Source organism: Phocoena phocoena, chromosome 15, assembly GCF_963924675.1.
Source record: "Phocoena phocoena chromosome 15, mPhoPho1.1, whole genome shotgun sequence".
Taxonomy (NCBI): Eukaryota; Metazoa; Chordata; class Mammalia; order Artiodactyla; family Phocoenidae; genus Phocoena; species Phocoena phocoena.
In genome coordinates this window covers 35,132,402-35,394,571 of record NC_089233.1, presented here as the reverse complement: position 1 = coordinate 35,394,571, position 262,170 = coordinate 35,132,402, and the positions used below count along the sequence as shown (strand labels likewise).

The 262,170-nt window shown below is 46.3% G+C and overlaps 4 protein-coding genes across 5 annotated transcripts; 1 reads left to right on the top strand and 3 right to left on the bottom strand.

Annotated features, from left to right (window-relative positions):
* Positions 1–20,170: 20,170 nt before the first annotated feature.
* SLX4 (SLX4 structure-specific endonuclease subunit) lies at positions 20,171–42,075 on the bottom strand. Its single transcript, XM_065893217.1, is given in 17 exon segments — positions 20,171–20,389; positions 20,849–21,188; positions 21,477–21,893; positions 22,448–22,550; positions 24,554–26,817; positions 27,771–27,940; positions 28,630–28,776; positions 29,672–29,760; positions 30,166–30,406; positions 30,928–31,244; positions 31,358–31,566; positions 33,621–33,833; positions 35,293–35,482; positions 37,315–37,536; positions 39,148–39,172; positions 39,174–39,685; positions 41,916–42,075. Coding segments are annotated over 17 exon segments (5,838 nt in total).
* Positions 42,076–67,370: 25,295 nt separating this feature from the next.
* DNASE1 (deoxyribonuclease 1) lies at positions 67,371–69,982 on the top strand. Its single transcript, XM_065892028.1, has 8 exons — positions 67,371–67,517; positions 67,886–67,974; positions 68,147–68,230; positions 68,529–68,644; positions 68,846–68,958; positions 69,046–69,200; positions 69,612–69,708; positions 69,929–69,982. Exons 1-8 carry the CDS (start codon positions 67,371–67,373, stop codon positions 69,980–69,982), a joined length of 855 nt encoding a protein of 284 aa, XP_065748100.1.
* A 396-nt stretch (positions 69,983–70,378) lies between these two features.
* Positions 70,379–114,689, bottom strand: TRAP1 (TNF receptor associated protein 1). The gene is made up of 18 exons (XM_065891863.1): positions 114,596–114,689; positions 93,378–93,542; positions 92,412–92,494; positions 91,092–91,232; positions 86,689–86,760; positions 86,285–86,445; positions 85,359–85,468; positions 84,729–84,802; positions 83,765–83,920; positions 82,505–82,625; positions 81,958–82,027; positions 78,560–78,707; positions 76,199–76,384; positions 75,596–75,734; positions 75,106–75,191; positions 73,649–73,794; positions 70,630–70,702; positions 70,379–70,480 (listed from the first exon to the last, which is right to left on the bottom strand). The coding sequence occupies exons 1-18, from the start codon at positions 114,669–114,671 to the stop codon at positions 70,379–70,381; spliced, it is 2,109 nt and encodes a 702-aa protein (XP_065747935.1). The 5' UTR covers positions 114,672–114,689.
* Positions 114,690–124,795: 10,106 nt separating this feature from the next.
* Positions 124,796–255,313, bottom strand: CREBBP (CREB binding protein). 2 transcript variants are annotated; one of them, XM_065893565.1, is made up of 31 exons: positions 255,010–255,135; positions 230,164–230,876; positions 196,509–196,685; positions 179,187–179,427; positions 177,738–177,851; positions 169,376–169,618; positions 167,861–167,963; positions 167,471–167,617; positions 166,538–166,655; positions 165,837–166,008; positions 165,180–165,224; positions 162,798–162,922; positions 162,001–162,189; positions 160,178–160,594; positions 158,154–158,333; positions 156,960–157,146; positions 152,601–152,719; positions 151,521–151,760; positions 150,680–150,768; positions 145,148–145,228; positions 143,303–143,359; positions 140,509–140,586; positions 140,114–140,181; positions 135,309–135,459; positions 134,818–134,964; positions 134,091–134,204; positions 132,811–132,976; positions 132,313–132,480; positions 130,050–130,211; positions 129,586–129,867; positions 124,796–128,090 (listed from the first exon to the last, which is right to left on the bottom strand). In XM_065893565.1, exons 1-31 carry the CDS (start codon positions 255,092–255,094, stop codon positions 125,937–125,939), a joined length of 7,332 nt encoding a protein of 2,443 aa, XP_065749637.1. In that variant the 5' UTR covers positions 255,095–255,135; the 3' UTR covers positions 124,796–125,936. The 2 variants fall into 2 exon arrangements, with proteins under 2 accessions (XP_065749637.1, XP_065749638.1); XM_065893566.1 differs by lacking the exon at positions 177,738–177,851 and having other exon boundaries at positions 125,937–128,090; positions 255,010–255,313.
* Positions 255,314–262,170: the final 6,857 nt, after the last annotated feature.

The window sequence follows — 262,170 nt, the reverse complement described above, 5'->3', positions numbered from 1 at the left end:
ATGCTAAAAGACGCTTGGCAACAAGTAAAATAGCATTTTCTAACCATTCAGTTCACGGTGATATTGAAGAGTTAGTGCAATGAATTTGAGGTAGGTGGTGCCCAACTGAGCTGACTAAACTATTCTGGGAACTTCAGAAATAGGCCAGGGTGAGGCCATGCTCCTTACACTTTTTCAGGACCCTTCTGGCTGTTTTATTTTATTTTTCTAAATGTCAAAACCAAGGGGGAAAAAAACTGGATGGGGTGTTGGTTTAAGTCATATTAATGTGCACTGATTAATGGAGGCATTATTGAGGTTTTTCTTTAGATCCTTTGCTAAAACTATATTTTTCCTTATCTAGATCTTGCCAATTTCTTCTTTGTGTCTAAGTATTTTTAAATAGTTCTTGTTGTTATTATGAATTTTGTTGGTGTCAAAGAAGGCAATTTTTGTGTATTTTATCTTGTATCCCACCAACATGTTAAGTAGTCACAGTAGTTCTCATTTTTCAGTTAACTCTCTTCAGGCTTTTGAATTACTGCAATGCGAATAATTTCATCTCTTATTTTGAACAATTTCTCTGCATGGTCCAGCCCCACCGCTGCCCCCAGCAATGTTGAAGGACAGTGGTTGTAACAGCCATCGTTTTCTTACTCCTGACTCTCCCAGGAGTGGTACTAGCCCAAACCATTAGACCTGATGTTTGTGACCGGTTTCTAATTCGTTCTCGTCTCCTCTTGGAAAAGATTCCTTCAATTCCTCCTTTCTTATTGCCATTCAAGTAACATTATATAATCCTTGAAGGCTTACTGTGTTTCAGACATTCTGTTAAGCACTGTACTTACATCATTTCATTTACGCCTTGTAACAACTCTCATTACCATTCCTTCTCGCATATTATAGATGAGGACACTGAGGCTCAGAGAGTTTAAATGACTTTCTCAAGGATACACGAGTGGGAAGCAGTTGTGTTGGAATAGAAACCAAGGCTTCACTGACAGCAGTACTTGTGCTGTATAATCTACCTGCCTCTTAAGGTATGTTGACACATTTTATAAAAGTTTTAGGCATGTCTGTTAAATGAGCAAATAACTTTTTAGCAATATTGATATAATCGCATGATTTACTTCCAATCATTCATCCAGCTAGCAGATATTTATAGGGGGCTGCTGTGTGTTCCAGGCACTGGTGATGTAAAGGTGAACAATTAGACAAAGTCCTTACCTTGTGAGTGTGGTGGGGGTGGAGGATAATGATAGTAAAGAAGAAAACAAGTGAATAAGCAAGGCAGTTCTGATGGTGATTAGTGCCTGAATAAAATAAACCGTGTGAGTGATGGAGAGGGTCAGGGTCCAGGGGGAGGGGTCCTTTAGTCTCAGTGTCCAGGGAAGGACTCTGTGAGAAAGCTACATATGAGCAGAGATCTGAAAGGTGAGAAGGAGAGAGTCATGCAGAGAGCCAGGGGAACAGCAAGTGTAAATACCCTGCGTGTTAGAGCAGGAGGAAAAGGCCAGAGTTGCTGGAATGCAGTGAATGAGCACGTGGGCTCACAAAGAGGGTTGGGAGGCCACCTCAGAGGGGCTTGAGACCTGGTCACGCCCCTAAGGAGTTTAGATGCGTTTGAGTGTGGTGCGAAGCCACTGGAGGGAGCAACGGGACTGATGTATATCAGATCTTTCCTTTACTTTATTCTGTTTTTATTAATTAATTTATTTTGGCTGCGCCGGGTCTTAGTTGCGGCATGTGGGCTTCTTAGTTGAGGCATGCATGCAGGATCTAGTTCCCCAGCCAGAGATCGAACCTAGGCCCCGTGCATTGGGAGCGTGGAGTCCTACCCACTGGACCACCAGGGAAGTCCCTCAGATCTCTCCTTTAAACCGTGAACTACACTGGCACTTCCCTGGCAGTCCAGTGGTTAAGACTCTGTGCTTCCACTGCAAGGAGCACGGGCCTGATCCCTGGTCAGGGAATTTTATGCTGTGTGGCACAGCCAAAAACAAAAAAACAAAACAAAACAAAAACTGTGAGCTATGCTAATAGATTTTCTAACATCAAACCAAACTTGCATTCTTGAATATAATCTTCCATTAGTATTAAGCTATGTATAACAGGGTGGGATAGCACAAAAATAGAAACATAAGTCAATAGAACATAATAAAGGGTCCAGGAACAAATATATATTTATATTATTTACATATGAAGGAATTTGGTAATATGACAAAAATAACATTTCAAGTCAGTGGTATTGGCCAGCCTATGAAAAAAAATTTCTTTGAACTTTACTTCACATTAAGTGCAAAATTTAACTTCAGTTTGGATTAAATACAAAACCATAAAAGCACAATAAGAAAATACGAGAGAATATTTTAAAATATTCTTTCGGTAAGGGAGGCTTTTTTTTAAGCAAGACATAAAATCCAGGAGTCATAAAGGGGAAGACTAACAGATTTGCCTTAATTGAATATTTCTCAATAATAATAGATGCCACAAATAAAATTGGAGGAAAACCTCAAGCCAAGAGTCAACATTTGCAAATATATGAAAGAGCATTAATATCTTTAATGTATAAGGAACTCTTAAAATCAATAAGAAAGAAATAGAAATGAATAGAAATAGAAACGAATAGAAATAGAAATAGAATGATGGACACAGACAGGTAATTGTGGACCCAGACAGAAATAGAAAAAAGGACATAGATAATTCATAGAAGTATAAGTGACCATGATATTGAAAAGATGCTCAATCCTACTAATGATCAAGAAAAAACAAAACAAGGAGCTATCATAATGACATAACAGGCTGCATTGGTGAGAACGTGGGATTAATAGGAATCTTAGTGCATAGCTGGTGGGAGGGTAAATTAGTATGGTTCTGGATCATAATGTATCATTATCTATTGTCATTAAATATCTTTGATCCAGAAGTTCCACTTCTGGGAATTTATGCTAAAGAAATAATTGGGCAAGTGCACAGAGATGTGACTATAAGGATGATCCTGAAACATTGTTTACAACAACAAGAAATTGAAGGGGAAAAAAACTAAATTTCTGTCCAAAGAGAATTGGTAAAATTATTTTGGCACAGTTAAACAGTGGAAACCTATGTGGCCATAAAAAATAATAAGGTCAAACTGGAAATGTCCACAGTGTACTTTTTTGTCTCTTAATGTTATAAAGGTTTTTTTTAAATTCATTTATTTATTATTTATTTATTTTTGGCTGCGTTGGGTCTTTGTTGCTGCGCATGGGCTTTCTCTAGTTGTGGCGAGCAAGGGCTACTCTTCATTGCGGTGCATGGGCTTCTCTTGTTGTGGAGCACGGGCTCCAGGCATGTGGGCTTCAGTAGTTGTGGCGCACGGGCTCAGTAGCTGTGGCGCACGGGCTTAGTTACTCCGCAGCATGTGGGATCTTCCTGGACCAGGGCTCGAACCCGTGTCTCCTGCATTGGCAGGCGGATTCTTAAGCACTGCGCCACCAGGGAAGCCCTGGTATAAAGGTTTTAATCACTTTTCTGAGGTATAATTTTTTTAAAAATGAGAATCCTATATATATATATTTTTTAATTATTATTTATTATTTTATCATTTATTTGGTTGCACCAGGTCTTAGTTGCGGCTGGCAGGTTCCTTAGTTGTGGCATGCGAACTTTTAGTTGCGGCATGCATGTGAGATCTAGTTCCCTGACCAGGGATTGAACCCGGGCTCCCTGCATTGGGAGCATGGAGTCTTAACCACTGTGCCACCAGGGAAGTCCTGAATTATAATTTATATAAAATAAAATGCACGCATTTCAAATAGAGTTATATGAGTTCTGACAAATGTATACACCTCTGTAACATCTACCACAATCAAGTCACTGAACATTTCTTTCTCCCAAAAAGTGATCCCTCATGCCCCTTTGCTGTCTACCCCAACCGCACCCCTCTGGCCCTGAGCCATCCATCTGCTTTTTTCACTATAGTTTTACCTTTTCTAGAATTTCAATGTTTTTTTTTCCACTTTTTAAAAATTGTGGTAAAATTCATATAACATAATTACTATCTTAACCATTTTTAAGCGTACAGGTCAGTGGTATTAAATGTATTCACACTGTTGTGCAACCATCACCACGATCATCCCCTTACCTCTCTTTATCTTGTAAAACTGAAACTCTATACCCATTAAACAACAACTCCCTATGCTCCCCTCCTCCCTAGCCCCGGGCAACCACCCCTGTACTTTCTGTCTTTATGATTTTGATGACTCTAAGTACCTCCTATAAGTAGAATCATACAATATTGGTCTTTTTGCATCTGGCCTCTTTCACTGAGCATAATGTTTTCCGAGTTCATCCATATTGCAACATGTATCAGAATTTTGTTCCCTTTTATGGTTGAATAATATTCCATTGTATGTAGGTACCATATTTTGCTTATCCATTCACCTGTCTGTGAGTACTTGGGCTGCTTTTATGTTTTAGCTTCAGTAAATAGTGCTGCTACAAACATGGGTGTACAAAGGTGAACTCTTTAAGACCCCGCTTGCAATTCTTTAGGGTTTATACCCAGAAGTGGAATTGCTGGATCATATGGTAACTATTTTTAATTTTTTGAGGAGCTGCCACACTGTTTTCCAAAGCAGCTTTAACATCTTACTTTCCCACCAACAGTGAGTGCACAGGGTTCCAATTTCTCCACATTCTCACCAGTACTTGCTGTTTTCTGGTTTTTTGATAGCAGCCATCCTAATGGGTGTGAGGTGGTATTTCATTGTAGTCTTGATTTGTGTTTCCCCAATGATTAGTAATGTTGAGCATCTTTTCGTGTGCTTATCGACCATTTATATGTCTTCTTTGGAGAAATATCTATTCAAATCCTTTGCCCATTTTTCAATCAGGTTGTTTCGGTTTTTTGTTGTTTTTGAGTTTTAGGAGTTCTCTATATATTCTGGATATTAAATCCTTATCAGATACATGATTTGCAAATATTTTCTTCCATCCTGTTTTTTGTACTCTGTGGATAGTGTCTTTTGATGTACAAAATTGTTTAATTTTCATGAAGTCCAATTTGTCTAATTTTTCTTTTGTCACCTGTGCTTTTGGTGTCATATCCAAGAAATAATTGACAAATCCAATGTTGTGAAGCTTTGTCCTCTGTTTTCTTCTAAGAATTTTATTGGTTTAGGTCTTACATTTATCCATTGTGAGTTAATTTTTGTGTATGGTATTAGGTAAGGATCCAACTTTATTCTTTTGTATGTGGATATCCAGTTTTCATAGCACCATTTGTTGAAAAGACTGTCCTTTTCTCATTGAATGGTCATGGCACCCTTGTCAAAAATCATTTTACCACATACATGAGGGTTTATTTCTGGGCTCTCTATTCTATTCCATTGGTTTACATGTCTGTCTTTATGCTAACACCATACTCTTTTGATTACTGCCACTTTGTGGTAAATTTTGAAATTAAGAAATGTGGGTCCTCGGGGCTTCCCTGGTGGTACAGTGGTTGAGAATCCGCCTGCCGATGCAGGGGACACAGGTTCGTGCCCCGGTCCACGAAGATCCCACATGCCGCGGAGCAGCTAGGCCCGTGAGCCATGGCTGCTGAGCCTGCATGTCCGGAGCCTGTGCTCCACAACGGGAGAGGCCACAACAGTGAAAGGCCTGCGTACTGCAAAAAAAAAAAAAAAAAAAAAGAAGTGTGGGTCCTCTAGTTTTGTTCTTTTTTTTTTAATACGGCAGCTTCTTATTTAGTTTTGTTCTTTTTCAAGATTGTTTTGGCTATTTGAGGTGCCTTGAAATTCCATGTGAATTTTAAGTTGGGTTTTTATATTTCTGCAAAAAAAAATGTCATTGAGATTTTGATAGGGATTGCACTGAGTCTGTAGCTAGCTTTCAGCAGTATTGACATTTTAACATTAAGTCTTCAAGTTCATGAACATGGGATGTGTTTCCATTAATTTATGTCTTCTTTAATTCAGCAGTGTTTTGTAGCTTTCATTGTACAGGTCTTTTACCTCCTTGGTTAAGTTAATTCCTAAGCATTTTATTCTTTTTGATGTTATTGTGAATGGAATCGTTTTTGTGATGTCCTTTTCAGGTTGTTCATTGTTCATGTATAGAAATGAAGGTGAATTTTGTGTGTTGACTTTTATCCTGCTACTTTGATGAATTCACTTATTAGTTCTAACAATTGTTTTGTGGAACCTTTAGGATTTTCTGCATAAAAAATCGTATCTGCAAACAGATGATTTTACTTCTTCCTTTCCAATTTGGATGACTTTTCTGTGTGGCCTTTTATGGCCACATAATTTTCTGCTGTATAACTTGGCCATAATAATTTTACCAATCTTCTTTGGATAGAAACTTCGTTTTTTCCCCTTCAGTTTCTTTTTCTTACCTAATTGCTCTGGCTAGAACTTCCAGTACTATATTGAATAGAAGTGGTGAAAGCAGGCATCCTTATCTTGTTCCCAATGTTAGAGGAATCACTATCAGTCTTTCATCATTGAGTATGATGTTTGCTGCAGGTTTTTATTATGTGGAGATAGATTCCTTCTATTCCTAGCTTACTGAGTGTTTTGTTTTGTTTTTGTTTTTTGTGGTACACGGGCCTCTCACTGTTGTGGCCCCTCCCGTTGTGGAGCACAGGCCCTGGATGCGCAGGCTCAGCAGCCATGGCTCACGGGCCTAGCCGCTCCGCGGCATGTGGGATCTTCCTGGACCAGGGCACGAACCCGTGTCCCCTGCATCGGCAGGCGGACTCTCAACCACTGCGCCACCAGAGAAGCCCACTGAGTGTTTTTATAATGAAGGGATGTTCAATTTTGTCAAATGCTTTTTCTGTGTCAGTTGAGATGTTCATGTGGGTTTTTTCCTTCCTTTTGTTTATGTGGCATATTACATTGGTTGATTTTCCTATGTCGAACCATCCTTGTATTCCATGAATAAATTCCATTTGGTTTTTGTTGAAGATTTTTGCATCAGTGCTCATAAAGGATATCTATATTTTTCTTTTCTTATAGTGTCTTTGTTTGGCTCTGGTATCAGGGTAATGCTGGCCTCATAGAATGGGTTGGGAAATGTTCTCTCCTTTTCAACTTTTCAGAAAATTTTGAGGATTGGTATTACTTCTTTAAATGTTTGGTAGAATTTACTAGTGAATATATATATATATATTTTTGGCTGCACCACATGACATGTGGAATCTTAGGTCCTTGACCAGGGATCGAACCCACGCTCCCTGCATTGGAAGCACAGAGTCTTAATCACTGGACTGCCAGAGAAGTCCTTCTTTTCTAGTTTTAGTAATTTAAGTCGTCTCTCTTTTTCCTTAGTCCATCTAGCAAAAGATTTGTCAATTTTATTAATCTTTTTGAAGAACCAGCTTTTGGTATCATGGATTTTTCTCTATCATTTTTCTATTTTATTTTTATTATTTCCTTCCTTATGCTAGTTTTGGGTTTAGTTTGTTCTTTTTTTCTAGTTTCTTAAGTTGTAAAGTTAGGTTGTTGATTTGAGATCTTTCCCATTTTTTAATATAAATACTTATAGCTATCAGTTTCCTCCCTTAGCACCACTTTCACTGTGTCGCATAAGTTTGGCATGTTGTGTTTTCATTTTTATTCATCTCTGAGTATTTTTAAATTTTCCTTGTGAATTCTTCCTTAATACATTAGTGATTTAAAAGTGTGTTGTTTGGGCTTCCCTGGTGGCACAGTGGTTGGGAGCCCGCCTGCCAATGCAGGGGACCTGGGTTTGGGCCCTGGTCTGGGAGGATCCCACGTGCCACGGAGCGACTGGACCTGTGTGCCACAGCTGCTAAGCCTATGCTCTGGGGCCTGTGAGCCATGGCTGCTGAGCCCGCACGCTGCAATTATTGAAGCCCGAGTGCCTGGAGCCTGTGTTCTGTGACAGGAGAGGCCACCGCGGTGAGAGGTCCGTGCACTTCAGCGAAGAGTGGCCCCCGCTTGCCGGAACTGGAGGGAGCCCGCGCTCTGCAGCAAGGACCCAATGCAGCCAAAAATAAATAAAAATAAAATAAATTTAAAAAAATAGTGTGTTGTTTAATTTCTGCAATTTCATGCATTTTCCAGTTTTTCTTCTGTTATTTATTTCTAACTTCATCCCACTGTGGTTAGAGAAGATACTTTGTATAATATCTATATTTTAAAATCTCTAAAGACTTAACTTGTAGCCTAACATATGGTCAGCTCTGTTAAAATCCCATGTGCATTTGAAAAGAATATTCTCTTGTTGGGTAGTGTTTTCTGTATGTGTCTGTTAGATCTAATTGTGTTAAGACTTCTATTTCATTATTTGTCTTCTGTCTGGTTGTTCTGTGCATTATTGTGAGTGGGTTATTAAAGTATCCAACTATTATTGTGGAACTATTTCTCCCTTCAGTCCTGTCAGTTTTTGCTTCATATGTTTTAATGGTCTTTCATTAGGTATATAATGTTTATAATTGTTATATCTTCTTGCTGTTTCAAATCTTTTATTAATATAAAATGTCCTTCTTTGTCTCTTGTAACCTTTTTTGATTTAAAGCCTCTTTTGTCTGATATCAGTATAGCTTCCCCTGCTCTCTTTTGGTTACTATTGTCATGGAATGTAGTTTTTAGGTTTTTTGGGTGGGGCCATGCTGCACGGCTTGTGGGATCTCAGTTCCCCAACTAGGGATTGAACCCGAGCACAGCAGTGAAAGCCCGGAATCCCAACCACTAGGCAACCAGGGAACTCCCCATGGAATATCTTTTTTTGTCCTTTCATTTTCAACCTATTTGTGTCTTTGGATCTAAAGTTAGTCTCTCATAGACATCCTGTAGTTGGATCACATGGTTTTCTCCATTCTGCCAATCTCTGTCTTTTGATTAGAGAGTTTAACCCATTTACGTTTAAAGTAATTGCTGATAAGAAGGGCCTTACTTCTGTCATTGTGCTATTTGTTTTTATTCTGCCTTATTACTTCCCCCCTCATTTCTTGCATTACCGTCTTCTTTTGTATTTAGTTGATTTTTTGTACTGAAATGTTAAAATTCCTTTTTCATTTCCTTTTGTGTATATATTTTAGTTATTTTCTTTGTGGTTACCATGGGTTACATTTAATATCCTAAAGTTATAATACTCTAATTTAAATTTATACCAGCTTAACTTCAATAACAAACAAAAACTTTGCTCCTTTACAGCTCTGTCCCCACCCCTTTTGGTTGTTGATGTCACAGTATTACACCTTTATACATTGTGTGCCCCCCAGACATAAACTAATAATTTAAAAAAATTCTTTAGTCTCTTATTATGTAGAAAACAAAATTTGAAGTTACAAACAAAAGATATAGTAATATTAGCTTGTACACTAATAATTGGTTTTTTTCTTTAAATATAATAGTATCTTAAATCATGTAGAAAACAAAAAGTGCAGTTATAAACCATTGTTACTAGCGTTTATAATTGCCCATGTGTTGACTTTTGTTGAGATCTTTATTTCTCCATATGACTTTGAGTTACTACTGTCTAGTGCTCAGGACTCCCCTGAGCATTTCTTGCAGGGAGGGTCATGGTCATGAACTCCCTCAGCTTTTGTTTATCCTGGAATGTCTTAATTTCTCCCTTAATTTTTTAAAAATAAATTTATTAATTTTATTATTTTATTTTATTTATTGTTTCTGACTGCATTGGGTCTTCGTTGCTGTGCGTGGGCTTTTCTCTTGATGCGGCGAGTGGGGGCTACTCTTCTTTGCGGTTTGCAGGCTTCTCATTGTGGTGGCTTCTCTTGTTGAGGAGCATGAGCTCTAGGTGCACGGGCTTCAGTAGTTGTGGCATGTGGGCTCAGTAGTTGTGGCTCACGGGCCTAGCTGCTCCGCGGCATGTGGGATCTTCCTGGACCAGGGATCAAACCCGTGTCCCCTGCACTGGCAGGTGGATTCTCAACCACTGTGCTACCAAGGAAGCCCCTCCCTTAATTTTGAAGGACAGTTTTGCTGGATATAAGACTCTTGGTTGATAGGTTTTTTTCTTTGAGCAATTTGAATATGTCAGCCTACTCTTTTCTGGCCTCCAAAGTTTCTGATGAGAAGTCTGTTGATAATCTTATTGAGGATCCCTTGTGTGTGATGATTTTCTTCCTCTCTTGCTGATTTCAAGATTGTCTTTGTTTTTTGAAGGTTTGATTATAACGTGTCTTGGTGTGGGTCTTTTTGAACTAATCTTACTTGGAGTTTGTTGAGCTTCCTGTATGGTTTACAATGTATTAAAAAAAATTTTTTTTAATTAATTAATTTTATTTATTTTTGGCTGCATTGCGTCTTCGTTGCTGCGAGTGGGCTTTCTCTAGTTGCGGTGAGCGGGGGCTACTCTTCGTTGCAATGCACAGGCTTCTTATTACGGTGGCTTCTCTTGTTGCAGAGCCCGGGCTCTAGGCGTGCAGGCTTCAGTAGTTGTGGCACGTGGGCTCAGTAGTTGCAGCATGCAGGCTCAGTAGTTGTGTCTCGCGGGCTGTAGAGTGCAGGCTCAGTAGTTGTGGTGCATGGGCTTAGTTGCTCTGCAGCATGTGGGATCTTCCCAGACCAGGGCTCGAACCCATGTCCCCTGCATTGGCAGGTGGATTCTTAACCACTACGCCACCAGGGAAGCCCTACAATGTATTTTTATGTGGGGAAAAAACTCAATGTGCAGAGGAGAATTATGATGGGATACCTTTATGTTTTTTTTTTTTTTTTTTTTTATGCGTTACGCGGGCCTCTCACTGTTGTGGCCTCTCCCGTTGCGGAGGACAGGCTCCGGACGCGCAGGCTCAGCGGCCATGGCTCACGGGCCCAGCCGCTCCGCGGCATGTGGGATCTTCCCAGACCGGGGCACGAACCCGTGTCCCCTGCATCGGCAGGCGGACTCTCAACCACTGCGCCACCAGGGAAGCCCCCTTTATGTTTTAAAAAGAAAATAGGATACTGTTTTTGTCGGGCTAGAGATTAGCTGGAAATATTTGACAGTGGGATTAAGGAATTATTTCTTATTTTGTGAATTTTGATTGCTTAGATTTTGCTAACTAACGTGTATTGCTTCCCCTCATTTAAATAGATTGCTTATAGAATTATAAAAGTAAAACATTAAAATCATTTAAATAATACAAAAGTAAGTAAAGTATATACCTCACTTCCACTCCCCAGGGGTGACCTCTTCTAGTTGATGGTTTTGTTTTTTTTTTAAGTAGGTGCTAGTGCAATAGGGCAAATAAAAGAAATAAAAGACATCAAGATTGGAAAAGGAAAGAATAAAACTGTCACTATTCACAGCTGACATGACTGTATACTTTGAAAATCCAAAAGAATCTACAATAGAACTATTAGAACTAATACATGAACTTAACAAGGTTTCTGGACACAAGATCAATACACAAAAAGATCAGTTATATTTCTACGTACTAGCAACACTCAAGTCAAAAGTAAAAATTTTAAATACCATTTAAAAACTCAAATATATAAGAATAAATCTAGGGACTTCCCTGGTGGTCCAGTGGCTAAGACTCCACGCTCCCAATGCAGGGGGCCTGGGTTTGATCCCTGGTCAGGGAACTAGATCCCACGTGCTGCAACTAAGAGTTCACATGCCGCAAATAAAGATCCCACGTGCTGCAACAAAGATCCTGTGTGCTGCACCTACGACCCAGCATAGCCAAATAAATAAATAAATATTAAAAAAAGAATAAATCTAGCAAAAAAATTTGCATGACCTCCACATTGAAAACTATGAAACAATACTAAGAGAAATTAAAGAAGACCTAAAGTAGGGATTTGCCATATTCATGGATTGAAAGACTCAGTATTATTAAGATGATCTATAGATTGACATACCAATCAAAATCCCAGCAGGCTTTTTGGGGCGGGTGGGGAGGGTGGAAATTGGTAAGCTGATTCTAAAACATAAACAAAAGACCCTGAAATAGACAAAATAATCTTGAAGAAGAAGAACAAAGCCTGAGGACTTACACTACACAATATCAAGACTTAGTATAGAGCTATAGGTATTGGTACAAGGGCAGACAAATAGACCAGTGCACTAGAATAGAGGGTCCAGAAACAGACCCCCACATATATGGGCACCTGATTTATAACAAGGCCTCCACTGCAATTCAGTGGGCATTAAATTGTGCTGGCTACTGGGATATTCATATGGGAAAAGTGAACCCTGACCTCTACCTCACACCGTACACAAAACATTAATTCAAGCTGGATCATAGATCTATCTAAATGTGAATGCTAACACAGTCAAGCCTTAGAAAAAATACAGGATAAAATATCTTTTTAGGGCTTCCCTGGTGGCACAGTGATTGAGAGTCCGCCTGCTGATGCAGGGGACACGGGTTCGTGCCCCGGTCCGGGAAGATCCCACATGCCACAGAGTGGCTGGGCCCGTGAGCCATGGCCGCTGGGCCTGCGCGTCCAGAGCCTGTGCTCCGCAACAGGAGAGGCCACAACAGTGAGAGGCCCACATACCGCAAAAAAAAAAAATATATATATATCTTTTTGAACTTGGTCTACATAAAGATTAAACAGAACACAAAAAGCACTAACCATGAAAGAAAAGAACAATATATTGAGATTCATTAAAATTAGGAATATCTGTTCATTAGAAGACAGCATTAAAAGGTGAAAAAGCAAACCATTGACTAGGAGACAACATCCCCAGCACATTAATCAATCAGTAAGAAACAGACACCTGATGATAAACTGAGCCAAAACTTGAAAGAATGTCACTGCGGAGAATATCATTAGTAATCAGAAAATGAAAATTAAGATCACTCTGGAAAAATGTTTGGTAATGATGAGACTAAATATGCATATTTCTGTGACCCAGTAATTTCCCTCCTGGGTATATACCCAACAGAAACGAGTGTTTATGTCCACCAAAACCCAGATCAGAATATTTATAGCAGCTTTATTCATAAACTTCCAGAAGAGTGGAAACAACCAATGTCCATCAACAAAAGATTGAGATTCTTTTTGGAATGTTCATACAATCAAATCCTAAATTATAAAGAAACAGAATAAGCTACTGATATCCTCAACACTATGGCTGACTCTCGCAGACATTGTGAGTGAAAGAAGTCTGATGCAAAAGAGACACACTCTTGTGATTCCAGTTGTAGGAAGTTTAAAGTCAGGCCAAACCAATCTGAAAAGATAGAAGTCAAAGTAGTAGTTACACTTGGAGGCGGTTCTGACTGGATGGGGCATGAGGGAGCCTTCTAGGGTGCTGTAAACTTCTATCTACTAATCTGGATGGTGTACACACAGGCGTACACATATGTAAAAATCCATTGAGCTCACTTTACTATCTACGTTATACCTCAATTTAGAGAACGTTATGCTAGCAACTATCTAAAAGTTCAAATGTATGTAAACCAAAATGAAGCACTGTTACTGCAGCCTCTTAGTGCATGAGCTGGGACACTCAGGCCTCTGTCCTGCTCTCAGGGCGATGTCAGGGTGTGGCCCAGGGCTGGACACAGCCTCCTGCATTGGATGTCCAGGTACACCCACCAAGTAACAGACTATGCTTTGGTGGGGGTGGGGTGGTGGCCAGGAGTACGCAGGACCATGTTGAAGAAGGGCCAGGCTCAGTGCCTCTCAGCTCTGGCAGGACATTGTCTGGAGCACTAAATATTTTTTTAATTTAAAATTTTTATTGTGGTAAAGTATACCTAACATAAAATTTACTATTTTAACTATTTTTTAAGCATTCAATTCAGTGACATTAAGTACATTTATAATGTTGTGCAACCATCACCACCATCCACCTCTAGAACTTTTTCATCCTCCCAAATGGAAACTCTGTACTTATTAAGCACTGACTCCCCAGCCCCTGGTAACCACTTTCTGTTTATATGTATCTGACAACTCTAGGTACCTCATGTAAGTGGGATCACACAGTATTTGTCCCTTTGCATCTGGCCTCTTTGAAGATAATGTTTTCCAGGCTCATCCAAGTTGTAACAGGTACTAGAATTTCATTCCTTTTTAAGGCTAAATCATATTCCAGTTTATGGATGGACCACATTTTGTTTATTCATCCATTCGTCAATAGATATTATACTTAGGTTGTTTCCACCTTTTGGCTCTTGTGAATAATGCTGCTGTGAACGTGGGAGTACAAATAGCAGTTCAAGGCCCTGCTTTCAACTCTTTTGGGTGTATACCCAGAAGTGGAATTGCTGGATTTTATGGTCATTCTATGGAGCGCTATTTTAAAAAAGCCACTGCTTAGCCCAACTGCGCAGAGATTTCACTGGTCTGGGGTAGAGCCCCTACATGGATGCATTTTAAAGCTACCCAGGTGATTCTAATGAGCAGCCAGAGTTGAGAACCACTGGGCCAGAGAGAGGCTAGGAAAGTGACAAAGAAGCGACTGCAGAAGGCGAGAGTGAGCAGGAGGAAGAGGCCGGCCTGTGTGTGCCTGGGAAGGTGGGAGGGCGAGCTCCTTGCCTCTGGGTCCCAGCAGCCACTCAGCAGTGGGGCCAACATTCCCTCCTGATCAGACACCCATCTTTCTTGCCCCACTGACCTCGCCTAGGGTTGCCAGATTTAGCAAATTAAGATACAGGACAGCCAGTGAAATTTGAATTTCAGGCAAACAACAAATAATTCTTTTAGTATATCTTATGTACTACTTGGGACATACTTATACTTAAGAAAAACAAAACTCATTCTTTATCTGAGATTAAATATTAACAGGGTGTTCTGTTATCTGGCACCCCTACTCAGGCCCCACTCAGATAAGAGACCCCCAGCCTGGCCTTCACCTTTGGACACCTTGTCGCAACAAGAACAGAAGAGGAGACCCCAGCAGTTGGCCCAGGAGCCACACCATTCCCATGACCTCCCAGGGCCAGCAGCGGCTGAGGGTGGCTACCTGGCTACCTGTGTGGACAGCCCTGCTTACAGCCCCAGATGCCACCCTCACAGGGTGGAACCTACCACAGACTTCTGAGCAGGGTGACATCCGGTGGCCACACATGCCACCAGGGACAGCCAGGTAGACCCTGCCCAGTGTAGACAGTCTCCGGTGAGCAGCAGGAGGCCTGAGAGCCCAGCTTAAAGTGAAGAAGACTGAGGGCGGGTGGGCCTTAGATCGCCTTGGGGGCTTTTAGGGCCAGAGGGCGGTCAGTCTGCAGAGGGTCTGTGCTGTAGCGGGCAGGGCAAGGCCAGACACAGGGCCGGGGTTCCACGGCCACCTCCCTGGAGTAGGGCTTCCCTGCTCCCATGCATCCTCCAGTGCTTCATCCATGGGGCAGGACACAGCTAAGGGCCTGCGTGCCCTTGTGCTGGAATCACTCAGACCCTGTCCCTCAGGCTTCACAGCTGGGCTTCTGTCTCATCCCTGAGGCCCAGGCCCCAATTTCCTCATTGTCTCTGCCAACGAGGCCCGGCTTGTCCTATACTTTCCTTCCAGGGGCCCCAGTCCCGTCAGCCAGACCTGTGTGAGAGCAGCCGGCCTCTGCTCTGCCCACCTGCACTTGGTGACTGTGGGGCCTGCGGTGCTGCCCTCCCTCCTGGGCTGCCCATGTCCCAGGCCACAGCTTCTCGGATGTTCCTGTCTCCTGCCCCCCAGGGCCCGAGACTTCAGTTCTCAGCCCTCTTAGGTGGCCCCCCTGACCATGACCGCTGACCACCTGAGACCAAACAGCCTTTCCCAGAGGCAGGAAGCAGTACCTCACCGCGAGACACAGCTCTCCTAACTTCACTGCCCTGGAACCCTCTTGGGGACCGGGACAGGCTCAACCCTGGGGATCCTGGCACCCCTGGGACAGAGGAGGAGGTGCCCAGCCTGCACCCCCACCTGGGAGCCAGCTGCAGGTTTCCCTGTAATGGCCAAGGGTGAGCCCTAGGGCTCAGGGAAAGCATGTGCGTCCTTTGAGGGGACAGGGAAAAACCCTGGGACCCAGGAGCCTGGCCACAGGGGAGGGCCCTATGACCAATAGCCACCCTGGACCAGCTCTATGGCGCCTCTTCTGAGAAAGCCTCTGTGATTACCGTCCCTCTCAGAATGATGAACCTCACCTCCATCTGAGGGTGCAGCTGGGAGAGGACCCTGGGGACTGCTCACCCAACATGAGGGTGACATTTATGGAGCAGGCACTGGGTGATAGACCCAACCCCACCTGCACCACCTCCCTTGGTCCTCAGGACCCTGGGCAGGTCTGGTATTGTCCCCTCCATCTTAAGGGAGGAAAGGGGATGCTAGGATGGTGCCCAGGTCTGCTGATTCCAAGTTTAACCACTGGGCTGCACTGCTCAACCTCACCTCTGCCTGCCTGCAGCACTTTCTAGCTACTTCCTGCTCCTCCTGTCCCATCATTGGTACCTGGGGTGCTGGGCTTTGTCGCCTTGGCCCATCGTGGGCTGTCCTTAGGCACCTGTTTGCTTATTTCACACCATTATCTAGTCCTTCCCAGCAGCTCCTGGCACCCATGGGGACACCTTCCTGGAGTTGCCCCAGCCACCACTCCACAGAGTGGCTCAGGCCTTCAAAGTCATGGTCCTTTCTGCCAGCTGTCTCCTCTTTCTCCCCCATCCTACACTGAGACAGTCTGGACTCGACTTACCTCCCGGGCCTCATTGCTCCAGGGATGCCAATGCTGGGGGGCCGAGGGTGTCCATCCCAGTGCTCCTGGGCTCAGCCCTGCTCCAGTGGACAGAGGCAGCTGGGTGGGTGTGAGGATGTCCTGGGAATCTCTGTGGCTGGTCAGCTGGTCCCCGAGCCGTCAGGATCTGTCCAGGGCAGGAGTGAAGCCCTGTCTGGAGGGATCAGGAGGTGATTACCGTGCAGAGCAGCAGGGCCGCGGCCTGCCAGCTCCCGCACTCCCCCGAGCCCACCGGCTGTCATGGCAGCCGGGGCTCCTCACCTCTTCCTGTGCCGGGCTCCACCTCAACCCTCCTTCCTGTCTGATTTCAAAAGCCAACAGCCTTACAGACAAATCAGTGAGCTGTAGCTGCCTCGGGCCAGCTCTCTGGCTTTGTCACCACCCTGTAAGTCAGAGGCAAGGGTGATGCCAGGGTCTTGTTTTAAGGACTGAGTGCCCCTGCAGACCTGATGCTCAGGGGAAAGTGGTCCAACCAAGGCCACAAAGGAAAACAGACTCACCATCAGCAGACCTTTGCTTTTTTGGGGGTGGTAGGGAAACCAGGCAAGCGTGGGGGCATTCAGTGACTTCCTCAAGGCCACACAGCAGGCAGCTGACCTCGCTGGGGCTGGAACTGCGTCCTGCCACTCTAGGCTGGCATGCTCTGATACGGTGTGTGGCCCTCCTCACCCCTTCTTCTAACCGCCCTTGCTTTCCTCCTCTCTAGCACCCAACAGGCACCTTTGCCCCAGCTCTACTCCACAGTGTCTTCCCGACTCAAGGGCCCCCGAGGCAGGTCAGGTGCACCTGAAACAGCAGAATGTGGCAGTTCACTCGGGCCCCTGGAGGTGGACCTCAGCACGTGCGCTGCATTGATGGGGAAGGACACAGCCCAGAGTGAACAACATGAGAAAAGTTACAATAGAGGAAAAATACAGGACAGACTCTGGTGACAGGGAGCAAACCACCTCATGTGAAGCCACTGAGAGAAGCAGATGATGAGGTGGGAGCAAAGTGATGGGCCCTCAGATTTTCTCAGTGAGCAGGTGGGAGCCAGCAATGGTTGTAGAGCAGGAGAGTAGTAGGTTCAAGTGCATGTAGCAGCTTGTGTGTGAGGGGAGTTGGGAGGGGGCGGGGCATGTGCTTGTATTAGCCTGTCCTCAAGAGCCGTGTGGGTGATGGAGGGGAGAGTACCAAGGCGGCAGATCAGAAGTGCTTCATAGAATGCCACGCTCCCATTCCCCCCTCACTCCCTCTGTCCCTTCCGTCAGCGCTCACCAGGTGCTGGGGGGACACAGGGTGGCTACCCTGGAGAAGCCTGCCGAGGCTTCAGGCAGGCAGAGTGCAGACTGGCGGCTGCAGCCCTGGCCAGAGGTGCAGCGAAGGCATTTGAGAGCAGGCCGCCCACAGGATGTTGGAAACCACAAGGGCCAGGTGGGTATCTGTCACATGACAGAGGCCAGGAGGCCCCTCTGCTCCTCCCTCCACGGCTCAGGGTCGATGGATCCTGAGCACAAAAGGAAACAGCATCCTCTGTGGGGAATCTCAGGGCACCCCTGAGTCAGCACTGCCCCTCACCTTTCCTCCCCACCTAGAAGGGATGTCCCATGGCTGGGTAGGGCTGGGCCCCAGGCTCCCTCTGCTGGCTCCTCTAAGAAGTTCGGGGCCTTCTCCTGACTCTCCTGGGGGTTTTCATACGTTTGGGGTGAGGTCTCCTGTGCTCGTTCTCACTCTGGGGCTTTCTATTCACCCCAGAGTTGTGGTCAGCTGGGCAGGCCCTTCCCAGCTCAGCGAAAACCTGAGGCTTCCTGCCTGCATGGGCCTCTCTGGGGTTGTGCAGGCTGCAAGGCCCCCTTGCTGGGGCCCTGCTCAAGCTGGGCTGTGGCTGTCCTTTGATTGCCTTGAGTGACCATGTCCAGGCCGAGGCCAAGCCACAGGAAGCGGGACCGGCCCAGGAGGTCACATCACAGTGAAGCGCGGGTGTCTCTTCGTTTTCGCTGATGGGTGAATGTTGCGCTGCCCTGGAGCTCAGCGCATGTTCTTCCTATGCTGAGTCCCTGTGGCGACTGGCAGAGCTTCTGCACAGGAACGCCTGTGCCTGCTGCCCACCACGAGGCCATGGCCGCTGGCTCCTCCAGGCTCCCTGTGGGTGCTGGGAGAGGGCAGCTCATCATCGGCTCCTTTTCAACCAGTTAGCTGGACCTAATTCTCTAGTTCCTGAGTCAGGTTTAAACCTTCTGTAAAGGTCATGCTTTCCCGGGTGCCGGCTGTGGTGGTTTCTTTTCTTAGTGGCTGGTTTAAACCTCTTTCCTTGCTTTTGCACTGGCCGAGCCATGGCCAGGCCAACTGCTGACCCCTGCTGGCCTCCGGGGACATGCTGCACAGACCTGACGGGCCAAGGTCTTCAGTCCCCAGGCCCACCTTCCCTCCCTTTACCTGCTGGTGGCTTTTTATCAACTTTAACCCCTCCCCCAAAACCTCCTTTTCCACCTGGAGTTGGTAGCGTTCTCCGAGTCAGGACACTGTCCGAGGAGTGAGGCTCCCAGGCCTCCCCCCAGGGAGTGCACCCGAAGCTGCATGGTCTCCCCTGCGAGCCAGTGAGCAGGGTAAGGACCCTGGGTCGGCTCCCTCCTTCCTAACTCCACTTCATTTCCCTGACACAGCCCATACTCGGGAGGGGGCATCAAGCCCTTCATACAAGAAATGCATGGTAGCTTCTAGAACAGGCCAGCCTCCATCTTCAGTCTGATCAAAGCGGTGTGATCTGAGCCGAGGCTTCCCTCTAGCTGTCTGCCCTTGGGCAGCAGACACGGGGAAGGCTGGGTCCCCTCCGCCTGGTCACAAATCAGGAAACACAGTATGTGTTCAAGAAGCCCCATTTCGCCTCCCTGAATGCTGCACACCGCTGAGGCCCAGTTCACAAACCCCCTCTTCCAGGAAGCTGTCCCTTTGGGCCATCTGAGCACTGACCCTCGCAGCTGGCACAGAGGAGAGGCCAGTCTGTCTCCTCCACTAGATGACTGGAAGTGCCGGCCTGTTCCCTTTTCTCCACAGGGCCCAGCACACAGGCCAGAGCAGGCTTCATAAACTCATCCTGTCAAATTGCAGATTCTGACTCAGTGGGTATGGGCGGCCCAAGCCTGCATGTAACCAACCCCGGGGCAATGCTGCTGGGCCTCGGCCTCTCCTGGATCATCGAGGGTGGGAGCTCAGCGCCTGCTGAGGGCTCTTAACTGTAGGCGTGTGGGGTTTGGGGTGGGGGCGCAAACGTGTAGATGAATGAGTACCTAAGAACCAGAGGAATGAGCAGCAGCAGGCCTGCGCTCCGCCTTGAGATGGAGAACAGGCACAGGCCTTCGGCAGACACAGGTGTGGGGGCAGCAGGGGCACTGTGGGTCCCCTCCCCACGGCCCGTTTCCCTCGTTATTTTCTAGAGTACAGTATCCAGAAGGTTTCTATAAAGCCTTTTTGTTTTTATTGCACATCATAGAAAACGAACTGCACTGTATTTAAGACAGACAAGACATTCACGAGGACATAGAGACCCAAACTTTTCTTCTTCTCCAGCCCTCACCTGCACTCCACAGGCGGCTACAACACATACTGGTGGAACCAGTTAATGAAGAACATGCTTATGTGGGGGGCTTCAGAGCTGTACTGGGCCTTCTGTACTGTCCAATTCAAAGACTGCTGGTGACAGTGACAGGTGTCTGGGCAGGACAGCTGGGCCAGCAGAGCACCTGGGGCCTGGCAGTTCAGGGCCTGTGGACAGCTGGTCTGCTGGTGGAGGCTGGAATTACAGCCCAAGTGCTGAGAAGGAAGACATGGGCAGGGGCAGCCTGGACCCAGGCATCCACCTGTGATGGGCAGGGGCAGCCTGGACCCAGGACACCTGTGACTGGTGGGCAAAGAGAGTGGAAAACGCAGCTGAATCAGGCCTTGCCCTGGCCAGCTGGCAGTGGCCCACCCCCTCCTGAAACACATGGGGCCCAAGGGGGTTAAAGGGAGACAAACTGTGGGCACCAATGGAGGGAGGGGCCAGGGCCCCTAAATCCAGCAGATGACACACTCCAAAGGCCACTCTAGGATATGAGGTCAAGAGGAAGCCGATCTGGGTTGGTGCTGCCGTTATTCACAGGGGGAGCGGTATGGTCAGAAAGCTCAGAAACACTGTGGGGGCCTGGCTGGCTGGCTGACGGGGGCTGCAGACCCTCACAGGCTGCTGATGGCCTGGGGTTGGGGGCGGGGGACAGGCCCGCGGGTTCTGACCCCCGTCTTCTTGCTCATGGGCTGCCGTCTCTTCCTCTCAGGCTTCGCCTTGCGGGCGGCAGCTGTGGTGAAGGTGATGCACTGGGTGTCTAGGAAGTCCAGCAGCTTCCCCGTGGCCACGTGGATGCCTTGATGCTTCAGCTCGGCCTGTAGCTCTGCCAGCTCCAAGGGCTGGTACAGCAGGACCTTGCGGTAGAGGGCTGGCTTGGAGCAGATGTAATGCCTCACGGCCTCCTCTGTGGCCGCTACCTGGATGGCCGCCTGTGAAGCACTGACATCCTCCTCGTCCTCCTCATCTTCTCCTGCAGACTCCAAGGCCGCTCCAAAGTCACAGGAAGAACTGAAAAGAACCAGACAATAACACCTAGCAACACCCCTTCTTTCCAGCCTCCACCCCGAGACCAGGAGCCTCTTTGAGGGAAGGAGTGTGTTTCTTTGTCCCCTGCGGAGCCCGGCACATGGACGACCCCCAGGGCAGTAGGAAGCCCCAGGCTGCTGTGTCCCTGGCACTCTAGCTGCCGGCCTGAGCGGGATCGCACCCTCAGCCAGAATCTAATGCCGAGGGCAGCTGTGCTAGGCTGGCCCTGCTTGTGAGAGAGGATGTGGCCCTGTCCTTCCATCTGGTTACCTTTGTGAGCTGCAGGAGCTGTCACTGCTGTCTACAGAGGTGGCCATGGATTCCTGGGAGGCCAGTAGCTGGGTGTCACCATCAGGGCCTGGAGGGCCCTCCTTGGCTGGTGACGTGCTCAGGGCAGGGACCCTTCCACCAGGCTGTGTCTTTTGATGTTGGGGGCCCTTGGTCTTAGCAGGTCCCTTGGACCTTTGGGGAAGGGAGCCAGAAATGGCCTCCAGCTGGGTGCGGCCAGCTGCCCTTGAAGCCTTAGAGGTCTTGGTGGTGTAAGTCTGGCTGCAAGGAGCCTCCAAGGGCACCTGTGAGGACTGGCTCTCTTCCTCAGAGTCTGACTCCAGTATCTGGTGAGTGTACTGGAATATCTCCTTCAGTTTCAGGACCATTTGGCGTTTGGGCAGAGGGCGGACCCCAAACCTGAATGGGAAAACAGATGAACGTCAGCAAAGAGCAAACAGGTATTAACTAATTAAACTAGTGGCTTTATGTAACTGAATCTTAAATGCCTGACTTAAGAGCATTCAGAGGTCGGTATCTATCCTGCATACCCACTGAGCTGACTCAGGAATATTCCAGAAAGGCCATTCCCCCTGAGTTCTGAGTGGTGGTGGTAGCAGTGACCTCCCCAGTGTCCAAGGCAAACAGCAGAATTCATTGGAATGTGAGTTTTGATGTTCTTTTAAAAAATCAGCTCTCCCTCCTCAGACTGTTAAGGCAAGGGTACCATTCCCATCCACATGGCACATGGAGACCTGCCACCTGATGGGTGACCTGGAGGAGTGTCATTTCTTGGCCCTAAGTCACCTGGGGAACAGTATGTGGAGAGCTGGGAGTCACGCACGCCCCCCCACCAGCCAGAGGCTCCTGCCACCAGAGCCCAGGGTGCCGTTCTGCTCCCCACTTCACTAAGCCTGGACATAGGTGCAGGAGGGAGGGTCTGCTCAGAGCAAGCTTTCCAGAACAACACCAACCTGTCCAGTTCTTTCTTCAGCACCGGGGTCTCCATGATGGAATACCTTGGCATTGGGGTTATGGGCACTTCGGGGGGCAAGTTCTTCTTCCGGTTACCACCTTCTGGGTAGAACAAAAGAAACATACGTTTCAGCACGAGGGCCCTGGGTTTGCCTCTTCTGACCCTGATAGTGTCACTTAGAGAAATGCTGCCCTCGCTTCAGGACAGCAGTGATGTCCACCCTTCACTGTTTGACTCTGGAGTCACATCTTCCCATTGGAAAGCATCACACAGCACGCGGTGAGGGCCACGGGCTTATGTGGTGCTGATGCTGTGAAGGGCTCGAAAGCAGGTAAGCAGTTGCCAGGGGCTGGGGTGAAGGGGCAGTGGGGCGACTGCTAATGGGATGGGATTTATTTTGGGGTGATGAAAACACCCTGGAATTAGTTGTAGAATACTGTACTAAAAAGCCATTGAATAGTACATTTGAAAGGGTGAATTTTATGATATGTGAATAACATCTCAGTAGTGCTGTTATTAAAAAAAATCAGTATTTTAAAGACAACTTAGGGACAACTTAAGTACATCTGGACTTTGGTTCTTATCCTGTTTATGAGCATGGAGTCCTTTGAGATGCCAATGAGAACAACAGGATCTGTCTTGTGAAAAATGCACAAGATTCTTTATATCATTTCAGAGAGTTTGTGACCCTCATGAATCTCCCCTCAGATTCTGACTAAGGTCCCCCTGGTCTCAGGTCTCCTGCAGCGGTTCTCACACACCACCCGGGAACCTGTTAGAAATGCAAAATCTTGGTTACACAGCAGACCTCCTGAAGCAGCAGCTCTGGGGTAGAGACCGGCCACGTGTGTTTTAAGAAGCTCTGCAGGCAATTCTGACGCCCACTCAAGGCTGATAGCACTGGTTAATGATGCCCAGCTGGTCTAAGATTTTAGGGGGACATGAAATGGCAGGACACAGGCAGATGCTCTGCCCATAGGCTCTGCTTCCCTGTCACCAGTCACGGCTCAGTGTCGCCTGGTCCCTTCCCAGACTCTCCCTGGATCAGTCCAGCTGGAGGGGATAGCGGTGGGGCAGCAGCACCTCAAGGGGCCGACACCAACACCGGGGGCCTTGATTTTCCCCTGTGACTGAAATGAGCTGAGAAGTGGGGTCCCTCCACCAGTGGGGCCGATAAGGCTCACAGCAGACCTCCCACACTCACCCCACCTGGTCTTTTAATTGAGATGAAATTCACATAACAAAATTTTAAAGTGAACAGTAGCACTTAGCACATTCAGTGTTGTGCAACCACCACATCTTTCCAGTTCTAAAACATTTCATCCCCCAAAGAAAGTTCCATGCTCGTCACTCCCTGTTCTCCTCCCCCCAAGCCCCTGGTGATCACTCATCTACTTTCTGTCTCTATGGCTTTGCCCATCTGAATGTTTCATATAAAAGGAATCATATAATACGTGGTGGCCTTTTGTGTCTGGCTTCTTTCACTGAGCAGCATGTTTTCAAGGTTCATTCTGCTGTATCTGTGTCAGTGCTTTATTCCTTCATATGGCTGAATAATATTCCACTGTATGTATGTGTGGACCACATTTCTTTATCCACTTATCAGCTGATGGACACTTGGGTTTCCACCTTTTGGCTGTTGTGAATATTGCTGCTGTGAACATTTGTGTACAGGAGTCCTGACCTCAAATCCTTTGAATGTATATGTAGGAGTGGAATTGCCTGGTGGTAATGGCAATTCTGTGTTTGACTACTTGAGGAACCACACGTTTGCTCTTAAGGTGCACCTGAGGTGCCTATCACAGCCTCTCGGGAGGTGCTGGTCCACTATTCTGGAGCGGAGCCACAGACAGGGATCTTGAACAAGTACCCAGGCGAGCCACAGGATCCAGGCAGGTTTAGGAAGCCCTGACTTACTGGCTAAGGAGTATATGTTTGACAGCAGGCCGATCCTCCCCAACCGTGGAGTGGGGTCAGGCAGGCAAGGGGAGGGCTGGCCACGGGTCAGCAGGCCCCTTAGCATCACTGCCCCGCGCTGTCGTTACGACCCTCCACGCCCCTTAGTGTAAAACAGTGTAAAAGACTACACCCTCCCACTACTCACTTGGTGTCTGTAACTCTTGCAGTTTCTGGGCTCCATCCGCGCTCGGTGTCTGGGGCAGAGGAAGAGCCTCTGGGGGCTTCTGTTCTCCATCCCAATCCTCCCACAGAGCTGAGTTCAGAAAGCTCAGCCTGCTGCTCCCAGGGGAGCCGGCCCCAGGGGATTTCTCTTGAGCCTTCCTCTGGCCAGTGCAGCTTCCTCGGATGGGGGTGGTGCCCAGCAGTGCTGGGGAGCGGCAGTCACCGCTGTCCAGGGCCCCCTCCACCCTACTGCCAGGGCTACTGGTGCTCAGGGGGCCGGTCCACTCGAGGTTCAGGTGGTCGATCGGAATTGGTGAGAGGGGCTCCACGTGCCAACACCAATTGTCGGCTGGAATCAAGGGGTCACTATCCGGCAGGGGGATGTTGCTCGCCTTCCGGGAGGCCACCTCCTGCTCCTCCTCACTGTCCTCAACCTCCACCACTTCACTCGCAGTGGCCTGAACCCCTGGGCTCGGCGCAGGCGGCGGGTGCCTCTGGAACTGCCCAGTGAGGTCAGCGAGGCCTCCTGAGCCGGGACGGGGAGCCAGAGGAGAAAAGTACTGGTGGCATCTGGGGTGGGGACTGGACGGGCTTCTGCAGACCTGCCTTCTGCTGTCAGGGCTTCCGGGAGTGACAGGGCCCAGGAGTGAGGATGATGTCTGAGGCACGATGACCGAAAACTTACTCATGGCTTCCGGTTCATCCCTGTTCTCTAACAGGGCCCTGGGCTTGGGCTGAGCCAGTGGGTCTGCTGAAGGCCTGGACCTGAGGCCTGTGATTTGGGTCTGCGACGAACAGTCACGGCTTCTGCTAGCCAGTGGGGTGGCAGGCACCAGCCACGAGGTATCTGTCGTGCTGTCCTCGTCGCCACTGATCTTGGGGTCGCAGAACAGTTGGGGGGTCCCTCTGCCCCCGACAGAGCCCCGGTTCCCCAGCAGTCCCTCCACCTCCTGCTGTAGCGTGGGCTCTCTTCCTGGTGGGCTTTGGGAAGGTTCCTGCTCTGCATCGAGGTCGATGATGGAAAACAGCTCAGAGGACTTGGTGCTAACTTCAAGAACTTTCCTTTCTTCCGAGGGACCATTCAAACCTGACTTTATTTTGGTTTGTTCCAGCTCCAGCTCTTCATCTGAATCCAATAAAAGGATAACCTCATCTTCTCTGTTCACGCTGGATGGAGAGTTCTGAGACCTGGCACTCAAGCAGCCAGGTTCTGACTGGGTTAGATCCATGGGTGGTGACTTTTCTGGGGAGATCAGGACCCCTTTACCTCTGTGTTCCAACACGGAACTACATTCCTTGTCTTTCTGGCCTGGATCCTTATGTGACATGGGAAGGCTTCTGGCACTCTTTGGCTTCAGTGATGAGTTCTGGGAGGCCACCCTGGAAGCTGTGCCCTGCAACTGGGGTGTTGGCAGGGACAGGTCACTGGTGTGACGAGAACGAAGATGTGGCCGGCAGGGACTCCTGCCTTGATGGGGCTGTGATGGGAAGAAGGGTGAGTGTGAGGGAGGTGCCTGCTGGCGAGCAGGGGGATGGGAACTCTCTATCTCCCTTTCCCATACGGTGCAGTTTCCTTCCTTGCGATCACTTGTCATCTGGGAGGGTTCAGGGTATCCGGCTTGAGGCGATGAAAAGGACTGTTCATCATCAACATCAACTGAGCACAAAAAGGTGCTTTCCTGCTTCTCTGCTTGACCCCGGGCAGGGCTGGAAGAGTAGGGAAGAGCCAGTGCTTCCTCTGGGGACTCTGCGTTCTCCTCCCTGTCCAAACCCCGGTCCCCGGGGGACAGGAGCATGGACTGTCTCATGTTTTTCCATTTGTCTGGGGCCTCATCTCTTCCTTGCCCAGATGATTCCATCTGCTCTGCATTTTCTGACTGTTCTTTATTGTGAACGCTTGTGAGGATTCCCCCAGAAACTGGACCGTCCTCCCTGAGCTGGTCAGCTTCTTCCTCCATCGCTGGAGCTTTCTCCCACTGGAGCAGCTTTCGCTGAGTAGCTGCAAATTCATAAATTTCTTCCATTTCTGCCTCATTCACCTTTTCTCTGTCTTCTTCTCCGCCCTCGGATTTCAGCAGAGCCTCTGCTTCCTCCTCCTCACCCCGCCACACCGACCGCAGGAGTTCTTGGAAAGTCTCCACTCTGCTTTCACAATCCTCGTCTTCCTGCTCCTTCTGCTGTCCACCCTCTGCATCCATCGGGACGGGCACCTGTTCGCACAGGTGAACAAGCTCAGTCACGCCAAACCTGCAATGGGAAAGCCATACGTCACCTCACCCTGCGCAGAGGCGGCAGCTGGGTGTCCAGGTGCGGGAGGCTTGGAGCAGGAGCCCTCACGGGGAGGATGGCCATGACTCACCCTGGCCTTTCCCCTGCTCCCCTACGGAGACGGTTCCCGTGCTCATGCCCAGCTATGCCCCAGGCTGCTCAGTTCTAGAAACACAGCCTTCAAGGAGGGCCACTAACCCTGCTGTGCAGGCCCAAGTGCAGGCTGAGGGGAGATGGCAGGGATGGGTGGTGCTGTGACCGGGAGAGCACCCAAAGCGCTGTGACTGATGCAAACCGGGACACCCAAACCTGTCACAGGTCAGCCAGGCCTAGGGCCACACCAGCCTGCCACCTGCTTGACGGCTCTGTGGTCTAATTGGTACCTTTGAAACTCCAGAGGCTGAGCCCATCCTTCCCAATAATGCACCTGAGAAGTGAACAAGGTTTCATCCCAGAGGCCCTCGAGGCTTATCAGGAAGTAAAACACCTATTTTTGCTGAGCTACCTGCCACCTCTCCTGACATACTGGTGTGGACAAACCAGGTAGGTGCAAACTCATGGGAGTTAGATCAAGCATCCCACTCACTTCCATTTTCTGGGACTTGGTAAAGGACAGCTGTTGTTCAGCTTTGGTGGCAGAACCACCAAGGAGTGGCAGTGTTTGGGGGCTGAGGTTGGGACCACCCTCTCACCACGCCCAGGGATCAAAAGCCACAGGGCCCTCCTCAGCCGGCACTTGGCTCTCCTGCAAGTGTTCATTCTGGCCAGACTTCCAGTCAATACACCCTGTTCAAGGTCACCACCGGGTATAAACGGGGGGATTAAAAGGTACAGGAAGGACTCAGCCCTGACCTTCCCACGGGCCACCAACCAGATAATCCTTGTCAGTTAATGTCAAAAGCTGTGAAGTAAATGGGAAGAACAATCCGGACCTGTGGGCCAGAGAGCTCAGGTCAGGGGCCAGGTGGGGAGTAAGGGCAGTGTCCGCAGCATAGAGGTAACGCAGGAACACCCGGGCGGCCTCAGCGCTGACGTCACTCAGCAGAACGCGCTGGGTCCTCATGTCACCATCTTCTGTTGCAAAGAAGCCTTCACTGTTTACCTGAGGGAGAAACGCATGCAGAGGAGTTACCGAGTGGACAGTCGTGACTTGGGGCGAAACAGACCTCAGGGAGGTTCTGGGAGCCTCTGAGCTTGTCCCAGGACAGGTATTAGCCAGTGCTGCTCCATTTAGTTGGCCAGGAATTCTGCAGGTTAGGCCACAAAACTTGTCTGTTTCCAAAATCAAGTCAGTGATAGATGCTCAAGAACCCAGTCAGTCCCCTCTTGACAGGCATATCAAAGGCACTAGAACTTTCTGACGAGACTGACAGCAGTTTCTGGGATTCCTGCAATGCGATGTTCAAGTCAAATGCACAATGGCACAGAAATGTCGCAGTAGCTCGAGCTTAACAAGGTTGATTATAACACTTTACAATTATGCAAATAGAGGAAAAGGAAACAATTCTGGGGAGAAAAGGATTTTTATTCAACAGAACAAGAAATCTGATGTTTCCCAAAGCTCATCTCCTCATAGAGCTTCCTGACCTCAAACCTGTCTTCTCCATGGAAGCATAACCTTGATGGCAACAGAGGAAGAACATTCCAGGGCAGTGGGAGGAGAGCCGGGGTTGGGGGAGGAAAGGGGGCAGGAAGACAGAGGGAGAGGCAGGGCACAGAGGGAAGAAGAGGGGAGGAGGGAGAGGAGGGGGGAGGGAAGGGGGTGGGGAGGCAGCTTGACCGCACACTTACGTGCTGCATGAGAAGTGGGCATCGGGCATAGAGCACAAACTTGTGGGCATAAAGCACCTCCCCACCGTCCATCTGAAACTGGATGTCGCTGAGGTGTGGGTTGTTGACCATGGCACCGAAGTCGGCCACCAGCAAACCGAGGGCGAGCTGAAATGAGAGGGGTAGAGCGGCCACTGCCGCCTGTCGCCCACCTAACTGTGCAGGCCCAACTGACGGGGTGCAGGTGGCCAGTCAGGGCCTCGTGCTGCTCCCTACAAGGTCCAATGTTGGGCTCCACCGTTAAGTTACCTTTAGGACCTCAGGGACACAGAACAGCAAAACCCAGTCCTTTCTAAAAATCTCCATCACACCCAATTCCCTGGCCTAAATGGGAGCCCCAGCCCATGGAGAGGTGCGCTTGACGGCAGCATCAGCACCTGCTGAGGGCTCCACGGGCCAGGCGGCGTGCGGCCCCACAGGAAGCTTCCAGCCTGGCCTGCCGTGACAGGTGGGGCCTGAGCCCAAGCAGTTACGGGGCCGGCCGAGGAGCTCTGTGTCCCTCTCTGACACGTGCCACGTCTCTAGGGAGACCTTGGTGAGAAGTGCTTGGCTGATACCAATGCACTCACGGGATGACACCCACCCTAAGGAAAACCCAGCTTCTAACCCAATTCGTCACCAACACAGAACACAAACTATTAGCTGGAGGCCTCCAGGACTCACGCGTGAGGGCACAGCAAGTCCTGAACGAGTGAATGGAACTTTGAGAGATGGATGCACAGAGCCGTTGGCTGAAGTGAGGCACCCTCACCGAGCAGGGGTGCTCCCCAGGCCCCAGGACAGAGCAGGCTCCCAGGGCCGGGCTACTGAGGTGCCCCAGGGTTCAGCAACAAAAGGGACAACTGCCTCATGGCAAAGCCCCGCTCAGTTCAAAGCCCGTCAAGGGGATCAGTGGACTCGAGCAGGGGCCTAGAGGCTGGCAGTGAGCTGGCAGCACTGAACACACAACAAGCCCTTTGGCCAAGACCATGGATGGAGCCAGGACAGGGCCAGACATTCTTACCGAAGCCTGGCTGCTCCTCTCCAGGCACTTCTCCTTGTCTGGCAGGACAAACCCAGTCAGTGGAAGGCTGCTGGGCGACAAGTCCATTCCTGAGAGGAGGATTCGCAGGTTAAAAGAACAGCACCTCCTGACAACATCAACCACCAGGGAAAGAGCATCACCTGGGCTGACCCGAGGACGTCTTCATGGAAAGCGAACTGCCCACAGACCACCTGCACCACCACCCCCTCCCAACAGAGAGGGACTCGGGAGAGAAAGAGCTGAAATCAGCCCTCATGACCACTCGTTCTGGCAAAAGGCTCTGTCCTTGGTCAAAGTTGAAGGAAGACTGTGACAAACTCACCTAAATCACATTTACCTTTGAGGAAAAATGAAAGCACCTAGTGAGACTACATTCTCCCTGTCACATGGGGATGAGCCTGGCAACATCGGATCTGAGCAGCTCTCACTGCCCTGGTCCCAGGGAGAACAGGCCCCAGTGGCCAGTGTCTCACCTGTGGCCCCTCCTGAGCCGGCCGGGCCCCCACTGCAGGGCCACGGGCTGGCGCTCAGCCCCTCTCCTGCCAAGTCCAGGAGGTCCTGCAGGGCCTGATGCTCCCTCTGGCTGGCGGAGGGCGCTGGGCTCAGGGGGCTATGGCCCACAGGGCGGGTGCCATGGACGGCAAGGGGTGTTTGCACGCCAGGCTCTGGCTTCTCAGGCAGCTCCAGTGGCAGCATGGGCTCCTGTGTGAGGCCCTGAAAGAAGTGGGAGAGCCAGAGTGAGCGTGCGGCCACCACAGCAGGCTCCCCAAGGGTGTGAGCCTCAGCCCAGAGCGACCCTGGGAAGCTTGTCACCATTGCCACCTGTCAGCAGGCTCGTCTGTCACGGCAGAGGCCATGCCTGTGGCCTCCACATCTGCAGAAGGGTTCCCAGGGCCCCCGCCCTCCTAGTATCGTCTGCATTGCTTCAAGCGGGTGAGTACCAATTCCAGACACCTGCATAGGCCAGTCTGGTTCCTGTCCCCCATCACAAGCAGGTCATACGTGGTCCGGGAGAAGGCCCTGGGACTCTGCATTTTAAACTCTCCAGGAACATAACACACTTGGGAGCCAGTGGTCTCCCTGTTCCTACCAGGGGAACCATCTGGTTGCCGCAAAGAAAACACGCTAGACCACACACGATGCTCCTTGGCTTCCCCCCCCTCCCATCTTCCTCCAACTTTCTGCCGCCACCCTCTCTCCTGAGCCCACCCGTGCCAGCTCGGAAGGGAGCACACCTCGATGGGCCGCTGGGGCACCAGGGGAGGGACGAGGCTGGCCGTGTAGAAGGATTCCAGAGCCCAGGCCCCGGTCAGGGCGCTGCCCTCCCACAGAAAGTTCTGCTTTCCTCCAGGTGGTCGAAGACCCCGCCTGCTCTTTTCCAGCTCTTCCTTAAAAATTCTGCTCGCAGGAAGCGGTGGCGTGCCAGACAGCTCCAGCTCCTCTTCCAAGAGCTGGGCCACGCGATCCTCCATCTGTCTCCCTGTGGTCTCCATGTCCTGGACTAACAACTGCGGGGGCGTAACGGGGGCTTTCTTCTTGCGACTTTTCTTCTCTAGAGCTAAACAGAAGCAACACGGAGTCATCCTCCCCCCGAGGCCTCCAGCTGCTCCTTTAGCGGCTGCCGTGCGGCGAGGCTCCCCCGGCACCACCCTTGACTACACGTACCTGCTCCCGGTCTCGTCCTCTCAGAAAAAGCGTTTCCCAGCCTGAGTGCCGCCGGCACAGCCTTCTGCTCCATCTCGGACCGGGACAGAGCCATGGCCACCAGCAGGTCCTCGGACGGCGCCTCGGGCTTGGCGACCTTCCGCCTCTTCTGCGGCTCCTTCTTGGCAGTGGCTCCCTTCCGCTTCAGACCTCCAGCGTGATCCCTGAGGCTTAAAAGGCAGCCACACCAAAAGGTTAGTGAGGCTAGAGATGCGAGCACTTCCTGTTCTGAGGTGGTCCCCACTGGACCCGAGAAGGCTCACCCTTTCTCCTTGGTAGGGGGCACGAGAGAAAAGGGATAAATGTGCAGACAGAAGCATCAACGGCTTCTGTACTCAGTCACTGCGCTCACTCTGTGCCTCACGTGAGCTCGCCTGATCCTGGGCCATGAGTTCAGCACAGTCCAGACACGGGAGGGTCTGGGTCCTTCCAGGTGATGCTGCCCAGCAGGGTTCTTGGCAGACACACAAAGCCGACAGCAGCACCCGCATACCCCAGACGTGGCCAAACCCTTCTGGTGGAGTCAGCTACCCGGATTCCACCCACTTCTGCCCATCCATACCTCAGATGTCCTGAGGCGGACCCGGCCACATTGGCTGTGAAAAGATTCCTTCCCTCCTGCAGGGGCCCTAGGGTGGCACCTCTGCCCAAGGCCTGAAAGGCCTCCCAGGTTAGGCCACCAATGTGGTCAGCTGACTCAGAGGTCAACGTGCAACATGTCATTTGGGTTGGAGGATATTTATTTAAAGGACTTTCTGGCTGGAGAGAACCTACACCGCCTGGTGAATTCCAACAGTCTGGGCGAGAGGTGGGAGGTAAAGGTGAGACAGATGGAGATTGAAGACCCAGGACCACCTTCCCTGCACCTCAGGGCAGTGTGCGGGAAGCACCTCTGGTTTGGGTAAAAGCTCGTGCTCTCCACCGGGCCAGGGATGGCTCCGGAATCTCAGGCATCACCTCAGAGATCTCAGCGAGCCCTAATTCAGTTCCAAACTCCTGGGAACCCTGCACGATAACGACAGCCTCCAAGAAGGGAAGAAGCCACCCTAACCTCCAGGCCCTGCTGGCAGCTGCTGCAGACTGTACCTCGGCCCAGCGGGCAGGGCCTGGGCTGAGGTGAAAGCACGCGAGGGGTGCAGGAGCAAGTGAGGTGCTCTCACCAGCATGTGTGCCCTGGCTGGGGAGCTCTGACTGCCCCAGAGTCAAAACGCTCTGGGCTTGGCCGTATGGCAGGCAAGGCTCTTCGTTTGCTGTGGTTTTCTACCTTCTTCCAGAAGGACCCACACACATCTTGTCTCACTTCTTGGAGGTATTTAAAAAGCAGATATATTTTATCTGAGTAGGCAGCTTCAGTCTAGTCCTGCCAAAAGGCAAGCAATAGCTTAGATGACATCTATTCTAAGGACTTAAGGCTTCTGAATCTGTGATGCTAGTGTTGATGTGCTAAAATATGGACAGGCTTGCAGCTAAGAATCGACCACCCAGTCTCAGCACTGGCCCCCTTCAGAGGCCCATCACCTGCGTGCAAGGCAATGGCTGGAACAGACAGAGCTACTGCCCTCAGCCTTCCCTTTGCCCTCAAGAGCTGCCGAGAGAAAGAAGTCCCGAACCTACAGAAGTCCAGGGCCCGTGCTACTCTGTTCCCTGTAACACTGGGACCTACCCAGGCATCCACAGCGGCAGAGGCGATGTGGAGGGAAGCAACCCTCTGCCACTTGTTTGCCTGTGGTTTGCATGCCAAGCACTTGTTTCTGGGTATCAGCAAGGCCTCCTATTCAAACACTTAAGCATTTAATTCATGCAGAAAAATAGGCCTATGGTTCTGTCTCATCAACTTGTTGAGCTACGCTGAGTAGTCTTACATTAATAGTATGAAAATCGGACTACACTGAGCTGGAAGCCACGCTGTACCCCACACAAAATGGATGAGGTGAAGAGAATTATCGAATTCTTAGCTGCTCAGGATGGTGGGGATGGGAAAATCTCAGGAAGGCCCTCGTGGAAACCAGTCCAATCCAACTGGTCCATTTCAAAGCCTCCGACGATAGAGATCTGTCCCCTCCTCAGTCCCTGTGGAGACTATGCCCAATTTCTTCCCAAAATATTTAATCTCCAGAATCAGAGAGGGCTCTGTTGTCCTCCAACACTACAAAAGGCCTTTTTTCTTTTTTTTTTTTAAACAAATCAGAGTACTTTGATTTTTCTTCCTTTTCATCTGACTCACCTTGATGCCAGTGTGCCAGAGGCTCCCTCGGGCTGAGCTGTCTGCAGCCGCACGGCCTGGAGCAGGAGCTGCGGGCCAACCTCCATCTTCACCGCACACTGTTTCAAGTGACTGATTCTGCTCTTTGGGGTGAGAAATGGCTTGCCGCAAATTGGGCATTCAGGGATCTGAGGCACAGAAGGTCTCAGTGCCTTTTCAGCCTCGTCCAAGCACCTGGAGGAAGACAGCAAAGGTAGAAGAACCACCCTCCCTGGTAATATGATCGTAGATAGGGATTCATGTCAGCGTGGACGTGCTGTGGGACAAAGCCTGTTCCCCCTGAGCTTATCCCTCCACACAGCCTACAGTCAGCCTCCAGACATTGAATTCAGGTTTCTGTTAGCAAAGGTGTCTGAAGAAAGCAAGGATACACTAAACATAGAGTCATGGGAGTAACCATATGGCACAGTGATTCTACTCCTAAGTATATGCCCCAAAGAGCTGAAAGCAGATACTCAAGGGACTTCCCTGGTGGTCCCAATGCAGGGGGCCTGGGTTCCATCCCGGGCTGGGGAACTAAGATCCCACATGCCGCAACTAGGCCCGCGTGCTGCAACTAGAGAAGCCCAAGTGCCACAACGAAGAGCCCACACAGCCAAAATAAATAAATACATTAAAAAAAAAACAACAACAGATACTTAAGCAAATACATGGAAAGCATGTTCACAGCAGCTCTATTCATAAAACCCAAAAGGTGGAGACAAATGTCCACCAATGGATGAATGAATAAACGAGATGTGGTCCATCCATACAGTGGAATATTATCTAACCTTAAAAAGGAGAAAAGCACTGACACAGCTACAACATGGATGACCCTTGCCAACACTCTGCTGAGCGAAGGAAGCCAGACACAAAAGGCCATATATTGTGTGAGTCCACTTATGTCCTGAACGGGCAAATCCACAGAGACATAAGGCAGATCAGTGGTTGCCAGGGGCTGAAGAAAAGAGGGAAATGGGGGTGCCTGCTTAATGGGTCTGGGGTTTCTTTTGGGGGTGACGAGATATTATAAAATTGACTGTGGGGACTTCCCTGGTGGCACAGTGGTTAAGAATCCGCCTGCCAATGCAGGGGACACGGGTTCGAGCCCTGGTCTGGGAAGGTCCCACATGCCACGGAGCAACTAAGCCCGTGTGCCGCAACTACTGAGCCTGCGCTCTAGAACCCGCGAGCCACAACTACTGAGCCCATGTGCCACAACTACTGAAGCCCGCATGTCCAGAGCTCATGCTCTGCAACAAGAGAAGCCACCGCAATGAGAAGCCCGTGCACCACAACGAAGAGTAGCCCCTGCTCACTGCAACTGGAGAAAGCCCATGCACAGCAACAATGACCCAACGCAGCCAAAAATAAATAAATAAATAAATTTACAGGAAAAAAAAATTGCGGTGATGGCTGCACAACTCTGTCAATATATTAAGTAAACATGATTTTATTGTTCACTTTAAATGGGTGAATTGTATGGTATACAAATTATATCTCAATAAAGCTGTTTAAAAAGAAAAGCAAGGACAGATTGACACTGATACTGAGGTACTATCTCAAGATTCCCACCATGGCCACAGGAGCCCTGGAGCTGGTCACACCCACGGGAGAGGTGACCGCAGACAGGTGACGGCTGAGCTGCTCCTACCGGTTCACGTGCTGCTCCCTCCGTGTCACGGTCATAGCCGAGAGGTTCTTTTGACAGATCTGGCAAAAGAACAACCCCTTCTCCTCCAGGCTGTCGTTGTGTGCGGATGCCCGTTCTAGCCCAAACTCATGCTGGAGGGCCAAGGCCACTGCAGCGTCGCTCTCTGTGGCAGGGAGCCTGGGCCCAGACCCTGTGGAGGCACAAGGACCCATGAGGACCAGCTTATCCTCAGATGTCGAGGAGCACGGACACTGGGCGTATCGTGAGGAATCCAGACCTGGCACCACTTGGCTCATGCATGGCCCCATCCAGGGAGACTGGACACCTAGTAGGTCCCTGAGAAGGGTACTCCTTAAACTTTAACAGGTACAGGGACCCCCAGAAGGCTGGTTAAAATGCAGGTCCGGAGGCTGGCACTCTGGGGGCCCAGGTGGAGCCTGAGATTCTGCATTTCTGACAACTCCAAGGCGAGGCTGATGCTGCTGGTCCAGGACCATTCTCTGAGCATCAAGGTACTAAAGAACTTGCCTTTCTTTTCCCATCTCTGCTAAAGTCAGCAACCCTGGGCATTCCAGGTTTATAAGGCTTCTATTCCAAAAAATCTAAGTTTTCTCTTCAAAGCTCAACCTTTCCTACTACTCTTTTTCTTGCCCATCCTAGAAGAACCAGGTCAGAGTGAAATGCCATTCTCGGTTTTTCTCTGCATCAGACCAGAGGATGGACTGACTCTAATCTTGAGATGGCTCTCAAGGTGGTCATGCCCACTGCTGTGGCCCTCTGTCACATCTGACGTTGCTGGAGCAGACCCTCGGCACTCATGAGGGATATGCCCTGAGAACAAAGCCAGAAAAGCATCATACTTCATTTTGGTCCTATGTTTTTTTTAAACAAAGAAATGGTTTCTCTCTCCTGAGTATTCCTCGGTATGATGTGATGATTTATGGAAACAACTGAGTCGCATGTACAACAGGTGCTGGGCTTACGCACTGGCTGAGTGACTCCTCTGCACCCCTTGGTGCCACGTAGACCAAGGACCAACGCCACAGCAGATGTCACATCGCTATGTCACCTGCATGGACCTTTGGGGTAGCCTGAGAATCCTCAGTAATCCTGAGGTGAAATCTGCAGGTACAGTACCAGGAGACTGTATTCACTAGCCGTAAGTCTGTCGACACAGTTTCTTTCTATTTCTTTTCCTTTTGTATATTTTCACCAGGGATGAAAATTCCTATTGTTTAGGGGATAAAGTGTAGTACCACCTGACATTACAAGCCTCAAGAGGTGGTGTAACATGCAGTGCACGGCACTTCCCTGCAGGAAAAGGTTAAATGACAGCAGGAGGAAACAAGCAAATCCAGAAAGGGGGGAATTTTCAAAGACAATTGTCCTGGACTTTTCAAGAAGTTAGTATTGTGAAAGAACAAGGGCAAGACAAGGGGACTGGTCTACAGTCTAGACCAGAGAGACTACTGAGCCACAGCCACACGTGTGTGACAAATCCTCATTCAGAAAGAGAAGGAGTCCAGCTACAGAAGCTATCCTTGGGACAACCAGGGAAATCTGAATGTGAACTGATACCAGGCAGTGTTATGGAATCACTTGTGTTTATGGTATTGTGATTATATAGGAGAATCTAGGAGTGAAGCGTCATGATGTCTGTAACTTGCTTTCATATGGTACAGAAGAAACGTATATTTATAGAGACATAAAAAAATGTATGGCAAAATGTTGACAATTGTTAAATATAGGTTGAGGGCATAGGGACTTCATTGTAATATATTTTTCTGACTTTTATGAATGGGAAAATTTTGTAATAAAAAGTCAAAATTAAAAAAAGAGGAAGTGGTACCTTGTCAAAGAAGCTAAGTGAGAAACGACCCAAGGGACCCTCTGTTCTCTGGCGAGACAGAGTGGCAAAGGTAGAGCGCCACCCCCAGCAGAGACGCAATGAACACGGGCTCCTTCCTGACTCCCTTCCCCGAAAGTCAACCCCGTTGGGAAGACAGAGGACTCCCATCATACCGTTCCCTGCCATCATCTCTTGAGGGCCCTTTGGGACGTTTTCTTCAAGTGCAGCCTCTAGGGAGCACCCTTCTGAACCGTGTTTCAAACGCTCGGGGTCTGCTCTCTTGAACTGCTGCATTCGCTGTAGCACCAGCTCTGCCGCCCGGGGTTTGGAGGGACTGGGCACCATCGCAGTCAGACAGGAAGGAGGGGGCTGGGAGCGGCTGTCAGGAGCGGCCTCTGGTAAGGAGGAAAACATTCATATGCATCAGTTCTAGCCGGAGGAACCAAAGACTCTTCCAAAGTTTCAAACACCTCAAGTTTCAAAGGGGTGCTTTACTGACTAGTTTAGGTTTAAATCTTTTTTTTTTTTTCTGGTATGCGGGCCTCTCACTGTTGTGGCCTCTCCCGTTGCAGAGCACAGGCTCCAGACACGCAGGCTCAGTGGCCATGGCTCACGGGCCCAGCCGCTAGACCGAGGCACGAACCCGTGTCCCCTGCATCGGCAGGTGGACTCTCAACCACTGCGCTACCAGGGAAGCCCTAGGTTTAACTCTTAAGTGTGAATAGTACTGATTGTTTTTTGGTAACCTCACTGTTTGTGGTAATATAAATACCCCTGTCATAAATATCTATGACAGGAGGGGGCATGGGGAGTGACTGCTATTGAACATGGGGTTTATTTCTGAGGTGGTGAACATGTTCTAAAATTAAGTAGGGGGGATGGCTGCACAACTCTGTGAATATACTAAAATCACTGAGCCATACACTTTAAAAGGGTAAATTTTATAGAATGTGAATTGTATCCCTATAAAGCTGTTATTAAAGAAGTATTAAGGACAAACACATATCTTTCTAGGTCAGAAGTTTTCCTTTAACTTGGTGTCTGTAGATGACCTCCGGGGGAGGATCCACGAAGCCCCTGAAGTTATATGTCAATTTTGCAGGTGTGTTCGGGGGTGCAGTGTTCTGGGGGAAATCAAGCATAGCTTTCACTAGACTCTCAAAGGGAGCATGAAGGACCAGTAATGTTTCAGCAACATTAACGAAGCCTTACAACAGTTTCTTTACCACCACTGCAATGGGAGGTCATGCTGACCACATATTATTTAAGATCAGGAAGTGAAGGTGAGAAGAATTTAGAAACAATACTCAGGAGCCCAAAGATCGTGTACTGTATTATATATGCAAGGCTGGTTGTCAGTTCTGCATGAAGAATGTATGCTAAGCATATGGTTTAGTACACCAAGGGCAGCAGGATAAGAAAGCTGCTTTAAACGAACAAACCAAAAAAAAAAAAAAGAAGAAGAAGAAAAAGCAAAGAATAAAAGGTGTTTGGAGGAGAAGGGAAGGACGAGAATATTCTCCTGGGACTCAAACCCACACGGCACCCTCATTCTACCTTTCAGCAGCCTAACCAAATTGGCTGGCCCACTGCAACTTAACCACTTTGGAATGAGCTCAAGAAAGTGAGAGAAAAAAGAAAAAAAAGGAAGTGAGAGAAGCAGCATTATTTTCATGTTCATGTAACTCATGTCAACTGCGTGATGTAAACATTAATAGGAAACTTAAAGAGAAGAGGGTCCCAAATATATCATGTAGAAAATTCACACGGGTTCTATTTTTTATGACTATTGTTTAAAACAGGAGTTGGCAAACTACGGTCCTCGGGCTCGCTGCCTGTTTTTGTTAAGTGAAGTTTTGCTGGAACACAGCCCATTCTATTACATACTGTCATAGGGAGTTGAGTAGTTTGCGACAGAGACTGTACAGCTTGCAAAGCCAAAAAATTTACTAGCTGGCCCTTTTCAGAAAGTTTTCCGACCCCTGGTTTAAAATAGTACAAATCACCTCTGGTTTCCTCTCTGGAAAAGTTTTGGCAGCTGTTTCAGCTGGTTACCTGTCTGGGTGCTCCATGCACTGTCCTGGAGCACAGCAGAAGCATGCACGCCTCCCTCCCCATTTTCAGGGGGAGCCGGTTCACTCTCTGGCCACTTGGGTGCCCCTTGCTTTTGAGTCCGCAGGACCTGGCTGCCAGAGCGAGTTTTCCTCTCAGCGGGGCCTTGAAGGGTTTTGTTCTTAGAAGCAGGTGGTTTGGTCCTTTTCAGTCTGCTTCTTATCTGGATGTTGTTTGAGGCCTTTTGTGTCTTCCTTTCCCCCGACACTTCCTTGGGGCCATTCTTTTTCACCCTTTGGAAAAAGCTGGCACAGAGTTCCTTAAAGTCATCGTCTGACTCATCCATCATCTGACGGGTTTGAAGGCTTTCAGGCTGGTCTTCGGAGGAGTGAGGGTCAATCTGGGGGCATGTGGACAGATGAGAAAGTGAACCCGAGTGTGAGCCTAGCCAGGCCTCGTTCGCGCTCGCAGCTTCATTATGGCTCCTCTCTACTTCTCACTGAGGTACCTGAAGAGTCTGCACAATTAAGCAGGAAGTACTGCTCCCCCCTGCCATAATGATTTAAAATGTCTTTCTTCAAATTGAACCTGTGTTAAACAGCACGTTTAAAGCTTACCTTTATTAAAGTTCAGAGCTGAGAGCTTCTGTTGTCCAGTAGATGCCTCTGAGAGAGAGTACATGTGACCTTGGTGCTCAGGTGATTCTCCAAGATCTCCACAGTGATAAAGCACATTTGATTCATTTAATTTTTCACTCGTGGAAAACCAAAAGCATCTAAGTGTAACTAGACAGATATTGTTATTTTATGCCATTTCTTCCAGGAAGGTATGAGAGCATGTGGGGTATGAGAAAAGTCTCCAGAGGAACAATACCCCTGTCAAATAATCAGCTATAGCCTGGTTAGCACAAACTAACTGTCCTACAGGCTACCACAACACAACAGGGGAGAGGGATCTAAAAACCTGTCAAAGCATGTTCTTCCACAGGCAGAAAAATGTGTGCATCTTGGAAGAATATAGTTTTATTGAAGCCTAGAGAATAAATCCCATGAAGAGCAGCCACCACAGAAACAAGATGGCCCCGGAATCCAGAAAAACTATCTCTTAGGCCTGTGCTGGTCGAAGGCCTCCAGCTCTCAGAGGCTCTATCAGCAAGCAATGTAACGAGAGAGAAAAAGAGAGAATATGCACTTGAATGCTCACGAAGAAACAAAAGATAGGAACATAGCAGGCTCTCTTTCACTGATAAAACCAATTTTTCCAAATCAGAAATAGGTCACTTTTCATCCATTCTCGCACCCCAGCAACTCTTCTAACTCAGGTGACTAGAATGCTCCTCATATGCAAAGGCTGGGCCTTATGGGCATGATTATTTATATTGGTGCAGTTTAGTGGAGTTCAGAAATCAAAACTGAATAACCCAGTGGTAGAAAGTTCATTTCAAATACCATAATGAAATCTCCACTGTCCAAGTAATCCAATTAATCACCTAGTTTTCCAAAGCTGGGCAGATACACATACCTAAAATCTACTTTGCATGGCTGGCTCATTCTCATCTTACATCTCCTTAGAGAAGCTTGCTCTCCGTCTTTATCTAAGGGAACCCTCTCCGCTCCCATTATTTTCTATCATTACACACTGTTTTCACAATGGTACTTATCACAAGTTATAATCACATGTAATAGATTTATTGAATGCTTACTGTATGCAGGCAGTGGTCCCAAGTGCTTTACAAGTCTAACTCGTTTAATACTTACAACTTTACTGGGTACAATCTATTGATGCCCTTTCTTTACAGCAAGGAACCAGGCACAAGAATGAGGAACTGACTCAAGTTGACACAGCTTTTCAAGTGGCAGGGCTGGGATCAAATCCAGGCAGTGTGGTTCCAGGGCATCAGTTCTTATATTTTTATTCATTTACTTGTTATCTGTCCCCTACTAAGCTCAAAACTTCAGGAGGGCACACACTCATCTCTATTTTGTATTCTCTTTGGCTGACAAGGTGCATGACTTGTAATAAGTGCTCGATAGTTATCTGTTGAATTAATTAACTGCAAATAGTTTGGTACAACAGGGAGCGAAGAGGAAAGTGGTGAGAGAGAAGACTGCAGGGAGAATCCGTGTCCGAGCGCCTGGGACGTTAGGCCAAGCAAACTGTTGGATGTCGAAGCTAGAACAAACTCCACCCTCCACACTGCCCTGAGTCGCCACGTCTCTGCCGATACTACTTTAAAACGGTGCATCTCCTATAGGTGCTCAATCAGTATCTGCTGAAGGAAGTAATGGATCCTACGAGACGGCAAGTTTCCAGAGGGCTAGGGACTGTGCCTACTCAGCTTTGTACCTACCGCGGCCGGGCTCACCGCAGACGCTGAAAAAAAGAATGGGCAGGTGCGGGGCTGACCCCACGCCTCGCCCAACACACGGGTTGTCACCTGGGGAAGGGCTGCCAAGGACTCTGGCAGCTATAAAGACAGACGGCGAATTCCGATCGCTAGTCAGACCCCCGGGCTATGCCCCGTAGGTATCCGGACCCCCCCAACCCCTCTTCCGTTCAGACAGCCCTGGGCTCCTCCACCCAAGCCCGGGTCCTGCCTCTAACCGCGGCTGGCGGCGAGCGAGAAAGCCTCTTCGCCCTCAGAAGAGCGAGAAAGGCCCGCGGTGGTTGTACCGCCTCTCCCGGGTGCAGACTCCCGGCCCCAAACCCCGGCTCCTCCTACCTCCGGCACCGCCGCAGCACCTTCTCAACGGAGACCAATGCGCCTGCGCATGCGCCACTTGGCGCCCCGGCGGCGAATTGCGTCTGCGCAGAGCGATCCACAAGGCTCGCTTCCCATACTCCTCCGGGGCCGGGGCGAGCGGCAGAGAGCCTGCCCACATCGCGCAGGGCGGGACTGGGCGGAGCGCGGCGCCTGGGGGCCATGTGGCTGCGTTTCCAGACGGCGCCTGGCAAAGTCTACTAAGTGTTGAGGAAGAGTTGGGGTGAGTTTAGGGCTCCGCCGCAGTTTTAAGTTGAAATTTGGGTGCACCACGGTTCACACAGGAAATGTATGCGGATTCATTGGCGGCCCCTCAGAGCGTACCTGCCTGAAGAGCCGATGGGTAAACGGAGGCGCCAGAGCTGGGGGCGGGGGGTGGCGGGTGAGGGAAGATCTTCCTTCCCGAGACGCTTGCGAGCAGGTTGAGGCCTGGAGGGCGGGTCGCCCAATGCGGGCCGGGGCCTAGGCGATACCCACCCTCTCCAGGCTGCCAGGTGCAGGCTGTCCGGGCGTGAGGGGAACGTGAAGCCGGAGAGGTTCGCCGCGGGCTGAAGTCTGAGAGACTTTATAAATCTACTAAAGGTTCTAACTTCAACCTGGGGTCATTGGGAGCCGGTAAAGATTTTGTTTGTAAAGGAGGTTCTAGTTGCAATGTAAAAATTGATCTGGAGAGGCAAGCCCGGAGGCCCATTAGGAAGCTGCTGTAATGAAGGCGAGAAATGAGCGCGGCCTGAATTAGGAGTTGGAGTGGGGGAAGGGAGAGATATTAAGACGTTTGAATTGCCGTGACCTAATTAGTTGTTAACATTTGTAGGTTTTTGGGAAAAAAAAAGTTATAGGTTTCTGGCCCGAGCATCTGAGTAGAACGTGGTCCTAGTTACTGAAATAATGAACATAGGAGAAAGAATAGTTTCGGAAGGGAGCTAATACATTTAGCTTTTTTTCCTTAAGATATAATTTACATATTTCAAAATTCACTCTCTTAAAGTGTTGGTTATTAGTATATTCACAAGGTTTTGCAACCATCATCACAATCTAATTCCAGAACATTTTATAACCCCAAATAGAAATCTCTGTACCCCTGAGCAGTTACTCCTCATTCCCCCTTACTCCCTCTGGCAACCACCAATCTACTTTGTTTCTATGGATTTGCCTATTCTGTATATTTTATATAAATGGTATCGTGTAAGGTCGGATCTTAACAAATGGCACCGCGAAACAGAGGAAAGTTTCAAGTGAGCTTTATTAGGGAGCGCTCTGGGGCGAGGTTCACTGGTCCGAGAAAAAGGGGCCAGAGAAGTCGCGCCCAGTCCTGGGCGTGGGAGATTTTTATTGGGGTGTAAGGGAAGGGTGGTTTGCGGGTGGGGGGTTGCTATACAGGGTAATTCCTTATTTGGTGAGAATACAGCAGGGCCAGGTGTTGGTTGGTCTGTTGTGGGGCGTAAGCCCATTTTCCCTTCCCGTCAGCCCCATTGTTTTCTGGGCGGAAAGTTAGAGTCTCTTGTTGATTCTCAGAACAGGTGAGGTCGTTATGTCGCAATGCCTCTCTTTCCTCATACTGGTCGATGTTTTCTCTTACCCCCCGGGCCTCCTTTCACCCGGGCCTACGGACCTTACAGTATCGTACAATATGTCGCCTTCTGTCTGGCTTTTACTTAATGTAATGTTTTTATGTAATGTAATGTTTTTGAATGTCATCCATGTAGCATGAATCAATTCTTCAGTTCTATTAATGATAGGGTAATATTCCCTTTTATGGATATACAACGTTTTATTTATCCATTTATCAGTTGATGGACATTTGGACTGTTTCCGCGTTTTGGCTATCACAGCTAATGGTCATGTGAACATTCGTGTATGAGTGTTTGTGTTTTTGTTCTCTTGGGTATATACCTAAGACTGATTGCTGGGTCATACAGCATTTAGTTCTGAGTGTTGAGTTTCAAATGCTAATAGAACTTCGAAGAACTTTCTGTGTATGAAGGTGCTAGGAGGTGTTACTTGCTCTCTGGTTTTGGAAACCTAAGTTAGTTTGTAATATGGTTTCCAACTGGATTAGCTAAGTAGACAGCACAAGAGTGGTAGCGGTGGAGTGTCTCATCTGTACCAGTGGGATATTAATTTATAAGAAGTGACTGGGTGAGAACATGGAGAAGCCAGTGCCATTGAAAGAAAAATGTATTACATTTCCAGAGAGAAGAGGGCATGCCATGCCACACAGGGAAGGTTTTGGTCAGGAGGCAGAAGCAGGAATGAGGGGAAAGCCTAGGTTGGAGTCTTATTCACTGAAAAAGGCAAGGCAGGGCAAGGTAAACAGTTTAGGACTAGCTAGTTTGAGTAATTAGGGTGGGCTTTGGGCTACAGGGATGGTCCCTAGTTGCCTGGTACCTGGCCTGGGATGATTCAGGGCAGGGGCAATATTGACTTCATCTGTGGGAGATAAAGGAATTGATGAGTGTGCATGTGAGAGGCTGCTCCCAAGTAAATTGATTACTATCTTTGGGAATTAGCTAGTCCTGGGAAGGTTAGTCTTTCCCCACCGGCGAGATTTTTAAGATGTCAAAACATCATACAGTACAGTACAAAAAATTGATTAATGCATGGGGACATGGCTGGGATGATGTGAAGGACAGTTGTGAAGGTGATGCATATTTTTCTCTAATTTAGGATTTAAATCTCTTAGAAGCCTGGGGAAGAAAACTGCTCCCTTTCTCCCCTCTGTCACCTGCTCAATCCGGCCATTTTAAGCAAAATGAGTTATTGAAGTGTAGTTTAGAGAGGGGAGTGTTCCTTAAACCTTAGCTTCTCAACTGATTTACGTGTGGAATATTTTAAACTGGAATACTTGGACACCACCCTTAGACCTGCTAAATAAATCTTGGGTAGGGTTCCCAGCCTGTGTCTTTTGAAAGTTTCACAGATGATTCTGATGGTCTCTAAGTTAGAGACTGATGGTCACTACATTTAGCCAATACCTACTGAGCAAATCCTATAGGCTAAATATAAAAGAGATGCCAAAAGCTGAGTGAGGGCTGATTGGAACTTAGAGTTAGACATGATTCCTCCCTTCAAGGAACAAAGTTCTGGGGCAGCTTTCTCTTTGACCCAAGGTGAACCATGGGAGCCCCCTTGACCTGGACCCAATTTGTGACTTAGCTCCAGCAGAAGCTCTGAGGTTCACACTCTTCCACTAGAATTACAGGAGTCACCCAGTGTGACTAAGCTGAGGGACAATATCCAAAAACAGTGTTATCGAGTCCATGTTATTTCAGTGGGAATACTGCATGTTTGCTCCCCGCCAGCATTTGTGGCAGAACTTCCCTGCCAAAACACTAAAGCCAGGGACATGAAGGAACATTTAATATATTAAAAGGTCGGAATTGTCCTTATGTTTGATAAACTTTACATCGTTTTTCAGAAAGAGAATAGATGCAGAAGTGTGTGGGAAAATTTAGACACAATGTAAAGAGTGTTATTCCAAGTGGAGGCTCTATTTTTCAAGCCCATAGAAGCCCATAGGAGTAGATTTGGGGTCCAGGGGAAACAGGCAAAGGTTGAATATGCTATGATTATCACTTCATTACCCTCCTGGAATCTTTTCTTTTTGGAAACTTCTGGCATCTTCCACAGAGTTAATGTTTTAAACAGTTCTGTGGAAGAAGTGAAAGGCCCTTTTCCCAGGTCTGTGGTTTGGTTATAAATTACAAAACCAAAACCTGCCCAGCTGCCTCTTATTTATCTTGGCAGGGGCTGGGGAGAGGGCAGATTGAACAAGGGAAGAGTTGTCTATATTCTCAGTTCTTTGGTCATATAAGCTTTTATTTACTGTTGTGTAATCCTGTTTCCTACACTGCCAAAATTGTTGAAATCCAGAGGGGAAATGACTGTTTCACATGTCAAAGTGTACAAAAGTCATTCTAGGTTATGCTGCATTTCTGTCTGCCGCTGCTGCCATTGTGGGATATATACTTCTGTTAATTTTGCTAGGTGAGTTTGAGGGGAGATTGCACGCAGACGTACTGACCTCAACTGCAGAACAGCATTCTCCTTAATAAAGTTGATAATGCCACTTATAATTTTGATGTTAAAATTAAGTCATCTTCCACTTAATATTGTTAAGATAGCAGTACTCCCCCCAAGCAATCTACAGATCAGTGTAATACCTGCCAAAATCCCAATAGCCTTTTTTGCAGAAATGGAAAAACTTGAAGTTCATATGAAATTGCAGGGGGTCCTAAATAGCCAATCTTGAAAAAGAACAAAGTTGGAGGATGCACACTTCTGATTTCAAAACTTACTTACAGAGCTACAGTAATCTAGACTGTGCTACTGGCATAAGAATAGACATTCAAATCAGTGGAATAGAATTAAGTGCCCAGAAATATACCCATACATTCATGGGCAATTGATTTTTCACAAGAATGCCAAGACCATTCGATGGGGAAACAGTAATTTCTTGAACGAATGATGCTGGGACAACAGAATATACACGTGCAAAAGAATGAAGTTGGATTCTTACCTCATACCATACATATAGAAAAATTAACTCAAAATGGATCAAAGACCTAAATGTAAGAGTAAAACCATAAAACTCATAGAAGAAAACAGGTAAATCTTCATGACCTTGGATTTGACAATGGTTTCTAGATAGAGCACCAAAAGCAGAAGCAAGCAACAAAAGAATTCAGTAGATAAACTGGACTTCATCAAAATTTAAAGCTTTGGTGCATCAAAGAGGACTATCAAGAGAGGGGAAAGAAAACCCACAGAATGGGAGGAAACATTTTAAAATCATATATCTTGTAAGGGTCTGTTATCCACAGTATACAAAGAGCTCTTACCACTTAACGACAGAAAGGAAAAACCCAATTAGAAAATGGGCAAAGGAACTTCCCTGGTGGTGCAGTGGTTAAGAATCTGCCTACCGATGCAGGGGACACGGGTTCAATCCCTGGCCCAGGAAGATCCCACATGCCGTGGAGCAACTAAGCCCATGCACCACAACTACTGAGCCTGTGCTCTAGAGCCCGTGAGCCCTAGAACCTGTGCGCCACAACTGCCAAAGCCCGCACGCCTAGAGCCTGTGCTCTGCAACAAGAGAAGCCACCTCAATGAGAAGCCCACCCACCACAAGAAAGAGTAGCCCCCGCTCTCAGCAACTAGAGAAAGCCCGTGTGCAGCAGTGAAGACCCAACATAGCCAAAAAATAAAATTTTTAAAAATGATAATCTTAAAAAAAAAAAGGAAAATGGGCAAAGAACTTGAATAGACATTTCTCCAAAGAAGATGTATAAATGGCTAACAAGCACATAAAAAGATGCTTAACGTCATTAGTCATTAGAGAAATACAAATCAAAACCACCATGAGATACCATCTCTCACCCATTAGGACAGCCATTAAAAAAGAAGCCAAAACCCCCAAAACAGAAAATAAGTGTTGGTGAGGATGTGGAGAAATTGGAACCCTCATACATTCCTAGAGGTGCAAAATGGTGCAGCTGCTGTGGAAACCAGTTCGGTGGTTCCTTAACAGGATAAACATAGAATTACCATATGACCCAGTAATTCTCTTCCTAGGTATTTGCTCAGAAGAGTTGAAAAAAAGGTGTTCAGGACAGAGTGGTGACTTCCAGCCTCCTCACATGTGGAACTAGAAACCAGAAGTCCTGTTGCTGGTAGATAAGAAAGCAACTGACCCTTGTATATTAATCTTTTTTTTAATTAATTAATTTATTTTTGGCTGCGTTGGGTCTTCGTTGCTGCGTGCGGGCTTTCTCTAGTTGTGGCAAGTGGGAGCTACTCTGTTGCGGGGCACGGGCATCTCATTGCAGTGGCTTCTCTTGTTGCGGAGCACAGGCTCTAGGCGTGCAGGCTTCAGTAGTTGTGGCTTGTGGGCTCTAGAGTGCAGGCTCAATAGTTGTGGCGCATGGGTTCCAGAGTGCAGGCTCAGTAGTTACTCCGCGGCATGTGGGATCTTCCCGGATCAGGGCTTGAACCTGTGTCCCCTGCATTGGCAGTTGGATTCTTAACCACTGTGCCACCAGGGAAGCCCCTTGTGTATAAATCTTGTATTGTCCAACTTTGACATAGTCATTTATTAGTCCTAGGAGGTTTTTTTTTAATTGATTTGTTGGGATTTTCTACATAGAGAATCATGTCATCTATGTACAAAGACTATTTTATTTCTTCCCTCTCAATCTGTATAACTGTTATCTCCTTTTCTTGTCGTATTACCTAGGACTTCCAGTAATGGGAGTGATAAAAATAAGGCATTCTTAGTAAGAAAGCATTCTGATCTTAGTAAGAAAGCATCTGATTTCTCAGTGTTAAGTATGCTGTTAGCTGAATGGTGTTTCATCGTGATAAAATCTATGTAACATAAAATTTACAATTTTAACTATTTTTAAGTATACAACTCAGTGGCATTAAATGCTTTCACAGTTGTACAACCGTCACCACTATCCATACACTATCCATCTCCAGAACTTTTTCATCATTCCATTCTTTTGGGTACCTAGAAGTGAAGTTGCTAGATCATGGTAATTCTATGTTTAATTTTTTAAGGAATCTCATACTGTTTTCCGCTGTGGCTGCACCATTTTGCATCCCTATCAGCAGTGCACAAGGATTCCAATTTCTCCATATACTCATAAAAACTTGTAATTTTTTTTTAATGATAGCCATTCTAATGGGTGGATAGTGATAGTTCATCACGGTTTTGATTTGCATTTCCCTGCTAATTAATGATAATGAGCATTTTTCATGTGCTTATTGGCCATTTGCATATCTTCTTTGGAGAAATGTCTATTCAAGTCCTTTATCCAGTTTTTTTTTTCTTTGCCCATTTTTAAATTTGGTTGTTTGGTTTTTGTTGTTTAGTTGTAGGAGTTCTCTTTATATTCTCAATACCAGACTGTAATAAGATAAATGATTTCCAGATATTTTCTCCCACTTCATGGTTGTCTTTTCACTTTACTGATAGTGTCCTTTGATGCACAAAAGTTTTTAATTTTAACGAAGTCCAGTTTACCTATATTTTCTTTTGTTGGTGATTTTGGTGTAATATCCAAGAAATCACTTCCAAATCCAATGTTGTGCAGTTTTACCCTATGTTTGCTTCTAAGAGTTTTATAGTTTTAGCTCTTATATTTAGGCCTTTGTCCATTTTGAGTTATTTTTTGTTATAAAATGAGGCACGGGGCTAAGTTCGTTCTTTTGCATGTGGACATCCAGTTTTCCCAGTACCATTTGTTGAAAAGACTGTTCTTTCCCTGTTGAATAGTCTTGGCACTGTTGTTGAAAATCACTTGACCTTATGCAAGTGTTTATTTTGGGACTCTTTATTATATTGATTTATATGTCATTATGCTAGTATCACCCTGTTTTGATTACTGTAGCTTTGTACTAAGTTTCGAAATCAGGAAGTTAGACACACCTCCAACTTTGTCCTACTTTTTCAAGGTAGTTTTGGACATTTGGGGGTCCCTTGAGATTCCATATGAATTTTTAAGACAGGTTTTTCTATTTCTGTGAAAAAAAAAAGTCATTGAGGTTTTGATTGGGATTGCTTAAATAGGTAGATAATTTCAGGTAGTACTAACATCTTATTAACAATATTAAGGACTTCCCTGGTGGTGCAGTGGTTAAGAATCTGCCTGCCAATGCAGGGGACACGGGTTCGAGCCCTGGTCCGGGAAGATCCCACATGCCACGGAGCAACTAATCCCGTGCGCCACAACTACTGAGCCTGTGCTCTAGAGCCCACAAGCCACAACTACTGAGCCCGTGCACCTACAGCCTGTGCTCCACAAGAGAAGCCACCACAATGAGAAGCCCGCGCACCACAACAAAGGGTAGCCCCTGCTCGCCGCAACTAGAGAAAGCCTGTGCACAGCAATGAAGACCCAATGCAGCCAAAATAAATAAATAAATTTATTTTTTTTTAAATTAAGTCTTCCAATCCGTGAATATGAGATGTCTTTCCATGTATTTATATCTTTTTAAAATTCCTTTCAGCAATGATTTGTATTTTTCAGTTTATAAGTCTTTTACCTCCTTGATTAAGTTTATTCCCAAGTATTTTTTAAAATTTATTTATTTTATTTACTTGTTTTTGGCTGCGTTGGGTCTTCGTTGCTGTGTGTGGGCTTTCTCTAGTTGTGGAGAGTGGGGGCTACTCTTAGTTGCGGTGCGTGGGCTTCTCATTGTGGTGGCTTCTCTTGTTGCAGAACACAGGCTCTAGGTGCGTGGGCTTCAGTAGTTGTGGCACGTGAGCTCAGTAGTTGTGGCTTGTGGGCTCTAGAGCACGGGCTCAGTAGTTGTGGCGCACGGGCTCAGTTGCTCCGCAGCATGTGGAATCTTCCTGGACCAGGGACCGAACCCATATCTCCTGCATCGGCAGGCAGATTCTTAACCACTGTGCCATCAGGGAAGTCCCCGTATTCCCAAGTATTTTAAATCTTTTTGATGCTATTGTAAATGGGATTGTTTTCTTAATTTCATTTTAGGATTGTTCATTGTTAGTGTATAGAAGTGCAACTGGTCTCTGTTGTTTTGTTTTTCTCTATTACCACTGTATTCTTTATTTCCTTCCTCCAGCTAGCTTTGGGTTTAGTTTGCTTTTCTCATTTCCTTAAGGTGTAAAGTTAGTCTATTGCTTTGATATCTTTCTTTTTTTTTTTTAAATGAACTTATTTATTTTTGGCTGCGTTGGGTTTTCGTTGCTGTGCACGGGCTTTCTCTAGTTGTGGCGAGCAAGGGACACTCTGTTGCAGTGCACGGGATTCTCATTGCAGTGGCTCCTCTTGTTGCAGAGCACGGGCTCTAGGTGCATGGGCTTCAGTAGTTGCGGCATGCTGGCCCTAGAGTGCGTGGGGCTTCAGTAGTTGCAAGCATGGGCTCAGCAGTTGCAGTGCACAGTCTCTAGCGTGCTCGGGCTTCAGTAGTTGTGGTTCACAGGCTGTAGAGCGCAGGCTCAGTAGTTGTGGTGCATGGGCTTAGTTGCTCCTTGGCATGTGGGATCTTCCCAGACCAGGGATCGAACCCGTGTCCCCTTCATTGGCAGGCGGATTCTTAACCACTGCACCACTAGGGAAGTCCATCTGTTCACTTTCCTTCATTCTTTTTTCTTTCTGATCCTCAGACTCAATAATTTCATGTGTCTTCAAGTTCTCTGATTCTTACGTCAGCCTGCTCAAATCTGCTGTTGAACCTCTCTATGAATTTTCTCATTCATTTATTATATTTTTCAGCTCCAGAATTTTGTTTGATTCTTCCTTATAATTTCTCTCTTTGTAGATATTCTCATTTTGTTCATAATATCATTTTCCAGATTTGCTTTCCCTCTTTGTGTTTTCCTTTAGCTCTTTGAGCATATTTAAGACAGCTTTTAGAAAGTCTTTATCTGGTAAATCTGATGTTTGTGCTTCCTCAGGGATAGTTTTTGCCAGTTTATATTGTTCTTTGGATGAACCATGTTATCCTATTTCTTTGTTTGCCTTTTATTGTTTTTGTTGAAAATTAGGTATTTGAAAAAAACAACGACCTTTCCCTGTCCTTGCAGACTGGCTCTGTTGTGCCTGGGCACTCCTTCACTGATTGACTGGACTTGCTTTGAGCGTAGGGATCAGCCCAGGTGAAAGCTTAAGGTCATCTCTGAGGGTTTGTTTTGCCTGGGTCTGTGTGTGGCTTTTTTCATTTCCTCTTTATACACAGCTGTTTTTGAATGTCTTATCTTCCCAAGAGTCTCATCTCCAGCTTCTGTTTGTGGCCTTAGGTTATCTATTATATGTCTTCACTCATAAGCTCTTGCTCAAGGCATCTCAGAGTCTGAAATCCTTGTAGCCTTCATGATTAGTGCCTGTTGATTTTCTCTGCCTGAGATTCAAGTTAGGTGGACAGAGATCAGTCCTTCAGACAGTCCCAGGACTGGTTAGATCATTGCAAATAAGGTCAGCTCTGCTCCCTCTGATTTGAGGGAGGGAACTGGGAACTGGTCTGCTGCCTCCTCTAGACCAAGACACTGCCATGCCAAGGCGGGTAGGCATTGATTGCACATTCATTTGGCTGCTATAGACGTTTGACTGTTTTCCAGATCTCCTATAAAGTTAGTTCAGCCAATTTTGGATTGTTTTTTGTTGTCTCTGTGGGAACAAGGGCTTAGAGCTTCCTAGTCCTCCATTTTGCTGATGTCACTCCTTACCTGTACGTTTTTTGTTTTTGTTTGTTTTTGCGGTGCGCAGGCTGCTCACCATTGTGGCCTCTCCCGCTGCAGAGCACAGGCTCCGGACGTGCAGGCTCAGCGGCCATGGCTCACGGGCCCAGCCGCTCCGCGGGATGTGGGATCTTCCCAGACCGGGCCACAATCCCGTGTCCTCTGCATTGGCAGGCGGACTCTCAACCACTGCGCCACCAGGGAAGCCCCTGTTTTTGTTTTTTTAATATTTATTCATTTATTTGGCTGCTCCGGGTCTTCGTTGTGGCATGCAGGATCTTTAGTTGCGGCATGCAAACTCTTAGTTGTGGCATGTGGGATCTAGTTCCCTGACCAGGGATCGAACCCGGGCCCCCTGCATTGGGAGCACGGAGTCTTAGCCCCTGGACCACCAGGGAAGTCCCAACCTGTAGGTTTTTTTGTGCATAATCTTTATAATATTAAGGAAGTTCCTCTCTATTCTTAGTTTGCTGAGTTTTTATGGTTTTTTAAAAAGTATTGAATTTTGTGAAATGCTTTTTTTTAATGTGTGTTGTTATGATCATGTGATTTTTCTTCTTTGGCCTGTCAGTGTGAGAATTTATCTTACTTGATTATTGAATGTTGAGCGAGCCTTTCATACCTGGAGTAAATTCCACTTGGTCATGATATGTAATTCTTTTTATACAGTGTTTGGATTTTATTTTATTTTACTTTTTAAAATTTATTTTTGGCTGCGTTGGGTCTTTGTTGCTGCGCGTGGTCTTTTCTCTAGTTGTGGCGAGCGGGGGCTATTCTTTGTTGCGGTGTGCAGGCTTCTCATTGAGGTGGCTTCTCTTGTTGCGGAGCACAGGCTCTAGGTGCACGGGTTTCGGTAGTTGTGGCACGCAGGCTCTAGAGCGCAGGCTCAGTAGTTGTGGTGCACGGGCTTAGTTGCTCCGCGGCATGTAGGATCTTCCCTGACCAGGGATTGAACACGTGTCCCCTGCATTGGCAGGTGGATTTTTAACCACTGCGCCACCAGGAAAGTCCCTGGGTTTTAATTGTTGATATTTTGTTGAACGTTTTTGTGCCTATGTTCATGAGAGAGATGAATTTGTACTTTCTTTTCTTGTAATGTGTTTTGGTATTAGAGTGATGCTGATGTCACAGAATAAGTTAGCAAGTATTCCCTCTGCTTCTACCTTCTGAAAGAGACGAAAATTGGTATAATTTCTTGTTAAATATTTGGTAGAGTTTACCAGTGAACCCATCTGGAACTGATGCTTTCTGTTTTGGAAGGTTATTTGTTCATTTCTGTGGTAGATCTAGGCCTACTCAGATTGTCTCTTTCTGTTTGTGTGAGTTTTGGCAGATTGTGCTTTCAAGGATTGGTTCATTTCCTGTTAAGTCAGCGGTCCCCAACCTTTTTGGCACCAGGGACCAGTTTCGTGGAAGACAGTTTTTCCACGGATGGGGTGGGGAGGGAGGGTTGGTTCAGGTGGTAATACAAGCGATGGGAAGCGATGGGGAGCGATGGGGAGCGATGCAGAGCGGCAGATGAAGCTTCGCTTGCTCGCTAGCCCATCCGCCTGCCTGCCCACCTGCCCGCCCGCCACTCACCTCCTACTGTGCAGCCCGGTTCCTAACAGGCCGCAGCCCGGTACCGGTCCGTGGCCTGGGAGTTGGGGACCCCTGCTCTAAGTCATTACATTTGTGGGCATAGAGTTGTTCATAGTATTCCTTTATTATCTTTTTAATGCCCATGGGATCTGCAGTCATGTCCCCTTTTCATTTTGGATATTAGTAATAATGTGTCCTCTCTTTTTTTTCTTAGCTCAGCTAGTGGTTTACTGATGATCTTTTCAAAGAACTATCTTTTGGTTTCTTGATTTTCTCTATTTCTTGTTTTCAACTTCATTGATTTCTCCTCTAATTTTCATTATTTCTTTTCTTCTGCTTACTTTGGAACTAATATGCTCTTCTTTTTTTAGTTTCCTGAAGTGGATGCTTAGATTATTGAGTTCAGATATTTTTTCTTTTCTAATACATGCATTCAATGCCATTAATTTCCTTCTAAGCACTGTTTTCGCTGCATCTCACAAATTTTGATAAGTTGTATTTTCATTTTCATTTAGTTCAAAACATTTCTTAATTTCTCCTTTGATCTATGTGTTATTTGGGAATGTGTTATGTAATCTCCAGGTGTTTGGGGATTTTCCAGCTCCTTTTCTGTTACTGATTTCTTATTTAATTCTGTTGTGGACTGAGAGCATACATTGTATGATGTCTGTTCTTTTAAATGTGTTAACATATGTTTTATGGCCCAGAATGTTGTCTATCTTGGTGAATATTCCATGTGAACTTGAGAAGAATGAATATTCTTCTGCATGAAGTAGTCTATAGATATCTATTATATCTGGTTGATTGATGGTTTTGTTGAGTTCAGCTATGTCCTTTTCTGCCTTTTGGATGTGTCCATTTCTGTCATAGGGGTGTTGAAATCTGCAGCTATAATAGTGGATTCATCTGTCTCTTTTTGCAGTTCTATCAGTTTTTCTTTCATGTATTTTGAAGCTCTGTTATTAGGTACATACACATTAAGGATTATTATGTCTTCTTGAAGAGTTGGCCCATTTATTATTATGTAATGCCCCTCTTTTTTAAAAAATAAATTTATTTATTTATTTTTGGCTGTGTTAGGTCTTCTTCGTTGCTGTGTGCAGGCTTTCTCTAGTTGCGGCGAGCAGGGGCTACTCTTCGTTGTGGTGCACGGGCTTCTCACTGCAGTGGGTTCTCTTGTTGCGGAGCACAGGCCCTAGGCACGTGGGCTTCAGTAGTTGTGGCACATGGGCTTAGTTGCTCCACGGCATGTGGCATCTTCCTGGACCCGGGTTCGAACCTGTATTCCCTCCATTGGTAGGCGGATTCTTAACCACTGCACCACCATGGAAGTCCTGAGTTGTGTGATCTTTTTCAGTGTTGATCTGATGTTCATCCCATACTGTGTGTTTTTGCATTTCAGATATTTATACCATCTCTAGAAGTTCCATTTAGGTCTTTTTATAGCTTCCATTTCTCATTATGCTCATGTTTCCCTCTACTTTCCTGAATTTATGAAGCATGTTTATAATATCTGTTTTATTGTCCTTGTCTCATAATTCCTTTATATCTGTCACTTCTAGGTTAGTTGCTATTGATTGCTTTTTCTTATGGTCATAAGTCATATTTTCTTCTTTTTCACATGCCTGGTATAGCAGTTGTCAATGCACCCTTCATTGCCGGCTTGTGATGCTGGAACATTCCTCCCTTGCCAGCTAGCCTGATACTAACCTTTGTCAGTGGAGGGCGCTGGAGGAGAAAGGGCCTGTCATTCTGGTTCTTTGTGCTTTGCTCATTCCTGTTTTGTGACATTATCTCACCCCCCGGTGAATTTCTGTGGCACCTTCTCAGGCAGCTTCCTAGCTGCAAATTCAGCAGCACTGGCCTGGGTGCCAGCGATGAGGCTCTTTATATATTTGGAAGGGGGTAGGCACTTGCATGGAACCCAGGCAAGTTCCATGGGTACCCCAGCTGGCCTCCTGGCAGCTCTCTAGTGAGTTCCTCAGCACCTCCACCCTGATGACTTCCTAGCACTCTCTGCAGACAGCTTCCCAGCTAATTCTGTTGGCACCCTCTCAGGTGGCTTTCAGTTCCCAGCCTTGGCCTGGGACAGCCTAGTAAACTTCACCATCCAGTGAGCTGTGATCTCGCAGCTCTGAGTCGTTCTCTTGTATACTTCCCTTCACCCTAGGGTATTCTGTAGGGTTCTCTTTTGGTTCCTTTTAGTTAATTCCCTATAAATAGTTAATTCTTTATAATAAACTTCCCTTGTTTAAAATACCATCTGGTGTCTGTCCCCTGGCTGTACCCTGATCGATAGACCTGGCAATTTCCTTATTGGCTACTAGACATTGTAAATTTATGTTGTTGGTTGCTGGGTTTTGTTGTATTCCTTCAAGTAGTATTAATCTTGGTATGGCACCCAGTTAAGTTCCTTGGCATCAGTTGATCCTTTAGAGGATTGTTTCTGAGCTGAGTTAGGGTAATCCAGAGCTGCCTTTGGTCTACAGCTAATTTAGCCTCATTACTAGGGGTGATGCCCTTCTGAGGATTCTACCCAATACCCTGTGAATGAGGAAGTCTTTCCATGGTGGCTTGTGGGAACACAGTTTATTCCCTTCCTGTGTGAGCTCTGGGGATTGTTCTGTCTGCTCCTTTCCAGGGGTTCTTGCCTCAGCCTCCTCACATAGTTTTTCTTACACAGGTACAGACTTGTCCTTAGCTGAAGACACGAGGGAATCCTCTTTGGATCCTGGAGCTCTGCTTTCTGTACAGCCCCCTGCTCCCCAACATTTTGCTGTACACATTCTAGCCACCTGGGCCTCCCTGACCTCCTCAGTGTCTTGTGCACTCAGGAGACAGCCAGGTCTGAGTTTCCCTTCCCTGCACTGTAGCCTAGAAACTGCCTCAGCTATGGCTGGTCAGTCATAGGGCCCAGAGTTCCCTGGTGGTCCAGTGGTTAGGACTTGGCGCTTTCATTGCTGTGGGCCCAGGTTCAGTCCTGGTCGGGGAACTAAGATCCCACAAGCCGCACGGTGCAACACCGCCCCCCTCCCCCCTGCCACAAACACACAAAAATCATAGGGCCTAGTGTGTTGGTGTCCCTTCTCCCTGGGATCACTGTCCTGTACTTATCCAGTGACTGAAAACCATCACGTCATCTCTTGTCCAGCTTTCTTGTTGTTTAGGGCCCCTGTTACTCCATCTTGAATGAGTGAATAAACACACAAACAAATGAAACAGCCTGATGAAATTTCAGGACAAGTTGGTACCCTGTAGCTAAGTTGACTGACATTATTAACGCTCCCTTTTTTTTTTTTTTAAACCAGTCACGTGTGAATGGGAGCAGCAAGATGGCACAGGCTGTGAGGGAGTGACATGGTGGCAGTCTGGAGTTGGCTCCCCAGCAAATTTGCATTTTACCAGCTTTCCGCACTGTGTCATTTGTGGGCTGAGGCACCTGCGAAGATCACTGCCTCCTCACAGGAGCCCAAGTGAGGAAACAGCCAATCACCAATGCATTTGCGTAGGCCTCCTCTATGGCCTGCTACAACTTCAGCATTCTTTGGACGATGGGGAGCCAGACCGACAAGGCACCTGCCTCAGGCCACTCTGGCCGAGGACCAGATGGGAGGGCGCTGGACTGGGCTCATTCCTGGCATCCTGAGGTCATCACTGCTCCTGCCTGAGGCCCTGTCCCTTGACTGGCGGCTGTGCTTTTATGTAGGCCCTGGGGAAGAGAATCTGGAAAGCCAGCCTCACAGGTAAGTGGACATGTTTTCTAAGCTGGTATAGAAGTGGGGTGAGATCCAGTGCCATTCCCCAGAGCCCAACGATTCCTGAGGAGGCAGAGGTCTCTGCGGCTGCTTTTCCTGTTCTCCTGGGGGCACATTCTCTTCTAGTAGCTGGGAATCTACATGCCTCATGCCTGCTCACTGAGGCAGTGTCTGGACCTTTGGGTAGAGAAGTGGGGGCAGGGCCCTATGTCTGCCCACATTTGGCAGGCCCTTTGGGGAGCCCTCACTCTGGTGGGGGGCCTGGGCAGGACAAGCGCAGCACCCTTCCCTCACAGCAGGCCCGATGAGGTGACTGCCCTGGAGGCTGGGTAGGGGGAAGCTGAGGTGTGGGGGAAGAATGGTTCAGTGGGAGCCTTTCTCCTCACATGACTGAGCCCCCCCACAGGCTCTCACTGCACGTGTCCCCACCCCCAAGAGAAACTACTTATAGGAACATTACAGCTCACAGCTTCCCATGGTAGTGGGGGGCAGGGAGAAGTACCCAGGGGAGCTCAGGGACTGTGGTCTTCTCCTCACTGGTGGGGCCACATTGCTCAATGTCCTATACTCTGAGGTCCAGAGATGCTTAGATAATGGAGGGTGAGCAGAGGCTGATGACTAGTAGGCACGGTGACCAGGGGAGGTGGGGAAGACATGGTACCAGCCTTCCCTAGCTGCTCATCCAGGAAGGAGTAGGCAGAGTTGGAAAGACACACTGCACTTGGGACTCAGGTCTGAGGGTCTGTGGTGAGAGCTGTGGTGGCTACTGCATCGTGGGGCTGTACCATACACGGGCATCGGCCCCTGGGGCCATAGATCCTTGTGAGAGTCCTGCTGGGCTCCAGCTCAGGCATGGGCAGCCCCCTCCTCTCCATGGAGATGGGCCCGTACCACCTCCTTCCTCTCTAGAGTCAATCCTCAGCCTTTGCCTGGGACTTCCATGACAGGGCAGAGTTGTTCTGAGCTCTCTGCTATCTGGCTGCGCTTTACCTGAGTATCATTCTGACAGCCGCTTACCCCACGAGAAGCCTCCTTCCCCTTCCCCTCTGCTCCCCTCCTGTTAGGAGCTGTAACTTTGGTGCTCCCTTATCACTCTTGGTTACGTGTCTCCATCCCACCAGGATTTGGGATGTGGAGGCTGAGGAGCCTGGGCCAGTGGCAGAAGCCTGTTCCTTTACTTAGTCATCAGGGAGGACCAAGTCGGGCTCCTCTTGTGTGAGATGCTCACACTTAAATGGGCACAACCAGAGCAGCTGAAGAGGTTGGAGCATCTAAAGACATTGTTCTGCCAAGAAAGTCCCTGCCTGACATTCATCTTTTCATTCAGCAAGTAGTTGGTGAGCACCTGCTATGGGTCAGGCCTTGTTTAGGTGCTGCTACATAAGCCCCAGCTCTTGTGGGACTTATGTCCAGTGGGATGAGACTGACCACACATTGTATGTTAGATGTGATTGTTGGGCAAGAAAAAATAAGCAGGGTAAAGGAGATGGAACAGTGGGACAAAACCTGCTACTAAGTAGGATGCTATGGTAGGGTGACATCTGGGCAGAGGCTCAAGTCAAGGGAGGGACAAACCATGTAGCCCTCTGGAGGCAGAGTGCTCAGGTAGAACAGTGCAAAGGCCCTGAGGCAGGATCCCCTTTGGGAAACATTGTTGAAACTGTCAATGTGAAATAAACTATAGTGTCTATAGATAAGCCACGTGGCTGGTCCTGGGCAGGAAGCACAGCAGGTACTTACAGTTCTCAGAAACCAGCATTGCCCATCTGGCTAAGGGTACAGAGTCCCCAGAAAGGAAACAGGCCTGGAGCTGGCAGTCTGCAGGCCTCAAGGCTTCTTCTCTAGGAGTGAGGTAGTAAACCTGAGCTGAGGACAGATGCTCCATTCTCTGAGGAGCTGTAGAACAAGTTTATGGAATATAGAATTGCTATGTCCTGGCACTACGCCATCTTCACTTTTAGGAGTGGGCTGATGAGAACAAATGCTGTGGGTTTCAGACAGGATATGGAGATCTTCAGTCCCAGAGACTCTTGGTCGGGCAGGAAGGGATGGTCTGTTTCCCTTCTGGCCACCTCTTATTGGGTGGAATACCTCTGCACAGGACATTTATAGCTCAGAGATGTCCACACGGCCTGCTAGTTGGACCAGCTTGCCTAGTTATCAACCATATCCTGTCCAGCGCTCTGCTTCAATGACTCATTCCAGGTAATGAAAACAGACTGCTTCTGGCAATGGAGTGGCTTACGGCAGACCAGTGCCTGATGAGGACTCAAGGAACTGACCATAATTCAGAAAGCATCTGCTTGTAGGACTGGAGCACTACCCCAGCACCCGCAACTCAGAGGGGAGCTTGAAGAGGTGAGTCCTATTTCCTGCACTGGCTTCTCCCTTTGGGGCTGGGCAGGAGCAGCTGCTCAGAGGCAGAGAAGCCAGAGGAGCTCCGCGTAACCTTGCGGGACTGGGGAGACTGAGCTGGGGGTTTGGGCCTGCTGAGGCAGTGGGACCTGAGGGCCAAGATCCCTGAGAGGAAGGAGGCCAGAGAAGCAGAAAGTGGCTAAAAAAGCACAGCTGGCTTTTTGGCAGTTTCATGATGCTAGGGAAGAGTTCAGAGCCTGCCAAGGAGGAATGGCCCTAAGAAATACCAGGCTCTCAGCTTGGACCATTGGGGACCACAGGTAGATTGGACTTTACAAGGACTGTGGAATGAGTTTAGCGTTAGCTGAGCCCTGGAGTGGCTTGAGGTGGCCTTCCCCTCTGCTGCCCACCCTGGAGGGAGACACCATCCTGATCCTCAACCATCTGTCACACACAGTGCCTGACACTCTGTCAAGTTACTAGGTACACTGAGAAACAGGATGGGGGGAGTGGGGGGGAAGAGTGACAGACGCACAGGAGATAAGATATTGGAGTTAGCAGACATGGACTTTAAAATAACTGACTAACATATTGAAATAGATGAGGTGGAGAGTTTCACAGAGAATTAGAATTCATAAAAGATTAAATGAAAATTCAAAGTGCAGTAACTGAAATTTAAAATTCAGTAGATGGATTTAAAAGTAGATGAGAGGGCTTCCCCGGTGGCGCAGTGGTTGAGAATCCGCCTGCCGATGCAGGGGACACGGGTTCGTGCCCCGGTCCGGGAAGATCCCACATGCCGCGGAGTGGCTGGGCCTGTGAGCCACGGCCGCTGAGCCTGTGCGTCCGGAGCCTGTGCCCCTCAATGGGAGAGGCCACAGTGCGGACCGCAAAAAAAAAAAAAAAAAAAAGTAGATGAGAGACAGCTGAAGAAAGGACTAGTGAACTGGAAGATAGATCAATAGAAAATATCTCTGCAAACCCCACCATGACCAGCTCGCACTATCCTGTGAGCTTCCTTGTCCTGGGCCCTCTGAGCCCTTCTGTAAACCTGTTGGGCAGTGGCGGGGGGGCCTGCTGAGGAGGCTCTTTGTGCTTGGGAGAGACTGAGGGGGCTTGGGAATTTGGGGATCGCTCTCCATTGCAGCCTTGTTGGAAACATTACCAGCACATTGGCAGTCTAGTCATTGAGCTCCATGACTCTAGTGAAATCTTTAAGGGTCTCAGGCAACAGGAACTTTGTGCTCATGGGCTCAGGCTAAAGGTATGCTAATCTCTCCAACATAAACCTTAGAAAATGCCTTTGGTGGGACGGGGAACCAAGGGAGGCTTGTCTGTGATTTGCAAGGGGCGTGCACATTGCTGCTCAGGCTCGTGGACCATGGAACCCGAGTGCTGCCTGTTCCACTGACATGATGGGCACTGGCGTAACGGGGGGTGAGGGAGCAGGGTCGGGGCTGTGCTGAGCTTGACCTTGAAACTGTTGTGGATTGTAGCAGTTCACACGCATGTTCTGAGAAATTTTCCATCCTGGGTTAATGACTTCCTTATAATGAACAGAAATAAATTCAAGAGGGATGGTGAGCTAAGGTGGGGTCATGGGCCAAGCCCAGTGGCTGGGCTGAGAGAGATGACTGCTGACCTGCACAGGCTGTCTAACATAACATGGATTAAAGCAATGTCACAGCAAAGACATTGGCCTTTTATCTCAAGTAAAAGATGGAAACCCCTTTGTCCTCTAAAATGCTCTGTCTTGGGGCCAGCAAAAACTGCTTTTGAGGGGAGAGGAGGAATCCAGGTCAAATCTGGGTGAGGGAGGACACAACAGCCACTGGCTCCTGGGAGCTTCTGGTCAGCCCAGGCCAAGTGTCCAGAAGCAACTTGGACACCCTGCAGTGTCTCCTGTGCTTCAGGAGAGGAAACCATGCTGGGTTCTCTCACATGGGAGGTTGCGGGACAGGAAGTGAGGAACAGGTGAGCACAGAGCCTTCTACCTTCCAGGCATTGTTTTAGGCCTGGTCAGTTTCATGGACAAGATAGACAAGGTCCCTGCTCCTGTGCAGATTGTGTTCTAGTCCAGAGGCCGCCTTCAACCGGTGTAAGCAAGTAAGAGCAAACACTAAAACAAGGAAAACAAGTGATAAGGGTCATGGAAAAGATGACATTGGGACCACGCTGGTGGCAGGGTTGGGTTGGGGAGAGGGCAGCCTCCCTGAAGAGGTGATGGTGAGCTGAACTGGAATGACAGGGTGGGTAGCTCTGCGCGCAGAGCGGCGCCCTGAGCTGGCATTGCACAAGTCCTGGTAGGCCCTGGCTTTCCTCATAAGGACAATGAGAAACCGATGATAGATTTTTTTTTAAATTATTTGTTTGTTTGGCTGCATTGGGTCTTAGCTGCGGCACACAGGAACTTCATTGCGGCATGTGGGATCTAGCTCCCTGACCAGGAATCGAACCCAGGCCCCTTGCATTGAGAGCATGGAGTCTTAGCCACTGGACCACCAGGGAAGTCCCCCGATGACAGATTTTAAGCAGGAGAAAAAGGTGATCTGATTGCACATTTACAAGATGTGCTGCATGCTGTGTGGATACTGGGATTGTGGGGAGAGTTTCTGGGAGCAGGGAGACCAATGGGCGGATTTGCTTGTGTTCAGCAAAGGACAGGTGTCGCAGCTGCAAAACCAGAGGGGACTGTAGACTCAGGATGCATTTGGGGTGGGGCTGAGAGAAAACAGGGACCCAAATGAGCCTCAGGTATCTGAGCATCTGGGTGGAGGCAGGGCCATAGTGGGAGGGGGGCATACCCACTGTGTATGTCAGATCTAGAGGTTCCCAAACTCGCAGTTCAGAGCACTTCTAGTTAAGGTTCAGTAATTATTTTAAGGGACTTATAGGCCAAAAGAAGTACCTAACAGTTCCATTTTTAAATACATAAGTCCAAACAAGTAAAGTATTGACATCCTAGCAACTTACAGTAGATATTTGGAAAATAATGTAAACTTAAAATTTTTTTCATTTCATTTTTAAGTAACTAATTATTTATGGGTGGAACGTGTGCCTATCAGCTCTTCTTGAATCTTGGAATCAGATTGGACACTGCCACCCTTGTTGATTTTTCCACATTGATTCTTACACAGTAATTGCTTTTTCAATAACTGCCAGAAACCTAGCTTTGCAGACGTGAAATAGTGGAAAGGAGTGTAGCAAGATATGATGTTGAAACCATGAAGTGTTCAGAGATGTTTAGTATCACCATTTTCCTCAAAAGTAAAAGGCATCCTGCTGTACCTGCAAGTTCACTGTGGGCTGGGGGTTCTTCAGTGCATTGTTTAGAAACTGCAGCTCTGTGCCCTTCCCTTTTCCCTCTGGGTCTGTGGATGTCCTCTCTCCTGGGCCACATGTTGGTGTGCAAGTCCCCCCCCCCCCCCGCCCCCAGCAATTCTTTGGGATGGCTCACTGGGTCTTGTGGCACTCACTGTTGCCCTCACAGCCCAACAGCCTGCACATGGCAAATGTCCCTTTGAAGCTATCGTGTTCCCAGCTTCAGTGCTTAGAGGATTTTCTCTTTATCCTTTGGTTTTATTTTTTATAAATTTATTTATTTATTTATGGCTGAGTTGGGTCTTTGTTGCTGTGCGCGGGCTTTCTCTAGTTGCAGCTAATGGGGGATACTCTTTGTTGTGGTGTGCGGACTTCTCATTGTGGTGGCTTCTCTTGTTGCGGAGCATGGGCTCTAGGCGTGTGAGCTTCAGTAGTTGTGGCTTGCGGGCCCTAGAGCACAGGCTCAGTAGTTGTGGTGCACAGGCTTAGTTGCTCCGTGGCATGTGGAATCTTCCTGAACCAGGGCTCAAACCCGTGTCGCCTGCATTGGCAGGCGGATTCTTAACCACTGCGCCACCAGGGAAGCCCTATTCTTTGATTTAAAACGCCTCAGAACTAAAGACCTGACCCCGACTTAATTACTTTGGTGTGATGCGTCATTTCCCCTTCTTGTATCTGAACAGGTTTAGTTTAACTAAAGAGTGTGGCAGACTCTCGGGGTTGATGTAAAAATAGCTCACCCTGATCAGAGAAAGCGGTCTGCTGTCTGCACCCATTTCCCTGCTAATGTGACATTGAAAAATGCCAGCAACACTGGGCTTCCTCCCTTCCCTGGCACCCATTCTGTCTCCACTGTGGAGCCTGGCGCGGGAGGAGTGTACCCCTGACTCTGCCATTGGTGTAGGGTTTCGCCCTGTCACTTGCTAAGACCAAAAGAATATGTGCAGAAGTGGCATCATGCAGATTTTGAGCCTAGGCTTCTGGAGGCATCATGTATTTCTGTTCACCTCTCTGGAAGTTTCCACCTTCCACCATGTTGGAAGAGCATATATGCTAGCTGCAGCCCCTTCAGCCCAGTGCCTACCGCCGCCCCACCCGCCCAGAGGGAGGCCCAGGGAGCAGAGCCCTCCCAGCTAACCTACAGACCTGTGAGCATGAGAAAAAAAATGCATACTGCCATACATATTGAATCCTGGAGTTGCTTGTTACACAGCAACAGCTGACTGATACAAATGGAAAAGAGGTCCATGAGGGAAAGTTAAAAGGGTGATGGAAATATAACAGCTGAGAAGGTTACTAGTCTTAGGGATAAGATGAATTTTTAAGATGTGAAATGATTCTTCTGTAGAATAATGTTATGTCTGCTGATCCTTAAGACAAACCTAAGAGGAAAGCAGTGACAGTTTTATCCCCATTTTATAGATGAAGATATTGAGGTTCAAAGTGGTTGAAGGTGCAGTGGGTGAGCCTGGTCTGGGCCCCAAATCCCTGACTCCTGGGCCAGGCTCTTCCCGGCTGTGCTGCCTGCCTCTTTTGTGGGCCTGACTTAGAGCAGCCAATATGGCAGCAGAGCTTGGCACTTTGTGCAAATGAGGCCACCGTTGGGACCTTTCTTCTGACAGGTTGGGGAGGGAGGGCACCTCCCAGAGAAGGGGCAGCATTTGGTTGAGAGGGGGACAGGGGTGCCAACAAACAGGTGCCGTGTCCCACATGCTGAAAACTGGGGGGTCTGGGTGTCTTCTGTGTGAGCCATGGCTCTGCTGCCTACTGGTTTGCTCTCATGCTCCCCTCAAAAGGTCTGGCAACTGTGTGTCCCGGAAAGATACCTATGGAAGAAAAGTGTCAAGGCACCTACACTGAATACATTGATGGTCTTGCCTGGTGGTTGGGGTCTGGATTTTGACACACTTGAAGCCTCGGGGATTTTAAACAAGAGAGTCAGCAATCAAACCTTTGCAAAAGGCTGCAGTGGGGCTTCTGGCAGCTTGAGGGCCAGGCCACGTGACCCCATGTTGTAGATGCCATATCAGGGTACACACGAGCTGACTGGCATTCCTACTGACTGCTGGAGCTGTCCGTCAGCATGTTCTCATTACTTCAGGGGGTTCTGGTCTTGTTGAAGTTGGTTTACTTTCTGAGTTGTTTTTAATCCCTCTGTGTCCTCCTACTTCATGACCAGCTGACCACATCCATGGCACTTTGATTTTGACCTTGGCTGCTGCTGACTTTTACCCTCAGGCCCCTCCTGCTCCCTGACCCCCAGGCCCCCGTAGCCCTACACTCCCCTTTATACTGCAAGACCCTTCCTTTCCAGGGAGGGACCCAGCCTTCACAATTGCAGGGCTGTCCTTGGAGACCACAACCTCCAACCCCGAAATGGGGCAGAGCCCCCATGGATAGGGTGATGGGCTGAATAGTACCCCCCAAAATATCTCCATGTTTTAATCCGTGCAAACTATTAACTTCACACGGCAAAAAAGGATCTCAAGATGGGGAGACAGGCCTGGATTATCCAGGAGGACCCTAAACTCAATAACCTGTATCTTTGAGGGGGGAGAACCGACACAGAAGAGAAGGCAATATAACGATGGAGGCAGAGACTGAAGTGATGCAGCCATAAGCCAAGGAACACCAGGAGCCTCCAGAAGCTGAAGAGGCAGGAAGGGTCTCCCCCAGCACCTCCAGAGCATGTACAGCCCTGCCACACCTTGTTTCAGCTCAGTGAAATGGATTTTGGACTCTGGGCTCTAAGATTATTAGATAATAAGTTTCTGTAGTTTCAAGCCACCAAGTTTGTGCTGACTTGTTACAGCAGCCACAGGTAATGAACACAAATGGGAAAGCCAAGGATTCCAAATGAAATGACTGGACCCATGGCCTGGCATGGACCCTCAGCTGCTGCCTGACAGCGTCCTTATGACCCAGCCACTCCTGTCACCTGTGCGTGAAATGCACAGGCTCTCCACAAGAAGGTTTCCTGCTGCCTTGCTGGCAAGTGAGGTGGACTCTGCGGCCCCTGCCCCTCCCTGGTGCCCGCAACCCTGTAGCCCCCGATGCTGCATCTCATGTGCGCCCTGTTGAGAGCCCCAACTCCTGGCCAGGGTGCTTGCAGCCGTCACAACTGAAGGATTAGGAAGCAGGGGTTGGAGTTGGTGAGAGATGGGGTCCTGGGAGAGCAGCCACCATGGGCTCCATTTGCAACATGGCATGTCTGGCTTTGGCTGCTAGCTCCAAGGTCACCTCAAGTCCTGCAGCCAGGAGTAGCCAGGGCCCTGCCCTCCAGTACATCTGCTCCCCACCCCTGGGAGAGCAACTTGGGCAAAGGACACAGAGCCTTTGGCTTTTTTTTTTTTTTTTTTTTTGACTTCTTAAACCAAGGGCAAACATCAGGTGCTCTTTACAGCATGAAGGACCTGTACCTTTTGAAATAAACACATGCCAGCTACCCACCTGCTGGGAAAGCCCCACAGGCAGCGCTATTGTTCTGTGTCCTCCAGGTGATGCCCTGGGAAAGGTCACAGCTGCCTAAACCTTTAAAACCCCAGGTGGGACGAACATTCCCTGTGTGAGGATTTGGAGCTGCAGCAGCTCACAGTTGTGTTTTGTGTTTCTTAACACTTTGTGAATTTTTTTCTTAAAGCAGTGAAAGGAGAAAATTGCTACCGAAGAGTATCAATTCTTGATTCTTGGCGGAATTCCTGTTGTCTTTGTGAAAGTCAAGTTTCAGGTGAGTGTGCCTGGTGCCCCAAGGGCTGTGTGACCCGTGGCCTGTGGAAGGTGGGTACCAGGCCCTAAGCCCCGTGGAGTCCCTCTTGGTGACCGTGGCCACCCTGGGAAGAGCCCTGGCCAATCCCAGAGGGGAGGGCGGCTGGAGCAGGGAGGGCGGTGAGCTGGTGCCCCACCCACAGTGTCAGGGGCTTCCTAGGCTGGCGACCCTCACAGGGGCTCATCTGCTGGCAGGTGAGGAGTGAGAAAATCCAGCGCCTGTTACTTGGCGCTTGGTGTCTGGCTCTCTGCCTGCTGGTGAGAGGGCTCAGAGGCTCACCCTGGCCTGCTCGGCATAGCCCACAAAGAAAGACAGGGTTTACTCAGCCTTGGGCTCTACCAGCTCTGTGCAGCTGGACTCAGGGAGGCCAGAGTGCTGAGTCTGCCACCCTCAGGCCCACATGTGAACATTTCTCCTGATCCAGAATGAGGGGTGCCAGGCTGATGGGGGTGCTGCTCACCCTGGCTGGCCTGCTGCAGCAGGCCCTGTCCCTGAGAATAGCAGCCTTCAACATCCAGACTTTTGGGGAGACCAAGATGTCCAATGCTACCCTCTCCAACTACATTGTGCAGGTAAATCCAGGCTGGTCTGTCCTCAGGGTGGGGGAAGGGGAGGGCCCTCTAACAGGCCCTGGGAACCCTGGGCCAGTGGTCAGTCCTGAGGGTGATCGGCAGTGGTGGTGATCGGGGGAGGGGATTGAAAGCCTCTGGTCTCAGCCCACCTGTCTGTCAAGGGGACAGGTCCATGTCACTGCTGTGCCGTCCACCACGGCTGGAGGTGGTGGGATGTCTGGCACGTCCCAGGCAAGTCCCAGGCCAAGCCGTGACAGGAAGGTGTCTGGGAGGAGCAGGTCGGCCCTGTGACTCACAGCAGGCAGGCTTGGATGCCTCAGTCTCCACCCAGCCTGCCCCGCTTAGCAGTACTGTGGCCTTGTCCCCAGATCCTGAGTCGCTATGATATCGCCCTCGTCCAGGAGGTCAGAGACAACCACCTGACGGCCGTAGGGAGGCTGCTGGACAAACTCAACCAGTGGGTGACAGTGCGGTCCCGGGAGGCGTGGATGGGAGAGGGTATGCCACTTCAGCCAGGCCCCAGAGATAGGGATGTGGGCAGGAGCCCTGCTATAGATGTATATAGGTGGCAGGAGGGTCCCCACGGACTGCCCCCCACCCCGACCGGGACATTTGTTTCCTCAATCCAGGGATGACCCAAACACCTACCACTTTGTGGTCAGTGAGCCGCTGGGACGCAACAGCTATAAGGAGCGCTACCTCTTCCTGTTCAGGTAGATTGGGTCACCTCCTCAGAGGGTGCCGACAGGAGGCTGGGGTGTGGTCTAGAGAGCCTGTGAGCCCCTCCCCTCCGGGTTTGGGGGCGAGAACTGGGGCCGCAGAGCAGGGCTCTGAGCTGGCCTCACAGCCTGTGCAGAGGCAGGGGGACATGGCAGGAGCTCCGGGCCAGTGGGTCTGTGCAGTGCTAAGGCCGGGCCCCCTGCCCACCTGGACGTGGCAGAAAGTGACTTTACCAAGACAAGCTGGCACCCTGGCCCAAGGCTAACTGCCCTCTGGCCCGGCCTTCTGCAGACCCGACCAGGTTTCCGTGCTGGACAGCTACCAGTACGATGATGGCTGTGAGCCCTGTGGGAATGACAGCTTCAGCCGAGAGCCAGCTGTGGTCAAGTTCTCCTCCCCCTTCACACGTGAGTGCCCTGCCCAGCCCTTCCCAAGACACCTGGAAAGCTGTCTCGTGCTGCAGCCCACACTCTTTGTGCTTTGGTCTTACATTGGAATTACTTAGGAAAACGTCCACCCTCGAAGACTGGCTCATGTGTCCTCCACCACAGCCCGACTCCTGGCTGAGCCCAGCCCACACCGGCTCAGTATGACTCCTGTTTCCACAGAGATCAAGGAGTTTGCCATTGTTCCCCTGCATGCGGCCCCATCGGATGCGGTGGCTGAGATCGACTCTCTCTATGATGTCTACCTGGATGTCTGGCAGAAGTGGGACTTGGAGGTGAGGCAACCCCCATCCCCACCCCTAGCCTTGGGCTCTGGGGCCCCCCCTTCTGCCCCAGGCCAACCAGTGTGTGTCTCCTGGTAGGACATCATGTTGATGGGTGATTTCAATGCTGGCTGCAGCTACGTGACCCCCTCGCAGTGGTCATCCATCCGCCTGCGCAGGAGCCCCCCCTTCCAGTGGCTGATTCCTGACACTGCTGACACCACCGTTACATCCACGCACTGTGCCTACGACAGGTGAGCGGGGCCCGGGCCCACACTGAGCCCCCAGGCAGGGATGAGGGAGCCTCCATGACCAGCTTCAGAAATGGTTCCCAAGCCCTGTGACATGCACCCTCCTGAGCTTCACTCAGTCCACTTAGGAAATGGAATGAAAGGAGCAGCATTTCTTAGTTTGGGGGTGAAGCACATTTAGGGATAACACTCACTGTGGGGTATGTAGGTTGGTCAGTGGTGTGCAGTTTGGGGCCCAGGTTGCTCAGCTCAGAGTGTTGGGGTGACAGTGAGCCAGGACCCGACTGGCCCCATGGGAACATTTGAGAGCAGTTGGGGGACAGTGGAGCTGGGGGGACATGCTGGGACGAGGTGTAAGTGCACAGAGCTAGACAGTGGGCTGAAGGGGACCTTCTCTTGTGTCTGATGCTGCAGGATCGTGGTTGCAGGACCTCTGCTCCAAGATGCTGTGGTTCCCAACTCAGCTGCTCCCTTTGACTTCCAAGCTGCATACGGATTGAGTGACCAGATCGTAAGTGTCCTGGTCACGTAGCTCTAATAGGGGCCTGGGACACAGGAACATAGACCTGGACCCACTGCTTTTTTCATTGACTTGAAAGAGACACTTGTCTGTGGCCCTGGGTGCCTCTTGGTCTCCTTTTCCCAGGCCCAAATCCCGACTGGCCTCAGGAGCATGAGTGCAGAGTACTAGATGTCTGGGTGTCCCTGTGCTCATGGCTGTCTCCCCACAGGCCCTAGCCATCAGCGACCATTACCCGGTGGAGGTGATGCTGAAGAGAGCCTGACGCGTGAGTGGGGCCTGGCCAGCGACCTCCGCTCTGCAGCCTGTCGCCAAGAACTGAGATGACACAGCCAAAGGCTGGGGACAGAGTTTAGGAAACCAGTGCCTGGTCCTGAGTGCCCCTGCCCCTCCCCACCACCGTGGCAACTGGAATTAGAGGAAGGTAGGCTTTTCCTCACTGTACCCGCTTCCATTGTAAGCTTGGAGGTTGTGTCACCAGAGCACCCCACCTTCTCAGTCTGGACAAAAACTCTAAGAATACATTTTAAGTAAGAATACATTTTAAGTGAATAAAGCTCAAAAGCAGGTGTTCTCATCGGCAGCATCCAGTCCTTCCTGTGTCATCGTCCCCACCCACCCCCCCAACCCTGGGCAGGAGGACCTGGGGCTTTCACAGCTGTCAGTGTCGGTCCAGGGCCTTGATGAGCAGGTGGTTCAGGCGGCTGACCATGGGTCGGGGGTCATCGACGAGCCCCGCTGTGATCATGGCATTCTCGTAGATCTGAAAGGCAAGGCAGCACCTCGTTGTTTGTTACTGGGAGGGTGAGCGAGGCCTGATCCCAACCCAGGGACCTCAGAGAGAAGAACGGAGGAGAGAGCCTGACAGCCCCATGCCTCAGTTGACTCTTCGCATTCCTCCAGCAGACTCACCTGATCCACCAGCAGCTGGGCCAGGTCAGGCTCGCTATCTCTCAGCTGACTGAGCTTCTTGATGAGTGTGTGCCTGAACACAGAAACCACCCGAAGTTATTAGCTCAGGGCTGGGAGTGCACACACAGCCTCTAACTTGGTGCTCCAGTGACTTTTCTGAAATGGGGTTATCAGGACATGCAAAAAAGGGTAATAGGTCCAGCATAAAAAATGAAGCCCATAATGATCAATTATAGATTATATACCCAGAAAACCCAGCAAAAATTTTGATACTAAAATTGATTGATATAAAGGAAACACTACTAAGGTAAAGAAAGATGAGTTTAATATATGAAAAGACATATGTTGTAGTTCTTATAGTTCTTGGATGAGTGGACCATAAATAGAAGTGAAACTTTCCTTAGATTAATCCATGTTTAATAGGATTCCTTTAATCTAAAAAATCTAGTATAAAATTTATAAAGTAAACATGGAAGAGCAGTTAGAGGAGGAAGTCCCAGTTAAAACATAAAGCTCCAGTAATTAAACAGTTCTGGAAAATGAAAAGGTAACAGCTCAGTGCAACAAAGTGGACAATGTATATAAATGGCCCAATTCATATAGGAATTTCGTTAGTACCTCATAAAGACAGGATAACTGGGCCGCACCCAGGAAACAAGTTGGATTCCGACGTGATTAATTTCCAGAGAAATGTAAAAATTAAAAGCAAAGAAGTATAATACTAGAAGAAAACAGGGAAGAAGTATTTTATAATCTCGGAAGGGGAAAGCCTTTTTAAACAAAATACAAACCCAGAAGTCAGAAGAAAAGAATAACTGACTACAAAAAAAACATTTTCTGCACAGGAAAAAATACAATGGGAAACATACATCAAAATTATAAGGTATAATTTTAAGAGAATGGCAAAAATTGATGTTTGATAAAACTGAAGGCACTGGGGAAAGGTTCAGAGGACAGCAGGAGTATCTTTGGTCCCTGTCTGAGACGAGATGATTCCCTCCCCTCACAGGGCTGTTCAGAGTAGCAAACACTTTACAAAGCAAGGTAAGCACACTGCACAGCAAGTGTACCAGAGGAGGCCCCACACAGTGTCTCCGAAGATACGTGAGGAAACTGGGGATGGGGGGAGGCGGGGAGTTCACCATGAACTCCCTTAGTTCTTTAGAATTCTCAACCGAAAGAACATATCAACAAATTTTAAAGCAAATCTGTAAAATAAGAGTCTTTTGGCAACAGAAACGAGCACTCTGCACAGCTATCTTACAAAACTGCTTCTGTGTCAGAACTAGTTAAGGCAACGGGGTGTCCAGTCAGCGTCCATCTCTACTGGGGACTCACAGCTGGGAACTGTGCACCCATTACACAGGCCTGCACGCATTATGCCAACCTGCCAACTGGGACATCTCCTTGGAGAGGCGTCCAACGCTCTTTGTGGCCAGCCATGAGCCCAGATCTTTTCACCCAGTAATTGTTGCTAGTAATTTGGCTCAGAAACTGGAAAAGGCACTTCCCCCTACTCCCCAGTAGTTTTAAGTAAATTAATGGTTCTAAAGCAACATGGAAAAATATTTATAGGTGATGAATAAAAAAATTAGGCATGTACTATATAAAAAAACCAAAACCCACAATAAGACGAAAGTCCAAAAGAAAATATACCAAATAGGGTACAGTGACTGTGGTGGGGGTGAGACTATGGACTTTTCTAGCGTTTTTGGTAACTTGTCTATTTAACTTCATGTAAAAAACTACTGCTATATACAATTTCCAAAAAAGAAACTGTCTCCATATACAACAGTTAGAAAATGAAATTTCAAAATATCCAATAAAGACACATCAAATAACTATAAAAAATGTACAAGAACTCTAAAGAAAACATAAGTTTCCAAGAGATACTCATCTGAGAAGGCAGCACAGTTAACAGTCTGGGCAACAGGGTGTTCACATGGAATAAGATGAAACTAGAACCCCCCTTAGCCCCCAATCCCAGACAGGCCAGTTAGAGATGGGCTCAACCAACATGAAAGGGCAGAACTATACAGCTTTTAGAAGGACATGCAGGAGAAGAAACTCATGTCTGGAATAGATGCTTTTTGGGGTCCTAAGAAATCTCTAACAAATGTATATACATTTGATCACATTAAAATTAAGAAATTCTCTTTAAAGGACAGGTGAAAAGACAGAAAAGATATTTGCAACTGTTAAAGTATATATAAAGAACTACCAATCAATTTTTTTTTAAAGCCCAACAGAAAAAAGAACAGTAGCCTTCTAACTTGCAGGGACCTGGGTTCCCATGCTCTGCCCTCTGGAAGCAGTGGGCCTTACTCAGCCCAGCTGAGGATAAGGTGCTTTCACGCCTGGGCACACATCCCGGAGAAACACATGTGCAGCACCAGACGGGGGACAAGAATGTTCAGAGCAATGTGTTCCCAACATCCTCCAAATGGAAACTACCCAAATGTCTATCAAAATAGAATAAATAATTGTGCTGAGTAGATTCATACCCTGTGATTCAGCTGTGAACAAGAACAAACTATAGTCACCCCCACAGATGAATGCATCTGATCACACGCCGAGAGAAGAAACGAAGGCTTCAAAGGGAACCTGTGCACAGGGGTCCATTCACGTGAAGTTCAGAAACAGGCAGAACTGAGCTTGTGTGTAATGACGCACAAGTAGCCGAAAAACCATAAAGCACAGTGAGGAAGTGACTGACACAGAAATCAGGACTGTGGTTCTCCCTGGAGAGCGGGACAGAATTCAAGTGGGAGGAAAATAGGAGCGTCTGGGTGTCGGCAAGATTCAGTTTTGTTAAACGTCACATAGGTATAGTTTAATACAGTTCAATTACACGAGTGTTTATAAACATTTATCAAACTGTCCAAAAGCTTTATGCACTTTCTATGTGTTATAAATAAAAGAACACACACTCACATATAATTTTAAAAGATTACCTGGCAGGTCAGAAATGAGCATGCCCATCCCCTGGGCCCAAGAGGCCTGGAGCCGGCAGCCTTACCTGGGGTTGATCTCCAGCGTGGGCTGCAGCAGCTGAGCACGCTCCTCCTGGGTCTTGGCCAGCTGCTGCATGCGCAGGAAGTGCCGGGCGGCCCCCATCTCCAGCACCGTGATCATAGCAGGGTGGATGTCCAGCCGAAGAGTCACCTGCAAGCAAGGCCGGGGGTGACGGGCCCTGGCAGGGTCTTGACCAGGTATAAAGCTTCCCCAAATGACAAGACAGGAGAACGCAGGTCTCCAGGGACATACCCTCAACCAGCAGTGTTCCTCCCTCCCTCTCTCCCTCCCTCCCAATTGCCTGCTAACGAATCATACCCTGCTTGGGAACTCCCTCCTCTTCTACACTCCAAAGCTACCAATTTCTAACCTATCAGTTACCATCCAAGGTCCATCTTGCCTGGTGTTATCTGCACTTCTCTGCTTCACAGGGTCCACTTCCAGGTCCTACAGCAACTGTCTGAAGACCCGCCAGGACTGGCCACCCCATTTCCCCTAGCCCAGCCTCTTGCTCAATCTTGTGTCCGTCTTTACTGCAGACGGTGCTCTCACCCACCCACTCCCTGTGGCTCCCTCTGGCCTTTATTTCATCAAATACACCTTTTCTCACCGAGCCCCGAGGCTTCAGGCCTCCTGACTTACGCCAGAGACTCTCCTGGGCCTGCTGGGCCCATGGCTGCCCCCTTCCCGGCAGCACAGTAAGGATCCAGCTCCACGACTTCCTGACCTGCGGAAGCGCTCTGCCTGTTTCCTTCATAGGATACGGACGAGAATTCTACCTACCTCCTAGGCCACCTTAAATGAGTCACCGCTGTAAAGCATGGACATATGTGTGTTACATAGAGAAACCCCAGCCACACGCCTTGCTCCCTGCCAGGAAGCCCTCGCCTCCCTCAGAGACCCACTGCTACCTCCCATGGAGCCCCCAGGTCTGCCCTCCTCCGCTCTTCGCCTTCCCTACCCTGCACACCTGCCTGTCCCTTTGGGGCCACTCCTGAACATGTCCCTCAGCCAGTGACACCTGTTCCCTGGTGACTGTCTTCTCTTGCAGCTCAGAGCTGGATCAGTGGGTTCCTAGCTCATTAAAGCCTACCCAGAACCCCCACTGAGAACCCAAGCTGGACCATACGCCCTTGTGTCCTCAGCCACTGCAGCTCCTCTAGGCCTGGACGAGGATGGCCCTGGGGAGGCCAACTGGGGACACCTCTTCTCTGCTTCTGCCTGCCCACCAGGCCCTCAGCAGCTCACCTTCCACTTTCTTCATTCCAACTGCTCTACAAAGTGGAGGCGAAGCCAAGCTTGCCCGCCCGACCTCAGCAACTCCCCGGGCACATGTGGCTACGTGCTCACGAGCGCGCACACATGCAGGAGTGGCAGCAACCAGAGCCGGCAGGCTGGCCAGCTGTGCAGTCACCAAGGGCCATGGTGGCTGGGTGGTGGCCCGTCTTTGGGAGGCCTCACCTTCACGTTGGTGACACGGGACCCTAGCGCGTTTCTCATCCAGGCCATCAGGTCCTCTGTCTCCTTCTCTGACAGACGGTCGCCAGCTACAGGAGAGCAGAAGGGTGAGCTTGGAGGCCGTCTCCACAACTCCCTCCCCATAGGCTCCCAGCGGCAGGCTCCCTCCACCCTGCCAGCCACTGGCACAACAACAGAAGCTACCAGAACACTCTTCATCTAAAATTAAGCAGATAAATTTGGACCCCAGAAAGGACACTTTTGACTGCCTGAGGCCCATATAATTTTGTTAGGGCTTTAAAATGTCTGATTCTCTTAAGCTTTATCAATCTTAGGAAGGCAAGCTGTGAAAAGAAAACCCCATATAGACCCACTGTTGCAGAACGAAGAGGCCGTGTAGCAAACAGTGCCAGCTCCTCGGGCCTGCCTGGCCTCACCTGCACCCCAGGCCACCATCCACACCTGTGCCCAGAGAGAAGGGAAGCAAGCCGACCTGGGGAGCTGTCCTCAAACTTCTCCTCCTTGTAGTGGTCAACAACGATGTCTGTTTCCACAGACATCAGCTTCTTCTTGTCAAACTCACGAAGGTGGAGCAAGGTCAGCTCATCAAACTGCTCGTAGCAGAAGAGAACCTGTGAGGACCCGAAATGGCTTCCATCAGGCCTGGGGAACCCTCTGCCCGTGACAGGAGAGGGACACGGAGCAGGGGCTGGGGCTGCGGGCTGGGCCCAGCATCTGAGGGCCATGCAGGGGGTGCTGGGGTTCCTGGGCCTTGTGGACGCAGTGGTTTACAGATGGCTGTCAGGGAGGCTCTGGCTATATCTTAGAAGCAGTGATGCTATTTATAGAGAAATCCCTGTGTCACCTCCTAGAAAGACCCAAACTAGTAGGCAGGCTTCGGCCCGGCCTCTGTGACCCTGGATGCTGACTCTCACTGCTCCACTCTCCCGAATCGTGGGCACATTCAGCCATTCCCCAGTGAGCATGGGGACCCTCCTTCAGTGCTCAGACCCCCTCGCCCTCTGACCTGGCCCCAAGGGAAGGACAAGTGCAGGGAGGCCCGGTAGGGGCCAAACCTGCCCCTTGGCTCACCCACCTCTGTGTTTTTCCACTTCATGGCCTCATAGTAGGGCGAGTGCTCCGCCAGGTGGCGGTTGGGGGCGCACAGGTAGTAGATACTGCGGGTGCCGGCCTGCATGCGGCTGGCATAGTCTGGGAGGCTGGTCAGCTGCCCAGCAGGCAGTGCCGACGACTCGTACCGCAGCAGCTTTGCGATATCCTCCTGTAGACAGACAGAGGCCAGGTCACTGCTCATTCCAGGTCCTGGCTCTGAAAGCCTCCCGACAGCGGGGCACAGACTTCGGGAGCCTTCAGCTAAGGGAGGAAAGGCTCTGGCTGGCCTCACACCCACCTGGTGACTGTGTCCTGCAGCCAAGGCAGCTCCTTTGGGAGCCTGGCCCAGGTACGGCGCCCTGGGCTGGCTCGGGCCCTGGGGAGCTCTGAGGGACTCCAGTGCTGTCCATTGGGCCCCATGTCAGAAGTTCAGGGGACCTCGGAGAGCACGTTCCACCACAGGTGGCCCAGGGCCTTGCTGAGAGGACCTTTCCAGGTGAGCTGCAAAAACGGTCCCAGGAGTGGCTAGGCCCTGTCCGTGGCAGAGCCCACTCTGGACCCAGCATCTTCCCTCTGTCTCGAGTCACAGACCCTGGCTCTTGCCAAGCAGGGGACACGGGTGTGAAGTACACACTTCCCAGCCCTCCTCACAGCCAGGGGACGAGTCCTGGCCCAGGGGGTACAAGCCTAAGTGGGGTGTGTGACTTGGAGAACAGGCCCTGAAAGGAGGGGCTTGTCCATCTGCTCCTGTCGGCTGAGATGCTGGTGGCATCTAGACTCCATGAGGGAGTCGCCTGTAAGGACAGAAGCAGCAACAGGCTGGGGTCCAGCTCCCTGACACACCAGCCTGGACGTGACCTGACAGTAAACTGCCTCGTCTATGCCACCGACTCATCTCCAACAACCCACAGTGCCCAGAGGAGAGGTCCAGATGAGAGAGTGATGTGGTGGGGATGAAAGGGGGACAAACAGGCAAAACCAGGGATCTGGGAGCCCACCCGGCGAGCCAGGCTCTAGGTTCATAGGTTAAGCTCATGCTCTTGTGCATGTTACAGATCCTCATTAACTGAGTAAGGGACTTCCCTGGTGGCGCAGTGGTTAAGAATCCGCCTGCCAACGCAGGGGACACAGGTTCAAGCCCTGGTCCGGGAAGATCCCACGTGCCGCGGAGCAACTAAGCCCGTGCACCACAACTACTGAGCCTACTTTCTACAGCCCGCATGCCACAACTACTGAAGCCCGTGTGCCTAGAGCCCGTGACCTGCAACGAGGAGCCACCACAACGAGAAGCCGGTGTACCACAACGAAGAGTAGCTCCCGCCTGCCACAACTAGAGAAAAGTCCGCGTGCAGCAACGAAGACCCAAATCAGCCAAAAAATAAATAACTTTATTTATTTATTTAAAAAAACCCTGAGTCAGTCAGTGTTTATAAAGCACTCAGAAAAGCCTCTGGCACCACCTGGGTCCCGCTACCTACAAACACAGAGAGGAATGAGTGGAGAGTCCGAGCAGGCAGCACTTGGAGCCACTGGAGTCCTTGTGCCAACAACCGGGGTTAGGAGGGCCCAGGGTGATGAGGGCCTGGGGGGAGCAGGCTGGTAGCCGCAGCGCCCAGGCCCCATCCCACTCTCCCTCATGGCCTGCAGAACAAACCCTGGGACCCCAGATGGTTGGTCACCCTCCTTCCCTGCTGCTGTTCTGGAGCAAAAGATGAAACCCCGGCGCTAAGAGTGACTAATGGGGACATGTGTCTTTTGGGAGTGATGGAAATGTTCCAGAACCAGATGGTGGTGGACGTACAACCTGTGAAGGTACTAAATGAACTGTTCACTTTAAGAGAGTGAATTTTATTGTATGGGAACTCTATCACAACTTAAAAGTGGCCAATAAATGTTTATGGAACAATCTCATCATTTTTAAGTAACTGCGCAATTAACCCAGTGGCACAGTGTTGATGGATTTCTACCGATCACATGATGAACTGCCCTGACTACACACACCTCACCTGCCCTCCCCACCCCCTGAACCAGGCACCTCTCCTGTCCTGACTTCCGTGACCTTCCCAAGCCCCCCAGGCCCTTGGGGGAAGAGACACTAAATGCCCACTCCCCTCAAATGAGGGCACTGGAGGAGCTGGACATGTGCTCAAGTGCACGCCAGGCCTGCTGGGACCACCTGCGGAGTCCAGAGGCCAAAGGCTGCACTTTCTGACCCCTGGGAGTGGTTACTGGGGTGCCTGGCTATGCCATCATCACGTCCTGGGAAGCTCAGGTTTCTGATCTCCAGCAGCTTCCTCCACAGCCCAAGGCAGCCCAGAGAAAGGCCCAGAAACCCAGACGCTACCTTGACCTCCTGCTCAGCCGTGGTCACGATGCCCTCCCTCATGAACAAGCCGTAATCTTCAAAAAACTTGGCATATTTCTCAGGATGTTTTTTACTCTGGTCAATGAAGAATTTTATTAGCCTCTGCTGTAGAACGCCCTGGAGTTTCCTATGAACAGAAAAGCATTTATCACAAAAGAGCAACTTTCACGAAACACAAACAGCCAGAAGGATATGAAAAAACGTTCAATCCCACTAATAATCAGAGAAGTGAAGACAACATACCAGAAAGTTACCCTTGGCTAACACCAGTTAAGGAGACATGCGCCCCCCAGAGTCAGGGATGCTAGCTGACACCCCCCCTGCAACCTTGTGGACAGTGACAAAACTATGGTTCTGAGATTACACCTTCATGAGTCACCAAGATTTATGGACCAGGAATTTCACTGTAGCACATAAAATAGAAAACAATTATGGGACTTTGCTGGTGGCGCAGTGGTTAAGAATCCGCCTGCCAATGCAGAGGACACGGGTCCGAGCCCTGGTCCGGGAAGATCCCACGTGCCCTGGAGCAACTAAGCCCGTGCGCCACAATTACCGAGCCTGTGCTCTAGAGCCTGCAAGCCACGACTACTGAGCCCACATGCCACAACTACTGAAGCCCACGTGCCCAGAGCCTGGGCTCTGCAACAAGAGAAGCCACTGCAATAAGAAGCTTGTGCACCGCAACTAAGAGTAGCCCCCACTCACCACAACTAGAGAAAGCCCGCGCACAGCCAAAAATAAATAAATAAAGCTCTGAAGCAAGTTTAATTACAGAAAAGAAAACAATTATGAACAAGCTCAGTGTTCAACTGCAGAGAACAGGTTGAAATGAATGATGGAAAGCTACACGGCCATTAAAGATCAACATCCTCTAATGATATGATCCTTAAAAACATGAGAAAGTGCCTGGGTTGAAAGAAAAACTAGAAAAATCCCAATATGGATAAATTACAGGGTACATATATAAGTATGCAAAGACTATACATACTACTTGCTGTGCATTATATTTTTCATAATTAGGATCAATGCTGTATAAACTTGGATTTATACTGGATATACTATATGTGCACTACAGTTTTAAAAAATTGGGATCTTGTGTATTAGGGTGTTTACCAGAGCACTACATAAAATTGTGAGCAACACTATTAGTGGTATTAGGGAGTATTTTTTTTAATTTCCTTAATATTCTGCTTTTCCTAAAGGTGAAATTACCATTTGTTTCCTTAATAATCCAGGGTAGGGGAACAATAATGTTTAACGTTCATTTAAGCTTATCCTCTTCCACTCCCATCCTGAATAACTCAGTCCTTCAGCCAAGGGGCAGCACCTGCATCTGTGGTGGGGCAGCCACAGCAGCCAGGATGAAACGAAGAGGGTGTCCATGCAGGGTGAGGGTTGGAGGAGCCTGGTGTGGAGTGTCAGAGCCCAAGGACCCCAGAAGAGGACATCCAGACTGGGCACAGCGAGCAGCTGGCAGAATGGCTGACAGACACCCCCTTAGCCCATCGTGTGGCATCAGAGCCCAAGCAGGTGAAGGAGCAGGGAGCTGGTGGGGCAGGGGGGCAGCAGCGATGGCAGACTGGTAACATGAAGGGGACTGGTCAGAGGTAAACACATTAGGGATAACCAGAGGCAGATTCCTCACTGTCAAGGGAAGCAAAGGCCAAGACCACAGCAGTGCTGGTTGGTATTGGGTGAACTCAATACAGAAGTGCTCAAAGCACAATAGGAATAGGTCAAAGGGCAAAGGAGTCAGCCTGAGTAGGTTCCTGCTAAATCAGGGACAGTTTGGGCATCAAAATAAACAATGACAGTAACAGATTATAGCCCTTGAATAAAACAGGAAGTCAAGTCATGCAAATCAGTTATACAGATATTAAGAAAAGCACATGCATATTGTAAGAAATGAACACACAGCTGCCAAATACCACCCCATTACATAACATCATTACTAATTACAGAGGAAAAAAGAGTAACCACGTGAGCAGGCTGGCAGACACCCCCTTAATCAAGTGTCAACATGAACATCACCAGTAAGGGGACAACTCAAAGTCGCACACCACCTGACAGGATGCATCACTTTGCGCTACGCCTGCACCTAAGCACGAGGGAGCATCACGATCCGTGCAGAGGGCCGTTCTACGGAATCACTGGCCTGACATCTTCAGAAGCATCCAAGTCTTGAAAGTCGGGGAGACTGGAATTCGGCCAACCTCCAGGAGACTGGAGAAACATGACAACTAAAGGCTTGTGTGACTCTGGACTGGACCCTCCTACTCTAGAGGACGTGACGGGCACAAGTGTGCAACGTGGAATGGTGTGAGGATGAGACGTGGCAGCTGCACCAGGTCAACTCCAACTGACGGCTGTGCTGGCTAGGAGGAGACTGTCCTTGTTCTCTGGAAACACACCCTGAGATAACTGGGGACGATGGGCATAGAGTGGACAACTTACTCTCCCAGGTTCAGGGGAAAAATGTACTTTGCATCAAGTTTCTACTTTTTCTTTCAGTTTCTTTAAAAAACTTCATTTAAGTCTGACTCTGCTGGTCAAGATGAGTGCTCAGACTGACAACCTAGCCCTGGAAAACCACCAGCAGTGACCAAGTGGCCGGACACACCCCCGCCTACAGCCTTGCATCCTGCCAGCGTCTGGGTCAGCCCAGTCCCAGCTGCTGGGGGCAGAGCACATGCCTGAGATCAGAAAACGTGGGTTCAAATACAGGTTCACTCACTGTCGGGTGTGACCTCCCTGTAATTCAGTTTCCACAACTATGACATGGAGACCTAGTGGCTCCCACCTGCAAGGATGACACAGGCTGCACAGGAAGGGCTTGGTACAGTCTGGGTGAGAATAAATGCTCAGTAAATAGCAGCTACTGCTATGATCAGGATGGGGGAGGAGAAATTCGGCCACCCTAGCTCACGAGGATTCCAAGAGCGATGTCTCCAAAAGAAAGTTCAGTGCCCACCCCTTGTCTCCTTCACACCATTAGTGACCTTCCTGGACTGAGGTCAGACGTTCTCCTGGCTCTGGGGCCGTCCTTTGCCTCGTCCACCCAGAAACAGCCCTGCATGGAACTTCCCCTGCCACGGCTACCCCAGGATTGAGTGATAGGGATTGGCCAAGGGAGGGAACATCTCCTGGAACTGGCAGCAATTCTCCTCAATGTCAGTCTCCAAACCCCTCTTACAAAAAAGCGTGAAATAAAAGATGGGGCAAAGCACACGTGACCTGTTCATATTCTCCAGGCCCATAGCTCCCTTGGGCACCTTCAGCTCCACCCTCTGCTCTCAGCAGCTTCAAGCCCGCCTGGGCCTTCCGTGGCAAAGGCAAACCCGGTGAGGTGCCCACTGTGTCCTGCGGCTGCTCACCTGATCAGCGCGCTCTCCTGGAGGAGCTCCCGGCTGAGGTTCAGGGGGATGTCCTCGCTGTCCACCACACCTGTGAGACACAGGCCGAGTGTAGATAAGAAGGGAGGACACTCGGGGGCTTCTCCCCCCAAAGTCCCTTGTCTTCCTAGAATTCAGGCAGAGCCCAGGTCACAACCATGGGGGTCGGAAGGAAAGCAAGCAAGGCCGGCGAGCCTTTGCCGGGACAGTTTCTACGATTTCAGCATCAGTTGGACCCTCTTTCAACACTACCTCCTGGGTTTTCTGTTCAAAATCATAACATATCATGGATAAATCAACCAAGACTAGTGTTTGAAGACAGGAAGCTCCCTGGGAGGTGCCACGCTGTGAGGACTCGGCTCACCAGCCAGCAGCTGTGGTGACTCGCCCTGACCCCGCACTCATCAAAGATGAGCCCTTTCTGAAAAAAAAAAAAGATGAGCCCTTTCTGATGGTGTTGGCATCTGGAGCAGGCAGCCTGCTCCTGGGCCTCAGCCCACACGGCTGGGCACAGACACTGGCACCGAACCTCGAATGAAGCGCAGCCACGTGGGCAGGATGTTGGTGGCCTTGGTCTGGATGAGGACCTTGCGGCTGTACAGCGAGACACTGGAGCCCAGCTCCCGGCTCATGTCAAACATGGTTGGTTTCTGGAGGCAAGGAAAGGGCAGCGTCAGATGGCAAAAGCAGAAATCCGCGGCAGCCCTGCCAGGAGGCAGAGCCTGCATGGTCACGGGGAACCCCTTCCTAAGGCTACCTGGGCTGGGAGATTTGAGGCAGATGTGCGGTGTCCTGCCTGTGTCTGTCTGTTTAAAAGCCCAGAGGGGCCCGGGGAGGCCCCTCCCACCATGGCTCCAGGTGGAGTGGGGGGGTCCTCTCTGGGCAGCTGCCGCCCTCCCCATAAAAACAGTGACTTACATGTCCCTGCGAACAGAGCCAAACCTGCTAGGGATCAGGGGTCAGCAAACTAGAGCGCACAGGCCAAATCACCTGTTTGTATAGTTTAGAATGGCTTTTCCATTTTTAAATGGTTGAGGAAAAAGGCAAAAAAGGACATTTCATGGTATGTGAAAAATACATGAAATCCAAATTCCCGTGTCTACAGTTTTTGGAACCCAGCCACACACGCCCATCTGAGCCTCCGCCACAGGGGCAGAGTCCTTGGTGGTACGAGGCTGCAAAGCCAAAGTGGCCGCTGTCTGCCAACCCTGCTCTAAACCAGCGCCTCCCACGCTGCCGTCTGCACACACATCATGTTGGGATCTTGTTAAGGTGGGAATTGACTTGGGGGGTCCTGGGCCCAAGGCTCTGCACTCCTAATGGGCCCAGGGGAGGCTGGGGCTGCTGGTCTGCAGAGCACACTCAGCGGGAGGGTAGAAGAGCTCTTTCCAAGATGGGTAACAGGCGCAGGGCTCTAGTCAGTTAAAGCCAGGAAAGCTGGGTTCAACCCAAGCAGGTTTCCCGGCTGCAGGATTTGGTGGGGCCTTCACGGTGCTGCCCGAAGCCATGCGGAAGTAGGGAGAGCGCGCTGCATGGAGACAGGACGCCCACACCTGTCCACAAAGCCCAGGCCTGCCAGGCCAAACATCTCTCTGTTCAGCACCCCTCACTTCACCTTCTGTTCACCCGTCCAGACGTATAGGATTTTCTTTCATCCTAATGCTAAGGAAATTTTTGTGATGTCTGTGCTGAGCTGTCACCGTTCAGGGGAAGTGCTGCTGGTGTGTAAACCCAGGGAGCAGTGGACAAACCCCTGGCAGCTCGCAGGGCAGGCCTGCACCCGGCTCACCGTTTCCGGCACGTAGAAGAGGCTGCGGATGTTGAGAGGTGCGTCCGTCTTGTAGTGCAGGGTGTAGCGGGGCTTGTCATGGGCCTGAGCGATGTAGCGGTAGAAGTCCTCATGCTGACCCTCGCCCACATCCTTGGGGTCCATCATCCAGATGGCCTGGAAATGGAATGAACAGGGATGTTATGTTTCAGACGCAACCTCCCAACAACGTGTGGGGCTGACCTGGTGGAGTTCGCGGGGCCCGGGTGCTGGCAAAGGAGCCCTCAGCTCCTGAGGGTCGGCCTCCCGGGCCCTCTGTCTCCAGCCCCACCCTCTCCAGCGCTGGACAGAGAGACACACACAAAGGGCTCTGGGAACAAGTGCCCTGTCCCCAGCACAGTGTCAGTCAGGAAGAGCAAAGCAAGAGGCAGGGTCTGGACGAGCCTGCACGACGTCACGACACTAGCCACCAACAGGTGAGCAGCTCGAGTAACACGGTTGAGCCACGTGCTGGACAGTTACTGAGCCGTGAAAAGGAACAGAGCACTGATACACCCTACAACCAGCATAAGCCCTGAAAACACAGTAAGAAGCTGGACACACAAGGCCACACAGTAGTCGACTCCATTTTTATGAAACACCCAGAATAAGCCAATCCAGAAAGTGGACTGGTTGCCAGGGGCCAGGGGCGGGGAGTGGGAGTGACTGCTGATGGACGTGGGGTCTCTTTCTGGGGGTGAAGTGTTCTGGAACCGACCATGGTGACGGCAGCATGACTGAATACACTCAGGAGCACGAAGCGTGTGCTGTGAAGGGTGACCCCCTGGTGCACATGGAGCTGCCTGCACCCACAGATCTCGCCTCTCCCAGAACACCCAGTCTTGGGGCTCTGACAGCAACGCCCAGTCCCACCTCTGACCCGCCAGCCTGACGTGGAGCGGCTCATCTCCACAGCCACCTGAGCCTGCAGGCAGCCAGGCCTCACCTGCAGGGTATTAAGGCGCCTTCCGTTCATGTACAAGGGGAAGCTGACAAATTTGCTGTACTTTGTCACCACATCTGGAAGAGACAGAAAAAAGCAATGAACACGGGAAGCTTCTGTAGATGAAAACTCTGGAAGGTGCTGCAGGGGTCACACAGCTCTGGGAGGCCTCGTCCCTGCCCTCCCCGCACACAGGGAGCAGAACTCACTCCCAAACCGGATCTCGAGGCCCAGGCCACCATGATACATGATGCCTTCTTGGCGGCATAAGCAGGGTTTCACGGGCTAACGTGACCCCTTGAAGAGCACTGGGCACCTTCAGTAGCATCCAGTGAGACCTGGACAGAGAGGAGCGCCTCGCAGCTGCACCCGCTCTGGTTGTCTGGGAGCCTGGACTCAGGCTGGGTGGGCAGGCTGGTGACATCTTACAGCACAGGCAGGACAAGCACAGGACCCTGCGCCACCAGCAAGCGCACAGTGTTGCTCGAAAGGAGAAAGGCAAACCTGACCCTGCCCCAACCCACGGCCAGCCCTGCGCCTGCGACCCCCGCCCCAAAATGTCCTAAAACGCAGTGGCAGGAGGTACTGCACTGACCCGCGCGCACGTCCCCAGAGGCCCAGGCTCCTGCTCACCTCGAACCCGAGCCTCGCTGGTGAACTCTCTGCTGTCTGCCCTGAGGTGGATGATGATTTTGGTCCCGGTTCTAACTCCTGAGGCTTCGGCGATTTCAAACACCCCAGAGCTAAGACACGCGGGAGAAGGAAGGCGAGTTCTGCCTGTCAGTGCTGAGAAGTCCCACGTGGCAGGCAGGACTTGCATAGAAAGGAAGCTGGAGTGTGCCCCAGGCCATCACACCTCCGCCAGGGACAGTGGCCGCTGGGGCTGGGGCGCAGGGCTCCCCGCTCCTGAACACAACCTCTCAGTCTCACATTCCCCTGAAGTGGCCAGGTGAGCACCAGACTCTGGGAGGAGACCCCCATCCTGTGCTAACTCCAAGCACCCCGGACCCCTGGCCAGGTGCCTCCTCCCAAGAGCAGAAGCACACGAGGGGCACCTTGTCGATCCCTCGGCCCTGGTGACTGTGGGCCCCACTTTCACTTTTCCTGCGGGAAAGCAGGATTCAGAAATGAAGTTTGGGGACTTGTGAGATAAACACTTAACCTTGGCTATGGTGGGTGCCATCCTCCACGAACAGTTGAGATGTTCCTGGACATCGCAGGCCCAGCACACGGTAGAGACGGCGGGAGGTGGGGCAGCCAGGGAGCCAAACCCTGACCCCCATGAGGAGTCAGGGACGTGCCCTCAGAACAAAGGCACCAGCCCCGGAGCACAGAGCGGGGACCCACCCAGCAAAAAAGAGTAATGGCTCCCTGAGTGTGGGGCTCAGGCCTCCCATGAAAAGCCCAGGATGGCGCACTGGCGCTTTCCAAGGAGCCTGGCTTCCCAGACCAGGCTGCGAGCTCCAGCTGAGTCCCCCTCTGCGTAGCAGGCGACACTTGCCTCGATGGCCCCAGGGCCTGGGGACACTCCGTGTGTGACGTGGGACCTGCTCACTTACCCGTCTGAAAGCCACTGGTACCCAGGGCTGCCTGCGTCCACCGAACGAGAATAGACCTCGACTCTGTCAGCCACCATGAAGGCCGAGTAGAAACCCACTCCAAACTGGCCGATGATCTTGCTGCTGGCCTCCGCCTGACTCTGGAGTGCATCCAGAAAGGCCTGTGGGGTGAGACTGGTCAGAGGGAGGCGGCCCTGCCCCGGAGACCTGCTGACACAGTGAAATCCTGTGATAAAGGGTCCCCAATGCCAACAAGCTCGTGCCTGAGGACATTCCTCTGAAGCTGGTGTCCAGAGCGTCTGGGACCTACCCTCTCTGGTCAGAACTGCCCTTTGAGGGGAGACCCTCGAACCTGAGAGGGGGAACAGCTGCAGCACCTGATGAAAGGGCAGCGGGGGGCTTACCTTCGACCCCGACCTGGCAATGGTTCCCAGGTTGGACACCAGCTCCTCCTGTGTCATCCCGATGCCAGTGTCCTGAGGAGAGAGACAAGCTAAGCACCCAAGCGAATGCACCAGGGAGCCAGGATGGACGTGTGGGGACACCCAGCAGGAGCACATCAGTTACACTTGCCAGGATGGATGTGTGGGGACACCCAGCAGGAGCACATCAGTTACACTTGCCAGGCGGGCCCAGCAAAGTAAGAACACTGTCACCAGAAAAGGCGAATTCCAGCCACGTCAGCCAGGCCTCACTGGAGAAAACCTCACTAGAGGATAGACACATAGATTAAAGGGACGAAACAGAGTCCAGGAAGAGGTGCACAGACAGTGTCACGTTATTTTTGACAAAGGTTCCAAGACAAATCACTGGGGAAAGGAAAAACAAATGGTGCAGAAACAATGGGACAGCCACAGGCGAAAAACAACTCTTAGCCGTTCCCTTACATAAAAACAAAATGATCACAGATCTAAGTGTAAGAGCCAAGGCTGTAAAACCTTGAAGAGCCAAGGCTGTAAAACCTTGAAGAAAAGATAGGAGAAAATCTTTATCACTTTGGAATAGGCAGACTTTTTCGATAGGTCACTAAAAGCATGAAGCATAAAAGGAAAAAGTGATAAACTGGATTTCATTAAAAACTTCTGCTTTTCAAAAGCCACTACTAAGAAAATAAAAAGGCAAGCCACAGACTAGGGGAAAATATTTGCGAAAGTATATCTGATACAGGACTCGTATATAGAATATACAAAGAACTCTTACAACGCAATAAAAAGACAAACAACCTGATTAAAAATGAGCAAAAATCTGAAAGACATTTCACAAGGAAGATATACGAATGGCAAACACATGAAAAGACACTCAACACCATTAATCATTAGGGAAATGAAAATTAAAACCACAATGAAATATACTGCTCACTCACCAGAATGGCTAAAATTAAAAAGACTGACAGTGACAAGTGCTGACAAGGATATGCAGCCACTGGCATCCCAAATGCTGCCAGGAGTTACGCAGAATGGGACACCTGCTGTGGGAACATTTGGCAGTTTCTCATAAAGTTAAACAGACACTTTGCTTACAGCCCAGCAATCCTATTCCTAGGTATTTACCCAAGAGAAATGAAAATATATGCCCACTCGAAGACTTAAATGTTCACAGTGGCTTTATTCCTAACATCCCCAAGTGCTCACCAACTCGTGAATGGATACATAAAACTGTGATGCCTCCACACAGCAGAGCACTTCTCAGTGACAGAAAGGAACAAACTACTGATACATGCAACAGCGTAGAAGAATCTCAAAAGCACTGTGACAAGTGAAAGAAGTCAGACTCAAAAGACTACCTCCTCTGTAATTCTGTTTATATGAAATTTCAGAAAACAGAAAACCATAGTGCCAGAAAGCAGATCAGTGGCTGACAAGGGCTGGGAAAGGCAGGGAATACTGGGGTGATGACATCAGTGGTGTGGGTGGTCCCATGACTGTGTATGTTGGTCCAAACACACTGTACACTTGAACTTGGGGAACTTGATTATATGTAAAAATCATATCTCAATAAAGCTTCTCAAAACAACAGCAGCAGCAAGCAAGGCACACACATGCACAGAGCAGAGCAAAGAAGTGAACAAGAGAGCACCAGACACCAGCAGCAATTCTGAGAAGCGAAACCAGGCCTGCTGGGAAGAGGCAGAGTCCATGGAGGCAGGCCCTCCACTCCGTAGGATACGCGCCCCACAACCCCCCCACCCCCGCCGCCCCATAATCCCAGCCAGCAGGTTCTAGAGCAGCTGTCTCGGGAACGTGGTGGCCCTCAGGCCCACTGCCTGATGAACCCCACTTCTGCCTTTCTAACTCTTTGACTTTAAACTGCTCAAAGGTTACAACAGCCGCCAAAACTATTGCTGTGTCTAAAGTAAGACTGTTAATCCAAATACCGGGCTGTGATTAAAATATAGTACCACAGAATATTCAATAACATGGGGAAATACGCATCACAAGAGTGTAAGTATAGTTAAAAGTGTGGGGCTAAAAAAAAAAAAAGCGTGGGGCTTCCCTGGTAGCGCAGTGGTTGAGAATCCACCTACTAATGCAGGGGACACGGGTTCAAGCCCTGGTCTGGGAAGATCCCACATGCCGCAGAGCAACTAAGCCCGTGTGCCACAGCTACTGAGCCTGCGCTCTAGAGCCCACAAGGCACAACTACTGAGCCTGCGCGCTGCAACTACTGAAGCCTGCGTGCCTAGAGCCTGTGCTCCGCAATGAGAAGCCACCATAATGAGAAGCCCGCGCATCGCATCGAAGATGCGCCTCAACTAGAGAAAGCCTGTGTGCAGTGACGAAGATCCAACACAGCCAAAAATAAATAAATTTTTTAAAAAATGTGAAGAGTTACACCTGACTCTTGAATAACACGGATCGGAACTATGCGGGTCTACCTATTCACAGATTTTTTTCCAATAGCAAGTACTACCTACAGTACCACACGACCCGCAGTTGGTTGAATCCGTGGATGTGGAACAGTGGGTACAGAGGAACTGCGTAGGGAGACCTGCAAATGTGGAGGAACTGGGTATACAGAGGACAGACTAGAAGTTATATGTGGATTTCTGACTGTGGGGAGGGTCTGTCCCCGCCTCCCCAGTGTTATTCAGGGTCACCTGTATATTAAAAAATAATATATCATTTAAAAATCTGTTTAGGGAATTCCCTGGCAGTCCAATGGTTAGAACTCCGTGCTCTCACTGCCAAGGGCGTGGGTTCAATCCCTGGTCAGGGAACTAAGATCCCACAAGCCTCGTGGCGTGGCCAAAAAATTTTTTAAAAATCTGTTTAGGGCTTCCCTGGTGGCGCAGTGGTTGAGAGTCCGCCTGCTGATGCAGGGGATACAGGTTCATGCCCCGGTCTGGGAAGATCCCACATGCTGGAGCGGCTAGGCCCGTGAGCCATGGCCGCTGTGAGCCATGGCCGCTGAGCCTGTGCGTCTGGAGCCTGTGCTCCGCAACAGGAGAGGCCACAACAGGGAGAGGCCGTGTACCATTAAAAAAAAAAAAAAAAAAAAAATCTGTTTAGATATGTAGACAAATGCATAGATCAAAACCCTAAATAGACACATACTAAAATGTCAACAGTATTTATCTTTGAATGATGGGGTGATTTTAAGTTTTCTCCTCTTCGAAAAGGGAACCACTTTTCCCTGCCCATAGTGCAGCCACTATGAAAAACAGTATGAAGGTTCCTCAGAAAACTAGAGTTGCCATGTGATCCATCAAACCCACTCCTGGGCACATACCCAGACAAAACTATAATTCGAAAAGATACATGCACCCCTATGTTCACAGCAGCACTATTTACAATAGCCAAGACATGGAGACAACCTAAATGTCCGTTGACAGATGAATGGATAAAGATATGGTATATATTATATATATATATATATATATATATATATATATATATATATATATAATATTACTCGGCCATAAAAAAATAATGAAATAAAGCCATCGGTAGCAACATGGATGGACCTAGAGATTATCATACTAAGTGAAGTTAAATCAGAAAGAGAAAGACAAATACTATATGATATCACTTACATGTGGAATGTAAATTACAACACAAATGAACCTATCTACAAAACAGAAACAGAATCACGGACACAGGGAACAGACCTGTGGTTGTGGGGCAGATTGTGGGGAGGGATGGATAGGAGTTTGGAATTAGCAGATGAAAACTATTATACATAGGATGGATAAACAACAAGGTCCTGCTGTAGAGCACAGGAACGATATTTAATATCCTGTGATAAACCAGAATGGAAAAAAATATGAAAAAGAATATATAACAGTCACTTCATTGTACAGCAGAAATTAACACAACACTGTAAATCAACTATACTTCAATAAAATTTAACAATAAATAAATAAAACATCTCCTCTTCTGCGTATCTGTATTTTCTAAATTTTCTATGTTGAATGAGTGGGGTTTTTGGGTTTTTTTTTTGCAGTATGCGGGCCTCTCACTGCCGTGGCCTCTCCTGTTGCGGAGCACAGGTTCCGGACGCGCAGGCTCAGTGGCCATGGCTCACGGGCCTAGCCGCTCCGCGGCATGTGGGATCTTCCCGAACTGGGGCACAAACCCGTGTCCCCTGCATCGGCAGGTGGACCCTCAACCACTGCGCCACCAGGGAAGCCCTGAATGAGTGTTTTTATAGTAAATTAACAGTAACGGTGGTCAGCAGGTTACTAGGAGCCTACAGCCATGACGAAAAGGCAGCCTGTCCCCCATCCCAGCGGGTGGAGAGGCACTGGCGGTCACCAGCATGGGAGGCAAGGTGGCGTGCCCCGCGTCGAGACACTTGGATGAAGTACCTGGATCGTGATGGTGCCTTTCTCGGCATCAGTCTGCAAGTGAATCTCCATTTCCGGCAGCGTCTGGCCTTCAGACACCAGCTTATGACGCAGCTTTTCCAAGGCGTCGCTAGCATTGGAGATGAGCTCCCGTATGAACACCTATGGAAATGGAAAGAAGATGCCAACGCTGCAGGACCTATTTGGTTAGCAGCATCTGCAGCAACTGGTACAGGCTGGGGGAGAAATGCCACAGAACTGTTTAACCAGAAAGATGTCCTGCTTTCCTTAAAGGCAGTTTCTCCAGGGCAGCTCACAGAATGATTGAAGTTAGATCACATTGCCATGACCCAACTTTATGTCGACTCTGACTCTACTGCTCCTTCCTCAACATCAAACCTGGAGTTAGGTGTCAATCTGTTAAGTTAATTCCGAACAGGACCCTGTGAGACAACTTCTTTCTCAACTCTTGCCCAGGGATGTCAAAATATCCTCAAAACATATTTTTTCTACTCCACGAAGGACTCACTGACTTCATTTAATCTAATCACAAACCAGACCTACCATGTTCAGGAGAAAAATGGGCCACAGACCCAACTACCAACCCGTGTTTGTAAAGCCCTTTACCAGCGACAGACCTTCCACTTACAGTCATGGGGAGAGGGAAGGAGGCGTGGCCTGACCCCAAGAGAACAGAAGCCGGATGTCACAGGGACACTTGAATATAGAATTTAACAGGACGAGACCTGGAAATATTCCCTGAAAAGTCCTTTCATTTTGGAAAGTTGTGCTTTACCCTTCTCAAATTCTTTGCATTTTAGCAAAAATGAGCATGGAAACGATGGTTCACCATGGCCTGTCACCCTTGAGCTTCATCATTTTGAGCTTCATCTCCTCAAAAAGGTCCTTGGCAGCTCCTCCCTGCTCTACTCCACCCTGGGCCAGGGTCTTCCTCCTTCAGCCCCAACACCCCCACAGACCACAGGTGGCGATGCCAGGTGATGAGGGGCGTGAACCCAGGGCCTCAGCACACATCAACAACACCACAGAGATGGACCTCAGCAGGACCCCACGGCAACACCTGAGGGACTTCTAAATTATCAGCAAAATTCATTAATTCCCAGGTTCAATCTGGCTCAAAGAATCACCTGCATATAGTTATCCATGAAACCCAAAAGATTTTGGTAAAAATACACTCACTGGTAGCCAAGATCAGGACCTGTCCAAATTTAATGCATTTTCACAGCTAATGTACTAGCTGGCACCTCCCCAGAATAGCATAGAAACAGTCTTGCCAAAAGAAACCTTGCGAGTGCCGGGAGTGATTAGCGGGTACCGCACCTCTTTTTCTGAGTACAAGGAACGGGCAACGATGTCCAGAAGCTTCTTTGTCTCAGCCTGGAACTCATGTTTGGAAACAGAACCTAGTAATGAATTGCAGACACAATCAATAAAGTTTAATGTCTTTTTTCGTGGAAGAATATGCTACGTAAAACATTCAAAAACATCTTTAAGGTAAGGAGTTTTAAACATGTTTCAAAACAGCGAACAAAAAAGAAAGAAACCAAGTGTCTGGGCCTCAGGCAGGAGGTCTTGGGAGTGGAACAAACCAGTGGTTCCCTCTCCCCGCAGAAAGGGGCGTAGGGGCACAAGCCCTCACCTGCCTCCCTCCCCACAGCCCGCAGGCCTCAGGTCGGGCTACCTCCAGGGGCTGTCGAGGCTGGCACTTTACCCAGTCCTGAGGCGAGCTGGCTCTAACAACCAGACCCTGGATTCTATTCCTGAATACAGTGGTTTCCAAATTGATCATTTAGAGAGCAAAATAACAAGAAAACCTCACTTCTCCTCTTAACCCAAACATCAAATATTCTGTTGTCGTCTCATTTGAAAGCCAGAAATGGACCCACTGCAGGACTGGCTCTGGAGACTGCCTTCCACACTTGCCAGGAATGAAGGACAAGCCGGACTGCAGTCCTTCACCGGTGGGGCCAACACTGAGTTTGCATCCTGCTTCCATGATTATTAGCAGATGTGCTGTGAATCACCACTTTAAAGGGGCCCCGTGCGAACTCACGGGTGACCACCAGAGGGGGCAAGATACGCCAGGATGGAAGTCAGAAGTTCCTGAGAAGCCGGAAACGCAGGAGGCATTGTTTTGGGGAACCCTCCCTCCAACCAAGACCTTCCTTCGTCTGAAGCGAGTGGGTGGCTCTATCAATCATTGCTTCTGCCTCAAAATCTTCCCCTCATGAGCCAGCAACGAGCCAACAAAGACTTCCTGGACCCAAACGCAGCTACATACAGTACCCTGCACGGTCTCCGAGCTGCTGATGATGGAGTGCAGGGGCTCCTCCTTCCGGTCCTCAGCAGCCTGGGAGCTGAACCACCGTCCAACGTGGGAGCTTGAAGCCAGGTTTTGCCTGGGACTCCAGGACTGGGCTGGGGGCCTCCAAGGACACAGAACTGGTTTTCCTGAAAAGACAAATGTGAGAAAGAATGAGAGTTAATAAGACTTCAGAAACAGAAAATCCTAATTTGTTCACGTCTGGCAGATGCTAACGTGGAATTCTTTAAGGCAGGCTTTTGCGCAAAAGACCCAGTGTCCCCCAGGAGAAATCAGAAGTGACAAATGCTGTGCAGCTAGCCAGTATTTTGGCAGGTAGTTCTGGTAACATATCCTCACACGTGGCAAATACCAAGAACATATGAGAACTTGGGGCAGAACTGCAGGAACGGGCAGGGACCTTTTGACACCACTTCCCACTTACGTCCCCCAGTGAGATCGTGCACAAACCCACACACGCCTCAGTGCTCACAGCCCCTCCAGGAGCCGGAAATAACGACAGGCTGGCCAGTCTTCTTACGGTGTAACTAACATGGAAAAAGGGAGAAAAAATACCCCTAAGAGGGAGCCAAATTTTAAAATGTTGATGTTCTCAAACAGTCTCATCATCTTCTAAAGAATCTTTGCTGATTCTTTTCCTTTCCCTTTTTGTCCAAAACTGTCAAAGAGTTTTAAAAATTAGTGTATTTAAAAACTGCAAACCAGGGGATGATCTCCTCTACTTTGCAATCAGGAAGGGGATTCACAATGTCTCTTGAGTTGCTTTTCTGTAACTTCCTGCTCAGCACAGTGGACCAAGAAACCACTGCAAGGGAAGAAGGAAAACCCTTCCATTTGACACTGCTGTCCCCAGCCTGGTATGGTTGACAGACGCTACAGAAATACATGCAAAGGGATGTCCCTGGTGGCGCAGTGGTTAAGACTCTGCGCTCCCAATGCAGGGGGCCCAGGGTTTGATCCCTGCTCAGGGAACTAGATCCCACATGCGTGCTGCAACTAAGAGTTCACATGCTACAACTAAGAGTTGACACGCTACAACTAAGGAGGCCGCCTGCCACAACTAAAACCCGGCGCAACCAAATAAATTTAAATAAATATTAAAAAAAAAAAAAGAAACACGTGCAGATACCTCCACTCTAACCGACAGGATGGAGCCAGTCCTCACCAGCAGCCCCTGAAGACACTCGCTGGGGACTGGCATTGTTCAGTAGGCACTTAAGGCCCGACCTTTTCAAGGATACAGGTCAGACATACAAGACACTCCATGTGAAAGTCTAGGCCATAACAAACTGCAGCTGCCTGTTATGTAACTACATACATGTGACAGTCAGAAAGGAATGATTTAGAATGTCCAGAAATAACTTGTAGGTTTAAAAATCAACATATTGACTTCTACATTCCTACAAGGTATAAAAATCTGCATTTTCTTTAAGCTTATTCTTGGATTTATAAATAACACGATGTTAGCCTTTACCTCTACGCAGAATACCTTTAAAACTACCCCATTTCAGAAAATATTCAATTTCCAAACAATCTAAATATTGATATTTAATTCTCTGGCCTAACTGTATTGTTCACCTTATCCATACAGCTTAAAAAAAAACCAAAAACAAAAAACCCACAACTGGAGTATTTCTTCTGGAATTAAATGGTATTTGGTTAGAGGGTTTAACAAACAGTCTGCACCAGGCCAGGTGGGGGTGCTGGAGTCCCTGTGATCCCAGCTGGTGCCCTGATGCAGGGCGAATGATGCCAGTGGACTATGGGCAACCCCAAGCTGCCTCCCCTCCCAGGGACAGCGCTCCTGGCCACATTTGGAGACATAAACAGGTTCCCCACAAAAGCTGGGAACCCTCTGCTTTAAAGTACAGTAGAACTTCAGGATGAAATCAGTGAGACTGGGATAAAGGAGAGATGTTTGAGGGATGCAAGACCCGGGTTGGGCCTCAGGACGGATTCTGGATTCTAGTTCTCCATTGAGCACTACTCTGGACATGAAAGTGTTTGGGCCACCGTAAGTCGGAGTGATGGGGGAGGTCCCCCAGAAGAAGAGGGGCAGAAAGCTCGGTAAGCACAGATTGGTGGTGTTCCTGACCATGCCTCCACATAAGCACGAAGATGCTGAAAGCATTTTAGAAATTCTTACATCTAATACTCCTCTTACCACATTTCATCGGCAACCACTCCCTATCACGTGGCCTCAGGAAAGGACACAGTGGGGAGGAGGGGATCATACTGAGTCTTCTTCCAACAGTGATATGCATGAAGCACTTATCCTTGTCCCCCCAGACCTCCCCCAGCTCTCCCGGTCCAAGGCCTCTGAGCAGGTTTTCCTGCCTACAGCACTGTTCCCTGCAACCCATCCCTTAAATTTCAAAATGTTATTCTTCTGACACCAATTCCATCTTGTTATTTCTGATTTCTGAGGACTTATTCCTGAACACAACCTCATCAATTCCAAATGCTTCAGGCTGGTCTTCCAGGCTCTCCACTAAGCAACATCCCAAACCTCCGGAACTCACCTCCTTCCTCCCCAGTCCAGCAGGCCTGCTGACACCCCATGCCCTGGAAGAAGGACTCCTGACCCGCTCCACTTGCATACATTTGTTGAACTGACCCCTATCCCCACTTCCTGTCCTGCCCTTCTGCTCATGGTCCTTTCCTCGCCATCTGCCTTTCAGTCCCATCAGGAAAGAACAGGTTGCATTTCCTCATGGTTAGCTGTAAACCATCCCTACCCCAAAGGAAACCAGAAATCACACAAAATAGAACAATTCAGAGGCTAAGGGCTCCTCTCATTTTCAGACTCCTTGAACTGTTCTAAACCTGCTCTCATATGGGGGGAAGGGGCTACTGGATTATGGCTGGCACACTTTTTAATTTCCAGTCTTCTGTGTATAAATATTTTAATCAACAACACATCTTAGGGACTTCGCTGGCAGTCCAACGGTTAAGACTCCGCACTCCCAGGGGCTTCTCTGGTGGCGCAGTGGCTGAGAGTCCGCCTGCCAATGCAGGGGACGCGGGTTCGTGCCCCGGTCCACGTGCCGTGGAGTGGCTGGGCCCATGAGCCATGGCCGCTGAGCCTGTGCGTCTGGAGCCTGTGCTCCGCAACAGGAGAGGCCACAACAGTGAGAGGCCCGCGTACCGCAAAAAAAAAAAAAAAGACTCCACACTCCCAATGCAGGGGGCCTGGGTTCGATCCCTGGTCAGGGAACTATATCTGTCATACTGCAACTAAAAAAGAACCTGCATGCCACAACTAAGACCCAGCATGGCCAAATAAATAAATAAATAAATAAATATATATATATATATATATTTAAAAAAAAACATCTTAGAGATCACTCTGTTTTAGTACATATAAAGCTGCTTATTCTTTTTAGTGAGCAAATAATATTCCACTGTAATGGATAAGTATTTAACTAGCGCTCAACTGATGGATGTTTAAACTGTTTCCAGTCTTGTGCTGTTAAAAATAATGCTCCAAAGTGATAAAGAGTTATCTATTGATTGCATGCTTACCCTTCATGGAAGAAAGGAGATACAGGAAAATATCCAGGTTTCCACTCTTTTGTGCAAAAGAAACAGGAAGGATAAATGAGAAACTAATGAGATTGTGATTCGTTTGCTAAGGCTGCCGTAACAAAGTACCACAGACAAGGTGGTTTACAACACAGAAACTTAATCTCTCACGGTTCTGGAGGCCAGAAGTGGAAAACCAAGGTGTTGGCAGGGCTGATTCCTTCTGAAGGCTCTGAGGGACAGTCTGTCCATGCCTCTCTCCTGGCTTTTGGTATTGCCAGCAGCCCTGGGCTTGGGGCTGCCTCACTCCACTCTCTGCCTCTGTCATCACATGGCCCTCTCTTCCCCATGTGTGTCTCCTCTGTGTCCAAATTTCGCTCTTCTAAAGGTCAGTTATACCAATATGACCTCATCTTATTATACCTGCAAAGACCCTACTTCCAAATAAGGTCACATTCACAGGTAAGGGCTTGAACGTATCTTTTGGGGGCACACAATTTAAGCCATAAGAAACTGGTTACAAGGGCTGTTAATTTCCTGGGACTGCTGTAGCAAAGCACCACAGGCTGGGCAGCTTAAACAACAGAAACTTATCATCTCACAGTTGTGAAGGCTAGAAGTGTAAAATCAAAGTGTTGGCAGGGCTGGTTCCTTCTGAGGCTGTGAAGGAGAATCTGTTCTATTACTCTCTCCCAGCTTTGGGAGCCCCAGGCATTCTTTGGCTTAGAGATGACCACTTTCTCCTCGTGACTTCACATCGTCTCCCCTCTGCTCGTGTCTGCCTCTGCATCTACATTTCCCCTTTTTATAAGGACACAGTCATATCGGATTAGGGCCCACCCTAACGACCTCATCTTAACTTGATCTTCTGCAAAGCCCCTATTTCCAAATAAGATTGCATTCACAGGTCCTGAGGGTTAGAATTTCAGCATCTTTTGGGGGACACATGATTCGACCCATAACAGATGTGTGGGAACAGAATGGAGAAAGAAGGTTGGGAATGGCGTAGCAGAGCTGAGGGGAACGTGAATTTCTGAGTATCCCTTTTCCCTCTGACTCTTAGAACCATGGTAATGTTTCACATACCCAAAAAGTAAATAGTTAAGAGCAACCAGGGTGTGTGGAGAACAAAAAACTAAATACAAACAGTAACAAATGTGCAAACTATATTATGAATAACATAACTGCCCTGAAAGAACCTAAGTGACTTTAGAAAACAGCATTTGGGGAAAAAGAAAAAAACCAGTACTTTGCACAGGTGACCCTTGAACAACGGGGGTGGTGGGGCACAGAACCCTCCACCCCACCCGCCGTGAAGTTGAAAATCCAAGTATAACTCTGTAGTTGGCCCTCCAACACAAGCATATCCACATCCGTGGATTCCAACCAACTGCAAATTGTGTAGTACTGCAGTACCTACTTAGTGAAAAAAATCCGCAAATATGCGGACCCTCACAGTTCAGAGGTCAACTGTTCAAGGGTCAACTGTATATTGTAAAGCTGGGCTCAAAAAGGACAGCATACTATTACTGTAGCAGAAGCGGTAGCAATTCTCAAACTGCTCTGTGTATATACTAAGCTCAAGCAAGTGAGTACATTGTGACTCAAGTCAGGAGAAAGGAGTCAGGAAAGGGCAGGGGGAGGCCAGGGTGAACCCTGCTGTGCTGCAAATAGAGGCATCAGTGTCAGTGTAGAAATAAACACCAAGGTGCATACATGTGGGTGACAGTGCACACACACGCATACTTCCTGGCTGTGTCTGGGGACACCCAAGCAGCAGTGAGCACACCTGGCACCAGGGAGAGCACCTGTCTCGGACCTGCCACCCCAAAGTCCCACATCCCAGGAAATGCCTTCATCCTGGGCAAATTGGGGTGTGTGGTCACCCTCCCTGGCACCCAGATCTTTGGTTTGTAAATACCATTCTCCAATAAAAGGAATCTAGACCACTGGAGAACACACCAGATGAGCCCAGAATACCTGTGGTGCTAGAAAGTGAAGGACTCACAGATGACGGAACATGCTGAGAGGGCACAGGCTCTGAGCGGAAGGCACTCCCGGTGACAAAATCTAGGACAACCTGAGCAACAACATAATGACAGTGGGGGACTGTCAGCTGGTGAACAAAATAAATATAAGTCCACACCTACATAAATAATAAATAAATGGAGGAGAAAGGACCTCTTCCTTATAGTAGAATTACAATTAGTAAATGTATAAGGAATGATGGAAATAGACAATCACCATCAGACAAGCACAGTAACAGCTGTGACAGGTACAGATTGTTGATTTGATGTTCACCAGAAACAGAACATCTTCAGAATCTCAAAGAATCCCCCCTCTTGGTTTCAAAGAGAGAAACAGTACTTTACAGTGAAGTAAGTGGCAGATAACCTTTAACTAAGCGACTGTAGTCACCATCATCAGGAATGAGATGTGTCCACATCCGGCAACTCCTGGTGGGGTGAGAGGGCACAGCCTGTTTTCTGTTGTGTTCTCACCAAAACCACATCTCGATCTAATCATAAGAAAACACCAGATGAACCCAAATATATATACACAAAAGTGTCAAGGTGCTGAAAGACAAACACAAACTGAAGAGACACAAGTACAGGATGGAGGATCCTGGTCCAGCAAAGGACATGGATGGGAAACCCAGCTAAAGTCAGGTAAGACCGGCATATTACCGAGTAGTACTGTGTCACTGTTATTTCAGTTTTCAATAATTATACCATGGCCACGAAAGATAGTAATATTAGGGGAAACTAAGGAAAGGGGAAGGGAAGACTGAGTACTATTTTTATAACATCTCTGTAAAGTAAAAAATATTTCAAAATAAAAAATAGGACTCTAAGGAATATTCCTATACATGTGTCATTTAATTTATGCACAAGTATACATTTGAGTACACATCGAGAAATAGAATCATCAGGTCCAAGGTTATGTCCAATTTAAACTGTGGTCAATGCTGCCAACTCACCCTCCAGAAACTTATCAGTTTATATTCCCACCAGCAATATTATGAGAGTGTGCATCACCCCACACTCTTGCTAAGATGGTAATGTTATAAAACTTTTGGATCTTAGCTTATCAGTTAGGTAAAAATTTTACTGTAGTTTTCATTTATATTTCTCTTATTATGAGCAAGATGGAACATCTATCCACATTTTAAAATATTTTCTATTTCCCTTTATGTTAATGGACTGTTGATATCCTCTGATCATTTTCTACAGAATTTTTTCTTATTGATTTGTAAGAACTCTTTATATATTAAGGAAATTAGTCTTCTGTTTGTAAAGGACTTCCTTGCTCCAAGATTAAACACAATTTTCCCATGTCTTATTTTTCCTATTCCTTTTGCTTTTTTCCCCACTTAATACTCACAATACTTTTGAAAGGATTTAATATGTTGTTTATGATGGGAATAATATAAGTCCTCAGAGTTAGGAAAAGGGAAAAAATAAGCAATTCATATTTTCAACCACAATTTTAAGACTTTCCATTATATTCCAAGATTATATTAATCAACAGCTATCAAGAACAGATTTGATTTCAGGTTAACTGAACTTTCTACACTAATTTTAAGAATAAACCAGGGCTTCCCTGGTGGCACAGTGGTTGAGAGTCCACCTGCCGATGCAGGGGACACGGGTTCGTGCCCCGGTCCAGGAAGATCCCACATGCTGCGGAGCGGCTGGGCCCGTGAGCCATGGCCGCTGAGCCTGCGCGTCCGGAGCCTGTGCTCCACAACAGGAGAGGCCACAACAGTGAGAGGCCCGTGTACCGGAAAAAAAAAAAAAAAAGAATAAACCAATAGTGCAGTAAGTCTGCCTGAACCAGATACAAACACACTATCTGCACAGTATCTGTCCTCATGTTCCCCCTACACCCTAAAGGAAAAACCACAAACCTCAGTGTCAAGCTACAATGCCTTAGTATTAATCTGTTTGGTGGTTTGGGGTCACAAAATGGGAAGCACCAATAGTTTGAATCTGACAACACACACACCTGCCAGTGCTCATGCTGCTTCCTCTACCTCCAACTTCTTTCCATGTGAACTGCTTCAGGATCCAGCATAAGGCCCGCTCTCCCACCAGGCCTTCCCACCCCCCACCACAGTACACAATAATCTCTCCCTACTATGAATTCAGAGCACTTGTTTTCCATGCTACTAAATTAAAACTGCTATTACAAGCCAGCTTGTGGCATTTCTTCTACTATTAACTTTTTCTTAATATATAACATCTCACCAAAGTAGGGCAGGAACAAGCTTATATTTCTTAGCATCAAATTCTCTGAAGGCAAGAACAAACATATTTCTCTGTATGCCAAAGCATCTGATGCAGAAGCAGCCTTTTTTTTTTTTACAATCATGAAACTTTTTATCAGCATAAACATCACTATACTCAATCAGAAGCCCATTCAATCAGCCAACAGATGGCAGTAGTGATCCACAAGGCCATTTTAACTAGTAAGCATAAATTAAAAATGCAACTGCCAACAGGGGCCTGCTATAGAAGGCACATGAGTCAAAACACAATGGGTATGTTCTTTTTTTTTTTTGCGGTACGCGGGCCTCTCACCGCTGTGGCCTCTCCCATTGTGGAGCACAGGCTCTGGACGCGCAGGCTCAGTGGCCATGGCTCACGGGCCCAGCCGCTCCGCGGCATGTGGGATCTTCCGGGACCGGGGCACGAACCCGTGTCCCCTGCATCGGCAGGCGGACTCAACCACTGCGCCACCAGGGAAGCCCGGTATGTTCTTTTGCTGTTTTCTTAAGGAAAAAAAAAAAATCTTTCTTATATATCAGCCATAGTTCTTACTATGGTTTTGCTTCATAATGGCATCCTAAGTTATGTACCTTAAATACAGACACATTATTTTAAGCTATGAGAAATATGCTGATTGTTTCTCTGGAATTACATATTCCAAATGGACAGTCTCCCATTTTCTCAAGTGTGATATGGATAACAGCAATTTCACTTTTCGTCTTTATTACACAAAGTGCCACTTCCTGTATGGCTGAGGTGTATCCTACCAACCAAACCTGACAACAACCATGAACACAGGAACAACAACAAAAAGACTACCTGAAGGCTCTGGAGAATCAAAAGCAGGCAGATTCTGGAGAGAAGATATTTGGAAGAAGGGAACAGCACAGAATGAGGGTGGGTTCAATGAGGGGTGGCTAAAACTCTAAGAGAAAACACACACAATATGTACTTTTCTGGCCTGAAGAACCAGAGGGGAGATTTGGAAAACCACAGAATATGAAAAGTGAAGGGAGGAAATCCCAGAAAGGCGAGTCAGAGATAGGGAGCCCCCAATTTGGGGAATAAATTCTTCTAAGTCTCTGGCTGACCTCCTGAACCATGCATATGTGGGGCAAACTGCAAGCAGCCCAGTTAAGGAAAAAAGTCAAGCTGCTGCCTAAGAGAAAGTGTTTGCAGCGGCGGGCCAACCAGGTCAATACCCACCTTTAAAACAACAACTACTCATCAGAGGAATATAACAAGAGTCCAGAGATTCCACAAGGCCACATCCACAATGTCCAGGATGCAATAAAAAGTTACTCAATATACAGAGAATCAGGAAAATGCAACCCCTGCTAAAGAGAAGTGTCAGTCAATGGAGACTGGTGCCAAGAAGATCCAGATGTTGGTATCAGAAGACAAGGGCTTTAAAACAGCCATTATAACAATACTATATGACATAAAGTAAGATATGCTCAAAATAAAAGATGAGAAATGTCAGAGACAAACTATAATAGAAGAACCAAGTGGAAATCCTAGATACAGAAAACACCATGTCTGTACTGGGCATATACCCTCAGAAAACCATAATTCAAAAAGAGTCACGTACCACAATGTTCATTGCAGCTCTATTTACAATAGCCAGGACATGGAAACAACCTAATGGATAAAGAAGATGTGGCACATATATACAATGGAATATTACTCAGCCATAAAAAGAAACGAAACTGAGTTATTTGTAGTGAGGTGGATGGACCTAGAGACTGTCATACAGAGTGAAGTCAGAAAGAGAAAAACAAATATTGTATGCTAACTCATATATATGGAATCTTAAAAAAAAAAAGAAAAAAAAATGGTTCCAAAGAACCTACGGGCAGGACAGGAATAAAGACACAGACTTAGAGAATGGACTTGAGGAAATAGGGACGGGGAAGGGTAAGCTGGGATGAGTGAGAAAGTGGCATGGACATTATACACTACCAAATATAAAATAGGTAGCTACCAGGAAGCAGCCGCATAGTACAGGGAGAACAGCTAGGTGCTTTGTGTCCACCTAGAGGGGTGGGATAGGAAGAGTAGGAGGAAGATGCAAGAAGGAGGAGATACTGGGGTATATGTACACATATAGCTGATTCACTTTGTTATACAGCAGAAACTAACACACCACTGTAAAGCAATTATACTCCAATAAAGAAGTTAAAAAAAAAAACCATGTCTGAAAGTTACAAATTAACTAGAAGGCTTAAAAACCAAATGGAGGGCTTCCCTGGTGGCGCAGTGGTTGAGAGTCCGCCTGCCGATGCAGGGGACATGGGTTCGTGCCCCGGTCCGGGAAGATCCCACATGCCGCGGAGCGGCTGGGCCTGTGAGCCATGGCCGCTGAGCCTGCGCGTCCGGAGCCTGTGCTCCGCAATGGGAGAGGCCACAACAGTGAGAGGCCTGCGTACCGCAAAAAAAAAAAGAACAGGGTCTCAGATATAAGTGGGACAATAGAAATAAGTTTAACATACATGTAATTGGAGTCCCAGAAGGAGCGGAGAAAGAGAATAGGGCAGAAAAAACATATGAAGAAATAATAACTGGAAAATTCCCCCAAAGCTCGTCAAAGACATATATTTACAGATTCAAAAGTTCGATGAACCACTAGCAAGATAATATCAAAGAAAAACACCTAGGCATATCATAATCAAACTGCTGAAAACCAAATAAAAAGAGAAAATCTTGGAAGCAACCAGAGAAAAACAACACATTACATGCGGGAACAATAAGTTGAATGACAGCTAACTTTTCATCAGAAATAATGGAGGCTGAAAGACAATGGTACTTAATGCTGTTTAAGTATTAAACAGCAGACCTGCACTAAAAGAAATGCTACAGTTCTTCAGGCTGAAAGTAAATGATATGAAATGGAAACTTGGATCTTCAAAAAGGAATGCAGAACATCAGAAATGATAACCTATGTAAACACAAAAGAATTTTTCTCTAATTTCCTTAAAATATATACAGCAATTTAAACCAAAAATTAAAACATTATCTTGTGGGGTTTACAACATATGTACAGGCAATACATAAGACAAATGTAACATAAAGGATGGGGTGGAGGGAGTAAATGCACCTATATAGTTGCAAGGCTTTTACAGTTTATATGGTATATTACAATACTAATTCTAAACAGACTATGAAAAGTTAAGGATGAACATTACACTCTCCAGAGTAACCAATAAAAAATGATGCAAAGACGTATAGCTAAAAAAGCATTAGTAAACTAAAATGGAATTCTAAAAAATATTTACTTGATCCAAAAGAATACAAGAAAGCTAGAAGACAGGAAAAAATTAGAGGGGACAAATAACATAATGGTAGAGATAAATCTGACTATATCAATAATTACATTTTAGGTCAATGGACTAAACACTTTGATTATAAAGGCAAAGACTGTCAGAATTGATAAAGCAAGACCTAATTATATGCTGTCTACAAAACAATCACTTTAAATATAAAAGCACAGATACACTGAAAGTAAATGAATGGAAAAAGATATGCCACGTAAAAAGCAAGCATAAAAAGGCTGGTAGGACCAGATTAGATCAGACAAAGTACACTGCAAAATAAAAAGTATTACCAGAGAGGACTTCCCTGGTGGCACAGTGGTTAAGAATCCGCCTGCTAATGCAGGGGACACGGGTTCCATCCCTGGCCCGGGAAGATCCCACATGCTGCAGAGCAACTAAGCCCATGTGCCACAACTATTGAGCCTGCACTCTAGAGCCCGCAAGCCACAACTACTGAGCCCACGAGCCACAACTACTGAAGCCCGCGCGTCTACAGCCCGTGCTCTGAAACAAGAGGCCACTACATTGAGAAGCCCATGCACTGCAATGAAGAGTGGCCCCCGCTCACCGCAACTAGAGAAAGGCTGTGTGCCACAACAAAGAGCAAACGCAGCCAAAAATAAATAAATAATAGGGAAACATTATGAACAAATTTATGCCAAGAAATTTGACAACTTATATGAAATAGACAAATTCCTTGAAAAAATTATCCAAAGTGACACATGAAACAGAAATTTTGAATTGCTTTATATGTAATAAAGAAATTGAATTTATTTGCAAAAGTATTTCTGTAAATAAAATTCCAGGCCCAGAATTTCTACTGAATTCTATCAATCACATGAGGAAGAAGTAACATCAATCTTACAGTTTCAGAAAATAGCAAAAGAAGGAATTATTTCCATTCAAGTTTTATGATGACAGCACAACCCTAACATCAAAAGCTGACAAAGACATCATGCACACACAATAAAAATACTACACCAATATCAATCATGGAAATCCTTAATAAAATATTAGCAAGTAAAATCCATTAATATATAAAAATGATACTACATCACAACCAAGCAGGTTTATCTGAAGGATGTAAAGCTAGTTTAGCACTAGGCAGACCTTGGAGATATTGCAGGTTCAGTTCCAGACCACTACAATAAAGCGAGTACCACAATAATAAAGTCACACAAATTTTTTGGTTTCCCAGTGCATATAAAAGTTATATAATTAATCTAGATATTGCAGAACACTAAAGGTGACCCAGAAGTCCTTCAGAAGAGGAGTAGCTGAGTCCTTTGCCATTGTAAATCTGGGGAGGGAGAGTGATGGGTATTTAAGATGGAAGATAAGTTTGAGAATCGTTAAATAAAAAGTCAGGATGGAGAACAGAAATGATAATTAGATCCTTTTTAGAAGTAAAAAGATATATACTGGGCTTCCCTGGTGGCGCAGTGGTTGAGAGTCCGCCTGCCGATGCAGGGGACACGGGTTCCTGCCCCGGTCCGGGAGGATCCCACATGCCGTGGAGCAGCTGGGCCCGTGAGCCATGGCCGCTGAGCCTGTGCGCCCGGAGCCTGTGCTCCGCAACGGGAGAGGCCACTACAGTGAGAGGCCCGCGTACCGAAAAAAAAAAAAAAGTACTAAAAGAAATTATAAGAGATATTTTAAAAACAGCTTTGAGATATAATTCACCCAGTTAAAATGTACCATTCAATGGCTTTTAGTATATTTACAAAACCAACCTCATTATCTAATTGAGAATATTTTTAACACTCCAGAAAGAAACTCCATACCCATCAGTAGTCACTCCGCATTCCTCCTGCCCCCAGCTCCTGGCAACCACTTTCTGTCTCTACAGATTTGCCTATTCTGGACATTTGCCTATTCTGCACATACTACACATGGTCTTTTGTCTATGGCTTCTTTCACTTAACGTAATGTTTTCAAGGTTCATCCACATTGTAGCACATAACGTACCTCATTCCTTGTTATGGCTGAATAACATCAATTATATGGATAGGCCACATGATGTTTATCCACTTATCAGTTGATGGACAATTGGGTTGTTTCTGCTTTTTGGCTAATATTACGAATAATGCTGCTATAAACATTGCTGTACAAGTTTCTGTGTTTTAAATTCTCTTGGGCATAAACCTAAGAGTGGAATTGCTGGGTCAAATGGTAAGTCTATGCCATTTGTCTATATCAAAGTCTGTACCATTTGAGGAACTGCCAGACTGTTTTCCAAAGTGCTGTACCATTTTATATTCCTGCCAGCAGTGGGTGAAGGTTTCTCCACATCGTCACAGATGTTTGTTATTGCCTGTGTTTTTTTTATTATAGCCACCCCAGTGGGTGTGAAGTGCTATCTCATCATGGTTTTGATGTGCATTTCCCTACCTAACGTCTAATAACATTGATCACTTGAGATCTTTTCCCTTAATGACTTAAAAGGGAACTCTGCCCAAACAAGACACCATAGCCCAAGAACCATAAATTTATGGACCACATAAAAATTAAAGTCAATAAAGTAGACCCTTAAACATCAAAAAAAATTGTAACTATGAGATGTGATGGATGTTAACTAAACTTATTGTGGTGATCATTTTGCAATATATACAAATATTGAATCATTATGTTGCCCAGCTAAAACTATTATAATGTTATATGCCAATTATATCTCAATAAAAAATTAAAATTAAAAAAATTTAATGAATAAATAAAGACAATGAGGGACTTCTCTGGTGGTCCAGTGGTTAAGACTCCATGTTTCCACTGCAGGGGGCACAGGTTCGATCCCTGGCCGGGGAACTAAGATCCCGCATGTCACAGGGCACAGCCAAAAAAAAACAAAACAAAAAGATCCCACATGTCACAGGGCACAGCCAAACAAAACAAAACAAAGAGGTAAAAAAAATAAAAATAAAAACAAGAGGACTTCCCTGGTGGCGCAGTGGTTAAGAATCTGCCTGCCAATGCAGGGAACATGGGTTCGATCCCTGGTCCGGGAAGATCCCACATGCCACGGAGCAACTAAGCCTGTGAGCCACTACTGAGCCTGCGCTCTAGAGCCCGCGAGTCACAGCTACTGAAGCCTGCACGCCTAGAGCCCGTGCTCCGCAACAAGAGAAGCCACCACAATGACAAGCCTACACACCGCAACGAAGAGTAGCCCTCGCTTACTGCAACTAGAGAAAGCCCACGCGCAGCAATGAAGACCCAATGCAGCCAAAAATAAAATAAATTTATTTTTTAAAAAATAAAACAATGAGCAATAACCACACTTAAAAAAACGAAAGCCAACGGGCAAACACACTAGAGAAAAAAAAGTCTGAAACATGTGGCAGAAGGCTAGTTTCCTTAATACAGCAAGATCACTCACAGATGTACAAGAAAAAGACCAACAGTGCAAGAGGAAAATGGCACTTCACAAAAAAGAGAAACATCAATGGCTTTGAATCACAGAAAAAGATGCATTACCACATTCATAGCTAAAGAATTGCATTTTAAAACAAGATAGCATTTTCACTGTCAGACTGACAAACATTTATAAAATAGTTACGCTAGCACTGGTGAAGGTGTAAAAAACTGTTGGTGGCACTGCCTGTGATTTTAAAAAGAACGAAGCCTACAAACAACCTAAAGGTCCCTCAGGAGAAGGTTAAGTGAAGGAAGGGGCACCACACTGTGGCTCCAGGGCTCTGGGTGTCTAGATACAGCATGTGCAAAGTGTGAGGGGCAGACTGCGCACAGCCCGTGACCGGGGTAGCCCTTCTTCATTCCCAAGGGAAGGACGGTGTGGACACCCGTCGCTGCAGAGGCTTTTTCTGGAGCCACTGGGCAGTGAGCTGAGACAGGGTAGAAGTTTTTTTCACTGTACCAGTCTGTTCGGGAAAACACCACTACCTTCTCACTAATAAAAATGTAGAAATAATTTTTCTCAGGAAACTCCTATGAAGTTAGCTTTAACTCTAACTCCCCATCTTATCACCAGCTGCCCACATCTCCCCTTGAAGTCACACGTAGAGGAAAGCAGCGCAACTCTAACCCGACTCCACTCAAGAGCGTCCCCAGCGCGGCCCCCACCTCCTTACAGTCCCTCCAATATGCCAGCCCATTCCTGCCTCAGGACCCTGGCACCTACCACTCCCTCTGCTTGAAATGTCCTGCCTTGGACACCTTCACCTCCTTCCAGGCTTTGCTTAAACGCCACCCTGCACGTGAGGCCTCCCCTGACCGCCCCACTTCTACTGCGATCCTCTTCCTGCTCTGGTTTCTTCACATGACATCCATACAGCACGTACTTGTCTGCATCAACTCCACTCCACATCAGAGCCACAGAGGGCCAGGACTCCTGTCCGTCTCATCCCACAGCAGGAACTGCTGCTGCCACACTATGGAGCTCCAGTGGCCTTGACCGTCTCATGTCTTTATTTTTCCCACGATCACCCTAGAGTTGGAGCAGGCCCTTGATAAACACATGGTCATTTTCTCAGAAGGTACAGCCACAGGACACAGTGTTTCTCAGAATGCAGGTCAAGATTGTTGATTATGAAAGCAATTCAGTGAACTAAGCAATTCAGTGAGCTAAGTCAGAATTTTTTTTTTTTTTTAATGAAACGGAAAGTAAAAGAATGCATAGCATGGGACTTCCCTGGTGGCGCAGTGGTTAAGACTCCGTGCTCCCAATGCAGAGGGCCAGGATTCAATCCCTGGTCAGGGAACTAGATCCCACATGCATACTGCAACTAAGAGTTCACATGTCAAAACTAAGGAGCCCGTGAGCCGCAACTAAGAAGCCCACCTGCCGCAACTAAGACCTGGTGCAACCAAATAAATAAATATTTAAAAAAACAACCAACACATAGCATAATACATGCAAGTATTTACAAAACTCTTTCAGCTAAGTATGTACACATATTTGTACAGTATATGCATACTTGTATAGCAGGTCACAATGTGAATGCATTTCTTACCGGAGTACATGACAAAAAATGCTTGAAATTCACTCATCTAATATCAACCTAAACATTTCTAAGTTAAAGCTTCAGGTTCTATAAAAAGTAAAATTTTTAATAAGTTTACTTATAAAGTTTAAAATTCTGTAAAGGTACTTTCAGATCAATGAAAAGGAGAATTAAGCCTCTCCCCAAAAGGGAAAATACAATACTGGAAAAACCGTCATCCTTTGGAATGTAGCCTCTAGCTTTCTTTCCAGAACACCTCCAACTATGTTACCATAGTATTATGCTTGTAAGCATGAAATTCTCTGCTTTTCAGTATAAGTCAACTCGGATGGTTTCATTATCTCTCAAATTTCATCAGATACCACAGGTTAGCTATTCGCATCTGAAATTTCTCCAAACATTTTGTTTCTTAAGTTCTGTAATCATTTGAAGTAAGATTTAAGTATATCAATATTCTAGACAGAAAGTTCTTCACTTTCTATTTATATATCAAATAAAGATTTGGGGACTTCCCTGGTGGTCCAGTGGCTAAGACTCTGCACTCCCAATGCAGGGGGCCTGGGTTTGATCCCTGGTCAGGGAACTAGATGCCACATGCCACAAGTAAGAGTTCGCATGCCACAACTAAAGATCCCACATGCCGCAAAGAAGACCAGGCTCAGCCAAATAAATAAATATTAAAAAAAAAAAAAAGATCTGTATTCCCTCAAAATTTTCTACATGCGTTCCTCTGGAATTCCTGAACATTTTCACTATTTCTTAAACCTTACTGTGTTTCACAGCCTGTTTTGTTTTTTTTTTTTTTTTAATTTATTTACTTTTGGCTGTTTGGTCTTTGTAGCTGCACAAGGGCTTTCTCTAGTTGTGGCGAGCGAGGGCTACTCTTCGTTGCGGTGCGTGGGCTTCTCATTGCAGTGGCTTCTCTTGTTGCAGAGCAAGGGCTCTAGGCACGTGGGTTTCAGTAGTTGCGGCTCGCAGGCTCAGTAGTTGTGGTACATGGGCTTAGTTGCTCCACAGCATGTGGGATCTTCCCAGACCACGGCTCGAACTTGTGTGCCCTGCATTGGTAGGTGGATTCTTAATCAGTGTGCCACCTGGGAAGTGCCTTCACAGCTTGTTTTAATCGTTCTCTACTAAGCAATACTGACACTCTATCAAGAAACATCAACTCCCTGAATACAGAGAAACACAGCAAAACCAAAAGGGAGGGGCATCTCTGAAGAGTCAAAATACAGGACACAAAATCCACATGCAGAGCTTCAGTTAAACAAGAATATTCTGTCCCCATCCAGAATTCTCCTCTCCTTTAAAAAAAGTTGCTAACAAGTTTTATGATCCAGTTTCCCAACCCTCAACTGAAAACAGAGAGGAGGAGGGAACCTGGCGTCAGAGGCCTGGTAAGTTAAAATGAGAGTAATAGAGACTAAAAACACAGAAATACTCAGGATGTAGTTTCAGTTTGGGACATTTTATAGACAAAGGAGCCGTCACATCCTAGTGGTCCTGCAGAGGCCTGTGTATTACAACAGAAGACCATAAGTTAACATTCATAATGACCCTGAAAAAAATCAAAGAAGGGTTCTGTCATGTTTCATCTGATGATTAAGCCTTTTAGAAAAACTTCTAATCATAATGGTTGAAATGAAATGTTTTACTACTTTGCAAGTAAGTTTCATGGGAAATCCCTCCAGGCACTCCATTTCCTAAAAACGCTGGAATATCGGTATGTGTGAACTTCAGTGCTTTGCTCACTCCTCCTTCACAGCACACATCGGTTCCCTCACTGTCCCGGTCCTGTAAGAAGACTTGTACCCTTCTATTTTGTTCTTAACGGTATTGCTATATAGATTTTTCTTCTAAAATATGGCATTCATTTTGTCTATCTCAAAATTAATTTCTAATATTCTAATCACATTTCTTGATTATACAGCTGCTAAATAACAGCCATTCTTTCAAAATTAGTTACATCCATGACTCAGCTACACCTGTATTCAATTTACCTATACTTCGGGCATCAAAAAGCAGATGGAAATAATGCCCCCAAGTAGACATTGGTTCTCCAAGCTACAACTTTCATCATTTGTAATTCCTAGTGGCTTTAGCAGAAATAACCAGCCATTCCAGAAATATCCTGGAATCTACCTTTACTAAAAGCTACGGAACTATAGGTAAGTCTCCGTGTGGACGAAGCAAACAGCAGTTTCCTAGTAAAAAAAGGGTAGTGTTCTGTATCAAGGCTGAGTGAATAGTATTTAAGAAAAATTCTAGTTGCTGCAATGAAGGCACCAAGAACCCAAACCAAGAAAATCCTCTGGCAACTTAAAGTATCTCACTTGAGAGTGAAGTGGATACATTTTCATTGATCCTGAGTCAGTACTTTGGTTTGAGACAGACAAGCAAACACCACCACTGGCCTCTGTAATAGTCTCCTTCGTCCTGTTACAACCTGGTATTTGACATCTGGGAGTGAGAACTGTCATTTTCCTTCAGTGTTTACTCATCAGCTGTTTTCCCTCCCTCCCTTGAAGCTGCATGCCAGAGGGGAGCAAAACACCTGGGGATCTTTCTTTTGTCTTAGTTCTGATCAATTACTCAGCCAGTAACTAATAAGGTCTTTACTAACCTATTACATTTGGGTTGATCTTTTGCAGACAGCACAGATAACTCAGGCCTCTCATCCTAACCAAGTGTCCCATTGCCTCCTGGACAGCTGGCCCCACATCCCTCCTCTGTCCACATGCTTCTCTGGTGCTAGCCCTAAGCCCCAGGACCATGGTTTACATAGACGGAACCATTCAGGGTCTAAGCAGTTAACCATTGAAACCTTTGTCCTCATGTTAAATTAGCAACACCCACAGCTGCTTTACTGCGAGAGTGAAATCTGACCAGCAAGTGCTACTCCTTGCATCCCCCAAAACAGCCCAAGAACACCAGAAATTTGCCTGAATTCTTGTGAAGGTTGCAGCACAAGAGGTGGAAGGGCAGAAATCAAATAGTATGGGCCCCACAGTGAGAGCAGAGGGAGGAAGCAAAATAAATCAACAAAATAATAAGTACTAAATGGGTGTTTGCAGTTGACAGGGTTCAGGTGGGGCTCGTTTTGGAGGATGACACAAACCTGCAATGATTTAGCCCTACAACAGAGAAAGCTCACTCTTGTGAACTTTCTGGTGCTTGGAGCAGACTGCCCACCCCTTACAACTCCCCAAGGCAGAAAATTCCAGCAAAGGCTCCAGCTTATAGAGAACAGAAGAGTCATAAGATGTTAACTTAAGCACCAAACAGTCCTACTGTAGCTGCCTCATGCTCTCGTTCTTGCAATGCCAACCGTGAAAATAAGAATGGTACAAAGAATGAATTACAAACACACATGGTTAGAACATCTCAGAACGTGGGAAAAGAATCTTAACCTGCAGAGAGCAGGGAAAAAAACAAGTTGGCTACAAAAAAACACAAGAATCAAACTGATATGACTGCTCACCTTTAACGAAGTTGCTGGAAGACAATATAGCAATATCAATCTTTGAAGGAAAATTATTTTGACCTGGAATGCAACACCCAGCCAAACTACTTTACAAGTATGAGGTCAAAATAAAAATCTTTTTAAACACGGTGGGGCTTAGAAAATTTACAACCCATTGACTTTTTCTGCAAAACAAACACAAGGGTATATATATACTCTGCTAAAACAGGAAATAAATCCCAAAAGGAAGGAAGATGTTGAATACAAGAAACGGTAATAAAACCTACAGTTGTCTTATCTGCTAATGCATGATATTTTTAAAAATCATTGTTTAAAAAGAGACTACACCAAAATTTAAAACTCAAGTAACAGAAAAAGCCATAAAAGACATGAAGAGGAAATTCACAGAAGATATACAAATGGCCATTAAACAAATGAAAACATTCTCACTGGTCTCATTCCCTGCTAATGAGAATATAAGTTGATAAAGCCTTTTTGTACAGCAATTTGGCAATATCAGCTAACATTTCAAATACGCACAGGCTCTGAACCATCAATTCTAAAACTCTAATTCTGTAATTCTAAAGAAATGCCACACATGGACACAAAGATTAAATACTCCCCCATTCTATACAGCACTGTAATGACCCCTCCCCCCCAAAAATCTGGAAATAACCTTTATTACGTCTGCTAATAGGGCAATGTTAAGTAAATGATGATACGTCGTAACACAGAATACTACTATGCGTCCATTGTAAAGCTGTAAACCCGTGCATACTGACAGGAAAACATATGTAAGCCATTCTGGAGCTTAAAAAAAAAATCTGTAGCACAATGTATATACGGTTTAGGCCTTTTTACGTAAAAATAGACTGTGTATTTATATGTGTGTAACTAAGTGTACACAGCCTGGAAGCAACGCCAAGACGTTCACCCGTGGTTACTTCCGAGTGCGGAGTGAGAGCAGAGACTGCGGTCATTCTTTTTTTTTTCCAACACTGATTTGAGCACCTACCTACCAATTCCAGGCCCTAGGGATACGGCGGGCAACAACCCAGGGTCCACCGGCTGCACGAGAGCCCAGCGTGCCGGTTCTCTGGTTTGCTGCCGCGCGCCGGGCCGAGTGGGCACTCAGGTGTGTGTCGAATGAACGAGTGACCAAGCGGCTTATGCGTTATTCGTGTATAAATCAACTTGGGGGGGAGAAAAAAAACACAACTAAGGGACTTAAGTAATCACCCTGGTGAAGCCCCTTCCCAGCGCACACGCGCCCTTCGATTTCAACTTCCCGAAAGTGCCTTCGGCTCCAGGAACGAGGAGCCCGCGACCCCTCCGCCTCAACCCGGCCCGAGGAGCTCGTTGGAGAGAAGCCTCTGCTGCAGTCACGCGGGCCCGGGCTCAACCCCGTCACCTCCGGGGATACCCGGCAGCCTGGCGCGGGGCCGAGCCAGGTGACACCAGAACGCACCGAGGGCTCAGCGTTCGCCGCTCGCGGCGCGTTGGACGCGTAAACCTCACAAAAATCTCCCAAGCCGAGCACGGAAGAGCCGTCACCGCGCCTCCCACGTAGAAAAGGGGCTCGGGACCCCGAAGGCTCCGCGCGTGCCCGTCCCCACTCGCTTTCCACCCGTCTTGCCCGGCCGCCCTCACCTCCCCGGGCGACCGCCAGCGCCGGGGCCCGCAGGCGGCAGCCCCACAGCAGCAGCGTCCGCAGCTCGCGAGCCATGTGTGTCCTCCTGGGCGCCCACAGAAGCCAAGCGTGCCGGGGGCGAGGCCGGGGCGGGGCCTTCTTCGGGCGCGGCGTAGTGACGTCACAGCGCGCGCCCGGCTGCCCGGCCCGCTGCCTGCGCCGGCGGGTGGGCGGGGCCCTCTGTGGCTCGGGCTTGGGCGCGGTCCGGGCGCGGTCTGGCCGCGCGGGGGCAGCCGGACCTGGGGGCGGGACCTCCGTGACCTTGTGCCGCGTTGTCAAGGGCGACGGCCGTGTGCGGTGAGCCGCCAGGGCACTTGTCCGCCGCCAGCTGGCCCTCGGTTTGTGCATCCCAGAAATGGGGCAGATGTTAACATCCACCTAGCAGCGTGTGAAAAGGCGGCGCCGGGGCAGAAGCAGTTAACATCTCCAGGGTCTTTATATAAGTCTCGGGCCAACGGTCCAGACCAATGGAAGTCAGTCTCTCCAAACCAAGACAAAACAAATAGCTGAAAAGAGTAAAAGGGAGAATTTCAGGCTTGACTTGTCTACACCAAAACTTGGGAGCCAACTCCCACCAGCAAGACTGGGCTTATTCATCATTCCAATTCTCTCGCCTTCCTGGAGGTAAGAGTCTGGTTGGAGATTCGGACTATCAACTTCCTTTCTCACAGAGTTCCAAACCACGTAAAATGCAGATTCTCCAGCACCGCCTGAAGTGAGGCTCAGGCAGCCCCCAAGATGATTATGAGGCACACTGAAGACTTGCTGCCACGATCAAATAATTGCACGCAAATGGGTTACTCGAGATTGTGACAGGATCTGCTAAGAACAGGAGCCAGGAGAGTGTCCCCCAGTGGGACCTGGACATAGCTGGGGCCACGGGAGGGGGTGTGACAGGGAACACGTGCAGGTTGAAAGTGGTATGGATGATCCCCAAGTTCCAGGCTTAAGTAATGTAAAAGAGGTGGGCAGATTTGGATGGAAGAGCAGGAGTTCTCTCACCTGGAAGACTCCATCAGCCTCCTAACTGGCTCCCCATTCTCTGCACAGCAGCTGATCATACACACTCCTCAGTCAGGGTCCTCCAGTGGTAACCCAGCACATAATTCCAAACCCCTTCTGCCTCGGCCTCCAAACCCTGCATAACCTTACCCCACATCACTCCCTCCTTCACGATACTCCAGACACATGAGCTAGTCCCAGGTATAGTGTTTCCAGGATACCGCTGAATTGAGGGGTCTCAGCCTCACATTTCATGTGTTGTTCACTCCACTAAAGAAATCATCTCTTTTGTAAGAGCTGACACATTGGTCTATGGGGCAATAGATCTAGCCTGGGGAGCCCTCTTATTACAGGAAGAGGAAGTAGTATTTGGCAAAGGGAGGAGGGAAACCTAGGCTTCAGTGAAGGATGGCGGTGGGTGGGGGCTACTAGGACCCTTCTGTCCTCTCTCAGTCTGTGGCCTTCAGAGACATAACCTCAGCCACAGATCTTTGTGATATTGGGTCCCCTGGTAGCCCAAGGAACTGTGGCTTTTTAAAGTGCCCAGGGATCCAAGCGAATCTTGAGGGGGTCATGAGAAGATTTCAGGCCTATGCAGACAAGGAAAATGGAAGAAGGGAAAGAATGAATAGAGTACTTGAGTTGAATTAATCGAGACTGGCAGGGAGTTGCTTGGGGAGAGCAGAGAGAGAAACAGAGGAGGGGAAGGGAGGGGGAGACCCCCTGGATCTCCCAGCCACCACTGTGGCCACTATGAAGCTGCCCATTCCTTTTGCAGAAGTCACTGCCTTCCCCTGGGGGTAAGCTAACAGCCATGAAAAATGCCTGCTGCATTATTCACAATAGCCAGAAGGTAGAAGCAACCCAAGTGTCCATTGATGGATGAATGGATAAACAAAACATGGTATATACATGCAATGGAATATTATTCAGACTTAGAAAGGAAGGAAATTCTGACACATGCTACAACGTGGATGAACCTTGAGGACATCGTGCTAAGTAAAATAAGCCAGTCACAAAAAGACAGTGTATGATTCCACTGACATCAGGTAGTTAGAGTAGTCAAATTCATAGAGACAGAAAGTAGCATGGTAGGTGCCAGGGGCTGAGGGAGGGGGACCAAGAAGTTAGTATTTAATGGGGACAGAGTTTCGGTTTTGCAAAATGAATAGAGTTCTGGAGAGGATGATGGTGATGGCTGTACAACAGTATGAATGTATTTGATACCCTTAAAAATGATTGAGGAACTTCCCTGGTGGCACAGTGGTAAAGAATCCACCTGCCAATGCAGGGGACACGGGTTAGATCCCTGGCCCGGGAAGATCCCACATGCCGCGGAGCAACTAAGCCTGTGCGCCACAACTACTGAGCCTGCGAGCCACAACTACTGAGCCTGTGCGCCTAGAACCTGTGCTCCACAACAAGAGAAGCCACCACAATGAGAAGCCCGCGCACCGCAGTGAAGTACAGCCGCCGCTCGCCGCAACTAGAGAAAGCCAGAAAGCCCATGTACAACAATGAAGACCTAACGCAGGCCCCTAAAAAAGGAAAGATTGAAATTTTGTGTATATTTTACCACAATTAAAAAAAAATGCCTACTGCAAAGAAAAATCTAATTTGACTGCCTCCCTTTTTCTTCATTTCTTTGTTCAAAGCACCAACTTCTGGGCAAGCTTCTCCCTTCATCAGGCAACATCCTGGGAGTTCCCAGAGGAGGAAAGGCTCATGGCTGTCGGTTACTTCTTGGCCCGGAAAGGTCCCAGTGATGATGAAATTTTTTTCTCAATTTCATGGATCCTTTTATAAGGCAGATTCTTTTTTGAAGCTAGAATATGGGAGTGGGAGGTGAGGAGAGGAACTCCCAGACAGTCCTGCAGACCCCGGGTGTAGTCTGAAAGCTATTCTATAATTGTCTTAGTGTTCGGGCCTTAGGGGCAAGGATTTCCTCCAGCAGGCACAGACCTGTACAGCCCTGTCTGGGACAAGGGCAGCTGCAGCTTGGAGGCCTCTGACCGAAGCCTCAGAAACAGTACCTCTCCCTGGGTTTCTGAGGCATCAAAACGTTCAAATTTAGAGAGCACTAATGGCCTGGTGGTACCTGCACAGGGCTTTGTGCATTCCTTAAAGTCCTTTTCATCATTTGCAGTACTTTCATGCCAACTCAGCATGGATTGGAACTCAGAAACCTAGTATTTTGCTGAATCGCTTGACAGCTATCTCAGTATGTTTGACAAAGGTCAATCCTCCCAACTTGAGAGACCCGCCCAAGGCAGCACGGCTCCATTTGACCCCCACTGGCACACATGCTGATGGTGGGATTCCGCCAGAAGCAAGACCTGTGGTCCTTCATGGAGGCAGGTGCAGCCACTTAGCAGGACCTGGCCTGGAACTCACTAGGACATTTCTAATTTCACTGGATGACTCTGAGGCTTTTTCTCCAAAGGGCTCATTCTACTTTGCCAGTGGCCACTTTTAATTTTACCATCAAGGACACTGGGAATGTCACAGGCTGATTCCACAAACCCCCACAACTTTGAGGGGTGAATGGACCCGAGGTCTCCTTTTTCTTCCCCTACAGCATCAGCAGTCAGTCCAGCCCGCTCTATGGGGCTCCGTGGCCACCCACTAGGTGGGTGGCCCTTGGCAATCCCCTGTCCTATGGGGCCCTTCCACCGTGAACACTGCCTGTGCCCCTACAGGAGGGGCCATCCTGGTGGGCTCCCAGTCTCCCTGTCCAGCGTGATGAACCTAAGACAGTTGAATCTGGACAACCACGAAGTATCTCTGGTGGGGCCTCCTCTGAGTGACTGGCTCTGGGGAAGGCAGCAACCTCCACTCTTGCATTTCTTCCTGGAAACTTCCGTTGGGAGATACCACTGGGCGAACTAGCCCTGAGGGCATGTGTTCAAAGGTGCATTCTGTCCTGGCAAAGAGCTGAGATCACAATTTTTTCCCAGCTTGTGGATGACATCATTTTAGGAATAAAAAATGTCCACCAAACCTCAAGTCTACCGCGTCTATTGCTTACGAGAAAGACGAGAATGAGTTTGTCCGAGAGACTCCACAGGGTGAAAGGCAGCTCTGTTCTATGCGTGCTGGCATGCACGTGCACGCGTGTGCCTGGGCCAAGCTGATGGCCCTGTACTTCCTAGAGCTGCCATTCTCATGCGACGCTTGGAGGAAACGGAGTGGCTGTGTGGGAGGCTTTGCCTGCTGGGAGGCCTCTTTCCCTGCTTGGCATGGCTTCCTGGTGGCTGCAGGGTTCCCTCCTTCAATGCCTGCTCTGTGCTGACAAGGCCCTGCCTCCCTGAAGGACTGGCCCTTTGCCTGGGCACCCTGGGCCTCTACTCCAGACAGAGCCCTGCCCAGATGGTGTCCTGAGCAACACCTGGTATCAGGCCCCACCCGGTAGGTGAGCAGCTTTTGCAAAATTCTCCTCGCAGAGACTGCATCTCCTCAGGTGTGAAGAGGGTTCCCTCAGTCAGGATTCTCTGGTCCAACGGGGGATCAGAGGACAGGTGGAGATGCAGACCATTGGCCATTTTCCCTGACTCCTAGGGCAGCCTCTCTTGGCGCAGGCACAGGGCGAAGGAGGTTGTTGTCCATCAGCCCCACTGGGGCTCGTCTGGATGGTGAGTGCTGTGCCTGCAGTTCAGGAAACAGGAGGGACAGACTGACCCTGGCACTCACTCCCCAGGAGCCAAAGAACAGGCCGCAGTGTGATCACATGGCCTGGAAACTGGCTGGGGGGCAAGGCGCCCCTCCTGCTTCTTTGTTTGCTTCACAATCCGCACTTTTTTTACAAATGCACTTCACAGCCAGGATGCCTCCCTGCATCAGACAAAACGGTGGGGATGCCCTTTCCAGGTAACTCAGGGCTTTCAGCCCACTGGGGCTGCCCACAGCCTCGGTTCTGCCTGGACTCCTGTCCTGTCTAGGGGACCCCAGGCGAGAACCACTTGCCCAAACCCCCTCTCCCCACACCCATGTTTTATCATGAACATTAAGACTGAGGCAGTTTTCCAGTCAAGATGGTCTGCTCTTGGTCCCATGCAGCCTGGCTACTCAAAGCAGATGAGGGCCAGCAGCAGCAGCCTCGCCTGGGAGCTTGTTAGAAACATGGAATCTCGGCACATCACCCCTGCCCTCACCCGCACTGGCCTCAGTTCTACAGAATCAGGATGTTGGCAAGATCCCAGCTAATCAATCCGCATGCACGTTAAGCTTGAGAAGGAAGCACAGTCCTGAGGACACATGGCGGTGGAGGATCGTGTGCTTCCTGAACCGTGGAGCAGCCTGCGATCCTCGATCCTCGGCCTGACGAAGAGATGCTTTGTTTCCCGCACCAACAGGGCACAGTGCCCCGGCTTTGAGCCCCAGCACCTTCCTCCAGGACGTGCCTCTGTTGATTGAGTTCTCCCAGGGCTGCATGTCACCGCCCAGGAGCTGATCGATAAACACTTGCTGAGGGGACAGGCTCCGTGCTTCTCCGAACATCAGCTGGAAGCAGCAGGTGTGCATCAGGAGACCTGAAGCTGCTCGTTCCAGAAGGAAAGGGGCCTCAGCTTGGTGCCACTCACGTCTTTCCTGCCACTTCGGACACTCAATGCCCTCTTCCCACACGAGGACCCCTGCTCCTCACCCAGGAAACCACAGCTGAGAACTTAAGTGTCCGGAGGGTGGGGAACCCGAGGGTCCCCTGTGCTCTTGCCTGCGGAGGCCTTGCTCTCACTGGTGACCCCAATTCTGGCTGCTGAGCTCCTGTTAGCTCTGAGTGCCTCCTGCATGGCCCCTGGGACCCCTTGCTTCCCTGGTCCTCTCTACATCTGACTTTGGGAGCACAGCTGCGATGCCAGCATTTGGTCCCCAAGGCTCTCCCTCTGTCAGTAGACACCCCTCCCCATGCAGCAGCACAGGAAGCAACCCTCCCTCTTCTGCGGGCCTCGACCCTGTGCCAAGATGTTAGGGGCCCAGGGTGGGCTCAGAGAGGACAAGGAAGGGTCCAGGAACAGGGACCCCGGCACACCCCTTGCCATCCTTTCCAAGGGTGTCCTTTCTGGACATTTTCCTGAGGGACTTGTGGATGCAGGGTCCTCACCCTCACTTGCAACATTCCCTAAACATCACCACCTCCCTTGAGGATCAGTTATTGGATCCATATCATTGTTATGCCTATATGTCATTTTAAAAAAATTAGTGAATTCCCTGGCAGTCCAGTGGTTAGAAATCTGTGCTGTCACTGCTGAGGGCCCGGGGTTCAATCCCTGGTTGGGGGAACTAAGATCCCACCAGCCATGCAGTGTGGCCAAAAAAAGAAAAACGTTAATAAGAGGATTTCTTGTTGCTGGCCCAGAGCCGTGGGACCCATGATCAGATGATAAACCCCATTTCCATCACTAAGCGCTCTCTAGGAGTTGGGTGGGAGGTGGGTTAGGGTCATCTAAACTGGGAGCTGTGGCCACTACAGTTGACCAACACTGTCAACATTTCTTCTCTGACGCCGAAGTGAGCCAGTGGGCACCAGACACAGGCAAGCTCAGGCCCACACAGTCCTTTGTGAGGACCTGGTTACCACATACCACTGTCTGCCGTGTTCAAGGGGCTACAATGTACTGCAACACCCCTGCTTTGCCAGGGTACCTCAAAGTGGGCTCAAGAGGAACCTGTGGAATAGGAGGGGAGGCAGGCGTGTGGGAGGGTTTTCAGGGCTGGAGGAAAAGCTCCTCTCGAACGAAAGGGGAGAGTGTGGTTGGGGCCAGCAGCCCATGTCAGCCCTTGGTGCTCATGAATTCAGGTAAGTCGGTCCCTCTGTTCTCCCACCTCATGGCTGGGCAGAGGGGTGGACACGCGTTTAAACAGCACTTGTTACCTGGTATCACTACCTTTCACGAGGCCAGGAAGGCAGAAGAGCTCGCTCACAGCCACGGCCAAGGCCCTGGTGCCGTCACTGACCCCACCTCACAGGCACCTCCGGCCCATACTTGCTATGACCTGGTCTCTCACTCCAAGGTCTCTTCCTGACCCCCTGACTTTTATACCACTTCCTAAGGTGTTCTAAGCTGTCAACGCCCTTTGAATCTTTCAGTTTAGTGAAGTAACTTAAGTCATATCACAGTCAGTGGATCTGAGTCCATCCTCTATGGAGAGGCACGAGCTCGTTGGAAGCACCATTTGCATCCTCAGCTCCTCATCAGGGTCCCTCAGCCTTGTCATTGTCAGCCTGGGTGCTACATTCATTTATGTTAGTATCGCATGACTGACCCGTTTCCCTGCTCTTGATTTTGCAGTGAACACGGGATGCCCTGGGAAGGTGCCGTGTGGCTTTATGATCCCAGGTGGACACTGGCCCCAGCCCCACACGCTCCTGCACCATCCACCTGCTGAGGTGGCACCACCAGTGTCTACTTCCCAGCACTGGCCTTGTGTCAAGGACTTCCTGGCTTCTCCCTGTCTGCCACCCATATTCAGCTCCTTTCCTTTTTCAGAGTAGCTTATTTTCTCATGCAGTTCTAAAAGCACATTTTGGCTCAAATGAAATCTTTTGGTTCCACTTTACAGCAATCAAAAGTTGCATGTCTTCAGCCTGAGATCTTAGAAACCTCTTCACCTCGTGTTACGCAGCCATTGCAGCCAACTCCTGTTTTTTTGTTTTTTGTTTGTTCGTTTTTTTTTTTTTTGCAGCACGCGGGCCTCTCACTGTTGTGGCCTCTCCCGTTGCAGAGTACAGACTCTGGACGCGCAGGCTCAGCGGCCATGGCTCACGGGCACAGCCGCTCCGCGGCATGTGGGATCTTCCCGGACCGGGGCACGAACCCGTGTCCCCTGCATCGGCAGGTGGACTCTCAACCACTGTGCCACCAGGGAAGCCCCGACTCCTGTTTTTAACACACTGAATTCTCAAAAACATAATCAAACACGTGCACTAGACAAAATCAGCTGAACCCCTTTATCTTATGACTGGCTGCTAAGCTAATTCTACGGGTTGTTAGCCAACTGGAACCATCTTTGAATCCAAGCAGTTTTACCAGCTTTTATTATAAACACCAGCACATTTCAAGTTTCCTCTTTTTTGTCCCCCAGAATTTCAGGCAACTTTATTCATGGCAGAAGTTCCCTCTTTTTTTTTTTTTTTAATAAGTTTATTTATTTATTTTTGGCTGCGTTGGGTCTTCGTTGCTGCACGTGGGCTTTCTCTAGCTGTGGTGAGCAGGAGCTACTCTTCGTTGTGGTATGCAGGCTTCTCACTGTGGTGGCTTCTTTTTGTTGTGGAGCATGGGCTCTAGGCACGTGGGCTCAGTAGTTGTGGCTCGCGGGCTCTAGAGCGCAGGCTCAGTAGTTGTGGCACCTGGGCTTAGCTGCCCCGCAGCATGTGGGATCTTCCCGGACCAGGGCTTGAAACTGTGTCCCCTGCGTTGGCAGTCGGATTCTTTTTTTTTTAATTTTTAAAAAAATATTTAAATTTTATTTATTTTTGGCTGCATTGGGTCTTCGTTGCTGCACACAGGCTTTCTCTAGTTGTGGCGAGTGGGGGCTACTCTTTGTTGCAGTGTGTGGGCTTCTCATTGTGGTGGCTTCTCTTGTTGTGGAGCACAGGCTCTAGGTGTGTGGGCTTCAGTAGTTGTAGCACGTGGGCTCAGTAGTTGTGGCACACGGGCTTAGCTGCTCTGCGGCATGTAGGATCTTCTGAGACCAGGGCTAGAACCCGTGTCCCCTGCATTGGCAGGTGGATTCTCAACCACTGCACCACGAGGGAAGGCCCAGAAGTTTCCTCTTTTTGATCACAAATATAGGACTTTTTTCTCTTCCTAAGTAGACAGCATGTGAGACCCCGCATCGGGGCTTTCCAGCTCTCACAGAAACTTCCTTACGTCAAGTGCCAGGTTAGCATCCAGCCCACACCCTTGGCCACATCCTTTGGCAACAAGACTGCATGGGGACTCCAAGAGGATGAGGTTGGCAGTTTTGGATTCTGGGATGACCTGAAAGAGACTCCCCATTGGCCAGGTTAAAAGGGCTGCACATCCGAAGTGTGGGCCTGGAGCTGCTTCTCCAGGCCCCAGACAGCTCACACTTCTTGTCTGAACAGACTCAGTCCAGGGCTTTCCCATCAGTGCAGAAGGCGACCGGGAAGAGGGTCACGGACATAGGACTTGAGCACGTTAAGTGAGGATGGCATGTGGCCACGGAGGGCCTGACCCTGCTTCCCTTTGGGGATGGGTAGGGATGGGGGTTGGTTGGTGGTGAGATGGTGGTCTTAGTCTTACCTGGCTAAATCTACAACATTAGAACAAGATTCGAAGCCCTGTGTTACAACTAATTTCTTAGAGAGTTTCCTCAAATTTAAATTCCCAGTTCAAGTGTTTTGAAAAGATTTCTGTGAATACAGAGCCAAAAGGAAAGCTATTTGGGCTGTGATTTCTAAGCCCGACATCACAACCCGTCGGTTGAGACCACCCTTGGTTGGGGGACAGGGGAATGAAACAGGACTCCACTTGCCTGTGCCCTGGGAGGGGGTGCACAGACCAAAGAATGAATGTCAGCTCTCCTGGCGGTGGTCTTCCTCATAGATGTCATTGTTATAGCATTCAGGACCTCGGGTGTCACCCCCTCAGTTAAGGGCCCCTGGAATTGGACTCAGAGAGGAGGGGTGGACCAGGTGGCCGAGTGCAGGTGTTGCTCGAAGCTGGAGGCCTCTTCTCACCCCAGCAGGGCTGGTGGCCAGTGTTCCACATCGTTCCCCCAGCGGCCCCCAGGGCAGCACCTCACTGTTTCTAGAAGTTGGAGAAGGCAGGGCTGGAGCTGCATCTGCCCAGCCCAGCGTCAGAGGCCGTGGCGGCATCCTCCCTCACTGAACCAGGATTTGGGGGCAGGCCAGGAACCCCCTCTAGCCCCCGGAACACCCTTTGCATCAATTCTGGGATTGGCATGTAGGAGCGGGGATGGGGTGGGGGTGGCTAAGACGGGGAGTGTGGACAGGCGACAAAGTGCTGTTTCAGGGCCACTTGTGTCCCCGGCTCTGGGTGAGGTTCTTCCATGAGCAGCAAAGGAGGGCCCTCCAGGCCTTGGCTGAGCCCAGCTGCCACCCCCACCCCCCGCCCCCGGCCACCAGGACCGCGGCCCCCACCTCTCCTCTGTGAGCAAACAATCAGAATCATGTCTTACAAAGAACAGACTCCAAAAATATATATAAATAAATAAAAACCTTAAACATTCTTACAGGGATCTTAAAGAACAGAATACATGTTAAAAACTTCAGTAATTTATATCAATTTTAAGCGGTACTTTATATACAATGGGGGAAAAAAACACATGCATAGTCCAAATACAATGTTGAAAACAGCATTTTCATAACAAAAGAGCTGGAACACGAAGTGTTAACACCATGTACATGAATTCAAGGACCACCCTTTTTGTCTGTTGCACACAGTTTATTTAACAATATGATATAAGAAATGAGTTGGTACTTTACCATTCTATACAGTGATTGAATCTTCTTGAATTTTCTTATTTATAGTAATTATAGCGCTTGCATGATTTACACTAGAATTGCTTTTCCTCATTTCAAGTTTCACATAGAAGAAAGAAAAGAATGCTTCTTCTCTATTAACATTAGCATGGTCTAAGAGAGTGATCATCCCTATTTTTTGTCTAAAACCAGTTTTATCAGAGAAACAAAGCAACAATTTCTACATCTGCAAGACAAGAGTTTGGCTTAAGCCAGTATGTATAGATAGATGTGTGTGTGGGTGTGTACGTGTGTGCGCTCAGGAGCCAATTCCTATCATCCAGGGGTAATACTTGGAGACGCCCACAGAGTTCACTATAGAAAAAATCTTCCCGCAACGTCAGAAAGTTATCGGGATACATTATAAGCTTGCATTATTTCAGGAATCAGTTTCTGAATATTATTTTTCTTCTCACTTTTAAACATAAATGTTTAAAGTCTTGAAAATACAAATAAAAAATATGAATATAATGAACTTGTTTTTCCCGTTAAAAAAAGGCATGAGTCACCAGCAATGACGACAAAAAGAATCCAAACAAAACCCCCCTCCCCCCAAAACAAAAAACAAAAAACGAAAAAAAAAAAAAGAGAGAGAGAGACCAGATATTTAAATCAACTGGTTTTTAACAAAAAAATATATTCTTTGTATTGTTTCTTTAAACAGCAATCTACCCTTCCACGGCTTGGAAGTAGCAGTTCCATCTAGGAATAAAAAGAGCCCAGATGCCTGGATTTCAGTACAAAAGGTCCAAGAACATGAAAGGGAAAAAAAAACAAGTGATGCTCTCACAATGCTACAAACCCTCCACAAACTTTTCTAGGGTGTCTCCCGTGGTGTCGCCGACCAGGGACAGCTCATTGGACAACGCACTCCTGTTGGGGGTGTTCAGTTGGGGGAGCATTGCACTCTGTTCGGGGTTCCCCAAGTGTCCCTGATCTATGGAGCTGGCCATGGTGACTGCGAGTCCTGGGTGGGGGGAACCAGTCTGGGGCGAGACGTGGTGTGGTGAAGGCTGGGGCTGTATCCGTGGCGACGGGCTGGAATGTGGAGGCTGGGACTGGGGCCGTGGAGACTGGACAGGGGCCGGAGACCGCACCTGGCTACTGAGGGATGTGGCCATCTGCTGGCCGGGGAGGTGCGAGGCCTGCGGCTGTCCTGAGAGCATGTGCTGCTGGGGGCTCATGGGGTTCGGCTGGCCCGGGGACCCGATCTGCTGCTTCATCTGCTGCTGCTGCAAAATCCGCTGTTGCAGGGCCTGCTGGATGTTGGGCGCGCTGTCTGAGCCCAGCCCAGGCTGCCCCATCTGGCTGAGCTGTCCCATCTGGGCTGCCATCTGGCCCATGGAGCTGCCCTGGATGGGGAGGTGCTGCTGCATCCGCTGCTGCTGCATGGCTGCGGGGTAGCCTCCGGGTCCCTGAGGCTGCTGGAACTGGCCGTGCCCCGCCATGCCCCCGGCCATGCCGGCACTGCCCTGCTGCTGCTGCTGCTGCTGCTGTTGCTGCTGTTGCTGCTGCTGCTGCTGCTGCAGGAGCTGCCTTCGCAGCATCTCTCTGTACTGTGGGTTCATACTTGCCATGCTGGGGTTGTGCCCCGGGTTCATGATGTTCAGGGCCTGGCCCTGGGGGTTCAGGCCGCCCATCGCCGGCTGCTGAGGAGGCACACCGGGCCGTGGCCCGCCGGCTTGCATGGCATTCAGGTTCTGCAGGCTGGGCTGCTGGTGCAGGCCGGGCTGGGGCTGCAGGCCGGGCTGGGGCTGCAGGCCAGGTTGGGGCTGCAGGCCGGGCTGACTGGCCACGTACTTGGCCGTGCGTTGTTTAATGAAAGCTGCCATCAGCTGAGGATTGGACTTGAGGATGTTGAGCACCTGCTGCTGCTGCTGTGGGGAGCTGGGGGACTTCAGGGTCCGAAGCAGGTCCTGCAGGGCGCCGGGCGAGATGCTCCGGGGCGGTTGCACGCTGGGCATCCGTGGCCCGGCCACGGCCGGCTGGGCCTGCATGGACATCACGGGTCTCGGCATGCCTGGCATCGGCTGCTGCTGGGGGATGGGCGCCTGCTGCCACTGCCCAGGTGGCAGGTTGGGCACGACAGGCCCGCTGACCTGGTTGGGTCGGGGCACATTCAGGCCCACGGGGGCCATCTGGCTCACTGGGGTCACCATGCCCGTGCGCCCTGGGGGCATGCCGTTGTTGATGTTCACCCGGTACAGGTGCTGCTGCTGCTGGGCCTCCCGCTCGATCTGCCGGGCCGCCTCCACTGCCGCGGGTGGGGGCTGGGCGGGGGGCGGTGGGGCTGGCACCTGGTTGGTGGGCTTCCCGGTGGACACCGTTGTGGGGGGCTGAGTCCGGGCCACACTGGGGAAGCCGGCTGGTGACATGTTCACGGGCGAGGGCTGCGGCTGGGCGGGGGGCTGTGGCGTCTGGGGCGTGCTGGGCTGCTGTGTGGGGGTCCCGGGTGGTGCTGAGGTAGGGGAAGGTAGGCTCTGCTGAGGCACGTTGCGGGTGTTCATGGTGGCCATCCGCCGGCGCATGAGCTGGGCCTGCTGCAGGCGGTGCTGGATCTGCTGCTGGCGGAGCTTGTGTTTGATGTTGAGGCAGAAGGGCACGGGGCACTTGTTTTCTTGGCAGTGTTTGGCGTGGTAGCAGCAGAGGGCAATGAGCTGCTTGCACACTGGGCAGCCGCCGTTGGTCTTGCGCTTGCAACCCTTGGTGTGCTGCACCACCCGCTTCATCTTCTGGCAGGACGGCAGTGAGCAGTTGGCGTTGCGGCACTGACAGGCGTGCACCAGGGACTGGATGCAGCGCTGAATGCTCAGGCGCCGTGACTCCTGGGGGCTCTTGGACTGTGGCTCACCCTGGCTGCTGCCCTCGTCGTCCAGGCCCAGCCCCCACTTCACCATCTTGTGGGTGTGGCTCTTCGTGTTGTAGCAGTTGATGCAGAGGTCATAGTCCTGCGGGTGAGGACAAGGGACAAGCCAGCATCAGCACGCGGCCCTGACCACCAGCTCCCCCCCATCCCCACGAGGCTCACAGATGCCAAACATGTCTGCTCCCCAGAACCTTCACTCCCGGGAACACTCCACAGCCCAGAAATTCCAGAGACACCGGTCCACCTACTTGCCCTCTTCTGGGGGCCCCTCTGCTTTCTCCCAACCTGCTAGCTCGCAGCGTGTGTGGCTTCGTGAGCACCCTGAGGCTGGGGCCCCTACGCTCTGGGGCTGCTGCGGGTGCCCTTGGTGCATCCCCAGAGCTCTGCTGGGCAGCCGGTGGCGGGCACTGGGGCTGAGAGGCCTTAACCAGGAGGAAGGCCCTGGGCTTGCACCATGGCAACATAATGCCCCCTCCCCAGGTTTCTAAAAGCTGCACCTGGAGACGGAGACCACAAAGCACTAGATTTGGAGGATGAGCCCTGTGACCAGGACTGCTAACCTTCTCACAGCAAGGACGTGAAAATCCCCACAGTGGGAAGTAAGAGAGAGGACAAAAGGAAGCTGGAAAGAGTGGCAGAGAGACGAGGGCATTATAGAGGCCCCCTCTGCCCCCAGAGAGCACAGAGCTGCTGTTGTGGAGCACTCAACTATGGGGACTATCTAGGCGTTGACACCAGCAAGGTGAGGACTGGGCAGGAGAGGAGTCTGACTATCTGCGGGGGGAGGCAGAGCATGTGACATCCCGTGCGAGTGACCCGTCTGTGCCAGGGACAGGCCGAGTCCCCTGCAGAGGGGGTGCCAGTGTGGTCTGACCACGGGATCCACCAGGACAAGGGAAGAGGGGCTCAAGACCCCTGACCAAAGGGACCCAGCCTGACAACAGCAGGAAATCCCAACTTCTTGGCAAGCCTAGACTGGGAGCACCAGAAGAGGAACCAGTCAGAATCCCAATGGAACCAAAGCACTGCCGTGCTCTCTTCTCTCTGCCCTCCCACCCTGCACCAAGAGGCCTATGCGTGTGCCCGACACAGAGCTGGTGTTAACGAAACACAACAAATAAAATAACAAAGTGCCTTGTGATCATCTCCGCATCCTGAAAAGGTCAGCACAAATGTCTCCCAGGGAAGCTCACTGGCTTCCCTCCATCCCCTGAAGACCAGCTCCCCCCCACACCCCAGACACATGCCATTGGGACCAGGTTGGGACCAGGCTGCCTCGTGAGCAGACACCGGCTGCTTCTTGCCCTGGATGGCTGGCACTAAGCCCCATAACAGGCACAGGGCAGGAACCCCACCAACATCGAGAGAAACCCTCTCATTCGTGAACCCCAAAACACAATCTCAAAACCTACAGTGGACTAGTGGAGTGGACAGATGAGCATTCATCTGGTCATTTTCTCCCCAGAAAACGCCAACTGTCTAACAGTTGCCCTGAAATACACACGCACAGCCCGAGAGCGCCGTGGGCCTCACCAACTCTACCGGCAGCCCTGCGTGGGCAGGTGCCCCGCGCTCACCTCGCACACGGTGCAGTGCCAGCGCGTCTCCACGTGGTGCTTGCACTCATTGCAGGTGTAGACGAAGCGGTCCTGGCCCTGGGTGTGCAGCTCCACCAGCATGCACAGCGTGGACCACTTGGAGCGCCGCAGGGAGGAGAACTCCCAATGCTTGTCCCGGGCCAGCGTGAGGAAGGCGTCCCGCCCGTCCATGAGGTCACAGCTGAGCAGGGGGTCGGGGTCGACGATGGGGGGCAGCGTGTTGATGACAGGCCCAGCGTGGAGGTGGATCACAAAGAAGACCTGGGGGACAGCAGGGAGGAGCAGCGTCAGCCCCGCAGAGAGAAGGACCGAGCCGACTCCTGCTGTCCCCGGGGCTGAACTGCGTTGGTGACAAGCAGTGGTGACAAGCAGTGTGGTGTCGCCAAGCCAGGCCTCCTCCCCCTGCACTTGGTCCGCCCCCATCCCACCCCGCCCACCCCCACCTCTTTGTGCTTCTCCATCGTGGCATAGAGCTTCTGGGACAAGTCGTTGGACACGTTGGGCATGCTGGGCTTTTTCTTGTTGGCTCGGCTGATGCTGCTTTTATTCTTGTTGGTTTTCTTGTTGTTCTTTTTCTTGGCGTTCTTGCTGTCGCCCTGGCTGCCCTGCAATAAGACTCAGAGCTGTCGGCCCTGCCTAGCATCCTGCTCCAATGTCCAGCAGGGAGGCCACCAGTTCCTGATGCGGGGGCTCCAGGGAGCTGGGGCTGAGGCAGGAGACCGCCGAGCAGACCCCTACCTGCCTGCGCAGGCCGTGTGAGTGGCTGTCAACACTGCTGCCTTCAGAGGAAACCGCTAAGGGGAAGGAGATGAGTATGGAAGCAGGGACCGGACTTGGCCAGGACCGAATGGGTACAGTGGTGACAAACATAAAGCAAGCACTGCCTGTGCCACAACAGCCGCACATCACGTGGAGGCTGGAGGGAAGAACACACCTGGGATGCTAGTTGGATCTAACCACTGAGGGGGTGGAAGCCGTTTCTCCTGGTCCTATGTTTTCTTCTACTGGCTGGAGGCAGGCACTCCTCCTCGACGGGCACACAGCCAGGGCTGTGTCCCCCTCAGAGCCCCTCTGTGGCAGCTCGGCCGGCAGCACAGACTCTCCTCCCAGCACCCCCTGAGGCTTGGATGCCAGTGCTGACTCAGGCCACCTCCTGTGCCTGGGTGTCCGTCCGGCAGAGGCAGAGGAACCTGGGTTCATTAATCGGCTGTGGTCTTTCTCCCACAGGCACTCCAAGTTTCCACTGAAATCCAGCCACCCTTCCAGGTCAGCTTGAGGGAGGGACCTGCCGGCATCTCTCCAGTCCCTGAGGAGCAGCATCTCCAGCCCTAAATCACCCAATGTTCCAGGGCATGACAGGTCTTGCCTCCAGAGAGGTCCAGCAAAAGGCAGGCAGAGAACGATGACCACAGCCCTCGACCTCTCCTCGGGACCCACCTGTGACATGAGTACTTGTCACATCCTCACCCACGCTTTCTCCATTTTGGAAGGGGCTAGGGATGCTGTCTTGCAAAAAGGACACACCCTAAAGCACATGCTGCCTGGCATGAAGCAGCCATGCATACATTCCACCCTAGACCCCTGGCTCTGGATGCTGGCTCCACATGCAGCCCCAAGCCCTCCTGGGGGCCCCAGGCCTGCACGGGTGGTAACAGGCATCTCGAGATTAACACATCTGCAGCCAATTCTTGACTTCTTCCCCCAAGTGTGCTCTCCCTTCCTTCTCCCCTTCAGGGAGACGCAGCAACACTGACTCAATTCTAAGGCCCCAGACTCAGCAGGCAGCCTCGATCCAGGATCTTCCTCATACACCACAAAGATGCGCCCTAAGTTCTGAGGTTGTTACTCTCAAAACACATCATATGCTGCTCACTGCCGACAGCTACGAATCCAACTAAACCACCATCATCTCTTACTTGAACATGTGAAACACAGCACACTCGCTCCCGACTCGGACTCTGACACCCTCCTCCTTCTGCTGGAGGCTCCTCCGCCTGGATCTTCTGGGTTCCTCTCACCAGTCAGTCTCTGCTCAGATGCCACCTCCCCAGACAGGCCCTCCCAAAGGTGCTGCATCTGCCCTCTTCCCTCGTGTCTGTTCTACACCATCTCAGCATGCACCACACACTAGGACACACACCCCTTGAGGGCAGGGATGGAGACCTCTTTAGTTCCCACTGCACCCCTCAGGATGGTGCCCGCACATGGCAGGGGCTCAGTGACCAGAGTGAGTGCACAGACGCATGAACACCCAGTGAAGAGTGGGGGGCAGTTACAACAAGGAGAGTGAATGAGGCCTGGCAAACAAGTCTCCTCCTCAAGTCATTTCTAAGGTGAACTGACTGGTTCCTGATCATGACACCCGTCTCCATCTCTATCTCTGGCACCTCTTCTGGGCTCCCTGGCAGGGTGCCTTCCTCTCTCATCTTGCTGTGTCTCAGCCCCGCTGTCCTGCCCAGAGATGCCAGAGCAAGCCCCTCTGTCCACCTAGTAGGTGATGTGTATCCAGTTCGTCCAGCACCCAGTGTGGGCTGTGCCCCCAGGCCCAGGCCTGCCCTGTGGTGGGCGGTAACACGGTGAGGTTATGTATGAAAACGCCACCACAGACAAAGGAGGCCATGTCTTGAGAAACGAGCAGCCCACACTAACTCCCTGACCTGCTGGAGCGCAGCCTTTAGCACATGCGCTGGGACCCTTGGGCTTTACCTCCGGGGTCTCACTGGCCGCGGTGCTCTCCTCCTTCTTCCTCTCTTCTTCCTCCTGTTCCAGCTCCTTAATGCTCTCCTCCAACACGTTAGGCCAGAAGTCACCCTCGAAATAGGGCAGTTCCTTGGCACTGGTGAGCCTGTCTTCAGTTGCTTGTTTGAAAATGTCCTGGAAAGTGAACAAGCACAGCAGTGAGACGAGGGGGGCTGGGCAACACTCTGGGGAGCGGGCTTGGGGCCATGACATGGAGAGGGGACCGCACACTCCTGAGGCACATGGTTTCACAAGATCTGCCACCACTTCTCTTGGACTGCCGACTGCAAATCTTGACAGACAGCAGAGAAGTTGCTTCTTAGTTTGTGATTTTAAAAAATTAAAATTTTTGCTTTCCAATAATCATAAGTAGATATAATTCTAACACATGTGAGCACAGAGGGAGACACGTGATGTGGGGGTCAGTGGTGAGGAGCCCCTCCCCTGCCCCCGCGGTGTGGGCACCTTATAGTCATGGATGATGCGCTCGGCAAAGGCCTTGTCCAGCATCTTCTTGTACCACTCCTGCAGGCGCTTTGGCTTGGGGATTTTTTGATCTGGGGGGTGGCAATGGAAGATGTAGTCGTCTCCTTCACTTGGGGGACAGGCCCAGATGTGTCCTGTTACATACCTGCAGGACATACACACAATTCAGACGGAAGCAGTGAGCGAAATCATCCCTGCCTTTGAGGAGTAACAGCTGAGGAACACGGACCAAGGCAAGGACAGAAATAACTATGAAGAAAAACAACAAAAAAGAAATTACAAAATGCTTCTGGCAGAACATGTGCGAGGCCTAAGAGAGGTTCCAAACCATTGTGCTGGGGAAGGGGGTTAGGGTAAAGCCAAATCTCTACAGAGTGCAAATGCAGGCTGGAAATTGGCCCAACGGTACCTCCCTCTTCGGTGTGCATGTCAGGCAGGGGCTAAGGCTGCAAGGGAACCTATGACACAGGAGAGAGCCTGGGAAGACGGCAACGCCTCAGGCGTATCAGACGGCTTGTCCCCAGGGTGGATGCACTGAATTTCCTATCTACTTTCTCCTGCACATTGGAAAGGAAGTTGAGTATTTCTTTCTAAGGGGTTAAAAACAAAATAGATCTCATTCATTCTGCTCAAGACACTTCAATCAAACATCTCTTTTCCAAATTTGGGAAAGAAATGTGATCTAGAATGTAAGAAGAGAGACAGGAAAAGAAGTCAGACACAAGAGACCACATCTGGTAGGATTCCGCTTCTATGAACCATCCAGAAAAGGCACATTTATGGAGTCAAAAAGGAGATTAGTAGTCACTGGGGGCAGGGGTCCAAAAGGGATGAACAGCAAATGGGTGCAGGGATCGTAACAGGGGTTGGGGGGATGAGAATGTTCTGAAACTGATTTACCATGACAGCTGCATTACTTGGTAAAGTTACTAAAAATCACTGAATGTACACCTGAAGTAGGTGAATTGTATGATACATAAAATATGCCTCAATAAAGTTTTAAAAAAACAGACTAGAATGTGAGAAAAACACAGGAGGCAGGGAAAGCAAGCACATGAGCTGTGCTGGGAGCCCCAGACCCAAGTGGCCCAACAGAGCATCTGGCTGGAAGGGTGCTTTGGAGACCCCTGAATCCATTTAAGGACATCAAAATAGAAACACAAAAAACCTTAAGAAATACTTGTGTTATTTCACAAAATACACAGTGAAAATTAAAAATGGAGTTTTTAATAGTTCTGAATAATTTGAATTAAACTCACCCCAATTTCTTCACGTACTCTAAATATCCAATAAGGATCTCATGGTAAACAGCTGTTCGGAGGCATCTCGGTCGGAAGAAATGAATACTGTCCAGGTAAGATATGTACACACGCCTGGGGGGCAGGGTGAGAAAGAAATTAATTGAAAGTTCAGGTTATCTCCCAAACTTGAAACCAAACACCAGCATCTAAAAAAAGCTCCAGAAATAAATTCTATTTTGATAGCATTTACACTGGCCACAAACAGGACATAAGAAATCTGCCATCAACAAGCTCTGCTACCAATCAATAAAATAGAATTCAATTTCATCACTGAACTAAGAAGCAATGCCATCACTCACCATGGGGAACCGTGGAGAGATCAGGGCAAATTAGGAAAAGCCACTTCTAATTCCTTCTCACCCAGATTCTTGACTGAACATAAAATAACTCTCAGGAGAGGTGTGACATTTTCATAGGTGAAGAGAAGCCTGGCCTGTGCAGCAGTCCCCACCCCCTTCTCCATAGGTTTACCTGCCCCAGGTAAGACAGGGGCAACAGCAAGACCAAGATCAAAACCCATGTGTGCTTACAAAACAAAGCACTCTACAGTCATCAAAACTCTTCACTTCCCACTGGCTTAGCAGAAAACGAACTAACGAAACTAACTAGTAGTTCTCTAAGATGTTTAGAGCCTAGGTCGCTAGCACAACACGTGACACGCACCCCAAAGGAGCTAGAGGATTACCTTGTGTTTGGAGGGGGGCAATCAGAGCCATACTCTTGGACATGCATCCCAAAGAAGCACACGTCCACCCCATCAATTTCCTCAAAGGCAAAGAGTGCTTTGGTTCGATACGGGAAAGATTCAGACATTTCCCCAGAATCCACAAACCTGAAATAAGAGAGCCTGATGTTTGCATGCATCACTACCATTTACAAAATGCTTTACAGACGAGACCTGCTGCCGTAAACCCGCTCAGTGCAGAGAAGCTGGAGGCGAGGTCGCCCCTTCTGACCACTGGCCCAGGCAGCTCAGAGTCTTGACCCCATTCTTTGTGACACTGCTTCACTCAGAAAGGAATTCCACTTCCCCTGATGAATGTGGGATACTGACAGAAGGGTGGCTACATGCTAACTAATGAAAAGCTTTCAAATTATGCAAACTCTAAAGCTTTGCCAGAAAGCTAGGCTCTGGTTAACCACATGGGGTGCCCACTGGACCGTCTGCACACAAACCGTGACTTCATCCCGGGCTTGACTTCCACCGTCTTGTCTGAGCTGGCCACTACGCGGACAAACACCTCCCCGGCTTCAGGATGATTCTGTCGCCGCAAAAACTTGTTGACTCGGTCTTCCAAGTGGTTTCCCAACCGTGTGGTCTGCAGTCCTGCAAAGTCCAGCACAAGCAGATGAGAGGACTTCGGGGGGGTTGAGGTCACAGAATCCACCTCTTTCAGTGTAGTCTGGTATTTTAAGGTGTAACATTCTCCAAATACAGAAGGGATCTAATGTGTCCTATGAGGTAATAAGCATTTTATAAAAGAAAGGTGGACCCTGGAATCTCAGGCATTCCACGCACTGAAAACTGCTGTCAAATGCCCAATATTTCCATCTTTTTCTAACTGTAAGGGGCAGAAGAGACACAAAGGTGGACCCAAATCTGAAGGAAGATGGGCTCTGGGGTGAAGCAGGGGAGCAGGCACGAGGGAGCCGCCCTGGGTCCACCCTGCCTCCTGCCCCACATGCCCAGCCCCTAGTGAGACAGAGATCTGGCCCTGGCTGCGCCCACACAGCTGTGCCCCAAGGCTGGAAGAACTTGAAGAACTCTTTTTTTTTTTTTTGCGGTACGCGGGCCTCTCACTGTTGCGGAGCACAGGCTCCGGACGCGCAGGCTCAGCCGCTCCGCGGCATGTGGGATCTTCCCAGACCGGGGCACGAACCCGTGTCCCCTGCATCGGCAGGCAGACTCTCAACCACTGCGCCACCAGGGAAGCCCCTTGAAGAACTCTTAACAGAAATGGGGAGCCTGCCACTGCTTTCCATGGACGGCAGGGCTGGCACAGCCTCAGAGACAGGATGGCACAAATGCCCCTTCCTGCCCAGCTCTGATGAGAGTCCTGGTGCAGAGTCTGAGACAGCTAAGCTAGCAGGCAGCCAAGGGCTACCTCACTCTGTGAGCATTCCAATACTGGGCGGCAAGGGACACTGTTCCAGGACGCAGACCTGCCCAGCACCATTGCTGGTGGGCTCCTCTGCCCTGCCCCTCTGTACCCTCCCTCTCCCAGGGACGGGCCAGGAGTTACACAGCATATAAATACACATACAGTCATAGTACAGAAAAACTCTGTGCATATGGGGATAAAAGACTAGACAGGAAAGCTGCAAAAGGTTAACAGTGACTACAGATGATAGGATTTTAGAAGATTCCCTACTGAGGTTAAGAAATATCTGCAAAATTTAGGCTTTTAAAATTTAGTTTCTCTGCAATAAACATACCAATGGTGGAGTTTTTTTGGTATATAAATTATACCTCAATAAAAGTGATTAAAAAAAATTACAATGGCAATGAAATAAAGACCCCATTAAAAAATAAAAACTTTAAAAGCTATAAAAATGAGCGGAAGTAGAATTGTTTCACACTCTGATACACGTGCACACTTTCCACAGCTGTTTAGTTATGCTCTGGATCCCCTTATTTCAACCTCCCACAGCTGAGATAACCATCCTGAGAAAAAGAGAATTAGGTGCAAAGGACTTACGACCATCTCATCTATTCTTTGTGAAGCCCAGAAGAAAATTCTCATGTTCTCGCCCCCCTGTACTCCCGCCCATGCCGCTGCTGAGCAAGTTTTGTCCCCTTATGAGGTGGCTTCCAATCCAGAAAGAGAGGACACAGCTAAGAAGGGAGCTCCCCCTTCCCTTGTGAAACTATGATTACACACACTATGATTTTCACATAATGAATAGGAGTAAACCTTCAAAATTAGGTCTTTACATTTTCCCCCCAAATTACCTGTACTAAAAATAGTTTATGAATTTTATTTTTTTTATATAGCAGGTTCTTATTAGTTATCTATTTTACACATATTAGTGTGTATATGTCAATCCCAATCTCCCAATTCATCCCCGCCCCCCCCACCGCTTTCCCCCCTTGATGGACGTCCATACGTTTTTCTCTACATCTGTGTCTCTATTTCTGCCCTGCAAACCTGTTCATCTGTACCATTTTTCTAGGTTCCACATATATGCGTTAATATACGGTATTTATTTTTCTGACTTACTTCACTCTGAAAATAGTTATTTTATTTTTTTAAATACATTTATTTATTTTTGGCTGAGTTGGGTCTTCATTGCTGCACGCAGGCTTTCTCTACTTGTGGCGAGCAGAGGCTACTCTTTGTTGCGGTGTGTGGGCTTCTCACTGTTGTGGCTTCTCTTGTTGCAGAGCACAGGCTCTAGGTGGACAGGCTTTGGTAGTTGTGGCTCGCAGGCTCTAGGGCGCAGGCTCAGTAGTTGTGGAGCATGGGCTTAGTTGCTCCGCGGCATGTGGGATCTTCCCAGACCAGGGCTCGATCCCGTGTCCCCTGCATTGGCAGGTGGATCCTTAACCACTGTGCCACCAGGGAAGCCCAAAATACAGTTTTTAAATGAGACAATTATGACGGTCTGGTCACAAGCACCAAACTGAACGCCGTGAAGAGGGCTGGAGAGGTGCTCCGCTATGTCCCCTGAGAGAAGAGCCATGGGCTTTACACACAGGACGGCACAGTGAAAAACCTGGAGAGCAGCCAGCACGTGCTCAGAGACTCAGTACTGGGGAAAGAAGGGCTGTTCTCATGCTGCGGTGCCATGTGGAGGTGTCCTCCAGACCAGCAAGTTCAGGCACTGAGGGCAGGCATTTCTGCAACAGCCCCTCCCACTGGACAGGAGGGCCCAGGCCACCCTCACTGTGATGGTGCCTCGGGCTTCCCACAGGGTGGCCACGTGCTTTGGTTTAGGTTCCCGTTTCCACTCCCCACAGCCCATCGTGCTGCAGCGGACAGCCCTGTACATGCCTTTAGGCACACGAGCAAATATCTTTGTAGGAGACATGCGTCAAGGTGGAACTGCTGAGTCTAAAAATGGACATTTTAAATTGTACCCCACCATGTATACTTTTGGCCACGGTGCATGATGGGAGCCTTATATTTCCCTTTATGTGATCAAATCCTTCAGCCTTTTGCTTTCTGACCTCTGGGCTCTATCTTTTTTAGGAAGGTTTTTCATAACTGAACACAGTAAAAACACTCTCTTTCTCTGACCTCCAAAGCATTTGCAGTTGTTACTTTTCGCCCCTTTAGCCACCCGAGCTGCGTTGTGCATGTGGCGTATAATGGGGGGGTGGTTTTGGGTGGATAGTCAGTTGTTTAGTATCACTCTCTGACCAGCAGCTGGAAGATATTTTCAACGCAGTCGTCCCTCCACACCCACAGGGCACTGGTTCCAGGAACCCCTCAGACACCAGAATCCAAGGATGCTGAAGGTCCTGACATACAGTGGTGCAGTACAGAAGGCCCTCTGTACCCACAGGTCCCACATGCGTGGACAAGGAGGGCCCACTGCACTAAGTCAGGGCAAATGAGGCAATCTCTCTTTTGTGACCGACAGACACTTGCAGAGATGATGCAAATCAAAAACCCAGGGGAGACACACCACCTCTAAGGTCCTTTTCTATAAGTGAAGGTTCTACATCTTTGAAGCTCATTTGCCAAACGTCCACATATCCCTCTCCACCATTCTCTGGACACTAGGGGAGGGTGGGGGCTGGGCCAGCTCTCAGGTTCTCCTACCCACCCCCCCACCTCTACCCCTCTCTCTTCTGGCCGCAACTGCTCTTCTCTTGAAGCCTAGCTCTCCTGGCAATTTCTGTTTTGGTCACCAAAGCTCTGGCCCAGGAGATTGATTCTAAGTAGTTGACTGCTTTAGTGACATCACTCAGAATGGATCCTTTAAAGTAGGGGTTCTCACCTGCATGCCCCCAACCCAGGACACCTGGTAATGTATGAAGACATTTCTGACAGCCACCATTCATAGGGGGGTGGGGCAGGGAGTGTTACCAGCATTTAGTGGGCAGCAGCCTGCTGCTAGAATTCTGATTAAGCACAAGACAGCCCCCATAACAAAGATGTTTCTGGCCCAAATGTCAGTATACATCAGAAACCCTGATCTAAAGAGAAATATTATAATAGCTGGTGAATTCATCAATATTTCAAAAGATTTTATAAGAGTGAGTTTAAGTGATAGGATAACTGTGGATTTTGGTAATGACACAGTTTGAACGTGAATTAACGCTGACTTGGAAGGCTTCAGAGGGGCTTCTTCCTTGTCTGCCACCTTTCCCTCCTGCCCACGGACCTCTCCCTCCATCCCATCTCTCTTCTACTCCAGCTCCTCAGGTGGCCCGGCTCTTTCTGGGGAGCCCTAAGCGGTGTGCTAGTTGCCTGTCCTACTGGAGAGAAGTGAGAGCAGCAGCCGAGTTGACAAAGATGACACACTGTACACTTCTGAAAAGTGTCATCTCTAAAAAAGTGAAGACTACCTATGAAAAGTTACTCCTATAGCAACAGGGTGCTCTCTTTGCTCCTCGCAGACACCAGCAGCCGCTCCCAATGCGGCAGTGACACACCCAACCAGCCCTCGTGCAGACCAGGCTCCTGCCAGTCCTGGTGATGTTGGCTGATTCCCAGAGGGCCCCAGAGGGTCACTCTTCACAACAGCATGGCCCACACCTACTGATGGGCAAACAGCCGCCCCCGCAGGTGCCCAGGGCTGAGCGTGCCCAGGATGTGTGTGTGTTATTTCTAAGCTACTTGAGAAGGATCTGCTGACAGATTTTCTCTCTCAGAATTCACAAAGTTTACTGTATGTGTTTCAGATGAAAGTTTCTAAACTTTCATCTAAAGCACAGACTGATCATAAAGTTGACTTTCATATAAAGATCAAGGCAAATGATTCTCTTCAAGGGTAAGACAAAAAAATAAAAAAACCCTTCCACAACTTACTCTTAGCACTGAATTTGTTTTCTTTACGAGTTCTGCCCGTTTTCTTCAAGCAGTTGTCACACACAAAGCTGCAAAAAAAATAATGGGTGTGATCAGATTATATAAAACAGTATATGTTGCCAAACCAGTGAAATGCAGCATTAAAATACTTCGCTGGCAATTAAAATCGCATCATTATACAAAAGTGAAGAGGCAGACTGCTTTGATTCTACAATTCCCAAAGCAGGCAAACACTTAAGACTTAAATTTAGAACAAACTGCCATCCATCTAATTGCCAGATTCTTGCTGACAACAATGAATGAAATGCAGTAGCAGCCAGCATCCTCCCTTCTACTCTGTGCATAACTGCTTTCCCTTTCCCGAGATCACAGGAAATCACCAGGAAATTACTCACCCTGAAGGCCAAATGATATCATAGTGGAGAACACAAATCTGATGCATCTTCCGGCCACACTCCTTGCAATCAACGAAACTAGAAGACAAAGAAAGTGCACTGTGACACACGGAGCCACATACATAATGGAGCTTCTACAGAGCCTGGGTGGTGTGCTCACACCTCATCCCCTTGATGACTTCAAGAATCTGCAGCATTAATTAATGCATCTCTTGACTAATTGAGCCGTATTTTAAAAAATGCATCAGTATGATATTTTCTATAGGAAAGACTGACTTTCTCCCTTTCTTTGTACAAATGCTTCTTTCCTCTCTTCTCCCAATCTGCTTTGCAACCGGAAGTGAACATTTATTTCTAAAAATTGTTACGACGAAGGCCTATTTTACAGGTCAGTATTTCTGATATTACTACAGATTTTCAAGACCAGTGCTTGCTCTAGATGACTGCACATACCTAAATGGACTTAAATAAAAGAGAACAATACTGTCAGTGTTACAAACCCTTGTTCTTAAGCCCAGGTGCAGGAAACGTCTGCTGAGTCAGTTACAAGGGTGGGAAATGACGGCCTTTCTTAAAGTAAACACTAGAGAAGTTGGGATGCACCATGCCACCTGCCCTCTGCACAGCTTCCGCCATAGCTCACCTGGGCCCTGTCACCTCACCTAGGAAACTTAATCGCCAACATGCTTGAAGGTCAAAACCTATTTTTTCACCCACGCCCTTAAAGCCACCACAACTCATACCCTGTGGAAGGCTGAGGGGCTAGAAAGTACCACATTTCTCCAAACGGTCCTGGGTCCCGGCTCTTCCTATCATGCTAGATGCCGGTCCCCATAACCTGACGCCTGCTCTCACTACTGCTGCTCGAGTCCCCGGCCCCTGACCATCCTACTGCCCTTGCTGAGCAAGCCTTCCACCACAGATCGAGCCCAATCCAGCTTCTCTGTCCCTGCTCTGTCGGAGGAGAAAAGGACACACACAGGCAGACTGTGCAGAATGGCAGTGACCCTCACCGGCCATCCTCAGTACTCTCTGCTGTCCTGCCCCAGCTGCTGCCCTTCCCAGCACACACAGGAGGGAATCCAGCACCCTCTGCCCCCTTGTCCTATGGGGCTCCATCCACACTCCCTACATGCCCTGCACTTGAGCTCACCTGCAGTGCTGCTGAACATCCCATGTCCTTTCATGTCTTTGTGTCTAGAATGCTCTGCCCACCACCCCCAATACCTGCTTCCAAATGAGTGTCACCTTCTCCACTGGGCCAGGGTCCCCCACTCTGGACTACCTTACTGCCTCCTGCTGCCTATGCTACGATCCGTCTGTCCTACTGGAAGACAAACGGCTGGAGGACAGACCCCCTTTATCCATCTGTGTCTTCCCCACTGCCTGGCAACTACTGCTTCAATGTAAAGTATTCTGAAATTGAAAAGTGAGTATAGTAACTAACATAACATTGTAAATACTCCAGTATAAAACAAGACTTTGGGGGGACTTCCCTGGTTGCTCAGTGGTTAAAACTCTGCACTCCCAATGCAGGGGGCCTGGGTTCAATCCCTGGTCAGGAAACTAGATCCCACACGCATGCCGCAACTAAGAGTTTGCATGCCACAAATAAGGAGCCCACGAGCTGCAACTAAGGAGTCCACCTGCTGCAACTAAGGAGTCCGTGAGCCACAAACTAAGGAGACCACCTGCCACAACTAAGACCCAGCATGACTAAACAAACAAATATTTAAAAAATAAATAAATAAAATTAAAAAAACTGAATATAAATCACAGGGAAACAGGAAAACTGTCAGGGAGGACACAATGTGAACAGGGAGACGGCTAGTCAGGACAAACAATCCACTGACACTAGAGACTAAAGAGACAGGGAGCAGCCTCCTCATGCACCAGGCACTTTGCTAAGTAATCAACATGCTCCCCCCGCAACCTGGGCACAGCTGGCAGGAGAGACTAAGTCAGCTCTCAATGGGAAGTGGAGTCTGTGTCTTCCGTTGGAAGCTGGGAAGTTGAGCCAAGGGAGGGGAGAACCTGTTTCTCAGCTCTGGATGCACCACAGCCACATTTACCAAACTCCCAACAGTGCTGGAGCCTGTGCTCACCAAGCAACCCTGGACGGGCGTTCACCACAGTGACAGAACAAAATGGGCATCTCCACACACTGGGGTGCCTTCAGGACTCAGCTTTGGGTACCGGGGAGGAGCCACCACATGGAAGGAGCTCTGAGGCCTCTTTAAGGGGTTATTACAAAGCAAAATTTACATACTGAGTATTCTCACTGATCACTGGAAGAAAGGAAATTAACTGACAATGACCTTTGAAAATATACCATACCAAAGATGGTGACAAGAACATACAACACTGGGCTTCTCATTATTTATTTTTAAAAAGTGGTTTCTCAGAGTTTTTCTTTCTGAAATTTCCCTTTAAATGATACTAGCACCCCTCCACCAAATATTCCTACCTTTAGTCTCTAAAGATTCACATTAAATGGCTTCTTAAAGACAACGATGATGAAGTTATTACAGAGATTCTAACAGAGCCAAAACATCCATCTAATCTTACATTAAAGGGTGTTAAAATTCAGTAGCTGGACAGCATGCTAAAGAGACATACATCTTTTGTGTGAGTTAAAACAGAATCCACATCTGAAATAACTTCACACAAAAAATTCCACCCATGGTAATATATTTATTTCCAGTGTCTTCTCCCACAGCCCAACAATAAGGAGGAACTTTCCTCATCTGAAACTAAAACCTAAAAGTCAGAAAGAAAATAGCTGTATACTCACGGTTCAGGATCTAAGGTATCATTTTTCTTCTTTTCAAACTGATCCTTTGAAATTGTCCTTGTATTTTTGGGGAGGGGGGAAAGGAAAAATGTTAATTAACTAAATTTATCTGTTGAATATAAACTATAGGGTCTCTGGGATATTATTCTGTAACTAGTTCTTCACATAAAAAGTAAAATGATGGTCAGTTGAAATCTCAAGTAGATGTAATAATGGCATGAACAGACAACATTTAATTCTATAGAAAGCACTACCTTTTATTTTTCTCTGCCTTACTTGGAATATTTCCTCCAAACTATCATCAGCACTTATTACAAGATTTAATTTAAGGCTAGTCAAAATACAGTGGCAAAATTATGTTGAGATTCAAACCTGTTAATTTCCAATCAAATCTATATGGTGAATGACTGCTGAATTTGACCAACACTGGTATTTTCAATTCTTCTAATTACAATATTCCTTCATTGACACAAGTCAGCATGTACTTGGGGATATTTTACTTCTTCTTAAAGGGCTGAGTATTTCATTTTTGTGGTATTTTTATTAGTGTATATGTGAATTACTTGATTCACAAAATTATACAATCCAATTATTAATCACATAATTGGACTAAAGAATTAAATTGACAAGGGATAGAAAAATTGAATATGTAGAATTTCTGTCATTTTGGTTTATGTATCTTACAGGCGGGTATGGTTTGTTGTGCGATTGAATAAAGTAAACTTGAATTGCAGAGTAAGTGTCCAACAGTGCTAGAAACTGCTTCAGTGGGAAGCCTTTTTGCCTTTGGGGGGACAATCACACAGTAGACTCCCCAGAGTGGCAGGAATCATGGCAGAGTCGGGAGAAAAGAAAGACCACAAAACGCTGGCAGTCCTAGGCAGCTATGGTGGCTGGCAGGTTTTTAGGTATCTCAAGCATGTAAATGAGTTGACCATCCAATCTGTGGATTTGCTTTTGCTTTTTTTTTTTGTGGTACGTGGGCCTCTCACCGTTGTGGCCTCTCCCGCTGTGGAGCACAGGCTCCGGACGCGCAGGCTCAGCGGCCATGGCTCACGGGCACAGCTGCTCCGTGGCATGTGGGATCTTCCCGGACTGGGGCACGAACCCGTGTCCCCTACATTGGCAGGCGGACTCTCAACCACTGCGCCACCAGGGAAGCCCTGCTTTTGCTTTTTTCTCACCACATTCTGGCCATTTGCCTACTCAAAAGTAACTCCATCAGAGGATAAGCATCAGGGAGGAAATGGTGAACTCAGTGAGGGAATGAATGAACTAACTCATGCCTGTCCATGCTGGAGCTGTGAGCAAGAGTCCAACCTCCAGAGAGGAAGGAGATACAGGTACTCGCTGGGGTCTCACCACCTGGGTTCTGTTACCTCTGCAACTTAAAGGACAGAGGTTTCAGTGGAAGATCAACTAAATGCTACAGATGGGGTATACACACAAGAGTCATTTTTGCTACTGCCAGTTAGTTCTGTGACAAGGGTTACCTGGTTTCTTAGGTGTAACTGAAAATTTACAATCTTCCCAAATGGAAGCTGACAGCCACTAGGAAAAAGCAAGTGTTCTAGAAGAAGAGATAGAGCATGGTCAAGAGAGACCACTGCACTGCAGTGGGGGCTACAGCATCACGGTCTCAAGCAGAGGGAAGAATGTGCAAGTGGCGCTGGGATTCAGCTACAACAGCTACATTGTAAAATATGAATGTGGGTATAAGTAATATGAAAAATACACTATAGAAAAGTCACAGTGGGTGGCAGTGGTGCTTCCCTATTAATCACATATGAGAACAAACCAACAATTCAGAGTCACCCCCGGGAGAAATGACAGGATGGTACTTACGTCTGGGGTTGTGAAGGGTCGTCACCCAGGGTAACATTCTCCCCCTGGATCTCTGTGAAACACTTCTCACAGAAATGATACCTGTCAGCAAGAAGGCCATACTTGGGTGAACTGGTCCATCATAACACACAGCCACCCAAGCAACGAAGCCACCAATCAGAGCAGGGCAGATCACCACGACGAAGGGGGGGCGTTGTTGGTTGATTGATGGGTCAGTGAGGACAATGAAAGGAACAGGGGCAGGTGGGGAAGGGCAGGATTAGAGAACAGGGAAGGGAACAAATAGCACAGACATAAAGGTAAGACACAAACACCAAGACAACACAGAGCAGAAAGCCAAGGCAAAGCATTGATTAGCATTCGGTCTCATTGCACACATCCCAGGCCATCATCACTAACAACGGGTTCGTCCAGCTCCAAGATGCAAATGTTTTCAAGGAGTTGTTAATACTAGAATTGCAAGGAGCCTAATTTTAGGAGTTTGGATTTTGTTATTACTTAGAGAAAACCAGATATAACTACAGGTTTTGAGATGGAAAAAATTTACTTTGAATAAAACAGTCTGACAAAAGGCCTTAAAAAAGCAATTTAAATTGAAATAGCTTTTTTTCAAAATGGAAAATTTATGCTTGACAGCAATTCATAGATTTTATTTCCGGTATTAAGCCAGATCTTTAAAGGTATGAAAATGTTGAGCACTCAGAACTGGTTTTAATTTTCTCCTGTTACTTTTCACATGTTAATCACTCAGTTAATTGGGTTACAATAGAAATGAAACCAAATCCATATTCTAGACAAACATTTAACAGAAATGCAATCGGGGTCAAAGACTTTCCAGCCATTTATCAGTAAGACTATACAGAGAAAAACTGTGATATATTGTATAAACAATACAATATATGTAAATCCATGAACAGTCTTAAAATTCAATTCTAAGCTTCAATTTAAACTTTTTGGTATTGGAACCAATCATTCATCAATCTGAGATACTCAGTGATTTCTCTAACTTGGGGACAATCCAAGTTAAGCAAATTTAGAGACTTAATCTTTAAAGCACAATCTGCATTTGAGAAATTATCCATCACCCCAATTTCTTATAGTATAGAGCCTGGGCTCAAGCTATCAAATAAGAACAGTTAAAATAAAAACTATTAAATGTTTGGAAAGGACACAAATGAGAAATCAACAAAAACGCAGGCTGATACTGCATAAACAAGATGGGCACAAAGGAATACTGCAGAAGTAAACAAGCCGAATGAGGTGAATTACACAAGCAAAAGGGATGAGTATAAGGTACGACGGCAGCACAATAAAATGCGGTTTTAGTGCTCAAAACTACATCTACAAGATGCCAAGAGGATTAGTGTTAAAGACACTGTGACGAGACTTGGAGCGCCACACTGAACCACATGGGCAGAAGGAGATGCGGCAGCTTGCAGCTACACACAGACACAGACACACACGCACACAAACACACATGCGCGCACGGCTACAAACAACTGAGATTCAGGCCACTGCCTGGCCAGTTTGTCTTCATTACCACTAAAATAGGTCCCCACAAGTTCTAATTCTAATCTTAATTAAACACATTGAGCATTCTGTCTGCTATATTTCTCTGACTAAACACACATAGTGAATTAAAAGTATAAAACTTCAGAGCATGCACACATCTCAAGATTATTCAATTTTTCATATTTGTTGATGAGGAACATGACAGATTCACTGTGTGTAGCAACTGGATTAATAAGAGTTTCTTGCTGGGACCAGTTTATTTAGAATTAATTCAATCAACAAAGTCTGCCAAGATTAAAAACTGACCAGGAACAAACAGGTTAACACTGCTGTTTTTAAAAATACTTATCTCTTTCTCTGAATGAACTACAGTAATATTCTGGCTATTCACTATTTTGTAAATATTTTTATGGAGGCTTGAAATCATGTAGTAAAAGGAATTTCCATGTGTAGAAGGGCATGATCATCACTGGCAAGAAAGAATTACACTATAGAAACTATAAACCAATTAAGCAGCAATCAGAACAATACGCAAAAAGAAAGATACCCCTTCAACGCCAAATTGCTTCCTTTTAAAAAATGAATGAAAGTGTTCCAATTTATTATGATCAAACTCAGCCACTGTGCGCTAGCTCAAAGAGGACTACGGAACACACTGTGAAATGAAATTGCCACGGTAATTACATGTGAGTCTAAACGGTTTTAAAATCCTGGACAAACTAAACTCTTAGCTTTTATGCAAGCAGGACATCAAGCCTAGCAACATCTGGGGAACAAGAATCATAAACCCATCATTTTCCACTGGAGGAAACTGGCCCAGAGTGAAGCACTGATGGCTGAATGGCAGCCCCTGGGGTGGCTGCGGAAACCTACGCCCTCTGTGTATAACTAACTTCCATTCCCAAGAACCTCAGGGTCAGAAACTGGGAGGGACAGAGTGTCTGTCCCAGAGCAAGGCCAGAGATGTCAGAGAATCGAATCTGTTCAGGTGTAAGGGGAAAGGGAGGGGCCCTGGCCTCCCTTTAGCTCCCTTCTGATATGATGATAGCCCACCCATCTAGTCAAGTAGGCTGAAACCACTCTGGTAATCAGTGGGTGACAGATGTTAATGTCAGACTTGCCCCTATCTTATACCTAGTCCAAACTTTATTCATCCTGGAAATACATAATGGTTCAGAGATTCACTTTTCAACCGTAAGAGCCTAGATGACCTCCTGCCTTACGTGAAGGAAGCAGTTTGATGAATATGGAATTATAAAGGAGAAACACTTTACATAATCTGATGATGATGTACATCTGGGTACCTAAAGTTAGCACAATGTAACTGCAGAGTTCATCTGTAAGGGTAATTTAATGTATGGAGTAAATTTTCAAATGCAGATTGTTGTAAGTACCATATCAGTATATAAAAATAACTTGGATAATAGATAATATCTATTCTTATCTATCAATAATAAACTGTTAAAGTTATAGAACAGTTTTCCCAACATGACTTACTTTCAAAATTTCAAAGTGTGGAAACAAGTGAAAATGTAACCATATACTAGCTTATTTGTTAGTTTCACTTGTTTAAACGGTCTGTAGAATTTCCTATTCTAAGTGCCCAGTTTAGGACTATAAGTACCAAAACAATTATTCAAAAGAACACCATGGTGTTCATAAACAGTCAAGGTTGAGAATGAAAATGTAAGTAGTTGAAATGTCTATCGCAGAATTAGACCACTGCTTTCACAGACTCACAACGTGGTATCTCTTCCAGTTCTGTATTCCAGGAAGCACACCTTGTGAGATTCAGCTGAGGAGCAGTATATGCTCACACTCATTTAAAATGTATTATGCGTAAAAGAGAACTTCTTTATTTACGCTTCTACTCTTAAGGAAAATATATTACTTTTGCTCAATAAAAATTAAGTCCTATATAGAAGTAATATTGGACATTTCAGAACTTTCAAAACAATCCTTTGTTTGCACCCCATCAACGACCTCCTCTGAGGAGGCAGTAGTGCACACTGATGCCATCCATTCTATCGAACTTGAATTGCTCTCAAGTGAAATACGGCCGAAATCTATGCAAGTCAGCCGAGGCAGGGTCCAAAGAACCCAGGAACAGTGAAAAGCAACAATGAAAAGGCCCCCAAACTTAAGAGATGATGGCAAGCAATCTGCTGTCTGCTCTTCCTTCTAGACCCAAACTGTGTTGGGCACTTAGGAGTTGGGGCATTTTTCAGGGTATAGTTAATTTTAACCTGTTCTCTTAAAATTTCATAGCTGTATTTTGCACCTAACAGTTACCAAAGCATTGTCTCATTGGAGACTGACAACTAAGGGTGTCAGGAAAGGTGTTACTATGCCCATGTCATGGACAAGAAGGTTAAGCTTGATACGTTACAGAATGTGCAAAAGATCATGGGGCTAAAACTGTAAATGGAGGGGCCAGAACCTCCAGAACAACACTTGTCACTATAGGAAAGATTCCATTTGGGCCACAGTATCATTTCAAACTTTTAGTTTTAAAATGCGTTTATCAATAGAAGAGCATGCTAAGACAGAAAATGAATTCCAAATGTTAAAATATTTTTAGCAGGACAGTTGTGCCGGCTGCACTTCCAGTAGAGGTGCCTGTCCAGGGACACCCATCTTTCCCCTCAAACCAGCACTTCACTAGGATAAGAGAGCTGGACATGGCTTAGAAATCTTGTCTTAAGATATTTTTAGGTCAACAGTTCTTTTTTTTAAAAAATAGGATTTTGATGGGAGTCGTTAATTACCTTGAATATGTTTTTTTTAATTTTATTATTTTTTTTAATTTTAATTTTTTTGGCTGCACTGCATGGCTTGCAGGATTTTAGTTCCCCAACCAGGGATTGAACCCAGGCCATCGCAGTGAAAGTGCTGAGTCCTAACCACTGGACTGCCAGGGAATTCCTTATTTTTAAAAAATTAAAACAATAAAAAAAAACATAATTGGAAGAAAAGTAACTGCAACATTCCAAATTATTCAGGCCTCTGCATGTACCTTTGAAAAAATAAAAACTTATCTTCCTCAAAGTATTAGAACCTATGTAATTACTATAAGCAAACAAGATAAAAATAATCAAAACATCAAACCCTAAAGGTGACATTTAATACTTGAACCTAAAAACAAAGAACAGGCATGAAGCCTCATCTTGGCCACATAAAGAATTTAGTTGCCAATTCATAGAATGGAGGCAATGTAACTGAATTTGACAAAGAATTACAACCTGTTTCAAGGCAGGACGCCCTCATGCTATGGCAACATGCAGTCACTTAAAGCAATGGATACAAAGTAGCTTAATTTTCAAAACAACCCTCCAAACCAGGAAGTTGTAATTAGGTAAGGGAATCAACAACAAAAATTATTTTCATTCTTCCTCTACTTAAGATAGGAGATCTATTCTTTAGCCATCTCCACATTTCAAGAGAATAGAAAATACTTAAAAAGCATACCTACCACTCACTAACCCCAAAAAGGCCACCTCATGGAGTCATTCTTAAACTCAATGAAAACACCGATCTCATTCTTACTGTGCTACTGATTAAAAAGAAAACGTCTACGGTTTAAAATTTTTAAATGAATTAGAGCAAACACAAGTCTTTCCATCAGACTGTACAGGCCAAATTAGCTAGGCAAATATTTACACACAGATTGGTAAAATACAATGTTTCAACTTTATTATCTTAAAAAAGGCAGTCAACCTTTGTTAGAGTAACTCTCCACTTCAGACTCTTTCTCATATGGTTACATTTTGGCTTAACACATGTACCTGATCCAACTAGTGCAGCAAGCAGTTTTGAGCTTAAAATTTTATACTATACAAGCATGCTTTTAAGAGACCATGGGCCTATCTGAGTGACTGAGAAACAATGAAATCTTGGCCCTTTTTACTGAAACTTCAGGAGAGAAATAATGAAATGTACCCAAATCTACAATCAGACAAGCATGCCTCGTCCTAAGACCTTCTTTTTGTCCCATGATTCAAGAAACTGCTCAAGGCTTACCTATTCTGATAGCTGTAGTAGGCAGCATCACGAGGAATTGTACACAGCTGCTTCCCGTAGCAGCACAAAGTCTGTGGGGAAAACTCATACTGCAAAAACAAAGGAGAAAATACTAAAAATATATCCCATTTACTGTCATGCAATGTTCTGTCCAATATGGAGTTAGATTTAGCTAGTAAATTATTTGTTAGTATACTGGATAGTCTTCTAACGATTCTCACATCTATTTAAAGACATTTCTGGATACAATAGGATAGAATTAGTGTCTAAGAGACTTTTTTTTTTTTTTTTTATGGCTGCCTTGGGTTTTTTGTTGTTGCGTGCGGGCTTTTTCTCTGGTTGCGGCAAGCAGGGCCTACTCTTCATTGAGGTGCGTGGGCTTCTCACTGCGGTGGCCTCTCTTGTTATGGAGCAAGGGCTCTAGGCACGCAGGCTTCAGTAGTTGTGGCACACGGGCTCAGTAGTTGTGGTGCACGGGCATAATTGCTCTGCAGCATGTGGGATCTTCCCACACCAGGGCTCGAACCTGTGTTCCCTGCACTGACAGGCGGACTCTTAACCGCTGCGCCACCAGGGAAGTCCCTAGTGTCTGAGAGACATTTGTTACAGATAGATGAATGGACACTGGGGCAGCCAGGAATGCTTAATCCAAGGCCTTCCCCCATAAGCACCTCTAGCTTCAGACAATCAACTGTTTTACAAGAGACCAGAATCCTGGTCTCTTGGGTCCTTCTCAGTACACAGGTGTGGCCAAAATACTGAGTTTATCATATCATCATAATACCCTTTTTGGCTGTATTAACAAGGGTAGTTCATTTTCCAGAAAAAGTTTCAACTGTACCTTGCGTCCACAGCAATATCCAAGGGATTGCATAACAGGGTCAATTTCTTGCTCAAAGACCTCTGCGAGCTTACTGCAGAACTTATAGACCCGGGATGTCTTCCGATTGTAGAGCCAGGCATTGTTGAACATGAGCCAGACGTCATCCACATACTGCCAGGGTTCCTGGTACTGCCCTGTATCCAGCTTCCGCTTGATGGTGGAAAGGTCCATGGGATTCTTCACAATGTCAAAATAATCCTGAAAGACAAAACGGTCTCAGTCTAGCATATCCCCCCAAATTCCAAATGCCCATCTTATTTGGCAGCTTTATCTTAAAATAAAATTGAAGAAAGTACCAGTATAACTTCCATTTCTAATAGTGAAAAATGGGACTTGAAAAGAAAACAACTTCTGATCTTCCTCTGATTTTATTATCTAAAATTGTAATTAATATTTTCAAGTGTGATCAAATTATTTCAAAAGCAAAGTTAAAGAAAAAATAATACTAAAAAACTTATTTAATAAAACATGTCTTATAATGTCAGATTTTAAAAATAAGATTTTGATCCACCGAATTAAAATGGTGAACATATTTATCAGACAATATGTTTTTCTAGAGATTCATTCTTGGTCCTAGCAACCAAAATGAAATTCCAAGACAAACACAAACACAAAAGCAAAAATAGTAATACTGCTACACAGAATCTGTTGGGTCACCATGGCCTGTGCAAGAGCACCCAGGGTTTCAAAGTGAGAGGCCCATGTGTTTTATAAGTGATGTTCACCAATTATTTAAATCCATTCCGGAATACAAAGTCTTACCCAAATATAAAGCAAGGCTACAGAGGCTGTGCGCCCCAGGGTGTGCTCCCCCCATCTCACTGCACCCCTTCCATGGACCCTGGGGCTTAACGGAACAGGGCGGAAACACACATTTCAGTCAGTAAGACAAAGGTGTATTATTGTTTTGACAGAAAATATTTTTTTACATTAGGGAAAAAATTCTTATTTTACCCAATTTTAAGAGATAAAATGAGTATCATGGATACTCATGAATTACAGTGGTAAAGTTATAATGTTTTTATGATATCAACTTACTGGAATTCCTAGGAGCTGGGGATCTACAGGCTGCCGAAAAGGTAGGGACTCTGGATCCTGTCGATACAGCGCTTCTAGGGTTGGCATCAGAGCCTGGCGCAACTCCTCCGGCTTAAAGACTGCAGTTAAAAAGCACAGGAAACGATGCTATTGACAAGGCACCCAGACTCTTCCTCCGTCACTTTTCAAATGGAAGCCTGGCTACTTCTGAGAAGGCCCGAATCACTTCCCTCCCAGCCGTGAAGCTTCCAGGAGTCCACGGACATTCTAAAGCTACAATTCAGGGATTCTGAAAACACAGTCACACTAGAGTTTTTAAAAACTGCATCCACATCACGAGGCAAAAATACCACACTGAGAAGTCTGCTTGTTCAACAAAAAGATTTCCAGTGCCAAAACTTGGCTGGAACAGAGAAAACGAAGCTAACTTTCTAATCTGCCTCATTGATCAAATGGGTGGGTACAGAGTCATTTTCACAGGAAGGGGCTTTTCCTCGCCTGAGGAAACGTTTGTGTCCTTGGCTGAAGTAAACTCAAACCACCTGAGAGGAATGGTTTTGTATTACAACCTCACAAATAAATGTATACAGTAAGAGAGCCACAAAAATAAGTAGCTCTCTTATTTTCCCCAGAAGTTCTGTACTGTGTACTGTCCCCTTGCACATGTACTAGTGCCCATGTCTCCAACCTCTTGGCCCACCCATTTCCTACGATGCCTTCTGTTGTCACCAGTGTAAGAACAAGCACTGGCTGCCAAATACATTCAGGACAGTCACTCATACAAACCCCTCGTGAGTTCTAAGGACATGGGAAACATGCCTGTGAAGGTGACAGTGTCACATACCCCCTCGCTCACATACGCTCCTGCCCACAGAAAAATTAGCAGAGGCAAACACTGCAAAGATGTTCTGATGACTTAGGTTCTAAGTGATGTGAAGTTTCCACTTTGTGGTTTTTTGAATTTTGAAAAAATTTTCTACAACAGATACATAACAAATTGTAATTTATAAATCAGACTAAAATACCATAAAAACCTAAAGTTCCCGTTGGGAAGTGGTATGCGTTGAGTATATCGAGAGATGAAAACACTGGCTGAGAAGTTTCCAGAAACTTTATTGACATCAGAGCCAGGGAATACCCAGGTATCCTGACTGACCTCCTGAGGAAACGGCCTCCTGCGCTCCAGAACACATGGCGGTCAGCAAGCATGGCAGACAGCCAGTGTAGACACTCCCATGCAGGTGCAAAGGCCTGGTCTAGGGAGCAGATGTGCCCTGTGGAGCCTTGTGAAACACAAATTCTGCCTTCAGCTAACCCCTTTTCTTCCAGTCTGTTTTTACAGAGATGAAGCAGTGTTTGGTTTTCTTTGAATAACTCTTTATAAGAAGACAATTCGTTAATCAATAGCTTTTTTATTCTTCTAGACCAGGGGTCGCAAACCACGACCCACAGGCCAAATCTGGCCAGCTGCCTGCCTTTGTGTGGGCCTGGGAGCTAACAATGGTTTTTAACGTTTTTAATGGTTAGGGAAAAGAAGAATGCTATTTTATGATACGTGAATTACACAAAATCACTTTTTAGTCTGACAAAATAAAGCTTTTTAAAACACAACTGTCCTTGTTGTGCAGGTGTCCATGGCTGCTTTTGCACCACAAGGCAGGGCTCAGCAGCTGCAATAGAAACCTTATGACACACAAAGCCTAAAAGATGCACTACCTGGTGGCCCTAGACAGTCTTCTGATGCCCTGCTCCAGACCATCTCGTCTCCCAGTGCTGATCAAAACTAACATGGCCTTACATGTATCTCACTCTGGATGACCGTTCACTCATTCACTAAACATTTAATACCTATGCCAAGGAGAAGTCATTTTCAAACTCCTGTCTTTAACAACCACACTGATGTAGTAAGACTCCAAATGAGTGGAAGTAGCAGTCAGAAGCTGTATTTGAAACAAGTTCTCTGCCACTGATTAGTGTGGTGTGCTATGAGCAAGTCACTCCACTTCTCTGGCTCAAAACCTTCTCAGGACAATCAGGTGGGGACCACATCAGCAGTCCCCAAACCATGGCCCATGGATACCTTAGGGACCCTCATGCAGTCTAATATGGTAGCCACCAGCCATATGTGGCTACCTGAATCAAAATGAATATTAAATAAAATTAAAAATTCACTTCCTCAGGCACACTTGTCACATGTCAAGTACTTAGGAGCCACATGTGGCTGGTGACTGCCATAACAAGAGAGTGCAGATATACAACATTTCCATCTAGCACTGCCCTAGGCCTTTTCTAGGGGTCTGTGAAATCCATTTCCATAATATAAAACAATTTTCGTGATTACACTAAGTTATCATTTGCCTTTTGCACTGTGTGCTGACATTCACACAGACTGGGCAAAAACAACAGTGAATAAAATCACTAGCACTGCAGCATGACCAGGCTGCAGCTCCAAATTCGACTTCGCGGTCGCCCCGTGTTTTGCTGCTGCTGTGCATACACAAGAAAAAACGCCATCTGCACTTACAAGTGTCCTTGATGAACGAGTCAAAATTCTTACTTATATTAAATCTCGGCCCTTGGCTACATGCCTTTTATTCTGTACGACAAATTGGGAAGCTGTCATAAAGCACTTCTGCTGCATGCAGTGGTTGTCTTGACAGAAAGCACTTGTGTGAGTGTTGAGTTGTCTTCATGAAACACACAAAACTAGAAAGAATGGCTGATAGACAAGCTACAGTTACTCAGATCTGGGTATGTGACAGACATTTGCTCAAAAATGAACGAAGTATGCCAGTTATAGTTACTTCCAGGACAACTGACGCTATTTGTTACCAATGATAAAATTTTGACTTGCATCAAAAATTAGAATTTTGAAAAACCTGTATCATGACACGTGAGCTCGACAGCTTGTCAAAGTTTACACGACTTTCTGAAGAGACTCATAGTGATATTAATAAATGTGATTTTAAAAAATATCACATAATAAAGCATGTCAACATTTGGAAGATGAGCATAACTCAGTGAGCCAAAGTCCCAGATGACCAGAGGACAGTGTTACAAAAAAAATCATGCAATGGCAAAAGATCCATTCAAAGTACAAGACGGATGATGGATTCTAACGCCACAGAGTATGAGAAATTCAGGGCTATGGATTCAGATTTCCCACTGCAACTAGCCTTTAAGAAACTTCTACTTGTTGAGTTTTGGTGTAGTATCAAAAAAGAATATTCACAATGACCTGAAAAGGCTACTAAAATACTCTTCTCTTTATTAACTACTAATCTGAGTGGGTCTGGATTCTCTTCATGTATTTCAACCAAACAACAGAATACAACAGCAAAGGCAGAGGCAGATATGAAAATCCAGCTGTGTTCACTTAACTCTCCGAGTAACAAAATTGTAAAACACAATGTCATCACTCCAACTATTTCTGTTTTGGAAGTTATTTTTAATTAAAATGTGTTATTTATGGGTGCCATGTAACAGATTTATTTTTAAATAAATATTTAAAAAGACATCTAATAGAGTAAATAGTGATAGATGATCCATACAAACAAAAACTTCTCTGGGATCCTCGACTTTTAGGAGTATAAAGAGGTCTGAGACCAAAAACTTAAGGCCTGCTGTCCTCTATGATCTCCAGGGTCTCTCTTCCAGCAGCAAAACTATACAGTATCAGCCTTTCTAACACTTTTCTGCCATCTTTCCTAACTGGATCACCTGCAGCCCTGAACTACCTGAGCCACGTCTCACATTCCTAACGGTCACCTGACAATTTGCTGACACCCTTACCTCCGTACTTTGGACACATCTCAAATACATTCTATCCAACTTCCACCGTGAGCCTGGCTCATCCTGCTTATTTCAGAACCCAAAGTATCTTCACTTACCTGCCGCCCTCCCTCTTCCTGCTGCACTAGTCAGTGGGTTCTACTCTCCCACCCCCTGACTTTGGGCACTTAGTTTCCTATCTGTATCAGCAGAAACCTACAAACTTCAGTGCATAGGGTTGCCATAGTGATAATTTCCCTAACATCAAGCTTCCGGTCATCTTCCTGCTGGAGTCCATCAGTGGTTGTCCACGGCATGCCGAGTAAAGCCAGCACCACCCCAGACAGGCGGCTCATGGGTTGCCCCTCAGAGCCCTGGTCGCTTCTCGTTCCTACCACAGACCCCTGTGGGCTCACATCCTGGAGTTCAGCTCACTGTCACCATTTCTAAAACTTGCAGAATGGCAGGCAAGAAGGATAAAAGAAGAGATGGAATTCTTTTTCTGCTTTAGCTTTTAATCCACAGAATGCAATCCCAACACAATGGAAAAGCAGCACCATCCGGTAAGTTTACGAGAACATGACCTACTTTTTTTGCGAGGCTGAGAAGGAGAAGTGGACTGTGAGGCTGTCCCATTGGTGCTACTCTCTTCTTCCTCTTTAGCTTCGACTTTCACTTCAGGTTTCTTTTCATCCACTTCCATTGGTTCCGACTTCTGCTCTGTTGTGTCTGTTTCTTCTTTAACTTGAGATCCTTGTAAGTCCTCCTCCATGATCTTGACAAAAACAAAATTACAGACAATGATATATGAATATGAAAGACCTTTATTCTAACTCAGCCTTATTGGAAGGCTCTTAAAAATCTCTATGGGCTTGTTAAAACCTTTCCCAAGTCAGAGCTGCACTGATCATTCCTTTTCTCTCCCACAAGAAGGGGTGGAGTGCCTGTTGAGTCACTTCAGTACAGCACCAGTGCATTACAGTCCTAAAAATTTTTAAATTTTTACATGCTAGAGTGCTTAAAAAACTTGTATACACATTGTATACACCAATTAACTGCCCAATAGTTTTACATATATTTCTAGTTTGGAACAAGAAGTGCCTTGAAAATTGTGGGAAGGATCAGAAATTCAACTGCTCAGAGGGCCAGGCAGGCGAAGCTAATGACAGCAGCAGGAGCTGTTGTGTGAGGCCGCGGGGAGCAGTGGACACTCTGGCAAACTAGAGAGCTCACGACCCATCTAAGAGCCACAGCTGGTGCTCCCACCTAGACTGCTACAGCAATGGAAGCACAGTGCTGGCAGAGCTTCTCATTTTTCAAGAAAAGCCAGAAATCTAGAGTTTTATTTGTAATTTCCCATTTTAAAAATAATTGTGTGGGCCAAACAAAACACATTTATAGGCTGTATTCAGCCCACGGTCTGTCAGTTTCCAACTTCTGCTACAGGTTAATTAGTAAAAGAACACACCTCTTGTGCAGTCTAACTCTGCAGAATTATAAATGAATGAAGGATGGCAATGAAAAAGTTGCTGGATGATTTAAACATTTAAAATACAAGCCAGTGCTCTTCACTTCTGGCAAAATAAAATAAACCCATATCTCATATCTAAAAATAAATAACCAATCTATTTTTAATCTCTTTCCAACTTGAACCACAATCGAATAGGATACTGAAACAGAAAGCAGGGACATCCACGGGGGACGCCTTGTGCCTCCCATGAGGACACCTCAGTGATGCCTCTGTGCGCAGTACATCTATTCACTCCCACGAATGGCACCTACCGCAGCCCCAGGCTCTGCCTTGGGTTCACTGGCATCGGGCTCGGTGTCCTCAGTCTTGACCTCAGCCTTCATTTCCAGCATTGGTACATCGGGTCCTGGCTGCTGGGAGTTGGTTTCGGCGCTGGCCACTGAGGATGGAGTGGGGACCCTGTTATCAATGCTGGCTGCTGCCTGGGAAAGCTGTGGAGAAACCAAAATCATTTATCTCTGTAAACAATATAAATGATCTTAAACCCTGATGCTCACTCAACACACAGTTTCGCGTTAATCTTTCTCAATACTAATCTAATAGGCACCTCTATTTGAGAGAACTGAAGAATAAGCGTTAAAATAGGAGTTCCAGAGAAATCAAAATCAGGCAGAAACACAACTGACTTCTTGCCAACAATGCAGAGATGGAAGAACAGACCTTCCTACCTTTTGATAGAAAATTATTTTCTGGGAATTTTCTACCTAAGTCACAGAACCTCCTATTTTAAATATAATTCCTTCCAATGACATTAATGGTTATGGTAAACGCTGAATAATAAATATATAAGTATATATGCTATAGAAAGGGGAATAAAGTATCTATATGGAATAAGAATGTATAACTAGCCTGTTACTTGTAGGAACAGTGGTGGAGGAGTAAACAAACATTAAGAGAAGGAATCCCAGGGCTTCCCTGGTGGCACAGTGGTTGGGAATCTGCCTGCTGATGCAGGAGACACGAGTTCGTGCCCTGGTCCGGGAAGATCCCACATGCTGCAGAGTGGCTGGGCCCGTGAGCCATGGCCGCTGAGCCTGCGTGTCCAGAGCCTGTGCTCCGCAACGGGAGAGGCCACAATGGTGAGAGGCCCACGTACAGCAAAAAAAAAAAGGAATCCCAGAAAGAATTCTAAATTTTCATAGATTTATCCAATGGAGTTTTAAGTAAACAAACAAAAGAAAACATAAAATTACAAAGGGATCTTACTTAGAGATAAGAAATATAAAGTAAGGATCAATAAGCACACTCCCTTTGGAGAAATACAAACTGTAATGTCACCTTGGGGTTTATGTTGGGGTTAATTTTGACATTTTATAAATAAATATCCTCAGTCCCCACAAATAAAAGATAATGGATTTTAGGGGGAAGAAGGTTTTTAAGTTAGACTGATAAGAAAACAGACACTAAGATTCTGGTGAGAACTGGGAGAAGAATGTGGAGGTGAGCAGAAGCAGCCTCAGGCCCCTGTGTCAGTGGGGACAGCCCAGTCTAGGAAAGCACCGGACTGGGTGCTGCCAGCAGAGCATGGGACATGGGACACAGGACGTGGTGTGACCCTGCCACCTTCACCTCCCAGGAAGAATGGGTAAATCTAAGCCACAGAAGTGTTAACCTGAGCATGCCATTTTGTCATGAAAAAGAAAGGGCTTCCAGCTGGAAAACAAGGCTGATAGGCAAGGTCAAAATACATACAACTAGGAACTTGACTTGTTTACCAAATCCTCATCACTACTAAAACTCAGAAGACGTCAATCTAGGACAGATAATGGGGGACAGATAATGGGGGACGTACTGCTCCTATGGACAGACAGCTTAAAATTTTTACGGAGGGGCTTTCCTGGTGGCGCAGTGGTTGACAGTCCGCCTGCCGATGCAGGGGACACAGGTTTGTGCCCTGGTCTGGGAAGATCCCATATGCCGCGGAGCTGCTGGGCCCGTGAGCCATGGATGCTGAGACTGTGCGTCTGAAGCCTGTGCTCCACAACGGGAGAGGCCACAACAGTGAGAGGCCCTCGTACCGCAAAAAAAAAAAAAAAAAATTCTACGGAGGACCCATGTATGAGTTCTTTTAGTTGTTGATTTCTACAAACTGATTTAATTGGGGAAGATAATCATAAGTCATGTCCTGCCTAACAGCCTTTGGAGCCGATGCTGGAAACAAAACAGATACTTTTTGCAACCGCACCAAGACTTGCAGTGACTTCATGACAGATTTTTTATGGGCAAGTTCTCATCTAAGAGTCTTGGCCAGAAGACGACAGGCCGAGGGGCTCACCGGTGTGCCAGGAGGCTGGGTGTGCACAGGTGTCGGCTGCTGCTGTGACGACTGAGGGGTGGCCACGGACGGAGGCTGGACTGGGGTCTGAGGCTGTGGGGTCACCTGGGCCTGGGCTGCCGCCTGGACTGTAGGGGTGCTCTGGGTTTGGCTGGCACTGGGCACTGAGCCGGGAGTCGGGGTGGGAGTCTGCCCGGAAGACGACACAGGAGTTGATGGCTGGGTGGGAGCTGCTGGCTGGGGAGGAGTCATCCCAGGTGCCACCGGATGCTGAAGAGACGGCATGCCTGCGGCCGTGGAAGCAGGAGGTGGAGTCTGGTGTAACGGTGACTGTGTCACTGGTGGGCAAGGCAGCTGGCTGGCCTGGGGCCCAAGCATGTTCAGAGGGTTAGGAAGAGCAGCACCAGGCACCTGTCCCTAACAGATGGAACAGAGTATGTTAAAATTATTTCCCCCATTTGAAAATGTGGCAAAAGACTTCAAAGACTTAAATGTATGAAAATCTAATCATGGTTTCTTGATGAGGTCTGCTGACTGCATGGGAAGGTTCCATTTGTAAAACGTCATCGATCTGCACACTTATAGTAATGTGTACTTGTTTCTCATGCTTTGATTTACAAAAGTGTGGAAATCTCTGGCTTAAACAAACACATGTACACTCCACTTACTAGCTTCGTGCTCCATAATATCCACCCACAGCTTAGACCACTGGAAAAGGTATTTGTCTTTTTTTAAAAAATGAGTTATGGAAACACTGAAATGTTTCAGTACAGTGGTTCTCAACTAGGGACATGTTTCGGAATTATTTGTGGACCAATTAAAAATCTATTCTGAATCACTGGTCTAGAGCAGGGATCTGCAAACTATGTAGAGGTCCATGGCTAAATCCAGCTAGCTACTGGTTTCTGTCAATAGAGTTTTACTGGCAGGCAGCTTCGCCCATTCACTCATATGTGAATGCGCATGTCTACCGTTGCCTTTGCACAACAGTGGAGCAGAGCAGTTCAAACAAAGAGCTCATGGCCCACCAGCCTGAAAATATTTACAGGACAAACCTGATAGCCCCTGTCTGGAGCAACGAAATTTATGGAAATTAAGAATTAATAAGTATTTAGTGAGTGAATCTAATGTAGTCACTGCCTTTTATTCAATGTTACTTCTTGTTAAAAAATTAAATAATGAATTTTATCTTTTGGGGGAAGACTTGGCCTGTTTTAAAAACACATGTACATTTGTATACAGCAGCAATCTGGTGTACTCTAGCAATTAACAAAAGGGGGGGAAAGGCAGTAAAATGAATGGAAAATAGTTCTCACCAGCATTAGACTGAATAATTAAAAACACATTCAATAAGAAGAGAATTACTCAAATGATCCAGTTAGTCGGACTTCACCTGGGCAGTTCAGACAGACAACAAGATACAAAGACCAAATCATTAAGAGTGAACTCATGGGACCTTTCCTCACTCCCTCTTTAAAATCCAGTGTCTCTCAGGATCACACGTGAAACTCAGAATTTACATTGCACAAACAAAAACCAAGAAAATGACAACTAAAAACCCTAAAACCAAAACAAAAGCACACAGACCAAAAAACCATAATCCATTCCACTTTTGTATGAAGTTCACCCCAAGATGGTATGACTAATTCCAAACAAGGTAAAAATAACAGAACAGAACGGGGAAAAAAAAAAAATCAAGAGATGCTAGCACATGAAATGTTTTGTCTAGAATTCTAATTTCTGTGAACTAGGACATGCTGAGGTCAGTGGGAAGCTGGGGCTACATCACTGTAGGTGGCTCACAGCCCCAACATGAACAGTACCTGTGACACGCTGGCCTGGGCCGCTGGCTGTCCCATGCCCACGCTGTTCACGTTCAGCGCCCCGCTGGAGGACGGGAACTGGTTCTGTGGCAGGAACTGGTTCTGGGCAGGCGCCTGGGCCATCATGTTGTTGGCGTGTGTACCCATCATGTTCGGAGGCTGAGGCATTCGGGAAGGAGAAATGGCCATCTAAAAGACAATAAGCGTTACTGAGTTCAGAGGGCTTCAAGGGCCTGAGTCTTCAAGGTAAACTAGAAGAGACAGAAATCTTCAAATCCTCCTCCCTTGCAGGAAGGGACCCACCATTCACTAAGACCTTCTGGCTCCCAGGCACTCTGCATGCTTTTTAGGCAAGGTCTCTAATAAGCCAGCTTCACACTGCCCTCTGAACAGAAACCAATAGTATGCTATAGTTTAAAGTTCAAAATATGCCTTTTATGAGTTCTCTGAAGCGTTTAGAAGGCAGCCGCAGGAGAGGAAGTTCTGACAGTCAACAGACACTGACAAGTCCCTCTCAGCCACATATCTGAGGCTGCCAACACCATCTTCCAACAAAGTCACAGGTGCCTATGATTTGTCATTTCAATAAAAATAAGTAAGGTCAAATAATTCTTGTAGTAATAAGGACAGAGAGAGAGAGAGAAAGAGAAATATGAAGGAAATAAAGCATAAGCCAAATCCAAAGGAACAAGTACCACAGGATTTCCAGACGATCTACAAGTTTCCTGCTGAGAGAATTTTCCTTATTCGAGCAAGGCCTTCTCAGCACAGCTGAGGCAAATAGAAAAGGCACTTACCCCTGGAACGGAGCCCATGCTGTTCATCGGGACAGAGTGGTTCATGGGGGACGATGCGCGAGGTCCCATGGGAGCTTGTGGCAACTGTACATTCCCCAAGGATATTGGGTTAAATGAATTCATCCCTGTAAATGTACCCACAACGGTTCATTAGGAAAATCACTCACAGGAAAACAGAATGACAACTCACCAAATAAAACTCTAAGCCAAATAAGATGGAACATACACACAACATATACAACTGAAAGGAAAGCACTCAGTTAATCAGAAAAGATGGCTAAATAATAGACTGTTCATATCCAGAGAAGATGGCACCAATGCAGTGGTGGTGAGGGTGATAGGATGGGGTGGGTGGCAGGGCAGCATGAGCACAGGAAGGCAGAAAGTCAGGTAAGCCATGAGTACACAAGGCCGGGGCAGCGCTCGGCACCGAAGCGTCCAAGCGACAAAGTAGATGGGGGGAGCGTGGGAAGGCGCTCCCACCATCTATGGAGGAGGTCAGCTAAGGCCAGGGCACCCGTCTGAGCCAACCCCTCAGAGCCTTCTGGAGCACCTGACTCCCATCTCCTCTCCTGCAGGAAGCCTGTTCCCATCACTCCAGGCCTCCCAGCCCTTTGGCTGGGTTTACATTTATTGTTGGAATCTGGGGTAAGACTCAAAACATGGTTTTAGTTTTGCAAGCACATTAAGCATTTAGAAAGTGCCCAATGGCTGGCAGTTCTCAACCTCAGCCTCCTCTCCATACACTGGAAAGAACTCACTTTCACAGCTACCTTGGCCTTTCCAGAGGTGCCACAGAATGAATGACACCTCACTAGCTGCCATGCAGCTCCAGACCACGAGTCTCTCTATTTGTAATTTCCCACAATACTCTGTAAACTCTGAGCTCAACATAAATGCTGGTTCAATAAGTCTTAGGTCCGACGCTGGCATTTAACAGAATCCTTGAGGCGCTGCCTTAACACTGTGTAGCATGAGAGGCCGTCAAACAACATGTGCCTCCTTCAGCACCACCAAGAAATGTCACCCTAAGTAACCAGCACAGGCCCAGGACTTTCCAGGAAGCTTATAATACAAAAGTGTCCCACTCTCCTTGAGGGTTTTATTAACAAGAGAAGATTTTATTAAATAAAAGATGTACGAAGAAATGGCACCATAAAAAGTCCCTCTTTACAGACCCAGACAGGTCGGTAAGCGGGGCATGCGAGCACGTCCCTAGAAAACGCCTTCCACTCTGCTCAACAGCCACCTCCTCAGATCCCAAAGCAGCAGAGTCTTCCAAGTCATCCCCGACACAGCACTCAGCCACTTTCCTGAGGCTCCATTTCTCTGACTTTGTGATTTCTTTCACCCTTCATATCTAGTCCACCTAAACAAGTCCCTGAAAAGTTTCCTCCACATCAGTTTATCTACCAGGTCTTTTTCAGTATGCAGTATGATCACCACGGCTTTTAAAATGACCTCTTCTCCCCTCTTGAACTACTCTACACACAGCAGCAAGGCCTTGCTTTGGAATCTTCTGGATAGTGTCACCACCTTATTTCACAACCTGTAAAAACATCCTACTGTTCAAGTCTCAATTTGACAAGAGCCATAAAAGCTTTGAAATGACCCTCACCCCCAAACTCCCAAACTAAAATCACTGCTTCAACAACCACCAATAAAAAGACTGCCAGTAGCGCAGCTTGATGAGGGTTCTCTGAGCACAAACCCTCCTCGGCCAGCTGCAAGCAGGCATGGCATCTGTGCTCACAGGGCCCAGAGCAGCCCCCACTTTCCTCACCTCACACCCCCCACCCACAGTGCTCCTGCCCCAGGATGGGCTTGATGCTCAGAAATGTTTCTTTCCCCCACCTCCAATATAATGCTTTTTTTGGGAGACTCTTCCTAAGAATAATGTCTTCTCTTGCCCATCAAAAAAAAAAAAAAAAAAAAAAAAAGGGCTTTCCTGGTGGTGCAGTGGTTGAGAGTCTGCCTGCCAATGCAGGGGACACGGGTTTGTGCCCTGGTCCGGGAAGATCCCACATGCCGCGGAGCAGCCGGGCCCGTGAGCCATGGCCACTGAGCCTGTGTGTCCAGAGCCTGTGCTCCACAACGGGAGAGGCCACAACAGTGAGAGGCCCGCATACCGCAAAAAAAAAAAAAAAAAAAAGTTAACTCCTACTTCTGATCTCCTTGGAGAGCTTTCCTATGACCTCCAAACTTTCAAATGCAACAGATATTCATACTACCTGTGGACATGAACTCTGCTCATCAGCAAAAAGGAATGGAAGGAATAAGAGGAGGAGCTACAAAGAAATACAGAGGGAAGAGGACAAACCAATGAACTTTGTGGATGTAGAATGTTAAACCAAAATATGATTCACAACAATAGTTAAATACCTTGAGAAACCTGCATGCGATTCACTGGCAGAGGCATGGGCCCATCTATAATGGCAGGAAAAAAAAATGGGTTATTTAAAATAATCCTTGGGACTTCCCTGGTGGTCCAGTGGTTAAGAATCCACCTTCCAACGCAGGGGACGGGACGCAGGTTCGATCCTCGGTTGGGGAACTAAGTTTCCACACGCTGGAGGGCAACTAAGCCCGTGTGCTGCAACTACTGAACACGCGGGCCACAACTAGAGAGACCATGCACCACAACTAGAGAGAAGCTCGCGCGCTGCAACAAGGAGCCCACACGCTACAGCAGAGGATCCCGCATGCTACAATGAAGATCCCAACGAAGATTCCGTGTGCCGCAACTATGCAGCCAAAAATAAAATAATTAAAAAAAAATTAACTTAATAAAATAATCTTTCAAACTTAAAGAGAAAACCAGGTCCAAAAGTGCTGTGCATTCTGATGCCAGCACACCCGCCTTTCCATGAGAGAGACTCAATGTCTAAACACAGGCCACTGCAGAAGGTCACAGCCACTACCACACAGTTTTCACAGCATAGGCTTCCGGAGAATATAATTCTATATGCTTAGAAATACACACCAAACGCACAAGGAAAAACAAGGAAACAGACTAAGGGCTGGAAATGAAGTCCTTACTTGGAGGTCTCACAGGCTGTGCCTGTGGTATCCCAGGAGGCTGTGTCCCGGGGGCTGGTAAGGCTGGCTGGTTACCCAAGATGCCTTGTTTGTGTAAACGCGATCTCCGTTTTTCTTCTAGTTCTTTTTGTATCTTGTAGATTTTCTCTGCTAGTAAGTGATAATACTCATCCTAAAAAGCAGTAACATTCAATACTAGTTATTTGTAAAAAAAACAAATGATCTGGTTTTGTATGTTCTAACAAACTAATGAACTTTAAATTAAGTACATTGGTACAGGTAAGCATTCAGCACTTCTGATAAACCAGTGCCCAGTGATGTTACAGGAGTTATCAGATAGGAGGTACTGAGTGCTCATTACATTCATTCCACAGCTGAACCTCTTCTTGGACACTCACTGACACTGGCAATAACACGGACAAGTGCTGTGAACACTGCCACTATAAAGTACACCCACGGATTAAAAAAAATTTATATACCTCATTTACCGCTGTAGCGGAGACATCTGTACTCTGTAGTTACAGAATAAGAGAGTTGTACAGGGACCTCATGTCTTAACTGGGAAGTCTCCCTGGTCAGTGCCCTCAAGTGATGAGTCTACCAGACTAACAGATGTCCCCACTTCCAGACAATAAGGCAGACAGATGCAGTTACAGCTCCCATAGGTGCTGTGCGTGGCTAGAACACAAATAGCAACCTACCCTGCTGTTGGCAGACTCATACATGTCCCCTTCCACTTTCTTAGCGTAGGCCACCAGGTTCTCCATGCGGCGATCCTTCAGGGCTGCAGGGTCAGGTGTTGGGAAGATGGCTTGGACACTGAAAAGACAACACACACTCTCAATCTACTTTCAATACAATGTCTCTCTATGTGACACGGAAAGAGAAGAAACAATCGTCTACCTATGGGCGCAATACACTGCTGATAGAAACCCCCAATCTCTCTCGCCTAGTTCATGAATACACAAATGAAGTCGCTCTCTGGAGACAATACTGACCTGTCAATTTATCTACAAGTCAAACACACCCATATTTTGCTATTAACGATAAGTGCTGGACCACTCAAAATTCTCATTTTGAATTGCTAATTTTTAAACTACTTATTATAAAAACCTTTGATTAAAATAATGAAGGAGAAAACAAATCTCCAAGGGAATCAAGTTAACCTCACCTTCAATTTAACTTAAATAGCTGGAGAAAGTTAACTATTAATTTCCTGTATGTTAAACTGTATGATGGTAGTGTCATGCCATCTGTATTTACTAGGCCCAAATTCCTCCAATTCTCAGGGGTCTCCACAAGTATAACCTTGAGCCACAAAATAAGGCTAAGCTTCTGAGCTGATCCCAGGTCCCTGGTGCATCCCAGAGCTTAGAAAACAGGTCTGGCCCCCTGCAACATGGGTCACAGTTCATGTCCCTCTGTAGGACCCACTGGGGATGCAGCGTCTGGGATTCTCTGGCCTCCCTAAACAAGCATGTGACCCCCTTCAGCTGCTAGGGTACAATCACCCGGGGCCCAAGAGAACATTTAGGAATTAAATCAGACATCGATGAAACTGCAAAACTGTCACATCGCCATCAGTCACAAAATGTTTCCATCACATGTGAGTAATGGGCGAGGTGGCCACATACAGTTTATGCACTAGATGGCTCCGCAGGTCCTGAGTGACATGTTCGTGCCAGCCTTTCCGAACACCAGTGCTGGAAGGAGGTGCTGCTGTGGATATAGTGCTGAGGGTTCCAATGTTTCCAGAGTTTGAGCCGTCATTGATCAGTGGGCTAAGGAAAAAGTAAGATTTATCCAACTAAGGTTCGTCAACCATATGGAACTTTAAGCTGTATTGGAAGGAGGGAGGGAGGGAGGGAGGAAGGAAGGAAGGAAGGAGGGAAGGAAGGAAGGAGGGAAGGAAGGAAGGGCGAGCATCACACATTTAGAAAGAATCAAGAGCTTCCCGTGGTTACCAGCCCACTTTCACATGCAACTGTCACTCAGATCGGAGCCAAATGAAACACGGGTCTTACTTTGTGGCCCCAAGGGAAGTTGGAAGAGCTGATTCTGAAATCAAGTTTGGTGGCTGCTGATCTGTTGTTATTCCTCCTGCTGGAATGTTCATTGGGTTATTTCCTTGAAAGAAAGAAAGAAAAGAAATCAACCAACTCCTGAACTATAATATACACTTTAAAGTCCTGATAACAGATTAAAAAAAAAAAATCACATATAAATAAATGATTCTTATAAGTTATAATAATAAACGCTATGGCAGGAACTCTGGGAGTTATATTTTCAACAACGGTGATCAAGTTGTATAAATTCAGTTGCAGTCTCCTTCCCACTGCACTTTATAACTAAAGAAAGGCATTTCTATGGAGGCTGGCTGGCATCATGAGTGCTCTGTGGCTGCAGAAAAAAACCAAAAATGATCCATCTGCAGATTCAGATTTTGATTCTGGCTTCATTAATATCATGACCTAAACAAGTAAGCTAACCTGTCACATACATGCTCATCATCTTTTTTTTTTTTTTAACATATCAGAAGGTAAAAACCATAGAAATTTAAGTGCAGGTGAAGAAGATAAAAGGTCAACTTATCTACAGTATTCATTCTAAAGTAAGAAAAAGGTGAGATACAGAGAAGTTAATAGTCTTGTTCCAGATTGTATCACCAATAGGAGTAGAGTGAGATTATAATGCAGGTTTCAGGGCTCCAACCCAGTCTCCTAGCCAGCAGGAGTTAGAGATGCATTAGGGTGATTATTTCCCAAAACGCAACAGATGAAATGTCTTTAACTGGACATTTTTAAGGTTAAAATATTTTATTAGGAAAAGAAAAAAATTAGCACAACAACCTTGATTTAACTTGCTGACATAACTGTTTGGCTTAAGTCTGAGTTTAAAAGGACTATGCCAATTTTAAGAGAAACATTAAGGAGACACTATGCAGAGATGGCAAAAACTGTGGAGAGATGTGACTGAATGATGAAACACTGGCAATTAATGGGTTGAGATGACACTAGGAAACACTAATCCATGGAGAAGTCTGAGACAGAAGAGATTTTCTGAGATTCCTGTTAACCTCCCCATGTCCAGGCTGGTCACCTCCAGCCATGAGGTAGCCCATAACCAAGACGTGCTAAAAGCTGTACCCACCTTCAGGTTCTTTGTCAAATAAATGGTCTACTCAGAGTCAGTGCAAGTGGTACAACCCTAATTCTAACTTGTGAGATTCTGTATTCTGAGCCATATGAAATGCCCTTATGAAAACTGTCCAGACAGAAGCAACAAAAATATTGGTTCATTTGCAAATGCTATTCATTTTACAAGCCTGTAACATCTTCTGTGCACCCTACACTTTAGCCTTTTCCTGGAAGTTTTTTATTTCAATCATTTAAAAGATACCATCACCATAATATATATACATATATTAACTTGAATTTAAAGTAAAAACAGTAACTGAAAACAGCCTTGGGTTCCAGGAAGACTTGTCATTCCCAATGCTGCATGTGGACAAAGAAATTCTTGAGAGTTCTTTCACCTACCCAGGGGGTTGAGAGTCCTCATCTGCTGGTGAGTTTGAGGCTGTGCTGGTTGCTGGCCAGGAACCTGAGGCTGCAGCTGCGTCTGGGGCTGGTTCAGGTAGGGGAGTCCAAGAGCAGCATACGCTCGTTGCATGGAGCTGGGGTCTATGGGATTTGGGTTACTTAAAGAAGTGGCATTCTGTTGGCCTGTGCCAACAGAACCAATTGTGTTTTGAATTCCACTAGCTGGAGACCCCAGGATGGCTATAACAACAAACAGACAAACAAAAAAGATAAGTAAAAGGGAGAAGTCCACAAATGATTTAAACACTACTGAAAAGCAAGTAAAATTTTATCAGAAGACCACCTATGTATGTCACGAAACACTGGAACAAGGCTACCAAGAAAGGAACTGTGCAGAGAGAAGGATCCCATTCTATTCAGCTATTCTGCACAGCAGTAGTTGAAGAGCAAAAAGCTGAAGAAAAATTCAAGCTTCTATGTTAGAAAACAACAGACCACAAAGTCAGTGATTACCTAATCAAAGTCCTCATGTATTAAATCTAGAGACTCATAAGAAGTCGATTCTGGGGAAATAGAAAACGTGTAACAACAGAAAGTTTCCGATTCTTTGGGGGTCATCAGCCACCACTGAGATGACCTAAGGAGCCCCCTCCTGCTGTCGCTCTCCCAAGTTCTTTACTCCTCACCTGCATAGGTACAGAAGGATTAACAGAAGGAGCAGAGGTGATACCCAGCTGGTCAGTTTTGTTGCTTATTAGTAACTTGAGATCTATGACGTGACCTTCCAAAAAACAAAAGTGCACTTCCTTGAAACTGCGGCGTACAGTGACCAGGTAACACCACACCTTTCTCTCCTACGAGTTTCCTATGCAGGAGGACACCATGCTGAGCTCTCTGCTATGTGAAGCTGTTCGAGAAATGCTGTACTTGACAGAGTGACTATCTAGCTGAAATGAGTGATGGACCGAGGCTTGGTGTCCCCTCAGCACCACTGATACTCAGAACTGAGTGTCAAGATGCTCAGCCTTGGCAGCCAACCTCGGCTCCCATGGCCTGGCCTGGCCTGTGGCTGGCTCGCAGGGTGTTCTCTCCAGCTACCCCTTCTTCCTGCCTGATCCCTGGAGACTAAAGGAAAAATCTGTGGCAACATAAAGGGCCCCATTCCCAAGGGCTTCAAAGTTAACAGAGATGGTCCCAAACATCCGTCCGTCCGTCTGTCCATCCATCCATCCATCCAAATGTCCTCCTTTGCTGAGCACTCAATATATGGCAGAAGTTTTATGTCATACCATTTATTCTTATTCTTAAGAGCTCCTTTCTTTCCAACTTCCCAAAGCTTTATAGTCATGTCATAAACAGCAGCTTATAAAACTGATACTATAACATATGCTCTCTGATACATTAAAAAACACTATCACAAAGCCTTTCTTTAAAATTCAATTACCTTATGTGTAATAACAATATTCTCACATTACCATCAGTGCAACTATAACATAAACAACTCAAATACTTATCAGAGTAACTTAATTAAACCGAAATGTGTTTTAAAAACCCAAAACTTGATAATTACACATTCCATACTATTAATTTTTCTAATAAGGATATTCAGATCTCAAACTCATTAATGCTCATTAGACACAATTACACACACCAAGCACCTCGTTATTATAAATGAAAATCAGTTCCCAAGGTACACTTTATGACAAGCATGTAGCTGAAATAAGTCATGTATAATACCTTATAAAAGTGTTTTTTTCCTAATAGCTAATACTCCACAAAACTTTAAACACATGACACTGTACTCTTGAAACTGACATGCTAAATTTTCTAAAAGAACTATGATGTAAAAAGGAAAGTGATAATGGTAGGATGACTTATTTTTCTATCACCTTGTGGTATAAGAAAGAACAGACACAGACTACGTTGATACACATATTGATCAATTGTGGAGGGAGAGGAATTTAAAGAAACAAGGTGTACGTGGCCTTCCGTTTCTGGGTGAAGATGCATTAGCAACCACTTCTTCCTACTATTATCCATTCGTGTCCACACTTCCCCAAATGCCATCCTTTTAGCCAAAATTCCACATCCTAGGACAAATGCCATCCCCAAACCCAAGGCCACTTACGGGGCAGCCAGCATGTCTCGTGGAAGCTGCTGACAAGGTCAATGCATTTTTTGTTTGTGTTACATTTATGTCCTAAATGTAAACATTACTGTATTTTTTATTTTAAAAGAAAACACATCTATCCGAAGACAAGCAAGCATTTGGTAATTGACATGTCTAACAATTTAGAGACAAAGGAAAACAAAATACAAACAAAAAGCGTCTCTAACATATACGCATGGCCCAATTTGAGTCCAAATGCTGCTATGAGATAACACAAATTATCTCATAAGGGTAAGGGAACACAGGCATTTCCTATGGGGGTGACAGCTGATTGAACAGGGTAAAAGTGCTAGATGCTCTCTCTGTGAACATCCTGCTGGTGTCCTGGGCAGCAGTTAAGTCTTCCCTGAATTCCCCCAGCGTCTCCTGGGCCTCTGCTTCTCTTTGGGCATCTGAGCTTCCTGTACTCTCTCGCTCACTCATTCACTCAACTTGCTGCACAGACTGCGTGCACACTGGATGTTGGGGACTCTGCGAGGCTCCGGGATATGCACTCACAGAGCAGAGGGTCTGATGGGAGAGCAACAAATTTATCTGATAATACTGACAAATGTAAGGCCGCAGCTCTGGACCCCATATCAGATTCAATGGTGCTAATCTCCTCTTCCCTGCACGTTCCCTAAAGGGTGGACCAGTGTGCGACGCATCTGGATTCCTCCCATGTTGTGGTGCCCAGCACAGGGAAACGAGGTGCAGGTGAGCTGCGGCAGTGTAACAGGTGCCCTCCCAGCATTGAGGGCTTTAGGGCCGAACAAAACTGAAAGGAGTGCTAAAACAGCAAGGCTTCATTTATCTGGTATCACTGAGAATACAGCCTGCTGTACTGATGTTTGCCCCCCTTTTTTTTTGGCCATGCTGCAAGGCTTGTGCAATATCAGTTCCCTGACTGGGGGGGATCGAACCTGGGCCCCCACAGTGAAAGTGCAGACTCCTAACCACTGGACCACCAGGGAATTCCCATTTACCTCTTTAAATGTCAAAACCTCCTGTTCTTTTTACGATTTTTACATCATTTTCTTTCTTAGAGCTCAATGCTATGTTTCATACACAATCAATCCTTAGAATATCACATCACACAGTGTCTCAATACATCTCAATACAGTGTGGGTTCCTCTCCCTTGAGTATCAGTCGGCATTCCTGCTACATCAAAACACCCCCAACCCCTCCACTGACCCACCGTTCCCCTTCTGTTGCAGCTATACCAGGAGCCCATGACTTAGGAAATAAAAGGCCAAGTTTCATAGTTGGCTCTGCCCAGGACTCACCCACCACTTTTCAAGGCAGTCCTTCCCCAGTGAGCACAAAGCCTCACGGATAGGGTCCATGTATGCTATACACTGCTGCTTTGCAACATTCAATTCACCAGAAGTTCCAGTCCCCCCAGTCATTCTCAATAAAACTGTGCTCAATTTGTAAATCCAATGAAAACGGACACACTGAACTCCAAAGCTTTGTGAGGTTAGTGGGGGACATGACATGGAGCAGGCAACCATCTACTACCTGGTCATCACTTAGATTTCCACTGAAAAAGCCAAGCTGAAATTTACTCAGACCTGCAGACGTCACTGCAGAGCTGCTCCCACAGCACAGGGCTTCACATGCACTGTGCACCAGGACCCCCCTTCCTCTCCAGCATCTTCATGTGTACAGCACAGGGCACAATGACAAAGGGGAACACCTGAGCCCCAGGGCCAGGCCTCCCATCACAGCCACCAACAAGCAAGAATGCACGCCCCGCAGCAGGTTTTCCTCAGCAGCCAAAGACTCAGAAGTGGCAACCCTGTGTCTCCCAGAAGAGCAAGGACAAAGCTATTCCGATGAAGTCTATCACCAGCGAAGGTTTGGTACTTAAATCAGGGCAAACAAGCCCAATGCTCTGTCCCTACAGCCAGAGGCTACCGCGCCCCCTTCTGCTCCCCGCCCCTACCCGAGTGAGGGCTGTCAGAGGTGGCTGAGGGTCTCTGGGGAGCCCTCAGGTGGAACAGGCGGCCATCCCACAAGTGCTCGCTGACCACCAGGCAGGCGTCATGAGGGCATGTTTTAAGGAAGACTCAACACCCTGAAGGAATGCATTTCACACAGAGGGGTCTAAAGTTGGAACACACAGCAGGGCCAGATAGTGAGCATCAAGCCAGTAGAGGTATTCAAGTCACAGGTCTGGGGACTGCTGACTGAGACCCTGTGGAGGCTCACGTCGAGGTGCAGCCCAGGGCCCAGGCAGCCCTGGGCAGTGAGTGGGCTGGTGTGGCTCTGGGGCTGACCCTGGGGCACCCATTCTGACAGTCCTTCTGGTCTGAGTTGGGAAACCCATGGTTTCCCCCAGAGAACAACTCACACCTTCTCAAAAGTTCCAGAACAGACACTCTGCCCTTCAAGGCATTCAGAGCAGCATGTCCCGATCACCTGGGAATTTGTTAAAATGTAGTCTAGTAACACAGAAGGTCTGGGATGAGGTCCAATTCTCTGCATTTCTAACACTCAACCTGGGGGTGCCCGTGCAGTTGGTCTGAGGACCACATGCTGAGTACCAATAACCCCACTGATGAGGCAACATGAATTCAAATAGGGAATTCGGTCATGTGTTCCCACAGCCCCTGTCACCGTTGCCACCCTGTACAGTATTGGAATTTACTGGGAGTCAGATGCCAGGACTGACATTAGGTATATACCTTGCAAAGTCCTAATTATTCAATAAAATCTGATTATCTCTATAAGGGATGGATAACTCAAGATCAGTGATTGCAGAATCTCTTGAAAACAACTCAAGGAAAAATTAAACAAAATCTCAACACAGGCCAAAGAGGTCTGAGTTTCCTTTCAATGACCACTGTGTAGGCTCCACAGGTGATTCTGGCAGGTTCTCTCAATAGAGACATCAGTGAGAGAAGTTAGATAAGTAGGATGTGTGCACCAGGTAGGGTGAGCATCTATGGGAAAACCTGCCTGGAAAGCACAGCCTTGGTGGACACAGGTGTGTCTCAGTCCCCAGGGGTCCTTACCACCCACTACAAACCTTACTATATAGCATAGGAACCTCTGAATCCAGTCAGATCTGTGCCCTTGCAGGCATATCAGCTGTGCTGTCTAGAATGCTCTTCCATTGTTATTTTATTGAAATTGGGCTTTGCCCAGCCCCACCCTCCAGCACACTCTGATCCTCCCTGCCAGGACTGCTTATAATACTGACCTGCCTCTACCTCACTCCTCTGACTGATGCCATCGTCACATCATTTTTAATGTACAGCTGACCCTTAAACAATATGGGTTTGAAGAGCATAGGTCCACGTACACACAGATGTTCTTCAACAGCAAATATGACACCCACACACTGTCATCTGCAGATGCAGAACCAAAGACACGGAGGAACCAAACTGCCAATGCAGTGGGAAGGCCGTGGTTTGACTGACTGATTTATGCTGCGCTGGGTATTACCTGTGACGCGTGGGATCTTTTAGTTGCGGCATGCGTACTTCTTAGTCTTGGCATGTGAACTCTTAGTCGCTGCGTGCATGTGGGATCTACTTCCCTGACCAGGAATCGAACCCAGGCCCCCTTCACTGAGAGCGCAGAGTCTTACCCATTGGACCACCAGGGAAGTCCCGGGCTGTGGATATTTGACTGTGCAGAGGTTTGGTGCCCCTAACCCCTGAGCTGTTCAAGGGTCAACTGGATATATTCTAACAGTGGAGCTGACTCTCAGCTGCTAGAGGGTCAGATCCACAGTTCCTCTCTATTGCCTAAACCCCGTTTCACACATGATAAGCACAACTTGCTTCAGGAGAGGAGGAACAGCAACAAACATTTACAGAAAAGATATTGCTGCAACTTTCTCACTCAGCCTATCAAAGTCCTTTGTACTCACAAAACTATAGTGCTAGAGCCAAAGGAACAGACTCAGAGCAGAAATGTAATTTGAGAAGCATGTAAAAAACCAAAAACAAACAAAAAAAAAGAAAGCACTTTCATTTCTTTCATGAAAATTTGCCAAAACCTTGCACAAAGTTAGTCTACACCTTCTCCGTGACTTTATATTATAAAATCACCCTGGTAACACCTTACATTATGACTAGGAGAAACACTGTGGTTTACCACTTCTGAGAGCACGCACTGGATCAATTGTCACAACAGTCAGGCAGTTATAAGGAGTCTAAAAAAAAAACCCACATTCATTTTTTTTTTTAAACAAAAACCACACAAAGTGTTTCTTAAAAAGAGAAATCTTTACAATTGTCATGGCAATACATATTAAAAACCAAAAGAGCTCAGAAAATCCACAGCCCCAAATTAAAAGTTAAGAACAATGTCTTAATTCATTACTCACGGAATTAATACTGTACAACCACAAACTCGACAAATGAATATTCTGGCACTTAAAACGCCTATTGGGCTTCCCTGGTGGCGCAGTGGTTGAGAGTCTGCCTGCCAATGCAGGGGACACGGATTTGAGCCCTGGTCTGGGAGGATCCCACATGCTGTGGAGCAACTGGGGCCGTGAGCCACAACTACTGAGCCTGCGCTCCGCAACGAGAGGCCGCAACAGTGAGAGGCCCACGCACCGCAATGAAGAGTGGCCCCCGCTTGTCGCAACTGGAGAAAGCTCTCGCACAGAAACGAAGACCCAACACAGCCAAAATTAATAAATAAATTAATTTTAAAAAACAAAACAAAACACGCCTATTACTGAAATACATCCTAAAACACAAGAAACTAACCATCACAACATACTAGTTAAAAAAAATGTTTTACACTAACTTGAAGGAAAACCAGACTGCATTCCACTAGAACTACTGTCCCAAATATCTGGTTCTAGAAGACCCAGACTCCTAGATCTTCACTTTATATAAGAGATGTCCTGGAAAATTGTGTATTAATTCAATTTTTGGTTAATCAAAGTATAATTTAACTGATTTAGGAAAGTGACTTTTAAAGGAAGCTTAGTATGACCCCTTCTGCAGGGAGGGAGGGAGGATGACAGGCCTGTGGCCCTGGACCATCTCTCCTGTGCCGTGGACACCCAGCCATGTGGGGCAGGCTCGTGAGGGACCCTCTTAGAAGGAAGGAGCTGGGCTTGTTGAGAGGAAAGCATGTGGCCTGCACAGTGCTCTGAGGAACAGTGTGCTTGTCCATCTTTCCTTGTGCCACATGGAAACAACCAGAAAGAAAAGCAGCACATGTTCTGCAGGCAGCAGTGGGGTCTGAGGCAGGTGATCAAGAAGAATGAGAGTAATGAACACATAACGACAAACAGGGGAGGGTGGCAAGATGGCACAGATGAGGTGGAGGAAGATGAAGACGACGGTGCTGGAGTCACGGGGAGCAGCTCCAGCCCAAGGGGTGACACGAGATTCAAGGGCACGGCCTATCTGCCCAAACTGAGGGACACACCCAAAGACCACAGTTTCACCTTGGAAATGACAGGAAGGGACTTAAAATTTGGGAGAGATGCTCATCCTTTCCCTGCTCTGATGCCTACAGGGTGCCCCTGGGAGCCACACGCAGGCCTCCTAAGCAGGGCGCTGCTTAGCCGATCAACTAAAGGCTACAAAGATCGACTGGAAAGATGACAAAAATGATGGGAATGATCAGGATACAGCCAGTCCTGGTGCAGAGACTCTCAATTTGTGCTGAATAAACTGTTAGTTATGCAACTAGATCTGGGAACTGCATCTCCAAGGAGGAAAACCTCCTAAACATCTGCACGTGGGATTTTACCCTGACCCCCTGACTCTTCTAGAAAACGGAGTCCTCAAAACTTAGAGTAATTCCAAAAGAAGTGTCCAGTCTACTCCACCCCTCACCCCAAAGTCGCCGCCATTATAGTGACATGACACTCAAATCCTCAGATACTGAGTATCTGTCAAGAAACATGAAGAGTCATCATGTTGGCTCTTGGCTCTCTAAACAAAGTGATGCCCCTCTTTTGCACTAACTGCTCTGCTGTGACCAATTCTAGTGCTGGGGGTGGAGGGTGGGGGGGATTCCAAAGCGACCATGTCACTGAGCACATGGAGGACCTGCCTACTCGCTAAGCTGAGCTTCACCCTCAGGTCTCCACCTTGGTACCTCTGCTCCCACTATACTTTGCGGTTAGTAGTTTCTGCCCTGCTTCCTACCTACTCCTCTGTATTCTCTTTAGAAATAGCTTATCATCTCATCGCCAAGCTTCTCTACCCCCAATGCTCACTTACTTTGTTGGTTTCGCTTGTCACTGGCATTTTTCAAAGGGAGGCAAACAGGACAGTCATGTCGTGTGCAGTTCTTCCAATGAGAGATGATTTGTCGTGAAGATGCACAATGGGCAACTATGACCAGAAAAACAACGAGATGTTATTTTTCTATCCAAATCGTCACACTTTCAATTACACCTACATTATAATGCCAGCTTCCATAAAAAAATGGTAACAAGTGTAACCACAGCACAGTGCAGGCAGTCCTCAACTTACAAACAGGCTATTTTCCAAAAAGTTTGTAAGTCAACTACTGAGAGTTCCAAACAAAAACTTCCCATAGAAGCAATGTATGAATGATGGTGAATAAGGTTCAGCCCACAAATCAAAAACAAAACAAAAACTACTCGACCTGAAATACTGCACAACTGGAATGAAAGGCAGAACAAATAATAATTCTGCGATGTCACTATTTACAATAAAAATTTTACATTATGTTTAAGGATGAAACCATCTAAACACTATAGCTGAAGAAATATAGACAGAAGCAAATGAGAGGTCTGTGGAGACTCTGAAGGGGACGCTGGGCAGTTCTCAAAGTACTTGAGAGGGCAGCTGTGCCTGGTCCCTCTGTCTTTATTTTTGCTTCCATGTGAAGGTGCTGTCACTTCTTTCTAAAGGTCTAGCATGACCCTCCTCTGCTTTTCCATCAGGATCAGGGTTACACCTGGGACTCACAAATGTCACAAGGGAAAGAGGGAGATCAGGAACAGACTCTCCCCAAGGTTTAGGAGCACAAGTTTGAAGAGAAGGAAAGAGAATAAAGATTAAAGGGAAGTAGAGTTGTTAGTAAGAAGCAGTCTCTTCGGGAGAACTGGGGTGTCTGCTATAGAAGAGCAGGCGGGGGGCGGAGGGGCACGTGACTCGCCTGAGTCCCCCTCCTGGAGGGGAAGGAAGGAGTGGCAGGGATGATACGGTGCATAGTTCCCCACGTCACAGTCACCCAGGACAACTTCACCAGTATCCCAATGAGCCTCAAGACGAAAAGGTGGAGGAGCAAGGCAGTGGGCCCCTGGCAGTGTGGGCACACAAAACGACTGCAAGACAGATGCTCTAGGTTCTGGGAAGGGCATGTGCATGTGTTTATGTGTGTGAGCTACACTGTCCAAAAGAAAACCGTGATCTAGACAGTTATGACAAAGACCGTGTCAAGAAGGGACAAAGGTCTTCCGTGACACAGGAAGGCAGAAAAGAACAAATGCAGGGCACAGCCCCAGCCAGCAGAAGTTCACAGAATATCATAAAACCAAATCGCCTTTCTCTTCAGCAGGTAAGTGTCCAGAGGCATCTGACTGGTCGGCGTGTGGGGATGTTGGTGGTGGGAACCATATTAACAAGAGAGGTGCCTGAGAATAATAGGCAAATTTCATCCTAAGCTCTGCCCCCAGGACTTCAGAAAATGGCACTTACCTTGACAGGCTTTCCCAGCCTGACAATGTGTCATGTGATTCAAAACATTTTTCATGGTTCGACAATGTGGGAGAGAGCAGGCCCGAACCTCTCCATTTGCTTGTTCTCGCCTCTGACATTTATGAGCGTGAAGCAGTAGAACCAGCTGCTGCTGTATCAGTTTGCGTTTTTCAGGATCTGCAGTAGGGCCCGTTGCAATTGCCTGTGTGGGTCCAATTCCCACTGATGTTTGCATCTGAGACTAAAATAAAACAAATAAAAATATTTTAATAAGCTTTCAGAGTTCCAATTCACGTTCATTAATTATTTTTCAAACTAATGTTAAAGCTGATGGATAGTATCAGCCACAGAGAGAAGGCAGCTGGTGAGGTTCTCTTTAGCTCATTGGCAACTTTAAGGAAGATCCAGAGGCACAGAAATAAACCAACTCAGAAGCAAGGCTGGTTAAAGTTCACTTTTGTATGATCATCTGAGAGCAAGAAAGCGATGCTTATTCTAAACTGTAGTAACAAAAACCCAATTCACTCTACAATACATACAAGTGCATGAAAAGCTGTTACTATATTAGGTTCAACCATATGAAATTGTTGTTTCTCTAGGCCCAAATGACCAAACACTGGCAATTTCATATGATTCAACCTAATTAAAAAGATTGTCAAGGCCTGACCAATCACAACCCACTGCGAATATCTGATGGAGCATAAGAATCAGAGCCACCCTTTGGATTTCATAATCTTGTGACCAGAGGGACAATACTTGCAGCATTCCTAAAAGAATAAGACAGGACTTCCTGGGTGGCACAGTGGTTGAGAATCTGCCTGCTAATGCAGGGGATGCACAGGTTCGATCCCTGGTCCGGGAAGATTCCATGTGCCATGGAGCAACTAAGCCTGTTCGCCACAACTACTGAGCCTGCACTCTACAGCCTGCAAGCCACAACTACTGAGCCTGTATGCCACAACTACTGAAGCCCCTGCGCCCTAGAGCCTGTGCGCTGCAACTACTGAGCGCATGTGCTGCAACTACTGAAGCCCGAGCACCTAGAGCCCGTGCTCCACAACAAGAGAAGCCACCACAATGAGACGCCTGCACACTGCAATGAAGAGTAGCCCCCGCTCGCCACAACTAGAGAAAGCCCATGCGCAGCAATGAAGACCCAACGCAGCCAAAAAATAAATAAATAAAATAAAGTTTTTTTTTTTTAAAGAAAGAATAAGACAGCACTTATCTTGAATACAACCACCCAGTACAATTGTTAATGCTTATGAAATGCTTTGCCTTCCATTAAAATTTCTACGCAGACATCTGACAATATTTTTTCTAAAAGTATTAGATGATCTGCTAAAGATTCAAAAATAGAGTTTAGCTGCTCTCAGCCTTTCAAAGTAATAGGCCAGACCAACCGTATCTCTTAACTGCAAAGAAAATGGAAAAGGTGACCTGTGGAGACCACCTTCTTACTCTTTACCAACTACCAACATTCTTCACACAAATTTACTAAAGAAACTTGTGAAATCAGAGAAATGTAATGTTCCTAATATGCAACAATATAATCCATAGTTCAGGGATTTCTATCTTCTGCTCTGACATTCACACTCCTCGCCTGATTTCACAACACTCAGTGCCTCCCATGAAGTACACCACCACTCTGATTTTCCAAATTAAGAATCAAAACTATACACCTGCAATTAGGGGAAATCCAAGTATAAAAATATTTCTTAATGAACCAAAGCTCATTTTAAAAAAGTTACAGGGTTTTCTTCTTTGGTTTTATCGTGATGAGAACTCAGAAAATAAGTGTGTAGAAAAACCGCCTGGCTTTGCTCAGGAGCACAACCCCTGGAAGCCTAACCAGGATCCAAAGCAAAAACAAAGTTCAAGCTGAGAGGTCGAGCTTCCTGACTGGTAGAGAGAACAGTCTCTTTTCTTTATGTCTGTTTTTTCCCTGATTATATAAGCAATATATGCACCCGGTAGAAAATGTGGAAAGCAAAAGAACTAAGGAAATAATTAACATGTGAAATCCTGACAGCCAGGAGTCCACTACTGAAGCATAGACAGGTTTTCCTTCTTCCAGTCTTTTTTCCTATGCACATGTGTATGCATGAACCATCTGGCTTCGTATTTACTCCAGGTTCTGTCCCATACCATTCAGTTGTAGTATGATGTTTAGTGAACATGTGGCTATACACTTGTTTATCCAATCTCCCATGATTGGGCATAAACTGTACCCTCTCCTTTTTTTCTGGTACTTTAAAATAAAGCTCCAATAGCCTGTGACTATGCCCCCAGCAGCATTCAGTATCAATGTTAAGTGTTTCAGAACTGATCAACTTATTCCCATGGACTAGAAAGTCCAAGCGGAAATCAATAGGAATAGAAGAATATGAGAAATATAAGATGATCCTTGTTTAGGTCTCTTCTGCATTTATAAAAATTTCAAACATATAGAAAAATAGAGAGGAAAGGATACCATTATCACATCTAACAAAAGAAGGATTCTTTTTTTTTAAAAATAAATTTATTTGTTTTTATTTTTGGCTGTGTTGGGTCTTCGTTGCTGTGCCTGGGCTTTCTCTAGTTGCAGCGAGCGGGGTCTACTCTTCATTGTGGTGCGCGGGCCCCTCATTGCCGTGGCTTCTCTAGTTGCGGAGCATAGGCTCTAGGCGCGTGGGCTTCAGTAGTTGTGGCACTCAGGCTCAGCAGTTGTGGTTCGTGGGCTCTAGAGCACAGGCTCAGTAGTTGTGGCACATGGGCTTAGTTGCTCTGCGTCATGTAGGATCTTCCCGGACCAGGGCTCGAACCCATGTCCCCTGCGTTGGCAGGCGGATTCTTAACCACTGTGCCAGCAGGGAAGCCGAAAATGAAGGATTCTTTAATATCTGCTAATATCTAGTCCCTATATAAATTTCTCTACTTGCCCCCAAAATGTCTTTTAGAGCTGGTCTGCACAAATCAAGACCCAATTCAGACCCAAACCCTACATCTGGTTATTGTCTTTAAAGTTCTTCATCTCCTGCCACCCTCCCCCATTTTCTCATGGCACTGACTTGAAGAATCCAGCCAGTTGTCCTCCTCCCATTTCTTAAAATACAGAAATGCTACATACAAAAAAAAATATGTCATACAAAAATCTGGTAAAAATCTCAACCTTATGATTAAATTATAAAAGACTTTTTAGGGGCTTCCCTGGTGGCGCAGTGGTTGAGAGTCCGCCTGCTGATGCAGGGGACATGGGTTCGTGCCCCGGTCCGGGAAGATCCCACATGCTGCGAAGCGGCTAGGCCCGTGAGCCATGGGCGCTGAGCCTGTGCGTCCGGAGCCTGTACTCCGCAACGGGAGAGGCCACAACAGTGAGAATCTCGCGTACCACAAAAAAAAAAAAAAAAGACTTTTTAAAGTTATTAAAGATTAACACATTGCTTCTCATCTGGGATGTTCTTAATATAGCATATTTTGAGCTATACGTGACAGTATATTGAAACCTCAACAGGTAGAAATAGCATGGCTGGAAACTATACAACACATTCAAACCCTGGTCTTTACTTTGTCTATCTGTAGATGCTTAATAAGCTCTACACACTGCTTACATGTGTCTCAAAAAACATAATGGATGGTGAAGATGAGTCTGCAGCAAAATGGAAGAGAAGACATGTCTCGTGTCCCTGTGTTTGGTCTTCCCCATATAACTCCACGTACTTGCTCAAGGCTATTCCAGTTTGCAAAGTGCTTACAAACTTAGGGTGCATTTAAGTTCCTCCTCTCTCAGACTGGTGTTCAACAAGACAGAAGAGGTGTATGAACTCCTGCAGAAATCTGTCAGAAGCAGCCTTCAGACCCTACCAACTTCCCTGCTCAGTCCCCACTGTCCAGGCAGGCATGGAGAATGGAAAAAAAGCGCTTAGACAAGAACCTCCCTTTAAAACCTGCATATTCCCCCCAAAGTAATTTATAATTTTATGCAAATTTATTTTTGCAATAGCCAAGAAAATTTTGAAAAACAGTAAGAATGAAGGAGGAATCTATCCTGCCAGATACCAAAACTATAAAGCTATAGATTTCTTTACGTAAGTCTAGAAAAAGATACATGTACATATAAAATTAGTGTATTATACAGGTGGTATTTTAAACTGGACGGCTGTGGCGGCAATCTTTGATCCTTGTATCATCTTAAAATATAAAATAAATTCCAGGTGAATTAAAGTGAATAAAGTAGATTAAAATGGATAAAAATACTAGGAAAAAATACTTTTAGTATGACAATAAGAAAAACTTAACATAAAGAAAAACAGCAAAATTTAAAAAGTGAAAAACACGGAAAATGGTTGTTTTTGGGAAGTGGAAACAGTGAGTCAAAAGATAGGGCCATTATTAAAGCTCCTTATATATGTTGCTAAATTGTTTTCCAGAAAGGTTGTGGCACTTTTTGTTATATAAAGAACTGGGGCGGGGGGGGAGATACTACTCCATTAAAAAGTTGGGCAAAAAAAAAAATGTACAGATACCTCACAAAACAAATAAACAACAAACATAAAAAACGTCCTACACCTCGGAGCCAAGACAACTAAATGGAGAGAAGAATAGTCTTTCCAACCAATAGGGATAAAAAGGATAGGACAACTGGATATCCACATGCTAAAGAATGAAGGTGGACCCCTTCTCCACATCATACTCAAAAGTTAACTCAAAATGGGGCTTCCCTGGTGGCGCAGTGGTTGACAGTCCGCCTGCCAATGCAGGGGACACAGGTTTGTGCCCCGGTCCGGGAAGATCCCACATGCTGCGGAGCGGCTAGGCCCGTGAGCCATGGCCGCTGGGCCTGTGCGTCCGGAGCCTGTGCTCCGCAATGGGACAGGCCACAACAGTAAGAGGCCCGCGTACCACCAAAAAAAAAAAAAAAAAAAAAAAAAACCTCAAAATGAATCAAAGGCCTAAATATGAGAGCTAAAACCATAAAACTTTTAGAAAAAAATCATAGGAGTAAACCTTCATGACCTTGGATTAGGTAATGGATTCTTAGATATGTCACCAAAAGCACAAACCACATCAATGAGAAAAATAAATTGGACCTCATTAAAATAAAAAGCTGTTATGCTTTGAAAGATACCATCAAGAAAGTGAAAGACAACCCAAAGAATGGGAGAAAACATCTGCAAATCATAGATGTGATAAGGCACTTGTATTAAAAAAACACTTACAACTAATGATTAAAAAATAAAAAGAACCTAATTTTTTAAAATGGACAAAGGATATGAACAGACATTTTCCCAAAGAAGATATACAAATGGTCAATAAGCACATGAAAAGACGCTCAGCACTATTAGCCATCATCAGAACCACACTGAGGTACCATTTTACACCCACTAGGGTAGCTACAATTAAAAAAATGAGACAGTAACAAGTGTTGGTAAGCATGTGGAAAAACTGGACTCTCACACAGTCTACTGGTGAGAACGTCAAATGGAACAGCAACTTTGGAAAACACTCTGGCAGTTCCTCAAAAGGTTAAACCTGGAGTTACCATATGGCCCAGCAATTCACCTCCTAAACATATACACCCAAGAGAATTGAAAACATATGTTCACATAAAAACATGTACACAAATGTTTGTAGCAGCACTATTGCTAACAGCCAAAAAAGTGGAACGAACTTAAACGCCCATCAACTGATGAATGGAAAAAAGTGATATATCCAAAATGCAATATAATCCAACCACTAAAAAGGAAGTACCAGTACATGCTACAACATGAATGAACTTCGAAAACATCGTGCTAAGTGAAAACAGCCAGTCACAAATGACCACATATTGTATAATTCCATTTCTATGAAATGTCCAGAATAGGTAAATCCATAGGGGCAGAAAATAGATTAGTGGTTGCATCTGGCTGAAGGTCTGGGGGAAATGGAAGGAACTTGCTAAAAGTACAGAGTTTCTTTCTGGGATATGAAAATGTTCTAAAATTGTGGTTGGCGGACTTCCCCGGTAGCACAGTGGTTAACAATCTGCCTGCCAACGCAGAGGACATGGGTTCGAGCCCTGGTCCGGGAGATCCCACATGCCGTGGAGCAACTAAGCCCGTGTGCCACAACTACTGAGCCTGCAGTGGCTCCAGAGACTGAGAGCCACAACTACTGAGCCCATGTGCATCTAGAGCCCGTGCTCTGCAACAAGAGAAACCATTGCAAAGAGAAGCCCACTCACTGCAATGAAGAGTAGCGTCCACTCATTGCAACTAGAGGAGGCTCGTGTGCAGCAATGAAGACCCAACTCAGCCAAAAAATAAATTAATTAATCAAAAAAGAAAAAAATTTAAAAATAAAAAATTGTGGTTGGTGATGGTCACACAATACACTGAATGCCACTGAATTGTGCACTTTAAAAGGGGGAAGGAACACTGTATGGGACATGAATTATATCTCAGTAAAGCTGTTTTAAAATGAGTTCTATCTCACTAAGCATCAAAGATATGAAATGAGAACAAAGAGACATCTTTCACCTATCAATATGACCAAGATAAAAAAAAATGGTATCAATGAGGGTATAGAGACAGCAATTTTCAGAGATTTTGGTGATAATGCAATTTAGTACGACTCCGGAAAGCAACATGTATCAAAAAGAAAAATGTGCATTTCTTTTGATCCAGTAGTTCTACTTCTTATAACTTATTATTAGGGAAGTAACCGGACTAGTGTGCTAAAATGTATGTACAAAGCATTCTAAGAGAATCTAACAGAAAAACTGGCCAAGGACAGGAACTAAGCAACTCAAAAAATAAAAGCATACTAAACATAAGTACTTTAATTCTTACCAGTAATCAAGAAATGCAAATCAAAATAATAAGACACCATTTCCTCCTATCAAAGGACGGAGTGATAATCCCCAACCTTGGGAGCACTGTGCGATACTAGTGACCTGGTTCGTGGCTTTTCTTGGAAGGCAATATAACAGTATCATTAAAGGCCTTAAAATGTATGAAATTTGCATTTCAGTAATTCCCATCAGATCACATGCAATTCCTAATCATGGAAGGGGGAGGTTACCACGGCGTGGGAGTCACATTGGTGCAATCGTGACCCCCCCACCCCTGCCTGTCAGCATTTTGAACGATGAGAAACAGCAGGTGAACACAAAGCACATGATCTAAGGGCTGTGGAGGGTACAGCCCACTCACTCCTTTTCAGTCTTTGCTAGATCTTTGCACTTTGCATGTGTTACTTGTCACCATAACTCAACCATCATTTACACCCCTGCCCATCACAAGACCTTGAAACACAAACATTTTATATTTATTGTGGTGTATTCCTTAATTTTTAAAGGAGTTTGATGTATTTTTATTAGGGTTGTGCTATTGTTACATAGGTTTGAGTGATCAGCAACCAACCCCATTTTTAAAAATGCCCTTTATTCTATCCTAAGGATAGAATCACAGATATGCACAAGGAGTATGTATAATAAAGTTTATTCTGGCATTCTTTCTAGAAAAGGAAATTATTTTCCATGAAGCGTCCAAAAACTCTGTAATGCAAACAGTAAGAAGCAGACACTGACCAAGACAGAAGAGGGAATGAAAGTGCTTCCTCCTGCCACATAACCACTGCCCCCAATTCATGTCGGGCTGGGATTCCTAGAGATGGCCCTTCAGGATCAACCTGGCCCAGACCTTCTACATTACTGATGGACTCCAGACCCACACTCCTCTGACATACTCCCCTGGCCCACCTGGAAACTTTACTTCTTCCCAACCTCCACTTAAAAGTCAGAAAATGACAAGAAAGCAAATACCAGGTGGGACAAAGCGTTGTTCTGCAATATTTGCTTGTTCTGATTCCCCCAGAAGGACCCTAGAACAGCTGGGTACACAAAGCTTTGCAGTCATAAAATAAAGAATATGCTCATTAAATGCAGAGCTATCAAACTAGGAAGAAGTGATAATCACCTGAGATGATAAAGATCAATTGGTAAGAAACAGAACATAGTTGTTTGGATAGAAGGAATAATGTTTCTGTGTTTTCTCCTTCTTGCTTGGTGTTTGTTGATTTTTAAAAAAATAAGATTACCTTACAATTTAAGGTTTAAATTCAATAGGGAAATAATTTAAAATGAGCAAGCTGGACCAGAATGATTTCTAAGCAATCTTCCAAATCAGAAATGCTGTGATTTCACAGCAGAAAACAAATGGCTAAGTCAAGAAAGAAAACTCGATGGGTGAGCCAGAGGGCAAAGGCACAGGGCTGACAACTGGACAGACCCACTCTCTCCCCTGCCCTAAGGTCACTCCTTCCGACCCAGGGAGTCGGTCTGCCATGGAGGGCTGAGTGGTCAAATGCACCTGTGCAAAGAAACCCTAAAAGGTAAAAGCTGCTGAATCTATTCCAACAGCCAAGGTGACAGGCCAACCAGACCAGCAGGTCTTAACTGAGTTAAGGGGTCTTCACAGCATCAGGCCCATTCACCGAATGAGAATTACCAATCTACTAAAAACTTTTAAGGAATAATCTTCTGGACCATCAATATATACGAACATATTCTTCAAGAACATTTATTACAGTAAGTTTTTGATAACTTGGCAAATTAATCATTTGACTGAAAAATTCGTTTTTGGTGACTTGAGCCTTAGGGCCATTTCAGATAATTGTGGAAAAAAGTAAAAAGAAGTTAGGGTAATTAGGGCTGCAAAAAGACTGTTGTGGTTCCTGGCTCTTCAGACACAGTATTGCACTTACATCTTTGGTAGCTACGACTATCTCCTTCCAGATCCATTAAATGTGCTATCTACTGAGTTCTTCTTCCTTTTAAAAAATATATATTTTATTTTTTATTAAAATTTTTTTTAATTTTTAATTCTTTTAATACAATCTTTTAAGGTGTCTACTGAGGTCTTCTTAAAATGGTCACTTCATTTTCTAGAAACACCTGTATTTGCTGCTATCGAGCAGGCAGAAATTCCAACACTAGTATGTGGTGGGCGCAGCTTGTTTAGACATGAAGAACCTTCCTACTGAGTCTCTACTTTACATGAAGTGAGAGGGCTGAATGTCTCTGGAGATAATTTATGTTGTTTTACCCAGAAAGTTTCATTGAAGAAAAGGCTACGCTAATTAGACCCTAGAAAAGACACTGTTGGTTAATGGAAACTCATCTTGGAAAGAAGTTAAATGATCTTGATTGAGTACTTGCAATACGTACAGTTGGTTCCTAATATCAAAGAATACTGTTAATTTTTCTCCATTTATAGTTTCCTGATATTCGCAACACATCATATTTTGTGCTTAGTCTATGTTTCCCAGCTGATATTTATTACCAAAACAAAAGGGGATGAGTTAAAACAGTAGAAAGGATTTATACAGGTACTAATAAGAATTTTAGAACTAAAAGTTATTCGTCAAAGGCCTCACATACACATTTTCTCAGAGCTCTTCAAGTTACAGGTGAAGGCTATAAGTTGAGAATACGAAAGGTAAACTCCTAAAATTACAAAGACACTTGGATGGCTAATATTACAGGCAAGCGCTCACTTCCCAACCTTGTCCCGTTTTCCAATTCAATTACTGAGGCATAATTCATAGCCACAGAGTGATTTTATACAGAAACTGCTCTCACGGTGAAGAGCTGACAAGACTCTTCACTCGTCGTTTCCAGAGAAGGACGAGTGCCGGGAAGCACTCTCCCTAGTCCTAGGGTAGAGGGAAATACTAGACCACCAGTGATTTTAAATTCATGCTTGTTAAGTACAAGGAGCTAGTGGACAATGGTATGCGAACATCAGCATCTCCGCAGGGCAACTAAAACTGTGAGATGAGCCAATCAAAGACAACAACGAAGAGGAGACCCTTGGGTTCACAAAGTTCAATCAGTTCAAGTCTTGCTCCCTCAGTGATCAGAAACTGGACATGGAGGACAGAAAATCATAAGAGAATAAGACAGAAAAGGTAGAGGGAGACAGGGAAGCCTTCTGAAGTACTGAAGTGGACTCAAGACTAACAAAGTAGCCCACTCCACAGTGGGGCAGCCGGGCATCAGGTCACTGACACTGCAGGGGACAGTGGCTCTCAAAGACTAATCTACATCAAAATCACCGGAGGAGCTTATTTAAAGCTGCAGTTCCAGTGCAAAAGAAAGAACAAGTCCATCTATTTGGCAATTATCCTGAACCGCCTTACAGGGAAGTAGGTGGCATACACTGGAAAACTGAGAAAAAAACTAAAGTTTCTAAAATAACAGTGACAGACAAGAACACAGATTCCTCACCCTCTTCTAAGGCATTCTGAACCAGGAGGGCAGGGTGGGGCCCAAGAACCAGTCGCACTGATGCAGTGGGTCCACTGACATGCTGAGAAACAGAGAGAACTAACCCCAAAATACACAGCTTGCCCTGGAAAAGCCGTAGCTAATGGCACTACCCCACATCTTTGTTATTCTGGCAGGACACAGAACACAGTTCTACAACCCTCCTCTGCATGGATAGTCAGTACTAGCGACATTTTCCTTCACTTTAGAGACATGAATCAGCAGCTGCCTGGGGGCCTCGTCCAAAGCCTCCAAGTTCAAATTCTCTGACACACGACCAAAATCCTAACACCATTCTCATGAGCTATTTTATTTTATTCTTCTGTGAGCAATTTTAAACAAGCAGCACTACTGATGATTTTCCTCCATTACAACTTTAAGAATGGCAAAGTCTCCATAATACAGTTCTTAGTTTTTCTCAAAACAACATAACAAAAAACCCCAAAAAACACGTATGAACTTTCTATTAGAAATAACCCTTGTAAAATAAGCTCAAAATGGACTAAAGACCTAAATGCAAGGCGAGACACTATAAAACTCTTAGAGGAAAACATAGGCAGAACACTCTTTGACATAAATAACAGCAAGATCCTTTTTGACCCACCTCCTAGAGAAATGGAAATAAAACCAAAAATAAACAAATGGGACCTAATGAAACTTAAAAGCTTTCGCACAGCAAAGGAAACCATAAACAAGATGAAAAGACAACCCTCAGAACGGGAGAAATTATTTGCAAACGAAGCAACTGACAAAGGATTAATCTCCAAAATTTACAAGCAGCTCATGCTGCTCAATATCAAAAAAACAAACAACCCAATCTAAAAATGGGCAGAAGACCTAAATAGACATTTCTCCAAAGAAGATATACAGATTGCCAACAAACACACGAAAGGATGCTCAACATCACTAATCATTAGCGAAATGCAAATCAAAACTACAATGAGGTATCATCTCACACCGGTCAGAATGGCCATCATCGAAACATCTACAAACAATAAATGCTGGAGAGGGTGTGGAGAAAAGCGAACCCTCTTGTACTGTTGGTGGGAATGTAAATTGATACAGCCACTGTGGAGACCAGTACGGAGGTTCCTTAAAAAACTAAAAATAGAACTACCATATGACCCAGCAACCCCACTATTGGGCATATATCCTGGGAAAACCATAATTCAAAAAGATTCATGTACCACAATCTTCACTGCAGCTCTATTTACAATAGCCAGGACATGGAAGCAACTTAAGTGTCTATCGACAGATGAACAGATAAAGATGATGTGGCACATATATACAATGGAGTATTAGCCATAAAAAGAAACGAAAATGAGTTATTTGTAGTGAGGTGGATGGACCTAGAGTCTGTCATACAGAGTGAAGTAAGTCAGAAAGAGAAAAACAAATACTGCATGCTAACACATATATATGGAATCTAAAAAACAGAAAAAAAGGTTCTGAAGAACCTAGGGGCAGGACAGGAATAAAGACGCAGATGTAGAGAATGGACTTGAGAACACGGAGAGGGGGAAGGGTAAGCTGGGACGAAGTGAGAGAGTGACATGATATATACACTACCAAATGTAAAATCGATAGCTAGTGGGAAGCAGCCACATAGCACAGGGAGATCAGCTCCGTGCTTTGTGACCACCTAGAGGGATGGGATAGGGAGGGTGCGAGGGAGACGCAAGAGGGAGGAGATCTGAGGATATATGTGTATGTATGGCTGATTCACTTTGTTATAAAGCAGAAACTAACACACCATTGTAGAGCAATTATATTCCAATAAAGATGTTAAAAAAAGAAAGAAAGAAAGAAAGAACGAACCCTTGTAGGAGAACGCATTGGGGAGCCCCACAGGAGACTCTGTGAGAGAAACTGATGATGAGGCCCCTTTGGTCACCAAACTTTCTTAGATAAGCCCAAGATGTGTCCCACTTCGAAACAGTGCTCCTTTAAAACAATCCCAGACCCATCATGAAGGTCAGCAATGACCTAACTGACAAATCCAGTGCCAAATGATGTCTGTATTTCCCTCCTTCCTGCAAATGCTCCCTTGCTCTCCGTGTTATGACTTTTTCAGGTGAAAATGGCAAGAAGGGTAATGTCACCAAGGAATCAGGTGGCCTCCTCTTCCAGAGGACTGCCCTGGAACAACTCTCCCCCACCCCACGCACTCTCATGCAAATCTCTCCTTCGAGAAGGCCCACATGGACCTTGAAGTCAGGCCACAAAAGACAACCCAACCTATACCCCTGCCCAAACCTGTTCTTCTTTGTCAGTAAAATTTACATAATTTTGAAATTTTTATATCCATGTGAGCTATCCTAGAAAACTGGATAGTGAATATATATTTAATAGTTGTCACTCTTATTAATTACAATTATGAACAAGTAACGTAGTTAGTACACATACTGTGTCTTATTAGACCTAAAATTTGTTTGTTTCTAAAATACATCCTGATTTCAAAGATGCTACAAATGTGAAAAAAATTTGCATCTTAGAATCATGAAATACAATGTAATAATATGGTAAAAGTTCTAAGAAGCTTCAAAAATCTGTAGAAAGTTAAGAAATTACAAATAAAATGGCCGAAGACACAGCTGCAACGAAATCCATGTGAAAATTTAGGGAGATGTGGTATTTGCTTTTGAATATTGTCCTGGGGATATATATGCCCTCAAAAGGACCCCATTTGCCATAGGGTCTCTGAACCTTTTGGAGCTCCAGGCAGCACATAGACCTTGGTGATCAACAGGTCTCCATGACTACGGGCCACACTTAAGTCTCATGGAAGATGTTCCACGCTTCCTGACCGTCCCACAGATCCCCTGAATATTCCAGCGATGCTCTTTGGTCTTCATCTCACTCACCATCTCAGCAGCCACCATCTCTGCCTGTCCAAACGATCTCCTCTCGGCTTCAGTGACATCAGTCCCTTGCTGTCCCCTTTGCCAGCTCCTCCTCTGCCTGGTCTCTCTTCCTGTGCTCCTCTCTGAGCCACGGCATCCACTCCACAGCCCTTCTACCATAGCATGCTTACCGCCAGCTCCCGATGGACAGTGGTTGCCCTACTTGTATGTCTACCCATCTGCCTGGCCTCTTCACCTAGACATCTCGCAAGCATCTCAAGAGGAGCATGTCTAAAGTGGAATTACGAATGCCCTCCCCTTCATCTCCCTTCTCCCAGTCTGTTCCTCCACTAGCTCTGTAAATGGTCCTGCCTCCCACCAAGTCATTTCACATGGTGACCCCACATAACCACTCTAGTGGCAAACCTCATCTGGTCTTCCGTCCCCTCTTAATCAATGGCCTCCAGGCCCCCATCTCCGCTAGCCTAGAGCACTGCAGTGGCCACTGCCACCCATGGCCCTCCTTGAGACGGCTCCTGCCCAGCCCCCAATATCCACTTCACACCGCTTTCCTCTCACCCTTCCCACTGGACTTCTGCTGGCTCCTACACAAGCCAATGCTCTCCCAGTGCCCTGGGGTCTCCGCGGCTCCTGCTCATCCTTCCAATCTTGCCCTTAAAACCTCCTACTTGGTGCGGCCTTCTCTCTGATGGCTCCACCTAAGGAGGTCCCTGTGTCAACCTCAACCTCTCTGTGCTACTCAGACCTGTTGGGGCAGTTGGCATTTGTAATTATTTGTTTTCCATCACCACCACCCCCAATTTCACAGAAGAGGGGTGAGCTCTATGTAACTCACACCAGCACTCCAGATGCACCTGGGCTCAGAGAAGGTGCTCAACAAATGAGACGAGTTAAAGGAATGGCCACATCCCCTCGCTTCCTGAGCACCACCAGTGCTGCGGGAATCCTCTAGGAGAGGAAACAAGCATGAGTCCCTCGGCCAGTGACCAAGTGTCAATCGTCCCACAGAGAGCTCAACCAGGGCACCACAGGTGATTCAGTATCAGAGTCCTGAGCTCAACTGTTTGGCACACTGAACCTAGCTGGGCTTTAAAAGACCACTCCCGAAAGCATGACAAAAAACACAAATATGTTCAAGGCTCCAAATTTTTCTCTTTTTTTAATTAAAGAAATCTAGATCTTTGGTAACTGTTCTCCCTCACTGTACAAAAATCTCTGGGCTCCAAGGGGCCAGAAACAATTTACAAAACTCAAGAAAGACAACAAAACATGTTTGAGGAACTGCAAATAAGCAATGTAAACACACCCCAAAGGGCTCAGAGCCACAAAAACATGACACCAGGACATACTGAAGGAGCTTTGGGCCTTGCAGACAAGAAGTTACATAGCCCTGAATGAACCTAAAGCCCTCAGACCCTCAGCCTCTTCATCTGTAAAATGGGAGGTGTAGTGATGTCTTTCAAGAGGCTGTCGAAAGAATAAGGTAAAACACAGGATGAGAAAGCACTTAGAAAGATATTAGGCAAATTATGTGCACTTGCTGCCCTGCTTCTCTGTCAGTCCCCTCTGGTTCCTGTGTGCCCAATAGCGTGAAGGCCATGGCTGGGTCACCTGGCCTGGTGAAGCCTGCCCCGAGCCCCGCGGTAAACGTCTGAGGACTTCACTCCAAAGGCACCAGCTGCGGATCTCTCCGAGAGTCCACCCGTGACCCTGTGGAAAAGTGGTGGCTAGGCTCCCATACACCAAGATACTTCCCCAGTTCACCATGCGGGTAGCCTGATAAGGCCAAGGCAAGGGGAGAGGGGGAGAGAACTGGTTTTATCTGTTAGATGTCACAGACAGAAGGATGAGATGTTACTGCTACTGCCCCCCGCAACCATTCCCCGGAGCAGGGGCTTTCAACTGGGGCCAACTATAGGGGGGTCGGGGTAGAGGGCTGTGAGCATCGAGTGGGTGAAGGCCAGGGATATTGCTAAACATCCCACAATACACAGGATGGCCCCCACAACAGAGAAAGATTGCACCCCAAACGTCAACAGCGCCAAGGGAGAGAGAAGCCTTCCCTAGCCCAAAGGGCTCCAGCCCAGGCACAGGTGGAGGCAACCAGAAGCCTCTTTCCAGTCTGGTCCGAACCTGCCCTTGACAAGCACACCACTCTCAGGAATTCAGTCCCCTGGAGCCGCAGAGGCAGGCAGAGGAACCTGCAGTGAAAGGATTCTGCCACTAAGTTGGGGGTAAAGGATGAAAAAGTGGGCCTGGATAAGATTTAAAAAAAGAAAAGGAAAGAAAATGTTAGGTCAGGGTTTCTCAGACTACAAAACACAGAATGTCTGTGAAAAGCAAACACTCTTACTCTGAAGCCAAAATGTGCTCCAGGTCACTGACCAAACCCAGGTGACAATCAACAGTACTGAAGTGCACGCTACTGCCCTCCCAGTGAGGACTGGAAAAGGAACGGCAGGCGAGAACAGGAAGAGCAGGGCTGCGGATCCTGGCCTGCCACCCCCAGGGCTGAGAGGAGCCACGTGAAGGGAGCAGTGGGCTTTGTTGTAAGTTCTGGGTCTGTATGGCTGGGAACAGGGCAATCCTGGCAACAAAATGTTACTGGAAGAAGAGAAGCAGATCCAGGTAAGTTACAGGGGGATGATCAGAAGAAGAAATAAAGAAGTAAAAACTGGAAGCAGCTTGAAAACAGATCTCATTGCTTGTACCCTTTCTTTTTAAAGAAGGAAGAATGTAGCAAACTGAGAGGGAATCTGATTAGGATACCTCGGGAATCTGATTGGGATACCTCAGTATCACTCCCTTTTCTGTTTGTTTTTTTTTTGGCTGCTTTGGGTCTTCGATGCTGTGCACAGGCCTTCTCTTGCTGTGGTGAGTGGCGGCTACTCTTCGTTGTGGTGCATGGGCTTCTCATTGCAGTGACTTCTCTTGTTGCAGAGCACAGGCTCTAGGTGCATGGGCTTCAGTAGTTGTGGCTTGCTGGCTCTAGAGCGCAGGCTCAGCAGTTGTGGCGCACGGGCTTAGTTGCTCCGCGGCATGTGGGATCTCCCGGACCAGGGCTCGAACCCGTGTCCCCTGCATTGGCAGGCAGATTCTTAACCACTGAGCCACCAGGGAAGCCCCTTTTTCTGATTTTTAACAAAAACAAAGAAAGAGATCCAACTCTTCCTGCTTCCAACAGCCGCAAAACTTCTAAGTACTGTAAGCAGTCAATTCCTTAGTTTTGGCAAATATACCAAGGTTATAGAAGATGTTAACACCAAGGGAAGCGGGTGATGGAGATACAGGAATTCTTGTCTGTATCTTTACAACAAATACTTCAAATTAAAGTTTTTTAAAAATCAAAAGACAAAAAGCAACTTTTTCTGAACATAATTCCCCAGCTTTCTTCTGAGCCTTCCCAAATCACTCTGCACAACTATGTGGATGGCAGCCCTGGCAGGGCAGGCCTAGGGGAGAGGACAGTGGCTGCTCCAGGCCCCGACCCATCGCTAAAGGCACAACAGAGACGCAGAAACCATGTATGCACGGTGAGGTCCGACAAAAGAACACTTACCCTTAGTGGCCGGAATTAAAAGAGATGCCATTTTGTGGCACAAAAGGAACCATTTTCCCATTAATAATCTGGGTTAGTTAGGTTGAGAGTTCCAAGGGTAGTTTCTATTTTATACGTAGGAAATCTCAGGGAGAATGAAGACATGTGAAACCATCTGTCAAGTCAGACAGGACACACACATCTCACAGACAAGGTACAGTTCTCTGAAGATAAATGTCCTTTGTAACAGAAATGGATGGACTTCTACTGACAGCTTCAACCACTAACAGACAGGAAGTGTAAAAAAGCCCATCTCTCCAATTCTCTTGGCTCTACTGCTGAATCAAGAGGGTGACCTCTGGAGGAAAGTCAAAATGACGCATGGACATGAACCCTCTCCCTCCACATAGGGACCTCGGGAGGACTAGCTGAATCATCTTAACTAGCCCCTTACGGGCAGCTCATCACAGAAAATTAAACTCACTGAGAGAGCGTATGCATGAGAAATACAGGTTATTTTCCTTTTACCCATGACGCACTTTTAGTTGCAGATCTTCACTGTCAGCACGATAAAATCCACACACCAAAGCACCCACTGGAGACCCACAGCTCTGAGACCAAGGGCAACTTACCATGTTTGGCACGTTGGTGACTGAAGCATTCTTGATGTCTGCAGCGAAGGGAGGCAAGCTATTGACCATGCTCTGCTTGCTGGGCAGCTGAGGGTTCACTCCAGGGGCTCCCATCTGCTGCCCTCCAGTTTGACTAAAGGGTTGTCCAAATGGACTTGTGTTACCAGTCATTCCCATCTGAAACAAAAAGAGCAACGTCAGCCATCCTGACGCGACCACATATGAAAGGAAGAGCCTCAGAAATGCTCACTTTGACCCACTGAAGCAAAAATCATTACTTCCTGTAAAATCTTCATTTCAATTATAAATTAAAGGCTCATTCTCAGGGTTCACAATTAGGATTATGAACAGAGCAACTTGCTCAAACAGCTACAGACTAAAGGCAGGAGACTAGTGAAGCTGCTCCCAACAACCCCATCTGTCCCCTCCTCCTAAATATCATCCCAAGAGCCAGCACTTTTCCACCCTTACCCCTCAGCCATACTCCTCACACCAATTCCCCTACCCTGAGAGTGGCACCGAGCCATTAAGATCATTTGGAAAACAAAACCTTCCAGAATAACTGACAAAGGGGAGCTCCTTCAGTTTAATCCTTAATTACTCTGTAAGTAATTAGTTTCTTTCAGCTACCACCCCCCAATCAGATTTAAGTTTCCATTAGTTCAAAATGCACAGCAGAAATACTGACAAAGAAATGATATAATGTCTAGGATCTGCTTTAAAACCTAGTGAGGCAAGGGGTAGTGTCGATGAAAAACGACTGGACAAACATCGGTGACTCCTCACCAGGGGACAGGTGTGTGGGGGTGTTATACTAGCCCCTCTAATATTATATGTATTTGAAGTTTTCCATAATAAAGTCCTATTTTAATTACAGAGAAATAAAAGAAACTGTATAGTAGATAAAGCCAAGAGTGGAAAGGAGGAACCCCACCTATGCCGCGGGGTGGGGCAGCAACCAACCACAGGAGTCAGAGATCCCCTCCAGTCAAGAGACCCCGGCCAGGTTCCCGCCAGACCCCTCAGCTCTAATCTCCACATGCATGAATCCGGGAATCCCCACAGTGATGCCCTGCTGCTCAGCCACCCCCTCTGGAGAAGCAGAGTCTCATTACTGAGAGAGTGGCTTTTCTAGTCTGCCTGCTTTGCTCTGTCACGAAGTTGCAACAATCCATCTGCTGCCTACTGCCTGCTCTAGTTTTCTGGTGTCCTGGTGCATTTGATGTTTAGAAACTGGGAGGAAGGAGTCTCCTGAAGGGAAGAGCCCCCTTCCCTAGGGGAGAGAGTTTCCATTCAAGAAATCACAGCTCAGTTCTCTCCACCAACCTCACATGGTGACTGCACCAGCCCGTTCATGCTGGTTAACTCACGTTCCTTCTATGGACCTTTATCTCACCTGAAAGATGAGCATCTTGCACAAGACAACTGCATTACTTCTTTCAGCTCTAAAATTCTAGGCTGCAAACAAACAGATGCTCAACACAATCGACCCCTTCCTGCCGAAATGTCCGCATAAAAACACAAATAAAACCAAACTACTGTAACCAAAAAGATCTTATTCTGGCATTTTCATATGTACTGGTGGTTTCCACACATAGCCCTCACAGCGGTACTTCTCAATTTTTTGAAAGTGAACACATTCTAGCTGCCACTTTTGCCTTATTTGCTTTACTCGAGTAAACTGAAACAAATTTAAATTCAACTGAAATTCAAAGTCAACTTGAGAAAACTGAAACAAATACAAACTCTTTACGAAGCCCACCAAGTAGGCTCAACTCTGAATTCAAATGATTTAATCAAGGTGAGACTTAATCAGCAAACTTTTAACATAAAGGACATTTCTGATTCTCAACTAGGTTCCTTCAGTTGCTATCTGAAACTCAGAAGAACTGAAGCAAAAACCTATATTTTCAGGAAGTGTTACACTAAATTAACTCCACGTAAAGATTACTTTTTGTAGAATTCTGCATAAACTCAAACACTGCTCTCAAAGCCCCAAGAATTTGGGGAAAAAACATGGTTATAATTTCCATTTCCTAAATTTCATTTAAAATTTCTCTACTTAGGACCAAACATGTCAGAAGACACATGCATCAATTGACCCTCCATGAATCCGTGCTTACAGTCAGCCAGCGTTTACCTAGTGCCTGCTATGAACCAAGCCCGGTTCAGAACACATTCAGATGCAATTTTCCTACTTGTCATACAGCTTGCTCCATGTAACCACCAATCTGATAAACAAGAAAAATCAATGTTGTTTTGGAAGTTTCTAGTACTGATGAATCAAAGTGGATGGCAGCTGGGGGGTGGGAAAGGAGAGGCAACTGTCCTTCCACTGATGCCAACTGTCCAAGGCAGTCAGCCCTTTGGTGTAGAGAGGGACATAAATACCAAGAGGTCAAAGAGCTTCCAAAGGGGACCTGTGCAGCTCAAAGTTCATCAGCCCTGTTAAAAATGTCTAAGGCTCTGCGAATATAGGGACAGTGTTCACACGATCACCTTGCCAGGGTGAAAACTGGGTGGGTGTGTGGCCTGGTCAGTTGGCTACTACTTGCCTGGTAAGCCTCTGGGACAAAGCACCAAAGTGCTGTGGACACTGACAGATTTCATCAGGAAATCTGTTCTCACCTTTTCTTCTTGGCCATTCCAGAGTGAAGGAAACCTCTCAACATGGTTTCAATCCTCATGGGACAAGAACAAAGGTAAAGTCAAAGATCACAGACAGCAGGTAAGGAATGGCCAGCTCACAGGAGGCTATGTGTCCAAAAAAAAAATTGGGGAAAACCCCACCCTCAGCCTATGACAACACACTCCAAGGATGAACCAAAGCAAGTCACAGCCACCTTCGGGATCAGGCTCCAAGGTCACGGATCAGCTCCCTGGTCCAGGGCCAGTCCCTCCTTAACATCAGAGCTAACAGAGGCCTAGGTTAGGACAGTCCTCTAACAGGCCACCCAGCCACATCAGCCAACTAGGCCCCGTGGTTCCAACTACCCCCGGCAGAGCCTGGTAGAACCGGAAGGCTGCTCCAGTCCTAGCCTGCAGTTTTGAGTAAAAGCCCTTCACTTCTAGAGATTTCTAGATTTCTGATTTCCTGTCTGTATCTCTTCTCCTTTGATCAGATCAAACATTCCCAAGTCTAGTTAACACGTTTTTTTTAGCACCAACGTGTTCTTTAGCTCATGATGAAATAGTATAAATCGAGATGTTTGTCTAACTCCAATTAATAAAATCAACGTATTTCTTTTAATTTCCCAACAGTTACTTGATAGCAATATAGTAAACTTTATTTTCTTTTGTCTTTTCTTTTTTTTTTTTGCGGTACGCGGGCCTCTCACTGCTGTGGCCTCTCCCGCTGCAGAGCGCAGGCTCAGCGGCCATGGCTCACGGTCCCAGCCGCTCCGCGGCATATGGGATCCTCCCGGACCAGGGCTCGAAGCCCCAGTAAACTTTATTTTCAACTGAAGTTTATCAGATTTTGGTTTAAGGCTGCTACAGAACCAGCACACAATCTTTTCAATAATATTCAAAAAGTAGAACAGCAGGGCTTCCCTGGTGGCCCAGTGGTTGGGAGTCTGCTTGCCGATGCAGGGGACACGGGTTAGTGCCCCAGTCTGGGAAGATCCCACATGCCGTGGAGTGGCTGGGCCCGTGAGCCATGGCCGCTGAGCCTGCGCTTCCGGAGCCTGTGCTCCGCGACGGGAGAGGCCACAGCAGTGAGAGGTCCGTGTACCACAAAAAAAAAAAAAAAAAAAAAAAAAGTAGAACAGCAGAAATAGGCAACTGTTCAGTTAATGGTGCAGTTTATATAAGAACAAATTACAGCCTACAGAATAAATATTTATATTCTGCCTCATTCAGCAACAGCCCATACATGTTAAAATATCCTTTCACTCTATTCTTCCAGAGCCCTTTTAAGCATTTAATTCAAGTTCAACCTTAGGAAATAGGAAAAGTTAAATATGGTAAGTACTGAAAAAAAGGCAAGCTCTCCCATAAGGAAATCTAAATTAAATAATGCTTTATAGGTCTACCAAGTATCCCCATGAAAACGCATTCTTGTAACCAAGTGTATCAATCAATCATTTGAGAACCTACTTACTCTGTTGTTTGTCTATCACTTCAATGAGACAATAAAGACATGTAAACTACAGTCCCTGTGTACCAGGGAAGAACAAACTAGATAAGAAGGTAAAAAAGACAACCTCCCCCAAACCCCCCAAAACTAGTGCCAGATCCTGAGGCCTACCCCCTGCCCCAGGATGGGATTAGGTATTAGCCTTGGCATGACTAAAGCATGAGACCAGATGAGGAAACCTGTCTTTAGGGTTTAGTCCAAACAAACCTGAACAATGCCTACACAAGCCTCATTATGAAACAAAGGTAGTGTCCGCAGCAAATTCTGTTGATAGCACCTGGCCCATCAGTCGAAAACTGCTGAAGTTCTGAGCTGTTAGGCAAGAAGGTGAATGACAGACATCACAGAAGAGGGACAGAGTAGACGATGCTTCTCTACTCTGACAGACACATACTACAGATATGCTATGGAAGGTTCAAAACAGGACACGACTCTGTGGCAGTATTTGTCATAATATTTATGACAACCCATCCTAAATCTATCTTTGGCACAAAACCAGGATGAAACTTCTTGCCTTCCTGGAACATACATCTCCTCTGTGTCCTTGGGCCCCAGTACATAGTGGGTATCAATTAGTATTTGGGGAAAGAACCAAATAAATGAACACTCCAAGAGACCCACTGCATCATGCAGCCCACCCCTCAGAACAACAGAAACCCCAAGACGAGCCCTGAGGGCAGGGGGGGAAATCAAAGAACCGTGCCCCAGTCACAGAAGCCAAGCACAGATAAGGGTCACCACTGGGTGAAGCGGGCACTGGGAGTGGCAGCAGAACAGGCTCCTTTCTGTTTTCTAAACAGTCACCACGAGGATCTCAGCTACTAGTTGCAATGGACAGGCTGTCAGTCGACTGGCCTGTGCTCAAAGGTTGAGTACAAAGAGCATATGCACTTGGAGTTGGTTTTACAGGACAAATATGATTTTGTGCCCCATGACAGCACAGACGGGAGCCCGGCCTGGCTGTACAACAGGCACTCTGTGCTTACGTGCACTAGGCCAGCAAACCTTTGGCTTTGGTGCAAGGCCTCAGCCAGGCCCCAGCCCAGAGCTTCCCACTGGTGCACTGCAATAATGGTCCATCAGCCTCCATGGTCACCTGTGGCTGCAAATGGCCTCCTCTGCTGAGCTCAGTGTGGGACAAATATTTCACTTTCTACTTGTGTCATGATATGACAACTATCAACATAATAAGAGAACAAGCCATGGGCTGCAAAAGAGCAGGGAGATTCTCTCCACCACACTGCACTAACCCGGAGAAGATCTCTACTACTTACCTAACTCATCTAATCAAATAAGGTAGTAACTGAAAACCCAAAGTACTAAGGAGGGGTGTTAAGGAGAAGTAACAATGATCATGTAAGTTTCTCCCCAGAATAGGTTTCTACAATAGTAGCAAGCCAAGTATTCCTTTTATTGCTCTTTCTTAGGAAAATGGGACAGAGAAACACTTTCTTTGCAGTTAGGGCCACCACAGGTTGTAGCTCCTCTACCATCATCAGCAGCCCAAACTCCCTTGAGATGAGACAGTGGGCCTGGGCCTGCCTGGGCAGTCTGTGGCAGGCAGGGGTGCCTGGGCAGAAACGTCTGTACACATTTTGTGTGATGTGCATTTCTGAGAGAAAAGGTCCATTATTAGATTCTCAAAAGGGGTCCTAAGATCCCCTAAAGATTAAGGATGCCTGCCCTTGGGGAAGGCAACTCCCTCTTCCTAGACCTCACACACCCCTGCCACATACGGGCCTTTCCCAGTAGCAGACTCCCGTCCAGAGACGTCAACCACTAACGTAACAACGACCCTCACAAATGAAATCTCCCCAATTTCCATCTCCAAACATCCTCTTGAAATGCACACTCACAGGAAGGATCAGATCATAACTATTTTTGAGCTAAAAGCTTGATGGGGGACACACTGTGTGACCATTTGAGAATATAGGGAAAAGGAGGTAAGAGGGAAGATGCTCAGGACTGGAGCAGGACAGCCAGAAACACGCTTCCACTTCATGATTTTACTTAGAGTCCACCAGGGCTTCAGAAATGCTTCAAGTGGCAACAAATGTTGAGTTTGATGTGGTTTCAATGAGCCCACTAAACACGCTTTTTCAAAAGCTGAATTCTTCAGCAGTTTCCTCACACCTTGATATATACTTAAAACCACACTACACAGCAATCAGAGGAAGTACCGCTGTGTGTGTGTGTGCGTGTGTGTGTGTGTAACTGGTGTGACGCTGGTCAGGAAACAGACAGAAAGAAAACAAAATACGGCCTTCAGCGATAAGCTTAGTAGGGACAATAAGACAGGTTAGAATTGTCAGCTGGAAGGCCTCAGAGAGTTATCTAGTTAAAATTTACACTCCGTTGGGCTTCCCTGGTGGCGCAGGGGTTGAGAGTCTGCCTGCCGACACAGGGGACACGGGTTCATGCCCTAGTCCGGGAAGATCCCACGTGCCGTGGAGCAGCTGGGCCCATGAGCCATGGCCGCTGAGCCTGCGCGTCCGGAGCCTGTGCTCTGCAACAGGAGAGGCCCGCGTACCACAAAAAAAAAAAAAAAAAAATTTACACTCCATGGATGAGGAAAGGGTGGCCCAGAAAGCTGAGGAACACAACAAACCAGCTGGTGAACCTGCCGTGATGCTGGCCCTCCCCTGCCCCTCCTAGAGGCGCCACCGCCGCTGCAGGCTCGTTGCCCCCTCGCTTATTCAGGCAGAGCCTCAGCTCCTCCAGGAGCACCCGGAATTGCACTGCCCAGACTCGCACCGCCGAAAGGGACAGGCTCAGTCAGTCCACCAAGACCAGGAGTCAGCAAATTATGCCCCCAGGGCCAAAGCAGCCCAATGCCTGTTTTTGAAAAAAACAAAACAAACAAAAGTTTTATTGGAACATAGCCACAAATAAGATTTCATTCTAAGAGACAGCAGAACGTTGTGGTTAAGTACGGAGGACCTGGTCTGCGGGTGGCTCTGCCACTTGCCAGCTGTGTGACCTTCGGCAATTTACTTAAACTTCTCTGTGCCTGAGTTTTATCACCTGTAAAGTGGAGATGATAGCACCTCCTCTCTTAGGGTTGTGTTAGAATTAAGTGGATTCACGAACATGAAGCACCAAGAAGAGTGACTGACATGTAGCAGGTGCTACAGGTGCTGGCTAGTATGTTATTATTTGGCTTTGCGGGGGAATCATTTTACACTAGATGTAGTTTCTTTCCTAAGTATGCTTAGGGTACTAATTTAAAAACTGAACATTTTTCAGAGACTGTGTGATGGTGGAGTGGTTCAAACAGGTAGGATCAGAGGGAGAAGCCAGCTGGGATTACTGGCATTTGATTATGAGACATTTGCAGAGAAACATGAAATAAACTTGTGACAAAAACAATCTTGTGCATTCACCAGTTGTAGAAATACTTTTAACAGACAACTATGTTCAAATTGTCCTAGTAAATCACAAAGTTTCCAGTTTCACTCTAGATTGTTTTCCAGCTTAAAAAATAATTAATACTCAGGATGTTAACTTGGAACTTAAAATAGATCATAAGCTGTAAAAATATATGATCAAAATACCCTAGCCTAACCTTCCTGGGTTGAAATTTAAATCAAAACATCGAAGAATTGAACAAGAAAGAACATTTTCACAAAAAAAGAGATTGATGTGACTCCCACTTGCAAGCCGGCCACGACAAAGCAACAAATGTTCCATCTGATGTGGCTTCGACCTAACCTGACAGCTTTATTAACCTGAAGTTTTTAGCATCTTTCTTCACATGCTGGTACACACATAAAACCACAAATTCATATAAAGTATGTAAAAACAACACAATTTAGGATGCCATGAGCAAAAAGCTGCCAAATAATTTAAGAGTCACAAGTATTCACTCTTTTCAATGACTAAGAAAACCAAAAACAAACCAAAAAACAAAGCCAAGAAAAAAAAAAAAAGAACCAGAACTACCCCAGAGTATGGCCATATCATTTGTAAAGCCAAAAGCATTTTCTCCTGGCAACCTAACATTGTTGGGAGAAAGCCAAGAAAAGCAGTTTAATGGAAAGACATGGCTGTGTTCAGCTGTCTGCTATCACCCACTTGCTCTTGGAATCCTTCCAGTACCTCAACTTGGCAGATAAAGAGTAAGTAGAAATATGCAACAAATCACAATGCCAAAGCCATCGCCTGGCTGTCCAGTGTCACCTGGAGTAAGAGAACTGGGAATGAGGACCCTGGACATGTGAGCAGCCCCCCTCGCTGAACTCAACTCTCAGAAGGACGCCAGCTTTGAAAGCATTCAGGGAAATACACAGCCCCCAAGTCTGAACACTCTCCTTAGACTAATAAATTGCAACTGGAAGATGGGCAGAAGTATTTACTGACTTTCATGGTACTGCCCTTGGATGATATGTGGGCAGAATGTGACTTAGAACGAATGGTGGAAACTCCTAAAAGGAAGGTGACAGAACAGCAGATCACTGCCAAGGCCTCAGGCCTCATTTGTAGTTGCCCAATTGTTCTAGAAACTTCTAGCAACAAAGGCAGTGCCCTAACACTGTTGGTATCCCTCACAAGTCACAAAAGTTAGACACAACAGCTCTTCAGGGTACAGTCTACATTAATTCACAAGCAAAAGCACCAGGCCAAGGTCAGTGGGGTAACTAATCCTGACTCTGCGGCTAATCAGCCGCGTGACTGAGAAACCTCTTGCTCCCTCTAAGTTTTAGTTCTCCTCAGCCGTGAGACACGAAGCATTTAGATGACCACTAGGTGATCTTTAAAGTTCCCTGTGACCCTGGACTTCCCTGGTGACTCAGTGTTAAGAATTCACCTGCCAATGCCGGGATCACAGGTTCGAGCCCTGGTCCAGGAAGACACTACATACCACAGAGCAACTAAGCCCGCGTGCCACAACTATTGAATCTGCGCTCTAGAGCCTACGAGCCACAACTTCTGAGCCCACGTGCCACAACCACTGAAGCCCGTGCGTTTAGAGTCCGTGCTCCACAACAAGAGAAGCCACCGCAATGAGAAGCCCACTTGCCGCAACTAGAGAAAGCCCGCGTGCAGCAACGAAGACCCAACGCAGCCAAAAATAAATAAATTTATTTTTAAAAAGTTCTTTGTGATCCGAAAAGCCAGTGACTTTCTTGGTTTTAAACAATCAGCCCTTGAATTGTATGATGTCTGTACTCCTGGAAGGCCCAGCTACCCATAATGAGAGGCAGATGGGGACTCGGATTCTGTGTGGCCAAGTGCCAGCCCCTGGACTGTGAGGACCTCATTAAGTCTAGGCTCCCTGTGGGGTGGCCAGCGGCCCGTCCAAGAGACTGGGATTTTGTAGGGCGCTCCCTGCCACCCGCACTGCACAGGCCCCCACGCTTTCCACAGCTTCACATCCTCCACGCCATTTCCCAGATCGTGTTACAGGAAGTACCGCCAAGCCAAGGTGAGGGTGATAAAACTTAAATTGATTGCCTTCCCTAATTCTTCAAGTCCTAACATTTTTTAGGTGGGAAAGCAGCCTCTTTAGGATTGCATCAAAGCCAAGTCAAGGCAAGCCCACAGTGGCTATGGAGAAAGAGGAAAGAGGAAAAGATGATAAAAGAGTAGGAGAGAAAAGGGAAAAAGATAAGAAAAAAGCATTTTATTTTATAAGGAATGAACCTGTAGAAAGATGAATTTTAATTTACACTGCAGCTCAGCTACAGCACAATGGAACAGAAAGCCAAGTTGTTTTTTTTTTTTTTTGCAGTACGCAGGGCTCTCACTGTTGTGGCCTCTCCCGTTGCGGAACACAGGGTCTGGACGCGCAGGCTCAGTGGCCATGGCTCACGGGCCCAGCCGCTCCGCAGCATGTGGGATCTTCCCGGACCAGGGCACAAACCCGTGTCCCCTGCATCGGCAGGCGGACTCTCAACCACTGCGCCACCAGGGAAGCCCCGAAAGCCAAGTTTTCAATAAACCTTACCCCGACCCTCTACAGGGCAGCTCTCTCCTGTTAGGCCAAGAATTACCCTACTCCATGGATTTACAATCCACTTGAAAAATGATGAAACAGATCAGGCAGAGGAGACAACAGAGGAACAAGGCGACGTCCACACAGATAATGCGTGAGTTCAGGGGAAGGAGAGGTAAAGATGGGACCGAACAGGCAAAGAAGGCTGTAGGGAAGAGAGCCCATGATTATTTCTAGCAAAATTTAAAAGAGAAAGAAAGCTGACATTTAAGAGAATTTTGTTCTTCCTCTCCATTGGGGCGGGAAAACTAAACAAGTTCTTGTAATAGACAGGCGATCAGCTTCACTGCTGGGGCAGGAGGTGAGTCCCAGGACGCAGGGTGAGGACACAAGCCCAGTGTTTTCTGGGGCCTCCTCAGCTGCAAGAAAAGGAATGGAGAGGATAAAGTAAAGTCCCACCCAGCTTATTAAATGCCATAAATCTCAAACCATAAAACATACTCAAAGACATATCACTGTTTCAAATACATGTGGCTCTACTTCTAACCAAAAACTGAGTTGTGTAAAGTCCTAACAAAAATATACTTGGTATAGTAAAGTGTTCTTAGTCATGTCCACTGGTGCAGAGACATGGCTTTGAGGACACACAGAGGTACCTTAACACTCTACAGATGTTGCACCTCACTCCTGAAGATAATGTAAGTGAAAGCACTTGGAAAATGAAAGTGCAAAATCACTGTAAGGCAGTAGCGCTGGCATTAAAAGTAAAACAGTTCTTTTACTATAAAAACTCACCCATTACTGACAAGGGGAAAATGTTCCTTGTACAACATTAACTTCTAAAAAAAAGGATTAAAAAAATATAATCCCCGTAACACACGCACACGTGTGCACACACATACACACAGAGCAAGGAAGACAGAACACCAAAATATTTAATAAAGGGTTTAGAGGTGTTTTTTATTTTTTAAACGTTTTCTGTATTATTCAAATTCTCTGCATGAAACATTATTTTATCTAAGGAGGAAAAGTTATTTTTTTTTTGAATTTTATTTATTTATTTATTCTTGGCTGTGTTGGGTCTTTGTTGCTGCACGCAGGCTTTCTCTAGGTGCAGAGAGCAGGGGCTACTCTTTGTTGCAGTGCGTGGGGTTCTCATTGCGGTGGCTTCTCTTGTTGCAGAGCACCGGCTCTAGGCACGCAGGCTTCAGTAGCTGTGGCTTGCGGGCTCTAGAGCACAGGCTTACTAGTTGTGGTGCATGGGCTTAGCTGCTCCGTGGCATGTGGGATCTTCCCGGACCAGGACTCAAACCCGTGTCCCATGCATTGGCAGGCGGATTCTTAACCACTGTGTCACCAGGGAAGTCCCTATTATTTTTTTTTAAAATAAATTTATTTATTTATTTTTGGCTGCGTTGCGTCTTCGTTGCTAAGCACAGGCTTTCTCTAGTTGCGGCAAGTGGGGGCTACTCTTCGTTGCAGTTCCTGTGCTTCTCCTGTTGCAGAGCATGGGCTCTAGGAGCACAGGCTCAGTAGTTGTGGTGCACGGATTTAGTTGCTCTGCGGCATGTGGGATCTTCCTGGACCAGGGCTTGAACCTGTGTCCCCCTGCATTGGCAGGTGGATTCTTAACCGCTTCGCCACCAAGGAAGTCCCGAAAAGTTATTTTTAAAAGCCATTCTCTGCTCAAACATTATGACTGCCCACAATGACAAGATGACACACTGTTGGGCTGCACACCCGTACTTAAAATATTGACTTTTTCTTTTTTAAAAATTAAATTTAATTAATTAATTTATTTTTTTGGCTGCATTGGGTCTTCGTTGCTGTGCACGGCTTTCTCTAGTTCCGGTGAGCAGGGGATACTCTTCATTGTGGTACGCAGGCTTCTCATTGCAGTGGCTTCTCTTGTTGCAGAGCATGGGCTCTAGGTGCGCGGGTTTCAGTAGTTGCAGCATGCAGGCTCAGTAGTTATGGCACGCAGGCCCTAGAGCGTGCAGGCTTCAGCAGTTGCAGCACACGGGCTCAGTAGTTGTGGCACGCAGGCTCTAGGGTGCGCAGGATTCAGTAGTGTGGTGCACAGGCTCAGTAGTTATGGCACACAGGCTCAGTAGTTGTGGCTCGTGGGCTCTAGAGTGAAGGCTCAGTAGTTGTGGCGCACAGGCTTAGTTGCTCCGTGGCATGTGGGATCTTCCTGGATCAGGGCTCAAACCTGTGTCCCCTGCATTGGCAGGCGGATTCTTAACCACTGCACCTCCAGGGAAATCCCTAAAATATTAATTTTAACCTGTCACCAGACACTGAATAAAACTAGGTAGATCAAACTGATTATGACTGTCAAGAGATTACTCTTGGGTGGTAATTTAAATCAAATTCACCCCGGTTATAACATGGTTGTAAGTTGTCACACTTTGCTCTAATGTATTATACACGTGACCAGAAAAAAAAGCCTGAATGAGGCTCAGCCACTCAGACATCTACCACTACTATTGGCAAAGAAGGCTGGAAGGAGGGAAAAGAGAAGCAAAACATAGTCAACAGCCAATCAGGATATAAAAAGCTGTATGTTGCTTTAGTAGCTTATGTTTATCAACTTGGAAATTTCATGAGTGCCTCCTGATACAACAAAGGCACAATTATCCTGCTACCTTAATCTTGGTTCATATTTCAGGCAGCAGGGATACCATTTCATCTGAATCTATCTGGTACCTGAGCTTTGGAGAGCAACAGGCAAGAGACTGGATCATGAGGGATTTACCAGAATGTGTTTGGCTCCCATGTTTCGATAGTGAGGTACTTTTACAGTTGGAAAGTACCTATTTCAGGAGTAGCACCTATTCCAGCAAGGAGATGATCCAGCTGCTATCACATCTGCCCAACTCTCACTAAAGCCCACCTGCCTCCCAGCTCTCAGCTGTTAGCAATGATGCTCTGATCTTTGGCACAGTGGAAGCTGAAAAGGCAGTGGTAAAATACACGTTATCAATTATTAGAATGATGTCTATTAAGCATCTTCCAGAAAGGAGATACTACGGGGTGGTGGAGGTGTATAGCATGCAGGGCCACATCCTCTCGAGCCCAAGGCAAGAGACACAAGCTACAAGGAAAACACATGTGCGCTGTCAGCAGGTGGCACCAACACTGACTGCTAAATGGAGTCTGAAGGGGGAGAGGGGGGCCCTGGCCCTGTGGGCAGACAAACAGCTCAGGTGGTCTAACTTGAGGTGGTCTTGAGAAGTGGGCTAAATAGTAACTGTAATATTCATCAGTGACGGGTGCTGTTCGGCATCATCACCATGAATGAGAATATGGTAAGACATCTCAAGAAGGGGCCTGGGTATCCACTAGGCCTAGAGAAGTTACTCTTGCAGTTTCAAAGTCTGTCTCTACTCAGTTACCCACAAAAATCGGACTAGATGACCAGCCATCTGGCTGGGAGCTGACTGACAGATCGAAGGTATTAATTAAAATGAACATCAATACTGGGAACAGCAGGAATAAGCTGGTTATTAATGTTGATAATTACTTATAAGAGGTAAGCTCTGTCTCTGAAGAGCATCACTTGCAAAATCAACAGACAGGAATGAAAGCTGCTATGGTGTCTCCAATCAGATTCTGACAGACTGAACTGAGAGTCACCACCTTCTGTCTTCTGGCCACACCCATCTCCGCACACCTTTCCTTCAATGAATCCACATGTGGCAGTAGCACAGCTAGGTGCAGCCACACCCTGACAACTTTAAAAGTACAACTGCCAAGCAGGCCAGCACCTCCCATTCTACAGCCAATCTCCAACCAACATGTGCCAAGTTCTCAGGGGAGAAAACAACGCTCCGAACCTCCCCTTGGTCTGTCCCTTATCTCCATGCCCCAGTGCTTTCCCCCATAGCCCTATCAGCATGGCTGCTCACCAATGAGACCATACACCTCTGTACACCATACACAGAGGGCTGCTCAGACTTCCTGTTTCCAACTTAAATGGAACAGCACATAGGAAAATGCTCTGAAAACCACAAAGCACTGTGCAATCTTGAGGTGCCTTTAAGATCTCTTTCCAAAAATAGAGCACAGAAAATCTCTAACATCAGACAGGATTCTCTAAAGTGAATAAATTTTCTACAACACTGAAAACAGACGGGCATGCACTGTAACTTGTAATTTACAAGGTCAGTAATTCCAATACGATGTATGAAGTTGGCATTTCCCAGTATTATCTATCTCTTGCCTTGTTCTAGGACTTAAGATGGCTTGTTTTCTAGTTCATTCTTCAAACACTGGGCAGAATAACAGAATTAAACAACTCATTACTGAGGGCATGAAGCTTCCACTTGGTAATAACAAAGCAACCACTGCAATCATGCCATTTTTCAAAAGCTACAAACCCAAGTGCCACATTCTTACCCTAAAATATACAATAATACGCACAGATGTAATTATACAGAACTATGGCTTTGGAATTACAATCCACTGATAATTAGTTGCATCTCCTGAACAGAAAATGTCATCAACAACAAATTCACAGCTCTGATCTGGTGTTGTTCAGAGCACTCTGGACACTTGTTCATTAGAACATTCAGGAAAGGTGCTCACTCCTCAGCAGACAACAAAAGGGGGGAAAAAAGGAATTTTTGCACAGAATGCATTTTACCAACTGTAGCAAAGATGATCAAAGAAAAAAAATGTTTTGGGGAAACTCCATTTGTGAGTAATTTTTATTTTAACAATTATTAAGACAAAACCCTCTTGTTTCTGAGATTCAGCTACACCCACTGCTTTAAGTTCTTGTAAAAAGCAAAGTTTTCAGAGTGTTATGTGTATACTCAAAACTCTGCACAAATACAGAAAAATTTTAATACAAAAAAATTAAAGAAGAATTTTAAGTCATATGAATAATGTTAAAAATAAATGAATCAGGGCTTCCCTGGTGGCGCAGTGGTTGAGAGTCCACCTGCCGATGCAGGGGACATAGGTTCATGCCCCGGTCCGGGAAGATCCCACATGCCACGGAGCGGCTAGGCCCGTGAGCCATGGCCACTGAGGCTGCACGTCCGGAGCCAGTGCTCCGCAACGGGAGAGGCCACAACAGTAAGAGGCCCGCGTACCGCGCAAAAAAAAAAAAAAAAGAATCAAACCTATATGTATCAATTTAATAATACCAAGTTTTTTTTAATGAGATGAATACATATAGCGTACCATGTATATCGTGTATAAGACACTTAGATTTTTAATCTGTTAGATTTGATTTCATTTATTTTAAAAAACTATGAAAAAGAGACAAATCTCCCATGCAGAAGCGCTCCAAATAAGTTACACAGACACCACACCAAGAGGGAGATAGAGCCCAACCCCATTCTTTAAGTGTGGGCTGTGCATGGTGACTTCTTTCCAAGAGGACAGGCTAGAAGGGGGAGGGAATGGAACAGTACAGCAGAGACACGAACTCAGCCAGGTAAGCCACACAACCATGTGATCAGCCATGATGACAATATGCACACTTTGCCATGTGATAAAAATGGCACTTTAGGACTTCCCTGGTGGCGCAGTGGTTAAGCATCCACCTACCAATGCTGGGGACACAGGTTCGATCCCTGGTCCCGAAGATCCCACATGCCTCGGAGCAACTAAGCCCGTGCGCCACAACTACTGATGCCCGTGTGCCTAAGAGCCCGTGCTCTGCAACAAGAGAAGCCACCGCAATGAGAAGTGCACAGCGCAACAAAGAGCAGCCCCTGCTCACCGCAACTAGAGAGAGCCCGTGCACAACGAAGACCCAATGCAGCCAAAATAAATTAATTAATTAAAAAAAATGGCACTTTATGATCTTCCTTCCATAACCCCGTAAGTCTAAAACCCTAGTCTTACCATAATAAAAACATGAAACAAATCCCAATAATGGGGCATCCTAAATACACCTGACCAGTCCTCCTCAAAACTATCAAAGTCATCAAAAACAAGGGAAGTCTGAGAAAATGTCACAGCCAAGAAGAGCCTAAGAAAACATAACAAATGTAATGTGGTATCCTGGATGAAATTTTAAAAAAAGAAGAAGGACATTAGGTGAAAATTAAGGAAATCTGTATGGATTTCAGTTAATAATAATGTATCAATATTGGCTCATTAATTGTGACAAATATACAAATATAATAATATGGGAAACAGTAATGGGGGGAGGAAGAAATATAGGAATCCTCAATACTGTCTTCCAATTCTTCTATAAATCTAAAACTTTCCCAAAAAGTGTCTACTTTAAAAGTGAAAAGGGAATTCCCTTGGTGATCCAGTGGTTAAGACTTGGCACTTTCACTGCCATGGGCCCAGGTTCGATCCCTGGTCGGGGAACTAAGATCCCACAAGCCATGTTGTGTGGCCAAAATAAAAATTAAGAAAAAAAAAACAACTGTGAAGAAAATCTGAAAAATAACAACATGTGTTAATTCTGACTAACAGAAACATAGATGTTGATTATATCGTTCTTTGGTGTGTTTTGAAAATTTAAAAAACCCAGAAAGTCACAAATGAAATCTTTCTTTGCTACAGTAGTAGTATTGTTTAAAAAAATTTTTTTAAGAGACAAGATCACTTTAAAAAATCACATAAAAAGTAATTATAACTATGCTGGCCTCCCACATGCGAGGTAAACACTTTTTCACTAGCCAGAAAAACCAACTTCTTTATGGGTCTTGCAAAACTTGCTTGGCTGAATTACTATTTCAGATTGAGAGCCACAGCCCAGTGAGACCACAGGCAAGGCCCACAGTATACATGTGTGTTTCTAGAAGGGTATAAGCAACAAATCCTTCTGTACAACAAAAAATACTCCTGGGAAATTAGACTCACTCTCCAAGTTATCTATTCTATAAATTTTGTAAATGGGGGTAAAACCTGGTCCATACACAGAAAATTGGGTATTATGCAGTTCCCCATCTTATGTTGAATCCTGGTATATTACAGACAAAATGGTGTAGTAGAAAAAATACAGACCTTGGAGTCAGACATGGGTGGGTTGTAAGTCAAGTCTGCCACTTTCTAACATGTGTCATCTTGAATAATTTCCTGGGAGACAGAAAAATGGCTCAGAATATTTTATTCCATGTGCAAAACAGATATGGCATGTACCTCACAGGATTATTAAACATGAGACGAACTGAGATTGTGTTGCAAAGCACCCAGCACAGAGCCCAGTACAATCGGCACCCCAGACCAGAAGTGTCATTCCTTGCCTGCTCTTCTCTTACTATAATTCAGAAAGAGTAAATACAGTAATTGTTATCCTTGTTCATAAAAGGATCATACTGAAATTTTATGTTATAGTCATTATGTAATTCTGAAAAATGCCATAAGTATTATGCGGTAATCAACATAAAAACCCTAAATGTTTTAACTTGGTGACAGATGGACAGCAAATTACTGTCTACAGTAAACGTAACTCTTTCCAAAATATTGCAGAAACATTTTGGAGAAGTCGATCCTTGAAGTCATGCTTTGGACCCATTTACATAAAGAATGTTAGGTTTAGTACTTCCCAACTTTCTACACTGAACAAGGAAAGAAACAACAGATAACTTTTGAAGTGTGATATATCCAATCACCAATGGGCACCCATCACATACCCTAACTTACATTCACACCATCAAGATGGAGAGACCTCCCAGTGCCTGGAGGGCACAGCCACAACAACTGCCTCTCCTAGAGCTGGTGAGAAAAGCAGACTCAAAGCACCCCACTTCCCAAGACCTCCCAAAGCAGAATTTGCACCTTAACAAGATCCCCAGGTGATCTGCAAATCATTAAAGTTTAAGAAGCCCTGCCCAAGTCTGTGTTAAAGTCTGAGAGACAAGTTAATGGCTGGGCTTGAGAATGGTTCCTAAAATGTTTGCAGTGACGGAAAAACACCCAAGAGGAATACAAAGAGTGGAGTCAAATGTCTCTCAGAACAAATCCAACGCTCCCTAAAGGAAGACAGCAAAACTTATTCAACAACATATCCACAATATCTACTACATAATCAAAAATTACTAAACATGCAAAGAGGCAGGAAAATGTGACCCGTAACTGGAATTATATATTTAAACAAACGAACAAAAGATTGCAAATGAAACAAAGAGAGAGATGACAAAGATGTTGAAATCAGCCTTCAAAAGAAGGGCACGGAAGGAACAAAGAGAAAAAAAAAGAACAATATGCAGAAGGGACAAATCGAAAGCAAATGGCAAGATGTGGACCTAAGTCTAACTGTATCAACATTTCATGTAAATAAACTAAACCCTCTATTTAAAGACAAAGATTGTCAGAATAAAATAAGTTCCAACTATATGTTCGTTCCAAGAGACACACTTTAGATATAAAGACATAGACAAAAGGGTAAAAAAAGATATCCTTTGCAAATATTAATAAGAGTGGGAGCAGCTATGTTAATGAGACAAAGAATACTAATAGAAATAAAGAGAAACATGTAGAATGATTAAAAGTTCAATTCATCAGGAAGACATAATAATCCAAAATGTACATTCACTTAATAAAAGGGCATCAAAATACATGATATAAGTAATCAAATTTCATTCTAGTTAAAGTAAAAATAGAAAAATCTATAATTATAGTTGGATATTTTTAACATTCTCTCAGTAACTGGTAGAAGAGACAGAAAAAATATCAGTAAGGACGTTGCCAATTTGAATACAATCAACTTACTCTAACTGACATTTACAAATGCTACACCCTACAACTGTAGGAGGCACATTCTTTTCGAGCATATGCAGAACATTCATCAAGACAGACCATACGCTGGGCCATAAAACAAGTCTCAGTAAATTTCAAACGACAAAAATCGTATAGAGCATGTTCTCTGACCACAATGAAATCAGAAATCAATAACAAAATAATATCTGCAAAAATCCCCAATATTTGAAAATTAAGCAACACACTTCTACCTAGAAACATGAGTCAGGGCTTCCCTGGTGGCGCAGTGGTTAAGAATCTGCCTGCCAATACAGGGGACACAGGTTCAAGCCCTGGTCCGGGAAGATTCCACATGCCGCAGAGCAACTAAGCCCGTGTGCCACAACTACTGGGCCTGTGCTCTAGAGCCCGCAAGCCATAACTACTGAGCCCATGTGCCACAACTACGGAAGCTCGCGCGCCTAGAGCCTGTGCTCCACAACAAGAGAAGCCACCGCAATGAGAAGCCCGTGCACCACAACCAAGAGTAGACCTGGCTCACCACAACTAGAGAAAGCCCACGTGCAGCAATGAAGACCCAACACAGCCAAAAATAAATAAATTAAAAAAAAAGAAACATGAGTCAGAGAAGAAATCAAATATAAAAAATCAAATCAAAATATAAAAATATTCTGAACTAAATGATAACCTATCAAAATTTATAAAATGCAGTGCAGACCAATATTTATTGCTCAAGGGTGGGATAGGGAGGGTGGGAGGGAGAGAGACGCAAGAGGGAAGAGATATGGGAACATATGTACATGTATAACTGATTCACTGTTATAAAGCAGAAACTAACACACCATTGTAAAGCAACTAAACCCCAATAAAGATGTTAAAAAAAATTATTGCTCAAATGTTAATATTGGAAAAGTCTAAAATCAATGATCTAATAAGCATTTACCCCAAGAGGTTAGAAAGAGCAAAGAAAACCCAAAATAGAAAAAAGAAAATAACAAAAAGAGAATCAATGATCTATCAAAATGAGAATATTAACAAGTCAAAAGTTGGTTGTCTGAAAATACCAATAAAGTTGACAAGTCCCTACCCAGACTGATCAGGGAAAAAAGGAGAGAAACATAAAATTATAAATATCAGATTGAAAGAGGGGCAATGGACATTATTACAGAGTCTGTAGAAATTAAAAGGAAATTAGGGGAATATTATGAATCCTTTTATGCCAAATAAATTCAAGACCTTAGATGAAATGGATAAATTCCTTGAAAAACACAAATTATCAAAATTAACACAAGAAATGAAAAATATGAATAATCTGTACCTATTAACTAATCAAATTATAGTTTAAAACCTTATCACAAGGAAAACTCCAGACCCAGATGGTCTCACTGGTGAATTTTATCAAACATTTTAAGAAAAAATACTGAACTCAGAAAAGAAAGGAAGAGGGAACAAACCAGTGTAGTCTTGATACCAAAACCATATCAGGACACTGCAAGAAAATTATAGACCCATATCCCTCATGAATATAGACGCATAAATCCTAAACTATATTTTAATAAATCAGATCTGGGACTTGCCTGGTGGCCCAGTGTTTAAGACTCCTAGCTCCCAATACAGGGGGCCCGGGTTTGATCCCTAGTCAGGAAACTAGATCCCATGCGCCACAACTAAGACCCAGCGCAGCCAAATAAAAACGGGAGGGAGGGAGGGAGGGAGGAAGGAAGGAAAATCCTAACTCAGTTTAAAAAATAAATAAATAAAATAAATCAGATCCAGTAATACGTAAAAAGGTTAATACATCACAATCGAGGGAGGTTATCCCAGGACTGTTAAGGTTGGTTCAACATTCAGAAAGATGTACTTTACCACATTAACAGAATAAAGGAAATCCACCTGATCCTCTCAATAGATACAGAGAAAGTATTTGATGAAATTCAGCAATCATCTATGATAAAAAGACGCAGCAGACTACGTAGAGTAGGGGCCTTCTTCATCCTGACAAAGGATACCTCTAAAAGCCTACAACTAACACCATGCTTAATAAATGACTGAATGTCTTCCTCCACAGATCCAGAATAAGACAGGGGATGTATGCTCTCAACACTTTTATTAAACACTGAAGGTCTCAGGCAGAGCAGTAAAGCCAGAAATATAAAAAGCATACCGATTAGAAAGGAAGAAGTAAAACTATTTTACAAGGACAACCATGACCTAGAAAATTCTAAGGCATCTACCAAATAAGTAGAACAAGTGAGTTTAGCAAAGTTACAGGATATAACGTTAATAAAGAAAAACCAATTATATTTCTCCATATTAGCAACAAACAAGTCAAACAATGACACAAAATCTAGAAATTAAACAGAAATGAAAATGAGAAATTAAGCAACCCGATTTTTTTTTTTTTTTGCGGTTACGCGGGGCTCTCACTGTTGTGGTCTCTCCCATTGTGGAGCACAGGCTCCAGACGCGCAGGCTCAGCGGCCATGGCTCACGGGCCTAGCTGCTCCGCGGCATGCGGGATCTTCCTGGACCAGGGCATGAACCCGTGTCCCCTGCATCGGCAGGCGGACTCTCAACCACTGCGTCACCAGGGAAGCCCCCATCCCTCATCCTTTTATTTATTTGTTAGTTTTTTTTTTAACCAATCGTTTAAAAACATAAGAACCATTCTTAGGTTGTGGGCCAGATCTGGCCCATAGGCTATAGTTTGCTGACTCCCAGACTAGAGTCCAGAAACAGACCCCTCCTTATCCAGTCAATTCCATTCCTAGTTATTTATCTAAGAGAAATGAAAATTTATATGTCCACACAAAGACTTATACAAATGTTCACAGAAGCTTTATTCTTAACAGTCCAAACCGGAAACTACCACAACATCCATGAATAGGAGACTAGATAAGCAAAGCATGGTATATTAATACAAAAGAATACTAATTAGCAATAAAAATAACTACTAAATTCAGGCAACAACATGGATGAATCTCAAAATCACACCGTGAGCAAAAGAAGCCTCACCAAAAACAAACCAAAAAACCCACATTACAGAATTCCATTTATATGAAGTTTGAGAACAGGTAAAACTCATCCATGGTGAAAGAAATCAGTAGTGACAACAGACATGGGGGTGGAGAGAACAGGTAAAGTGAGGAATACAAAGGAACTTTCTGGGGTAATGAATATGCCCTGTATCTTAATAAGGGTACGGGTTACATGTGCATGAGTTTTGACAAATCAAACTGTAACACTTAAGATCTGTGCATTTCACTCTACGTAAATTATACCTTTAAAAATATTAATAATGGGGGGCTTCCCTGGTGGTGCAGTGGTTAAGAGTCCGCCTGCCAATGCAGGGGACACGGGTTCGTGCCCCGGTCCGGGAAGATCCCACATGCCACAGAGTGGCTGGGACCGTGAGCCATGGCCACTGAGCCTGCGCGTCCGGAGCCTGTGCTCCGCAACGGGAGAGGCCACAACAGTGAGAGGCCCACGTACCACAAAAAAAAATAATTTAAAAAATTTTTTTAAAAATTAATAATGAAAGTAAAACAAAATATTAAAAAAATTAATACATGTAGGTCTTTAACCCCAGATCCTAATTGTTGACCTTTAGTTAGAAAGTAACAAAGCTGACTGGTTTTTCTTACAAGTATACTCTTCAAAGTAGTCACCCTGGAGACCTATCAAATCAAAGTACTCAATGCTGCTATTATGCAAAACATTCATTAAGTTTGTGCTATAGAAAATAATCAGTTACAAAGTTAACTGGAGAAAAAAAGAAATATAACTCCAACTTTGACTTTAAAAAGAGATACATAATTATAGATAAAAGACTGCTAGGGAAAACATCAAAAAGTTAACACCAATTATGAACTGGGTGATAAGATTATGGTTTCTTCTCTAAACTTTCAATTTTTGTACAATCAACTACTTTTATTACTAGAAAATAATTCTCTGAAAACAGTAGAAAAGCAGTCTCATCACTTCAAATGTGATTATCTCAAATCCTTTATGTAAGAAAGCATCTAGCCAGCTAACTAACCAATCTTCTCTGAAAGTTTTACAGTAAACCCAGACACTGTGGTTAAGAACTATATATACACCATCTCATTTAATCAACACAATTCTATGAGGTAGATATTATTACTATCCCCTCTTAATCCATACAATTCTCAAAGGCAGATACTATTATTATCCTCATTTAAAAGACAAACAACTAAGACCCAGAGTGATTATATTATTTTCCCACAGCTAATAATTAGTGGAGCCTGAACTTGAACTGAGGCAGCTTACTCCAGATCCCAACCTCTTCTCTTAAGCACTTGGCTGTACTTCATCTGGGGAAGGCAGTTTGAGCTGCTGAAGCGGCTGCTGTTGCTACTAACGATGATGATGATGACAACAACGACAGGAGTTGTTGACAGGTCAGTACAATCTGTGGGTAAAGCCATTAAATATACATATACAACCTCATTTAATTAAAAAAATTAAAAATAAATTCATGGATAATTATCATGGGAAGTTCAGTAAATCCTGAATCACATATTCTCCATTAAAGTCATGATACAATTATTGAGCCAGTACAAGACTGCTTAATATTTCTACCAAAAACCTGTGCCTACAGGAGCTATATAATTATCACACAGCACACTGTATTAATTCAAAGCTTTCAACCTTTTAATTCTATAAACTGACCATTTACCTCCATTGTGATCTTTTTCAAAAAGGCCAAATTAGGATTTACTTAATAAAAAACTTCTTTGTTTCCTTTGCATTATTTCAAGGATCAGATGAGATGACATTACATGAGAAAGAGAAAAGGATCAGACAAATGTACAGTATTATTTCTCTTGCTATTAAATGTTAGAAATGTCCAATTATCATTCCAAAATAGAGAAGGTGAGTCACTTATTCTGAACAGCCAATTTGGCCCTACTCCTCTCTTACTGACCATATGCGGCTAATCTATCCCTTCGGCACGCCAATTCTTGGAGTGTGGTCGCTGATCAGCACAACCACCGTCACCTGGGAGCTGGCAAGAAAAGCAGATTCTCAGGCCCCACCCCAAACCTACTGAATCAGGAACTCTGGGGAGGCCCAGCACTCTGGGTTAACAAGCCTGCAGTGCCTGTGCTGGACACCAAGTCTGAGAACGACCACTTTATCTTATCTGACCAAAATATTGGTTGACTGGATCCAGGGCGGTCTGAATCTAAAAATCAAAACCTTCACCCCAGAACTTCCCTGGTGGCGCAGTGGTTAAGAATCTGCCTGCCAATGCAGGAGACACGGGTTCGAGCCCTGGGCTGGGAAGATGCCACATGCCGTGGAGCAACTAAGCCCATGTGCCACAACTACTGAGCCCTCGTGCCACAACTACTGAAGCCCGCGCACCTAGAGCCCGTGCTCCGCAACAAGAGAAGCCACCACAATGAGAAGCCCACGCACCACAACAAAAAGTAGTCCCTGCTCGCTGCAACTAGAAAAAGCCCACGCACAGCAACGAAGACCCAACACAGCCATAAATAAATAAATAAATAAATTTATTTAAAAAAAAAAAAAAAAACCCTTCACTCCTCAGGGAGAGCTCTACAGAAAGCTAGCTCCCCATTTTCTGACCACTTTCTAAAAAAAGAACAGGGCTTCCCTGGTGGCGCAGTGGTTGAGAGTCCGCCTGCCGATGCAGGGGACATGGGTTCGTGCCCCGGTCTGGGAAGATCCCACATGCCGTGGAGCAGCTGGGCCTGTGAGCCATGGCCGCTGAGCCTGTGCGTCCGGAGCCTGTGCGTCCGGAGCCTGTGCTCCGCAACGGGAGAGGCCACAACAGTGAGAGGCCCGCATACCACAAAAAAAAAAAAAAAAAGTAAAAACAGAAAAGTAAAAAAAGAACAATATTCCAAAAACCTTATAAAAAAATAAGCCCTAATCTAACCTCCCGTGAAGAAGGCTTACCACACAAACTATTTTGGTCCCTTATTTCCAATACATTACTTATAAGAAAGGACTGAAAGGATTTCTAAGGCTGTAAAAGCATTTATCAACCTCAAAACTATAAAGTCTGGACCCCTTGCCCAGATACATCAAAATACCTTCCTCTTTCAACCAGTGTCTGGCTTCCCTCTGCCACCTTCTCTGTGCAGAGCAATAACTCTCAATACCTCTAGCCAGGAGAAGAACTTGAGTGTATGGCTTCCAATTCCCACTTAAATTTATCTTTTTTTTTTTTTTAAAGAGATTTATTTATTTATTTTATTTCTTTTTGGCTGCGCTGGGTCTTAGTTGTGGCACGTGGGATCTTCACTGAGGCATGCGGGATCTTTCACTGTGGTATGCGGCTCCTCTCTAGTCGTGGCATGCAGGTTTTCTCTTCTCTAGTTGTGGCACACGGGCTCCAGTTGAGGCGCACGAGTTCAGTGGTTGTGGCACGTGGGCTTAGTTACCCCGCAGTATGTGGGATCTTAGTTCTCTGACCAGGGACTGAACCTGAGTCCCCTGTATTGTAAGGCGGATTCTTTACCACTGGACCACCAGGGAAGTCCCCTTAAATTTATCTTTAAATATCTTTTTTGCTTTCCTCCTAAAAGGCAAGTGTTTGGGTTATTTTCTGTAGAAAACAAGAGCGTGCTACTGAAAAGATAACATATGAGGTTTCCTACTGTTGAAACGGAGGCACACAGAATGAAGGGAATAGAGGGAAGCTGAGTAACTTTCCACGATCACACAGCACAGCCAGGATCGGATCCCATAAAGTCTGGCTAAGGGTCTCTTAAATCACTAACCCGTGCAGCCTGTTCTTGGATCAGTTTTACAATCTATATTTTAATAAAAATTCTTTTTATCCAGGCTTTACAATTAAGAGTTATACAAAAATTCTTACAATTTTGGACTTTCCTGATGTTTTTGATTATTTCTACTTTCTCATTCCTAATTTTGTGTCTCTTAAAGAAAACATTTAAAATAGGAAACGTAAGCCATTTCAACAACATGGCAATAATGTTAACATGGCATGATATATTTTTTTTAATGAAATAATTTCTCCTCTCCATTCTGTGTGCCTCCATTTCTAATCTGTAACATGGGAATAGTACCCACTTTATATTTTTTAATGAGAGTAGAAGTTAAACATTTTGAGTATTTCTTCAGAATAAAAATATATTTAGACTTTTCTAAAAGAAAAATATATTGACTCAAGAGACCAATAGTCTAATGGAGTATTGTCAAAGATCTTAAGTCACCCTCGAGGAAAAAAGCTTCAAGCCCATACAGTTGTACAGATGGTTTCTCAATTCTTCAAGGAACAGATCATTCAAATTCGAAACTGTTCCAGAGAACAGATGTGACCAGCTTCCAAACTCTTTCCGACCAAATTAACACAACCCTGATATCAAATCCTGACAAAACACAAAAAAAACCTACAGATCAATCTCACTGTTGATCAGTGAGAACCAAAAATTCTAAATGAATGCTAGCCAATAAAATTCAGCAAAACGTTAACTTTCAATTTCACAATTACAGAGATGGTTCAGTTGGATAGTAGGAAACCTACTGAGATAATCTGTCACGTAAATAAAACAAAGGAGAAAAAAAAAATCACAGGGTAACCACTATAGATGTCAAAAGGGAATTGACAAAATCCAGCATCCAATAAATGAATAAAAGATTACACCCCAATTTTAAAAGACTGAAAACCAAAGCTCACATTATACTTAATAATAAAACACTACATACATCTCTATTTAAGTCAGATGCAAGACAGGGATTCCCAAGAGCATAAACACTGGTAGAAATACTGCCAAGAAGACAAAAGTATCAGTAATGCAAAAGATGACTGCCTACTAGGAAAACCCAAAAGAATCACCTGAAGAAGTATTAGAATAAACAAGAGAACTCCATTAAGTGGCCAGATTACCAAATTGACGTGTATATATCAACATCTTTCCTATATTAAAACAATAGTCAATTAGGTAATGAAATAGAACAACTCATCTCTAATAGCAATGATAAACCCATTAATACATCCAGAAACAAACTTAATAAAAAGGGTGTATTACCTATATAAAGAAAACTATAGTATGCCTCTGAGCAACATAAGACTCCATGAAAAGACAAACCTTGTATGTACAGGATAAGACAACTTGGAAAGCCACAAAACTGTTAGAATGTCAAAATCCCCCTTAAATGGTTTATAAAATGCAATATAATCCCAATCAAATCCGAAGACTTTTGTTTGATTTTTAGGAATCTGAAAAACAGTCCTAAAGTTTATCTGAAACAGAGGTTCTCAACCCCGGCTGCCATGAAAATCATCTGAGGAACTATAAACTATATCAATGCTCATGCCATGCCCCAAAGATTCTAACTTAAATGGTCTGCAGTAGGGATGAGGTATCACATTAAAAAAAAAAAAAAAACCAGGTAATTTTGATGCACAGACAGGGTTGAGAACCATACATCTAGAAGTGTATCTTATAAGGACAGCAAAGAAAATACTGGATTCTTGAAAAAGAGTGAAAGGCAACTGGCTCCATCATATGTTAAAATTCATTACACAGGGCTTCCCTGGTGGCGCAGTGGTTGAGAGTCCGCCTGCCGATGCAGGGGACACAGGTTCGTGCCCCGGTCTGGGAAGATCCCACATGCCGCGGAGCGGCTGGGCCTGTGAGCCATGGCCGCTGAGCCTGCGCGTCCGGAGCCTGTGCTCCGCAAGGGGAGAGGCCACAACAGTGAGAGGCCCGCGTACCACAAAAAAAAAAAAAAAAAAAATTCATTACACAGCTAGGATAATAAGTTTCTGGCACAGAATAAATAAAGATCTGTGAAACAAAAGAAAAAGTCCAGAAATAGACCTAAACTCTGTATATTTGAAAGCTGAATAAAATATACCAAAAATGATGTCACTGCAGTTGGGGGTGGGGGGGAAGCTGGATTAGTAGTATCTAAATAAATGGTACTGGGATGACTATAATTTGGAAAAATGTATATAGCTAGATTTCTGTATCTCACTCAAGCCAAAATAAAGTCTGAGCTAAAGATCCAAGGTATAACGGGAAAAAATACAGAATATTTCATAATTTTGGAACATAAATGCATTTCCAAACATGACATAAAACCCAAAAGCCATAAAGAAAAAAAAGGGATAAATTTGTTTCTATAAAAACTGAAAACATCCATTTGGTAAAAACTCAGAACTATCAGACTTCTCTGGTGGCGCAGTGGTTGAGAGTCTGCCTGCCGATGCAGGGGACACGGGTTCATGCCCCGGTCGGGGAAGATCCCACATGCCGCGGAGAAGCTAGGCCTGTGAGCCATGGCCGCTGAGCCTGCGCGTCTGGAGCCTGTGCTCCGCAACGGGAGAGGCCACAACAGTGAGAGGCCCGCATATCACAAAACAAAAAACAAAAAAAAAAAAACAACAACTCAGAACTATCATAAACCTATGTGGCCATTCTCCTGGTAAAACAGACTTTAGCAAATAAAAAAGGGGGAGAAACTTTCACTCATTAAAAGACTTTAGCTGTTTTTTTTAATTATAATGTTTTCAGTCAAAAAATTGAACCATTTCATATTTTTAAATTATTATGCTTGATTTTGCTTCTCCCATCCTGCTTTGTTTCTATTTTTTTGTCTTTAGACTTTAGCTTTTAATATACAAAGAATATAAAGAATACAAACCAACAAGAATAAATGGGAAACCATGCAACAGAAAAGCTGACAGAGAATACAAGCAACAGCAAAATACAAATGCCCATGAATTTATGAAAAGACATTCTGCCTAAGAGACAATCTGCCTAAGAGAATGGCAAATCAGTAAAAGAACAGTATCAGTGTTGGTGAGAATTTGGGGCACAGGGACTCATTCACTTTGGTGAGGGTGTAATTTGCATAATGTTTTTGGAGAGGATCTGGCAATATCTATGCTTATTAAAAATGTCAATATCCTTTAATCCAGAAATTTCACCCCCAAGAATTCATCCAGCTGTTACACTCAGCTGTACAAAGATATATATACAAGTCAAAAATTGTGATAGCAGCAAAACACTGGAAACAATCTAAATGTACAGATACTGGGGCACTAGTCCTATAAATTAAGATATAGCCAAATCAGGGACTTCCCTGGTGGTGCAGTGGTTAAGAATCCACCTGCCAACGCAGGGACACAGGTTCGAGCCCTGGTCCGGGAAGATCCCACATGCCACGGAGCAACTAAGCAAGCTGTGCACAACTACTGAGCCTGAGCTCTAGAGCCTGCGAGCCACAACTACTGAGCCCGCGCGCCTAGAGCCCGTGCTCTGCAACAAGAGAAGCCACCGCAATAAGAAGCCCGTGCACTGCAATGAAGAGCAAACGTTGCTCACCGCAACTAGAGGAAGCCCGTGCGTGGCAACGAAGACCCAATACAGCCAAAAATAAATAAATACATTTATTAGAAAGAAAAAAAAAGATATAGCCAAATCAGGGACTACTACTGTACCATAGCTAGTAAGAAGGACTGAGAGCTCTATCTAACATGGAACAACTTCCAACTTACGTTGTTCAGGGGTGGAAAGGACGTGTATGTCTACATTTATACATGGTGGGGGTTGGGGGGGAGACAGAGAGACAGATGTTATACCATACTACTCTTCATGTTTAGAAGAGATAGCTACACACACACACACATGCGCGCGCACACACACACACCCTTTCTATACCTCTATATATACAGACCATCTCTGGCAGGATAGATAAGAAACAGTAGTTGCCTTTGGTGAGAGAATTTGGGAGAACGAAGGGTCAAAAATTAAGGGAGACTACCTTTTCAGTTCTTATCCTTAGTGCTATTTTTTAAAAATTTGGCTGTTAGCTGTTAAACCATGTGCATGATTTCTTCTAAAAACAAAACGTTTAACAAAGTCTTTGACCCAGTAACGTCACTTTTCAGAATTTATCCCATGATGCGTGTGGATATGCCTACACAAGGATATATTCACTGCAGCACTGTTTGTACTAATGAAAAGTCAGAAACAATCCAAATGTTCATCATCAGAGGAGTACATAAATTATGGTGCATCACAAAATGCAATACCTTACTATCAGTAGAAAAAAAGGAAAAATCTGCACACACAGCTTGGAAAGGCATCCAGGGTATATAGTTATGTAAAACAGCAAGGTGCTTATGTACTGGGTTGGCCAAAAGGTTTGTTCAGTTTTTTCCTTTTTTTCCCTGTAAGATGGCTCTAGTAGTGCTTAATTGTCTTTAACTTCATTTGAAACAATTTTGTTAGATTGTATTGTAAAAGCTGTCATGTCAGCGTGCATTTAAAAAAAAACATTAAAATTGGTGAATTTTTGTGTAGCCATTTTAATACTGAGGATGAAAGGAAAAAAGCAAAATTTTTGGCATATTATGCTTTATTATTTCAAGAAAGGTAAAAGCGCAACTGAAACGCAAAAAAAGATTTGTGCATTGTATGGAGAAGGTGCTGTGACTTGACAGAATGTTTCAAATGTGGTTTGCAAAGTTTCATGCTGGAGATTTCTAACTGGATGATGCTCCAGAGTTGGGTAGACCAGCTGAAGTTGATAGCGATCAAATCGAGATTGAGAACAATCAACGTTATATACCACACAGGAGACAGCTGACACACTCAAAATATCCAAATCAAGTGCTGCAAATCATTTGCACCACAGCTTGGTTACGTTAATCGCTTTGATGTTTGGGTTCCACATAAGTTAAGCAAAAAAAACCTTCTTGATCATATTTCTGCATGTGATTCTCTACTGAGACATAACAAAAACGTTTCGTTTTTAGAACAAATTGTGGCGGGCAATGAAAAGTGGATACTGTACAATGATATAGAACAGAAGAGATCATGGGGCAAGCGAAATGAACCACCACCAACCACACCAAAGACTGGTCTTCGTCCAAAGAAGGTGATGTTGTGTATATCTCCCTTGGGATTGGGAGTCCTCTATTATGAGCTCCTTCTGGAAAACGAAACGATTAATTCCAACAAGTGCTGCTCCCAATTAGACCAACTGAAAGCAGCACTCAACAAAAAGTGTCCAGAATTAGTCAACAGAAAACGCATAATCTTCCATCGAGATACCACAAGACCACGTTTCTTTGATGACCAGGCAAAAACTATTACAGCTTGGCTGGGAAGTTCTGATTCATCTGCTGTATTCACCAGACATTGCACCTTTGGATTTCCATTTATTTCGGTCTTTACAAAATTCTCTTAATGGAAAAAATTTCAATTCCCTGGAAGACTGTAAAAGGCACCTGGAACAGTTCTTTGCTCAAAAAAAAGTTTTTGAAGATGGAATTATGAAGTTGCCTGAAAAAATGGCAGAAATGGCACAAAACGGTGAATACGTTGTTCAATAAAGTTCTTGGTGAAAATGAAAAACGTGCCTTTTATTTTTACTTTAAAACTGAAGGAACTTTTTGGCCAACCCAATAGTTTGGTTCCATTTCATACTAAAAAAGAATCTGTGTTAATATATCTGTATAGATAGAAGTGGTTATCTGTAAGGAGAGAGGGGCTGCTCTTTTTTTTACTATTTAAATTATTTTATAGGAAATCTGCATTTCCTTTGTAACAATCATTTTTAAAACAAAATTACCTTTGTAAAAATGTGTCTTTTCCCGAGTGAATTTTAAAATCTTATTCCGCTTAAAATGAACTTGTCTCTTACTCCTACTATCTGTCCACCGCTATTAGTTCTTTTGTCCCAACCAAAGGCCATGACAACCTTTCAAAAATGCCAGTTCCCATTCCTCCTTCGCCATCAGCCTCTTTAGGGTACCTACAGGGGACAGAGATGGGTGCCCGCAAAGCACTAATGTGGCTCACTTTCCACAGAGTGAACACTAGCTAAGTGTCGTTTGAAAGAAAGATCACTCTGTACAAAGGAATGAAAAAGTTGGCAGAGGAACATGGAGTGAAGGAGACATTATCAGCAAAGCCCAGACTATAGGAAACCCCCAGAACAAAAAAATAAACAAGCAAAACAACTAGATTCTCCTACAGATACGTTGTAAGACTCCTAGAGATTAATAAATTCTTAAGAGCCATATCAACTGAATAAAATATAGGTTATTCAGAGCTGGGGGAAAAAGTCTGTAATAACAAATCATGACATACGCAACCATTGGAAATTTGAATATTCAGTGGACATTGATGACATGAAATCATTTATTTACATGTGAGAGTGGCACTGTGCTCAGGTATGCCAAGTCTAACTTCTAGGAATATATATATATATATTCTATCAATGGCTCTCCAAGTGTGATGGAGGGACTCAGTTCCTTTCAGGGGTCGAAACTATTTTCATATAATACTAAGACATTATTTGCCTTTTTTGCTCTCATTCCCTTACAAGAACACAGAGGAGTTTTCCAGAGGCTCTGTGACATGTGATATCACTATACTTAACGGCTAATGGAATGTGTGCTTGTGTTTTAAAATTCTGTTTTAGTATCTAATGTGGCTAATATGGACAGATATATCCACATTTTATCCACTTGGGCCCCTCAATAATTTTTAAGATTACTTAAGAGTCCTATGTCCACTTTTGCATGTGACTTAAATTCTCCAAAATAGTTTTTCGTAACTGGGCAGCGTGGACAAGAGTGATGAGTCAATTAGGAAGGAACAAACATCAATTTATCCATGAACCCTAAGCCCACAGAAATCTTTTCTCAACCCAACTCCGAAAGGCACATTCACACACAGACCCCTCTTCAAATGCCAGGGACAACTAAAAATTAAGTTCATATTCCCCCTTAATAACATTTCAAAAGAGATAAATGCAATTTTAACGTTTGGAATTACTTCACCTTTACTTAAGTGAAAAAAAATTCCTCTTCTTACCTAAGCCAGTCACAGGGTTCACAGCTGTCACCTAATGCTCGCATCAACCTTGTGGGGAAACTGTGCTCTACTGTGATCTCTCCCTTTCCCTTATTTGGGACTAATCAAATCCAAAGAACAGCCCAAACTGTTTTACTGTTCTGGAATCTGCTGTACCAAATACTGCCTGAAACAGGTGCACTGGTGGCTGTAGCTGAGAAGACTTTTCTCAGTGCATCTCGGTGTTTGGCGCTCCAGTGGGATCAGCCCGCCCTCTTTCCCTTGTCAGCTCTCGCTTTCCCAGTGGTCTCCTATCTACCCTGGCATCTGCCTTCCCTGTTCTCCACATTCAGTTCCTACGCTACACACCAGTTGCAAGGCCTTCCCTGGAGCAGAGCTCTCAACCCCGCACAGGCGTCACACCATCTGCAGTCGGTAGCTTTGCACTTCTAACAAGCTCCCAGGTGATGCTGATGCTGCTGGTTCGGGGACCCCACTTTGAAAACCTGAGTTTCCTCTGGGACCCGAGGCCCCATGCTGCCCCCTGGCTCTGCCATGTTATCTCTTCCCTGTTAACCACGGCAGGTAGCTGACCAGCTTGGAACCTAGCTTCTTTGTTGGTAAAACGGAGACTGTGACAAAAGACACTTCACCAGTTGGTTGTAAAAAGGGAAGGGCATGAAGAGTAACGACTTGTTCGGCTGCGTGAAGTGAAGGTAAAGAGCCTTTACCGGATTCACTGCTGCAACAAAAAGCTGATTCCCAGCAGAAGCTGCCTCTTTCAACCATGTGGTTCTATTTCCACACATTCTCCTCAGAGGCTGAAAACTGGTTATCAGTCCAAACTCATTCCCTAAGTTTCAACTGTCTGACATGCAAGCTAGCCTATCGCTGGCTTCTTCAACAATTCCCACTTTAAAGGCATGGGGCAGAGATCTGTATCCTGGAAAGAAGGGCACTAAATACCAAATCTGTCTCTTCCATGTGGGAAGGGCAGGAGGAAAGCCTAAAGGAGGACAGGAATGTGACCCTGGTTAATAGGAAGAATTCAAAGCACTGAAGCTCACTTACCTTGCTCATGCCTCCAGCTTGCGCTGTGTTCAGTCCTGCATGACCGGCCATTTGCGGTGAAACTTGGGTTAACGTCTCAGCCAGCACGCTGCTTGCGGCCCCCTGCATGGCCGGAGTAGCGTATGGCATTCCAGCTCCCCTTCCTCTGCCAGCAGCCCCAAGAGATCCATTCATGACTTGCGCCTGCCCTTGCTGGGCCGGGTTCATTAAACTATGGCCAGAGTTACTATTGAGGAGGCCTGGGTGGGTCTGGTTAAAATTAGCATTCATGCAGATACCAGGTCCTGTCTGTGACGTAGCAGGGCTGCTGGTCACCAGCCCCACTTGCTTTTGTGCTTGAGGATTCAGTGCTTGGGAAGCAGGGGGAGTGGGCCCAGAGGTGCTGGCTGCCTGTTTGGGAAGGCTGGGGGCTGAAGAATCTCCCTGGTTCAGAGGGCTCTTGCCCATGGCACCCAGACTGGCCATGTTTGCACTGTTCGGCTGCCCCTGGGCCTGGCCTCCGAGGCCTTGTTGCACGGGGCTGCTGGAGCTCACATTTCCTATTCCTGGGTTGATACTAGAGCTGCTGCCTCCTCGCAGAAGCTCTGACAGTTGTTTATGTTTGGAAGCAGCATCTGGAACAAGGTTCCCACTGTTTAAAAGGCCTATTTCTCCTCCATTGGGGATCAGCTCATCGGGAAGATCATTTTCCAAGTCAAACAATGATCCAAAATCTAAAAATTAAACAGAAACGGAAATGAGAAACTAAGCAACCATAATAGCTCTCCAACTGTCATATGTTACTATGATCTTAACCTAAAGGGGCGTTTAACATGGAACACTAGCACGTCTTAACAGTAACATCAAAATGATCTGAAAGTTCATTTGGGAAAATAAAACAGGAAGAATATTTTTCAAACTCTGAAGAAGGGAAAGTTAAACAGAGATAAAAGGAAGGCTATCTAAAATGATAGATTTTATCATATATTCTAAAACAATAATAGTGTAGTATATGGCAAATGCAGATATACAAATTAAAGGAAAACAATGGAAATTTAACTAGTTCACTGAATTATGATGTTAAAATGCTTTATAAGAACGTATGTGTGTAAAATAGTAATTGGGCATCAGGTAAGACAAATAGTAATTTGAGGAAATTAAAGTCTAGCCTTAAGTGATTACATATTTAAAAGGTAAATTATCGAAAAACCCCAACCTTAACAGAAAATGAGATTTCTCAGAGTGCTGAAGCTACAGGAAATGAAAATAAAGACATATATAGAAACTAAAAATAATTGAAAGTAAAAGAAAATAGGAGCTTAAAAAATACTTGAATTATACAGAAAGGGTTAAGAGTCAATTTTACAGAAAGATTCTAAACACACTGAATCCCAAGAATAAATGCACAACGGATATAGCAGGTAAATATCACAAAGGAAGATAAAAAACAGTAAACAAAATAGACCATCCTTCCTAGTAATCAAGCATGAAAATGAAAGCAACTCCTTTTTTCCAGTCCCTCTCAAAGTAACACTTCTCTAATGTGGCATATATATGTCATCTCTAGTTCCTCACTGACCAGGCACTGTCCAACCCACAACAACCTGGCTATACATGCAAGTACAAAGGACAAGATATGTACAAGTACATTCATCATAGAATTACCTGTAACATCAAAACAAATGCAAACAATACCCAGAGGTAGTTTAACTTAGTGGTTATTACAACTCTAGACCCATACTGCCACCATTTGAATGCCAGCTCTGCTTCTTGCTCCCCACTTACTAGCTGTGTGACCTTGGTTAAGTTAGAGTTTCTGTGCCTCAGTTTCCCTATCTAGAAACTGGGAGTGATAATGGCTACTACACCTCATAGGGCTGTTGTGAGGACTAAATGAATTAATAAATGTAAAGCACTTAAACAGTGCCTGTGGATGCTAAGTGTTCAGAAAGTATTAGCTATTATTATTACTGTTATCCAATAACAGAGGTTTGATAAATTGCTGTATAATACTATAAAACACTATACATCTATTAAAATAATTATGAAGACTGTACAAATACAGGAAAATGTTATGTAAAAACATGCAAATGGAAATTGTACGCAAAATAGCACACAGAGTAAGATTAGAACTAAAGTACGTGCATGTAGGCAGTAGCTGGAAAGTAATATGCCAAAAATAGAGTCGTAATGGTAAAATGGTGGGGTGATGTGTCCATGTGGCTTTTAAAAAGCCACTCCCCCTCCCACCACCCACTTTTAGAAAACTGAAAATCCTTTTCTCCATGGCGCAAACCCTTCTGACTGCTTCCCCCAACAACCTCCTCGGCTGGCTGGCCAGGATGTTCCTTTTAGGAAGGGCAACACCTTCTCAGGCAAGGAGCAAGAACTGCCACAATCACCTTCCCCTTCCAGGTGACACAATCCCAGCTAAGGGAACTGAAGGCAAGTCAGCCAAGACAGTTCTGGAGAAGGTTTTCCTTCCTATTGGTAAGGGATGCTCAGAAAAAGATCTCTCTTTTCCTCACTGGATTTCATCATGGGACTGTGGCAACCCTCTTCAACCAGGAGAGGAGACACTGTTCAAACACTAAGGATGGGGCTTCCCTGCTGGCACAGTGGTTGAGAGTCCGCCTGCCAATGCAGGGGACACGGGTTCGTGCCCCGGTCTGGTAAGATCCCACATGCCGCGGAGCGGCTGGGCCCGTGAGCCATGGCCGCTGAGCCTGAGCGTCCAGAGCCTGTGCTCCGCAACGGGAGAGGCCACAACAGTGAGAGGCCCACGTACCGCAAACAAAAACAAAAACAAAAACAAACACTAAGGAGGGCTGCAGAAAAAATACAAGCACCTGGGTTCATGAAGCCATCTCTAGGCTAAATTATCCAACTCTGGAAGCCTCCCCATCTTCAGACTTCTCGTAATGAGAGAAAATACATTTCCTATCATTTAAGCCATTCTAGTTGGAGTTTAAAGGTAACTTGCAGCTGAAGGCATCTTATCTCCATCACGTCTGTGAAGTTCAAACTCCTTCACACGGCACATCAGTAGGTGGCCCCTGCCCACTTTCCAGCCCTTCTTTCCCAGGCACCTCCTACCTTCCAGCCACAATACCGTGAGCCAGCACATGTATTAGCAACCTTTCTTCTGGGTGCACTCTCTCTCAGTCTAGAAAACCCCACGTCCAGCCCTCCCTCAGATTAAACAGTGACTATGAAGACTTTCTGTAGGCTGCCCCTGCAGAACTGACCAGTTCCTTTTCAGCCTCCTGAGTTCTCTGTACCTACATGCCTCATAAACCACCTCGAACACATACTCATTTCTTCCTGCCTGACTGTAAGGGACTAGATACTCCTTGCAAGTGGATATACACATACTCTGTTTTGCAGAACCTGTGAGAGTAGCTGCAGACACCATGAGCCCTTCCTCCCAAGTACTTTATTTTGTGCCTCCTAAGAACATCCTTTACACAGCACAGTACATTTATAAAATTCAGGAAATTTAACCTTGATACAACACTTAATATACTGATTGCCCTTACTCAGATCTGGCCAGTTGTTTCCCAAAACGCCCTTTATCACACTTATTTTTCCTGATCCAAAATCTGATTCTGGATCCCAGCGCACTTACAGGAAATGAATTGTTGTCATGTCTTGGTCTTCTCCTTTACTCTAGAAAGGTTCCTCACACTTTGTCTTTCGTAACTCTGAGATTTCTGAGGAGGGTAGGTCAGTTGTTTTGTAGAATGCCCCTCAATTTGGGGTTGCTTCCTCACGATTACAGGACACTCAACTATGAAGAGACAACAGGACTCGACTCCTGGATACAGCAGACACCTCTGAGAGAACCACTGACCAGGGCGTGCTGCTAGCAACAACCCAGCTCCTGTGTTTCCAAGTGGCTTTGTGGGTTCCATTCCACAGCTTTTATGCTATTGTACTGTCCTGAACCTGGAGATTCCCTAAGGTCTTCAGACACAAAACCACATGAAATAAAGTAAGAACAAATGAAAACAACACTCCAACATAACTAACATTTCTGTTTGTTGCCTTCCAGGTTCTGTCCACATGTACACACATTTTTACTCAGTAATCTCATTAAAAAAAAAAAAGAAATCAGTGACCTCCCTGGTGGCGCAGCAGTTAAGAATCCACCTGCCAATGCAGAGGACGCGCATTCGAGCCCTGGTCTGGTAAGATCCCACATGCCATGGAGCAACTGAGCCTGTGTGTCACAACTACTGAGCCTGCACTCTAGAGCCCACGTGCCACAACTACTGAAGCCCGTGTGCCTAGAGTCTGTGCTCTGCAATAAGAAAAGCCACCACAACGAGAAGCCCGCATACCACAATGAAGAGTAGTCTCCGCTCACTACAACTAGAGAAAAGCCCATGTGCAGCAACAAAGACCCAACACAGCCAAAAATTAATTAATTAAAAAAAAGAAATCAATGTATGTGTGTGTTTAATGTAATGCTTCTTAATCTATGAACGTGAAAATGAAACTCATTTAAACTAGAAAATGGAAGCCGTTATGATAGAGATCATGTTTCCTCTCTAACTGCTGGGGAGGAAATTAGGTGTCAAGCACTATAAACCAGAAGAAGGGACTGGGCTACTAATATTGTACACGTAAAGCTTGGAACAACCTGCTGACGCTCCCCTGACTGACTCTTGGTTCCAAGAGTGCCAAAGCACTTTTCCTAGGAGAGGACAGACAGGCCAGGACAAGAGCAGGTAAATGCAGAAGAACATGGTCTCTAGTCCAGTGTAGGAATTGGAATTGGAAATGGGAATGCAAAAACAACACTTGCAAGTGGAACACAGGAGTTCAAATCCTGTCTGAATCAATTAGCCCTGTGTCTTTGGGCAAACTGCTTAATCTCCGTGCCTTAATTCCCTCAACTGTAAAACAGGGACAATGGTTCCCTCAACTGTAAAACAGGGACAATGGTACCCCGGGGCTACACGACGAAAGCAGGAAAGGAGTGCTCTGTGCCACAGATACTGGTTATTTTATTCTATCCTGCACAAAAACTTTCTTACCTTTAAAAATTCACCCAGCATGCTGCCATTCTCAAATTGACTGATTTTCTTTAATGGTTTAGTCTTGTTCTAGTCCAAATGCACATGCACCTTTTAAGACTGCAGCAGGCATTATGTCTGCTTGTGCTCACTTTTGGTTTTTATTGGTCTGCCACAATTTGTCCACCTTAACTACTTTTTCTCATCCTGCTTCAGTCCAAGCACATCTCACAGCTGTTTGGGCTCAGAAAGGGTTGACAAATTCTGCTATGTCCTCACCTGTGCAGTCCAAACACGTATGAACCTGTCTACAACCACATATATGACGTATAGCTTTTTTAACAGACAAAGCGGTTGTGTAGGGCTTGAGGAAGGCACATCCATACCATCACCATCACCATCATACCTACACCATCACCCTTTTCTCACCATTACTTTCTCCTGTTCTCTAGTTCAAAACAAAACATTGATAAAAGAGAGCAAAGCAGGAAAGCCAGGCTGTTGCAACATAACACAGCTGTGCTTTCTACACACCAAGTGTCCCAACACACAGGTTGGGTAATACCAATCTGAATCATCGGAAGTTCCTAAAATTCAAGATAGAGCGCCACCACTTCCAATCCCAGATAAATTCCTTTCTTTCCACCAAGTCACCGGGGGACGGACCAAGGAGAGAGCAAAGCTGAGGCTGAACGAGATTCGAGGACACCCCACTTTCCAGGGGTTCACCTTTAGCAGAAGATGAGCTCTGTCACACAGCGAACAGCAGACAGCCTGTCACACTGCCACCGCTGGGAATAGGAACTCTCTCTCTTCGGGGGCTTCCTGGTTGCATCCAGGAACTTGAGATAGAACATACGCATTTGGGGGAGTCACCCTCCAGTCACCAGCTCCCTGAGGAACCACAAATGACTCTTCTTGGTTTGAAGGCACTTGGGGAGGGGGCGGGGCTGAACCTCTTCCCTCCCCTGGTCTCTGCCAGGTCTCACAGAGACCTGCCCGAGAGCCCCTTTCAATTAAGCTGACCTGAGAAAAGAAGCTACGAGCTCCCCAGTCTCTATCACACTGAGGTAAGGATGGGGTGCCCACAGCAGCAGCTTACGAAGGAGAAAGTCAACCAAACTTGGCCCGCCTCAGGAACGGAAGGTCTTCATCATGTGCGACCACGAGGGACCTTTCCCTCCTAGACCACACGCAGAGACCTTGGTCCAGGGGATGGTCACACCACACACTGACAGACATGCTGCAAGACCCATTCTTATGCATCACGATCAGAAGTCAGCATTTCACCTTAAACAAGGAATGAACTACTATCAAGTAGGCTGAAAAAAGCTTTTCATTTTACAAAATCAAATATCAGGCAAGTGACTGACTCAATCTGTCCAGCCAATAACATCCGAAAACAGTTTTGTTTGAAAGACTTGTTTCAAATGCAACAGCTAAACAAACCATCTAGAAAACACATCTTCCCTCAAGTTTTCTAAATTCTCCTCTTTCTGTCATAATACCTTATTTTCTCTTTTGAATTGTATTTGGAGCCCCAAATTCTCTGTATTGGCAGAACTGATTTTTCTCCCAAAATGTGTACAAACCAGTTTATCACATCTGCTATTGGCCAGAAGTATGAACTTTCCACACTCTAAAGACATAATGAATGAGTCTTAAAATCATATGATCAACTTCTTGTTACAACTCACGAGTCTGTAAGTACCTTGAAAGCAGGGATCCTGTCTACCCAGCACCTGCCATACAATGCTTAGCATATAGAAGGCCCTCAACAAACATCTGCATGCTGAATGAGAGAATGAATTACAGAGAAGAGTGCCAGTTACAGATGATACACAATATCAATTTTAACAAGTTACTTGTCTAGCCAAAGATATCAAGTAGTAATCTTAGCATCTATTACTAGTTTCCTAAAATAGAAACAAAGAACAAAATTCAACAATGAATTTTCTTGAAATGTTACATTGTTCTACTCATCCTTCTCCTTACACCTCTTTCCTGCTGCCTCTATCTTCCAGAAAACCAGCCAAGTCTATTTCACTCTCTGGCTACACCTCAGCATCAATGACCCTCTATCCTATGGTTGATGCAAGGATTAAATGGCATGATGGAGAACGAGAGATGGTAGTGTTAGAAATAAACTACGTAAGAGTTTTGATGCTGTTTTGTGTTCATGTTTCTCTACTTCTGAGCATGAAACTCCCCTCCCACAGATATCTTCTCTTCCCCACTCACCCCTATTTCTACCTGCAGTCCTTATTCCCTGTGAAAAAGGTCTGCTTTCTTTAAAGTTTTTTCAGAATTTCTCTACATTTTCTTTGGCATTACTTGTACTATAACCATGACTACCTAAATGCTTCTCTTAAATCTTTCAAAAGCTGAGCACTTTTACTTATCAACCCTGGAAATTTTTACAAGAAGAATTTTTAATTCCTGAGTCAAAACTGTATACAAAAAAACTTGAGCCAAAAAGGGTAATGCATCCTGAAAAAGCTCACATCTAAAGATGAGGAATCCATAGAATGGTAGACATTTTCACAGGGTTATAAGTCTTAGATGACCTGGAGACCATTCTAGGTCTCTTCAGTGCATTTATTAATATATTACTAATTAGACACTGACAACACAGGAAGAACAGTCTGGGGTAGTGAGAAAATTACCCTGCCAGAGCTTAATTCAGGTCCGTCTCTGTCACTCACTCCTCCTCCTTCCTATGTGTGCTTCCTCAGATCTAAACTGGAAATGAAAATAGTACCTGCCTCTAGGATCACTGATGAAGGAATTAAATCACACAATGTGTATACAGCACTTAGCCTGTCATGCAGTAAGGGCTCAATAAGTATTAGTCATTATTATCACCATCACTGTCCCATCTTCCGAAGTTGCTATGAGGACTGAACGATGCACACACATCAAGGACTGGCACCCTATGCCTGGTACAGGGTTCGTGCCAACAATCATCTTTTCTGTAAGGTAAAGCCCTAATAATCTGATGATTCTACTAGAATTAAAGCTTACTTTGCTTTGAAAATTCTTGGAGACTATGCAAATAAATGGAACAACTCTCCAACAATGAAGAATTAAATTTTTTTTAAAGGAAAAGAAAAGGCACTGTTTTATTGGCATTTATGCCATTACAAATAAACTTTATCTAGGCATTTAATCAAGTTCCTAAAAGACATCTTTTATTTTTTTTACAACAATTATTAGGAAACAATTAAAAGCAAATTCTTTCTAAAACCTTCTGTGATTAAGGCTTCTTTTATGTAGATACATAAATTAGTACAGAATGGGGTTTTACTTTATTCTGAACAATGATTTTACACTGAACAAAAAAATATGTCCTTCCTCGAGATCACTATCTGCTTCTTAAGAGTCAAAGTGGGGTTGGCTGGGCAACCCACCTCCTCCCAGGCCTTCCTCAGTGGGAGCAAGTACCGGCTCTCAGGCCTTCGTTCTGTGCACGGCGGACTAGGCTCACTTGAAACTTGAATAAAAGGATTATAAGACAGTCCTGAGTGGAAGTTCTCTGTCACACTGGATCCTAAATCAGGAGAGTCCTGGAATTGCAGCCAGCCTCCTATCCTCATCTGACTCACTTAGAGGTTCCTAGGAGATGCCATTCTCAGACAGCTAGGACAATTTAAAGTTTCCTAAGTGTGGTTTGTGTGCTGCCTCCCTCAGCCCTGAAGGGAGGAGAAAAGCCTTCCTGGGACAAAAGTGGGAAAGAAGGTACTGTCACAGCAGCAACCACCACTAAACCAACCATAAACCACCCAGCAGCCCCGAAAAGCAACCAGGTGGTTTGGAGTAGAAAGAGGCTCACTGTTCTCCACCATCATGGCTGAGAAGGGCACTAGGACCAAGGGGAGGAGCTGCCTAGCCACCCTGCAACCCAATTAAAAGTCCTAGAGGAGGAGGAATGTGGGGGCTGAGCTAGGATTCAACCTCTGCACCCTAACCCCAGGTGCTGGGCCACCTCAGACTACCTGGCCACGATGTAAGTACAGGCAAGCAGACAGCCAGAGACCAGGTCCCCTGGCCCAAATGCTGGGAGCTGTAGCTGGCAGGCAGCAACACCAAGTCAGGAAGAATGGGAAAGACCTTCTGGACACAGAGGTGTCAGTGTACAACATATGGAAGTGTGTGGGCTATCAGAAAGCCCACAACAGGGGCTTCCCTAGTGGCGCAGTGGTTGACAGTGCGCCTGCCGGTGCAGGGGACGCGGGTTCGTGCCCTGGCGTGGAAAGATCCCACATGCCGCGGAGTGGCTGGGCCTGTGAGCCATGGCCGCTGAGCCTGCGTGTCCGGATCCTGTGCTCCGCAACGGGAGAGGCCGCAGCAGTGAGAGAGGCCTGCGTACTGCCAAAAAAAAACCCCAAACAAACATAAAAAAAAAAAAAACCCTGTCTCTAAATAAAGTTACATTCTGAGGTACTGGGGGGGTGAAGACTTTAATATATATGTTTAAAACAAAAAACAAAAAAAAGAAAGCCCACAACAGAAAATGCATGCATGAAGTCCAGAAAGTACACCAACATCCAGACAATGGAAAATTATTCAGCACTAGAAAGAAATGAGTATCAGGCCATGAAAAGACATGGAGGAACCTGAAATACACGTTACTACGTGAAAGAAGGCAATCTGAAAAGACTAAATACTACCTGATTTCAATTATATGACATTCTGGAAAAGGCAAAACTATGGAGACAGTAAAAATAATCAACGATTGCCAGGAGTCTGCTTTTTTCTGTGGGGGGGTCAGGAAGCTGGGGGAGATACAGGAGGAATACAGGGGATTTTTAGGGCAGTGAAAATATACTGTGTGATAATATTATGATGGATAAATGCCATTGCACATTTGTCCAAACACACAGAATGTACCAAACCAAGAGTGAACCCTAAGGTAAACTATGCACTTGGGATAATTACGATGCATCAATGTAGGTTTATCAATGGTATCAAATGTACCACTCTGGTGGGGGATGCTGATAATGGGGAGGCTGTGCATGTGTGGGGGCAAGGAGTATAGATGGGAAATCTCTGTACCTTCCCTTCAGTTTTGCTGTGAACCTGAAAGTGCTCTAAGAAAATTAAGTCTTAAAGGAAAAAAAAAAAAAAGTATGTCATTAGATTACAGATAAATCACAAGCAGCTGAGAGGTACAAAATGCCAGAGAATCACAAGCTGAAGAATAACTTGAGTATTTATCAACTATATTAATAACTAACATACAAAATATCCAGTGATGTCTATGCTGGGTTTAAGTGTGCTGCTTTTAAAGCTTTAAGGATCCACCAACACACAAGCTCTTGGAGGACAGTTTGATGATATGATCAAAATTACAAATGCATATTCCTTTTAATCATTAATTCCATTTTTAGGAATCTGTTCTATAGATATACACATAACTGTGCAGAGCTATTCATTAAAGCACTGTTTGTGACGGGTCAAGACTGGAAACAGATTAAATCAATCATGGCACATCTCACATAACAAAACTAGCAACTACACGGCTTCCCTGGTGGCACAGTGGTTCAGAGTCTGCCTGCCAATGCAGGCGACACGGGTTCGGGCCCTGGTCTGGGAGGATCCCACATGCCGCAGAGAGGCTAGGCCCGTGGGCCACAAATGTTGAGCCTGCGCGTCTGGAGCCTGTGCTACGTAATGGGAGAGGCCGTGGTAGTGAGAGGCCCGTGCACCGCGATGAAGAGTGGCCTGCTTGCCGCAACTGGAGAAAGTCCTCGCACAGAAACAAAGACCCAACACAGCCAAAAATAAATAAATACTAACTCCCAATTTCTGACATTAAAAAAAAAACAACAAAAAACTAGCAACTACAGAAAGAGATAATAAGGAAGCTCTCCATGTGCTGCTGTGTACAGGTATGTAACCATGTGGACAGTATGCTGCCTCCAGTAAGAAGGCGGCAGGAAGGGGGCAAGGGAGCTAAGAATAGGCTGTCTGCTTGAAGAGATAAACCGTGGAGGAGAGCACAGGGAAGGAGGGGGGCTCTCACTCTACAGCTTTGTGTCCTCTGATTTTTGAACCATGTGAGTGAACCTCCTTTTAAAGAAATTGATTTTTAAAAGGCAGCCCCTGGGGTGTCCAGGTCCAGGTGATTAGCTTCAGCCTAGGTGATAATACCTGAATTGCTTCCAGATGCTCCTGGTTCCAGTTGTAGTGTTTACGTTTGAGGATGAAATCTGAAATGGGTTCAATACTAGTTTAAAATATTTTTAGTATTCAAATGAGCTTAAAAGGCAGGAAAATAAAAAGCACTTTAAAGAAGGACTTTACAAAAATAATTTTTTCCTAAAGAAATGTGACAATCTACATATCATATTTTGTACCCAACACAGTAGTAAGGTACACGTTGCTCGCGTCAGGAAAGCTGACATTATTTCAATGTACTTGAAAAAACATTAGTTGGCTGTCAGGTCTTGTAGCTTCCAGCACACCAATGAAGAAACGTCTAATAAAAGGATTCTGTTACCCACTACTGGGCATATACCCTGAGAAAACCATAATTCAAAAAGAGACATGTACCACAAAGTTCACTGCAGCACTATTTACAATAGCTAGGACATGGAACCCACCTAAATGTCCATAAACAGATGAATGGATAAAGAAGATGTGGCACATATATACAATGGAATATTACTCAGCCATAAAAAGAAACGAAATTGAGTTATTTGCAGTGAGGTGGATGGACCTAGAGTCTGTTATACAGAGTGAAGTAAGTCAGAAAAAGAAAACAAATACCATATGCTAACACATATATATGGAATCTAAATCAAAAATGGTTCTGATGAACCTAGGGGCAGGACAGGAATAAAGACGCAGATGTAGAGAATGGACTTGAGGACACAGGGAAGGGGAAGGGTAAGCTGGGACAAAGTGAGAGAGTAGCATTGACATATATACACTACCAAATGTAAATAGCTAGTGGGAAGCGGCCGCATAGCACAGGGAGATCAGCTTGGTGCTCTGTGACCACCTAAAGGCACGGGATAGCAAGGAGGTGAGGGAGGTGCAAGAGGGAGGGGATAAGGTGATATATGTATACATATAGCTGATTCACTTTGTTATACAGCAGAAACTAACACAACATTGTAAAGCAATTATACTCCAATAAAGATGTTTCAAAAAAAAAAGATTGTTAAAAAATCAGAGCTTGTGACAAAGGAAGTGATGATTGGACACCACACTAACACACAATCATATTTTCCCATCTTTGGACAACACCTCTAAGTTAATTTACACTTCGTTCAAATCATTCTTGATAGAGGTCTAGAGGTTTTGCAATAGGAATTAACAAAAACTCCAGTTCTCACCATTTAACAGATTCCTCTAACCACAAATAATAAAGATGTTTTGCTTTGGATCTGATTTACTTTTAAACTAGTTTTTCTTTTAATTTTATTTATAAATTTATTTATTTAATTTATTTTTGGCTGCACTGGGTCTTCATTGCTGCGCTCGGGCCTTCCCTAGTTGTGGCAAGCAGGGGACACTCTTCATTGCGGAGTGTGGGCCCCTCACTGCGGTGGCCTCTCTTGTTGCGGAGCACGGGCTCCAGGCGTGCGGGCCTCAGCAGTTGTGGTGCACAGGCTCACTAGTTGTGGCACGTGGACTCAGCAGTTGTGGCACCCAGTCTCAGCTGCTCCACGGCATGTGGGATCCTCCCGGACCAGAGCTCAAATCCATGTCCCCTGCATTGGCAGGCAGACTCTCACCCGCCTTGCCGTCAGGGAAGCCCAGTTTTTTGTTTTAAAAATTATATATTTATGTTTTTTAAAAAAGCATTTGGAAGACTATAAAGTGAAAGTGGAGCGTCCCCAGCCCCCCACTCCCAAGGAAAACAATTTTCAGGGATTTCCTTCTGAAAATACCCTATGGACACATTAGTATATATCTTTTTTTTTTTTGCTGTACGCGGGCCTCTTGCTGTTGTGGCCTTTCCCATTGCGGAGCACAGGCTCCGGACGCGCAGGCTCAGCGGCCATGGCTCATGGGCCCAGCCGCTCCGTGGCATGTGGGATCTTCCCGGACCGGGGCACGAACCCGTGTCCCCTGCATCGGCAGGCGGACTGTCAACCACTGCGCCACCAGGGAAGCCCAGTATATATCTTTTTACCTCTAAAAAGGATCTAATTACCATTTCTGTTCTCCATCCTGACTTTTTATTTAACGATTCTCAAACTTATCTTCCATCTTAAATACCCATCACTCTCCCTCCCCAGATTTACAATGGCAAAGGACTCAGCTACTCCTCTTCTGAAGGACTTTCTGGGTCACCTTTAGTGTTCTGCAATATCTAGATTAATTAACTAAATTAATAAAAAGGTCTGGAATTAACATGAATATTCTTAGAAGTCCTACCAAGCAAGAGATTGATTTTTACCTTATCTATTGTACTTGGCATACAAGTAGGTGGTTAAGCTACAGACATTTGTATGTCAACTAATAACGTGGTTAATAAAAACCACAGGTTTAAAGAATCTTTTCCAGAAGCTGGGAAACCATAAACAGAACTTTGGTGTGAACCATGGTCCAATGATGTGCAACATGATGACAGTAACAAAACCTCTAATACTCTTCAAGATGAAATTACTTTTTAGAACTTCAATTCTTCCTATTTACAAAGTGTTGAAAAAACACAAAAATCATTGTTTTATTTAAGTACAGCACCAAAACATTTTACCATTTAAAAAAAAAGGATTTTTAGAATGAAGCCTGATCTTCAAATATTAATACTTCCTACAGCTCTCAGGTATTTATCAGTCTGAAATGCACCTATAGTGGAACAATATATATAACATGTCACTTTGGGAAGAAGGAGTAAAAAGAGATGGCCTGTGCTTACATACACAGCGTATGTCTAGCATGATATACAAGAAACACTAGTTGCCTGTGGGGAGGGGAACTGGGTGACTCTGTAAACAGGAAAGGAAGGCTTTTCACTAAAGTCTTTTGTACTTTTTGGAACCCTATGAACATGTCACCCAGTCAAAGAATTTAAAAAAAAAAAACTTTTTAAAGAAGAATTACCTGTTGGTACAAAAATTTCCTAATATCTTAAATAAGAACACTACAGCTGACCCTTGAACAAGGGTTTGAACTGCACAGGTCCACTTATACATAGATTTTTTTTTTCAGTAGTAAATAGAGAGGTCCCACGAATATGGAGAAACTGGTATACAGAGGGCAAGTTGTATGTGGATTTTTGACTGCAGGGAGGGTTGGCACCCCTAACCCCCACGTCGTTCAAGGGTCAACTGTAGTTCTGATTCTTAAGCTGCTTTTTGTGGGGTCTTTTCCCTCCCACAAATGGGGTTTGGGAAGAGAGAAAGCAGTTGTCAACTCTCCCTGCAGGTATGAACTTAGATGGAAAAATATACCTTGGAAAAAGATGATATAGCCTCTAGAGAACAAATCACAGTCACTTCCTCCAACTACCCTGGATGTGATGGGCTTCTAAAATTTTGTATTGTTTTTTAAGCTCTAAAAGGATGGTCTGGACTCCCTGGTCAGACACTGCAGGCTCTCCATGACTTTACCTTGCCTTCAGACACCCAGCCTGACTCCCCCTGCTAGTATGTCCTACAATGAGCTCCAGTGCCCTTCCTCTAAGAAGTTTCCGGGACCACCCAGCCTGAAGCATCTGGTTCCTTCCCATCACAACACTGATTTCAGTTCGCAAATAAGACAGGCATTGGTGGGGCTGCTGGACTGCCTGCCCACACCACTGCACTCTGAGTTCCAAGAACACAGGGCCCCCACTGATATCACCACAGCCCAAGAGTGTCCCATACATAATAAGCACATATAAATAATTTGAATTATATAAGCGTTTTAATATTTGTTGAATAAAAGAATAGATAAATAGTGGTAGAGTTGAGACTAGAGCTCAGGCCCACCCAACTTCTCAGCACAGGACACCAGTAGTGTCCACATCTAAGAGGCAAGACCACGCTGCCTCTAAATGGTATCCTGTTGAATGTAAAACAAAAACAAAACTGACTTTTTGCAAAAAGTTTACACGCTCAAAAGTGTATACCTCCAGACCTCCACACTTGCTGTTTATGCTGTTCCCTATGCCTGGAATAGCACCTCACCCTGACTCCTGTTCATCCTCAGGTCTCAGTCACCTCCCCCAGAAGGCCTTCCAAGACCCTTAAGAAAAGACTCTGTCCTATGCCCCAATCATGGACCTCCTCTCCAAGGTACTCGGTCACAGCTGACTATAGCTGTCTCCCATGAAGGCAGACCCTGGACCTGCTGTGTCCCCACCACTAGATCTCCAGGACTGACATCACAGTGTAACAAATATTTTCTACATGACTGAAAAATCCTATATCTAAACCAATGAGTATTTTTGAAAATGCTTTCCATCTTTACAAGTTGGTCCCTTTAAAGGGACTTTGCCCTCTAGGTCATAAATATCTTAAAAGAACACTCTAGACAAATGAGGTAAGTAAATATACTCAGGGCTGTGCTGTCCGACACAGCAGCCAATAGCCACATGTGGCTATTAACATTTACATTAATTACAATTAAATAAAATTTAAAATGTAGCTCCTGACTCACATTAGTTAACAGTTCAAGTACTCACTAGCCACAAGAGCCTAGAGGATCCAGTACTGGGAGTGTGGGTCTAGAACATGGCCATCATCACAGAAAGTTCAGCTGGACTTAGTATCAGGAGAACACTAGCATTTCAAACAAAGGAAATGTCCAAACTCACTCTTACCATTGAGAAGGAACCCATTTTTCCTTAACTTTCAAAGATTGAGAAAGTCACCAGTGTGAGCTAAAACACTGAATTATCACTAAAATAAGTTTTAGCTCACCAGTGTGAGCTAAAAATCACTGAATGAGATTTTCTCAGAGATCTTTAAAAGAGAAGTTCAACTCTGGGCAGGTTGTGCTCTTCAAACAAAAACCAATCCCAGAGTAGTAAAGGCACAACCAAAATAACACAAAAATCTATCAATACTTTGTGCCTTGTTGCTTTCAATAAAAATTACTGATTAAATAAAATGTAAATAAGATTTAATGTTAGGGGCAAAAATTCTTTGTCCGCCATGGGGTGATTTTTACTAGCAAAATCCATAAATCACCACACCTAAAATATCTAGGAGACTGGAAAAACAGTAAACTCCAACTGAAGTAACTTCCTATTATAGAATCTGTAGGAAGAGAAAACCCCCCACAATACAGGGAGGAGCTGAATCCATTCCTTTCAAGGTCAGTGGTAGCTGAATCAAAGAGGAAATTAAATTTCACTGCTCTTTCTTTCAACCAATTAACCTGACTAAACTGGATAGTGATTCAAAGGCCATTTTCTCCCCTGTTTGCTAAAAAAGACCATTTTTATAGCTTCTCCATGTTCACTTTTCCTTTTTCACTAAGTCCTAACCTAAATCAAGTCCCTGTTCTGAAACAATACGGGAAAAACAGTTCCGTTTAGACTTCAATTTTCCAATAAAGGACAGTTTTTAACTTCAAATACAGACTGAGTAAAGTGTGTCAAACTCCTACCCGTTTTGTGGGATTCCTGAATCTCAGCCTCTAATTCATTCCTTTGCAAGCTGGTACTGAGACTGCACCAGCCCTGGTGCTCCACGTGGAACAGGAAGGGGAAGCATCTTCCTGTGTACTCAGCAAGAAACGTCCATGGATCTGGTTCTGGGTCAGACCCCTCACCTACATCAGTCCCATCCTCACCAGCCCAAGGGTAGGTGATGTATAGTACTTTCCCACAATGATACAATAATAATAGCCGCTGCAACCGGCTATATGCCAGGAACCACAGGAGTCCAATATGCAAAGCTAACCAAAGTGAGAAGAAATGGAAAATTCTAGGGGGGAAAAAAAATCTCTTTTAGAGATGAGACTCACCCTCCCCAACGAAGTTCTAATGTAAAGTCACTGGCCCAAGGCACAGAGCTGATGAGCTGGAAGCTGAGATCCAGTGTCCACTGAGTGGAGGCCAGGCTCCTTCCTCACTACCTGTATCCCAGTATAAAAAGCTCTGACATTTCCTTCAACTCTGAGTCATGGTTAGAAGGTTCTACTTTTAATCAAGTGACAAACACTCAAAATATTTTAATCCAAAGGAACTGGGTCAAACGCATACAGTCCATAACTGTCAAAGAAAACCCCAATTATTTGATATATTTCTATAGTTCCTGAGTGTTATCATTCAGTTTGTTATCAAATACCAAAATCCACTTTATTCAAATATTGTTCAAGCCTCATTCTACAGGCTATCAGAAGAAACAGTAGCTTATTTTTCTTGCTATTTCATTGGTTATTCTAAGTACAAAATTAAAACACATATAGATGGTACCGTTTTTATAAGGAAAATTCAAAATATTTGGGGGCAGTGCAAAGGGAAGCTTTTGAAATATAAAAATATTTTGCGGGACTTCCCTGGTGGCACAGTGGTTAAGAATCCACCTGTCAATGCAGGGGAGATGGGTTCGAGCCCTGGTCCGGGAAGATCCCACATGCCGTGGAACAACTGAACCCAGGCGCCACAACTACTGAAGCCCACATGCCTAGAGCCCATGCTGCGCAACACGAGAAGCTACCGCAATGAGAAGCCTGCACACCGCAACAAAGACTAGCTCCCGCTTACCGCAACTAGAGAAAGCCTGTGCACAGCAACAGTGACCCAATGCAGCCAAAAATAAATAAATTAATTAAAATAAATCTAAAGAAAAAAGATTTTGCTTTACAACAGAATTGTATAATCCCGTTAAACAGCTACAACTATTAAGAAACACCTACTATATACACAGGTGTATTAGAAAGACTGGCAAATTAAGAGATCTTCAAAGAGCAGCAGACGGGACATCTAGAAATAGGAAAGTCGGGTTTAACCGAGTGAAAATTTCTTCAGCATTAGATTTTACTATTCTTAGTGATGGTTCAACTAAACATTCTTTTGATTAATGGAAATGAAACATGGGGGAAAACGTTACACGGGATGATATCCAAGGTCTTTCTAAGGGTAAGGTTTTAAAAGAAAGGAATTTGACTTCCAGACATAGAGCTCAAAAATAGCCTCACTTCCCAAATTTAGAACAAGAAAACACCCTGAAGGCAGATTTTTCAAAGTCAGCAACATTCTGCATATTGTCTAAGAACTTGGGGGAAAAAAAAAAAGCCACTTTTGCTTACTTCCATGCCTTTCCTAAAGATACCTTTCCACCCCAATCTGTGATTCACATCTCTTCAAGTCAAAGCTCGAGCTGGGCAACCTTGCACATGGCTCTTTTCCGGCACTACTGTCAGCAAATCACAGCCCCCACAAAAAAGGTGAACACGCAAAAGCCCCCAACAGACACTGGTGCAAGCGCTGACTTCCTGCATCAATGACTTGCTGCAATGTGACAATCCTGAAAGCTAAGCTTAGACTGAATTGGGAAAGTATGGCATCCCTTCCCCCAATTTATGCAAGAGCTGTGGATGCCACAGCAGGCCAGAGGAGCCCATCAGGCATGGGACAGCTCTGATAAGGGACGTGCCACTAAGGAAAGGCCTCAGAGTGGGCTCAGCGAACACTGGGCACACGTAATGGAAACCAGAGGGCATGGCCAGGAGTCTGAGAGCTTCTAAGAGACCATCTTGGACAACCTGAGAGGACTAGATGCAAGCCATGGGCTGAGATCACACCCACCGAGATGAAACTCTCTGAGTAGCCAGAGTGCTTTTCCCCACGCACAGAAGGCACAGAAACCCAGCAGACTTCCCCAACTGCCTGGCTCCTTGCTCTGGCTCAGTGAGAGAAGCCCAGGGGGCACCACAGAACAGGAGTACTAAGGCCCTGCCTCAGGTGCCACCTCCACTTGGACACCCAGCCCTGGGGTTATGCACATGGGGCATTCAGTAAACACTGGGTGAATAAATGAAGCCTTCTTCAATTGCCCTTTCTGACTCAGGCATTTGGGCACCTGACTGCATTTTATATTCTTTTCTCAAGTTTTGCCTCTATGTCTTATCTTTGTCAACATAGTTCTAAGCTACTTGAAGGCATCACCAGAATCCTTTGTACACTGCTACTGCATAAGGGGTACCTCAGACTGAACTGTAATATACACAGTAAAGAAACAGAATCACATATTTGTTTGCTGCTTAAATAGTCCATGAAATACACTTCAAAATTAGTAAGAATTTTCAGAACATACCATAGTGCCTAAGTTTTTGCAATTTTAAAATTTCATGACCATCGTGTTCCTACAAAAAAATACAATTGAAAATGGAGGCAAAAATCAATAGTATTGGGCTTCCCCAGTGGCACAGTGGTTGAGAGTCCGCCTGCCGATGCAGGGGACACGGGTTCGTGCCCCGGTCCGGGAGGATCCCACATGCCGTGGAGCGGCTGGGCCCATGAGCCATGGCCGCTGAGCCTGCGCGTCCGGAGCCTGTGCTCAGCAATGGGAGAGGCCACAACAGTGAGAGGCCCACGTACCGCAAATAAATAAATTAATTAATTAATTAAAAATAAAATAAAATAAGTAGTATTGATTAAAGAACTCCTGGCTATATACTGAATGTGCTACACTACAAAAAGATCTGCCTGCTTGTGCGCCTGTGTCGACACACATACATGGCTACTACTGTTTCCAGAACCATCAGCAAACGTGACTACCAGGGTGCACCCACTCTCCCCTGTCAGGACGGTGCTGGCACCAGGCACTGAGCACTCACTCCAGACCAGGCACTTCTCACACAGCATCTCATTCCACCTTCACCATCACCCTTGGAGATGGGGATGGTCATCCTCTCTTTTTCACAGATGAGGAAACTGAGGATCTTCAGAGCACCAGTCCCACATTACATCAGGGTCACAAACTGCAGCCTGAGGGTCAAACCACCTGGCTGCCGGTTTTTGTAATGAGAGTTTTTCTAGTTTTACTGGCACACAGCTGCACACATCCGTGTACATATTGTCCAGAGCTGCTTTCACGTCAAAATGGCAGCACTGAGTTAGCTGCAGCAGAGACCTTGTGGCCTGCAATCTGAAATTATGTCCTCTTACCCTTTACAGAAAAAGCTTGCTGACCCATGTATCTGGGAATGGTGCAAACTGCAAGCCCCTCTCTCCAAGCCTCACAGCCCATCAGCAAACTAAGGCTGGGAGGGCCCGCAAGAAAGTGCCTCAGCTATGACCAATTTCTTCTGAGCACAAAACCTCTGTTGAGCAACATCTCTTCACGTGCCCTTGGAATATACTTGAAATGCTGGTTTGAATGAGATAAAGAGGTAGTGTCCTGACTAATGTTACCCCAAGAACTAAAATGGCTTAAAGCAAGCTTTTCTAATCTTCAAAACTCACAATAAGGAACATTTCATCTTAACACGGGAAGTTATACTTTGGCACAATCATTTTAAACTATTTTGTTCTCAAACACATTAAGTAAAAACACAAAGCTGGCACTTATGTAGCCCCAAATAATCACTTTGTCACACAACTATCAATAGAATGGCACAAGTCAGAAGTTGTAAAAATACAGGCTAACAATGTAAGCATCAACTTTCAATAGTAGGATTAAGCCTAAGTCCCTTTACAAGCCATTCTCAATTATGTTTGAGAATTACAGAATCAAATTCAAGCTTTAAACAGCAGTGATTCTCAATCTTTTGCTCTACTGTGAAGGCTCCCTTGGTGGGATTCATACTTACCTGCCATCCCCAAGGAACTTCTAATGAGGCCACTGTTCTCACCACTCTCACAGTTATTCAAAAATCCCTACTCTTCTACTAAGTAAAAGCTAAACAAGTCATGAAAAGCCCTAGAAGTCTCTACAAAAACTCACATTTCCTAGTTAGCCAGAACTTAGTAAAGAGATGAAATAACCTAACTGGTCCTCAATTACCCACTGCAATAAACAAGAATGTAAGACCAGTATAGGCCTTGAATAACACCCTGCTGCACCAGAATGAGAGGGAGGGGGGAGCTCCTACCCCAGGCCCCTAATAGGAAGAACACTCTCCTGTTCCAAAGCTGCTGACAAACTTTCCCTACAGGGACTTAATTCGCTTGCTGGAGTTATGCTACTGAAACTTAGCTGCTGACAAACTTTCCCTACAGGGACTTAATTCACTTGCTGGAGTTATGCTACTGAAACTTGCTAAGTACTGTAGTCTCCCGGGTCCACGAGTGAAGTAAATTCCATGTTTATCGATGTAGATTTCTAAGATGAATTTATCAATTTACTTTAATGATCTAGGTTTGATTCTGGTTTTTACCCTTTATGTTATTTTGGGCAGATCACCTCTCTTAAGTCTGGTTCCTCACCTGGAATTGGCAGGAACAGTATCTTCCCTTCCTGCCTCACAGGTTGCTGTGAGGACCAAACTGAGATGATGGGGAGAAAAGCACTCCGATATGTAAACCTGAAAGGTCATCATTTTGCCGTAAAAGGTATTTTGGTTGGTAACAGTATTTACACCAAGTTTCTTTAAATATAGTTTTCTCTTGCACTTAAAGGGATTCACAGTATAAAATGTAACCACAACTGCTTAGGGAGATTTATACAGCATAGGATGAAACATACCTGTGTTCAACTTTCAAAAGGCAGTCCTACAAAACTTTTTTATAGTATATCTGTTGAATGTAAATTTGGCTTCAATAAAGCTGACCGAAAAAGATCTACTGCTTGCCTAGGTATTAATTTGTTCCGCGCTGTTAAATCATGAATCCCTGCTGCTGAAAGACACTAATATGCTGGTTTAATTTGGACATATTAAATAAAAAAGTTTCCAAAACACACAACTAAATATACACTGGTAACACAAAGTCCTACTTCTCATAAAGGGTGCCAAGTGAAGGAAGATGACATTTGTAAAAAAGCGTTTACGCCTTCAATGTAAAACAAGAAAATGCTACTTCAACAACATCTGATACCATCAAATTCTGTGCCACTCTAGAAGAAAGGTTGGGGTTGGGTGAAAAGTACTGCTTTTCCTTCTTCCTCTTGTTACCTGTCTTTGCGGTACATTCCCTATTTCTGCATCAGCTCTGCACACTCCCCTCAGAAACCTTCCCTGACCTCCCCAGCCTGCACTGATCTCTCCCATCAGTCTCTGGTGGCAATGACATTTATCAGAGATGCCGCCTTACCTCACTGGAGTGCATGCACATACACGCTCCCCCTGCAGGCAGCATCCTGGCTGGTAACTGCCTTACCTTACTGGAGTGTACACACATACAAGCACCCTGCAGGCAGCATCCTGGCTGGTAAGCGCCCCAGCATCAGGTGTACTATTCTGCCCCTCCCGCACACCCGCCCCGGGACTCAGCTGACACTGATGGCTCCACAGGCCAGTCCCCAGAGACATGCACTGCATCGTGACAGTCCAAGTCACTCTTGTTTCTCAGGCCACCAAGGCCGCCTCCTTCTCCTCCTAACCCTTCAGCTCTTCCCATGCAGAGCTCCCCTCCCTCAAATTTTACCACATGAGCATGGAACATACTACCTTGCTCTGCCTGGCCCAATTTTATCCTAGAAGCCAAAAACACACATCCCCTCACTAAAATGACGCTGTCTCTCTCAAGAATGTTATTCCCAGGTCTCTCCCCACTTTTCCACCTAACCAAATGCTTTCATTCCTTTGACTAGTGTAATGTAATTGCTTTAGTTCTTTATTGGCTTTAATATACATCCTTAAGATCTCTGTTTTAGTTATAGGAGACAACGTTTTACCTTTTTTAATATGCTCAATGATGACCCCTTCTGTGGCCCACCACGCTAACAGACCCTCTCACAATAATGTGATGGTGATGATGTGCAACCAAGGACCCAACATAAATATGACGGTGAACTTATTCTTTGGATTATTTAAACAGAACTGTTAAAAACTGACTTTTTTGTTCCACATTTATAAAAGAGCCCCAATGTCTTACAAGGATCAAAATTGGAAAAGGGGAAAAAAGTGGTCAAGAGTAGAAAATCCTTTCTGATAAACTTTGTTGTGATTAGCAGCACATTAAGTAAATATGTGACCGTCCAATAACAGAACTACCCAAAAGCCAATCCTTTGGGCACCATCTTGGAAACAGCTGAAAGTATATAGTGGGACAAGCCTTTTTGTTAAGTGTCATGTTACTAATTTGTCTTTCTTCATAAAACAAAATCTACAATAACCTCATTCAACAACAGAAAAGCTGCAAAGCCATTCAAAAGTTACCAGTTTCAAAGGACAAGCTTCAAGGCTGAACTTGTCTGGTACGATCTATATTTCATATGATTAAAGATTTTTCACTCAAACATGCCAAGATTAATGAAGCAAAGGAGATCTATTCTGCAGTAAAATCATAAGTTTTTTTCAGGCAGTAAAATCAGAGTATTTAAATCTTGGTTGTTCCCACATTTCTCATTTCAGATAAACCAATTTTACAAAATTAACATCAAACTCAACTCCTTATCAGTTTTTAGGAAGAGTATTATTAGTGACTTATATAGCGTGAGATTTACTGATTCCTCCCCACTGTTTAACAAATTTATTTCAACCAGACAAGAATCTTATGACTGGTTTTAAAAAAAAATTGTTTCCCTCACTTCTACTTTAACTAACAGTCTAGGAATTGTATTAAAACTGAAGCCACAAAATTCAAGTTTTGTTTCAACAGTAGAAATAGATTTTTAGACCACTAGTATAAAAACACTAGCGGTCAGTCCCAGAAATATTTGCACAAGCTGAACAGCTGTGTCTACTGCAAATCTGAAGGCATTGCTGCAGCAATATAATTCAATTTGGACCCATTCATTATAAACTGATTTTCAGATGCTGCTACTCAAGACCGTAGTGGAGAAACGCAAGCTGCGCTGGGAATCAAATCATTCACAGCAGCGCACAAGTTTTTATTTTACTGCAAAGGAGAGTTCTGAAAGAGGAAATACAACTAGTTCATAATGCTACCGTGAACCAGCCCAGAAGAAGCTAGCATTATTAAATGAACAGAAAACTAAAATACTTCTCTTAGGTAACTGACATGATTACCTAAGGAAGTTTCCAAGGAAGCTGCTTAAAAGAATGATTTATTCAGTACCCTGATAAAAATTTTTTTGGGAAAAAATGTAATTAATATATATCTACACTGTAAAAACAACACAAGCGCCCTTGGAGACTGCAGCTCAGATGAATCTGCTATTTAACTTTCTTCCGAAGTCATACAAGTGAAATTAAACACTCCACAGCAACTTTCATGACATCTTGCTAACGAAGTTTGGGGTTGTGAAAAATGTAATGACTTAGGTGACCAGCAACAAGAGTTTTCAAAATAACTACTAAGCATTTTCCCAATGAGCACATTCCAAGTAACTTCTAAGTCGTAACTCACAAGCTGGCTGCTGCTAGGAGTGTCTTCTGGTCGCAGCCTTGTGAATGTGTTACCAATTCAGAAAACACTTCGGGTCCCCTTTCGACTGCACTATTTTCTTTTCTCACCAGCAAACCTACCCTCCGCTGACATCCCTCCAGACAGCCACGCGTGTGTCGACACACGGCGGCAGAGGGAGGGGTACGGAATCACCACGCAGAAGAGACACGCTCCACTTTACTTTTTCTCGCTGGAAGTACCACTCGGTCTCCACGCGAGGAGGGTTCACCAACTCCGGGCGATCCGAGCGCACCCGGGCATGTGTCGCCCTACTCGGGCCCCATGACAGTCTTCCGACAAACTTCCCCCTCTGCGGCGCGGGTCCCGGGGAAGGGGCTGCGCGGTCCTCCGCTGAGTTCGGGTCCCCCAGGGGCACTCACTTCCAGGTGGGGCTGACAGCGACCCCCGGGGCCCCTACCCCCGGCCCGGCCCCCTCCTCACCTGTGCTGTCATTCGCCGAGAAGCCTGGCGAGCTGAGTTTGGCTCGTTTGGGGTTGGGCGGTCCGTCCAGCAAGTTTTCGGCCATTTTCACCTGCTCGCGAAAACAGCCCGGAGCGCGGGCCGCGGGGTCGGAGAGGGCTCCGGGGCGGGGGTCGGCGCCAGCCCCGACCGGCTGCGAGGGGAGAGGAGCGAGCCGCGAGCCGCGAGCCGCGAGCCGCGAGCGAGCGCCGAGGGAGAGGGAGAGGGAGGGCGCAGGGCCGGGTGGGGGAGGCGGCGGCCAAATCTCAGCCACAGCAACAGCGCCCCGCAGCGCTCACCGCCCGCCCCCGGCCGCCGCCGCCGCCGCCGCCGCCGCCGCCGGCCGCGGCCCCCTCATCCCCTGCCCGCCTCCCGAGCGCGACACTCCGCGGCGGGGGCGCCCCGGCGGCCCGGCGGTGCCCCCGGGCCCGGCTGGCAGCGACGGCGCCCGGCCGGGCGGCTCAGGCAGTACCCGGGAACATGGTGCCGACGCCGCGCCTCCGCCTCGTTCCCCCCCCGCGCCCCACTTAATTAATTCGCTCGCGGCCCGACGACCGGGGGGCTCCGGGCTCCGCTCCCCGCCCGCGGCCCGCCGCCGCCGCCGCCGTGAGGAAAAACAATGCGCGAAGCGGGGCCGCCGCCGCCGCCGCCGCGGCCCCCCCACCCCCCGTTCCGCCGCCGCCGCCGCCGCCGCCGCCGCTGCCGCCGCCGCCGCCGCCGCCGCCGCCGCCGCGGCTCCGGGAGGCCGAGCCGAGAGGCGAGCGGGGCCGCCGGACCGGGCGCCGAGGACCGGGCGGAGCGGGCCGGCCGGGCGGAGCGGGGTGCGCGGGCGGTTGTGGGGCCCGGGACCGGCGGGGCCGAGTAGATCGCGCTCGAAGCCCCGGTCGGGTCCGCGACAAGATGGCGGCTGTTGATTCCTCAATTAAAAAAAAAAGAAAGTTTTTTTTCTTCTCTTTCCAGAGCCTGAACGGGGAGGGGGAGGGGGCGGGGCACGCCGGTGCGTCAACCCCCCCGAGGCGTCACCACGCACGGCCCCCGCCCCGCCCCCTCCACCTGCGCCTGCCGCAGCGGAAAGAGCCGAGCACGCTCAGACGGAAAGGGCCGAAGACGCGGTCGCTGTGCGTCGTGCCGCCGGGCGGCGGGGCTGCTGGGCTGCCTGGCGGGGGCCGGGCCTGCGGGACGCCGGGCGCCGGGCACCGCCGCCACTTTTGTTCTGACGGCGACTGGGCGGCGAGGGCTCTGGCTACGGCCTGGTCGCGAGCCGGGCCCCCAGGCGCGGAGTCGGCGCCGGCCGGGCCCGCCTGTCCCGCAGGGCGACTCTGCCAGGTCCCGGCTCCTCACGCCCCTGCCCCGCGACCCTCCTCCGCGACCAGGCCTGGCCACTTCCCCTCGCCGGATGCCATCGATGTGTCGTGGCCTCTGCAGGTTACATACTGCTCTCGGGTCCGCCTGCGAGCGGGTGCAGATGGGGAAACTGAGGCAGGAAGTGGCAGGGCCGGAATTCGAACTCCCCCACGTGAAGTGAGGGGGGCGCAAGACTCCTGAACCCCTGTTCCCCAGCCCGATGAGATGGGGTCACCTGCATCGGGAGTTGGTGAGCGCTGCCTCCCAGACGGACGCGCTCAGCCTGCGCCCGGCCCAGAAGGTCCCATTACATTAGGGCTTAGGGCCTCGACGACCGGGGCGCGCCCCCCACCCCCACCCCAGGACAACTACCCGGACCCCACAGGTGTTCCAGACAGGTGTGGGGTCCCAGGGACACCAGCCCGCGTGGCCACTCCCCGCAGGACAGTTCCACAAAAATCTAAGGTGTTCACACATCTCAGCTCCTTATCTGCTTCTCACAACTTGCCAGCACTTCATCCGAAGTCCTTATCCGAAAGGTATCACCAGCAACCTGTTTCCTAAGCTAGAATCCTGTGAGTCAGCGCCGACTCCTCCCTCTCTCCCACCCACCAAGCAACCTGCCTTCCCAGGTCCTTTACCTGGACAAACCGCTCTTCCTCCCCATCCCACTGCCCCAGAGGCATCTCGCATCTCCCGAGTGGCTACGATGGCAGCTTCCCACTTCAGTGTCCCTTGCAAACCGTATTTCTCCCCACGCAGTATCAGAGTTAACTTCTTGGAAAAACAGAGAAAGAACTCTGCTTGAAACAAATAGCTCCTACACATAGAAAAAAAAAAAGCCTATATATATATATATATATATATATATATATATATATATATATATATATGGGGTCTGGGGAAAAAAAGAACATATGTATAGTTGTTTTAAACAAATATATATATGCAAAAAAGTGATTGTCTTCAAGTGTCAAGACTGAGTGATCTTTCTACTTTTTTCTCTTTATATTGTTCAAAATCTTGACTGCTCCCCCATCCCTCCCTTCCACTTTCCATTCTTCACTCCACCCTCACTCCCCGACACCCACGCAGCCACTAGGAAGTTCTTACCATTCTGACCTTTTTATATTTTTGCAAATGCTGTTCCCTGCGCTGAGAATACATATACCTGGCAAACTCTAATCCCAAGACCCAGTTCAAACATCACCTACTCCAGGAAGCCCCCCCAGCTCAGTTTTGGGCTCCCACAGCACTTGTGGGCATACTTCTGTGAAGGCATACCACACACTTTCATTTTTCATCCTTCATGTCTTTATTTATCCATCAAATATCCCCTGAGAATCTCCTGAGGGCACTGCCACTGTGCTAATCTCTTGGGCAAAGAATAAAGAAAGAAATCTCTATATATTTGACGAGGCCAAAGAGCAAGTCCTGGAAATCAGAAACAGAAACATCCAGGAAGGCAATTTGCACAAGAAGGCAGAAGGTGTTTAGAGTCACAGAGTAACACAAGGCCAGTGGCATCCTATATCTGAATGTGCCTTGTGTGTCCGTCTCACCCCAAGTCTGTGGGCCCCTTGAGGGCAAGAGCCAGGTCTTAGTCATAGTACAGTGCCCTGCAAGAGGTAGGTTTGTGGAATTTGATGAATGAATGAACACTGTCAGGTTCCCCTGAGTCCTAGAGGCCTCCAGGACACCGAGAAGGATGGGCTCCAGCCTGAGACAGCTCCAGGCCACTCACCCACAGAGGGGACAACGTGTCAGGTCACTGAGAGGCCACAGCCAGGACCTGCTTGGATCAGTAGGGACACCACCTGGCCTTCAGAGTCCCTGGGTAAATGGTTTACACAACAGTGGGCCCATGAGCTCATACCACCCCCTCACCCCCAGAGGGGGAAATTGAGGGCACCCGTCCCTGTAACCCAGAGGTAAGTGACCTGGATGTGTCAGGGCTGGGGCTGAAACGCAGGTCTTCAAACCTTCAAACCCCATGTTCTTCCTATCTCACCACGCTCAACCCTGAAACATACCTGCTCTACAGACCTTTTTCTATCTCATTTGTATCCTTTTATTACATTCCTCTGGTATTCCTTGATATCTGCTTTTTCTTTCCTTTCTATGTCTTCTCTCCTTAGTCTGACTCCCGTCAAAGAACACCGCACTCAGACATCGACAGCAGAATAGCAAGGAAGGAAGTATGGTTCCTGTCTGCCCACCCTTAGCTTGGGATCAAGGTCGACACAGACAAAAGGGACCCAGCACTACTGAGTGCCTTCTGTATGCCAGGCCACTCTGCCACATGCTCCACTTGGATCAGGACTTCCCACAATCCTGGAAGGAAGTATCATTGTCCACATTTTATTGAGGAGGAAATAAGGCCCCAAGGAGGGCCAGTCACTCAGCCACTAAGGGGCTCTGCTAGGTTGCAAACATAAGGTTGCCTCCTGCTCTCTCCATTCTCAGAGGCCGTATCACCAAGGAATCCCCATTTACAGAATGCTTCGGGCCTGGGAGAGGAGGAGTAGGTAGAAATAAATCAGGAGAGATTTCCTGAGAAAAGTCCATTTGAATCCATCAACTGCTGAATGGATAAATACAATGTGTTATAGCCACACAATGGAATATTATTCAGCCAGACAAGGAATAAAGCACTGACACAGCTACAACATGGATGAACCTTGAAAATACGATGTTCAGTGAAAGAAGACAGTCACTAAAGACCATATATTGTATGATTCCACTTATATGAAATGTCCAGAATAGGCAAATCCATGGAGACAGAAAGTAGATTAGTGGTTTCGGGGGGCTGGGGAGAGGGGGAGACAGTGGATGGTCACCAAAGGTTATGAGGTTTCTGTTTGGGGAGATGAAAATGTTCCAAAATTAATGGTGATGAAGATTCACAACTCTGAGCTGAAAACCATTGAAATCTATACTTTGGGTGAATTGTATGGTACGGGAACTCTCTGTCAATCAAACTGGGTCCGGTTTGGGAAGAAGTAAGAGAGACAAGGAAAGACAGAGGGAGGCTGGTGCTCCCAGCAGAAGGACACAAGTCAGGACCAGTTGGGAGAGCGAAAAAGGGATCTGCGTGGTGGCACCAAGTGAAAGCTTCTGGGGGGAGGGGCAGGGCGGGGTTGGATTTGATGTGATTGGGACTTCCCAGGTGGGGGCTGAGGGATGAACTCAGCAGAAAGAAAACAGACCCAGATTCACAGACCGAACTGGAGAGAGAGGACGTTGATGGGGGAGAATTGAGGAATGTGCAGCTCAGGCTCCTGCCTCGGACCCCAGTGGACATTCATGCTCAGTGGGCCCCAAACAGAGGCCGCAACCTTGTCTCCACTCCAGCTCTGCCTCAGGTGCTCTGCTTCCTGGGAATGGCTCCCGACTCTCTTCTTGGGGACCTCAGGGTAACTTCCCACTGTCCCCTTTCCTGAACCTTTCATTTCTCCCCTACCCCCAAGGGCTTCTTTTTGTTTGTTTTGTTTTTTAATTAATTAATTTATTTATTTTTCGCTGCGTTGGGTCTTTGTTGCTGCGCACATGCTTTCTCTAGTTGTGGCGAGTGGGGGCTACTCTTCCTTACGGTGCATGGGCTTCTCATTGCAGTGGCTTCTCTTGTTGCAGAGCACGGGCTCTAGGCACATGGGCTTCAGTAGTTGTGGTAGTTGGGCTCAGTAGTTGTGGCACATGGGCTTAGTTGCACCGTGGCATGTGGGATCTTCCCGGACCAGGGATCAAACCTGTGTCCCCTGCATTGTCAGGCAGATTCTTAACCACTGCGCCACCAATGAAGTCCCCACCCCCACCCCGGGGCTTCTTCTCCTCAATAAACGGTCAACCCTGATCCTGCCCCATCTCCTCCATTCCCAGTCAAGCTGCTTGACCCAGTTGTCTACACTGGCCAGACTCACTTCTCTTCTCCCAGGCACGATTTTTATTTTTATTCATGAAAAATTTCAAACCAGTTACAGAAAGTAATGTAGAGACACTTGTGTCTATATTGTTAAGGTAGACAACGTTAACATTTTGCCATATCAGCTTCAGATCTTTATTGTACTTATTTATTTAAGGAATCACATGTCAGAGACAGAGCTAAAGCCCCCATTTCCTGCCCCTCTCCCCCAAAGTCACCACTTTCCTTGGTGTATATGGTTACCATGTAAGATGTTTATTTTTACTAAGTCAAACCAAGTGGCATTGCCAATACTTGACTGTTTTTGATCCCCACCCCCCAACAAATTAATATGGTTGACCTAAATATGACATGTGCATACAAGTTTTTCATCCTGCCAAATTGAAACTGTATTCATTAAACAATAACTCACTATTCCCTGCTCTTCCCAGCCCCTGGCAACCACTGTTCTACTCCAAGCTTCATCTGTGTTGTAGCGCATGTCAGAAATTCTTTCCTTTTTAAGGCTGAATAATAATCCATTGTATTTATATGCTGCAGTTTGTTTATCCCTTCATCCATTGATGGATGTCTAAGTTGCTTCCACCTTTTGGCTATTGTGAATAATGCTGAGTGTACAAATGTCTCAAGACCCTGCTCTGTCTTACTCCTTACTCTGTTCAGGCTGCTAAAACAAAATACCATAGACTGGATGATTTATAAACAACAGAAATTTCTTTCTTACAGTTCTGCAGGCTGGAAGTCCAAGATCAAGGTGCCAGCAGATTTGGTGTCTGGTGAGTGCATGCTTCCTGATTAATAGACGGCTGTCTTCTCTCTGTGTCCACACGTAGTGGAAGGGATGAGGGAGCTCTCTGAGGTCTCTTTTATAGGGGGCACCCCTAACCTCCTGAGCTTTTTAAGGGTCAACTGAAAGGTTCCCCCACCTCTATTACAGTGTTTCAAATTTAGAGATATCTAGTAAGGAGAGTTCCACCACCCCCTCTTCCTTTTCAAAGCTGTCTTGACTATTCTTAGCCCTTTACTCTTCTAGATGAATTTTAAGGTAAGTTTTTCCAGGACCATAAAAAAAATTGGATTTTTTATTGAAACTGCACTGAATGTGTGGATTAATTTGAGGAGAATTGCCATTTAAAATATAGTGAGTCTTCCAGAGGAACATGTCATTCCAACACTATGGGATGTAATCTGCAAAATCCAAACTCTGGGAAGCTCTGCAGGAAACGCAACTTGGACTTCTTTAACAAATAAATTTCAAAGAAAAAATCATAAAGTAAATGAAGGGAGATCCTGAATATAAGGGGACTTAAGAAACATAAAAACCCTGATTCCAACAAGTTAAAATAATGAAACAACTGGAAATTGAAACACTGACTGGCATGAAATGATATTAAGAAATTAATGTTACATTTTTGTGTGTGATAATGATACCGTGATTATATATTTTTAAATAGTCCTTATATTTTAGAGGGATAGGCTGAAATATTTGTAGGTAGAATAATAGAATGCCTGGGAGGAGTAGATGGGAAAAGAGATGAAACAAAATTGGCCAGGAATTAATAGTCATGAAGGTTGAGTGATGGGCACTTGAGAATTCATTATATGATTCTGTATACTTTTGTGTATTTTGAAATTTTCAGAATAAAAAGTTTCTCAAATATTGAAATATTGAGTCTTTCCATCCACAGACATGCTTCATTTATTTAAATTTTCTTCTGTCATTTTTTTTTTTTTTTTGCGGTACGCAGCCTCTCACTGTTGTAGCCTCTCCCGTTACAGAGCACAGGCTCCGGACACACAGGCTCAGCGGCCATGGTTCACAGGCCTAGCTGCTCTGCAGCATATGGGATCTTCCCGGACTGGGGCACGAACCCGCG

Coding starts and splice junctions, on each gene's coding strand:
- DNASE1 (XM_065892028.1), top strand. CDS start 67,371: ATGAGGGGTGCCAGGCTGATGGGGGTGCTGCTCACCCTGGCTGGCCTG. Junction 68,231..68,528: donor CGCTACCTCTTCCTGTTCAG/GTAGATTGGGTC, acceptor GGCCTTCTGCAG/ACCCGACCAGGTTTCCGTGC. Junction 69,709..69,928: donor ACGGATTGAGTGACCAGATC/GTAAGTGTCCTG, acceptor GTCTCCCCACAG/GCCCTAGCCATCAGCGACCA.
- TRAP1 (XM_065891863.1), bottom strand. CDS start 114,671: ATGGCTCGCGAGCTGCGGACGCTGCTGCTGTGGGGCTGCCGCCTGCGG. Junction 91,233..92,411: donor CCTTGTACTCAGAAAAAGAG/GTGCGGTACCCG, acceptor CCATTTCCATAG/GTGTTCATACGGGAGCTCAT. Junction 78,708..81,957: donor CAGGAGAGCGCGCTGATCAG/GTGAGCAGCCGC, acceptor TTCTGTTCATAG/GAAACTCCAGGGCGTTCTAC.
- CREBBP (XM_065893565.1), bottom strand. CDS start 255,094: ATGGCCGAAAACTTGCTGGACGGACCGCCCAACCCCAAACGAGCCAAA. Junction 166,656..167,470: donor AGCCATCTAGTGCATAAACT/GTATGTGGCCAC, acceptor TTGTCTTTTCAG/TGTCCAAGCCATCTTCCCAA. Junction 140,587..143,302: donor GATACCTTAGATCCTGAACC/GTGAGTATACAG, acceptor TTTGTCTTCTAG/TTTCGTTGATTGCAAGGAGT.